The following is a 217,369-nucleotide window of genomic DNA, read 5'->3' on the forward strand; positions in this document are numbered from 1 at the left end:
CTCCCTGAGTTTCTCAAACTCATGTCCACTGAGTCAGTGATGCTATCCAATCATCTCATCCTCTGTGGCCCCCTTCTTCTCTTGCCCTAAATCCTTCCCAGGATCAGGGTCTTTTCCAATATGTCGGTTCTTCGCATCAGGTGGCCAAAGTATTGAAGCTTCAGCTGCAGCAACAGTCCTTTCAAATATTCAGTGAATATTCTGGGTTGATTATCTTTAGGATTGACTGGTTTGATCTCTATGCTGTCCAAGGGACTCTCGAGAGTCTTCTCCAGCACCAGTCTGAAAACATCAATTGTTTGGCGCTCAGCCTTCTTTATGGTTCAACTCTCACAACCATACATAACTACTAGAAAAACCATAGTTTTGACTTTACGGACCCTTTGTTGGCAAAGTGATTTCACCGCTTTTTAAAATACACTGTCTAGGTATGTCACAGCTATTCTTCCAAGGAGCAAGCATCTTTTAATTTTGTTAGCTGTAGTCACCATCCTTATTGATTCTGGAGACCAAGGAAATGAAATGACACTGTTTCCACTTTTTCCCCTATTTGCCATAAAGTGATAGGGCCAGATGCCATGATCTTCATTTTTTGAATGTTGAGTTTTAAGGCAGCTTTTTCACTCTCCTCTTTCACCTTCATTAAGAGGCTCTTTAGTTCCTCTTCACTTTCTGCCATTAAAGTGGTATCATCTGCGTATTTGAGATTGTTGATATTTCTCCCAGCAATCTTGATCCCAGCTTGTGAGTCATTCAGGCCAGCATTTCATATGATGAACTCTGCATATAAGTTAAATAAGCAGGGTGACAAAATACAGCCTTGAGATACTCCTTTCCCAATTCTGAGCCAGTCCATTGTTCCAAGTCCAGTTCTAACTGTTGCTTCTTGTCCTGCATACAGGTTTCTCAGGAGGCAGGTAATGTGGTCTGGTATTCCCATATAAGAATATTCCACAGTCTGTTGTGTTCCACACAGTCAAAGGATTAAATAAATTATAACATTGTTATAGAATGCCATGCAACATTAAAAATAATGAGTAGGTGAATTTATCTAGAGTAACACACATTTCATGATATATTGTTAAATGAAAAATTACAAACCAAATATATAAAATGATACCAGAATTCAAAGCAGTCTTAGATATACAGAAATCTGGCAGAAGCAAAGGCCAATCTTTTCTACAGGAAACTTTTTCCCCCAGTTCTCAAAGAATTCATTGAAAAAAAAATTTCAAGGAAAACGAGCAGCTCACAGCAAAATACCATTCAACAAACAGGGAAACAAGGTACCATGAGTAAGAAGCAGCAAGAATAAAGATATTAGAAATAAAACCACAAGACTTTAGATACTGTTATTATGAGGTTATAAAATAATTATGCTTAGCATATATAAAGAAAAAGTTTGAAAATCTGTATAGAGAACAATAGACTATATAAAATGACCATAATTTGAGCAAGAAGCAAGTAGAGTACCTGGAAATGAAAAATGTAATTATTGAAATGAACAAAATAAACCCTCAATGGATAGGTTTCACAGTAGACTAGACACAGCTGACGGCTTCCCTGGTGGCTCAGAGGGTAAAGCGTCTGCTTGCAGTGTGGGAGACCTGGATTCAATCCCTGGGTTAGGAAGATCCCCTGGAGAAGGAAATTGCAACCTACTCTGGTACTCTTGGTGGAAAATCCCATGGACAGAGAAGCCTGGTAGGCTACAGTCCATGGGGTTGCAAAGAGTCAGACACGACTGAGTGACTTCACTTTAGACACAGCTGAAGAGAGAATTAGTGATCTCAAGGACAAATAATCATGAGGAAGGTGGCACAGAAATCACATGCAATACATGGGAAAATAGATTAAAGAAAATGGGTGCACAGGAGATATGTGCCTAACTGGAGCTTCCCAGGGGGCACTACTTTGGCACTACTGCCAAAGTAGAAGACATAAGAGACACGGTTTTGCTTCCTGGCTCGGAAAGATCCCCTGGAGGAGGGCATGACAACCCATTCTAGTATTCTTGCTGGGATAATCCCGTGGACAGAGGAGCCTGGCAGGCTACAATCCATGGCAGGCTACAAAGAGTTGGACATGACTGAAGCAACTTAGGATGAACAGAGCTTCAGAAAGAAAAGAGAGAGGGAACAGAGTTAATGTGTGAGAATAAAATGGCTGAGAATTTTCCAGAGTTGTTGAAAAGGATCTTTGGTCGGACTCAAGGGCAGAGCAAAAATCAGGCAGGATAAATATGAAGAAAACTCACAACTAGAAAAGTCATGGTGAAGCTGTAGAGCATCAGAGAAAAAGAGATCCTCAATTCTATAAAAGAAGTAAGCCGTATTTGATCTTTATACATCTTATGCTTTTTTTTGCTCTTAGTTATTATTATGCTACTGTTATTCTCAGCTATTTTGAACATTTATTTGAGAGATAGTTGATGCACAGTATTATGTAAGTTACAGTTATACAGCATATTATGATTCACAATTTTTAAAGGCTATACACCATTCAGTTATTTTAAAATATTGGCTATATGTCTTATGTTGTACAATACATTTTGTATTAATAGTTTATTTATTGTACAAGTAATCATTTGTACTTCTTAATTCACTACTCCTACCTTGCCCCTTCACCATTTCTCTCCCTACTGGTAGTCACTAGCCTTTTCTCTGTGTCTATGCCCTATGCCTTTTATAAATGCTTATTATTCAAAAAGAAAGAATGAAAAGAGATCTTAAAAGGAGATGTACAACCTTTAGAGGAGTAACAAATCGACAGCTGATTTCTTGATGGCAAAAAAGGAAGTCAGGAGATTGTGAAGTGATATATATAATGTACAAAGAGAAAACTATTTTTAACCAAGACCTCTATTCTTAGGGGGGAAAGAAAATCTTTTCTGCATGAAGCCAAGCTGATGCAAAGAACCAACTCTTTGGAAAAGAACCTGGTGCTGAGAAAGATAGAAGGCAGGAGGAGAAGGGGATGACAGAGGATGAGATGGTTGGATGGCATCACTGACTCAATGGAAATGAGTTTGAGCAAGCTCCGGGAGTTGGTGATGGACAGGGAGGCATGGCATGCCGAAGTCCATGGGGTCACAAAGAGTTGGACACGACTGAGAGACTGAGGTGAACTGAACTGAAGCTGATGACATTATCAGGTCATCAAAAACTGAGGGGAATTTGCCATTAGCAGATCTTTGGGTGGTGGTTTACTTGCTAAATCATGTCTTACTGACCCCATGGACTGAAGCCCTCCAGACTCCTCTGTCCCTGGGATTTCTCAGGCAAGAATACTGGAATGGGTTGCCATTTTCTTATCCAGCAGACCTCTACTAAGGGAAAATCTAACGAGTGTAAAAGAGAGAGAGAAGGAAAGTGATATCATATTCAAAGTCTGAGATACAATTGGAGAGAAATGTCCACTAATGACCATGACAAAGTAACAGGATCTGGATTTAGGCTCCTGCCTGAAGCACCACCACCACCAACAGAATAAAGAGGCTGGATGAAGTAGTAAAACAAGGCGTGACAAGCCTCTTAGAGGTGACAGCATGTTCATTCTCCTGGATGTAGTGACTGTTTCATATATGTTGAGACTTACCAAACTGTACACTTTTAACATGTGTAGTTTATTGAACACCAGTCATACCTCAATAATTCTTTTTTTCCAAAGAAAAGGAAAGCAGAAAAATTGGTAAATATATACACAGAAACAAACAATATGAAATGATGACTGCATAAAGCAGCAGTAGCATATTGTACCAAAAGGGACACAACTCCAACATGGATGAGGGCTCAGTAGTTGGGCAAAGACACTAATCTGAGACTTTGACAAGTTAATTATGTCTGTTATTTTTGGGGTAACCACAAAAAGAACAGTATCAGAGTGCACAACATCCGAACAGTAGTAGATAAAACAAAATTAGGAAAAAATTAATCAATTCAAGCAAAAGGCAACAGAGGAGTGAAGAAGAATCATAGCAAAGATGGGACAAATGGAAACATAAAATAAGATTTCACAAAATGTAACTATCTTAAATGCCTTCATCAAACACAAAGGTTGTCAGACTATATCTATAGTTTTTTGACTTTATTTAAAACATTTTTATTTTATATTGAAGTATAATTGATTAACAATGTTGTGTTAGTTTCAGGTGTGCCACAAAGGGAGTCAGTCATATATAAACATGTATCTATTCTTTTCTAAATTCTTTTCCCATTTAGATTATTATGGAGTACTGAGCAGGATTCCCTTTGCTATACAATAAGTCCTTGTTAATTATCCATTTAAAATATAGCAACATGTACATGTCAATTCCAAACACTGTCAGACTGTATTTTTAAAGAAATCAGCTGTATTCTGTTACAATGAACATATCTAAAATGTAAGTTTCCAGAAAAATTGAAAGTAAAAGGAGAGAAAAAGATACACCAGGAAAACACCAAACAGAAAGCTGATGTACCTCTGTTAAAATCAGACAAAATATACTCCCAGGCAAAAATCATTACTGGAGAAAAACAGGGTAACTTTTTAATGATAAAAGGGTCAGATCTTTAGAAAAAACAGGAAACTTCCCCGGCAGTCCAGTGGTTAAGACTCTGTGCTTTGAAAAGCAGGGGGTGCAGGTTCATTCCCTGGTTAGGGGACTAAGATCCCGCATGCTGCTCTGTGCAGTGCAGCCAAAAAACAAACAAAAATTTAATTTGGTTCATTCAAATTTCTGTGTGTCTATTAAGATAGCTTCAGAATGTAAAAAGCCAAAATGTTTCATGTGATTAATTTTGGCCACTGAGATATAAGTAGAACTATGGTATGGCAATTTCCTTAAAAGAAAGCCAGTGCATGACCTTTGCCCCCCTTGATGCTTTCCTTCCTCCTGTTGGCTGGAAAGTGGTCCTGATGCTGGAGAGCAGGGAGACCTTGGACATGTGAGTCCTGCCCAGCAGAGGAGCAGCCGGAATCCCCCAGGACTTTGCAGAGTTGACTGCTGCTGCAGACTACTGTTGTAATAAACTTCTGTCCTCTGTAAGCCAGTTTTTGGAGTCTCTGTTTCTCACACCAGAACCTAATCTTAACTAATACAGAGTGAGCTTACAGAAGCTAAGGAAGTAGACACTTTTGCAAAGGAGGGGGAAAAATCACCATGGCTTTCCTAATCCCAAAAAGCTCCTGTAATGTTATTATAACACTTAGGTAATCAATAAGACAGGAGAAAAAAAAGTTTCCTCAAATGACAACTGGCAATGTGTTGCATATGGTTTATTAATCATGCTTCTGCCTCTTTCAGCTGATTTGTCAGTTAGGAAGGAAATAGAAGATTAATTTAGTTCATTTAGACTTCCTTTTCCCCCGCTTTTTCTACCTTAAGAACTTAATATCCATGGAAATTACAAAATGGCCCATTTGTGTTTAAAATCCTCTATAGGACATGCAATTGAGTAAATGCAATACCCCTCAGAGAGAATGTACGCATTCTAATTTCTGTTCTATGATATCGGATTACAACCTGTTTGTCATCCCTAGAGACGAGTTTCATTCCTGCCGCTGTTGCTGTTGATTTTTAATCCAGTGACAAAACCCAGAGAAGAACTGCTTCGAGCCCAAATACGTGCCAGGTAATATTACAGGGATAAGACTATGAATCACTGAGAAAGTCAAAGGAAGATTTCAATATGGAAAACCAATGCCAGTGACTTCAATAACTGCTCTTCAGGACCCCAACTCTGAAAGCTAATGGGTTCTGGCACAATGTGACTGGTGCAGATCCATACTGGAGCCTATTGGAGGGTGTGACTTAAGACCGCAAAAGGCAGAGGAACATGGGGCCTGAGATGCTCCATCAATGAACCAAGGGAGTGGCTTCCAAACTAGGAACACATGAACTCTTGCCAAAGGGTCTGTGGGTCTAGATACTTCATAGGAAATCAGTTTCCAGATCACAAATTGTTTCTGAAATGTACCTAAATATATTCTGAAGCACTAAGCTCCATCCTGGTTTTCCCATCCTCTCTTTTTACAATCATCCTTCCTCCACCTCACAAAACTCCGAGATGTATTCCAGTCACCAAAGAAGACAATTCATCTCACCATAAAACCTTAACTTACTTATTTTCTTACAAATAAATCACACTGTGCAGTTAAACTAATTTTCATTGCAAATAATGTATCCATCATTTCATTATTTGAAAAGGATAATACTCTTGGCTTTTAGATCTTTAATAGTATTACAGAGTTGACGGGCAAAAGACGACTAGTCACTCAAAGAATGCTTCTTTTCTCAAAATAAGTAATATCCCCCTTTAGCCATGTTCTCATTTGGTAGAGACACATGATTTACTAGGCATCTGGAAGCCATTCTTTTAAGACGTCTTCACTGTTTCCTTTGGTGTTTTTGGGAGACATCACCCGGATATTATTAATCCTCAGTTTGTTTTTCCAAAATATCAAGTCTCACATTAAATCCTTTATTCTCCATGAGGATTTCTGGAGTAATCACTTCTTGGCTAGACTACACATTTTCTATATCAAATAACTTTCCCTGCATTCCAGTGTATTTTGCTCTGAGTTTCTACTTTTTAAAAATCCGGAACAGGGACCAAGTGCAACCTGACATAAAATGGGGTACATTTTTTATGGTATTCTGTATTCTTATTTAGATAAAAGAGAGAGTTTAAAACAAAGAGACTTTGAACAAAGTAATTTAGAAAAAGATTTTTAAAGACTCAAAATGACTGCATAAAAATAAAAGGGCAAATCAGAACACTTCTCTAGGCTATTCATCCTAGATATTTTTTTTAAACACATGATTACAATGTGTTTAAATTATTTGTATACAATCCTAGATTTGCCTGCTAGAGGACAGAGAATATGATGTGACAGAACTACCCTGATGATGTAATGGGAATGAAGACCAATATCAAAACACACTTGTTGAATGATACATTGAAGAAGGCGTGCTGGTAGACTGGATTATCAGTTCTAGTGATTTCTTCACTCTGCTGAAGTGGTGTCAGATTATCTACACCCTGGCCATGAATTCATAGTGGGCAAATAACAGCTCCCCAACCTCTGGCTTTGGGCTTGACCATGTGATTTTTTGGATCCACGGGATGTCAGTTGACACAATGCATGGGATGTCAGTTGGAATGTTCATGAAAAGTGACTCACAATGACAAGTACATGCCATACGTAGCCACTGGTCCTCTGCCTGAGGTCTAGAACGAGATGTGGAACAGGTTTCACAGCCTGGAACCAAGCCTAGAAGCACAGCCTGAACCAGAGTACTTACTCCAGCCTCATCTAGATGAGCCAAACTGCAAGAAACTGCACAGACCTTGGTCTGTGCGTGCAAGTATGAATTCATGTGTACTACTGAGTGGGGTGCCGGGTTATGCGGCAGTATTACAGCACTAGTTACCTGTGACAGAAGCCTCGCCTCTTCTGATGTCTGAGTTCATCCGGTCTGGGTGTCTCTAAGTCTGTGTGATGGATGATGGAGCACAAGCTTTCCACAAGGTGGCTGGCCCTGGTTCTTCTTGAGAAATTGATTGAATCCTTTGTTTTCCATAAAAATCACAGAGATGGGCAAGACTCTTACTCATCTTTGGTATTGCTCAATATTTCTAAATTTCTAAATGACATCCTTAAACTACTATGGCTTGGTTTTCCTTTTTAGGAATTATTGTTGACTTCTCACTTTGGAAGTAGAGGGTATGATTCCGTTGGCACCATTCCTGCCCCCTGCTACCCACACATGTTCCCTCTTGCAACACTTGTCTATTTGATTGGAAGAACTCTCAAGAGACAGCTCCTGTTGATCTCTGCGTCCATGCTGGTCAGCGTCAGGCCTGCCTGAAAATAGACATTGGGTTGCCAGTGTGAGGAAGGGGGCCAAGAGACAGCAGGGAAGGGTGTGTGTGTGTGGTCGGGAGCCCATATTTCCTTAGTTCCATGATTCCCATAGTGTGTGTGTGTGTGTGTGTGAGTGAGTGTGTGTGTGTGTGATTGGGAGCCCATATTTCCTTAGTTCCATGATTTCCATACAGTGTTTTCAGCTGTTTCTGGTGCTCTGAGTGATAAACCTTTAGATTGGGGGAAAAATTTATATGTCCAGCTACTCCTTGAACAAGGTTTTCAAGCTGTCTTCCTGTTTTCAGTCCACTCTGCACCTTCAGAGATGCCTCCAAGTTCTGAGTTTTTCCAGGGTCCATTTTTCTGCAAATGTTTTATTTTGATTGGCTTTGATCCCTTCAAGCTTTTAGGTTTCAGCTTTCTCCTCTCGGTTAAGCCATTTCAACCCTTCTGTTTTCTATTACCCACGTTCTGTTGGTATGTTTCACCCATTTCATCTTCCCTCCCATTCTCTTTCCTCACTGTCATTTTTGTGGGTTTGGGTGATGTGCACAATGCACATGTTTGATTAGAAATTTAGGTTTAATTAATCCTACAGACAAGTTTTTATCATTATTATAGGTGTGGCTCAAACTAATAAGAGAATGCACCTCTCTGGGTTTATTTTTTATTTTTCACTTATATGGAAATGAAGCATACAACATACTAGCCCTAGTTCCCCCTCCTCCCACTCAATTAGAGACTTCTCTTATTTTATCTTCTCACTCATTACAGGCCAATCAATTGCACAATGTGTAAATGCGAGATAAAGATCAGGGGAAACACTTTTGTGTTTTCAAATGTTTAAGGCAATGCTACACTTTTATTACCTTAGAATAAAAATCATTTTGTTTGATGCATATGAAATGACCATTGATATATGGCCTAAATTTGAATAATCTGCATAAAGAATTTAAATTTACTTGTGCTTTCTATGACTGCTGTTTCTTACACAGTCCTCATCATTTACTGTAGGAACACAGGCTCATTGCAACACACCAAAAGATAAGAAGGTATAAAAACAAAAGCATTCATATTTCCTCCCCATCCATCCACTTTCTGACAAAATGTACAGTATTGATTTGTTCTGCACATCATCCACAATTTGTACATACACCTAAGAAATAATATGTTAAAATTGTTTCACTCATTCAAGACATTAGGATTCAAGATACAATAGATAATTTATTCCAGAGTACGGCACTAGGCTGAGACGTAAAACTGTAGAGGTTATAACTGGAAAGTCAATTTCCTGCCTCACCCATATTGAAGTTATAGAAGGGAAATGAGTGGATTTCCAGGGAAGAGCTTTTTGGAGAGAGCTGTGCTGGCCATCTCTTCTCTGTTCACGTGCCCCTCAACCTCAGTTTAGAAGGAAGAAAGAAGAGGGACTTTAAGAAGACTACTTAGAGAGCTTAATACATGTCCTTCATACTGTGCAGTTGTGAGTGGGGGAGGAGACAGTGGATGAGCCTGGGGGATAAGAGACATGCAGAGTACAACTGAGGAAAGCCTCAACTGTGACAGGACTGACCTGCAGAGTTAGTTGAGCAGATAATGTATGAGTGCTTCCCATGGGTCAAATTTTGGCTGTGGATGAAAAATATACTAGGGGTTGGAGGAGGTGGGATGGCAGCTATAAAACCTCAGCAGAAAGTAAATGTATGAACAGCTAGATTCCCAGGAATAAAGTCAGGGGAGGAAGCTTGTTCAGGGATGGCACAAAATACAGTGAGAAGGACACCAACACTGCAAGATTTTTGAAATCCCAAGAAAAACATTCATAAGAGAAAGAGCCAGATCAGGCTTAATGCAAAGAATGCAGAGTTAGTTTTTGACAGGACAGACAATTTATAGAGACTCCTTGTCCTTCTACTTCTCCCTTCACTGTTCTTTCTCACCTAAAGGGCCAGAGTGGGACTACAGGAAGGAAATAGTGAAGACCAGGGACAAATAAGAAGCTGGCCATGCTTATCCTATAAGACCAGTATCATCCTGATGCCCAAACCAGAGAATGATGTTACACACACACAAAAGAAATCACAGGCCAATACAGATGAAGAGGTGGAAAAATCCTCGACAAAGTATTAGCAAACCAGACTCAACAATACATTCAGAAGATTACACACCATGATCAATTGGAATTTATCTCAAGGATGCACGGATAGTTCAGTATCTGTAAATCAATCAATGTGACACACCATACTAACAATTTGAAGAATAAAACTGTATCATCTCAGTAGGTACAGAAAAAGCTTCTGACAAAATTCATTATCCATTTATGATTAAAACTCCCCCAGAAAGTGGGTATAGATGGAGCATACCTCAACATGACAAGGGCCATATATGGCAAGCCCATTGCTAACATCATTTGTTGCTCTTGTTGTTCAGTCGCCCAGCCATGTCTGACTTTTTGTGACCCCATGGACTGCAGCATGCCAGGCCTCCCTGTCCTGCTAACATCATACTCTATGGAAAAAGCTGAAACATTTCTTCTAAGATCAGGAACAAACCAAGGATGGCCCACTGTCACCACTTTTATTCAACACAGTATTAAAAGTCCTAGCCATGACAATTAGAGAAGAAAAAGAAACAAAAGGAATCCAAATTGGAAAGGAAGAAGTAAAACTGTCACTGCAGACGACATGATATTAATACCATACAGCGAAAATGTTAAAGACACCATCAAAAAACTACTAGAACTCATCAACAAATTTGGTAAAGTTGCAGGATATAAAATTAATATACAGAAATCTGTTACATTTGTATATACTAGCGACTAATTATCAGAAAGAAAAGTTAAGAAAAACAATTTCAGTTACCGTCCCATCATAAACAATAAGATACCTAAGAATAAACCTACCTAAGAAGGTAAAAGGTTTGCAAACAAAAAACTATAAAATACTGATGAAAGAAACTGAAGTTGACACAAACACATGGAAAAATATACTGTGCTCACGGGTTGGAAAAATTAATATTGTTAAACTGACTATACTCCCCAAGGAAACCTATAGATTCAATGCAATCCCTATAAATAGCAATGGCATTTTTCATAGAACTAGAACAAATAATTCTAAAATTTGTACAGACACATAAAAGATCCTGAATCATCAAAACAATTTTAAGAAAGAAGAGCAAAGCTGGAGGTATCACACTCTGATTTCAAATTATACTACAAAGAAAGCTACAGTAATCAGAACAATGTGGTATACACATAATAAACAGTGAGGTCAGCATGTTCTTCCTCACTCTTCTAAAACAGCTGTGTAATAGTCCTTCCCATGGATACACTGCATCTGTTTAAACCAGTGCCATATTGGTAGATGGAGCTTCACAAGTGCTGCAGTGGTAAAGAATCCACCTGCCAATACAGGAGATGCAAGAGACTCAAGTTTCAATCCCTGGGTCAGGAACATCCCCTGGAGTAGGAAACGGCAACCTGCTCTAGTATTCTTGCCTGGAGAATTCCATGGACAGAGGAGTCTGCTGGGCTATAGCCCACGGGGTGGCAAAGAGTCAGACACGACAGCATATGCACCCATAGTGTTGCAGGTCAATTACACCTGAAAAACAAACAAGCAAACTCATAGAAAAAGAGATCAGATTTGTGATTACTAGAGGCAGAGGGTGAGAGGAGGGGAATTAGATGAAGGTGGTCAAAAGATAAAAGCTTCCAGTTATGACATATAATTACTAGTAATGCAATGTACAACATGATAAATATCATTAACACAGCCATAGATTATATATGGAAGTTCTTAAGAGAGTAAACCCTAAGTGTTCTCATAGCAAGGGAAAAACCATTCTCTAGTTTTACAATTTATATCTATAGGAGATGATTGAATGTTCACTAAACTTGTGACAATAAGACATTGTGATAATGTATTATGACAATCATTTTGTGATGTAAGTCAGATTATTATGCTGTACACCTTAAACTTACACAGTGCTGTATGTAAATTATATGCCAGTAACACTGGAAGACAAAAAGGTGAACTTAGTGTGTAATGGAGATAACAAATGAATAAAGATTTGGATGTGCGGGTAGAAAACGTAAAGATAACGAGATACAAAGGCCCACCAGTCCCCTTGCCTCAATATGGGAAAACCCTGTAGGGCCATCCCAGACCCAGGGCAAACTAGCTTTTCTCCCCGTCCAGTCCTGTTGCCTTCACGCCCCTCGAAGGGTTCCTCAATGCATCCTTCACAGGCCTCTCTCCATCCTGGACTGTTTCTTAGGGGCCTGACCCACCGTGGTAGGCTATTAATAGTCATCCTGCTTCTACTCTTGCACCTTAACACCTGGACTTCTTAGCAACATGAATCAGATCATGCCACTCTTTCCTTAAAACCCTCCAATAACTTTCACTTGCTCTTGGAATACAATCTGCCTCTTCATCATGGCTTCAAGGTACTACCCTCTGTGACTGCCCACCTTGCAACCTCTTTTCCTCTTTGCTTACTATGCTCCCTGCCACAGGCCTTACTCCAAGGATTTTGAATAGAGTTTAACAGACTCCTTTTTTTTTTTCCAGAACTGGAACTGGACAACCCAGTTCTGTGAACAGAGTGCCTGGAGGCACATATCAGTATCCAAAAAAAATACTTATCAAATAAATGAAAGTCTAGGAAGTTAGAATGTACACAGAAAGAACCATTTCATTTCCAGACCATGGACTTGGTCCATAGTCCATCAGCTGAGGCTGCATTCTTTGATGGCTGGTCTCTGTCTCTAAGCAAAGGTTGGACTTGGGGAATTTGGCCTTTAAAGCTTCATCAGACTTCATGCAAATATTCCACCATCAGAATTCTGTTGAAGTCTGAAAAATTCCATTAACAGGGGATCTTGTCCCCTCATGAGACTTAACTCCATTATTGCACAATAGAGTGATTGTACTTTCAGGCTAGATTTGTGAGGTTCCACTGTTGGTCCCTTGGACTGCAAGGAGATCCAACCAGTTCATCCTAAAGGAGATCAGTCCTGGGTGTTCACTGGAAGGACTGAGGCTGAAGCTGAAACTCCAATACTTTGGCCACCTCATGCGAAGAGTTGACTCATTGGAAAAGACCCTGATGCTGGGAGGGATTGAGGGCAGCAGGAGAAGGGGACAAGAGAGGATGAGATGGCTGGATGGCATCACCGACTCGATGGACATGGGTATGAGTAAACTCCAGGAGTTGGTGATGGACAGGGAGGCCTAGCGTGCTGCGATTCATGGGGTTGCAAAGAGTAGGACACAACTGAGTGAACTGACTGACTGTCAGTCCTTTGCGGATTGAGGTAGACACTCAGGCCAACCTTCTCCTGATTCTGGCCTGTATATGCTCCTGTTGGCTACCCCACACCAGGGGGCCCCACTCTAACACAGAAGAATGGGCCTCTGAAACCCACCGACTCCCCTGTTTACACAATGCCGTGTCTGGAACTGTATTCTCCCCTCCCCAATCATATGTTGAAGTCCCGTTCCTCAGAATGCAAACCTGTAGGAGACAGGTTCTTACAGAGGTAATGCAAGTTAAAATGAGTTAATGAGGACAGACCCTAGCCCAACATGATGATTGTCTTTGGGAAAGGGGCCTTTTGCACAGACAGATGTACAGAGAGGACATCCCAAGACATGAAGATGGCCGTCACAAGCCAGGGAGAGAGGCCCTGAACAGATCTTTCCCTCACAGCCTTCAGGAGGAATCAACCCTGCCAACACCTTGATTGTGGACTTTGAGCTCTTAGAGCTGTGAAACAATGTATTTCTGTCGTTTAAGGTCCATGGTACCTTGTTAGGCAATCCTAGCAAATGCTTACATGAAATCTGTGCCTCAACATTTACTGTGCGCTGGGGGAGCTGAGCCACCCTGAGCTGGGGTGGATGGTTTCATGGAGAGCTTATTTAGCCAAAAACGTTCCAACCTTTCTCAGATGCCTACAGCAGACTTTCTCTAAAGTTCCACTGGACAAAACTGGGTCATGTTTCAGCTGCAGGCAATGCTGGGAGAGCCCTCTGCTACAGCAAAGACCTGCGCGCCCTCAGTGTTGAAAGCTCTTTTCCATAACACAGCCACTCAGAATCGTCAAACGGGTTCTATCGAGTGTGTCCAAGGAAACGTGGGCCTTACCTGTCTGCTTCCTGGTTCAACAAAGAATGTCAGGTAGCAAGCCATCTTCGGTCAGATGATTCATCAGTTTTGCTCCTTCCGCAGATCAGTCTGTCTTCCAGCTTTTAGGGATACACACTGGAAGGAAAGAGAAAAGGTCCCTGTTTCATGGTGCTGACTGCAGTGGCAGGAGACAGGCAAAAAGACAAAGAGGAGTTAAGTTCTACCGGGAGGCTTCTTTAGGTGGGATGGTGTGTACTCTGAGAAATGGTCAGTTAAACTGAGAGCTGAAGGTCAGCCAAGTTAGTGCTTCCACGAGGACAGAAAAAAACTGGAAGAAGCCAGCTGGTAATTCTACAAATTTAAATATTGTTAGAATTTTTTTTTTTTTAAATCTCAAAGCTAATAAATTCCAATTTGGAATAGGAGTAAGCAATGATAGATTCTGACTCGGCATGAATGTGGCCAATGCTCAGATCTTGGTTGGTGCTGATTTGTTCCCACTTTGCAAACCAATGTCAACTGCCCAGCATTCTGTAGATCTCTGGCCAGTTTCTACACTGGGCACAGTAAATGTGTTCTCATATTCTACAGCTGATTAAAATGCACAAGTGAAATGAAATACCAGAAGAAGCTTCATGCCTCTGAAAGGTGGCCCCTCCCCAGCTTGTTGAACTTCACCAGGTCATGACCCTGCTTCAGCCCTACAGGTGTAGAATGTGTACCTGAATGTAATCTTACCACCTTTAAAAAAATTTTTCATTGGGCCCCTTACACTTACTGGCACATAATCTTCCTTTCTGGTGCTTGCAACTCTAGGCTTCCCTGGAAGGCAGGCCCCTTCAGGCAAAAAGATTCCACTGCTGAGAAGTTTCACAATCTCAAAAAGAGAAGAAAAGAACCCAAAGCAAAGGCCACATCAACCTTATTTCTCTGTGTGTCTGCAGAAAGCTGTTTTTGAGTGGCAAAAACATACTACCCTCACACGTGACACTTGACATCCTCAGACCTGCTGGCTTTAACGAAAAACAATCCAGTTCTAGTTCCTGAACACTGTCTCCCTCCCTCCTTCCCTGCTGCCCCCCACCCCCCAACCATCCCGGCTGTCTCCAAACACTCCATCAGCCAAGACAGTACACTGTTCATTCCTCCCCCTTTTTTTTCACCCCAAAAATATTTTCCTTTTTTCCACTCCCTCCCTCTGGTTTTTCAAGGTTGGTCTCCTGTTAGTGGGCTTCCTAGGCGGCTCAGTGGTAAAGAAGACATCTCCCAATGTAGGAGACGTGGTTCAATCCCTGGGTCAGGATGATCCCCTGGAGAAGGAAATGGCGACCCACTCCAGTATTCTTACCTGGGAAATCCCATGGACAGAGGAGCCTGCAGGGTTAAAGCCCATGGGGTCGCAGAGTCAGACACGACTTACCCAACTAAGACTTAACAGACCAAGACTTAACATCTCCTGATGGTAGTGTCTGTTGGTGGAGTCAAACTCATCCTGGCACGCAGAGGTGAAAGGCATTTAGAAACACGGGGAAATGTCCTTATTTCATTCTAGTTCTACGAACTAGAGTATCCAAGAGCAGTTTTTGCTTTTCCAGTGAATATCCCAGAATTCTAGTTTATTTGCTTTCTGGAGAGAAATATGTGCACCTCAAACATCCTCTAAGAGGCCCTGTGCTATTTTTCAGAACCCAGGAAATATTTCGGGTACACAGAACTCCTCAAGGAACGCGATGGGACTTCTGTCTAGAAGCCTAGCGGGAAACAAAACGGCGTTTCCAGTGACTATTTTCCATCTGCTTTCGGTTCTACCGTGAAATTGCTGCTAAAACCTCTCACCGCGCGTTAGGGAAGGTGACAGGTTTCCCACCTGGTGGAGCCAGGAGGACGCGACTTCGGGGAGCTGGAGAAGAGAGAAGAACGGAGCGCGTTTGTCTCCAAGGCGGCGCGGGGCTCGGGGAGTGGACGCGGGGCTGGGGCGGGGGCGGGGCTCGGGAACTGGGCGCGGGGCTGGGGCTGGGGCGGGGGCGGGACTCCGGGCTGGACGCAGGGCTGGGGTGGGGGCGGGACTCGGGGACTGGGCGCCGGGCTGGGGCGAGGGCGGGACTCGGGGCTGGACGCGAGGCTGGGGCGGGGGCGGGCCTTCGGGCTGGACGTGGGCGCGCGCCGGGCGCCGTGTTTACCCGGCGTCCTAGCAACCGGCGGGCGCGCGGGCGGAGTGCGGAGCGCGGGGCGCGGAGCCGGGTGCTGCGGTGAGTGCGACCGGCGGGCGCTGGCGTCTTTGCAGCAGGCCGCGGGGATGGAGAAGTTGAGGAGCCGCGCTCAGCCCTCGCTTCTGTCCCCTCCCGCCTTCCCTTTCTCCCCTCGGACCCGGTATCCGCCCCCTCTGCGTCTCTCCCATCCCGCCCAGCCCCTGCTTCCCCGCGGACACCCCGCTCCTGCCGGGCCTGGGACCTCGGCTCTGCAGTCTCCAGCCTGGACCGCATCCACGTCCCCTTACCCGGCTGCCGCTCCCGCCGCTCCTGGCCTGCCTTCCCTTCTCCCTCCTCCGTCTCCGCAGCTTTGCCTCCATCTCCGTGCGCCTTCGCTGCCGCTTCTTCACGCCCGTCTCTGTCCTCCCAGCCCAGGACCGCGGCCTCCCGAGCAAATACTTGACTAGACTTTACTCAGTTCGAGGACCGGCTGGTGCCATCCTTGCGCATCTCCACATCTGGTCTGTTTGTTTTTATTCAGGGCTCGATTCCTGTCAGCCCTTAAACCAATCTTTCTGCAGGTTTCACCGCTTGGTATCCTCGTTCTCTGGACGCCAGCGCAGGCACTGCTCCTAACCCGCCAGATCTTAGAGTGGACGCTTATATTCCCTAGTCTCGTAAAGAATTGAGTTTTGCTTCTGCTCAGGTGTTCTAGAAGTTATTCACGAATGGGTTTTATTTTATGAATGATACTGGAGGCTTGCAACGGACCCTTAAAAAGAAAAAAAACAAACTGTTGTATCTATTGGATGAGTAGACAATATGAGTGTAAAGTGATTTCTCAGTTTATGGAAACAAACATGCACAAAAACCTTTTCCTTTGTCATTGTTAAGTTTCAAAATCTTGGTTTAACTCAAAATAAGTACTATGTATTCACATATGTTCATTGTAACCATGATTCTCAGGCCCTAAGATCTCATGGATTGGTGCTGGGTGTAAACGTCCCATCAACCTGTCTTGATAAAAAAATGTTACTGGAATTAGAGGAATAAATGCTGTAGCTTTTGTTCTCTTTGCAAATTAAGAAGTCATTGGAAGTTCCCATACTTAAGAAGAAAAAAAAAAATATAAGACTACCTGTTTTTTCTTTTAAAAACTCAGTTGAGTCTGCAAAGCCTTTTTTTTTAAAAATCTTTTATACATGGTCTTCTTTTGGCGATTCTGTTCCACTCCGCACCGCGCCCCCCCCCCCCCAATACTAGTCTAATAATATTGTGCTTGTCTTCTGGATAGTCATAGGCTCACTTGTTGTTGTTTATTGACTAAGTCATGTCCAACTCTTTGCAACCCCATGGACTGTAGCCTGCCAGGCTCCTCTGTCCATGGGATTATCCCAGCAAGGATACTGGAGTGCGTTGCCACTCCTGGAGTTCCTTCTCCCGGGGATCTTCCCGACCCAGGGATCGAGCCTGCATCTCCTGCTTGGCAGTCAGATTCTTTACCACTGAGCCACCAGGGAAACCCCAGTTTTTTCTTAGGCCTCCTTAAGTCAAACCTGTCCATTGCTGCACCTCCTGGGTTTATTAGACTCAGAAAAACAATTTGAATAGTGTCAAATATGTTACGCACATTCCTAGAAAAATTTATCATGATGAAAAAAATAACTTTTTGCGTTTCTTAGCTCCTTTTTAAGTGTCTTCCAGAAAATTAGTATCTGGTATGTGAACTGCTATAGCCTTATGTAATTTCACAAGTTTAAAAAAAAAAGGTGCAAGAAGGAAATGATTTAAACAATAACTTTATAAACTGAAACAAATTTACCTTTAGTTTAAAAACAAACAGAACCATCCACCTGAGCCTTTCCATATGAAATAGATCTATCTGCACTTTCTTTCATAGTATTGCGAAACTCAAGAGTGTCACACAGAAACATCAGTGCTTGCTTATGTGTTCAGAATGTAGCAATAGAAACTGGAATACTAAAATGAATGCACAGAACAAATTTATATATTTTTGGTATTCATTTTATTTCACTAGCATTTTTACAGATATACATATGTGTGTATATGTATATTATGTGTATGTATGTATATTATGTTGTTCTAAACTTTATCTGATCCAATACTTGCTGCTTATAATATTTTGTAATGCTCACTTTATTCTGAAATCAAAATCATAGTTTTAAATCTCAATGGTGCTCTAACTGTAAAATAGAAGAAGATAATTGTAATAAAATATCAGCATGCAAATGCTCAGCTAGCCGCTATACTAGAATATAATGAAGCCTGGTGTGCTGCAGTCCATAGGGTCACAAAGAGTTGGACACAACTTAGCGACTGAACAACAAAATCAATTAATTACTCCAGTCTTATGTTGAATTGTTGTGTATGCAGTAGCCCCAAATACAGTCGTGTCACAAACTTAAATTGTGTGACTAGAATTTCAATCAATGATATAATTTTTCAAAATGCTGACCTCCTGGTAAAGTTCCATATAAAATAAGTATTTACAACCATCCTTTGATTTATATGGTAGTTTCAATTCTGGAAAATTCAAAGCATATTTAAACTGTGAAAAATCCTTTGTAATTATTTGTAAAGTAGCAATGGGTTTTAGGCTTAGGTATGAATTGTCTGAAATTGATGACGTGCTAAATGTTGGAGTTTGCATCACGGTTCTTCCTTCTAGGGAACCGTCCTGCACACGGCAGGACATCTGACATTCTTGGTCTTCATCACTAAGTGCTCACAATGTCCCCTTTCTATCATTTTGAAAATAAAACATCTGTACAATACTTCTTCACTGCTGCTCAGCAGCCAATACTGCCCAGTCGAGGACCTCTGATCTAGATATCCCTCTTACTGGATTTGAAGATATAACAACAGGCTGAAAAGTAAAATCTCCAAACCATTTCTGTAGAATCTTGGTTCTGAGCTTTTGTAATAATTATGGGAAGTGGGAAGCTAATTATATTTTTTATTTAACTTTTAAACCATTCTTCTATTCCAGGTGAAAGGTTTTAACGATCAGTGTTAATTGCAAATGAGAAAATAAACAAGTATAGATTATCTGAAAAAAAAGACAAAGTTCCATAATATAGTAATATCAGGGCTTATTTATTAACTTGGCTCTTATTTAAGTATGCAGATAATGTTATCTTTTCAGATATCTCTTTTAAAGGCTAATTTCTATTTATCAAAAATGAAATTTATTTCAATTTCTGTTTTACACATTTTAATGCTAGAATCATCTGATAATTGACTTAGATAAACAGGCTAAAAAGATTCTCATTCATGCTTATATTTGCTCTTAAACAAGTTATGAATTATGATAAAATATTCTGGGCAGGATATATGCAGGGAGTATGGAATTTGAATTACTCAAATATTTTGATTAATACGGTCAATATGTGCCTTGCCAATTTTCAGAAAGAAATTAAAATTCTATTTTATTTAATGTTCTTATTCTATTTCTTATGAATTCTGAGGGCATTTGGGGAACATTCATCAGCCATCATTGCACAGATACAGATGTATGTTACAACAAAGAATAACAGAATTCAGTTTAATAGCATAATTCTAAACAACGTGTGATCCAACTCAAAAGAGCATCTCTCAATCGCTGGCCCCAGCAGAGTTGCAAACCAGAAGCCGTGCCTCCTCGGATTCTTTTTTTTCTGCTCTTGGACTTTTCTGTTTCCATTTTCTGACCGGAATTCTCTGTCTTAGGCTGAAAATGAGAAAGAAGTTATTCATTCCAGGGCAGGCAGATATTGGAAAATCCTTATGTCCTTGGGTCAGTTTTACTTAGAGCTGGTTCAGGGAGCATTAACTATTTTATTGACTTGAAGAGCGATTGGATAATTTTTTAAAAAATCCATCTCTAAGATGAACAAGCAGAATGCGGGTTGGGTAAGTACTAGCTTAAAATCTTGAAAATGAGAAATGTCCTTCTAGGAGGATGGATGCTATTGTCTGTCTCTCTGCTCTATTGCAGCGTGTGTGCTGAGCTCGGGTTTGAGCATCCTGGGATCCCATGGGCGTGGCACTGACCAGGTCTGCGCAGTGGACTGCTGCGGGGCATGGGGCTAAGACCCTGGAACTGACTCCTCTCAATGAGGCTATAGTGAAGGAAATCATGATGTTTGTGGAGAGTTTTATCTATAAATATCCCCAAGAGGCAAACTATGTTTTTGTAGAACCGCTGGAATGGAAAACAAATTTGGACCCCTCAGCATTTGGATCAGGCTATGCTGTCAGGTAAGCCAATGAATTGCTTCTAGAGTTTAATGTCTTCAGTTGCATGTTTTTTATTGATTGGTTGTAGGTTTAAGGCAAATCGCTTAACCTGTGTGAATCACAGCAATCTCAGAAACCTGGAGGGACTTGGATGAAATCTGAGGATGTGTAGTTTGGCCAATACACTATCTAATTTTTACATTTGAACTTTCTTTTGATTGGGAATGTGTTTCTAGGTCACTGTACTCTCCAACATTTGCTGTTGCTTTGTGACTGGTCTTTCCACTCACACCACCTGCCAGATGCCACCAGGCATTGGTTTCATGACCTGAGATAAAGACAAAACCCCTTCTGGTATTTAAATCTGTAAAATCTGTGGGGCAGCAAAGGGAGAAATGTACATCTTGCTTAAAATAAGGAAAAGACTTCCTAACAATTAGCGTTGTCCTTAAATGAGAACCTTCCAAATCTGAGATTCAAAAAAAAATCCTACCTCCACCTCAAACAGCAGGCTAGCAATTTATGTCTTTTGATCATAGCTAAATATATATTTTATATAAATTACATAGGTTTATAGAAATATAATTATACTTGTATAAAATGTATTCTGTAAATATACATTGTAGATGATAAATATATGTAAATTCATATATTCTTTTTTTTTTTTGGTCAACTTCAGTTTATGTGTCACTTTAGGCATTCTGATCCTCTTCTTTTGTTCCTCTTTAGTTTTGCATATGAACTTTTAAAGTCTGATCTTATGAAAAACAGTTCTCTAGCCAAAGTTTGCTATACATGCCTTATCCATTTGGGATTATTTTTGAGCATAAACTCAGAATTTAATTTTTAGAGAATGTAAAATCATTCTTTTTTTGAAAAGTCTTTATTGAATTTGTTACCATATTGCTTCTGTTTTATGTTTTGGGTTTTTGGCCCCGAGGCATGTGGGATTTTAACTCCCTGATTAGGAATCAAACCTGCACCCCTTAACTGGAAGTCTTAAATCACTGGACCACCAGGGAAGTCCCTGGAAAATCATTCTTGAACTGTATTTCAAGAGCACTTTGGTTCTGATATCATGGTCTATTTTCTCTCTGAATTTTCATAAATCTTTTTTTTAAATTATATTTTATGTTTAACTGTGCTAATGGTCAGTTTCTCCAAAGTATTTCATTTCTCTCACCTAAGTTCAATGTAGCATCATGCATTATTTTTTTTTTTAATTTTTGAAAGATGAACTCACCTGAAAAATCAATTAAAAACATAGGAACTGCTTAGTACAACCATGGATTTTAAAGCACATGTCAGAAGAGATCGTGATTATTGTTGCAACTTGCCTTGGTACTGATTGTGTATTCCAAATACAGATGATCACATCTGTGACCTAGTAAGGGAGGGCTGACATTCACATGTTAATGTTGTTCAGTTGCTCAGTCATGTCCGGCTCTTTGCAACCCCATGGACTGCATGCAGCACACCAGGCCTCCCTGTCCCTCACCACCTCCCTTGAGTTTGCCCAAGTTCATGTTCATTGCATCAGTGATGCTGTCCAGCCATCTCCTCCTCTGATGTCGTCTTCTCCTTTTGCCCTCGATCTTTCCCAGCATCAGAGACTTTGTCAATGAGTTGTCTGTTCGCATTAGATGACCAAAATTACTGGAGTTTCAGCTTCAGCATCGGTCCTTCCAGTGAATATTCAGGGTCCATCTCCATTAAGATTGACTGGTTTGATCTCCTTACTGTCCAAGGGACTTTCGGTACTCTTCTCCAGCACCACAGTTTGAAGGCATACATTCTTTGGCATTCTGCCTTTTTTACGGTCCAGCTCTCACAACCATACGTGGCCACTGGGAAGACCATAGCCTTGACTATACGGACCTTTGTGGGCAGAGTAATGTCTCTGCTTTCCAACACACTGTCTAGGTTTGTCATTGCTTTCCTGCCATTTTGACATTCACATAATGCATCCCTATATCTCTATCCCCATCCAGTTTCTTTTTGCTTTATTTCTATTTTTGTATCTCTACATGTAGTCTCTAGATGCAGTATTCCCTCAAGCAGGATGTTTGGACATTTTGACACCATGTATGTTTTGAACCGGCTACCCCTTTGTTGTGATCCTTCTGTCAAGTTTACCATGCAGCTTTTCCATGGGCTGGTTTTTCTATTTGTCATTCCTGTTTCTGACTTCGGTCGATGATCTCTTTGATGATAGCCGAAATGAGAGGGGTGTGATAGTAGCAGTTGCTGCATACGGTGGAAACTATTCCTGTGTGTCTTGATGGAAACCAGTCTTCTTTGACTGACCCAAAGAATACAAAAGATATAGCTGAAATTTTGGTGGCCATTGTCATTTAGTCACTAAGTCATGTCTGACTCTTGCGACCCCATGGACTATAGCCCACCAGGCTCCTCTATTCATGGGATTCTCCAGCCAAGAACACTGGACTGAGTTGCCATTTCCTTCTCCAGGGGATCTTTTTGACCCAGAAATTGAACCTGGGTCTCCTGCATTGCAGGCTTTACCGACTGAACTCCGAGGGAATGAAGGAGAATACCAAATGCTCTCACATCCAGGTCCTGACCCACCCTGTGCTCTATCCCCTAAACCAAAGAACCTTCAGCACCTAAAGTCATGTGGTATTTGGTCCATCCAGCAGCACATCACGTGATGTAAATCAGCGATGCCCTCAATGATGAGAAGAATGTGTAGTTAAACAGTCCCTCTGCTTCTTTCTTTGCTCTTTGGTTCATATGCACTCTTTTGCTTAGCTGCAGGGCCTTAGAACACATTTATTCATTTATTTAAAGTGGAGGAAGCCCCCTAGTCAAGATTCATATCTGTAAGACCATGTGGATACCCAAGTCATCATGAGGATTTAAGCCTGGAGTTTCCGGACATGTTTCTACCAAATAGTAATATCCTTGGATGTTTCAGAACAAAGGCAGATTCTTCTTGGGGCTATTCATTCTCTCAGTCCTCTTCTTCCAAAGCAAGGCCATTTCATCTATACCAAAACTCTGTTAAAGCAGTCAAGCGACGCCCCCCCCCCCCTTTTGCTGATCTCTGCAGATATATCGGAGACCACACTTTTACTTGTGGCCTTATTTCTTGGCTGCTGTGAATCTCCAAGGGCACACTCTGTAGCCATCAACACAGGTGTGATGAGCCTTCTTCTGAGCTAGACTTATTGGCATCTGACGTTGAAACTGATCCTTTAGTCACACAGGAAGTTTTATGTTTCATCCACCATCTTCTTTCCTTTTGTGCAGTTGGTTATTAGTTGACTAGATGAGCACAACACTGGCCCAATTCTTTGATCTCCTTTAGACTCTTTCCCGAGGTACACCTGTTCATCCTGTATTATCTCTCCACATTCAGTGTTGAGGAGGAAATATCTCTTTCATTTTGATGGAAATCGTAGGTCTCTTTTATCACTGTTTCCAGTTGTTTTTGTTCTTATCACACAGGATGAGATTAATAATCTTCCTAAAACACCTCAGAATGAACCCCAAATCACTGTAAATTAAGGACAGGTGACAGCACTCAGCGGTGACACTCTCTGTGGGTGATACCCAGAACTTAGTTACTTAGAGTCGCTACAGAGTAGCTTGGGCATTTTTTTCTTGTTTTTAAAAAATTCTATTTTATATTAGAGCATTGTTGATTATCAGTGTTGTGTTTCAGATGTACAGCAAAGTGCTCAATCCTTGGTAATAACCTAAATGGGAAAAGAATTTGAAAAATAATCGATTTATGAATATGTATAATTGCTAGTTATTTTTGAATAGTTTTTTATTTGCTTATTTGCCATCTGTAAATCCCTGTTAGTGTGATGTATGTTCAAGTCCTTTGCCCTTTTTCTTTTCTTTTCTATAGTTTTTATTGGCGTATAGTTGCTTTATCTTGTTGTGTACAGCATGTGAATCAGCTATGTGTGCACACACATGCCCTCTTTTTTGGACTCCTTCCCCTTTAGGTCACCACAGAGCATGGAGTAGAGCTCCCTGTGTTACACAGTAGGTTCTCATTAGTTGCCTATTTTATACATAGCATCAACAGTGTGTGTATGTCAGTCCCAATCTCCCAGTTCATTCCACCTTCTCTTTCCCCCTTAGGATCCATACTTTTTTTTAATCGGGTAAGCAGTTTTTGATTGGGTAAGCATTCAGAATCACTTGGTGAAAATGATGTTACCTGTTCTTTCCTCCCCTCTGGTAGAACTAGGATTTTTGAATCGTGTCTGCTTTAATATTGCTGTATGTTAGTTGTGACTGACTGTCTGCTATGTCTCAGTGATCATAAATAAATGATTTGGGAGAAATTATATGCTGGTATAAGTTCTGTGTGGATAAGACATCAGGACGTTGGAGCAAGATGCCTCCTCTACTGGAAATGCACATTTCACACCCAATTCACACCTTTATGGTCCTTAACCTTCTGATCAATATCACTAAGGGCTGAAACATGTGATCTCCAGCCTTAAAATGGTATTGTTTGATGAGACAATGATTATTGTATTTTGATTAAAATTTCAGAGTCACAGACCAGTGGCCTGAAATTCTGTTACTGAACTCTTTGCTTCTCATCCCTGAGAATTACTGAATAGTTTCTCAACTACAGCCTTATTTCCTATGTTACTATTCAGACATATATCTGTGGAGTGATTACTGTGTTCTGGACATGGAACTTGACGTTGGGGATTAAATAAATGAGACATTTTTCCTGCTCTCTATTGTATTAGCTGAGCATTTTTAGCTCCCTTCTCAATTCCAGTTTAAAAGTCTTCTTGATCAGGTCGACGGATTTCATTTATTCTTTCTTTCATTCTTCTTAACCTTATCAAGATGGCTACAGTAGTTTTCTTCCAAAGAGCTCTGTCTTCAGGGCTAGAGACTGCGAGCCTGAAGTGGGAGCCTGCTTTTCAAGAATCCTCTCTGTCCCTGGCATTTTAGCTCCTCCGGCTCTGTTCAGCTGCATACTGCAGCTGGCAGGACAATGAGACATGTCCCCATACCCTGCCGTTCTCCTGGTCTCCCCAGGAGTGTCACTTTCTCAAGTTTAGGAGCTTGCTCCTGTGGGTATTTATTCTGCCTGTGACTTCATCCTCTCCTCCTTCTTTTAGCACCAGTGGTCCTGCCCCAGTACAGACCTCTAAGACTACTCCTCAGTCCTAAGGGAGTTTTTTCAAAAGCTTTATTCCAGGGAAAATAAACATTCTATAAATTATGCCTAGCACTGGCTAATCTAAAACCATTTTGCTCCTTCATTTATTCCTTGTGCATCTGTCAAACACCTTCTGTGCACAGTTACTCTTCAAGGTCCTGGGAACGGAGCAGTGGGGGGAGACTAATAAAGCCCCTGTCTTCCTTTCTGGTTGCTGCTGCAGCAAATTACAATGCACTTAATGGCTTAAAACAACATGGATTTAAATCTTACAGTTCTGGAGGGGACAAAAATTCTACAAATGAGTGTGGGCAGGGTTATGTTCCTTTATTCTTACCTTCTGCAGCTTCTAGAGGCCACTAGTATCCTTAGGCTTGTGGCCCGCATCACTGACCCGTTTCCATTGTCATGTTGCCATCTCTGACTTGACCCTGCTACCTGCCTCTTCTGAAGGTCCTTTTGATTACATTGACCCACCTAGATACCCCAGAGCAGTCGTCTCATCTCACAGTCTTTAATGTCAGCCATCTGCATAGTCCCTTTTTCCACATAAGGTTACCGGGACACCCCCTGTCCCCCAGTTTCAACCCTCTTTCTATTTTAGTGAAATAGTAATAGATTGACTGAATCTGTTGGTTTACTTTTTATGATGAACTGTCAACATCTCACAGCTATTTATCTGTGTTACAATTTAAAATAGCAGGTCTTGAGACTTCCCTGGTGGTTCAGTGGTTGAGATTTTTGCCTTCCAATGCAGGGCTTCCCCAGTGGCTCAGATGGTAAAGAATCTGCCTGTGATGCAGGAGACTCAGGTTTAATCCTTGGATCGGGAAGATCCCCTGGAGGAGGGTATGGCAACCCACTTCAGTATTCTTGCCTGGAAAATCCCATGGATAGAGGAGCCTGGCAGGCGGTAGTCCGTGGGGTCACAAAGAGTCGGACACGACTGAGTGACTTCACTTTCTTTCTTTCTCAGTATTCTTGCCTGGAAAATCCCCATGGACGGAGGAGCCTGGCAGGCTATAGTCCTTAGAGTTGCAAAGAGTCGGATGTGACTGAATGACTAAGCACAGCAGGGAGTGAGGGTTCCATCCCTGGTCAGGGAACTAGATCCCCACATGCCTCAGCTAAGACCCAGTACAACCAAGTAAATAAATAGATGCTATTAAAAAATAAATATCAGATGTGGACACTTTTACTAGGGATTATCAGTATGTGATGAAAAACTGGGCAGTGTTAGTAATGTTGTTAAGTAGTATAGATATATCGTGGCCATAAAAAAAACTTAATATTTTAGAAATGACAACCTAAAAAAAGTTAAAATGGGAAAAAGACCAAGAGCTAACAATTTCTGATCAGGAAAAAGTCTAGTTAGAAAAACTTCTTGTTATCCTAAAGTAAACCAAATTAGGGGTTTGGAGGGGGGAAATAATCCACAGAGGGGATCTAGTTTGTCTTTTTTTCATAGCACTTTTTTTTTTTTTTGGCTCAGAAACAGAGTAGCCAAGAAAGTTCCTAACCACTAATTACTGTGGTGTAAAAATTTTATAAATAAAATAACATTGGAAATCCACAAAACATAAATGATTCCCACAGAACCAGTGATTTTAAAAGAGATGTCCAATGCATTATTGGAAAAACAAAACCCAAAACTGTGAATTTACATAGGTATTCAGGAGATTGCTTAAAAATTTTTTCCTGGATATATCATATTGCTAAAGAAGTTTGGGGATTTAAGGGCCTAAAAGTGGATGAAAGTGGGAAAATAGATGAGCTTCTGACAAGACCTATTTATATTCTCTGTATTTTATCATGAGACACGGAAATAATGTGTTGAGATGTCTTAAATTAACCTCTACTGGCCTTCAGGTAACCCTAAGCCTTCAAGAAAAATTTTTTTTTCATTTTTTAGTGGAACAACAGTCAAATCAGAAGAAGTTGATAAAAATGGAGAGCCTTTGCTATATCTCTCTGTACCACAAATTAAAATTAGGAGCTTTGGGCAGCTGTCACGTATGTTATACATTGCTAAAAGTATGAAGCTGAAGGAAGCACAAGCGTGTATTGAAGGTGATATTTATACTCCAGTCTGTGATTTGAACTTTCAGAAACATAATCTTGGGGGCTGGGGAGGGAGTCATTTGTTACAGTATCTTGAAAAAGTCCTCTAAGCTAAAAGGTAAAAAGTACTAAGTTCAGCTTCGTAAAAATGTCCTTAATTTTTCTTGGCTGAAATGTTATGCTCATATCAGCTTTCCACTTTAAATGAAAACCCTGATGCTTTACCATTAGTCAACTTCTAGATTTCTAATTTCTGTGTGTGGTTTAAAGCAAGCCTTCTTAGCTTCTGGAAAGACCTGAGGCCTTTAAGGTTCATGTCAGGGAAAGAGACAGATGTCCAGGGCCAGCGTTAGGAGCCATCCTCTTGCATCCTGCTGTACCAGATAGTGATCAGTTTCCTTTAAAATGAATGTAGCCTCTTCCTTTAGCAGACAACCCATAATAATCTCACTTCCCATTTGTCTCAGCCCAAATACACAGCTTTCTGTGAATTGTTACTTTCATTCAGCGGGAAATATTTTCCCTCTTCACTAAAGTTATAGAATGTTCTTCTTATTGCCTAATCATCTGACATGCAAAACAGAATGTGATTGCCTGCTATAACTGCGCTTTAAATATTTCTTATGAGTAGAAATACCTAATAGTAGGTAATTATGTCCTGTGTGTACTTTGCTTCTTTGTGATCATGTGACGTGTAGTTCCCAGGCATAATGTACATGGGTTCTGTCTCTCATCATTCTTTGCCACTATCTGTGTCTGTGAGATGGAAAGTTGGTCATTTTATATTCTTTTGATTTTTTGAAAGATGTGAACCTTAGGACAGCAGCCTCTTTTTATGTCTTCTCTACTCTTCCTATACATCAGAGCTACTTTTCTGAAGAGGGATGGTATCTTGAGAATAAAACTGAATTTCAGTAAGAGTTAATTGAGGGCACAGCCCATTCATTAAATTCAACTTAATGTGTAAACTTAAATCCACAAAGTGTTATATACCCAATCCGGCTAAATATGCAACCTTTGCTGCATTTTGCCCTTTCTGTAAGAGTTCTAGGTAAAGCTCTTAGTTTTAGGTCCAAATTGTATAGTTCCTGACAATTTGGAAGTCAGCTCATGTCTTTCCCCAGAATTCACCTGGTATTTCTCTTCATAATCTTTAGAGATGACAGTTGTAAGGTGATGAGTGGAGATGCTCACTAAGTGCTTGGCCCCTGGGTCTCCTTCTCGTGATGCCCGCGCCCTACCCCATGCAGGTTTTTCTAACAGCCCCCAGCCTCTCCTGCCAACAGTTCATTTGCTGTGGGAAAGTTAAAAACCATGCCATCTTCTCTTCATGTCCATCAGGTCATGCTTTCTAAATTAGTCCCATGAGCATTCCCCCTCAATCCAAATGCATATGTATTTTCATCTGGCTTGCGTTTCTCCTTCCTAAACATGGTTTTGCCCATTTCTCCCTCATTTTCAACCGTATAGTTTTTTGAAAGTGTTAGTGGCTTAATCATGTCCAACTTTTTGTGACTCCATGTACTGTAGCCCGCCAGGCTCCTCTGTCCATGGGATTCTCCAGGCAAGAATACTGGAGTGGGTTTCCTTTCCCTTCTCCAGGTGATCTTCCCAACCCAGGGATCGAACCTGGGTCTCCTGCATTGCAGGCAGACAGACTGTTTACTATCTGAGCCACCAGGGAAGCCCCATTTTGACCTTTATTAAATTCTGTTTTCAACATCTCTAGATTCAACTTTCAGCCTTGGTTATGAGTTGGGATTTAAAATTTTCACTGTAATTTTAGCATTTATGTAAATACTTGTTATATTTGTTTTCCCAGTTAACATCTAAGGACACTGGAAATATAAGCAGTTCAAACAGGTGGAAATGATTGGCAGTAGATTTGTAGACTGAGAAAAACATGCTAGTTTGGAGAGAAAACATTTGTGAATACTGTTCACTGATACCACACACAGACACACACGGTTCTAGTGATCATTTTTCTAAGGAGGCCAGTATTTCTCTATCTTCAAATCTGGATGCATTAATTGAATGCCTATTCTGAATAAGGCCCCAGAGTCAACTTAAAAAGAAACAGACCTCTTGGCTTCTGGCCTATTAGGGTGATGACATATATATATGATATTATAGCACAAGGTGAACATCTCAAGAGGAGTAAGAAAGTTTCTAAGTGCACTAGAATCTGAGAAATAGAGATTAATTCAAATTGGGTCAGTCAGAGAAAGCTTAATGAAATAAACGTGTTTGAGTGGGCTCCAAAGGATTTAATATTCTATATGACTCTAGTAATAGACAACAAGAAGATAATTTTCAAAATTTACTTTTTTGGTCAGCAAACAGAAATCCAGTAGCAAAGATCTTGGGCTTGGATTATAATTTAATAAATGAAAAAAATGGAAACTCATTTGTATCTAGTGTTCTTGACAAAATGAACAAAGATGATGATCCTGAAAGTGAGATTAAGATGAAGATTGCCTTGCAACTCAAGCAGCTGGATCTGCACTTACTCAATCATTCTCTGAAACACATTTCCTTGTGAGTCTTTTTTTTTTTTTAAGAAATCTCTGAAAATTGGTTCTAAAAAGTACTTTTAGAACTTTAGGGGAAAACACAAGAAAAATAATGCTTAGAAGTGTTTGCTATTGATTTAACATTACATTATTTGGAATAAAATTTTAGTTCTTGCATGAATATTTCTAGTTCCAAATGTAAAATTTTCAGCTAAAACATTCTAGTAGAATTTCATCTAGTTCTGAAGCCATTATGTGGCTTTTTATCCCCAAAGTCTCTTAAATCATTAGATAAAGCTTTAAATTATCATACACTTATCATGTAGAGTTTGTAAGATTTAAAACTTGTTCATCTTTCTAGTCTTTTCTAGTACTTTGATAGTTTCATTAAGAAATGAAGTGACTGTTTCAATGAGTGTATTTAAGTGTTACATTCAACATTCTCAGCATTAAATGCAAATCACTAATTCTTTAATGTCTGGCAAAGTTATGAGATTGTAACATGGTTAAAATTCACTACAATTTTGTTGATGTATAACTTAACTGATATTTTAATTACAAAAACTATATAATAGAATGTTTTCATGTTGTTTTCTGTGGATTCTCTTTTAAAATGAATTTCTTAAACATTTATTTCAGAGAAATACGATTAAATTCAGGGACTGTGAAGAATGACATAGAGCTGCTTAAACAGTTCTCAGGAAAGGGAGAACAGACAGTCTTGGAATCTATCGAGTACACCTCAGGTTCATGTTACATTCTATTTATCTTCATAATTACATTTTCAAAATGCTTCAATAGCTAAATATTTAAGAAACAAAAACTTGAAGTATCAATCCTATTTTTTGAAGCCAAGCTATGTTGCAAGTTGAGGTTAAGAAGCTCCTTTTACTTGTGTGATAATTGGTTTCAGATTATGAATTTTCAAATGGATGTCGAGCCCCACCTTGGAGACAGATTCAAGGCGAAATTTGTTACGTGCTGGTGAAACCTCATGATGCTGAAATTTTGTGCATTACTTGCAGCAAAGAAGGAGTGTTTTTAAATGGTGTAAGTAATTTTTTTTTTAAACCAGTATTGACTTTGGTCCTGAGGTTCATCTGTAAGTGCCGGCATGTCTCCAGGATTGAACCCCAAAACCAGGCAATTGAAGGATTGTCCTGTAGGATTCAAGCAGATCCCCTTGCTGTGTTTGCTGCTTCAGTGGCCCCTACAGGTCCTCAAGTCAGCATTCTAAGAAGTGACCTTCAGAGTGACCCATTCTGCTATCTAAAACCTCTTTAACATGATCAGTTTGCTGATTAATGATACAAGTATTAGAGGGGAAAAATCTAAGTCAAAAAAGGAGCTCCAAGGTAATACAAAAGCCATAACTGGCTTCTGTCCTCAGTGCTGACGGGACCAACAAAAGAGAGGAGGGGGTCCACAGGGGAAAGGCTCCCGCAGAGGGGACCCTGCTACCCAGGGAGGGGCTTCCAGGCTGTGCTGGGACCTCAGCATCTCAGGACAGCGCCTGCACGGAACTGGGACTTACACCTCTGAAGAGTGGGCCCTGCTTGCATTTGGTGGTGGTCCCTTAGATGCTCAGAGGGTCCCCACAGAGCTGGGGCTCACACGTCTGCAGAACAGGCACCTCCAGGCAGTGCTGGTCCCCTCGGAGCCCAGGTATCTCCCTGAAACCAGCTGGGGCCCCTGAAGAGAGGGTGCTGCCCAGTTAGCGACTGGCATCTCAGGGGCTGAGTAGGATTTGACAGAGCCGAGTCTCTGAGCAGGGGCCCCAGCAGCTGTTGGTGGTGTTTCTGAGGGATCCTGATGAGCCTGGTTCTGGGCCTCTGGGAGAAGCCCCCAGAAACTAGAACCAACTGTTGCTACTGGAAGCAACTGCCACTGTGGGGTGAGGGGCCGTTGCTGGGTGACTGAGAGGATGTAGGAGGGAGCAAGTCCCTCCTGCCTCGTCCAGCCTCCCCGGCGACCTCTCCCCTCTTGCTGACGGAAATTCAGCCAGCCTGGCAATGGAGAAACAGCTCTACAGACTTTGGCCCAAGTGTCAGCAGAGTGTGGGGTGGGTGGCCCTCCACCTGAGGGAGGTGGCACATGGCCTTCTGAATCTTCTGGATTAAACCCTGGATGTTGAGGCCCACACCTACTTACTGAACTTGGCTGGAAGGAACCGCTCAGCTTTCTTCTCTGCAAAGCCCTGCCCTCGCTGTCTTCATGTAAACTTGGGACTCACAGCAAAATTCTGCAGGGAGGATCCAACTCCCTAACGGGGACCCAGCCTTCCCAGAGGACTGTTTGGAGAGTGCTCATGCCTCGGCCTGGGTGGGCATCGAGATGCGGGGCCGTGTCCTTAGTGGCAGGAGGCACGTCTGCTAACCTGCCTTTCGGTGCTCATCTTGTCCGTGTGACCCTGGGCTTGTTCCTGCACAGACAACCTAAATGTGATTTTGCTTTCAGTTTGTTTTTATTAATAGAAAAGCAGAATATCCAATTGGAAAATAAGAGATTGAGAAAAAAAGAGGAATGCTTTTCTTTGGCCTTCCAGAGTGGGGTGAGGAGCCTTTGCTTCTATAAAAGGCTGTTGATGCACATACAACGTGGTTTGATATGGAAATATCCGGGTGTTCCTCAGCTTAATAAATGGAAGACAAGGAACTGAAGCTGTTCAGTAATCACAAGGAAATGTATTAAACACTACAGTTTATATGTATAACTATGTTATATATGTGTGTATATATATATACACACACACACACACACAGGGGGCTTCCCCTGATGGCTCAGTCAGTAAAAAAATCCCCCTGCAATGCAGCAGATGTGGATTCCATCTCTAGGTTGGGAAGATCCCCTGGAGGCGGGAATGGCACTCCTCCTCCAGGGGACATGACAAAGAGTCAGACATGACTGAGCAACTAACACTTTCACTTTTCATATATATCTGTGTGTACGTGTGTGTATGTATACATACATGGTGGTGTGCAACTCTTTGCGACCCCGTGGACTGAAGCCCACCAGGCTCCTCTGTCCACAGAATTCTCCAGGCAAGAATACTGGGGTGGTTGCCTTTCCCTCCTCCACGGGATCTTCCTGACCCAAGGAATTGAACTCAGGTCTCCTGCATTGCTGTCTGAGCCACCTGAGAAGTTACATATATATACACACACGCAGTTTTATACACACACAGACACAGTTATATATATAACACACTACAGTATATGTGTGTGTGTGTGTGTATACATATGCACACACACATATATGGTATAGGAACAGGAAAGGAAAGAGACAAGACAGACAGACAGAGGCCAAGGGAAGGGGGACAGATGGACATGGAGGTCAGACCCCTGGTAAAAGAACCTATAGCAATCATGCTCCACACAGAATAAGAGCAGGGTGTGACCAACAGAAACATAGGCTTTTGTGTGGTGACATTCTCACCTCAGAGGCCTTTATGACTTCGTCAGTCTTATGAAGTCGTAATGCATTTTCACAGGACAGAAGAGCAGAGAGGAGGGGCTTTCAGGTCTCTGCTGTAGCAGCGAGCCCTGTGTGTCTAGGAGGTCCTGTGTGTCTAGCAGGCCCTTGGTAAAGGCTTGCTGAAGGAGTAAATAGATAAATGAATTTACATTACATTAAGAGGGAAGGGTTTGCCTGCACATTTCATGTGTAAAGACAAGCACATGGATCCTCTAGAGAAGAAAACATTACTTGTGGTTGGGTTGTGATTTATTGATCAGGTTCTTATGTTGCTAGTCCATTAATTACAGCACCAAACTTTTTCTTCCAAAGGGCAAAACAGATGATGAAGGGCAAATTAATTATGAGAGAAAAGGAGAAATTTATAAAGACCTTGTCACACTTTTAAAAGAAAAATCAGCAATATTTTCAGAAAATATGTCTAAACAGGTAAGTTTTACAGTCTCTTTTGAACTTTTATAGCATCATAATTTTTGGCTGCAACTTTCTGTAGCATAAAAACTGGAGACTAATGCTGCCTTGTTTTGGACAGTACTTTCAATTATTGGAGTGTTTTCCACAATATAATATAAAGTAATACATGTTGTAAATGTAGCAATTTAAGAATGTTTCTGGTTTTCTTTAGATGACAGGAATGATATTTCAAAGTGCTTTCTAAATAGGACTTTTTCATTTTCTGTTTTGAATTAATTACACTGAGAACAGAGGACTCAGTCCTGGTAATGAAGCCTACATGTTTTGATTTCATCCTTTCCGGGACTCCTGTGATTACTGCCTAGTTGGAGTGCCTTGATAAGTGTGTCAACTACATGTGCATAAGAACAGGGTTTTTGTCTCCCATGGTTTGTAAAATAGTGCTGCTAAACAAAGAAATCAGTCAGTGTGATATTTTGTGAAATAAAATTTTGGTTGAAGCTGATGTAGGTAGAAAACAAAATTCTAAGAATACTAATATGATCCACTTATGCTCTGGGCTGATTCTCAGGCTGATGGCAACTCTATAGACCCCCCACAAGAGCACATTGATCAGGTTCATAGTCTTTCTGATGCAGCTGCTTCTGCTGTTTCCTTGCCAGACTGTTGTCATTCAGCCTAGCGTGGCTCCTTGTCATCATTTCATGAATTCTTTTTGTTTCCTGGTCTTTGATCACGTTTCCTGGACCCCAGTTTTCCATTGTTGTTGTTATTATCATAAAACACATATATACATAAAATAGAAAATGTGCAGTGTTAACCATTTTAAGTGTACCATCCAGTGGCATGAAGTACATTCACAAAGCTGTGCAACTGTTGCTACTATTTCCAAATCATCTTCGTCATCTGAAACTAAGCCATAACTCCATTAAGCAGTAACCCTTCCTTCCTTCTCCCCCCTAGCTCTTGGTAAACTCTAATCTACTTTCTGTGTCTATGCATTTACATATTCTACGTATTTCATATAAGTGGAATCACATGATGTTTGTCCTTTTGTGTTTGGCATATTTCACATACCGTAATGTTTTCAAGGTTCATCGGTGATGTGCCTTTATCTGAATGTCATTCCTTTTTATGGCTGGATGGCATTCCATTTATGTATGTACCAAATTTTGTTTCTCTGTTCATCTTTTGATGGACACTGGGTTTTCCACCTTTGGTTATTGTGAAAAATACTATGATTATTGGTGTACAAGTATCTCTTTGAGTCCCTGTTTTCAGTTCTTTTGGGTGTACACATCAGGGTTGATCTTCTGGCTTATATGGTAATTATATTTAACTTTTAGAGGAACCGCCAAGCTGTTTTCACATCAGCTGAATCATTTTACATTCCCAATAGCAGTGTATGAAGATTCTAGCTTCTTTACATCCTCACCAATGCCTGATATTTTCTGTGTGTTTGTGTTTACTATAGATATCCCAGTAAGTGTGAACATGGTGTATCCCATTGTTGTTTTGATTTGCATTTCCCTAATAGTGATGTTGAGCATATTTTCATGTGCTTATTAGTGATTTGTATATCTTCTTTGAAGAAATGTCTATTCAAATCCTTTGTCCATTTTATAAAATTAAATTGTCTCATTTTTGAGCTAGAGTTCTTTATATATTGTGGATATTAATTCTTTATTAGAAGGTTTGCAAATGTTTTCCCCTTTTCTGTGAGTTATCTTTTTACTCATCTTGATAGTGCCCTTTGGTATACAAACATTTAAAATTTTGATTAAGTCTAATTTATATTTTTTCTTTTGTTACTTGTGCTTTTGGTATCATATTTAAGGAACCATTGCTAAATCTGTCATAATTAAGATTTGCCCTTAACTTTTTGACCTTCCTACAATTTTTCATTTCAGTTTTCTCAAGTTTAGGTCTTTGATTTGTCTGGAGTTAGGTTTTGTGTATAGTGTTAGAGTCCACCTACACTCCTTTGCACATGGATGTTTGGTTTTCCCAGCACCATTTGTTTCAGAGGTTATTCTTCCCCCACCGAATGGTCTTGTCATCCTCATTAAAAATCAATTAACTAGTAAATTTCAAGGTTTATTTTTGGGCTCTCAATCCATTCCCATTGGTCTATATGTGTATCTGTATACCAGTATCATACTGTTGACTACCATAGCTTTCTGTTAGTTTTGAAATCAGGAAGTATGAATCCTCAAACTTTGTCCTTGTTTTTTCAAGACCGTTTTGGTTATTTGGGGTCCCTTGACTTTCTGTGTGAATTTTAGTCTTGGTTTTACTATTTCTGAGAAAAACATGGAGATTTTGATAGGGATTGTTTTGACTCTGTAGATTGCTTTGTATAGTATTGTCATCTTAATAATATTATCTTTTAACCCACGAATGTGGAATGTTTTCCCACTTGTTTATGTCTTCTTTAACTTCTTTCAGCAGTATTTTGTAGTTTTCATGTACAAGTCTTTTGTCTTTTTAGTTAAATTTATTCCTAAGTATTTTATTCTCTTTGATGCTATTGCAAATAGAGTTGTTTTCTTAATTTCCTTTTTGATTGTCCACTGCTAGCATATAGAAATACAACTGATATTTGAGTGTTAAAATCAGAAGTAATTTTTGAATGTGAAATTCAAAATCGAATCCAGCTAATGTGCCAAATTTATTTAATTCAGTTTCTTTTGAATCTTTAGGTTTTTCTACACATAAGATCATGTCATCTGTGAACAGAGATAGTTTACATTTTCTTTTCCAATTTGGATGTTTTAAATTTCTTTTTCTTACCAAATTCCATGGCTAGAACTCTCAGAACTATGCTAAATAGAATTGGCGAAAGTAAATTCCTTGTCTTACTCCTGATCTTAGGGGAAATGCTTTCAGGCTTTTGCTATTGAATGTGATGTTAGTTGTGGGCTTTCCATATATGGCCTTTATTGTCTCATCAGTTTTCTTTTTCTTGGTGTACCCCATCATTTTGGTAGTGCTTCCTGAGTAAAAGAGGCACATAGGAGGAGAAAAATTGAGGGTTAGCATGTTTGAAAATATCTTTATTCTTCTCTCTTAGCTGTTGTTTCTATAATGACAGTTTCAAAATAATTTTTTTCTTAGAATTTTAAAGGCACTTTCCTATGTGACCTGTTTGTTTTGGCTTTTCCCATATAATGAGCCTTTAGGATTTTCTCTTATCCCTGATGTTCTGTAATTTTCATGATGATATGGTTGGTGCTGGTTTCTGTTTGTTTTTCATTAATGATGACATATGTCTTTTAGAACTGGAAAATATTTTTGTATTACATCTTTAATCATTTTTTCCCTCTATGTTCTCTTTGTGAGATTCTAGTTGGATTTTGGGGCCTCTGAGATTGATCTTCTGATTTTCTTTTCTCTCATACACCCCACCCCACTTTCTAGAAATACCTTTACTTTGTCTTCCAAACATTGTGTAAATCTTTAAAATTTAAGCTTTCATATTTTTAATGTTTTGTTTTGGGTGTATATATATTTTTTCAGACCATATTCTTTCATTTCTCTTGGGTAAAACATAGGACTGAAATGGCAAGGTTATGTGGTGGTTATATGTTTAACTTTTTAAACAATTGGTAAAGTGCTTGCCAAAGTGATTGCAACATTTTCCATCCACTCTGTGCACCAGACTGACAGCTGAGCCGCATACTTGTCAATGAGTGATACTGTCAGTCCTCTATTTTAGACCTTCTAATAGGTGTGTACCGGTAGCTCACTGAATTTTAATTTGCACTTCTTGAATGCATCTTCTTATATGCTTATTGAATGTGATTCATATATCTTAAGTGGTAAAGTTTATATTCAGATCTTTTGCCCTTTTATTGTGTTTTTTTAAAATTTCTTATTACTTGGTTGTGAGATATATACCTACCTACCTACATACATACACACATAAATATAAGCTTATATTTTCTTTCAGAGATAGGATTCATAAAATACTTCCTCCCAGGTGGTGGCTTGTCATTTCATTCTCCAAAAAGTCTTTCAAAGAACAAATGTCCTCAATTTTGATGAAGTCCAACTTACTAATTTTTTAGAGTGTTGTATCTAATTCAAGCTTCACCAAATCCAGTGTCACAAAGATTCTCTCCAGTGTTTTTTTTCTAAAAGTTTTTAAATGTTAGGTTTTATATCTTGGCGTATGATCCAGTTTAATGTATTTTTTGTACATGCTGTGAGGTATCGATCAGAGTTCGTTTTTTTCTTCTGCATACAGACACCTAATTGTTCCAGCATCATTTGTTGAAAAAGAATTGTCCTTTCTTTGCCCAGTTGTCCATTTGCATGGGTGTATTTCTTTCTTTTTTTTTTTTTTATTTTTATTTATTTATTTATTTTTTTGGTCATACATTGATATGAATCAGCCATAGATTTACACGTATTCCCCATCCCGATCCCCCCTCCCACCTCCCTCTCCACCCGATTCCTCTGGGTCTTCCCAGTGCACCAGGCCCGAGCATTTGTCTCATGCATCCCACCTGGGCTGGTGATCTGTTTCACCATAAATAGTATACATGCTGTTCTTTTGAAATATCCCACCCTATGGGTGTATTTCTATTCCATTGATCTGTTTATTTTTATATCAGAGCCATGCTGTCTTGGTTACTGTAGTCAGTCAGTCTCGGGTCAGGTGTTGTCAATCCTCCAATGTTGCTGTTCTTGAGTTCCCAGCTGTTACATATCTTCTGCATGTCCATTCGAATTTTATAGTCAGCTTGTCAGTTTTTTCATAAAAACCCCGAAGGAATTATGAATGATACTGTATTGAATCTATAGATCAATTTAAGACCCGATGTCTTAACAATATTGGGGTTTCCAGGTCATGGAACTCATTGTTTCTCCCTGTTTATTTAATGTTACTCAGCATGTCTCCTCATCTTATTCAGTTTCTCTCAGCACTGTTTTGTAACTTACAACACACGTCTTACACATCTTTTGTGAAACATCTGTAAATATTTCCTATTTCAGGGCTATTGTTAAACAATAGTTTTAAGGTTTCAATTTCTGGTTATTTGTTGCTACTATATAAAATACACTTTTGTATATTGATTTCATATCCTGAAACCTTGCTAAAGTCACTTAATAGTTTTGTCTGGTTTGTAGATTCGGAGGGGTTTTCTACATAGATGATCGTGTTGTCTCTGAATAAAGATCATTTTACCGCTTCCTTTCCAATTTCGATCATTATATTTCTTTTTCTGTCCTTAATGCACTAGCTGGAACCTCCAGTACAGAACTAAGTAGACATGGTTTCTTTGTTCCTTGTGGTAAAGGGAAAACGTTCAGTTTCTAATTATTGTCACCAGTCAGCTTTTCATAGATGAAATTTATAAGGTTGAGGAAGTTCCCCTCTATCAAAGTTGTTGAGAACTTTATTAGGATTGGATGTTGGATTTTATCAAATGATATTTCTGTACCTGTTGCATTAGTCATTTTATTTTATTTTAGTTTAACATGGTTAATTATATTGGTTTTTGAAAGAGAAGCCAGCCTTACATTTTTGGGACTAACTTCATTTGTGCAGGGTGTATTATCATTTTTATTTATTTATTTTAAAATTTTAATTTGCTAACATTTTATCAAGAAATTTTGCATCTGTCTAGGATTATCAGTGTGTAGATTTCTTTTCTTCAATATCTTTGTCTGTTTGGGATATCAGATTAATACTGGCCTTATAGAATGAGTTGGAAGATTTTATCTCCCATTCAGTTTTCTGGAAGAATGCTTAGAATTGGTGTCTGTCTTAACTGTTGTGTAGAATTCACCAGTGAAGCCATTTGGGCCTGGAGTGTTCACTGTGGGGAGGTTTCTAACTACAAATTCAATGTACTTACTAATTATAGGGCCTTGCAGGTTATGTTTCTTCTTGAGGGTGCTTGCTAGGTTGTCTTTAAAGGACTGTGTATCCCTTTTGTCTAAAGTTGTTGAACTGATTGGTATAAACTTGTTTATAATATTCTTCTGTTAACCTTTTAACAACTGTAGAAGCTGTAACTATTGTTACCTGTCTCGTGCCTGATATTAATCATTGTGTTTTATTTTTTTCTTGGTCCATCTGGCTAGAAGTCCATCATTTGACTCAATTCTCTCAAAAAGTCACTTTTGGTTTCATTTACTCTTCTCTAGCTTTTTTTAAAACCATACATTTATCTAGTCATACTTGCATTGAAAGGAATTTTGGTGATTTCAGGTATGACTAATATTAAGATAAAGAATTCTCTTCATTCTGCATTCATCTATAGAGAAGCTATTTGTCTTTTGGACACACATTCAGACATTTTGTCTCTCAGACACAGTGAGCACCTCTCTCGGGCATGGCAGTGGTTAGACGTTGGGAACACTCCACTTTGCTGCTCTCAGGAAAGCATTGACACTTCAGAGATGTGTCTGTTTTTATATCCTTCTGCCTGTTTTGAGTTTATATTGCTCTTCTTTTTCTAGTTTCTTAGGGTAACAGCTTAGAGTCTTGATTTGAGAGCTTTCTTCCTTTCTAGGTAAGTATTTAGTGCTATAAATTTTCTTTGGAGAACTTTCACCTACCTACCTGTCACACATTTTGGTGTTTTATTATCATCGTTTCCATTTTCATTCAGTTTTTGTATTTAAAAAAATTCCCTTAAGTCAACTATACCTCATAAATTTTTTTTCCCTTGAGGCTTTCTCTTTGACCCATGATTATTTAGAAGTTTGTTACTTAGATTTTCCCATTACTTGATTCATTATTAGTTTGATTCCACTGTATTCAGAGAACAAACTCTGAACAACTTTATAAATTTGGTTTTTGGTGTGGTTGAATTCTTCATATCCTTGCTGATTTTCTATCAGTTTTGAGAGGGATTTGAAATCCTCCAACTATAATGGTAGATTTGTCTGTTTCTCCTCTTCGTTCGGTTTTTGTATTTGCAGTTCTGTGTACACATTTAGGATTACATTTTCTTGATTGACTATTTTATCATTATGTCATGTCCCTTTCTGTCTTTGGTGATTTTTTTTTTTTGAAGGCTAATCTACTATTCATATAGGTACTCCTGCTTTCTTTTAACGAATGTTGCATGGTATATCTTTTCCCCTTCTTTTACTTTCAAGCTACCTATATCATTATATTTGAAGTGAGTTTCTTGTAAATAGCATAGAGTTGAGTCATTTTTAAAATTCACTTTCTGAAACTCTGTATATTGATGTATCATATCCATGGTGTGTTTAGATCATTTACTTAAAAAAACTATTTATTTTCATTCATTCTTTCATTTTTGGCTGTGATGGGTTTTTGTTGTTGAGCTCAGGCTTTCTCTAATTTCTGTGAGTAGGGGCTACTCTCTAGTTGCTGTGTGAGGGCTTCGCATTGCGGTGGTTTCCATTGTTGAACCCTAGAATGCTGGCTCAGTAGTTGTGGCACATGGGCTTAGTTGCTCTGCAGTATGTGGGATCTTCCTGGACCAGGAATTGAACCCATGTCCCCTGCATTGACAGGTGGATTCTTAACAACTGGATCACTAGAGAAGTCTGTAGATTATCTGCTTTTACTTATTGATATTAGGGCTTAAGTCTGCCAGCTTAGTTTTATTTTCTGTTTTTTCCTTCTGTTTTCTGTTTTGTTTATCTTTTTCTTTTTCCTGGTCTACTTTGGCTTACTTGAACATTTTTTGTAATACCATTTTGATTTTTCCATAGTATTTAAGTATATCTCTTTGTGTAGAGTTTTTGGTGGTGGTTGTAGATATTGTTGTACATAATTTGTCATAATATACTGGTTTAATATTTTACCACCTGAGTAAAGTATAGAAATCATGTCTCCCTTTAAGTCCCTATTCCCTCTCTTATTTGTATTTGTCTTTATTTCCTTCATATTGATAAACTGTATTAGACAATGTTATAATTTATGCTTCAACCATCAAACATTTAGAAAATTCAAGAGAGGATGAAAGTCTTTTGTGTTTACCCATGCTTTTTATTCTTTCTCTGATTCTTTCTTTCCTTTCTGGTGTTGCCAATTTCCTTATTTTATCATATCCTTCCTGTTTAAGAACTTCTTATTCTTTGGAGGTAGGTCTGTTGGTGACAGATTCTCTTTGTTTTCCTTTATTTGAGAACATATTGAATTCCCCTTTATTCCTAATGAATATTTCCACTATATATAGTATTCTGTGTTGACTGCTCTTTATTTTCAGCACTTGGAAAATGTTTCCAGTCTTTCTGGCTTCCATGTTTTCTAGTGAGAAATCTGCTCTTATTTTAATTGTTTCTGTCTTATAGGTAAAATATTTTTTCTCTCTCATTGCTGTTAATTTTCCTTGACTTTGGTTTTATGGAGTTAGATTATTATATCTCTTGATAGGATTTTCTTTGGGTTTATTCTGTTTAGGGTTTGCTCAACTTTTTGAATCTTAGATTTATGTCTTTTTCCAAGTTTGGGAAAGCTTCTGACATTCTTAGAATGCATTTTCAGCCTGACCTCCTTTCTCCTCTCCTTCTGGTGCTCTAATAACATGAATGTTGGATTTTTTTTTTCTATTGTCCCACAGATCTTGAGGCTCTGTTTATTTTTTTTTCCAATGTATTTTCTCATTGTGGTTCAAACTGGGTAATTTCTATTGTTTGTCCTCATCTCTCTTCTCCATCCTGTTGCCAAACTATCCAGGGAGTTATTTCGGTTTGTAAATTTAAATTTCAAAATTTCTATTTGGTTCTTGTTTATATCATCTATTTATTTGCTGAGACTTTTAATTTTTCATTTGTTTCAAGTCTTATTATTGATTGTTGAAGCATTTTTATGATGGCTACTTTAAAATCTTACTCCAACATCTGTTTCAGATTATTCCATCTATTTTATCTTCGTATAAGCATCAATTATTCATTGTCCTTTCTCATTTAGGTTGTGACATTTCCTTGTTCTTGGTATGATGAGTGATTTTTTTGAAACTGTATCTTGGACATTTTTGGATTATATTAAGAAACTTCGGATTTTATGGAAGTCTTTTGTTTTAGCAGGATTTCTCTAAGTGTAGGTCTCATGGTGCTAGGTCTAGGGTACTGCAAAGTGCATGTAAAAATCCAAGTTCCTTGCTTGGACTCCATTGAGAACCTGGTAGTATAGGGTGCCTCAACACCACTGGGCAGTGAGTGGGAGTTTGGTCTTGCTACTGAGTCTCTGCTTACATTCACCTGGCCAGGAGGACATGCTTCCCATGGGGCCTCAACTTACACCATGGGAAGTGAGTCCATTACTGCTTGGAGGTGGTGATTTTACTGCATCTCTTCAGATGATCACATAATTTTTCTTCTTTAGTCTGTTGATATGGTCATTGATTTTTGAATTTTGAACTAATATTGAATCCCAGGATAATTCTGACTTGGTCATGATGTCTTACCCTGTTTAACATTGCTAAACATAGTATGATAATATTTTACTGAGGATTTTTGTAGCTATAGTCATGAAGGATATGGGTTAGTAGTTATCTTTTAATGTCTTTGTCTGGTTTTTGTATCTGGGTAATGTGGCCTCAAATGAATTTGGAAGTATTCACTACTTTCTTCTTTCTGGAATTCTTCATATAGATTGAGTCTTATTTCTTTGTTAATGTTTGGTAGAGTTTACCAAGGAAACCATCTTTACTTGAAGGTTTCTTTGTTGAAAGGGTTTATGTTGAGAATTTTATTTCCTTAATAGATACAGAAATATTCATATTTCTTTCTCTTGCTGAGCATTGGTGGTTCATGGCTTTCAATGAATTTGTACATTTTGTCTAACTGATCTAAAGTATTGATATCAAATGCTATGCCACTATTATCTTCTGGTGTCTAGAGGATCTGCTTTCTTGGAGGATCCCTTTTTCATGCCTAATATTGGTCATTTATATCTTCTCTTTTTTCTTAACTCATCTGGAAAGAAGTGATCAATTTTATTGGTCTTTTCGAAGAACAATTATTTGTTTCATTGATTTTCTTTATTGTTTTCTTTCTATTTTATTTTATTTCTGCTCTTATAATTTTATTCCTTCTGCTCTCTTTAAGCTTAATTTACTCTTATTTAATTTCTTAAGTTGGAAGCTTAGGAATTTGAGACCTTTATTTTTTAATATGAAATTTTATGCTATGAGTTTCTTTATCAGCACCATATGAACTGTCTCCCAGAGACTCTGATATGTTTTCATGCAAATCAATATAGCTGAAGATTTCCCACATATCTTTTTTACGAGTTTCTAGCTTATGTCCATTTTATTAAGAGAAAGTGTTTTATATCATTACGGTTCTTTTAAATTTGCGGATGTTTGTTTTATGGCTTAAAATTTGGTCAGTTTGGTAAATTTTTCCTTGTGCTTTTGAGAAGAATGTGTATTCTACTGCTGTGTGTGGTGTGTTCATAAATGTCAGTTACACGCAGGTGGTTGATAACTTTCCTCAGGTTTTTTATATTCTTATTAAGTTTTGCTTTGCTCATTTTGTTGATTTCTGAGAGGGGAGTTTTGAAGTTTCCTAATTGTGGATTTATCTGTTTTTCCTGTTCTATTTCTGCTTCGTGTCTTTTGAAATTCTATTGTGAACATAATTAGAATTGGGTGGTAATTGGCTCTGTCATTATGTGTCTTTCTCTTTACCTCTGATAATATTATTTGTTTTGAAGCCCCTTTTTGTCCGATGTTAATTTAGGCATTTCTGCTTTGATTATTGGTTTCATAGAATGTTTTTCTTCAGCCTTTTACTTATAATGTATTTATATATTTATATATAAAGTGGTTTCTTTTAGACTACAAATAGTTAGGTTTTCCTTTTACATCCAATCTGATGATTTCTTTTAATTGAAGTCTTTAAATCACTTTCATTTAAAGTGCCTACTGATAGAGTTAAATTAAATTTACTATTTTGCTATTTGCTTTTATTTGTGTCATTTATTCTTTGTCTCCTTTTTTTCTTCCCCTTTTGGATTAATTGAACTTTTAGAAATTATTCCATTTTGTTTATGCTATTAGTTCATCAGTTATGCTACTTTTAAAAAGTATCTCACTTGGGTATATATGTCTCTAATTTATAGAGTGTGCCTTTGAACAATATTATACAGTTTTGCCACTAGTCCAAGAACCTTGCAAGTGGCTTCAAGTGCCACTCCCAGTCCTTTGTACTGTTGTAGTCATGCATTTTACTTTGACATGCTAGTAACCCCTCACCACAAAGAGTCTTTTATATTTATTTTTATCATTTCAGCATTATTTTATCTAGATCCATGTTCTGTCTGGTATGAGATTCCTTTTGACTGAAGAGCTCCATGAACAATCTTTATCCTAGGTCTTTCTGACAGTGAATTCTCTCAGCTTTTCTTCATCTGTGAATGTCTATTTTATTCTTATTTTCAAAAGATTTTTTTTCCTCTGTATAGAATTTTGAGTTGAGAGGATGTGAATTTTTTTCCTTTTCATCACCTTAACTGTATCCCTCCCTTGTCTTCTGGATTGCATTGTCTCTGATGAGAAGTCTCTTTTAATTGTTATGTTTCTTCCTCTATCTATAAAGTGTCTTTAATTTCTGGCTACCTTCAAGATGGTCTCTTTATCCAGTAATTTGGTCTCAGCAATTTGACTAAGATGCATCTCAGCCTTTATAGGGTTTGAGTATAATTTTTTTCAGGTGGTGGTAAGGGGCGAGTCAGTCCAGCCCTGCTGCAGTATCTGTGTGGGCTGCATAAGAGCTGTGAGTTTAGGATCATCCCATTACTGTCAGCCTAACTCCAGTAGAGGGCTTAGTCTTGAAGTTGCCCAGATTCAATTTGTGTTGCTAAGCAACACAAGTTAGAGCATCTTGAAACATCTTCAATTTATCACCAGGGTGGTGAATTTTCAGTTAGCATGAGCTAATTCAGAAATGGTATCATTATAAAAATATGCTCTTTTCTTTCTTTTTTTTTTTTTATTTATTGAAGGAAGTTAAATTCAGTGAACAACTACAAAAGGATCAGCCTAACAAGGCACCTAAGGAGGAAGTGGCCGTTACACATAAAACTAGTATTACTTCCCGCAGGAGTGCACAGGAGAAGAACCGAATTAATCTGGGAAGGAGTCAACTGACCAAGAGATTAGAGCCAAGTTTAAACTGGAGGACCAGTGTCAGTTCCAAAGAGTAGGTAGATATTAACATAATGGGTTTTCTGATACATACTTCCCTACCACATGTTTATCTAACTTTTCACATCACTTTATTTCATTGGAGGAAAATACAGAGTATTTACATACACCTCCTTCCAAAGTAATTACAGGTTGGTTCCCTTTTCCCCTCTTCATGTTTCAAGCAGAAAGATTTGACATCAAACTGGGTTTGTGTACAGAGGACCACAGAAGGAAAGCACAATTCACTTTCATGTGCTTGGTGAGTCAGGGCAGATAACACATGAAAATGATGATAAAACACATGGAGGAATCTCATGGGGGAATGTAAACATTGTGGTAGGGACCTGATTAAGTAAGTGTTAAATTATGTGATTAAATATAAAATCAGGAGGCGGTCCTAAAATGCCGGCGGGATAGGAAAGTGGTCTCCCGACCCACAAATTCATTGAAAGATCATTTGAACACTGAGCAAATTCCACAAAACAACTTCTGAATGCTGGCAGAGGACATCAGGCACCCAGAAAGGCAGCCCATTGTCTTGAAAAGCAGGTAGGACAAGATGTAAAAGATAAAAAGAGAGACAAAAGAGTTAGGGACTGAGACCGGTCCCAGGGAGGGAGTCGTGAAGGAGAAGTGTCCAAACACCAGGAAACCCTCTTACCGGCGGGTCTGTGGGGAGTTTTAGAATCTCAGAGGGCAACATAACTGGGAGGAAAAAATAAATAAATAAAACCCACAGATTACGCACCTAACCACAACTCCCAGCAGAGAAGTAGCCCAGACGCTCGCATCTGCCACCAGCAAGTGGGGGGACGGGGCGGGGGGGGCTGAACAAGGAGGTGTGGGCTGCATTGCTTAGGTTAAGCAACGGGCCTGAATGCCCTGAGGGCAATCTGAGGGAGCTAACATGAGATAGCAACCCAAACTGTGGGATAGCCAGAGAGGAAAAAAAAAAAAGCAAGCGAGACAGAACTTTCCCGTGAAAAGCTCTAACCTAAGGAACTGCCGGGCCACTCACAGAACAAAGGACTGAGTGAATACCAGAGGAGAGTTAGCCGACTGTGGACCAGCCCATCTCCCACCGGAGGCAGAGAGGCAGGCAGGCGGCAGCCAGAGCCAGCAAGGGGCAATCTTGGCCCCAGAGATGGCATTCTCTACCAAACTGCGAGCAGGCTTCCAGTTGCTAACCAAGTCTTCCTGGGATCCTGGATGGTTGACATCCACCAGGAGGGTTGCAGCCAGAGATCAGCTTCCTAGAGGAGACACACGGCACACCTGAGACAGCACTCGCGTTGCGCACCCAGGAAACCAAGCGACTGGGACGAGGGAGGAGATAAGATGCACCGCCCAGCTGGGAAGAGTGCACTCTCCAACCACCTGGTCACTGCTCGGACCTGGGAAGGGCACAAAACGCAGGCCCAACTGAGTCTGTGCTTTTGTGAAGTACCCGAGAACCTGAACCTGAGTGGCTTAGACCTGGGAAGTGCATGCAACCCAGGGCCCGCTTTAGACAGTTCCCCTGCAGAGCAACCTGGAGCTTGAGCAGTGTAAACTGGGAAGGCACACATGTTGTGAATGAGGGTAAACCCAGTGTGGCCCAGACACTGCGAGCGCTCCCTACACACGCCAATGATATTTGTCTGCAGTGTTCCTGCCTCCCCACAGCACAACTGAACAAGTGATCCTAAATAAATGACCACCTTCGCCCCCTTGTGTCAGGGTGGAAGTTAGATACTGAAGAGACTTGCAAACAGAGGAAGCCAAAATAAACAGGGAAGAGACAGGTGTAACAGATTAAAACCCTGTAGTTAGCATCTACTACATTGGAAGGGGCCTGTAGACCTCGAGAAGAAGTATAAGCTGGAACAAGGAACTATCTGAAACTGAACTGACCCCATACTGCCCACAACAGCTCTAGAGAAATTCCTAGATATATTTTACTATTATCATTTTAAGTTAAAAAAATTTATTTTTAAGCCCCTTATTACTTTAATTTTCATTTTTATAAGCTATTACCTTGACAAAAAAAGACCCTATTTTTAAAGCAAATTTCATATATATTTTTTATAATTCTTGTGATTTTCTTTTTTTTTTTTTTAATATTGTATTTTTGAGAGTCTAACCACTACTCTAGATTTTTAATCTTTGTTTTTTTGGTGTTTGTAATCAATTTTGTACCTTTAAGAATCCAATCTTCAGTACCCATTTTTACTTAGGTGTGTAACTACTGGCTTGATTGCCCTCTCCCCCTGACTCGCCTTTTTCTCCCCCAGGTCACCTCTATCTCCTCCCTCCCCCTTCTCCACACCCAATGCTGTGAATCTCTGGGTATTCCGGGCTGTGGAGAACACTTAGGGAACTGATTTCTGGCTAGATCTGTCTCACTCCTTTTGATGCCCCCTCTTCTCCTACTGGTCACCTCTATCTCCTTTCTCCCTCTTCTCTTCTTTGTGTTACTCTGTGAACCTCTCTGGGTGTTCCAGCCTGTGGAGAGCACATAGGGAATTGATTATTGGCTACATTGCTCTCTCCCCTTTTGATTCCCCCTCTTCTCCTCCTGGTCACCTCTATCTCACTCCTCCCTCTTCTCTTCTGTATGTAACTCTCCGAACCTCTCTGGGTGTCCCTCACCGTGGAGAATCTTTTCTCCATTAACTTAGATGTTTTATCATCGGTGCAGCATGGGTGGAGAAGTCTTGAGGCTACTTAAGAATAAGACTGAAAACCAGAGGCAGGAAGCTTAAACCCCAAACTTGAGAACACCAGAAAACTGACTGAAAGGAACATTAATTGACAAGAGCTCATCCAAAAGCCAAGCTCCACCCAAGAGCCAACAAGTTCCAGAGCAAGACATACCATGCTAATTCTCCAGCAATGCAGGAACATAGCCCTGAGCATTAATATACAGGCTGCCCAAAGTGACACCAAACCCACAGACACTTCAAAACCTAATGCTGGACACTTCATTGCACTCCAGAGAGAAGAGATCCAGCTCCACCCACAAGAACACTGATGCAAGCTTCCCTAACCAGGAAACCTTGACAAGCCACTCGTCCAACCCCACCCACAGGGAGGAACCTCCACAATAAAGAGGAACCACAAACTTCTAGCATACAGAAAGGCCACCCCAAACACAGCAATCTAACAAGATGAAAAGGCAGAGAAATATTCAGCAGGTAAAGAAACATGATAAATGCCCCACAAACCAAACAAAAGAGGAGGAGATAGGGAGTCTACCTGAAAAAGAATTCCAAATAATGATAGTAAAAATGATCCAAAATCTTGAAAACAAAATGGAGTTACAGATAGTCTGGAGACAAGAATTGAGAAGATGCAAGAAATGTTTAACAAGGACCTAGAAGAAATTAAAGAGTCAGTCAATAATGAAAAATGCAATAACTGAGATCAAAAACACTCTAGAGGGAACCAACAGTAGAATAACTGAGGCAGAAGATACGATAAGTGAGGTGTAAGAAAGAATGGTGGAAATAAATGAAGCAGAGAGGCAAAAAGAAGAAAAGAATTAAAAGAAATGAGGACAAACTCAGAGACCTCTGGGACAATGTCAAATGCCCCAATATTCGAATCATAGGAATCCCAGAAGACGAAGACAAAAAGAAAGGCCATGAGAAAATACTTGAGGAGATAATAGTTGAAAACTTCCCTAAAATGGGGAAGGAAATAGCCACCCAAGTCCAAGAAACCCAGAGAGTCCTGAACAGGATAAACCCAAGGTGAAACACTAGAAGACACATTTTAATAAAATTAGCAAAGGTCAAACACAAAGAACAAATGTTAAAAGCAGCAAGGGGAAAACAACAAATAACCCACAAGGGGATCCCTGTAAGAATAACAGCTGATATTTCAATAGAAACTTTTCAGGCCAGAAGGGAATGTCAGGACATACTTAAAGTGATGAAAGAGAAAAACCTACAAACCAGATTATTGAACCCAGCAAGGATCTCATTCAAACATGAAGGAGAAATCAAAAGCTTTGCAGACAAGCAAAAGCTGAGAGAATTCAGTACCACCAAACCAGCTCTTCAACAAATGCTAAAGGGTCTTCTCTAGATAGGAAACACAGAAAAGGTTTATAAGCTCGACCCCAAAACAACAAAGTAAATGGTAATGGGGTCATACCAATAATTACCTTAAATGTAAATGGGTTGAATGCCCCAACCAAAAGACAAAGACTGGCTGAATGGATACAAAAACAAGACCCCTATATATGCTGCCTACAAGAGACCCACCTCAAAACAAGGGACACATACAGACTGAAAGTGAAGGGCTGGAAAAAGATATTTCACACAAATGGAGACCAAAAGAAAGCAGGAGTAGCAGTACTCATATCAGATAAAATAAACTTTGAAATAAAGGCTGTGAAGAGAGACAAAGAAGGACACTACATAATGATCAAAGGGTCAATCCAAGAAGAAGATAAAACAATTATAAATATACATGCACCCAACATAGGAGCACCACAATGTGTAAGGCAAATGCTAACAAGTATGAAAGGAAAAATTAATGGTAACACAATAATAGTGGGAGACTTTAATACCCCACTCACACCTATGGATAGATCAACTAAACAGAAAATTAGCAAGGAAACACAAACTTTAAATGATACAATGGACCAGTTAGATCTAATTGATATCTGTAGGACATTTCACCGCCAAACAGTGAATTTCACCTTTTTCTCAAGTGCACACAGAGCCTTCTCCAGGATAGATCACATCCTGGGCCTTAAATCTAGCCTTGGTAAATTAAAAAAAAATTGAAATCCTTCCAAGAATCTTTTCTGATCACAATGCAATAAGATTAGATGTCAACTGCAGGGAAAAAACTATTAAAAATACAAACATATGGAGGCTAAACAACACGCTTCTGAATAACCAATGAATTACAGAAGAAATAAAAAAAGAAATCAAAATAGGCATAGAAATGAATGAAAATGAAAACAGAACAACCCAAAACTTATGGGATTCAGTAAAAGCAGTGCTAAGGGGAAGGTTCATAGCAATATAAGCTTACCTCAAGAAACAAGAGGGAAGTCAAATAAATAACCTAACTCTACACCTAAAGCAAGTAGAAAAGGAAGAAATGAAGAACCCCAGGGTTAGTAGAAAGAAAGAAATCACAAAAATTAGGGCAGAAATAAATGAAAAAAAAACAAAGGAGACCATAGCCAAAATCAACAGAGCGAAAAGCTGGTTCTTCAAGAAGATAGATAAAATAGACAAACCATTAGCCAGACTCATCAAGGAAAAAAGGGAGAAGAATCAAATCAGAAATGAAAGTGGAGAAATCACAACAGACAGCACAGAAATACAAAGGATCATAAGAGACTACTATCAGCAAATATATGCCAATAAAATGGACAACTTGGAAGAAATGGACAAATTCTTAGAAAAGTATAACTTTTCAAAATTGAACCAGGAAGAAATAGAAAATCTTAACAGACCCATCACAAGCACAGAAATCGAAACTGTAATCAGAAATCTTCTAGTAAACAAAAGCCCAGGACCAGACAACTTCACAGCTGAATTCTACCAAAAATTTAGAGTAGAGCTAACACCTATCCTACTCAAACTCTTTCAGAAGATTGCAGAGAAAGGTAAACTTCCAAACTCATTCCATGAGTCCATCATCACCCTAATACCAAAACCAGACAAAGATGCCACAAAAAAAGAAAACTACAGGCCATATCACTAATGAACATAGATGCAAAAATCCTTAACAAAATTCTAGCAAACAGAATCCAACAACATATTAAAAGGATCATACATCCTGACCAAGTGGGCTTTATGCCAGGGATACAAGGGTTCTTTAATATCCACAAATCTATCGATGTGATACACCACATTAACAAATTGAAAGATAAAAACCATATGATTATCTCAATAGATGCAGAGAAGGCCATTGACAAAATTCAGCATCCATTTATGATAAAAACCCTCCAGAAAGAAGGGATAGAAGGAACATACCTCAACATAATAAAAGCCATATATGATAAACCCACAGCAAACATTTTCCTCAATGGTGAGAAATTGAAAGCATTTCCCCTAAAGTCAAGAACAAGGCAAGGGTGCCCATTCTCACCACTACTATTCAACATAGTTTTGGAAGTTTTAGCCACAGCAATCAGAAGAAAAAGAAATAAAAGGAATGCAGATTGGAAAAGAAGTAAAACTCTCATCTGTTTGCAGATGACATGATCCTCTACATAGAAAACTCTAAAGACTCCACCAGAAAATTACTAGAGCTAATCAATGAATATGAATGATTAATGAATAAGTTGCAGGATATAAAATTAACACACAGAAATCCCTTGCATTCCTATACACTAACAATGAGAAAACAGAAAGAGAATTTAAAGAAACAACTCCATTCACCATTGCAACAAAAAGAATAAAATACTTAGGAATAAATATACCTAAAGAAACAAAAGACATATATATAGAAAACTATAAAACACTGATGAAAGAAATCAAAGATGACACAAATAGATGGAGAAATATACCATGTTCATGGATTGGAAGAATCAATATAGTGAAAATGAGTATACTACCCAAAGCAATCTATAGATTCAATGCCATCTGTATCAACCTACCAACAGTATTTTCAGAGAAATAGAACAAATAATTTCACAGTTTGTGTGGAAATACAAAAAACCTTGAATAGCCAAAGCAATCTTGAGAAAGAAGAATGAAACTGGAGGAATCAACCTGCCTGACTTCAGACTATACTACAAAACTACAGTCATCAAGACAGTATGGTACTGGCACAAAGACAGAAATATAGATCAATGGAACAAAATAGAAAGCCCAGAGATATATCCATGCACCTATGGACACCTTATTTTTGACAAAGGAGGCAAGAATATACAGTGGAGGAAAGACAATCTCTTTAACAAGTGGTGCCAGGAAAACTGGTCAACCACTTGTAAAAGAATGAAACTAGAACACTTTCTAACACCATACACAAAAATAAACTCAAAATGGATTAAAGATCTAAATGTAAGACCAGAAACTATAAAACTCCTAGAGGAAAACATAGGCAAAACACTCTGACATAAATCACAGCAGGATCCTCTGACTCACCTCCCAGAGTAATGGAAATAAAAGCAAAGATGAACAAATGGGACCTAATTAAACTTAAAAGCTTTTGCACAACGAAGGAAACTATAAGCAAGGTGAAAAGACAGCCTTCAGAATGGGAGAAAATAATAGCAAATGAAGCAACTGACAGAATTAATTTCAAAAATATACAAGCAGCTCCTGCAGCTCAATTCCAGAAAAATAAATGAGCCAATCAAAAAATGGGCCAAAAAACTAAACAGACATTTCTCCAAAGAAGACATACAGATGGCTAACAAACACATGAAAAGATGCTCAACATCACTCATGGTCAGAGAAATGCAAATCAAAAACACAGTGAGGTACCATCTCACGGCCGTCAGAATGGCTGCCATCAAAAAGTCGACAAACAATAAAAGCTGGAGAGGGTGTGGAGAAAAAGGAACCCTCTTACACTGTTGGTGGGAATGCAAACTAGTACAGCCACTATGGAGAACAGTGTGGAAATTCCTTAAAAAACTGGAAATAGAACTGCCATATGACCCAGCAATTCCGCTGCTGGGCATACACACCGAGGAAACCAGAATTGAAAGAGACAAGTGTACCCCAATGTTCATCGCAGCACTGTTTATAATAGCCAGGACATGGAAGCAACCTAGATGCCCATAGGCAGATGAATGGATAAGGAAGCTGTGGTACATATACACCATGGAATATTACTCAGTCATTAAAAAGAATGCATTTGAATCCGTTCTAATGAGGTGGATGAAACTGGAGCCTATTATACAGAGTGAAGTAAGTCAGAAAGAAAAACACCAATACAGTATACTAACGCATATATATGGAATTTAGAAAGGTGGTAACATTGACCCTATATATGAGACAGCAAAAGAGACACAGATGTAAAGAACAGTCTTTTGGGCTCTGTGGGAGAAGGCAAGGGTGGGGATGATTTGAGAGGGTAGTGTTGAAACGTGTATATTATGATATGTGAAGTGGATTGTTGGTCCAGGTTCGATGCATGAGACAGGGTGCTCAGGGCTGGTGCACTGGGATGACCCTAGGGGATGGGATGGGGAGGGAGGTGGGAGGGGGGCTCTGGATGGGGAACACATGCGTGTCCATGGCTGATTCATGTCGATGTATGGCAAAAAACCACTACAATAAAGTAATTAGCCTTCAATTAAATTAATTAAATATAAAATCATGTGGAGTTAATTAGGGGAAACTTCATAGAGGTGGTACCATGTGTATTAAGAGAACTTTAAGTGAATACTATAAAAAGGATAGAATCTGAAACATGTGACAGGCCTGAGTAAAGTGGACACTGGTTTTATGAAAGTCTGAAATGTACAAGCCTAGCTCCATTCAGGACCCTTTGTAAATTGGTGCCAAAGCAAAGAATAAAGGCCAGTGTTACCAACACCACAGCAGTCAGAAGCACCTAGAGCACTTTGTGAGGTTTTAGCAAATGGGTTACAAGTTTCAGCCTATTTTTAATGTTCCATGTTGTCCCCTTATTGATTTAAGAACGGGCTCCCTACTGGTCATGTGGGGACACTCACCTATAGGGATTCCAAGAACCACAGGTGATTGTATTTTGGACACAGGCACAGAGAGCTGAGAGAGGGGAGACTTGTGGGAGGTGAGACACCTTGCTCCTCTGATTCTCCCTGATTTGGGGGTATTTGACCTTTTGGCTCTCTATGAAAGAGTGAGTCTGAAAATGATAAGTGGATGTTCTCATCTGTTAACTTGGGGATGAATTATAAAATACTGCTTTTTCCATGTGCTTATTTTTTTTTCAGTTAAGAATTTACTAAACAAGGATTTAATGCAAACCAGTATGTGCCAAGGAGTATACTAAGCTTGAGAATGTCCAGAAAATCAGACACAGGCCCTGCTGTGATGTCGGGTGGGCAAGGAGAACACAGGCAGTTGGGACTCAGGGCAGAAGACATAGACTGAAGGACCTTTCCAGTGATAGCAACCTGTGAAGACCTGTTTCTGGCATGAAGAAATACTGGACAAGTGTTTCTCTATTATATAAAATGCATGGCTCTGCTTGCAGGGCAGAAGGGACCTCTCAGGTGTCAGATGAGACTGAAACTCACAGTCATTCTCTGTCAGGAAAACACATCATTCGGGTGCATGATAATGATGGAATATTTGTACACATTTATATTTTTAATATTCTATTAGCATAAAGTAATTAATACAATTGATGTTTCTTTAGGAGCAGAAATACACTAAGAGACACCCAAGTAGAAAAACATGCAGGAAAACTTGAAAAGTCCAGATCATCTCTTTCACCTGGAAGAGCACAGTTAATGCGGTGAGTTTCTGTTAACGTGTGCGTGCTCAGTCATGTCCAACTGTTTGCAACCCTATGGACTGTAGCCCAGTAGGCTTCTCTGTCCATGGGATTCTCTAGGCAAGAATACTGAAGTGGGTTGCCATTACTTCCTCCAGAGGATCTTCCCCACCTGCAGATTGAACCCTTGTCTTCTGAGTCTCTTGAATTGCAAACAGATTCTTTACCACTTGAAGATCAGTTCTTTAAAGCCACTCCTACTTAACAGCTAGTTAATACTGGTTAATGGTGTTTTACTTTCACATTAGGGTCTTATGATATCTACATTGATATAGTAGAAATGCTGTAAGAATGGTAATAGTGGGTTTATTTAAATATACAGGATAATTTTCTTCTTTTTTTTTCATTTATTTTTATTAGTTGGAGGCTAATTACTTTACAATATTGTAGTGGGTTTTGTCATACATTGACATGAATCAGCCATGGAGTTACATGTATTCCCCATCCCAATCCCCTCTCCCACCTCCCTCTCTACCCGATCCCTCTGGGTCTTCCCAGTGCACCAGGCCCGAGCACTTGTCTCATGCATCCAACCTGGGCTGGTGAACTGTTTCACTATAGATAATATACATGTTTCGATGCTGTTTTTTCTTGAAATATCCCACCCTTGCCTTCTCCCACAGAGTCCAAAAGTCTGTTCTGTACATCTGTGTCTCTTTTTCTGTTTTGCATATAAGGTTATCATTACCATCTTTTTAAATTCCATATATATGTGTTAGTATGCTGTAATGTTCTTTATCTTTCTGGCTTACTTCACTCTGTATAATGGGCTCCAGTTTCATCCACCTCATTAGAACGGATTCAAATGAATTCTTTTTAATGGCTGAGTAATATTCCATGGTGTATATGTACCACAGCTTCCTTATCCATTCGTCTGCTGATGGGCATCTAGGTTGCTTCCATGTCCTGGCTATTATAAACAGTGCTGCGATGAACATTGGGGTGCACTTGTCTCTTTCAGATCTGGTTTCCTCGGTGTGTATGCCCAGGAGTGGGATTGCCGGGTCATATGGCAGTTCTATTTCCAGTTTTTTAAGGAATTTCCACACTGTTCTCCATAGTGGCTGTACTAGTTTGCATTCCCACCAACAGTGTAAGAGGGTTCCTTTTTCTCCACACCCTCTCCAGCATTTATTGCTTATAGACTTTTGGATAGCAGCCATCCTGACTGGCGTGTAATGGTACCTCACTGTGGTTTTGATTTGCATTTCTCTGATAATGAGTGTTGTTGAGCATCTTTTCATGTGTTTGTTAGCCATCTGTATGTCTTCTTTGGAGAAATGTCTGTTTAGTTTTTTGGCCCATTTTTTGATTGGGTCATTTATTTTTCTGGAATTGAGCTGCAGGAGTTGCTTGTATATTTTTGAGGTTAATATTTTCAAAGTGGACCTCTTTTGGGGGGGATAAAGTAGTAAAGAATACCTTTATTGCTTGGCCAGGCAAAGAGGGGTACAGTGGGCTCCTGCCCCAGAAAACTGTGTGTCCCTAATGTGGAGTTAAATGCACTGATCTACTGGTATTAGCTAACTGTTTGTGAACACATATATTTAATGCAAAGAGCAGTTAACTGCATGCATGTTCAGTTGCTCCATCATGTTCAACTCTTTACAACCCTTTGGACTGTAGACTGCCAGGCTCCCTTGTCCATGGGATTTTTCAGGCAAGAATACTGGAGTGGATTGCCATTTCCCACTCCAGGAGATCTTCCCAACCCAGGGAATGGTAGCAAAACGGGACCCTTAGCTAATCTCTTGCCTCTGTTATAGCAAAATTGTCATCTTTCTGAGCCTTACTTACTGATCACCAATGGCTCTGCTAATTCTAAAGTTACATATGTTATTTCTCATTAAAACAGCCCTTAGTCGAAGACCAACTGTTAAGCTTCTTACCCAATTTTCAGTTTGACAATAAAAGTGACATATCTGGGGAGAAAGTTCAGCCACTTTTATGTTTAGGAGGCGGGGAGAAATGGCAGGAATTTCTATTATAAAATTTGCACAGTTCAAAAGAAAACAAACTTTAAGACACTCTACAACATATATGCCATCTTGGGAAGTTAGGCATAATAAATTATTCAATTTTTTTGACAATTCCTAAAAAGTTCTTTGAAATATTTGTAGATTCACAGAAAGTTGCAGAGATAGTGTAGAGAGATCCCATATGCCCTCCACCTAGTTTCCCCCAACAGTTAAATCCTGCATCTTGCATAACTACTGTACAAGATCAAAACCCAGAAATTAACATTGGTACAATGTATATGTGTTTTGCTGTATCACTGTTCACTGAACCCAGGGTAGGCAAAGAGAGAAGCCAGAAGAAAACTTAAGGAATCGTAGAAACTGCAGACATGTTTATTCTCTCCTGACTGGCAGAGCAGCTGTAGCAGCAGACACACTGCATTCGCTTGTTGTTGACCCAGCAGACACAGCCATAACACGTCCCTAATGCGGCCATAACATGACCGTAACACAGACATAAGGCAGCCTCTAGGGCTTTTCAGGTATACAGAACAGAAGTGGCACACGGCCAAGTGGGTACATCATCATATGGATGCACAGTGCTGTAAGTGATGTCAGCTGTCACATAACCATGTATTTACAAAATGTGGGGCAAGATGAGAGGCTGTGGGGCAAGAAAGCGAGCTGTGGGGCAAGAGCTCCTGACCACCACCATCTTGGCTAATTTGCTCTTTCCCTCCATTGGTACAACATATAGTCCAGTGTCATTTTACCATGTGTGATTTTGTATGGTGACCGTGGCGACCAGGCTAGAGAAGTATTCACCCCATACATGTCCTCTGGCTACCCTGTTATGGTCACAACCACTTTTGTTCTCCCATCATCCCTGATACTAGAAAAGACTGAAGGCAAGAAGAGAAGGGGACAACAGAGGACAAGATGGTTGGATGGCATCACTGACTCAATGGAGATGAGTTTAAGCAAGCTCTGAGAGATGGTAAAGGACAGGCAAGCCTGGGGTACTGCAGTCCATGGAGTCGCAAAGAGTCAGACACAGCTGAGTGACTGAACAACTGAAGATTTTGATAGAAGTTGCACTGAAACCCTATATCAATTTTGAGAAAATTCATATCTTTACTGTGTAGACTGTATGACTATTTATTTAAGGCTTTGGTTTCCTTCACCAGCAGTTTGTAATTTTCAGCGTAAAAGTCCAGTACATGTTTTATTAGATTTACATCCAAAAGTAGAAACACCAATACTATGTTTATTATCAGTGATCAAGGTGAGAGTCCTTCCTTCCTTCTTCTTTGTCTTAAGAGGACAGCATTCTGTCTTTCACCAGTAAGTATGATGATAGTTTTTGTGCAGATATTCTTTATTAAGTTGAGGAAGTTCCCCGCTACTCTCATTTTTTCTGAGAGTTTTAATACCACTGGGTGTTGAATTTTGTCAGAAAGTAATGTCTTTTGCACAGAGTTGGACACGACTAACGCAGCTTAGCAGCAGCAGCAGCTTTTTAATGTTGTTTAAAAGGTTTGTCATAGCTTTTCTTCCAAGGAGCTAGTGTCTTTTAATTTCATGGCTGCAGTCATCATCTGCAGTGATTTTGGAGCCCAAGAAAATAACTCTCACTGTTTCCATTGTTTCCCCATCTATTTGCCATGAAGTGACGGGACCAGATGCCATGATCTTAGTTTTCTGAATGTTGAGTTTTAAGACAACTTTTTCACTCTCCTCTTTTCACTTTCATCAAGAGGTTCTTTAGTTCCTCTTCACTTTCTCCCATAAGGGTGGTATCATCTGCATATCTGAGGTTATTGATATTTCTCCCTGCAATCTTGATTCCAGCTTGTGCTTCATCTAACCTGGCATTTTGCATTGTGTACTCTGTATATAAATTAAACAAGCAGAGGGACAGTATACAGCATTGATGTACTCCTTTCTGAATTTGGAACCAGTTTTTTGTTCCATGGCCAGTTCTAACTGTTGCTTCTTGACCTGCATACAGATTTCTCAGGAGGCAGGTCAGGTGGTCTGGTATTCCAATCTCTTGAAGAATTTTCCACAGTTTGTGATCAACACAATCAAAGCTTGTGGTGTACCCCTTAATAACTTTTATACATATATATGTATATATATATATATATAGTGGAATTATTGCAATAGGTTCAGTTAACTTCCATCTCCTTATATAGTTACAAGTAATTTTTTCCTCATGATGAAAACTTAGATTTACTCTCTAAGCAACTTTCAAATACACCCCACAGCAGTGTTAACTGTAGTCAACATGTTGTACATTACATCCTTAGTACTTATTTATCTTATAACTGTGTACCTTTTGACCTTCTTCCTCCAATTTCTCCTCCCTCCAACTCTGGTAACCACAAGTCTGATTTCTGTGAATTTGATTGTTTTTTGCTTGTTTTTGTTTTGTTTTGTTTTGAGATTCCACATATAAGTGAAGTGATATGCTATTTGTTTTTCTCTGACTAATTTCACTTAGTATAACGTCTTCCAGGTCTACTAATCTGATCTGTCAGATTTTCCCTTGTAACCAATTCAGGTTTTCTGACATCTTTTGGACAAGAGAATACGTAAAACTGACACTCAGTTCATGTGGCTTGTTCAGTTGGACCAGGCACTTGGTTCAGGATTTCACCGCACTGTGTTTCAGAGAGCAAAGTTGTACCTTTCTGACTTTTGAAAGTACAAGAATTGGAGCTCTCTGTGCCAAAAAGTCTTTGAGAAATTAAGAAAATGGTAGAACCTTTTGAATTAATGAAACTGGAAAACTACCCGTCCTCCTACTATGCTTCCAAATGGGGGGAAAAAAAAGATGTTTATGGAGAGCACACTTGGGGGGATAGAGAGAGAAAGAAAGAAAATAAGAGTGAATTCAATATATTCCATGTGTCCATGACCTTGATATTGAGTTAAAAGCCTCAGAGCAGAGTGGAATAAAGTGAACTCTCTTTGGTAAGGGAATAAATGCCTTTCCCTTTGGGGCACTGGCAGTGTTGCCCAGCTGAACTTCCTGCAATAATAGAAATGGTTTATTTCTGAGCTGTCCTGTGTGGTAGCCACTAAACATACATGACTGTTGAGCAATTGCAATGTGGCCAGTGGAATTGGAAAACTGAATTTTCAATTGTATTCAATTTCAAGTAAGGAAATAGAAGAAACAAATATAAATGGCCACACATTATTTAAGTTATTTAATCACTATGACAAGTAGGAGTCTTAGGTCATTTACCTAATACCTTTTTCATTTTTTACTACTTTTTTTTTTATTATTATTGCACCATAGCAATAATATTGAAATGCACCTGCTATAAAGGCATGTGTTTATTCATCCCCTCATATAGACATTAACAAAGATCATCCTCATTTCAGATGGTGTTGGTATCTTATCCATAGCTTACATATCAATGTATGTTCCTGAAATAGTAACATAAACATACTGTAGCATAAACATACTTATTATATGTTGTTGTTCCTAGCAAGAGTGTTGAAAAGATTGAGGAAATTATTAGTGACAGCTCCTCAGAAAGTGAGGAAGATGAAGAACAACCTGATCATCGTCAGGAAGCAAATGCAGATTTGCCATCAGAATATTGGCAAATTCAGAAGCTGGTGAAATATTTGAAGGTGAGAGAGAAACCTTTTATACTGTATTTGCAATGTTTATTTTAAATTTTTTCCCCAAAATATATATTCTACTTTCAAGTTTACTATATATTTCTTTCAAGTAAGGATAGTAACTATCCCTATTATTATTTAAGTGTGCACATAGGAAGGTCTTATTCCTCTGAGGATAGTGAGATTTGTCCTCATGGAGCAGTTGGGCTGCCTGGTACCGGCCCTCTCCCCTAGGTGGGGAGAAGGCAGTGGACCATGGCAGCCATCAGATATTGTGACTTACACCATTGTGTGACCAGCAGTATGGCATGATGGAAAGAGCAAGGGATTTTGAAATTGGATTTAGACTGAATTCTAGATTGTGTCACTATCTGTGACTGTTGAAACGTTATGGTTTGTAGTCTTAATCTTCACGACCCATGGAGTAAAATTAGTAATATCCACTCTAGGATTATTTTAAGGACTGAGAAAACACACTTGAAAGATGTGGTGTGGTGTCTGATACATTGTATGTAGTTAAAATATGTGTTGGTCTGTTTCTGCTACTCTCTTAAGTGAGATGCCAGTGTGTGAAAACATTTTGTAATAATAAATGAATGACTCATATAATATTGTATTTAAGTCCTCGAATGTGGGGTGGGGCGAGGAAAATGATTTGCTCAAACCCAGATCAATGTTAATTTCTGATGTTGGACAGTGAATCTTGGTAATAGCTAGGCCCTGTCTAAAGTTACCACCCAGAAGTCCTTATGAAAACAACACTCTGACTTACCTCAGCTTGTCCTCCTGCATTTGCTAGGCTTTGCATATTTAAAGAAACTTACATGACTCCTAAATTACTGAAGGGTACTTTTCCTGTACCTTTGAGGTCATCCCAAGCTGACAGCTCAAACAGCCCATATGCACATTTTCATGAATTCAGAAAAGCTCCCCCTGCCGCCAGGTGAGCAGTCTGGTAGGTATAAGTAAGCTAAAAAAGTTTTTCCTAAAAGAAAAATATGTCCACTTCCTCTGTTGGCATCATCTCAGCTGCAGTTCTAAGCTCTTCTCAGAAAATTCTTTTATGTTTCCCTGAATCCTGAGAAAAATTAGTCAAGAAATTGGGAAAATGGGAAATTAGAATTAAAGTTGACAGTTAAAGTTTGATAATCTTCCTGCAGACATGACGGGTTCAAAGGAATCTACTGACATCGTGGAGAGCAGGACAAGTTGATTATCTTAGTAATCATTCTACAGTGTTTGTGGTTGTCAAAGCAACACACTGTGCACATTAGATACACCAAGGATTCCCAATGTATCAGGGTCCCCTGTGTCAGGCCGTGGACTGTTAGCAACTGGGCACACAGCGGGAGGTAAGTAGCAGATTAGTGAGTGAAGCTTCATCTGTATTTACAGCAGTTCCCTATCGCTTGCATTACCACTTGAGCTACACCACCTGTCAGGTCAGTGGCAGCACTAGATTCTCATAGGAGCATGACCCCTATTGTGAACATTGCATGTGAGGAATCCAGGTTACATGCTTCTTATGAGAATCATCTCAAAAGCATCGCCTTCCTGGTCCATGGAAAAATTGTTTTCCATGAAACTGGACCCTGGTGCTAAAAAGGTTGGGGATTGCTGAAATATACAATTCAATTTGCCAGTTAGCCCTCAATAAAGTTTAGAAAAAGAAAATTCTGGCAGCAGAATCAAAGGTGAAGGTAGACATTTCCAGGCATTAGGACAGGAGCCAGTGAGAGAAAAGTGGTCCCAGCCCAGGTGGCCAGCCTCACTCATTGCCGTGCTCTGAATGTGTATGTGCAGGATGGCGAGTCTTTCTTGCAGAAATGAATGGTACATTTATATGCATCGTATCCTTTACACAAATCCTGTGAGTGGTGTTCTAAGAAGTAACAAATTTGTGGCAAAATAAGTCATTAAATGTGAAATTTTGACCTGTGATTCTTGTAACCTTGCCGAACTTGCTGGAAATCTGAACGGTAAGCCATTTGGATGTACTTGGGCACTTTTTCAGTGTTTACATATTCACTGTATTGTATATATTATGTATTACAATTTGTTCTTTGCAAGTAATTTAACAGAGGAAATGCAAAGTGAGGAAGATGTGAATGTGGGTTGTGCAAGTCCATCATGATATCAGAAACTGATCTAAAATCTGAATTAGCAAATGATCTGATTAGCTACTGATAATTAGCAAACCATTTAACCTCAATGCTTAAATCAGAATCAGGGCAAGCAGATAACATATTTTCATCATTGAAAAAGAAAATGAGGGTATATGAAGCAAACCCTAATGCCCACCTTGGCTCTGCTTTTGGAAGTTTCTTAACAATTTGACTGATGTCAATGCAAAATGAAAGAAAAAATTTTTTAACATCTGGCATATTTGTACTGAAATAAAAATCAAGACTATTGGATAAGACAATTGGTGCTTTGCTCTGTGTATTTTAAAATTATATTTTAAGAATATCTTATAAATGATAAATATTTTACTTTTTTCTTTCAACTTTTAAAATGGCTTTTATTTAGCATTTATTTTGTGTGATATTCCCTCTTCTAGTGTTTACTGTTATCAAATATCAGGTGGAGATCACTTTTACATGTCAATGTAATATGTATAGTTTTCTTTTTTTTCCTTAAAAAAAAACCTCTGAAATTTTTAGCATTTCTATCACAAAAAAGACTTGTGGTTTATTACAGAAATAATTTACCATTATAGTCATCCTTACTATTTAGTTACATGTAAATAAAGTTTAGCAACACATATGAAATAACATGATTTCAGGAATTCCTGGGCACTGCTGGGAATTCCAATTTCTTATTCTGGAATCTGGAAGAGTCACATTTGCTGGGAATTTGGAAGCAGTCTTGTGGAGCACACACAGGCTGACGTTTCAGTCCCACAGTTCTGCCCCCACCTTGGCAGGAGTCTTTCTTCACAAACCATCCAGTCAGCACAGTGGCCAGTCCTGCAGGTGGGGCAGCCACGTCCAGACTCTGGAGACCTTCCTGACCTTTCCTGAGTCACAGGGCCACCCATAGCCTCTACGCACAAGGAGTGTGTTATCTGAGGACACACTGGCCGCAGTGATCTCTGCCACCAACACTTGAGTCAGACAGGCAATGGGGCTTGGACACAGCCTCTGGAAGAAGATTTGGAAGAACCCTGGTGTTTATGCATAGAATTTGGATCTGTTAACTTTTTTTCATTAATAAAAGTAGATAAAGAATTGAACAGCAGAAGCATCAGCCGGACCAGGAGGCAGAATAATGGAGCAGTTAGAGACATGACCTTCAATGTCAACAAGTCTTCAGCTGAGTTGGGCTTCCACCGCCTACTATCTCAGCAGCCCTGGGGGTGCTGGACGTCTTCTGTAAGCTTTGGTCTCCTAGTTGTTCAAGATGGCAAGATAAAAGATCTCACCTTTTAGGATTATTAGTACTATTAGGTGAGCTCTAACACATCTAAGTGCTTTAGCACGAAGGGCTCAGCCCCTGTTGGCAATGATAATTCTTTCTATTGCACATTATTATTATAAACAACATAAGGTGGGGAGTCTAATGACCTGCACAGATGGTCTTTGGCTTTTGCTTTAAGATTCTGGTAACCAATAAAAGGAAGAAATACAGTGAGTTCATACAGTGAGGGACTCTTTCCATCATAAGGTAAAAACAACCCCCTTGCCAATGAGTGTAACTGATCCTGGTGCTAAGAACAGAAAGAATTTCCTCCCCGAAGACATAAGGGGGCAAACCGTGGGTTGGTGGCACCCGGCATCCTCCACAGTATCCTCCCCATTAACACTGCTGAGAGTGTTTCATTATTGAGTCACTAGCCTGCATTTTTCAACTATTTGGGATAAATGCATATAGTGGTGGATTAAAAAGAGATGCACTGTTGTGCTCCCAGACAGCTCAGGAAAGTGTGTATTGATGAAGTGCTACTCAAACTCACACAAGTTACCCATCAGTAACTTGTGTGCAAATGTTATCCTTTTGGCCAGACAGTAAATGGCTTGGAATTATTATAGTTCCCCACAGGTAAATATTCTTAACATAGCCAATAAAAGAAAAACTATATCTACAAAAGCTTTCAGGATTTTCAACACAGATAAATGTTTTTCTGTGGAGACACAAAATATGAAAAATCTGTGAAATGCAAATTTGAATCTCTCTACGTAATCTCAAAATAAATAAACCTGATACTGTAATTTACAAAATTATGTAAATTTAAACTTCATCCAGCAGAGAAATGTTCATGTTGACCTGACTCTTCACTTACCATTTTCCAAGTACAGCAATGTCTCTGATTGTTGAAAAAGTTTTGATGAGTTCATTAATACCCAAACAAGTCAATGAGTGATACAGCTTAGTATTTATCCAGAGCTATGAGCTCAGATCTTGGCACATGATAAAGGGACTAAGTCTTTAATAATTTGGCTTTGATACACGTCCATTTCAACTTGCACATTTTACATCTGTGTGTATTCTTTTAAACTGAAGTTTTAGAACACGATTTAATTTTTAAACTAATGGATACATTGCATTTTTATTCACCAGCCTTCCAATGTCTTTTCCCCCACATCACTGATGACTCTGGGCTTCAGTTCTAAATGAAGTAATAAGTTCCTTATTCAGCTACCTTCTATACTTATCTTCTCACAGCTTGTCTGTCTCATCAGCTACAGCTGATTAATCTTGTTTCTGAATCTTGCAGGATGTCTCCAAGGCTTGCCTCTCCATCTTTTGCTCAGGAGGGACAGTGACAAAATGAGGTTCCCAAGGGGCCAGACCATCCTTCACTCTCAGCTCCTTGAGAATAGTGCTGTTCCCTCTGCTGTTGGTGTCCTTCTCCACCTTCTCTTGCTCCCCCTTCTCCCTTTCCTGCTCCCCTTCTCCTTGAAGACATATTGTTTCCTTGCTGCATTTGTATGAATATCATCTTTTCCCCGTTCATGGTTGGTTCAAAATCTTGCAACAAAGATATTTTGCTATATATGAGTATCAGTGACTGGGGGAGACAGTTGTTAAGGTCTATACCCCACACTAATGCTCTAAAAGTACAGCAAATTTTACTCTTTTCTAAATCAGAAATGTATTGAACACCTTTGTGAGATAGGAGGAGAGTTGGGGGATTTGTTGTTGTGGCTTGGAAATGTGGATTTCATCACAAGTATTCTAATATTATTATAAGTAGGTACTCTTTGGGCTTCCCAGGTGGTGCCAGTGGTGAAGAACCCGCCTGCCAATGCAAGAGACGTAAGAGATAGGGGTTTGATCCCTGGGTTGGGCAGTTCCCCTGGAGGAGGGCACAGCAACCCACTCCAGGATTCTTGACTGGAGAATCCCATGGATGGGGGAGCCTGGCGGACTACAGTCCATAGGGTCTCAAAGAATCGGACATGACTGAAGTGACTTAGCACCCATGCATGCAGGTACTCTTTAGTAACATGATATAAAATGCTGAAAGATCATAATTATAAGTAGATCTACATTTCATACGTCTTAGTGCAGTAGTCCCCAGCCTTTTTTGGCATCAGGGAAAGGTTTCGTGGAAGACAGTTTTTCTATGAACCAGGAATGGGAGGATGGTTTTGGGATGATTCAAGCGCATTGCATTTATTGTATACTTTATTTCTATTATTACTATATCAGCTCCACCTCAGATCATCAGGCATTAGATTTCAGAGGTTGGGGACCTCTGCCTTGGTGTAAGTATCCTTAAAACTAAAGAATGAATTTCTGGATCCAGAGTTGAAAGCCTGTTGGAATCCATTTCTTTGTGGGTTGAAGCTGGTTTGGATATGGAATTTAAAACTATAGGATAGGGAAATTCAAGAGAACATAGAGGAGACTAGAAAATGTTTGGTGAACTTTTAGATAGCTGGAAGGGATCTCAGAGGCTAGGTCTAGAATCCTGCTTTATGTACCCTGTGGGCATTTTGGAGGGATGTCATTTGAGGATAAGACCTCTGCCCCGTAGCGCCAGGCTCATCTGGGATGACATCAGCAAGCAGATTTGGAGCCCTACTGGGAAGGGCTTTGTTCCTCTGGGCTTATTCTTGAGGACTTGCTGCTCAAGAGGAATCCAGGGTGTGTTCCCCAGGGCCACTTCCCCAGGTGTAACTCCTCCCTGCAGAATGACTGTTTCTGCACCTGAGATTTTGATCCCTGGGGACGTGCGCAGATAAAAGCGTTGCTTTAAAAAGCTGAATTCAGCAGCAGGTGGTTTGCAAAATGAATCCCAATGGAAAGACCGGAAGCCAGTGACCTGTGGCCCTGATGGAGAGTGTTGGGGCCTTGGAATGGGGTAGTGTTCTTGGAAGCAGCCAGGAAAGGGCCAAGAGAGAAGGCAGGCCAGTTTGTCAGGAGGGTCTGGGTTGGTGCAGATTAAGTTTGGAGAGAGTGAAATATCCAAATAGAAAGATCCATACGGTAGTTGGAAATAAAGGGTTGACGCTCCAATTTTCGTTAGAAATGGGGTTACCTTTTTGATAGAGGAATGAAAGGCTTAGGAAAATGTGAGCAGATGGGCCTGTTTGTGTCTTTTTATTCATGACTCAATGTGACCTCTTAACAAGCTAATCAGAAACTATAGTGCTTGAATTAGTACATACAACCAACACAGTGTTTATGAATCAAAATATTTATATTAAATGGCAGCCTTTAAATATTAGTTTGCCACCTTATAAGAAGATTGCTTTTTTGGTCTGTTTTTTTTTTTTTTTAAATCTTAAAGAAAGTAACATCTGGGGACTTCCCTAGCTGTCCAATGGTTAAGACTTCGCCTTCCAATGCAGGAGGTGTGTGTTTGATCCCTTGTCAGGGAGTTAGGATCCTGCATTGCCTTGTGGCCGAAAAACGAAAACATAAACAATATTGTAACAAATTCAATAAGGACTTTAAAAATAGTCCACATTAAAAAAAAATCTTTAAAAAAGGGGTAACATTTTATTTGGTAATTTTTTGCAACCTGTTAGTGGATTAAAAAGATTAATTAAAGGAAGACAAAAAATTAAAGTTTGAAGCAATAAGAGAAAAAATAAAGTCATTTTCCCTTCAATTGATAACTCCTACATGTTAACACTGTGAAGAGCTAGGTATATGAAGGCCGGGGAAAGAAGGGCTTTTTAAATTCAGAAGTGTGTTATCAGCCTAGAGTGTGATGGTGGGGCAAACTTTGTTCCCAAGTTCTAGAAGGGTGACCATGGCATCTGATCACAGGTCACTCAGCGGAGAGTGGCTGGCATGGACCGCTGAGTGACAGCTTATGATCATGGTGAGGCATCACATATTAATCCTCTCCTGCCATCCATGATGTGTTGGTGAGAGCTAGTGACTAATTTATTTATTCTATGTGATTAAACTTGTGTTGGTTTCACCTTTCACGTGAGCCAAGGATCTTGCTGGTTCTTCTTCTGTTATGTATCCACAAGCTCTGAATCCTCAGGCCATGAGATGTGAAGATCCATGGTGGTTCCCCCAGCTCAGCAGTGACAAGGACTCTACTTCAGGGCAACATCTATTAATAGAGGACGTCCCATCAGAAATCCTAGGAGGCTTCTGAAGAGACTTTCCAGGCTGCTTCCCTGGAATGTTTCGATTTCCTCTCTGGAGGAGTATTCTTGGCAAAGACATTTTCAGACTTGAAAACCTTTGTTAAAGACTGCATTTGTGGGGCTCAGTTCCTGCATGATCTTCCAGGAATTGATTAAGACACACACATAGACATACACACACACACACACGACCTTCATTGGTTAGAGAGTTCTCCCAAGTGGAAGCTGGGAGTTATATGGTTTTTCATCAGAGGAATTTTGATGTAGTTTGTGTCAATTACAGTTAATTAAATTCCTTTCCCATTACTTGGTTTTGGGGATGGAGTGGCAGGTAGTGTGATCCCTGTTTCATTGGTGGAAAAGTTGAGAAATGCTTCACTCCAGGCCACACAGAAGGTGGCTGTGGGCCGGGAAGGCGTCCAGAGTCTATGGTTATTGCTCGTTGCCTGGTTGCTCTGTCCCTCGGTCCAGAAGCTCAGAGCCCAGGGGACCCAAAGGCCTCAGTGTTGAACACTCCTATTTTCTCTCCTGTTTGGCTGTTTTTCACTCTGAGTAAGTGACTAGTTATGCATGGACTACTACTGCACAAAGGAATTCTGTGTTCATTTTTGGGAGGCAGTATCAGAGTGCACTAGGTTTTTACTTAAAGAGATGGAGAAGAATGTGACAGTGCAGTGTTATTATTATTAAAAAGAATCTTCCAAAAATGGAAAACAGTGGTCACTGCCTATGCATCCAGATAAACTCCAGTAGTTGAGAAGGAAAATTAGTACCACTTTCCTGAGAAACATGCTTTAAGTTAACACACATGTTTTGACACTGTTATGAGTTGATTTTTAAAATAGTCTCCAAGATGAAAAGAGTGGGAGGACTTTTTTAAAAAAGTTACCTGATCATCATCTGAAGATGTTTCTATTCCATTGTCTAATGTAATTCCTACTCAGCAGAGCCTGCATTTACATTTTCTTAAATAGTGTGACCTGGAAGTGTTAGCTACTCAGTTGTATACAACTCTTTGCAACCATATGAATTGCAGCCTGTCAGACTGTCCATGGGGTTCTCCAGGCGAGAATACTGGAGTGGGTAGCCATTCCCTTCACCAGGAGACCTTCCCAACTTGGGATTGAACCTTGGTCTCTTGCATTGCAGGCAGATTCTTTACTGTCTGAGTCACCAGAGAAGCCCCTAAATAGTGTAGTGTAAGAATTTTACTTATTCAGTTTGAGATGTGTGTGACTTGTATAATGCCCACTAGGAAAGGATTAGTCATCTTTTATTTTTATAAGAGATGGTGGAAGTGGCGAAGGGGCCTCACCTTCTGAGCTTTATAGATGCAACAGTAACGTATTTTCAGTTTTTGAGCTTTAAACTTGCTTTGCCCCAGGGCAATCATAAATTAAAAAGAGTGGAGAAAAGGCAACGCTAACTATATGGGTATGGTAAATACACCACTGAATCATAACCATGTGTATGGCCCCTAGCTCGCATTATACAATCACATACACTTAACTACTGAAAAATGACAATATGAAAAATCTCTAGGGAGGTCTCTTAAGGTTTAACTCTATTCATTCTCTCAAGAACACGTACCACTAACTAGTCCAGCTAGAGCATAATTAGAGCATACACACTGCCATCTAGCAATTCATATGATTTTTGATTAGAAAGAATATTGATATCTAAGGCAGTTTTGTGTAATGATCTGAAAATGTAACAGATCTGTTCAGGAAATTTGCTGACTGATGTGTTTGCAACAGCAATATTTTTTTATTCCTCAAAGCATGCCTCCAACCCAAAGCTATTTCAGAGGCTAAATAGAGAAAAGAAGTTTTTGTCTAGTTCCCGATTTATGTAACACAGTGGATTGCTTCACTTTTTTGGGTTAAAAACACATGTTACAGAAGTTTGAATGCTGAAGAATTTCTAAGTGTAGGGGTTGAGGAGTAGGAGGTACCAGATTTGGTATAAATGATGTTTCATTTCACATATATCTAGAACTCCTCTGTCCCTTTTTCATCCACTAGCCTTTGAGTTTCCTGCTGGCAGGGGCTGTGGATCCTAATCCAACTCTTGGTCTGGCTGGCCATGCCCTGCTGATACTTCCGTGACACACAGAGCCTAGCAGAGGCTTGTGTTCCTCTTCTGGTCCATCCTTTATCTCCTCTGTGTTTAGAATATTATAAAATAACACATTGACATATACTCATTGTACCTATTCAAGCCATGCAAAAGAATAAAAGTGAATGCCCTCCAGATGTTTGTGTATATACATACACATATGTAACTTTTATACATAAAATGAAGTCGGACTGTGATTCTACAGTGTATCTTTTGTCTCAATATTTCATACTATGTCTTGGTGATCTTTCATATCTACCTTACTCCTTTTAACTGCTCCATAGTATTTCATTATACATATATCAGTAATTTAACAATTCCCTTGTTGGTAACCTTTTAGGTTTTCTCCCCAAATCAGGTTTTGTTCTAACAGTGCAGCCGCAAATGTTTTTACATATGCTTTGGATGTTGTATGTATTTCCATAGGATGAATTGTTTGAAATAGAATTGCTTGTGTGTGAAATAGAATTGCTTGCGTGCTACGTGTATTAGTGTACAATAAGTGGGGAGGCATAAAGAAACTTTGGGAGTTGATGAGTATATTAATTGCCTTGATTGTGGTACTGGTTTCACAGGTATATGAATGTGTCCATCTTCATTAAATGTGTGCATCAAATATATGTAGTATTTTTGCATATCAATTATACCTCAGTAAAGGTGTGTTTTTTGAAAAAGAATATATGCACAGTGAAGTTGGAGAAGTTCTGCATTTTTTATTTTATTTTAGAGGGAAATATATTGAAAAGTAATCAACCACATAAAAAATTTTTGATAACTCCCTTCAGAAAGTAAACATCCATTTACACTCAATCAGTAATAACATCAAAGGTTTACAACCTCAGACACAATGAAATCAAAAACCCAGCTCTTAACAAAACAAAGACCTGATGCACAGGTACCATTCATGGAAGTTTGGATTGAATTGGTTTGGAATGGGGTCTGGGCATTGATAGTCTTTAAAATCTTCCCAGGGTGTTAAAATTACTCACTGAGGATTTACTGTTATAAATTTTAATCCGCAGTCTTTTTTTGTTTTATAGGGGAAAAAATGTATCTTATGTGAATTTGCATGTTCCTGATTGTTAGTGAGATTGATACAGTTTTCATATGTCAAATAGTCATATTGTGTACCTTGCCTGTTCTCCTGTGTGGTTGTCTTTTGATTCTTGATGCAAATCAATCCTTTGTTATATGCAGATTTCTCTCAATTTGTCATATGTCAAAGTCTGAAGACAGGTTCATCCTCTCTTTCCTTCAGTGATCTGAGTTGCTTCTTTTATCAAATATTGTCATTTCACTTTAAGGGTTTATGTCTAGGTTTTCCTACATTGATTTATTTGGATGTTCCCATGCTGTTTTAATTATTATAGCTTTGGTATATTTAAATATTTGGCCAGAGAGTTTTCTTAAAATATTTAAAACTACTTTTTGCATATTTTCCATTCCAGATCATCTTGACAATGAGTCCAGAACCAAGATTTTTTTAAAAAAGCTAAAAAATGATGCTAGGATTTTGGTTGGCTTACATTTATTTGTAAATTATTTTTGGATAAATTACAGTTTTAATAATGTTGAATTATCCTATTAGGAAATAATATGGTATGGTATGGTATAATATGGTATGACCATTCACTTATTTAATCTTTAATATACTTCAGTAAAACTTCATAGCTTTTCCTGCATATATTTGCAACACATTTCTTGTGAGATTCACTGATAGATATTTTTACTACTATTATTTTGCCAATACTGGCATGGGAACTTTTTTCAAATTACATATTTTGATTTGTTACTCTCAGTGTGTGGGGAGCTACTCATTTTTGAATATTGCCTTTGTATCCAGTCACTTTACTGAGCTACTTTTATTATCATAATGATTCAGTTCACTCTTGTGAATCTTTCTAGAATGACTGTTAAATTTCCTACAGATTTTTCCTCATTGAAGTAACATTCCAGTAAATTATCAATTTCTGTAAATGTTCCATGGTGATTTAAAAAGAATGTGTAGGGAATCCTTGCATTGTTCCTTAACCATTCCTGACCAAAAAAAATAAAATAAAATTCTTAGCAAGCCTGCAATCCAACAATCTGAGCCTAATTTCTTTTTTCTTCTGGAACAGTATTTTCTCTTTTTCCTTGCAGTTTCCTTTTGAGTCTCATCTCTTGCAGCCCAGGTTTATGAGTGCCGAATCTCAGCATAAAATCAGTCTGCAAATAAACAGAAGGCAAAGCGATATGTTTTACTACCTCAACTTATGTGGTTCTGTGCTGCTCACTCGGGGCTCTGACTCTCGACCGTTTCTGCTCCTGAGAGATGAAGAGTGTCTCTGAGCCAAGCTCCGCGCTGGGTGCCTGCCCCCCTGTCATCATTAATAAACAGTAGTTGGCAGGGGTCATGGCTCTTGCTTGGTGAGTGGCATGTTTGGAGGAAAAAATGCTGAGGACCTTGGACGCCAGTTGGATGGCTGTGATGGCTGCGTCACCACACCAGGTCTCACCCCCGCCTTCTGATTGTGGACGGTGGGGACAGGAACAGAGGGATCTCTGCTCCCCTTGCCACCCCTGCCCACCGCGCTGTCTCCCTGGGTCTCACAGGACGCCAGGAGGGATGACCCTGGGAGTGTGTCTGCCATCACAGTGCCATCTGCCAACTCTGGCATCCTTTCCTGAACTGGGTCACTTGAAGCCGTTACAGCGCCTGATGAATCACCTGAGCGTGCTTTCTGTCCAGACCTCAGCCCAGGCATTCTTTCCTCAGGGGAACCTTCCCTGATGCCCCCTGGCCTGGTTAAAGCCTCCCTGGTGTGGGTTTCCCTGGCCCTATGCCCCATTCCCTTACGGCACTGCTCAGACTTAAAGTTTCCGTTCACTGGGATGGACTTTAGAAAATTAAAATCGGTCTTCTCTACTAAACTGTGAGCTCCATAAAAGCAGAGCCCAAGTCTGTTTTTGTTTCCCAGGATGTCTCCAGGGCCTGGCATCAGACTTGGCAAGTAGCTAAGTAAATAGTAAGCAAATTTGTTGAATGAAAGAATACAAAAGTGATTTCAGGCAGCTTTCTCTCTGTTTTACTCCTGAATACATTCTTCATCTCAGCTTAGACAATGTGTATTGCTTCTTTATCAGCAGTAAGGGAGGATATTACTCTATACTGGATGGGGTAATACTTATTTCAAAAATTTTATTTAAGTCCAGGAAAACATTTTTATTATTATTATTTTTAAAAAATCCTCTATTCATCTTTTAAGAAGAAATTTTGAGAAAAGCGAGAAGCAACATTCATCCTGTCTCGTCGTGTTTGAAGCGTGATTGCAACCACGAATGAGGGCCTGCTGGTCATGGAAAGGAGCATGAACTGTAAAATATCTGAAGGTGGGCAGAGGTTGGAGATGTTTAAGAAGCAGGAGGGGAAGGAGGACAACTAGCAAAGGAATTGCATTAATTCAAGACACGGAAAAGCTTATTGGAAGCATTCTTCAAAACCCTTCAGAAGCTAGTAAAATAATACTTTACTGTGTTTTTCTCCAGCTCTTAAAAAGCCTTACAAACGTAAATCCATGATAAAATGTGAAAATAAGTATTGGCAACTAATTACATTCTCGGGAAGATTTAATTTAAAAGGAGCATATTTGTATATTTGTACTACTCTTCAGTAAGATGTTTATGGCGTCTGGTCAAAGTAGAATGGACATTTGAAAATCCTTCGACATAGCTGGTATTTAAAGAATAGCAATTGGCTAACGTTTGTGGCTCTGTACATTGAATATTTTGGCTCCCATCTGCTGGTATTCATTCTGAAAGATTTATAATCCTTTGGGGAATGTGGTCAGTGACAAGAGTAGAAGTAAATCCTGAAATGTGGAAAAACTAACTTTCCCTCATAAAAAACTGTTCTAAAAAAAATCCCTCAAGCCTATGAATATGTTTCCAGATTTTCAGAAAAAGCTGATGATTTACAGAAAAAAAAATTTTTTTCTATAAAGATCTAACTACTTAATGATAAATGTATATTTTCCATCATTTGGTTTCAAAATTGGCCTGAAGATAGTTCAGCAAAATACAAGATCTTATGTTTTGGGCATCAGCTGCAATTACATGACTTTTAAAAGTTTATGTCATCCGTTATAGTGTAAATAATGAAGTAAAACTCAAAAGGTGGAAATACTCTACAAGAGAAAAATGAAAAGAACTTGAAAGAGGAAGCCAAGCTGGTGCTGAATGTCTAAGCAGAAAACTGCTACCAAAGAAACTCGATGCAGGAGTAGGGAGTCAGGAAGGTTCCTCATCATGTATGACTGGGAATAGCAGGACAGAAATTCTTCAGGGAGTTGGACCTGGTGGGAAGGACTTTCCTGGCCTGACCGGGGCAGGACATGTTGTTGGACAACTACTTGCTTCCTGCTCAGACTCCTGCTTGCGCTGAGTCTGAAGCTGCTGCCTGAAGAATCCTCTTGATCTGAGGCTCTCAGCTTCCATTGTCCAACCTTTAATCTAAGAATCCAGCTCTGTTCCTGCAGGTGCCTGGGAAGAACTTTCTGCCTCCTTTTCACCATTTAAATTCAGAAAAAGAGCCTTGTTTCTCTTATCTTCTTTGCTTTTCTTTTTTCTATGTTATTTTCCTTAGTTAATTACAGTTAGTATTTTGATTCTCTCTTATGGTTTACAAAATATCTACCTTTTTCTAAGAGAGGCACCAGAGGAACTGGTGTGTGGGGTCCTGTGTCCCAAACAGGGGGTTCATGATACTGACAGTAATGATAGAGGACGCAGTGCTTTATGTTTTAAAACCAACTGTGGGAGAATTGGTGGCTTTAAAATTTCTCTTGTTATTGAGAAAAAGATGCTAAAACCTCTAAGAACAAAACTTATTATTTTAAATGTAAGTAATACAATTAAGGCTCTTGTCATTCTAAACTTAGTCTTGAATATAGAAGACAGCCTAGATTACCCAGAGGGAAAATTAGAAGGAAAAGCAGAAATGTCATTCAGAGCACTTTTAGAGACATGGAGGGTATATTCCGGAAGCAAGTAGAGTCTCTGAAACCTAAACATTTCCTTCTTCACTTTTTGATGCTCACCCTCTACAGATCCCACTTTAGTTATGAGCATATTGTGTTGAATTTATAGGAGGATTGGCATGTGTGTATTTGCATGATATGAAGGTGGGAAGCTTGAGTATAGTTTCCGTTTTTTTGTGCTAAGTCTATCTACCTACACATATAATGTATAAAATATATATATAATATATAGCAATGTAAAGCCATGATTAGCAAATGATAGTAAATATAATTTGAAGATGTCTTCCCTCAAAAAAAGAAAAAGATGTATTTAAGCCATTGCTATTGTGTTTTGACATAGAAACCCAAGGCTGTCTTTTATGAACACCTTTTGCATAAAATAGCTTTTTCTTGGCTCCATTAGAAGTATTACTTTTCTGTCTTATTAACTATTTCGGGAACTGTTATTTAGCAGCACTCTCAATAGCAGTAGCAGTAATATATGTATGTAGAAGTAATATATGCTATGTTCTTAAAAAGTTTTCAAAGCATTAATGATCAGTGGATGTTACTTAATTGCAGCAATGAATTCTTATTTAATTTCCTAGCAGGCCTGATTCATTGATCATCATTTAAAAAATTATGTCTCTGGGATTTTTTGAAGAAGCTGTTCCCCACTGCTCTTTACATGTGGTGATTAGCTAAACAGACGTTGATTTGCACGTTGTTGGGCCAGCATCTCATTCATGACAGTGAAACGACCTTTTTCTCTCCTTCAGTCCACCCATTGGTTCCCAGGTTTTAGTGGAATCACTTCCTGTTTCCCAGCCTCACAGCCTCACCCTGCTTATTCTCCATCCCACGTGGATCACTGTGCTGCCTACCAGGCAGTTTGCTTTATTCACGTTTTCTGTGTTCTAGACTATTCTGTGAACATCTGTAAGAATAATCCTCAGACACAGTTTGCGCTGCAGCACACACAGCTCAGGGACTGCCTGTAACCCCACGTAAACCTCACCTTCCTCAGAATCTCTCTCAAGGCTTGCCCCTGGCTCTTTTTCATATTGTAATTCCACCTGATTTTGTAGCTGTTTAAAGCAGACAGACCACCTTAACACGGCGACTCTTAATTGGAATAATGTTTTATGACACCCTGGACAGCTTTCTTGTGCTTTAGCTCAGCATGATCCATTTAACAAATTATAACCTACTCAGAGAATTCTAAAAAACTAAACATGCTGTGTATGGAGACACGCACTTGCCAGTTCGTGGATTCATCAGTGTTTAGTAAATTTCTGTGGGAGCGTGATCTTATTTAACCTTTCTGTGGCCTTGGGTCTTTGCAGGGAGGAAATCAGACGGCTACCGTGATTGCATTGTGTTCAATGAAGGATTTTAACTTAGCACAAGAGACCTGCCAGTTGGCGATCAGGGATGTTGGAGGCCTTGAAGTTTTAATAAATTTACTTGAGACAGATGAAGTCAAATGTAAGGTGAGTGTCTTGATCACAGTGGATGAGGAGCCTTGATACACACGTGCTTCTGCGTCTCTTCATGTGCTTCTCTTCTCAGTGCTGGGCATCTGCCCTTCCTGTTGCATGTTGCTGGTCTTTTTTTTTTTTTTACTGATAACTCATTTCTATTGCAATTAGCTACCCTTGTTGACTCTCTGTTTTTCTTCCTTGTCTTTTTGGCTCCTCTCCATTAGCTTATGCTTCTTAAATGATGAATGTTTGTTTATTTAACTGCAGGAAAATGCGGGGAATTGGGGGATGTGTATAACACCTGGGAATAGGAACAGTTCCCTTAAAAAACTTAATTGGGGAAGGATTTTAGGTAGACTTTGAATTTTTAAAAAATATAGCACTGGTTCTGCATTAAGCACCCATTCATGTGTAACTTTTTCTTCTCATTTAGATTGGTTCATTAAAAATCCTGAAGGAAATCAGTCATAATCCTCAAATCAGACGTAATATTGTTGACCTTGGGGGCTTACCAGTTATGGTTAATATACTTGATTCTCCACATAAGAGTCTGAAATGCTTGGCAGCTGAGACAATTGCGAATGTTGCCAAGTTTAAGAGAGCCCGGCGGGTGGTGAGACGCCATGGAGGCATCACCAAGCTGGTGAGTAGGTGCCACTCACGGGGGTGGGCATCCCCTGTCCTTCCCTGCTCCTCCTGGACACTCAGTAACCCCTGGCTGTGTTCTGGGAATCTTTTTCATGTGTAACATGCCCTTGAAAATTATTTTTGTGTATGTACATTGGCAAGCAGCCAAAAAAACATGTTCAACCTAATTTCTCAAAGAAATAATGAATTTTTTAAAATAGATGTCATTTTCACCTATCACACAGTTGGGGGTACATTCATGTGGGGGCGGGCAGTGTCGGTGAGAAGGTGGTGACTGACTTCACTCAGTCTGAGACTGCCACAACATTGTTCATCAACTAGAGTCCAATATTAAATAAGCAGTTTGAAAAAAAAGAGGGTGACAATGGATGAAGCCCTCTGCAGTGGGACGCCGTCTGGAGACCCACATCCTATGAGGAGATAGAGATAATTGTACCCACAGAGACAGAGTGGCAGACACTCATCCTACTTACAGAAGTGACAACTGTAAGTGTTACTTCAGAAGTGACAACTGAAAACAACATGTTTCACAGGATGAGATTAGTACAACAGTAAGTGACGCATCCATAAGAAGTATCCATTGTCAGCGGTCAGTATTGTATTTTAGAAGTTAATTTAGTAACAAGGAATAAATGTATGTGTGAAAGTGAAAGTGTTGGTCACTCAGTCCTGTACAACTCTTTGCGACCCTATGGACTGTAGCCCGCCAGACTCCTCAAAGAGAGGAACTTCCCAGGCAAGAATATGGGAGTGGGTTGCCATTTCCTTCTCCAGGGAATCTTCCCAACCCAGGAATCGAACCTGGGTCTCCTGCATTGCAGGCAGATTCTTTACCATCTGAGCCACCAGGGAAGCCCCAAATGTATGTTTAATATTATGTAAAATCATCACAGGATTAAAAACTAATGATACCCATGATCCCAATTTTTAAAGACCTTAGCTAACAAGTATAGAAAAATCACTTGAAATACATAAAATTGTTCCTAAGGGGTTTTCTCTGAAATGGCTACCAAATTTCCCCCCTACTGTTCTACATTGGCCAGTTTGTTATATTACGTATATAATCAGAAAACATTATTTCAGTAACTGTCACTGGAAGAAAGAAGCTGGCTCAGGGTCCCTGCCCCAGCAGGAGGGATATTTATAACGTGCAGTATGGAAGTGCGTTTTCATCCTCACTGAGTCTTGAGTTGCTCCCACAGCATTTATCACACTGGATGACATCACCGCTTTCCTACTTTAAATTTCTTAAAGATGAGAGACATGTCTTACTAATCTCAGTGTCATCCTCAGCACCTTACCCAGGACCCCACACACATTAATAGTTAAGAAATATCTATTGAATTAATGCAGATTCCATGTGAATATGTACATGGTGAAACATGTTCAGAAATTTCCTGAAAGAGATGCTGTGTATTCACTGGTAATCTGTAGAGCACTGAAGCTTAGAGTTATTTGCCTCAAAAATAAGATGGACTTGTGGCTGGATAGATGGATGAATAGATAGCTATGTAATGAAACAGATGTGGAAGAATGTTAATTATAGAACCTAGGGGATGGATGTGTGGGTGTCATCACATGAATATTTCAGCCTTCATGAATATTTGAAAATTTTCATAATAAAATGTTGGGGAGAAAGGGAATTATTACTGTGATTATCATTATTCTGCTTAAATAATGAATTTATGTGATAGGCTGGTGTGACTGTCCACTGAAACTACTTCATAAGAATGATACAACACTAAAATGTTTTTATGGGCATCTTATGCAACATGTGTTGTAGACTGGAGTTTGGACAGTTGCAGTCACCTAATCAAAATAATGACATCCATTTTATTTTAATTTTAAATATATAGCTTTAAATGGAGTATATAGAAATATTGAATGGTGTACAACTGAAAATAATATAACATTGTAAATCAACTATACTTCAATAAAAATTATTAACATTTAAATTACTTACTTAATAAAGATAGAAAATTTTTAAAATAAATTTAAAAAAGAGAGACTGAAGAGAGATGTCACATGCATCTTGAAAGGTAGACAGGTATGTGTTAGACAGATACATCAGGGAAAAGCATTTAAAGATGGAGCTGTGCTGGTAAAGCCTGGAGGTAGAAAACAATACTGCATGTTTGGAAAGTAGGTGGGGTAATGTGGCCAGACCCAGGATGAGATGGGCTGAGCAGTGAGAGATGAAGGTGGAGGACCATGGGGATCATTGCATAGTCTTATCCAGTGGGCTGTGGGAGAGTGGACGTGGTACAGTTAAGGAGGGAGTAACCAATGGGCAGGTCCTTTTAGAAGGTTCTCCCTGTGATCAAACCCATCACCGTGCTGTCCTGTGCCCAGAAGTTACCTGAAAGCCACTACATAGTCTCCACTCTTGTCCTTGGGCCACACTGTTTAGACCATGTGTGTGTGTATGTGTATGTGCTCAGTTGACTTTTTGCCACCCCATGGACTGTGTAGCCTGTCAGGCTCCTCTGTTCATGGGATTTTCCCTCCAAGAATTCTGGAATCAGTTGCCATTTCCTTCTCTAGGGGATCTTCCTGAGCCAGGAATCACATCCGAGACTCATGCATCTCCTGCATTGGTAGGCAGCTTCTTTACCACTGAGCCACCTGAGAAGTCCAATTAGACCATGAATGAGCACTAATTAAAGGCACTGTCCTCTCTCTATGATCTTGGAATTAGGAATCAGTGGAATTAGGAATTGTCTGCTGCTCCCTTCCAAATGGCAGTCAAGATTAAGTGGGCAGTATCCATGGAATTTGGTCTCTGGTGACAGAGGAATGGAGGAGACATGCGGGGGATAAAGACAGTTTGGGGTGGCTGGCTTCACACCCTGTCCTTTATGGGCAGCCTGACACCCCGCTGTGTGCATGTACCTTGCCTCTCCCTTGAGGGCTTCAGTGATTGGTTACTGCAGAGAGGAGAGAGGGTCCTGACAGCTGTGTATTTGGTCTAGTTGGTTTCGAAAGTGCAGGGTGGTGGCTGTGTCCTCCAGAAAGGCCTCATGGTTTTAAGCATGTACAGGCCAGAGAACTTTTCAGTTCTCTCTGTAAAGTTCTCACGGCTCTAGGGAGCCTACTTTCTGAGATACCAAGAATCAGGATGTGGTTTGCAAATCTTCCTCATTAGATGTTACAGCCATATTAAGAAAATGCTATCTTGGGGGGATTAAATTCCATGTGGGAAGGAAATGTAAAAGCTCCCAAATCTGGAGGACGTTGTTTTGAAGGTTCTATTTGTTCCTTTAACTGTTGGAAATTAATTTCTTAAAGGATTCTTATTTTTGAGGGAGGTGAGCTTAGTAGCAACCCTGAGGTGATTGCAAGATGGGTTGTCTTTTTCTTTGTTTCAAATAGTATTTTATTTTTTTAACTTAATTTTTATTGGAGTATAGATGCTTTTCAATGTTGTGTTAGTTTCTACTGTACAGCAAAGAAAATCAGCTATCTATATCCATATATCCCTTTTTTTTGGATTTCCTTCACATCTAGGTCACCATAGAGCACTGAGTAGAGAGTTTCCTGTGCTACACAGTAGGTTCTCATTAATTATCTATTTTATGTACACAGTATCAATAGTGTGTGTGTGTGTGTGTGTGTGTGTGTATTTCCTTTGGAGAAGGAAATGGCAACCCACTCCAGTATTCTTCCCTGGAGCCTGGTGGGCTGCTATCTATGGGGTCGCACAGAGTCAGACATGACTGAAGTGACTTAGCAAATATATATATATACACACACACACATATATATATCTATATCAGTCCCAGTCTCCCAATTCATTCCACCAACCCTTTCCCCTTGGTATCCATACATTTGTTCTCTACATCTGTGTCTCTGTTTCTGCTTTGCAATTAAGATCATCTATGCCATTTTTCTAACACAAAGACCCATATATATGTGTAAATATAGGTATGATATTTGTCTTTCTCTTTCTGACTTAATTCACTCTGTATGATAGTCTCTCAGTCCATCCAGGTCTCTACGAATGACCCAATTTCATTCTTTGTTATGGCTGAGTAGTATTCCATTGTATGGATGTACCACATCTTCTTTATCCATTCCTCTGTTGGTAGACAGTTAGGTTGCTGCCAGGTCCTGGCTATTGTGAATGGTTTAAAGATCCCCATCTGTGTTGTATTGATCTGCCCTCGTAGGTCGCTCTGCTTGACTGTGGGAAGCATTCTGCAGAACCTGCTCAGTCCAGCCTGTATGAGACCCGAGACGTGGAGGTGGCCCGCTGCGGGGCGCTGGCACTGTGGAGCTGCAGCAAGAGCTATGCGAACAAAGAAGCCATTCGTAAAGCAGGAGGCATCCCTTTGCTGGCTCGGCTCCTGAAGACTTCTCATGAAGACATGCTCATCCCCGTGGTGGGGACGTTGCAGGAATGTGCCTCAGAGGTACACAGGCCAGCTCTGCTCACTGCTCTAATTTACCTTGACTTCCTTTAGTGGAAAAATAATTTAGGAAGTTATCATAACTGCTAAGGAATTTTTTTTAGGAAGTCACCATTCTTTTAGAAAAGCAAGAGATTTTCTAATCAGATAGAAAATTAATTACATTGGTGTTAGTCGCTCAATCATGTCCAACTCTTTGTGACCCCATAGACTGTGGTCCACGAGGCTCCTATGTCGATGGAATTCTCCAGGCAGAAATACTGGAGTGAGTTGCCATTTCCTGCTCTAAGGGATCTTCCCGACCCAGTGATTGAACCTAGGTCTCCTGCATTGCAGGCAGATTCTTTACTGACTGAGCCACCAGGGAAGCCCAATTATATTGATACGTGGATGATACATTTTTTAAAATGTTGACTGAATTCTCTTACTGTTATATCAATATGTTAAGCTCAGACTATGGTGTTTATTAAGAAAGTGTGTGTGGTGGTGTTATTAACAAATGTGAATAGACACTTACATTTATGTATATTTATGCGTTGTATAACTATTAAAGTTTCTTTTCCTAGGAAAACTACCGAGCTGCAATCAAAGCTGAAAGGATAATTGAAAATCTGGTAAAGAACCTGAACAGTGAGAATGAGCAGCTGCAGGAGCATTGTGCCATGGCCATCTACCAGGTACAGTGGGCGCTCCTGCGTGGAGTTTAAGGTGCTGTTTCATGAGCTCCCGTTGTCTGGGGGTGGGACTCAGGAATCTGCATTCTTTGTAAGAACCCCTAGGGATTTTGATGCACACGTAGGTCTGAGAACTACTATTCTGTTACAATGTGCTTTGTGTAAAAAAGCCAGATATGTACATGGTGGCTCTGTGTTGCCTTTCATATGTCCTATTCAAACACAGTAGTTTTGGGAAATACTTCTCCCACCAAGATGTGATAGATGAATGACTGTGTGTATTCCTGTTTTATCTTTTTATTAATTTTATCTTTTTATTTATTTGCTTTTTAAAAAATCTTCATTAACTCTTTGTGGGTTACAAGTTCCGTAGTAAACACCAGATTAGAATGGTAAAGGAGACGGAGAGCTGGCCTTAACAGATTCGTCTCTGGCTGGCTACAAGCAGCACCGGTTTCTGCCTAATCAGAGCAGATTTCCTAGAAGAACACATTTTAAATGTGCAAAGTGAGAGAATGAGCCAGAAAGGTGGAGTCAGAGGAGGGTTCATATCAGCGAAGGGTTGTGTTAGTTTCCTGGAGCTGCCATAACTGTACACAAGTGAAAGTGTTAGTCACTCAGTCATGTCCGACTCTTTGTGACCACATGGACTGTAGCCCACCAGGCTCCTCTGTCCATGGGAATTCTCCAGGCAAAGATGCTGGAGTGGGTTTCCACGTGCAGTGGGTGGCTCAATGACAAGAAAGGAAGTTTCTTCACAGTCCTGGAAGCTGGAAGTCTCAGGGGAGGTATCAGCAGGGTTGTTTCCTTCTGGGCAATCTCTCCTTGGCTTGCGGATGGACATCTTCACTTTCCCCTGCCTTCCTCCCTCTGTCTCCACATGTCTTTCTCTGTGGCCTGAAGTCCTCTTCTTATAAGGACCCTTGGCATTCTGGACTCAAGCCCACCTCCGTGATCTCATATAACGGTAACTACCTTCATCACATTCTGATATAGGGGGGTGAGGCCTTCAACGTCTGAGTCATGAGAGGAAACAGCTCACACATAGCAGGGATATATCATAAACTTTTGTATTTTTAGTTTTTATATAATTTTAAGGGTTACTTTCCATATACAGTTATCACAGGGCTTCCCAGGTGGCGCTAGTGATGAAGAACCCACCTGCAAGTGCAGGAGACGTAAGAGACGCAAGTTTGATCCCTTGTTCGGGAAGAGCCCCTCAAGGAGGGCATGGCGGCCCACTCCAGTATTCTTGCCTTGGAAATCCCACGGACAGAGGAGCCTGGCGGGCTGCAGTCTATAGGGTCGCAAAGAGTCAGACGTGACTTAAGTGACTAGCATGCACAGTTTTTACAGAATATTGGCTGTATTCCCCATGTGGTACAGTGCATCCTTAATCCTATCTCATACACAGTACCTTGTCCCCCCGCCAGTCACCCCCATGATGCCTCTCTTCCCCACTGTAACCACTAGTCTGTTCTCTAGATCTGTGAGTCTGTTTCTTTTATGTTATATTCACGTTTGTTGTATTTTTTAGATTCCACATATGAGCAACAGCATACAGTATTTATCTTTCTCTGACTTACTTTATTTAGCATAATGCCCTTCAAGTCCTTCCGTGGGCTGTACATGGCACATATGTTACATGACATGCAGCCCACAACCTTAGAGACCAACTGTACGCTTAGAACAATATCAAACCTCTGCTACATTTGTCATCTTTTGGCTTTATAAACTGGGAAGGGTCATGAGTTGGAAACATCTATGCAGTCTTAGTGTTATTTCAAAGGATAACACAAACATATGGATAAACATGTGAATAAAATGCGGTTGCTGTCCATACAACCCGCTGTTCTGGGCTCTGTTGGGGAAATTCGTCACTTTGGGGGTTTATTAAAGATCTGACTGAACTCCCTTCTCTTGTCTGTCTTCTCTACTGTTTTCCCAAGGCTGTGGGTTACATCACTGCAGAAATTCTCCAGCCATGCATGTGGTTTCCTAGGTTCCTCACTGACCTTGCCTCTGTCTTGGTAGAAGCCCAGATTACCCCAGAACTGGCTTAGGAGGTTAGCCCAGCATATAGCCACTGTTAATATTGCCAAAACCACGTCAAGGAAGAGAGACGCTGTCGGATAGTGGCCAGTATAGACTAGAATTGCGTCTTACTTGAAGGCTCCTTCAGAAAATGACTCTTTTAAAAGTAGTTTCGTGGCAGCTAGATTGGCAGCCTCTTTAGCAGTCCCTGAAAGCTTGAAAAACCTTGACCATGACAGCGTCTGACTTGGCTTTTTGTGTAGTGTGCGGAAGACGAGGACACCCGCGACCTGGTGAGGCTGCATGGAGGACTTAAACCCCTGGCCTGCCTCCTCAACAACACTGACAACAAAGAGCGGTTGGCCGCTGTCACAGGGGCCATATGGAAATGTTCCATCAGCAAAGAGAATGTGACCAAGTAAGAAGGCATTCAGTGTTCTGTATCAAGCTGTGGCCATCAAAACACATCCTTCCATTTTAATGCTATTTTAGTAAAGAGTTGATTCTAATGCTACCCCTATAATTTTGAAAGCTGCACATTCTGGACTAAATTGGTAGAAATAAGGGATTCTTAGAATTGAAAGTGTCTGCTTCTCACCCCACCACCCGGAAATGATTTTCATGCGTTAATTGGAGGAAGGGGCTGATGTAATCTCCCTGTTCCATGGGCTGTTTTGCATGTGGGCAGCCATTTAAATGAGAAGCACCCCTGATATTTCCTGTAGAGACCATTCAAGGTGAAAGAAGGAATTTCCCACAGAATCTTTAGACAAGGAACTGGTTTTATTCTTTCTCTAAAGATAAACAAGATGAGTCAGCTAAAGACCAACTAACCAATTAATCTTCAAGTGTAGTCATTTTCAAGTATGCTTTGACTGAATTTTAAAGTATTTGTAAACTTATGATCATTTGATTGATTTTAATCTTTGAATTTATCTTTTTATATATTTTTAGAGTTTACACACTCTATGATGGATGTTCTAGGCAAGCTTTTTCCTATCTCAGGGTGATGATTTTCTTTGACAAGAAATGTACATGTTCTGTTTAACACAGTGATGATTTATTTTGCTTTGTTCATGTAAGATAATTCCTGAAATGTGAGAGAAAACCCCTAGGGCCCTGGGATTGTCGATGCTCAGATTTGAAAGAAGTTATAGCTGTCTCAGAAGCTGTACAATGTGGTACTTAGGAGCACAGACAATGGGTGTGGATGCAGGCTTCACTGTTTACCAAGCTTCAGATTAGCCTTTTGAAAATGGGCGTAATAATAGTGTCCATATCACAGCATTGTTATAATGATTGAATGAGCATATAGTTGGCATTTAGTACATTTTAGCTATTAATATTATCACTGAGATTGCTATCAGTTAACTTTATATCAGAAATAACATTGTTCACCTCTTTCCTTCCCTTCCTACCCTCTTTCGCTTGTGATGAACTCAGATTTCGGGAGTACAAAGCCATTGAAACCCTGGTGGGACTTTTAACTGACCAGCCTGAGGAAGTGCTTGTGAATGTGGTTGGTGCGTTGGGAGAATGCTGCCAAGAACACGAGAACAGAATCATCATCCGGAAATGCGGTGGCATCCAGCCACTTGTGAACCTCCTCGTTGGGATAAACCAGGCTTTACTTGTCAATGTCACAAAAGCAGTTGGTGCTTGTGCGGTGGAGCCCGAAAGTATGATGTAAGTGATCCTCAAGGCGGAAAGGTTTTGTCTGAGAGTGTTAGAAGGAATGCTGAGAAGTCTTAGAAGAGTGTCATCTCTTAGAATTGGTGTGCACGAGTGATGAGAGAGTAAAATGTGCTTATAAATAACTGCAAGGTGACCAAATCGGACTTGCAGAGCCAGATTATTCCCTTGAATAAGATGGAGGGTACTGACTAAAACACCCAGTGATCAATCAAAACAGTGGTGGAATTATCTTTAGGGGAATCATCTATATTTTATAGATATTGATAACAGTAGTATAATAATACAACTGAAAAAAAGAGAAGAGTGGATGAGTAGGTGTGCAAATTCTGTCTTGCACATAAATAAATCAATAGATAGTTTTTAAAACAGAAATTTTATCTATCTATCCATGTGCCTATTCACCTATCCATCCATCCATCCATCCATCCTTCCATCCATCCATCCATTTCTCTCTCTCTCTTACCTATCCATACGTGCTTTTATCTAGCTGTAGGCATAAAGAGATAGCTGAAATAATTTTTTAAAAATAATTTTATTTATGGCTGTGCTGGGTATTTGTTGCTGCTCGGGTTTTTTTTTAGTCGCAGCGAGCAGGGGCTGCTCTCTTGTTGCGGTGTGCAGGCCTCTCTTTGCGGTGCTTCCCTTGTTGCAGCACACAGTCTCAAGGGGGCGTGGGCTTCAGTATTTGTAGCATGTGGGCTCAGAAATTGTGGCTCTAGGGCTCTAGAGTTCAGGTGCAGTAGTTGTGATGCACAGACTTAGTTGCCCTGTGGCATGTGGGATCTTCCTGGACTAGGGATCAAACCTGTGTCTCCTGCATTGGCGGGCAGATTCTTTACCACTGAGCCACAAGGGAAGCCCTGGAATAATTTTATTGATTATTATTTCTGCATGGTGGTATTTGGGATCTTTTGTACTTTCTAAGGCTTCCCTGGTGGCTCAGACAGTAAAGCGTCTGCCTGCAATGTGGGAGACTCTGGTTCGATCCCTGGGTTGGGAAGATCCTCTGGAGAAGGAAATGGCAACCCACTCCAGTACCCTTGCCTGGAAAATCCCATGGACAGAGGAGCCTGGTATGCTACAGTCCATGGGGTCGCAAAGAGTCGGACACGACTGAGCGACTTCACTTCACTTTTATATTTTCTACACAATTTGTATGATAAATATGTATCATCTTTAAAACAAAATAAAGATCTTGTTTAGTACCTTGGACAATCTCATTTTCTTCTGAATAGTGTACAGTGGTTCAGAGTATAGATTCTGGAGGCATTGCCTGGAATGCCAGTCTCATCACTTACTATGTTTCCTTCAGCAAATTATTAAAGTACTTGGTGCCTTGGCTCCTAAATATATAACTTGGAGACAGTCATGGTACCTGTCTCATTGGATTGTTGTAATGACTGAGTGAATTAATGTATGTAAAGTACTTAATAATAGTGCTGGGTAAGTGTTGGCTAGTATCATTCACATAGTCATAGCTTTAATTAATAGCAATTTAAACCAATAATAACACAAATACAAAATTAAAGTCAGAGGGTCTAGTATCTGTACTTATCTACAGATGAGTCCATTTCTCTTATATCAAATTAATCATGTTATTTAACTTGCTATAAATAAAGAATAAGAGGATCTTGAATGGGTCCTCTCAGCTACAGTCAGGAAATTTGAGGGTGTGGCATAGACATGTCAGTAGGTGATTATAATTCAGGCCTTTGTGTATTGTGCTAAGCTTGGGTTTTGTTTTAAAGTTGGTAGAAATTTACTAAAGGATTTTAGGCATAACCTGAAACAGAGATGCTTATTTAGGAAACCATTGTGGGCCAGAGGTGAAGGTGGTTTACACTAAGCATATGGAATATAATATATAATACTAAAGAATAAAAAAGTGACAGATTAAAGAAGAACAAAGTAAGAGACTAGATAAAACCAGGTGAATGGCTGAGCATGAGTTGTAAAGAAGAGGGAGGAGTCGTGGGTGATAATTAGGTTTCTGACTTGGATAACTATGAATAGATGAGATGGATGTCTGTACCACTTACTGATATAGGGAAGGTAGCTGGAGGAATGGTGAAGGCAGAATGAACTTCACTAGGGCAGAAACAAGGCCAGTTTGTTCATCATGGTACGTTCATTGTCTAACCCGGTCCCAGGCTCAGCATAGGCACTCAGTGAACATTTATAAGTACACGAAATGAATGATGAATTCAGTACACATTGAGGTTTTGTGGTGATGATGACTAGTCAATTGGATAGTCATTCATGTCTAAAACTTAGGATAGAATGTGGGTTGGGCATGTAGTATTATGAACATTTGGCAACTTAAGTGATGAATACAGGTGAGGTTGTGAGGAAGAGGAAAGAAAAGGGCAAAGAAGACAAAAACAGAATCCTGTTCAACCTGATCTTCTAAGGAGAATGAGTGAACCAGAGGAGGTGCCTATATAGAAATAGCAAAGGAACAGCCCCAGCTGTGAGGGAAGCCAGGGGAACAAGTTACTGAAAAAAACAAAGGGAAGAGAGAGTTTAAGGGGAGAATGTGGTCAAAAGTGTCCAGTTCTGTGACAGAGTCTCATAAGATAAAGACTAAACTGTTCTTTCTTGTGCACCAAGGAGGTTGATGAACTCTCTTGTACTTGTGGATATGGTTTTCTTACAGATATTTTTAGAAACACACACAGTCTGTTTTAGAAAACAGTGTTTTGAGTTTGGTAAGGATCCAACAGCATTACATGTGGTGTCATATTTCAGACGTGGCTATTATTGCTAGATTTGTAGGATTTATTGAGTCTTCAAGCTTCAAGTTAAATGGTAAGGAAATGACAAATACCTCTCCCTTGTGTAAGTCTTAAATAATTCATAGGTTAGGAACTTTTTTTAATGATTAGCAGTTTTATGTTGTTTTTTTGAGATGTCTGTGGCTGTGGCCAAAACTTAGGTGTGGTATATGAGGATGGACATCTATACACATAGCAGAGTTTTATTAGCTCTGTGATAGAATGCACAATTCTCTTCCCATATCTATTTTTCAGTAAGAATACAAAACACGTTAAAAATAACAGTTTAGCTACTGAATCAAAAATTGTTTTTAAGACACCAGTGATTTCAGAAAACTCTACTGACTTTTTTCAGTACATCAGACTACTTAAAGACTCAGTGTAAATAGTTTCATATTAATTATGCCCTTCCTGAGGACCTGACATGTAACAGCCGGTATCCTGATGTATTAGGTTCATGAAAAAGTAGATTTATTCATGCTAGATTTTCTTTTTTTGTTGACTTGTTAATGCCTATTTGATATGTACAGAATTCATCTGGAGGTAATTTGTCCTTCAAGTATATAAAAATCACACCAACATTGCAAAAAACTGTTAACGCTTATGTTTTGGGGAATGTAACTTTCTCATAAAGTGCTATAAAATTTTAAATGACTAAAAAGTATTGAAGCTAAAAACTTAAACATCTAAAATTTCTTTTCCATACCTCAGGCTCTTTACTTACCTTTAGAAAATTAAAAAAAAATTTTATTGAAGTATAGTTAATTTACAATGTTGTGTTAGTTTCAGGTGTATAGCAAAGTGATTCATATAAAAATATACATTCTTTTTCATATTCTTTTCCCATATAGGTTATTACAAAATACTGAGTATAGATCTCTGTACTATACAGTGGGTCCTTGTTGTTTATCTATTTTATATGTAGTAGTGTGTATATGTTACTCCCAATTCCTAATTTATTCCTCCCCCTCCTTTCCTTTTGGAAACCAAGACATTGTTTTCATGTCTGTGAGTTTGTTTCTGTTTTGTAAATATAAGTTCATTTATATCATTCTTTTTTAGATTCCACATATAAGTAATATCGTAGAATATTTGTCTTTCTCTGCCTGACTTACTTTAATTAGTATGATAATCTCTAGGTCCATCCATGTTGCTGCAAATGACATTATTTTGTTCTTTTTATTGCTGAGTAATATTCCATTGTGTATATGTACCACATCTTCTTTATCCTCTTCTCTGTCAGTGGATGTTTAGGTTGCTTCCATGTCTTGGCTGTTGTGAATAGTACTGCAATGAACATTGGAGTGCATTTATTTTGTTGAATTATAGTTTTGTCTCAATGTATGCCCAGGGCTTCCCTGGTGGCTCAGAGGTTAAAGCGTCTGCCTGCAATGCTGGAGACCTGGGTTTGACCCCTGGGTCAGGAAGATTCCCTGGAGAAGGAAATGGCAACCCACTCCAGTATTTGTGCCTGGAGAATCCCAAGGACAGAGGAGCCTGGTAGGCTACAGTCCACGGGATCGCAAAGAGTCGGACACAACTGAGCGACTTCACTTCACTTCATGCCCAGGAGTGGGATTGTAGGATCATATGGTAGCTCAGTTGTTAGTTTTTAAGGGAACTTTCATTCGTTCTCCATAGTGGCTGCACAAATTTACATTCCCATCAACTAAACTTTTATTTTGAAATAACACTAGACTTACAGAAAAGTTGCAAGAATGTAGAATGCATGGAATAGAGAGTTCCCATATGCCCTTAACATCCTATATACCACGGTGAAATTATAAAAACATTTTATTTGTTCAAGTCTAATGTTTTAGAATTTGAAGAGTGTTGTATGTGGATTTTGTCTTTTTTTGTTCAGTTCATTCCCTAGTATTTAATCTTCCTTATTGGTGGTATAATTTTTTTTTCACTGCCATTATGTTCTTCAATTGGTTGTCTCTATGAGAACTATTGAATTTTGTGTATTAATTCTATATGCTGCTACCTAACAGAATTCTCTTATCAGGTTCACTTTATTATTGATTCTATAGCACAGTTGTTGGAGAAGGCAATGGCAACCCACTCCAGTACTCTTGCCTGGAAAATCCCATGGACGGAGGAGCCTGGTGGGCTGCAGTCCATGGGGTCACTAAGAGTCAGACACGATTGAGCGACTTCACTTTCACTTTTCACTTTCATGCATTGGAGAAGGAAATGGCAACCCACTCCAGTGTTCTTGCCTGGAGAATCCCAGGGATGGGGGAGCCTGGTGGGCTGCCATCTATGGGGTCGCACAGAGTCAGACACGACTGAGGCGACTTAGCAGGAGCAGCAATAGCAGCACAGTTGTTGACTTACTATATGTAGCACATGGACCAAATCCTGTTTTTGTAAATAAAGTTTTATTGGAACATACTCAGACTCATTCATTTATGTATTGTCTTTGGTGACTTTTATGTTACAAATGAAAGGGTTGAGTAGTTGCAACAAAGACCAAATAACCCACAAAGACTAATATACTTGCTACCAGGGCTTAATTTTTAAAAAATTGCTGAATTCTTCTCTAGGATATTCCTGAAGAAGTTTTATGTCTTCTTTATAAATTCTTACTCTTTAGATTGAGTTCTTGTTTGATTTTATTAGCTGATTTCCTACCACGATGCTGACTAGTAATGGAGATTACTGGTTTTACTGGACATGCCTTTAGTGCTATTTTATTAGGTGAAATAATGTCTTGAGGACTAAGGTATATACATTTTATCATATTTTTCAAAACCTCTTAATTTTTATTTTTGAAGAGTGGTTTTTAAGTCACATATAGGTATTGAAAAGACTTTTCACAGAAAAAAAAAAAGGTATTAGATTTTGTCAGATATCTTTTTAAGCATTTATGGAGATTATGCTCCATTTGATCCAGTATGATTTTTCCCTTTATGTCTATCAACATCATGAATAATACTCATGGGTTTCTAAACACTGCACCAACCTTGCATTCTGGGAATAAGTTTCACTTGGTCATGATGTGCTGATTTCTTAATGTGGTGTAGGATTCTGTTTGCTAATCTTAGTATTTCCATAATGATATTGAGTTAATTTTGGTCTGTAGTTTGTTTCTTTTCCTTTCTTTCTTTTTTAAAAAAAAAACTATCTTTATTAAATTTAGGTATCAGTATTATACCTCCTTCAAAAAGAAATTACAAAGTTTTCTTTTATTTCAATGCTCTGGAATAATTTATTGAACAATGGGATAAAGGTTTGGTAGAAGTATACTGTACAGTCATGTGGGCCCAATCTGTATGTGTTTTATTAGTTCTTTATTGGTTTCCTCTAGTTCTTCTATGAAATCTGATCCATTTATGCTTTTTACTAGAATGGGGTCAGTTTTGGCAATCTGCATTTCCTCATAAAATGATCAATTTCATTTACATTATCAAATTTATTTAAACAGTGATCTGAAAAGCAATGTCTTGTGATTTTTAAACTTTGTTTTTTTTCAATGGTTATTTCCCACTTGTCAATTTATGTTTGTGTGTGTGAGCGTTCTCCTGTTTTTTCCCTGATCAAATTATCTGGTATAGTTTCCCTATTTTGATTTTTTTCTGAAAAAAATTTTATTAATCAGGTATACTGTGCTTTTATTCTCTACCTCATAAATTTCTTTTATCTTTATGTTGTCTTTTTAGAGTTTATTTTGTAACGATTTTTCTAATTGTTTGAGCTTAGAAGGTATTTTATTTTATTTTTTTGACTGTGCTGTGCAGTTTTTGGAATCCTAATTCCCTGACCAGGGATTGAACCCAGGCCACCTGTGGTGGAAGTGTGGACCCCTAACCACTGGACTGCCAGGGGATTCCCTTGTTTTATAATAATAAAAGTAGTTTGTGCTATGAACTTTTCTTTGACACGTCTTTAAATGTCCCTTGTAGATTCTGATCTATAGTGATTTCATTATCATTATTTTTAAGAAATTCTTTAAATTCAATTTGTATTTTCCCTTTAGACCATGTGTTGTTTAATGGAATTTTTTTTTAATTCCACAGAAATGAAGCTTTTTGTTTTTTGTTTATTTTAGCTATTTCTTATTATGTTGCAGTTTACTCAGAGTGTTTTATTTCTACTTTTTATGGAAAATACTAAGGTTTCCTTAATGACTTACTCTAAGATGAATTTTTACAAAACATCTATAGGTGCTTTGGGTGAAGATATATTCCCTTTCAACAGAGGCTAGAAGTGAAGTGAAGTTTTAGTCGCTCAGTCATGTCCGACTCTCTGGGACACCATGGACGGTAGCCTGCCAGGCTCCTCTGTCCATGGAATTCTCCAGGCAAGAATACTGGAGTGGGTTGCCATTTCCTTCTCCAGGGGATCTTCCTGATCCAAGGATCAAACCTGGGCCTCCCACATTGCAGGCAGATTCTTTACCACCTGAGCCACCAGAGGTCAACAGAAGGTACGTAATGAAACAGATCTTAAGAGTATACAATAGAGGGTAGAATCTGATGTATATTCTTAAGATCTGTTTCATTATGTTACATAAGCCCTCTGTCCCTACTATTTACTTATCATGCACATGATCTGTCTCATACTGAATGTGATGGCATTATTAGCGTGCTTCTACCTGTGTTGTCTTACAGCTGATACAGCTTTTGCTTCTTAAAGGCAGGCTGTATATTATTTGGTGCATAAATGTTCTAATCATTGTGAGCTATAGCTTTTAATACTTCAAGAGATCTTCTTTGTCATGTTTAATGAGTTTTGGCTTGATATTTCTACTTTGATATAAGAATCTTTACCCCTGCTCTCATATTTTTTTCATTTCCAGAAATATCTTGGCCTACCTTTTGTTTTTCATCTTTCTTGAACCACTTTCTTTTAGGTGTGCTATCTTATGTAGTCTATAGATGGGTCTTGCTTTGTACACCAAATTAAACATATTTTTAATAATTGAGCTAAACCCACATACACTTATTGATGTTTGGTCTCATAATATTTTATAATTATTCATATTCTGTTATATTTGCTCTTCTATTTATTTCAGCTTTGCTAGATATAAAATTCTTGGTTCCCATTTTCTTTCTTGAATTAAAAAAAAGTCTGCTTCATTGTTACCTTACTTTATACCTTTCTTGTGAAAATTGTGATATTAGTCAAATTCGTTTTTCTTTGTGAGTTTATCTTTTTGCTTAGAGGCCTTGATAAATTTTTCTTTACCTTTATAATCTAATACTTTTACCCGCATCTCCAGGTTTATCTTAGAGTTCATTGCTAATCATTTGGTTAACCTGAAATAGAATTAATACAGAAAAATTAGGATAAATGCTTTTTTCTCCCTTTGAAAAAGTCAAATTTCAGATACATGAGTTGTCAGGAGCCCTGGCAAATGCCAATAGTGATGATAAAGGCTGTTTTTCAGACTTACTAGGAACTTATAGATCCTCATGGTTTACTTTAGTTTCTGCTGTTAATTGTAAGACAGAATTCCTGCCATACATGATTCAAAACATGCTAAAGTTCTAATGTCTCAAGTTTTTCATTACTTAAGAACTAACCTTAAACCTACAGATCAGCTTTCAACTCTTAAGTGCTGGCCTACATGCATGCTAAGTCACTTCATTCGTATCTGACTCTTGTGACCCCATGGATTGTAGCCCACCAGGCTCCTCTGTCTGTGGGATTCTCCAGGCAAGAATACTAGAGTGAGTTGCCATGCCCTTCTCCAAGGGATCTTCCAGACCCAGGGATCAAACCTCTGTCTCCTGCGGCTCCTGCATTGCAGGCAGCTTCTTTACTACTGAGCCTACAATGTAAAGGGTTAAATTTCATGTTTTTTTAAAGATAATCAAGAAAAATATTTATATTAATATTCCATAAATGTCCAAGATTCTAAGAAGTTTTACATAAAAATTTTGCTAAATAATATACTAATTTCCTATAATTTATCCTATAAAATATTTTCCTTCCACACATTATAAAACAAACATTTGCTGAACTGATTGTTACATAGTCCAGTGTTATGTGATCATGTAATGAAAGACTCTTTTATAAAACATATACACAAGGATAGAATTAAAACTTACCATGGAATCTGTAACTCTAAATTTCCTGTCTTCTGTGGTTTAAACATAATTATGTTGCATTTACATAGTTTTTTTTTTTTTACATTTGGGTTTATTTGTTCTTTTTAAAAAGGGGAGAAAAAATAAAGCTATGCTTGTTTGCATACAAACAGGCTGCCCAGAAATTTCATTTACCACAAAACCAGTCCTTATGACATTTTAGGGCTTATGCAAGATATAGAATAGAATATATGTTTCAAATGTTTGTGTCATTAAGAACATTTTTCCTTCCTTTTTACATTTTTGGTTATTTGTTTCTCATCTGCATACTTTTAAAAGTATGTGAATTTAACTGAGATACCGAAATGCCACATGAAAAGTAATTAAGTGAATCATTTTATCTTCTGAGTCTTAGTTTCCTCATTTTAAACACGCTCTGAGGATGTTTAATTTGAGGGTTATGTGGGTTTTATTTATCTGCATTATATATCTTATTCATCCAGTTGTAACATGTGCATAAGTTCAATAGCTGAATAAATTAATTGTTCAGTACTATTTCCTGTGTATGAGAGAGTATGTGTATGTGTTTACAATGAAGTTAAAACATTTTTTAAACTTTTAATTTGTGAAATGTTGTATACATAAAGTACATGATGCAAGTGTATCCATTAGTAAATTTTAAAAAGGGAAGACTCATGTATCTGCCCCCCAAGCCAAGAAGCAGAATATTGTTGTCACCCTACAAGACCCCCTAGCTGCCTGTCCTTCTCCCAGCCTACCCTGTGCCCACCTCCCTGCAGGCTGGGGAGAGCACACCCTTACCTTTTATGGTAATTTTTATCTTGCCTTGTTTTACACATTTTACAGTTGAGAATGCCTCCCTATAAAGTATAGTTCTGTTTTGTTTCTATTTGGGAACAAATAGAAGCATGTAGTATGTGTTTATTTTTGTCTGATATTTTATTGAAAATTATAGGTTATTTTAATACTTAACTGTTCTGTTTGATGCATTTTAACAATTGTATACAATCATATAACCAGCAGCCAAAAGAAAATGTAAAACATATCCTTCACCCAAGAAAGTTCACTCATGCTATTTACCAGTCAGTCCCCACCCTAACCCCACGCAGCCACTTTCTCATTTCCATCACTCTAGGTTAGTTTTGCCTGTTCTGGGAGTAGAATTTCTGATTCATAGGGTAGAAGTTTAACTTTATTAGAAAATCCCAGATAGCACACAACTGTGGTTGTACAATTTTACATTCCCATTGGTGCCAACATTCAGTGTTCCTTTTTTTTTTTAATTCAGTCCTTCTAACAGGGTAAAAGGGCTTCCCAGGTGGCTCAGTGGTAAAAGAATCCACTTGCAATGCAGGAGATATGGGTTTGATCCCTGGGTCAGGAAGATCCCCTGGAGGAGGAAATGGCAACCCATTCCAGTATTCTTTCCTGGAAAATTCCATAGACAGAGCCGTCTGCTGGACTACAGTCCATGGGGTCGTCAAGAGTTGAACAAGTCTGAAGCAACTGAGCATGCATGCCCACAGGCTCAGCTTAATGTTCAGTAGGTTAGATGTGTTAAATGTGTTTTCAACATATGATGCTTTTGACTTCCGATGGGTTTATTTTTATTAGGATATAGCTGCATCATCATTCAATTGAGAGAGATCTGTGTGGAGATAAGAAAGTGAAAGTGAAGCTGCTCAGTTGTGTCCTACTCTTTGTGACCCCATGGACTGTGGTCTACCAGGCTCCTCTGTCCATGGGATTTTCCAGGCAGAAATACTGGAGTGGGTTGCCATTTCCTTCTCCAGGGGATTTTCCCAACCCAGGGATTGAACCCAGGTCTCCCGCATTGTAGGTAGACACTTTACCATCTGAGCCACCAGGAAAGTCACAGAGATGAGAGGGGAAAGTCAAATGAGATCTTGAGGAAGCAACCAGACAAACTCAGATGGTGGGACTTTCTACAGCAGTCTTCATCTTTTAAAACAGTCAGTGCCATAAAAAAAATTCTAGATTAAAAGAGACTAAATAGATACATCAAAAACATAGTGTATGATCCTTGTTTGAATCCAGGTTTCGTTTGCTCTTTTAAAAGCTCTAAGGAAGTTTTGAGAATTGGGAATATTTGAATCTGAGCTGGATATTTGATTATATCAGGGAATTACTTTTACCTTTCTTAAATGTAAGAATAGTATAATGATAATGCAAGAGATTGTGCTTATTTTTAAAAGGTGAAAGTTTTAGTTGTACGCTGTTGTATCTGTAACTTGCTTGCAAACAGTTTAAAAAAAATGATACTTGTATTGATAGATGACACAAGTAGATCAGATTTTGAAGGCTGTGTCTATTGGTGTTTACTTTACTGTTTTTAAGAAAACTCTTAAGTGTGTTTGAAATTTTTCATAGAAGGGAGAAAAAAATAAGATCAAAAGTTTTTTGCACTTAATAGAATGGTAAAATATAAGAAAACTGATGGTGACTAGTATTCTCATGATCTGTTTATGGGAAACAAATTAACATAACTTTTATGGAAGATAGTCTGTTGATACGTATTTAAATTTAAAATATATAAAATCCTTACCTAGTGATTCCATTTCTCAGTGTTTGTCCCTCTGGTTCCGCCCACATTGCCTGCTTTCCTGTCCGCTCACCTTCCTAGTCTGCAAACGCCTCTTTCGTCTCTCTTAGTCTATATGCATATAGTTCTGACATTCCTGATGAAGTTGAGATAGGGATTTAAATTCATCACTAAAATGTGGAATTTTTGCAATATTCTAATCAATAGTGTATGATAAATCTTTGTTGTCTAAAGTAGAACCGTTTATTTCACTGATCACATAGAATGTCAATGCAAATTTATTTAATTGAATTCAAATCCAAATCAACTATATTATCTTTGCTATCTCTACTGATAGCGTGGTGCTCATATACTCAAGTGAGGCTGTATGCCTGAATAAAATCAGAATTTTTTGGTTCAATACTTTATATTTCTAGTGTATATTAATAAGTTTATAGTATACTCTGAACAAATATCCACTTTAAATCTTGACTTAGCCTAATTACTGGATATAAATAGAGCCACAGATCAATCTAAGTTTATCTGCATGTTTATCAACCTCGGAAATGAAACTAACATTAATTGCATATCTATTTGTAATTATATTGGATATCTGATTAGTAAGGTAATATGACCTGATTTTAATAGATGAGGAAATTCAAGCTTCAGGAGATTAAATATTTGCCCAATATCGTGATTCTAGGTAGTAGTCCTGGTATTTGAACACATGATTTATAATTATCTAGTTTCAGTTCAGTTCAGTCACTCAGTCGTGTCCAACTCTTTGAGACCCCATGAATCGCAGCACACTGGGCCTCCCTGTCCATCACCAACTCCCGGAGTTTTACCCAAACTCATGCCCATCAAGTCAGTGATGCCATCCAGCCATCTCATCCTCTGTCGTCCCCTTCTCCTCCTGCCCCCAATCCCTCACAGCATTAGGGTCTTTTCCAATGAGTCAACTCTTCACATGAGGTGGCCAAAGTACTGGAGTTTCAGCTTCAGCATCAGTCCTTCCAATGAACACCCAGGACTGATCTCCTTTAGGATGGACTGGTTGGATCTCCTTGCAGTCCAAGGGACTCTCAAGAGACTTCTCCAACACCACAGTTCAAAAGCATCAATTTTTAGCACTCCACTTTCTTCACAGTCCAACTGTCACATCCATACATGACCACTGGAAAAAACATAGCCTTGACTAGACGAACCTTTGTTGGCAAAGTAATGTCTCTGCTTTTTAATATGCTATCTAGGTTGGTCATAACTTTCCTTCCAAGGAGTAAGCGTCTTTTAATTTCATGGCTGCAATCACCATCTGCAGTGATTTTGGAGCCCCCAAAAATAAAGTCTGACACTGTTTCCACTGTTTCTCCATCTATTTCCCATGAAGTGATAGGACCAGATGCCATGATCTTAGTTTTCTGAATGTTTAGCTTTAAGCCAACTTTTTCACTCCTTTGCCTTTCACTTCTCTTCTATTCACAGCTATTTGTAAGGCCTCCTCAGACAACCATTTTGCCTTTTTGCATTTCTTTTTCTTGGGGATGGTCTTGATCACTGCCTCCTGTACAATGTCACGAACCTCCATCCATAGTTCTTCAGGCACTCTTGTCTATCAGATCTAATACCTTGAATCTATTTGTCACTTTCACTGTATAGTCACAAGGGATTTGATTTAGGTCATATCTGAATGGTCTAGTGGTTTTCCATACTTTCTTTAATTTACCTCTGAATTTGGCAATAAAGAGTTCATGATCTGAGCCACAGTCAGCTCCTGGTCTTTTTTTGCTGACTGTATAGAGCTTCTCCATCTTTGGCTGCAAAGAATATAATCAATCTGATTTTAGTATTGACTATCTGGTGATGTCCATGTGTAGAGTCTTCTCTTGTGTTGTTGGAAGAGGGTGTTTGCTATGACCAGTGTATTTTCTTGACAAAACTTTGTTAGCCTTTGCCCTGCTTAATTCTGTATTCCAAAGCCAAATTTTCCTGTTACTCCAGATACTTCCTGACTTCCTACTTTTGCATTCCAGTCCCCTTTAATGAAAAGGACATCTTCTTTGGGTGTTAGTTCTAGAAGGTCTTTTAGGTCTTCATAGAACCATTCAACTTCAGCTTCTTCAGCATTATTGATTGGGGCATAGACTTGGATTACTGTGATACTGAATGGTTTGCCTTGGAAGCGAACAGAGATCTTTCTGTCATTTTTAAGATTGCATCCAAGTACTGCATTTCAGACTCTTTTGTTGACTATGATGGCTACTTCATTTCTTCTAAGGAATTCTTGCCCACAGTAGTAGATATAATGGTCATCCGAGTGAAATTCACCCATTCCAGTCCATTTTAGTTCACTGATTCCTAAAATGTCGATATTCACTCTTGCCATCTCCTGTTTGACCACTTCCAATTTGCCTTGATTCATGGACCTAACATTCCAGGTTCCTATGCAATATTGCTCTTTACAGCATTGGACTTTACTTCCATCACCAGTCACGTCCACAACTGGGTGTTGTTTTTGATTTGGCTCTGTCTCTTCATTCTTTCTGGAGTTATTTCTCCACTGATCTCCAGTAGCATTTTGGGTACCTGCCGACCTGTGGAGTTCATCTTTCAGTGTCCTGTCTTTTTGCCTTTTCATACTGTTCATGGGATTGTCAAGGCAATAATACTGAACTGCTCTGCCATTCCCTTCTCCAGTGGACCACGTTTTGTCAGAACTTTCCACTATGACCTGTGTGTCTTGGGTGACCCTACACAGCATGGTCATAGTTTCACTGAGTTAGACAAGGCTATTCTGCTTTATTGACTACACCAAAGCCTTCGACTGTGTGGATCACAATAAACTGTAGAAAATTCTGAAGGAGATGGGAATACCAGACCACCTGACCTGCCTCTTGAGAAACCTGTATGCAGGTCAGGAAGCAACAGTTAGAACTGGACATGAAACAACAGACTGGTTCCAAATAGGAAAAGGAGTATGTCAAGGCTGTATATTGTCACCCTGCTTATTTAACTTATATGCAGAGTACATCATGAGAAACGCTGGGCTGCAAGAAGCACAAGCTGGAATCAAGATTGCCGGGAGAAATATCAATAACCTCAGATATGCAGATGACACCACCCTTATGGCAGAAAGTGAAGAGGAACTAAAAAGCCTCTTGATGAGAGTTAAAGAGGAGAGTGAAAAAGTTGCCTTAAAGCTTAACATTCAGAAAATTAAGATCATGGCATCTGGTCCCATCACCTCAGGGGAAATAGATGGGGAGACAGTGGAAACAGTGTCAGACTTTACTTTTTGGGGGCTCCAAAATCATTGCAGATGGTGATTGCAGCCATGAAATTAAAAGACGCTTACCCCTTGGAAGGAAAGTTATGACCAACCTAGATAGCATATTAAAAAGCAGAGACATTACATTGCCAACAAAGGTCCGTCTGGTCAAGGCTATGATTTTTCCAGTGGTCATGTATGGATGTGACAGTTGGACTGTGAAGAAAGCTGAATGCCAAAAAATTGATGCTTTTGAACTGTGGTGTTGGAGAAGACTCTTGAGAGTCCCTTGGACTGCAAGGAGATCCAACCAGTCCATTGAAGGAGTTAAGTCCTGGGTGTTCATTGGAAGGACTGATGGTGAACCCTGAAACTCCAGTACTTTGGCCACCTCATGTGAAGAGTTGACTCATTGGAAAAGACCCTAATGCTGTGAGGGATTGGGGGCAGGAGGAGAAGGGGATGACAGAGGATGAGATGGCTGGATGGCATCACCGACTTGATGGGCATGAATTTGGGTAAACTCCGGGAGTTGGTGATGAACAGGGAGGCCTGGCATGCTGCAATTCATGGGGTCTCAAAGAGTCGAACTTTGAGTCCGACTGAGCGACTGAACTGAACTGAACTGAATGGTCCATGTGATCAATTTGGTTAGTTTTCTGTGATTGTGGTTTTCAGTCTGTCTGCCCTCTGATGGAGAAGGATAAGAGGCTTATGGAAGCTTCCTGATGGGAGAGACTGACTGGTGGGGAAACTGGGTCTTATTCAAATGGGCAGCCCCATGCTGAGTAAATCTTTAATCCAATTTTCTGTTGATGGGTGGGGCTGTGTTCCCTCCCTGTTGTTGACCTGAGGACAAACTCTGGTGGAGGTAATGAAGATAATGGTGACCTCCTTCAGAAGGTCGCATGCACGCACTTCTGCACTGAGTGCCCTCAACCCTGCAGCAGGCCACCGCTGACCCAGGCCTCCGCCAGAGACTCCTGGGCACACATGGGCCAGTCTGGGTCAGTCTGATATGGGGTCACTGCTCCTTTTTTCTGGGTCTTGGTGCACACAAGGTTCTGTTTGTGTCCTCCCAGAGTCTATTTCCCCAGCCCTGTGTAAGTTTTGGCAGCTCTATGGTGGGTTAATGGCAACCTCCTCCAAGAGGGCTTATGCCATACCCAGGTCTACTGCACCCAGAGCTCCTGCCCCCAGCAGTCCACTGCTGACCCGTACCTCCACAGAAGATAAGCAAACACAGTTCTGTCTCAGTCTCTGTGGGGTCTTGGGTCCTGGTATGGACAAGGTATTTTTGAGCCCTCTGAGCATCTCTGGCGTGTGTCAGGTTTGATTCTAAAGGCGATTTCACCTCTCCTACCATATCTTGCTGGGGCTTCTCCTTTGCTCTTGGATGTGGGGTATCTCCTCACAGCCACTCCAGCGCCACGCAGCTGCCTATATGGTCTCGTATAGTCTCTTTAAAAGAATACATAGAGATAGAAACATTAAAACTTTGAGAATTTTTATAAAAATGTTAAATTTTTTCTAATCATAGTTTTTTTCCAGTCATTAATTCTGACCAGCATTTATGTTTTCATTTTTGCAGAATTGCCAACCAGGTTTTATTTATTTATTTTTTTTCCAACCTGGTTTTAAAGCGTATAGATTTCAGTTGCAATTTATAATGTGGCTTAAGAACATCATGTTCTTTCAGGCTAACCACATTTAGGTTGAGCCATTGTCTGACAATGGTATTTATCAGCACAATTTGCAAATATTATGACATTTTTAGACATGATGCTAAATTATGGTTTCAAAATAGATGTACTGGCTTTGCCAGACAGAAATTCTGCAACTTCAGCCATACTGGCCATGTGGGTGCAAACTGTCCACATTTGTTCATATATGTGGCCTTGGTGGGCAGGCAAGCCAGCCAGACTTCTTAACAATCCTGACAAGAGTTAACATGACAAAAGAAACTGAAACTCATAACAAGCCGCTGTGTCTTTTCTTGTTTTTCTTTTTTTTTTTTAAAGAGCCAGAGTATGAACATGTATTCGTCTTTCAAAAACGGTTATTTTGTCAGCCCACAGTTTGATTTCTATGATAAAGCTGAGGATTTTGGAAACATGTAATTCAGTTTTGTTTTTATAATATCAGAGTATTAATGTAAAACTCTACTGATAATAAAAATAGGAAGAGTTAACATAGTGCTGGAGATGAAATCAAAGCAAGATAGTAGTAAAATTAAAGAACTATACGAAAGGAGAAAGATCCATTGAAAATGGACAATGGTGTAATTAATACCACCTATAAGCCCATCACTGTATATTCAAAAAGCAATAAAGTTGTAAAGAAGATTTATGAAAATGCACTTTCAACCTAGAAGGAACTCCAAATAAAAATTTACTGGTTAGATTTTGAATTTGAATGTATGCTTTTCAAGTATGAGGTTAAAAATGAGTGTATTTGTGTAGGGAGAGATTTTTGATTCAGTGAAAAAAGGAGTAGGCAAAGACTTCTGTTTCAGGTCCCTTTAACCAATATTCACTGGCTCAGGAACGTGCGCTAAGCATGGTGGGCAGTAGCAGATTCCTGCTGTCAAGGAGATTACACGGCACTTGGGGAAATAAGATGCATACAGACATGACCACACTGCAAAGCAGTATATGATGAGAGCCAGAAACGAGGGCAGCAAAACTCAAAAGGCTCTCAGAGGAGGGAGGAACCAGAGGATTTGAGGAGAGGTTTTATTGTAGACCTTAAAAGATGCATTGTCACAGCGAAAGATGGAGGTGGTGTGGGTAAAGGTTTAGAGCTGGGAGAATCTCTGTGACTTGTGAGTTAACCAGTGTCTCCCCTCTGTGTTCACGTGGAACCTGACACCCACATCTCTTAGCAGGGGTCCCCAGTCTCTGGGATCTAATGCCTGGTGATCTGAGTTGGAGCTATGTAATAATAATAGAAATAAAGTAAGCACAATAAATGTAATGTGCTTGAATTACCCTGAAACCATCCCCTCAACCCCTGGTCCGTGGAAAATTTGTCTTCCATGAAACCAGTCCCTGGTGCCAAAAGGTTGGGCACCACTGTCCTATAGCATTTACCAGAACAGATTGTAATGGTCTCTTTATCACCTTCACTAGTTTGCAGTTTCCTGAAGGACAGTGAAAATCCCTATTATTTGCAGAGCCTCTATTCATGTATTCACAGCTTGCTGAAATGTATTTGTGATCCCCCTAACATATCACTTTTGCAGTTATTCCATGCACGTGTTTCCAGCTGGAGTTGAACACGGCCATACTCTGCCTTCTTGTTTCCGCTCTCCTTTTGTAAACGTGTCATCTTCATAGTATTTAGTGCCACATGGTTTGCATTTTTGTGCTTTGAGCTGGTGATCTTCCTGTTTGAAATGGCCCCTAAACCTAATGCCAGAGTACAAGAAGACTGCCATGTGCCTTACAGAGAAAAATGTGTGTGCTGGATTGCTCGTGGATTCAATGTTAATGAATCAAAAATGTATTATTAAGGAAAGTGTCTTTAAATAGAAGCACACATAAAACAAGATTATATGTTGATCAGTTAATGAAAATATTCTCACCAGAGGCTCTTAGGAACAAAACTTCATATTGCCCAAAGAGCAATGATTTGGTATTTACAAATTCACTGCTTGCTGTGACTTTATACAATGTAAGTACCCTGAGCAACTAGAATTGAGTGTATCTATTACTTCTGTATGCTCAGCACTTAGTGTTTAGTAGGTGGCCACAGAGTTTTATGAGCAAACACCTGAATACAGGGAATTGGGAGGAATAAACCAGCTCATTGGAAATGTTAAATGCTGAGTTCAAGACTGGGGTGTGAATACCATGCAGGCAGTGGGAAGCTGTCCGAGACTGTCCCCTGGGAGTGATCTCTCAGTTGTGAACTGTTCACCAAGTGTTAATTGAATGTGTTGGCTGGTGTGATGGACAGAATGAATATCCCTGGGGCCTTGCTTGCAAGGAGATACTGCAGAAGCTCTAAAAATACTCTTTCAGCAGGATTAATTTCCCTGGGATCTATAGGAGGGATTGGAATTGAGAGAAACTGAAGACACAAGGAAATGGCAACCCACTCCAGTGTTCTTGCCTGGAGAGTCCCAGGGACGGGGGAGCCCGGTGGGCTGCCGTCTATGGGGTCTCACAGGGTCGGACAAGACTGAGGCAACTTAGCAGCAGCAGAAGACAGAAAACCAAGTTACTGCTGTAGCTGTCCCCACATGAGGTAACAGAGACTACAGCCAGGGTGCCGGCAGGGAGAAAGAGAAGTAGGGGAGACACTTGACTTACTGTGAAGTAAATCCACAGCATGACTCGACTCGGAGGACGAGGGAGATGGAGGAACAAGATTAAACTCTGAAGTCTGCTGCCCTTTGTTAGTCCCTCTGTTCGCAGTTTTTTTTTTTTTTTTTAAATGTTTTCCTCATCTCAGGTAATTACTCTGTACCATGCTATCTTTTAAGTCATCTGTAATGAGGTCACAGTCCTCAGCCATTGTAACTAAGCAGCTGAGGAATTGTCTAGGGTTTGGGGTGACAGTCAAAGACAGCGTATCTGGTTTTAGAATGAACAGTGAATTTTTATTGTTAATTGTGATATTTTGCCTGGGGTAGGGATCCAGAGTTGAATTATCGCTCTTTATAACTGAAAATGTGTGCCATCCCAATGACTTCAACTCTAATGATAAGCTATGTCCTGCATTGTATGGCTAAATATTCCTAATGCGAATATTAGTACTGACTACATTGGTGAGAGAGTAGGACAGATTATCATTCACTGTTGTTCTTTGAGAAATCATACTTGGAAAAAAATACATAGAGACCCAGGGATCTCCATTAATTATGTTTTCAGTGGCATGTGTAAAATAGTAAGCTTTTTTAAGTTGGTAAAGTAAATCCTTCATTGTGAAGTACAGTGTATTCACTATCTTTCTTTATACTTTCTATAAATTGAGAAATAAAACCTTTAATTTCCCTTAGCAAGATAGTGACAGAGAGCTTTAGTTTTAGAAAACTATTTAGTTAAACATGGGGTTAAAACACTTTCTCAATGCACTTTTTCTCATTAAAGATCATCTTTTAAAGAGATAGTTTATGTCTTACTATAAGCTATTTGCCCTACCAATTTTTTTTTAAGGTTATGGAAAACTTATACCCAACTTGGAACCTTTTGAATAATACATTTTTTTTTTCTGGCAAACTCATCTCAGATAATCAAGAAATGTAGTATTTTTAGTCAATTTTCAAGAAAAAATTTGAATGGCACTAAGCTAGGAGTATTTATTCTATCTGTGGCTAAGTACTACATGTATTTAACTCGAGGTTTAAAATCAAAGGAATTTTGATATTCTTTATCTTTTTCCATCTGCTTGTAGTTTAGTATATCTTTCTGAACAAAGCCATGTTTGTAAAGGATATTAAGTTTTGTTTGGCCTTCTTCTCAACTGTGAGTACTCAACGGACGTTAATGCGAGGTTATGCTCCCTGGACTGATTGATGTATAAACAGAAGACAGATGGTGTGGAGATGACTCTGATGATAATTCATTTTTCAGCTAGTCAAGAAGATATTTTGATTACAGTGTGTTTAAGTAATTATAACACAGTCTGCAATGTTAGTCTCTCTGGGAAGCAAGCACATGGAAAACAAGTTACGTGTTATTGCTGCCCAACAAAGGAGGCAGTGTGGCATAATGATTTTAATTCCTAGTGCTAGATTAGGACTGGAGGAGTTTAAAATATGTCATGCCGTACGGTAAGTCAATTAAACATAGACCAAATAAAAAAGGTAACTGCACAGTTTTGAGGCGTAAATATTTGTCTTGGAAAGTATTTAGATGTTACTATATGAAAGAAACCAGTATTTTTGCATTCAGGCAACAGTCTGTATACAGCTAATTAAAAAATTACATGGCTTGATTTTTAGTTTATGTGAATCATAATTATTATAGAGCTTGCTTTTTGCATCATGAGTGTAAAACTGAAATCAGAGAACTGACATCAACAGCATGTAAAGTCCCTGCTGTTCTTAAAGTTTTGAAAAAAAAATAGCAAGCAAAATGTCAAAAGGAGAAAAAAATAATTAGAACTGTGTGGATAGGCCATTTAAATTTTATTTTCATGTGCTAATTACAGTATATACCTCTGGGTTTTGTTATTGTTTGTTTCACAATAGGATAATTGATCGCTTAGATGGGGTTCGTTTGTTGTGGTCCCTGCTAAAAAATCCTCACCCGGACGTGAAGGCCAGTGCAGCTTGGGCCCTCTGTCCCTGCATCCAGAATGCAAAGGTAAGAAGAGACCGCAAGTCAGTCCATCCTAGAATCTCTTAATACCATGGTGAATGATGTTACCACAGGTCACCAACTGCTTTTCACTTCTTTATGGTCAGATTTTTACCTGGGAAAAAGAATACTGAACTTTTGTGCCAAAATAATTTTTGAGCAATACCTTTTCCTGGTCAGTTTTTAGATGTCAAATGAAACTGGGCTAAGATGGCAGAGCTTACCATGTTCTACCTGGCTGGTGGGATTGAAACAAATATCACAGGTACATCAAGGGGAAGGAAGGTATACTGTTCGTACCTTTTGGGTGGAAAAAAAATTGCATTACTGCTACTTTCAGAAGCCCAAGATAACTTGTGTCTTACTTACTGCCTGACTGACTACCATGAAAAATCACTAAGTTCTTTGTTACCTTGAAAAAGTCACATAATGTCATGAATTGCACTTTTCTTATGTGTTAATAAAGACTATATGTAAAGTCTAGAGATTTCTCTCTGTCGAGTATTGTTACAGAAAGCATTTAATTCCTGGAATAAATTTAACATGCCTCTAACTATCTTCCTAATATTTGTGACTAGAAGTAATTGTAAAAAGTGAACTGTGATATATACTAATATTTAGAAAAGACTTATTACAAACTGGTTAGTGGACTATTTTTTTATAACAACAAAAAAGGGAAAAATAAAAACACCTCAAATGTTAGCCTATAGGGAAGTGAATAACAAGATGACAGCACAGTCATAATATGTCATCTAGCGCAGCAATAAAAAATGAATGTACTTCAGCAATGTCTGCATCGATATCAGTATATCTCATGAACATACTGACCAAAATAAAAGCAAGTTTCAGAAGCAGAGATACAATATAATCCTACTAAATAGGATCCAAAAATTTTTTTAAAATACAAAATATAAATGATATTATTTAGGGAGCAAGAAAGAAGCCTATTGAAGAAAGGTTGCTACACGTCTTTGAAGGATTTCTTTAAGGATATTCTTTAAGAAAGATCTTAATCCTCCTTAAACAATCTTTCATATCTTTAATGATCCTAATTATCTTTAAGAAAAGCTAACTGGTTTTAGAGACAAGCCAAGACTGATAAGCAGAACTAACTTTAGAGGAACAGAAGACAAAATTAAATTTTTAAAATTAACATCCTTAGAATGACCCAAAGGATACTGCTAAACCCAAAATGGCTAAATAAAAAGTATTCATAGATTAAGAAAGGGCTTTTGGAAATTAAAAATATATTTGGGAAACAATAAATTTAATAAAAGAGACATACTACATTATGTATGGTACTGGGATGTGACTGAGTAATTAATCTGGATGATAAAGTCTAGTAAACAACTAAAAATGTAAAGTAAATATAAAAAGAAAATAGGAATTGCAAGCACACAAAAGGAAAGCAAAAGGAATAAACAATCATTTATAAAAGGGGGAGGTGGTTTCTATAAGCTGAAGAGTTGAAGAAAGACTCCAGTCTCCAGATTGAAAGATCCATTTAGTGCCAAGTAGGGAAAAGGAATTTATCTATACCTAGACACAAATTCAAATTTGGCATTTCCAGAAATTAAAGGAAAGGAAAAAGTTACATAAGAACAAGAATCACACCAGTATTAGACTTAACATCATTCACAGTGAATTCTAAAGCAAATGGAACAAAACTTTTTCTGTCTTTAAAGGAAAACATTTTTTTATCCTGGAATTCTATATCCTGCAAAACTAGCACCTGAGTTAGTGTAGGGTAAGGATGGAATAAAGACATTGTTCTTTTAGAAATGTTGGGATTCAGGAAAGTTATCCTCCATGAATCTTTTCTGAAAAAAAATTAGAATGTTTTCCAGCAAAACAGAAGATTATAAGAAAGGAAGTAACATGAGTTATAGAAATAATAATGAACAAATAAATCATTAGAATTTTTGCTAAATAAGAATTTGTATTATAATATGGCTTTCAGTTTTTATCAAATTGTTAAGAAAGAATTTCTTTAAAAGTAATGGTATAAAATAAAAGCCATTAAAATAAAAGATGGTATTGTCACAGTAACAATCTGAATCTAAAGTATCAGATGATTAGGAAAGTATGTTAGGTAGTGGAAGGTAATAGGTAAAAACATACCAAAGGTCTTTCCTTTTCCTGGAGAAGCTTGTTAGAAATACTGGGTAACTCTCAATCACCATTGACAATAGGAATTTAGTATTATCATTGGTGAGGTACCATTTTGTATGGTTAACATTTCTATTAATGTCGTTATTACATGTTAATTATACCCTTTATTCCTATGGATTTCAACTCTAAATCTGCCTACTTATCTGTAATTGGCTTTAAAAGATTTTTCAATGTTTTCATGTTCATTCTTCTTGCCCAGGATTTCTGTCCTGAATACCCAACTGGTCTTCTTTGCTAACAACCTAAACTGAACCACATTGAAACTTTAAAAACAACCCATCTTGTCTGTGTTTAAGCCCTTGGCCCGAAGGACCAGTCTAGACCCAAGCCTCCACAGAGAGCTCCATTCCTCCTGAACCTCTCCTGCCTTCCACTGCCTTCCACTCCCACCAAAGACCACATGGACTATAGCCAGCCAGGCTTCTCTGTCCATGGAATTCTCCAGGCAAGAATACTGCAGTAGGTAGCCATTCCCTTCTCTAGGTTAATCCACTTTGCAATGTTCAATTTAGAATCTTCAAGTAGTATTTTGTATATTCTATTGTTTGGAGGTGAATTTAAATTGTTTTCAAATAAGAGTAAGTTCTGTGGGAGAACAGAGGCAGGAAACACTTTGAACATGCCGGGCATCCTGCTCACAGTGAAATAACAGAATCAGACGAGGTCCTGCCAAATATTTTGGCCCATTCTTCCTTCCCCCTCCTCCTCACGCCTTCTTGTTTCAGGTAAGTTTATGACTCAGCTTTCTAGGAAAAAATTCCTTTTATTTGGTAAGAAAGCATTTCCACATTTTTCACGTAAGATACTTTTGCAAGTCACTTTAGAATTATTAACTTATGAATCATAGGAGTTGGCATCATTTTGAAATAAATAACTTCTTTGTCTAGATTAATGGCACTGACAGCAACGCGGCAGAAACCAGCTATTGTCAGTTACAGCCAAGGGCAGCCCCAGTGGGAAGAGAGTAGAAGGCATGTCTTCAGACAGGTCATTTCTACTTCAGGGTCCCTGAACATCTGTCAGGCATCATAAAAGCTGAGCACACTACATACGTGTCCATGTGGAGTCAATGTGGTGAGACGTCAGCTGTTGAAGACAGATGTTACCCATTTTTTATACTGTTAACAGCATATCCATGAGAACACATTTTCAGATCTGTTAAGAAAATGAGATGTGAAAATTACATGTAGTGAATGGACTGCCTCTTTTCTTGCTGGGAAATATTTAAAGCTCCCTATCAGTGAATGAGTAAGGCAACAGAGTAGTTCAGTAACGAATCGTGGGATAATTGTGACAAATTAAGAGTCACCACGTAAGCTGCCACTGGACTTGCATTGTATTATGTTGTAATTAGATGTATTAAACAAATGGAATGTGGGATTTTTGTAGGATGAAATGTTGACGTTTTTCCCAGGAGGTCAGTGTCTCAGCTAGAAGCTTCAAATAATCCTTCATTCTGGAGGAAGTCTGTATATTATAGTTTTTGATCAGTTACTGGTGATTAAAAAATGTACGAAGTGAAAGATAAATGTTTTACCAACCTAATAATTATCTGTCCATACCATATATGATTGAAAAATCAGGGTGTGAAATGTAAGTCTGTTTTATGTCCTTAAACTTTAAAGAGTATTTAAGATAGGAAATAAGCATCTTCAGTTTAAAAGCTGCTCAATGTTCTTTAGTCTCTCAAGCTCTAAAGAACAGAGGCTGAACTAAAAGTGAACTAAGTATAAAAATTCACTGCATATTTTTCCAAGTAGTTTTATTTAAAAGGATTTATTTAAGACTTAAGGAAAGTTTGTTGTTGTTTTCCTGTTACGATTACTAAAAAGGACAGAGATTGTAAGATGTGACCTCTGTAGTGATGTTATTTAGCAAAATTCATGAGCTGCAAGTCTGGCTGCAGATGAAGAGCTGTTTTGTAAAAATTGCAAGATATTTGTAAATGGAAGTGAAAAGCTGTCCCTTTCCAGCTGAATGATCAAACACACTTTGGAGAAAAACAGTGGTTGAACAGGTGTTCAGCATTATGAACTTGTGCAGTAAAGAATGCAAAAACTGAATCTGGCAAAGATCCATGTATTAAATTCTTTGTTCTTAAGAACCAAAATTTCCTGCTGCAGAAAATCAACTCAAATTTGTGCTCTGTGAACAATAAGATAATGAAAAATTACAGAATTCACATAAAGAATGTATAATTATGTTACATCACTTACCTCAAGCATTTTTCCAGCATTGATAAGAACATGTTTCTTTTTTAAACTATAACTGCCTTTTTTAATATTTTATTTTTGTGAATGATGTAAGATAATACTTAATTTTCTTAATTCTATTCCTTTTCATTAATGACTTTTAAAAGTTTTTATTAATAAAAAGTAGAAAGTGTTAGTTGCTCAGTCATGTCCGACTCTGTGCGATCCCATGGACTATAGCCCACCAGGCTCTATTGGCCTTTTTATAAGAAATGATTCACATAATTCATATTAATTTGCAGTCACCACTTCATTGTGAATTAGATGGGAAACAGGTACCTTATTTTGAAATAAATACTCTCTATAATTAAAACAGCTGTCGCACTGGGAAGAAAACTCAACCTGTCTACCAAATCAGTAATGTACCTATGCGATCACTTGGCCTCGTAACCTTCTTAAACCCAATTTTGCTACTTGTTTAGAAAATAATATTTGGTTGTGAATTTTGATCTCAGAGGGAAAAAAATCTCTAGTAACTTCAAAACCAGTGGCCTCAGGATCTGCCCCAAACAGACGCCAATTAGAAGATGTTTGAGAGCTATTCCCCAAAAGAAACGAGAAAAAGTTAATGTCTGAGAGATTAGAATACAAGCTTGGGCAGTTTTAGCTTCCTGACTACAGGTGTGACAGAACATAGCTGATGAAACCAGGCAGGAATCTGACATCACCCTCTGTTTAACTTCAGCTGCCCAATGAGCCATGCCCAATGAGGAAGCCAGAGAGAAGCTGGACAAGAAGTACAGAGAGCTGTAATTTCACACTGAGACGACTGACACAGACACGGCTTAAGGAGCTCGCATTTGGTCTCGTTTGGGCCAAAGAATGTATAGCTGTCCACCATGTGCCAAAGAAGCTGCACAGGTTCTTAAAACACTGAAAAGCTGTTTAAAATGTAATCTGTGTTTGGTGGCCCACCTATCTAGGGTCGGCTGTTATTTTCAAGTCACCAAACAGTTTCAAGCATGCTCCTTATCTAGCCCACAGTTTCTAAAATCCTGTAAACTAAAGTGAACTGTATTACAGATATTTTTTTCTGTGCGCCTGATTTTCAGCTTGGGACTTAAAGGGCCACAACAAGTGAGGGTGTGATTAAGCTTGTCTTCAGGTCCCAGCTGAAAGGACCACTATCTGTGGGGCAGATGTATTGCTTTCACCTGGATTCCCCTCCTGCCCTGCTTCCCATTCCAGGCTTCTCAGTCTCTGTTCTGAAGAGGGCTGCAATGAAGTTGCTAGTTTAGGATGTCCCCTGCTTTGGGAGCATGGAGACTTAGCCTCTGGACCACCAGGGACATCCCCATTTAACCATTTTATTTGAAAATACAGTTTATCTGTCCCATCACTTCATGGCAAATAGATGAGGGAAAAGTGGAAACAGTGACATATTTTATTTTCTTGGGCTCCAAAATCACTGCGCAGAGTGACTGCAGCCACAAAATTAAAACGTGCTTGCTTCTTGGAAGAAAAGCTATGACAAACCTAGAAGGCATATTAAAAAGTGGAGACATCACTTTGCTGGCAAAAGTATGTATAGTCAAAACTATGGTTTTTCCAATAGTCAAGTACAGATGACATAAAAAGGCTGAGCATCAAAGAATTGATACTTTCAAACTACAGTGCTGAAGAAGACTCTTGAAAGTCCCTTGGACAGCAAAGAGATCAAACCAGTAAATCCTAAGGAGATCAACCCTGAATATTCACTGGAAGGACTGATGCTAAAGCTCCAATACTTTGGCCACCTGATGCAAAGAGCTGATTCATTGGAAAATATCCTCATGTTGGGAAAGATTGAGGGCAGGAGGAGAAGGGGGCGATAGAGGATGAGATGGTTGGATGGCATCACTGATTCAATGGACATGAGTTTGAGCAAACTCTGGGAGATGGTAAAGGACAGGGAAGCCTGACATCTGCAGTCCCATGGGGTCACAAAGAGTCAGACACGACTTTAGCGACTGAACAACAGTTTATCCGCTACCAGTTACTTTGTTAAATGAAAAATGTCATGCATTGTTACATCATTATCTCTTGCTCAGCCAGGAACTCCCAGGAACACACCCTGTACTTGACCACCATCAGAAACTGTGCCATCACAGTTCACAGACTTGGACATTGACTAGGACCCCAGTTTCTGATGCAGTGTTGTGTCCCTCCATCTCTCTGGGCACACAGTATTTTTAATTTTTCTAAATTGAAATATGATTGTTTACAATATGATATAAGCTTCAGGTGTACAACACAGTGATTCACAGTTTTTAAAAGTTAGATTCCATTTATAGTTACTATAAAATATTGGCTGTATACCCTGAAAACAGGCACACTTGTTCCTGATCTTGGAGAGAAACTTTCAGTCTTTCACCATTGAGTATGATCTCAGCTGTGGGTTTTTCCTACTTGGCCTGTATTATGTTGAGATCATTTTCTTCTATTCCTAGTTTGTTGAACTTTAAAAAAAAATCATATGAGGATATTAAGTTTTGTCAAATACTTTTTCTCCATCAACTGACATGCTCTTACAGGTTTGATCTTTATTCTTAGTGTAGGGCAGTATATTGATTTTCTTATGTTGAATCACCCATGCATGCATGCTAAGTCCCTTCAACTGTGTCAACTCTTTGTGACCCTGTGGATTGTACCCTGCCAGTCTTCTCTGTCCATGGGATTCTCCAGGCAAGAATACTAGAGTGCGTTGCCATGCCCTCCTCCAGGGGATCTTCCAGATACAGGGATCAGACCAGCATCTGTTACATCTCCTGCACTGGCAGAAGGGTTTTTTGTTGTTTTTTTTTTTTTCACCACTAGTGCCACCTGGGACGCCCTGAATTAGTCATACTTTCTAGGAATAAATTCTACTTTGTCATGGGGTATAATCCTACTGAATTTGGTTTGCTAGTGTTTTGTCGAGGAGTGTAGTTCTTTTTTATATTGTCTTTATCTGGCTTTGATGTCAAAGTAATGCTAGCCTCATACACTGCATTTGGGAGTGGTACCTCCTCAATTCTTGGAGGAGTTTGATGATTGCTGTTAATTCTTATTTAAATGTTCTGTAGAATTTGCAAGTGAAACTATCCGGTCTTTTGTTTGTTTGAGGTTTTTGATTACTGATTCAATTTCCTTACTAGTTATAGATCTATTCATATTTTCTATTTCTTTATGGTTCAGTCGGTGTAGGTTATGTGTGTCTCATTGTTTGCTAAACCCAGGGTAGACAATCAGGGAAGCTGGAAGAAAATGGAAAGCTGGAAAAAGTCCCTACGAGGAGCCGTAGGGACTGCAGACAGTATTTATTTGCAGCAGCAAGGGCAAAATGCTTTATTCACTAATGGTTGATACTTCCGCAGTGGGCTGCAAAGGCTTTTCACGTGGGGCTTATGTAGGTATGATGCGCGTGCGCTCTGCTATAAATGATATCAGCTGTTGCATTATAACCATGCAAAGTCATTGTTTACAGACTTTGTAAACAATGTGGGACGAGAGAGAGAGAGAACATGGGGTGAGAGAACCTGACCACTGCCATTTTGGCTGATTGTTATTTCCCTACAAGGTGTTTCTGGAAATTTATCCATTTCTTCTAGGTTATCCAATTTGCTGGCATACAGTTGTTGATGGCAGTCTGTTACAATCCGTTTTATTTCTCTAAATTGTCTTGTACCTTCTTTCATTTTGGATTTGGAGGGGGTTTTTTTTTTTTTCCCCTTCCTTAATCTAGCTAAGGATTTGTCAGTTTTGTTGCTCTTTTTGAGTAGCCAGCTCTTGGTTACATTGATTTTTCTTTACTGTTTTTCTATTTTCTTCTTTAGGAAATAGTTATTTCTTCTTTAACTAATTGGTTATTTACAAGTGTATTGTTTAATTACTGATGAGGAAACAGAGACTTAGAGAAGTTGGGTAGCGGCTCAAAGCAATACAGCCAATAGTAATGAAACCAAGCTATGCTCCCAGCTGTTCTCACTATGTGACTTAAAGTCTTAAACCAGGGCTTCCCAAACTTTGATGCACATTGGAATTGTCACCTAAAGACCTTATAGGCACTGGCTCCCACCGCCACATGCTTTGATTCACTTGGCCCAACTTGAGCTGATGAAACATTAAAAGGTCTCCCAGGTGATGCTAATGTGCCACAAAGTTTAAGAACTACTGCCTTAACAACTGTATTTTTACCTTCTTAAGGATTTTTTTTTTTAAGGTGAGAATGCTTGGATAAATTATTTACCTCTAAATATCCTAGTTAGCTTACTTGGTTTCTCAAAGGACAGTATTAAACAGAAATAGATGAATTTTACCATGTGAAATTTAATCAAAAGCTTCTCTCTTTTACATGAAAATCGTCCAACCCAATTTATACAATAAAAAGCAGCTAGAATCCTCAAAAATGCAGGACAGGAGAGTGCTAGCTACACAGTAACTCACTTGTAGAAGATGTAGGGGTTTTGGCTGAATTGCAGAGCTTAACATGAGTTCATTGGCCCTGTACCTGCTGAAGTAGCCGCCACAGCAGAAGCACCGAGTGGAGCTCTTGGAGGTGAGAAGTCTGCCAACTTCTGCTCCGGTCAGACCACATCTGCTAAATTCTAAGTGTGTTCTAGGTGTGTTCTCAGAGAAGCTGATAAGTAAGAGGGAAGACCGTTGAAAACCACTTACTATGAAAATCAGTTACAGGTACACAGAAGAGGAGGAAGACCAGAGAGCCAGTTTCAGATGTTAGAACGTTCCTGAGCATGAGGATTCTTTGCAGGTGTTAGGTTGGTGCAAGCATAATGGTGGTTTGGGACCATGAATTTTAAATCATTATAACTAGGTTCAAACTCATCTTTATTAATCAAAACAGGAAGCATTCCAGTCAACACCTTTTTGCCAACGAGAAATAAGTTTGCTTACTCCTGTAGCGTGAAAATCCACTCCAGGATTTGACGAACTCTGCCTCCTGCTGGTCATGGAAGAGTTTACCCTGCAAAAAGTTGTCAAGATGCTTGAAGTGTAATTGGTTGTCAAGAGGTCAGGTGAATATGGCAGATGAGGCAGACTTCATAACCCAATTTGTTCAACAGGAAAATATAATGTGACAGACCCAACAAGTAAACTGTTGAAGAACCTCTTCATAAATTAAAGACTCTTTTTTTTTTTTTTTAAGAGTGTAGTATTTCATACAGTTAATTTTTTTAAGTTTGTGGTTTCAAGTATTATTCTTGGCCTGACCTACACAATTCACTGATTAGATCTTAACCAGAAACTGTCTTACACATCTTAATCTGTGGGTTCCTGATTACAAGTGGGAAAAATTCTAAATATATGTATTTTTAATTAAAATATATATAAGCTTATATATGCACAGTTGATTTACATATAATAGCTACTAGATGATAATACATCTTATATTATTTAGCATCTTGTACTTATAAACTTCTTTAAAATATGTCATCGGTTAAAAATGTCCTTTAATTAGCTCTATAAGCCTCTGAATACACAATAGTGAAAGTGAAAGTGTTAATTGCTCAGTTGTGTACAACTCTTTGCCAGGTTCCTCTGTCCATGGAATTCTCCAGGCAGAATGCTGCAGTGGGTTGCCATTCCCTTCTCCAGGGGATCTTCCCAACCCAGGGATGGAACCTGGGTCTCCTGCACTGCAGGCTGATTCACAAGGGTGCTTCACAATTTAGACTTTCTCATTAATAGAATTGCATCTAAAGTAGAATCAACACAAGGCATAGTAAAATGGAAAAAAAAATCCACAGTTGACTGTGATATTTTTAAAAATTATCTTAAATTCAGCTAAGGTAATAGAGAAAAATCAAAACTATTAACTTAAAAAAATTTTATCATGTGCAAATTAATTGGATAAAGTTTAATACAAAGTTTAATACATTTTCTGCTACATAGATCTAGACTGAGCCACTGCATTATTTATTTTACCGAAAATTAATTTATTTTTCCTTCAGTTCAGAAGGAAAGGAATAATAATTGAGGTTCTACTTTCCAGTTTTGAAGGATTATATTTGAAAGTGTCAGGTAATTCCAACTTATGTGTATATATGTGTATGTGTGTGTATGTATGTATATGTATGTGTGTGTATATTTAAGCTGTAGGACTTGTTTACTAGCAACAGAAAAAGGACCTTATTATGATAGAGCCCACAAACTAACTGTTCTTGAGTATACAGAGGTATATTTAGAATTTGAAAAGAAATTTACTGAATTTACCTTTAGGACAAGATTTGCCTGTTCAGTTTTAGCTTCGTGGACGTGCTATTCTAATGTGAATGTAGTATTTTTGAAATTTTTTTTTATGTGCAGTGTGCTATTTTAAAATCTGTTTCAAATGTTATGCATTGTATGGTCTCTATATGGCCCGGAGTAGTGTAGTGTTTTTATAGCCCTTCTGGTCAAAAATTTTTGTCTTAAGTCACGTTACACTTGCCTTGCATGTGCTTTAAAAGTTGCATTGTATGTATCTCACCTCATCAGAAGGCTGCCGGTTCTTTTTGCTGGAGGCAAAAGAGGGAATTTCAAGCCTATTAGTTTACTTGCTCTGAGCCAAACATCCAGTTTTCTGTTTTATTCATTAGTCTGTAAATAATAATCTGCACTAATGTTTTCCTATTAGTTGAATTTTAACCAAAAATATTTAATATTAAATACTTAATTTTGTTTAATTTGAACTTGACCCCTTCCCCTACTTATTCAACCATTCAAGCTAATAGCAGCATGAAGGTGTTTCATATTCTCTTTTTAATTATGGTTTTTGTCTTAGGAAATGTCACTGGCAAACAGCTGCATCCCTTTTGGAATTATTAACTCTCTAGATTGGGAGGCTTCTTCTGACTGTTTATAAACTAACTTTAATGTGACAACTTCAACTATTGGTACTTCCAAGTCCACGCACACAGTGTGTAGTGAAAAGCTACTAAATGAGAAATCGAGAGATCTGCTTTTCCAGCTTGGTCACTCACTGTGCGTGAACCTTCAGACTGCCTGTCTGTAAGATGAGGGTGCCGTGGTTCCTTATGCAGAGCTGTGGACTCCAGAAGAGATAGTGTATGCGGAAGTCTTCAGTAAATTGCAAAAAAAAAAAAAAAATAGGCTCTTGTTATTGTACTACTATTATTACTATCATCATCATTATCATCATTATTATTAAAGATTTTTCCATTATAGATGAAAAGTTGAATTGTCTATAACCAATGTTGTACCAGTGGCAAAACTGGCCAAGACTAGTTTTTAAGATATGTGAGAAGGTGGAAAATGTAGTGAATTTGCCCAGCCGCTCAGCATTAGTGAAAGACAGTTTTGGCAGAGGAATTACTTTTTCCATCCTCAAGTTTACTGTCTCCCTTTCCATAGAAACTATGTGAGGCAAGAAGTCATGTGTCTAAAACCTTTGAACCTAAAAACGAAAAAAAAAAAAAAAAAAAAATAGAAAGCTCACCTTCAAAACAAACTCTGGAGGGGCCCGTAGCCTTGAGTGTAGCACAGATCATCAGTGTAAACTGTTCTAGACCCTGGCGAGCCGCACCCGTGACCTTGCTGACACCGGAGCGCTGGATCTCCTACCACACACGTCAGGGAGCCCCCGGATCAGAGGCAGGTGTGGTCACTGTTGCTATTCGTCCTGGTGCTGCCCCGGTGCTGCGGCCCACAGGCTCCATGATGACCCCCCTCAGAGAGCCAGGAAGTCACCAGACTGGCAGGCCAGTTCATTTACACTCTGTCTTACCAAGCCAGCACCCTCTTCTTTTTAGTGTTTGCGACTGTGGTTAAGTATCTTAACGTTATAATCCCCTTATTCCTTTTATTTTTTCATAATTCAGCAAACATTTATTAAAAGTCCTCTGAGTGACAGAGTGAGATATCCCAAGTGAGAGTCAAAGACCAGGTGTCTCTCTCTCTTTTTTTTTTTTTTTTAATTTTTATTGAATATTTACTCAAATAAAATTTTATTTAATTTTTATTACATTTTATTATTTGATTTTTATTTCTATTGTACAGCAAAGAGCATCAGCTATGCAGATACATATATCCCCTCCCTTTTGGATTTTCTCCCCATTTAGCTCACCACAGAGCACTGAGTCGAGTTTCCTGTTCTGTAGGTTCTCATTAGTTCCCTATTTTACACATAATATCAATAGTGTCTGTTTCTCAGTCCCAGTCTCCCAGTCCATCCCACCTCCCCTTCCCCATTGGTATCCATATGCTCTCTACCTCTGTGTGTCTGTTTCTGCTTTGCAAATACGATCCTCTATAGCATCTTTCTAGATTCCACTTATATGTGTTAATATAAAATATTTGGTTTTCTCTTTCTGACTCACTTGGTGATTGGTCTTGAAGAACGGGGAAAGGACCCATAAGAAAATCATTACAATACGATGGAAAAAATGGTTATAGATTCCTTTGGTTCTAAATAGCCAGATCAGACTTTAGCATTACTTGACTCAGCATCTCAGCAGTGTCTCCAAGGACCAGGCTCTTGTCCTCCTGTTCTACCATTCTCAGTGTTGTTATAAATAGGAAAACCCTTCCAGAAGACTTCTGATTTGTCATCCAGAACTCATGTGCCATAATTGGGCCATATGTAGGCTGCCCCTAACCAAATCGTTGGCAAGGGGCAGGAGACTTCCAGGACAGGCTGAAGCTCCAGGTCAGAGGCGGTCTCTCCTGATACTTGTCTGAGAATTAGATAACCAAGCAAAACCAGGACTTAGCAAACACAAGAGGATGAGGAAATGGATTTTTGGAGAAAACTACCTACAACAATGTGGAGGGGAGGGAGTGACCACACGGAGAAGGGAAGGCCAGTGGGTGGGTGGGGAACTTCATGGAGGAGCTGTTATTTAAGCTGCTATCAAAAGATGTCGGATTTTCAGAATGGAGCAGGAGTTTGTAGTTGGGTAGGGCTTAACTCCAGGTAAAGAAAATAAGTTGGTAATTTAGGGAACAGCAATAATCCTAGAGTCTGGAGTGTTGTTTATGCAGAAGAGTATAATGGGAAGTAGAGCTTCCCATTTGGCTCAGTGGTAAAGAATCTGCCTGCAATGCAAGAGACACAGGTTCAATTCCTGGCTTGGGAAGATCCCTTGGAGAAGGAAGTGGCAACCCACTCCAGTATTCTTGCCTGGGAAATCCCATGGGCAGAGGAGCCTGGCAGGCTACAGTCTGTGGGGTTGTCAAAGAGTCAGACACGACTTCGTGACTAACAGCAACAACAGCATGCTGGGAAGCAAGACAGGAGATTGGGAGAATACGTGAATGTTGTTTCCACCTGGCCCTGAAGGAAATGAACTCTCCCCCTCTTTTCATCTGTACATTCCTGTCTCTTCTTCCCATTGTCTTTGCCTTGCTCAATTGTGTTTTGTTAATTTTTGTGTTTTGTTAATTAATCAGTAGTGTTTTGTTAACTTCTGTATCCCCAGTAGTTATCACACTGACTCATGTAATAGTTGTTCAGTACACATTTGTTGAAGCTGAACTGTGTCTGTGTATGTGCTGTATATTGTTTAGTCACTCAGTCGTGTATGATCCTTTGTGACCCCATAGACTGTAACCCACCAGACTCCTCTGTCTGTGGGATTTCATAGGCAAGAATATTGAAATGGGTTGCCATTTCCTTCTCCAGGGGATCTTCCCAACCCAGGTATCAAACCTGCATCTCCTGCATTGGCAGGTGGATTCTTTACCATTGAGTCACCAGGGAAGCATGTATTATATGTACATACATACATAAAAATTATATAACATATAAATAAACTGAATTTTTTCATACCACTCACAGTCTTATCATTACTTTGCGCTTTTTAAAAAAATGCTAAATATGGGTTTCTGTTTGATATCTTTATTTTTATTGTTATCTAGGATGCTGGAGAAATGGTTCGTTCCTTCGTTGGTGGTTTGGAACTTGTTGTCAATTTACTGAAATCAGAAAATAAAGAAGTGTTGGCGAGTGTATGTGCTGTTATTACCAATATAGCAAAAGATCAAGAAAATTTAGCTGTTATCACAGATCATGGAGTTGTTCCTTTACTGTCCAAGCTAGCAAATACAGTAAGTAATGCATCTTTTTATTTCAAAATGCATATTGTCATAAGTAGCAGAAACAATGACCTCAGAATCCAGAGACTTTGATTCAAGTTTAATATCCATCACTTGGATATTATGAGATTTAGTGAATTCATTTAATTTCATTTCATTTCTCTGAGACAAACAACTGTGAAAGTATATTTCAAACTGTAAAATGTTTAATATGCAGAATCTTTGTAAAAATAGAGGCTATTTTTCACTTATCACTGGCAAGTGGTGGCAAGTATAAATGTTACTATCAAAGTGTTAACTATCATATCACCACCATCATTATTATGAGCCTTAAGATGATTATTCATGCCAACTTTAGAAGTTAAATACTCCTTTCTAAGCTTAGCAAGCCTGTGTCGATGGCACCTTTGAGCTAGAAGATTTTGGCAATCACTGTATTCTTTATCCAGAGCTGTGCCAGATAGAACAAGCAGCCTTCAGAGATAATGACTTCACCATGACCATAGGTATTTGAGCATGGCTTGGTCTGCCACTTGGCAGAAAAGTCATAAAGCAGAAATTCAGTGATTGGAAGCTTGTTTGATCTAGAAGACTTTTGGTCCAGTCTGATACTGAATTTCTAAGAATATCTGCCAGTTCCAGTTAAGGACTCCCAAGTCCTTAATCAAGAGAACAGTGTAATTAATAAACAAAAAATTAGAGCGTTATTCAGTTGTATTACACCTGTATGAGGTAATTACATCCAAAAAGAAGGATATAGTCTACATAAGCAGTACAGAAGGACTTCCCTATAGCTCAAAGGGTAAAGAAACTGCCTGCAATGCAGGAGACCAGGGTTCGATCCTTGGGTCAAGAAGATCCTCTGGAGAAGGGAATGGCAATCGACTCCAGTATTCTTGCCTGGAGAATCCCATGGACAGAGAGGCCTGGCAGGCTACAATCCATGGCGTCGCAAAGAGTCAGACACGACTGAGCGACTAACACACAAAAGCAATCAGAAAGGAAAATGGTGGACTCAACACCTGACCTTGTTTACTGCATTGTCTTCTTCCTCTGAGGAACCAAGGTATATTACTGATGTGTAAGTATTCCTAGGGTGAAGAGGTAGAATGAATCCACTTATCCAAGTTATCTGACAGGGTCCCTTAAGAATGTCCAATATTCCTTAATTATTTTTTATTATTTGACCACTTGCTGATCTGTAGCTCTGTGTTGTGAGTAGACTTGCTCAGAAGGAAATTGAGCCTTGAGCAAATAACTAATGCCTGACACCTGATCACCTTTGCCTGCATGTATTCCATTCAATTCATAAAAAGAACCTTGATCCATTGGTGACCCACCAAAATACTAGTTTCCATCAAGACACCAGCTATGTAGCCAGTGGGTAGTTAACACCTGAGAGTGGTTCCCAACCTTTTTGGCACCAGGGACTGGTTTTGTGGAAGACAGTTTTTCCATGGACCGGGAGTGGGGGTGGGGGATGCTTTCAGGATGATTCAAGGGCTTCCCTGGTAGCTCAGATGGTAATGAACCTGCCTGCAATGCAAGAGACCCAGGTTTAATCCCTGGATTGGGAAGATCTCCTGGAGAAGGGAATGGCTACCCACTCCAGTATTCTTGTCTGGAAAATTCCATGGACACAGGAGCCTGGTGGGCTACAGTCCACTGGGTTGCAAAGAGTGAGGCAGGACTGAGCAACTAACAGTTTGACTTTTAAGCACGTTGGCATTTTATTGTACACTTTATTTCTATTATCGGCTTCACGTCAGATCATCAGGCATTAGAGCCTCGAGGTTTGTTGTTGTTCAGTTTTGGGGACCCCTCATCTAGAGCATAAGCATCACAGGGTCATTACGATGCACATACCACAGTTCGTTTTCCTTGTGCAGAATAACGACAAACTGAGGCGTCACCTAGCAGAAACGATTTCACGTTGCTGTATGTGGGGCAGAAACAGAGTGGCCTTCGGCGAGCACAAGGCAGTGGCTCCCTTAGTGCGGTACCTGAAATCAAATGACACCAACGTGCACAGAGCAACAGCCCAAGCCTTGTACCAGCTCTCGGAAGATGCCGACAACTGCGTTACCATGCACGAGAACGGCGCCGTGAAGGTACTGTTGATCAGCTTTGTGCGATAGTCCAAGTTAAGTCAGTGTACGCTGGAAAGAAACTTAAGTAATGTGAAGGTTTTACTAAAAGGGGTATTTGAACACACAAAACTACCCACATGTTACATCACGACTGTGGATGGGTCATGTGTTACCATTATCATGGTTTGTCGTGCCGAAAAGTTGTGTGAAAATAGATTCCTTCTAAATCAAAGAACATAATATGTACTCAGTTAACTAAGTAATTGTTCCATAATTTGAATTGGATTAAACAAAACATATGTTTTCAGGGAGGGACTCTGCTGGCTCAGATGGTAAAGAATCCACCTGCAGTGTAGGAGACCCCAGTTCAATCCCTGGGTCAGAAGATCCCCTGGAGAAGGGAATGGCTACTCACTCCAGTATTCTTGCCTGGAGAATTCCATGGACAGAGGAGCCTGGTGGGCTACAGTCCATGGAGTCTGAAAGAGTTGGACACAACTGAGCAAACAACACTTTTCAAACAAAATATATAGTGCATGAACAATCAGTGATATTCATAACTCTGTTTAATGTTTTATTTACTTAGCACTTATATAGTAAATAGAGGCACCAGCTACACAGGAAAAGAGCTGACAAGCAGCAGCTTGTCTTGCCAGTCTTACCCATAACAAAGAGCCAAGTCAAAGGCTTTTTTTTTAAAGAAAACTGTGTGTCAGATTTTCTTTGCCTTTAACTAATATCCAGTAGGAAAGTTTCTGTGCATAGACTTTGATGTATCTGTGTTGGGAGCCACCTTGAGCTTCTGAGTGGAGTAGTTGTATGACAATGTATATAAAAATACTTAAGAGTACATGAATAGCTTACAAGTATTAGGAAAAATTGATTTCAAGTTACAGGTCTTTTCTACAGCTTGTTTCCTTGTACAATGTAATTTTACTGTCCAGTGTCTCAGTTTGGAGCTTATGACAGCCAGAGGCATTTACATTTTGAAGTGTATGTCCAAAGTTAGCTTGATCTGTTAAACAAAAGCTAATAAAATCTTCAGTTAATGTATCTTTCAAGCTTATATGTGCTGAATATGAAGATAAGCCTGGTGAGCTATAGTCCATGGCGTTGCAAAGAATCAGACACAAGTGAGCAACTAACTCTTAACTTACAAAACATCTTCAGAGGAATAAGATTCTTAAAATGCCAGTTGGTAATTTTTTGAGGTGATTATTTTAATTTATCCTTTAAACCTATTAGAGCTGAAGAATATGATGTTAATTTTTCTGAATTTAAACCCAATTAAACCCAAGTGTGTCAGTTTTTCCATCATAAATCCATTTTTACAGCACACAAGTTAGGCCGTATTGATTTCTTCAAGCAAAAAAACTGGCATAAAAAGCACCTTTTAAACCAAGCACCAATTTTTTAAAGTTAATTATACAAGATATACTGGAATGTTAACTTCAAGTTGCTGAAGAATGGTAAAAATGCCATCACTTCTATATGATCATGTTCACACTTCAAAAAAGATTTTCTAACTTAAAATTATACATTCTATTATTGAATAAGTACAGTCTAATATGCATAGCCTAAAGACTTTTTAAAAAATGAAGCTATAAAAGTTAAGTACCTGGTAGAGTGTCAGACATATACCATGCTTAGACAATTGCCAGTTCCTTTAAGAAGAGAATTTCTAGACTACTCAGAATTCAAATTTAATAATGTTTACCTGTTACACTTCAATTTCCATATATACCAGCTATATATGCAAGTCTCAATGATTTCTTCTAACACAAGTCCATAGGTAATCTAAAATCATTTACGAATTGTGCTGTGCTACGAAAAGTGTTGAAACCATGTTCACCCACCCACATAGCTTATGTAAATCAGAAAATAAAGTAATAAAAATGATTAGGGTGAGGGGACAGGATGGAGAACAACACAGAAAGTTGGGTTTGTTGCCCTTGAGACCCCTTCCCAGGTCAACTAAGGGTATCTTGAGGGTCTCTCTGCCTTGCTCACCTGCATTGCCAACTACCTGCCATTTCTAATAGAGGATGAGTGTAAAAATATGATTCTTATAAGCTTATTGTAGGCTGCTCTGTCCTGACACAGAGACTGTCTTTATGGTGGGCTCTCCCTCATGTGGCCGTTGGGGAAGCCTAAGGACCTGTGTCTTCCTTCTTTGGTTTTAAAGAGTTAAAATTGTGGATGATAGTGTACTGGGTGTTGGTAGAACCCAGTGGGGTTTGATAGTTTCATGGATGTGAAGAATAAAGGAAAGTGTTGAGTCAAAATTAACTCCAGGTTTTGGGCTAAGTGAAGAGGAAGGACATTTCCATCAACCAAGACAATGCAAGAAAATATAGGCACTTGTTGTTATTCAATTGCCAAGTCCTTTCTGACTCTTCGCAACCACATGGACTGCAGCATACAGTCTCTTACCATCTCCTGGAGTTTGCCCAAGCTCATGTCCATTGCATTGGTGATGCCATCCAACCATCTCATCGTCTGTGACCCTCTTCTCCTTCTGCCTTCAATCTTTCTCAGCATTAGGGTATTTTCCAATGAGTCGGCTGTTCACATCAGGTGGCCAAAGTATTGGAGCTTCCTTCCAAAGAATATTCAGGGTTGATTTCCTGTAAGACTGACTGTTTTAACCTCCTCACTGTCCAAGGGACTCTCAAGAGTCTTATCCAACACCACAGTTCAAAAACATCAGTTCTTTGGTGCTTAGCCTTCTTTATGGTCCAGCTCTCATAAGCATATAAGGGTGTTACAGTACCTGTAGTCAATGTGTCGCATTGTATAACTGCTAACATGCTAACATTTCTGACTTCAAATGCACATGAACTTTATCCACTAATTTGGCAAATCCCTGACTGTTTTTGTTCCTAAATGCTACAGCACCTTACTAGTCAAATGCTGACAGTCAGCCCTTCTTATTGGTGGGTTCTACTCCACAACCATAGATTTAACCAACCATAGATCAAAAATATTTAGAAAAAAAGTTCCAAAATGCGAAACTGGAATTTTCCACATGTACTGGCAAATATTTACATGTCATTTACATTGTATTTACAACTATTTGCATTGCATTTGCATTGTATTTGTTGTTATTCAGTCGCTCAGTCATGTCTGAGTCTTTGCAACCCCATGGACAGCAGCACGCCAGGCTTCCCTGTCCTTCACTATCTTCCTGAGTTTGCTCAAACTCATGTCCATTGAGTTGATGATGCCATCCAAGCATCTCATCCTCTGTTGCCCTCTTCTCCTCCTGCCCTAAATCTTTCCCAGCATCAGGGTCATTGTATTTCATATTGTAAGTAATCTAGAGGTGATTTAAAGACATACAGATGGCCAACAGGCACATTAAAAGATGCTCAGCATCATTTATCATCAGAGAAATGCAAACCAAAACTGCAGAGAGATAACACCTCATACCATCAGAATGGCTGTCATCAGAAGACCACAAATATCAAATTTGGCAAGAAAGTGGAGAAAAGGGAACCTTTGTGCACTGTTGGTGGAAATGTGGATTGGTGCCACCATTGTGGAGAACAGTGTGGAGATTTTTCAAAATGTAAACATAGAAATACCATATGGTCCAGCAATTGCACTTCTGTGTGTGTATCTTAAGAAAATCAAAACACTAATTTGAAAAGATACAAGAATCCCAATGTTCATATCAGCATTATTTACAATTGCCAAGATAAGGAAGCAACCTAAGTATCCATCAACAGATGAATAAATAGAATGTGGTGTGTATATATACACAATATGTATATACCTATACACAATAGAATGTATGTATATATACACAATAGAATATTACTCAGCCATAAAAAAGAATGAAAATTTGTCATTTGCAACAGCATGGTTGGATTTGGAGGGCATTAAGTGAAATAAGTCAGACAGAGAAAAGTGAATACTGTAATGTTTTCACCTATGTATGGAATCTGAAAAAGACAACAAACTATTGAATATAAGAAAAAGAAACAGACTCACAGAAAACAAACTAGTGATTAGCAGAGGGGATGAGCAAGTGGGATGGGGAGAAGTAGGGGTGAGATTTTAAAAAGTATTAATGCAAACAGTGCTTAGTCGCCCAGTCGTCTCTGACTCTTTGCAACCCCATGGACTGTAGCCATCCAGGCTCCTCTGTCCATGGGGATTCTCCAGGCAAGACTACTGGAGTGGGATGCCATGCCCTCCTCCAGGGGATCTTCCCAACCCTGGGATTCAACCCAGGTCTCCCGCACTACAGGCAGATTCTTTTAAGACCTGAGCCACCAGGGAAGCCTATTAATACAAACTACTATGTATAAAATAAACTACAAGGATACATTTTGGTCTTCCCTGGTGGCTCAGTGGTAAAGAATGCATCTGAAATGCAGTAGTAGCAGGAGACACAGGTTCAATTCCTGGGTAAGGAAGATCCCCTGGAGGAGGGCATGGCAACCCACTCCAGTATTTTTGTCTGGAGAATCCCATGGATAGAGGAGCCTGGTGGGCTGCAGTCCATAGGGTCACAAAGAGTTGTACACGACTGAAGTGACTTAGCATGCACACATATATTGTACAGCACAGGGAATATAGCCAATATTTTGTAATAACTATAAAGGAGTATATAATCTTTTCAAATTGTGAATCATTGTATTGTACATCTGAAACTAACATAATATGAACCATCGACTATACCTTAGAAGCACAAGCTGGAATCAAGATTGCTGGGAGAAATATCAGTAACCCCAGATATGCAGATGATACCACCCTTATGGCAGAAAGTGAAGAGCAACTAAAAAGCCTCTTGATGAAAGTGAAAGAGGAGAATGAAAAAGTTGGCTTAAAGCTCAACATTCAGAAAACTAAGATCATGGTATCTGGTCCCATCACCTCATGGGAAATAGATGGGGAGACAGTGGAAACAGTGTCAGACTTTATTTTTGGGGGCTCCAGAATCACTGCAGATGGTGATTGTAGCCATGAAATTAAAAGACACTTACTCCTTGGAAGGAAAGTTATGACCAACCTAGATAGCATATTAAAAAGCAGAGACATTACATTGCCAACAAAGGTCTGTCTGGTCAAGGCTATGATTTTTCCAGTGGTCATGTATAGATGTGAGAGTTGGACTGTGAAGAAAGCTGCACACCGAAAAATTGATGGTTTTGAACTGTGGTGTTGGAGAAGACTCTTGAGAGGCCCTTGGACTGCAAGGAGATCCAGTCCATCCTAAAGGAGATCAGTCCTGGGTGTTCACTGGAAGGACTGATGCTGAAGCTGAAACTCCAATACTTTGGCCACCTCATGCAAAGAGCTGACTTATTGGAAAAGACCCTGATGCTGGGAGGGATTGGGGGCAGGAGGAGAAGGGGATGACGAGGATGAGATGGCTGGATGGCATCACTGAGTCAATGGACATGAGTTTGAGTAAACTCCTGGAGTTGGTGATGGACAGGGAGGCCTGGCGTGCTGCAATTCGTGGCGTCACAAAGAGTCAGACACGACTGAGCAACTGAACTGAACGGATACCTTAATAAAAAGCTTTTAGAAAGTACATAGGACAATGTGTGTAGGTTATATGTAAATACTACATCATTTTATATAAGGAACTTGACCATCCATGGATTTAGGTCTCCACGGGAGTCTTAGAATCAATCCCTGAGGGATAGCTGTGTAGTTTTATTTCCTAGACCTGCGAACACTCCTGTAGCAGCTGCTTGTGAGCAGTGTGGACAGGTTCCTTGACAATTACCAGAGTCATCCTGTCACCCTGTTCATAAGTAGTTTATTCTAGAGTTAGCTGTTTCCCTGTACAATTTCCTCAACAGTAGCAGCTGCCATTATGCAGTGTATCTGTCTCATGCCAACTGGTGTTTATTCTGTAGTAACAGCGAAGGAGCAGGCTTGAGGGTCTGGAATAGATTGAGTTCAGTTTCTAATGTGTTCCATTCAAACGTCCAGCTTGAGTTTTAGGTCTAGAGCAATGCTATCCAGTAGAAATGTAATGTGAGCTACATATGCCATTTTACATTTTCTAGTAACCCTGGTTTAAGTGAAGGTAAAGAAACAAGCAAAATTAATTTTAGTTATATATTTTATTTAACCCAGTATACTCAAGATATTATTTCAACATATAATCATTGAGATAAAATGCTAATGTTTTACATTATCTTTTTTTTGGTACTAAATTTCCAAATCTGGTGAATGTTTTTACACTTATGATACATCTCAATTTGGACTGGCCATGTTTCAAGTTCTCCATAGGTGGTTAGTGGTTTTCTTATTCCACAGCATCGGTCTAAGAACAGAAGAGCGGGAAGATTCAGGAAGTGTCATTGGAGAGGTATTAAGGCATGATGAAGGGTGGATAAGATGTTTTTGGCAGAGAGTTTAGTGAAGCCTGGGAAATGTCTACATTTTCGGTCATGGAGACTGTAAACCATGAGGAAGAGCCATCACAGTGAACTTAGAAGTCAGCAGGTTAACCAGGAGTTCTGGGAGCCAAAGAAAGAGCAGGTTACCGAAGGGTTTGTGTTTAAACACTGCTAAGCAGTCAACAAGGATTTCCTAATTCAGTTATGATGAAAAATAATCCTTGCATGCTGTCCACCTGAAACTATCATAACATTTTTAACTGGCTATACTCCAATATAAAATAAAGAGTTGTTAAAAAATAATCCTTGCAGTAGAGCCTCTCCAGGTTAAACTCTCTTCTATAGGAACTAGTAAATACTCTGCTCTGATGGATACAATGGGACAGGAATAATCCAGTTGTAATCCTTTTATGGTTTCATGCAGATTCCCTTCTCCAAGTATCAGCCCACGGTCTGTGTCATCACAAAACCCTGTGAACATGGAAACAGAGCTGTTGGCAACTATTTTGAAAATATAAGACATCCAGGAGATATATCAAAGTCATTTGCTGATCATAACAAAACTGTAATATAAGAAAATGATTGAAAGAGGGCAAGAAGTTGTAGAAAATCTGAGCAAGACAAGCCCTCTCCTAAGACAGAAAAGTGATCAAATAGAAAGATGATGAGTACCTTTAAGAGGCATGAAACTGCCTTCTCCATAGTGACACTGGGTTTGTTTATGCAGGTGTCTATACCAGGCAGATAAAAACTACCATATCTTTCTGAAAGGCAGGAAATTGAAGAGGCTGCAGAAATGCAACCTGGAGTAGTCCCAGCAGTGGCAGAGTGAGGGGAGAGTGCTTCTATTTGAGTAGCGTTCCAGTAAGTTAGGTTTTAGTTTATCATATTTAACTTTAATATTATTTATGTGTCAAGTGTTTTCCTCATTTTATTTTTATTTTTAACTTACAAATGCAATAGCTTTATTAAATCTATGTGTAATTAACATATACATGTATATAATTAGAGTATATTATTTGGTCAGTTTTGCCATTTATATGTATGTACTATGCATACACACCCGCACACACATGCAGACAAAGACACACCCCCCACACACATGAAACCATTAAAATATCAAGATAATGATGTCCCAAAGTTTTCTGCTAGCCCTTGGCAAACCTTCTTTCCTCCTCTCTGTCTTGGGGCAACCACTGATCTGCTTTCTATCAATATAGATTCATTTTAGCATTTTCTAGACTTTAACATAAATAGGGTCATACAGTATGTGCTCGACTTTTTGTTTGACTTCTTTCACTCAGCTGAATTGTTTTTATCTTCATCTCTGTTCTTACATGTATCACTGGTTCAGTCTTATTGCTGAGTAGTATTCCACTGTATGGACATACCACAGTTTGTCTTTTCACTTGTTGATGGACTTTCGAATTATTTCCCATTTTAGGTTATTACAAATGAAGCTTCTGTAGATATTCATGTCCAAGTCTCATATGGACATATGCTTTCACTCTTCTTGGGTAAATACCTATGAGTGAGTGGCTGGATCATATGGTACCTGTATGTTTAACTTTTGAAGAAATTGCCAAATCTACTTTCCAAAGTGGTCATGCTGTTTCACATTCACACCAGCAGTGTTTGGGAGCATCCCTACCAACACTTGGTATGTCCCGTCTTTTTTATTTGAGACATTTTGATAGATGTGTAATGGTATCTTGTGGCTTCAATTTCAATTTTCCTAATGACTAGTAATATAGACTATCTTTTAATGTGTTTATATGCTAGCTCCATAACTCCTTTGGGAAAATGTTCACATTTTTTGACCATTTAAAAATTTCACTGTTTCCTTAATATTGAGTTTTGAGAGTTCTGTATATATTCTGGATACAAGTTCTTTACCATAGGTATAATTGGCAAATATTTTCTCCCAGTTTGTAGCTAGTCTTTTTATTCTCTTAACAGTGTCTTTTAAAGAGTAGACATTCTTAAATTTGGTGAAATCCAATTGATCTTAAAAAGTGAATCATGCCTTTGGTGTTACATCTAAGAAATGTTTGCCTAACACATGGCCACAAGGATTTTCCATGTTTTCTTCTGGAAGTTTTACAACTTTTGGTTTTACATCTAAGTCTATGACCCATTATAAGTAAATTTTAGTTTATGATGCTAGGTATGAATTGAAGTTAATTTAGGGAAAGGCATAAGGACATCATTTGTTGAAAAAATTTCCCTTTCTCCACTGATTTCTTTTGCAATTATGGCGAAAGAAATCAGTGAATACGTATCTGTTTTGTTCCCTTGTTGTATTCATCTATATCTCTGCCAGTACCACACTATCTTAATTACCACAGCTTTGTAAAAAGCTTTAAAGTTACATAGTATAAGTCTTCCTACCTTATTGTCTTTTGAAAGTTGTTTTGCATATGCTAGTTCTTTTACATTTCCATACAAACTTTAAAATCAGTTCATCACTTTCTACAGTAAATGCTTCTGGACATTTTTGATTGAAGTGACATTAAATCTGTAGATCTTTGGGGGAAAATTGATATCTTAACAATATTGAATCTTATGACCCATTAAAAAGAACTGTTTCCATTAAATTAGATCTTACTTAAAATCTCTCAGCTACATTCTGTAGTGTTCATCATATGGGTTTTTCACATCATCCCTATGTAATCAAGATTTTTTGATGCCACAGTAAACAGTATTTTTGAATTTCAATTTCTGTTGTTAATTGCTATTATGTAGAAATGTGATTGATTCTGTATATTAATCTTATATCCTGCAATCTTGTGAAACCAACTTATTTATTTACTCTAGTAGGTTTTTGGAGATCTGTCATTTTCTACCTACACCAGGAACTGGCAAACTTTTTCTTTAAAAAGTCAGATACTAAAAAAAAGTCAGATATTGAATATTTTAGGCTTTTGGGTGGCATATAGTCTATATTGCAGATTCTTCTTTCTTTTATTGTTGCCATTTTTTGTTATTATTTGCCATACAAAAATCAAAAAGCCATTCTATATTCTGTAAGCCATAAAAAAACAGACTGTGGCTTGCCAACTTTTCACATAAACAATCTTGTCATCTCAAATAAAGACTTTCTTCTTTTCCAATCTGGATGTTTTTATTTCTTTTTTTCCTGATTGCATTGGCCAGAAAACTCTGCATAATGTAAGAAGCAGTAAGAGCAGATGTCTTAGTCTTAAGGTAATGCATTCAATCTTTTACCATTAAGTTTAATGTTAGCAGTAGGTCTTTCAGAGGTAGTCTTTATCAGGTTAGGGAAGTTCTCTTCTATTACTACTTTAATGAGAATTTTTTATCAGGAGTAGATGCTCATTTTGTCAAGTGCTTTTTGTATATCTATTGATATCATCTTAGGATTATTTTTAGTTTGTTATTATGGAGAATTACATTCATTTTCAAATGTTAAGCCAACCCAGAATTCTTGAGGTAAACCTACTCTGTCATGATGTATTATCCTTTTCATACATTGTTGAACTTAACTTGCTAACATGCTGCTTATAGTTTTGCATCTATATTTGTCTTTATAGTGTTTTTTTTTTTTTTGCTTATAATGTCTTTCTCTGTGTTGCTATCAGGATGATGCTGACTTCAGTGAATGAGTTGGGAAGTATTTCTTCCTACTCAATTTTCCTGAAGAGTTTTATAGCCCTGGCATTATTTCTTCCTTAAATGTTTGGTAGGATCCAATTTCTTTAATCAATATAGGGCTGTTTATGTTACTACTTCTTGAGTGAGCTCTGATACCTTGTATCTTTCAATGAATTATTTCATTTCATCTAAATTGTCAAATGCTTTGGCCTAAAGTTATTTTAAGTATTCCCTTATTCTTTTAATATATATAGAATCTGTAGTTGTAGCACAACTTTCATTCCTGATATTGGTCATTTTTGTCTTATTTTTTTTATCCTGATCAATATGGGTAAAAGTCTATCAATTTTATTGATCTTTTCAAACAACCAGTTTTGTTTCATTGATTTTTCTCTATTGCTTTTTATTTAATTGATTTCCTTTATGATCTTTTTTATTACCTATCTTCTGATTAATTTGGGGGTCTCATTTTCTCTTGTTTGTCTAGTTTCTTAAAGTGGAAACTGAGGTAATTGGTTTGATACGTTTATTGTTTTCCAATAAAGGTGCTTAGTTGTCCAGATTTTCCTCTAATACTGCATCTCAGAAGTTTTGATAAGTTATATTTTCATTTTTATTATTTCATTTCATAAGTTAAATTAGAAATACTTTGTAATTTCCCTTTCGATTTCCTCTTTGGCCTATGGATTATTTAAAGATGTGATGTTTAGTTTCTAAATACTTGGGGATTTTTTCAGTGGCCTTCCTGTTATTGATCCAGAGAGCCTTCTGTTATTAAATTATAAATGATCCTTTATATATGATTCTTTCTGTTATTAAATTATAAAATTTAATGCCATTGTAGTCAGAGGACACACATTGTATGACTTGAATATTTTTAAAACATTTTCAGACTTGTTCTATGTCCCAGAACATGGTTTGTCTTGTTAATATTCTATGTCCACTTGAAAAAAATGAGTATTCTGGTGTAGTTGGGGTAAAGTGTCCTATAAAGTTTAATAAAGTCAAGTCGGTTAATATTGTTGTTCACGTATTCTACATCTTCACTGAGTTTGTAATTACTTGTCCTACCAGTTATTGTGGATTTGACAATTTCTACTTGCAGGTCTATCAGGGTTTTTTTTTCCTTCATATTTTGATGCTTTATTATTAGTTGCATAAATATTTAGGAATAGTATATCCTATCAATGACCCTTTATCACTCTGACATGATTTTTATCTCTGGTCATATTCTTTGTTTTGGAATCTACCTTTTCTACTATTAATAGAAACCCTAATATTTTTTCCTTGGTTACTAGTAGCATGCTAAATTCTATAGCTTTTTCTATCCATTTATCTGTTTGTATGTCTTTGTGTAAAGTGTTTATTTATAGGCAGCATATAGTTGGGACTTGCTTTTTTGTTCAAATTGCAACCTCTGCCCTTGTGTGGGAAGTAAGAGGGAGTTGCTGCTGCTGCTGCTGAGGGAGGGCCTATACTATTTACGTTTAATGTACTTTTGACATGACTGGCTTTAAATATATCATCTTGCTTGTTTTCTCTTCTTCCCTTCTTCTGTCTCCCCTTGGGTTTATTAAGTTCTTTATTATTCCATTTAATCTCTTTTGTCACCTTACTGGTTATGATTCTTTGCTGTATTTTAGTGATTGCTTTCGACTTTGAAGTATGCGTATTTAATTCAGCATAGTAGTGGACTTCAAGTTACAGCATACATAGAAACATATAGTCTGAGAATCAGACAACATAAGTTCATTTCTATCCTCTCAACTTTTGTGCTATTGTTGCCATGCACTTGACCCCTGGTGGTGGTGGTTTAGAATCTGTCGGGTCCGACTCTTGCGACCCCATAAAATCCACAGTACATTGTTCTCATTTTGGGCTATAAATAGTTACCGTTTACAGATATTTAAACCAACAGGAAAAAAGTACTACTTATTCTGTTCTGTAGTGCAGCTTTTCATCCGGTGTCTTATTCTTTCTGCCCAAAGCACTTTTAACATTTCTTAGAGTACACTTCTCTTGATGATAAATTCTTTCAGCTTCTGTTATGTCTATAAAAGATTTTATTTTGTCTTTGTTTTTGAAAAATATTTTTGCTGGGTGTAGAATTTTACACTGACTTTTTTTTTCCTTTCAGAACTATAAACACATCGCCCCATTTTATTCTCACTCACCTTATTTCTGAAAACAATCTGCTGTCATCTTTATGTTGCTTCACCTATATGCTATGTGTCTTTTTTCTTTGGCTACTTTAAAATTGTATTATTTTCACTGATTTTGGGCAACTTGATTATGATGTGCCTTTGTGCCTTTTTTTTTTTTTTTTTTCATGTTTCTTGTGCTTGAGGTTTGTTGAGCTTCTTGGATCTGTGGGCTTAATTTCTTCAAATTTGGAAATTTTTGAACCACCATTCTTCAAATATTTTCCTTTTCTCCATCTCTTTCTACTGTCCTTGGAAACTCCATTTCCATTGATATGTGGCTGCTTCAAGTTTTCCTACAGCTCCCTCCCATGGTGTTAAATTTTTTAGTCCTTTTTCTTTGTGTTTTAATTTCTGATATTTCTATTTCTTTGTCCTCAAGGAGAATTTTTTTGCAGTGTTAGTTAGCCTTTATTTACACTCAGTGAGTTTTACATTTCAGATACTATAATTCTCACCTCTAAAAATTCAATTTGAGCCTTGTATCTCTACTTAATATGGTGAGTCTTCTCTCTGGCTTCTTGCATGTACAAAGTTGAGTTCTAATTACAGTTCTAATATCATTGCTGGGTTGCTTTCAATCATCTGACTTTTCTATTTATCATGAATCACTGGACATCAGACCATGAGTTTTTAATGTGTTGAGTATTGGATATCTTTTTCTTGTATTTATTTAAGTATCCTTGAGTTTTGTTCTGGGGTGCAGTTATGCGACTCTGACACAAGTTGGTCCTTTCAGTTCTTGCTTTTATGCTGTTTTGGCAGGAATAGAGTAGGTCTCATTCTTCCCCACTTCCCAGGCAAAAGATCCTTCTGGTTATTCTACCTGACACCCTGTAAATTATGAAGTCTGCTACCCTGAGGCACTGTTCCTGACTGTGTGTGAACTTCAGAGATTGTTCCATCTTCCAGGTGGTCCTTTTCCTGTCCTCGAGTAGTCTCCCAACAGACAGGTGATGATCAGTACTGCCCCAGAGGTCCAGGGACACTGATGCGGGTCTCCAGAGGTCTTGCCGCTCCCCTCTAGTAACCTGCCCTGAAGACTCGAGTCACCACAGTCCCCCAGACTCCCCTCTCTGACTCTCAGCTTAGGGAGATGGCTGAGCTTTGTGTGCATTCTCTCTTCCTGTGCTGCAACCTGGAAACTCTCTCCAGGCAGCACAGTTTCTCCAGGCAGTAAATTTTCTCTAGGCAGTAGGCTGGGAGACCCTTTAGGGCTCACCATTTTTGTTTCCCTTTTCTCAGCGATCACTGTGCTTTGTTTGCGTCTGATGTCCAATGACTGGAAGGCCATTGTTTTTTATATTTTTCCATTACTTGAGACAGGAAAGCAAATCCAGTCTCTATTACCCTATCTTGGCATGAAGCAGAATTCTTATTTTCCTTTTAGATTTTCTCTTATGTAATAAATTCATGGAAAGTGATAGCTGGCCGAGGCAAGTTATCCATTTTAAACACATGTTTTGCAGATGAGAAAACAAAGAGCCAGGTAAGTGAAGTTCCTGAAACTATGCAGTCAATAGAGGTCATAACATCATTAATGATTGTGATGTCTAGTTGGGTGCTGTTTCCACTAGATGAGTGAATTTCAAACCATGTCTCATGACCCTTAGAGTTCCCCCAGGGAAAAGTCAGCAGCCGGTAGTCAGGCCCCGGTGTAGCAGGGCAGGCAGGGTGTAGTCATCCATGTTAGTCAGAGCAGTTATTTTTTCCATTTTGTGTATTAAACTTGTGTAGGAGATTGCTTCATAAAAGCTTTGGCTGCTTTAAAAAGAATAGAAAATTACTGCCCGAAGCCATGTTGTCTTTTAATAGTTTTTTATGCAACCTAATAGGAGACATCCTCTTCATATTTATTTTGCACTTTGCTTTCATTTGATAGAAGGTTTCTAAAATAAGAATCTCTCCAGTAGAAAATAAGAATTCTAATCTTAGTTCTTTGTATTCTGACAAGTATGCTGCATATAAAAATCTGATATGAGCATGACTCTTTTTTTTAGTCTAAGTTTTCCTTGGAGAGTTTTCGGCAATGCCTTTGCCCTTGAGGTGATCAGTGGTCTTTCAAGCATTCAGGCAGCATTTGGGGAGAACTGACTGTATCTCAGAGGGTCTGAGCCAACAGAACACGTGTCTTCTTCCACACCAGCTCTGCTTCACTGGAAGGAATCCACCCTCTGTCTGCTCACTCACTCTCCCCACCTACAAAACAACCTCCCTCCCCCCTACAAAACAACCCACCGCCTTTTGAAAGCTAAAGGTGAGACAAGATGAGAGGATAGCTGCATGTAAAGCAAAAGCACTAGATAATAATTAAAGTCATATCATTTTCATTTATTCAGCTTGTTATGTACAGATTCTATTCTAAAAGCACATTCACATATATTCTTTCATTCATTCTTCTCCACTAACCAGTGAGATGGGAATTGTCATTTTTCTCCCTTTATAGATAAAGAAACAAAATCTCATAGAGGTTAAGTAACTTGCCCCAAATCATCCAGGTCATGAGAAAGAGGGACCCAAGGAATCTGGTTGCAGAGTCTGTTCTTTTCACCCCCCTTGCAATGTGAAGTTGAAGTCCCCCCAGTGCACACCTGGGTGTAGATTCTGGTCCTGAAGGCTCTGTCTGAAGGACTGAGTCTGCTTGAGGAACTGCTTTATGGGGCAGAGTAGCTGCCAGGAAGCAAGAACAGGAATGGGACTTGGCAGAGAACATGCTTGCTTTGTGGTGGTCGAGTACCTGCTCCTAAGCCTAACCCTCACATCCTTTCTTGAATTATATCCAAAATGCTATAATTTTCTCCTTCATTTTCATGATTTTCCAGCCTCTCATGCTGCCCTTGAAGCTCTTGCATATTCTTAATGTATTCCAATTAAACATTATTACCAGAGAGAATTATAGGATGTAAACTTAAAACCAGATGATTTTGTGATTTAAAAAATTACATTTCTAATCTTTGAATGTGAAAGTCACTCAGTCGTGTCTGACTCTTTGCTACCCCATGGGCTGTACAGTCCATGAAATTCTCCAGGCCAGAATATTGAATCTTTTCCTTCCCCAGGAGATCTTCCCAACCCAGGGATTGAATCCAAGTCTCCCACATTGCAGGTGGATTCTTTAACAGCTGAGGCACAAGGAAAGCCCAAGAATACTGTAGTGAGTAACTTATCCCTTCTCCAGTGGATCTTTCTGAATTGAACTGGGATCTCCTGTGTTGCAGGCAGATTCTTTACCAGCTGAGCTAGATGTTAATAAGGGTAGCTGCCTTTTCCAAAGGTAATAATATATTAGTTAATATTGGTTAGTTTAGTTAATATGAATGGCATTTTATGCTCTGTGTGTATGTATATACTTGACATTTTTAGAATTAAGAAAATTGGAACTAAAATACAGTTCCATCAAGCTTTGTGCTGAATTTAAACTTTTTTGCTAATCTACAGCAGGTTTTTAGGTCTACATGAGGTATATTCCAAACTTCCAAGATCTTTGTATTGTTTTTACTTTTAAAAGCATCTTTTACCACCAAGGGGCATACTTCTAGGCATTATAAATACTACTAATTATGACGTTATGAAAGGAGAAATCCCTAATCAAAGAAACTAAATTCAAGATCTAAGTTTAACCTGGAAACTTGGGGTAAAAGTCTTAGACCTCTTAGCATATCATGAATGACAGTGTCCATTCTTAAAGTCATACGACATCTTGTGAGTCAAAACTCTCCTATCTCCTCACCCGATATTCTGAGTATCAGGAGCAGCCCCACTCCTGGGCCACCTGAGTGTACTGTGGTCCATTACAGCATCCTGTCCCAGAGCATGGTCCACAGTCTGCTCATCTCAAAGCAATATGGAACTTGTTGAAAAATGCATATTCGCCGGTCCTTACCCTAAATTGACTGACACAGAGACTCTGTAAACAATACCAGGAAACTGTATTCTAATCACACTCCTAAGGTGACGGGGAAGCATGTGGAAGTTTGAAAACCACTGATCCACTGAGGGCGCCAGACCATCACTGACATTTGTCATCCCCTGACACTCAGAACTCAGCCTCTTCAAAGGTAAAGGTTAGAGAGCCCTGAACCTGGTGAGTCCTTCGCACCCACGAAATGCTGGTTGTGCACTCAGAATTCTCTGGGGTGTGATATCATAGTGAACAGGAATCATGTGGCTCCTGTCTATATGAAATTAGGGAGGGCAGGCAGTTGTGGAACTCTGTTTTCCAGGACCTCTGCCAGTGTGAAGACAGTCTGTCTAAGATGCTTTATTTGCTCCTCATCAAAGACAAGACAAGGGGGCCTTTTTTATTATTAACTTGTAACTTATTTTTGGCTGCACTGGGTTTTCATTGTGGTGCACAGGCACTTCGCTGCTGTGTGTGGGCTTTCTCTAATTGAGGCAAGTGGGGGCTACTCTCTAGCTACATTGGGCAGGCTCCTTGTTGCAGTGGCTTCTCTTCTTGCAGAACACAGGCTCTAGGGTGCTTGGGCTTCAGCAGCTGTGGCGCAGGGGTAAAGTTGCCCTCTGGCCTGTGGGATCCTAGTTCCCAGACCAAGGGTTGAACCCATGTCCCCTGCATTGGCAGGTGGATTCTTAACTACTGGACCACCAGGGAAGTTCCGACAAGGAGGACTTTCTGCTAATATTATAAAAATAAAATTTCCTCTAACTGAGACAAGGCTGAATTTATGGGTTACTTGCTTTAAAATACCATCTTCAAAGTTTGCAGCTTTGAAAATAGGAATGTCGGATCTGACAGTGTGCCAGTCCTGGCCAATCCAGTTTAACTGAATTGGCTTTGAAAGGATATCAAAGTGTATGTTGTATGATTATCCTACAGAATAACCTTTTTCTCCTGTCATCAGAAAAACACTCAATATTTGTTAATGGACAAAACTGTGGGGCCTGGAGGCAGCTGGCCGGGGGCCCTTCCTGGCCCTCGGCCTCTCCTGGCGCCCTAGGACTAAGGGCTTGTTATTTGAAGTGTGGTCCCGGGCACAGAGCGGCACAGGGTGCTTGTTAGAAAGGCACAATCTCAGACCCTATTCCAGACCTACTGGATCAGAGTCTGCATTTTAGTAAGATTCCCAGATGATTCGTATCACAGTCAAGTTTGAGAAACCTTGGATAAGGCACATCCTCTAAGCAAACTTAGAAAAAGAAACCAAACAATACTGCAGTATTCCTGCCTTTACCGGCTATTCCAATTTGTTGTAGCTTGAACATTTTCTCCAAATGTTGACTTAGATGTGACTTTTATGCGATTATAAAACTTTTTTCTATAAATTGCTAAAATTTCTGGTTAGGGATCAGAACATGTGGTCACTATAACTTTCCTAAGCCCTTCTTAGGTATTTCATATATTTATCCCAAACCACCATTTAAACAAGAAAATCCTTAAATCTCCTACGCTCCATATAAAACCACCTTTTATTTTCCCCAGCATTGCTGACTTCATAGTTGAAAAGGACACCCTTTTGTTCGAATGCCCTGAAATTTGATGAACTAGTCCACGTTTAGTCCACTAGTAATCTTAATTTGTTAAGTTTAAATGCTAACATTTATAGCTATCTCTCAAGTAATCGTATACATGAAGAGCTGCTTTTCATCAACCAGTTACTTTTCTACTCAGTTACACTGTGGAGCATACCACAGCATCCACTACAGTGGTGTTCATCTACTGCAGTATTTTCCAAGGAAACAAATTATTATTATTATTTATCCAGCTGAATCTTTTCCTAATCCTCAGGATTTTCACACACAGATTTGTGTGCAGATGGGCTCTTTCTATTTTATTTTTAAGGCTTTATACTCCACCAGTGGCTTCGGTCTATTTTCTTTTTTAACTATGACACCAGTTTCTAATTTATTCCAGATACGGTTTTCTAGTTTATTTTAGATACCAGTTTCTAATTTATTCTAGGGAATATATATTATTTTATATGTAATTTCAAACATTTAGTCACAAATTATACAGTATTTATCCAACTTCTGAAAAATTTGTGAATGGATAATTTGAACATGAAGCATTGTTTTTTAGAATCCTCTACCTATTAGAGTCAGAGTGGTGAAAGCCGCTCAGTCGTGTCTGACTTTTTGTGACCCCGTGGACTATACAGTCCATGGAATTCTCCAGACCAGAATCCTGGAGTGGGTAGCCTTTCCCTTCTCCAGGGGATCTTCCCAACCCAGGGATCGAACCCAGGTCTCCCACATTGCAGGGTGATTTCTGTACCAGCTGAGCCACAAGGGAAGCCCAGAGTGCTGCTGCTGCTAAGTTGCTTCAGTTGTGTCCGACCCTGTGCGACCCCATAGACGGCAGCCCACCAGGCTCCTCCGTCCATGGGATTTTCCAGGCAAGAACACTGGAGTGGGTTGCCATTGCCTTCTCCAGAGAATGAGCTGGGTCTATTACAAATGGTACTTCTATGAGCATCCTTGACATAACTTTTTGGTGGACATAAGCATAGACCGAGTGCTATAAAGAGGGAAACACTAATAGTGATAACAGTTGCTTGCAAGTCCATTTTCATTTTAAATTTCACCAGGTAATTTGGAGTCACCCATTAAATGAAAAGTTAGCAAATATTAGACTATTAGACTTAATAATAAGAGATTGCAGTGTTTTTCTTAGACTAATGATTAGTATGAATAATTGTATATATTTTTATAACATATATTACAGGATATTCTCTTCTTAAAATTGCAGCCAATGACTTAGTGTTTTCTGCTGATCTAGGTGCTTTATTCTTTCTCTCACTATATTCATAGTCACCCCATGATCCTGACATTACCATGCCTGTTTTTAAAGATTGGGAAGCATTAGTTCAACAGTCTCAGTGATGTGCTCAATGTCCCATAGATAGAATGTCCCATAGAGAGAATGCAGGATCCATTTAAGATTCCAGAAATCAAAAGCAACACAACTCAGATAAACTTGGGCTCCTAAGGGGAACCAGAGGCATTGTGACAGATCTTATGGGCCAGAAAGCAGCAGAGCCTAAGAGGATGCTGGGTGGGAAAAGAGCTTCAGCATTTGTAGCATCTTTTCTTTCATTTGTGTTCTCACTTCCTTTCTGTATCTGTTTCATTTTATTCTTTCTCTGAGAGTTGTCTCTGTTTTTCCACATTTGTCTCCACTGTTTTGGCTACGCTTACGCTGCAGTCACCCAGGGAGGCCACATATTATTTTCATTTTTAATTCAAAAATCTCAGAGAAAGGAATCTGATTGGCACAGTTTGAGAAAAGTACCTACCCTTAGTCCAATCAGCTGTGGATGAGAAAACAGTGTAGTCTCTTACCAAATGGCTGTCCTCCTGGGGATGAGGAATGAGGACAGCTAGGGGTGCTCCTGGTGAGCTGGGAGGGCAGCAGAAAGGGGCGCACCAATGCGACAAGCCACGACTTAGATTTCTGGACCCACCAACATGAGAAATTTCTGTGTCAGTGAACTGTCTTATCCATCGTGCTATTATTGCCTGTATTTAGAGTTTTATATATATATATATATATACACATATATATTTGTGTGTGTGTGTATACTTTTATTATGACATTATCATTGTAAGTCTTTCAAAAATGTTCCTAACACTTCTAAAATGATGTGCTTTTTTTGTTAAAATGATAAATTCTGCTAACAGCTTTGGCTAGCTTTATTTATTATTAGTATTTTATTTTTATTGAAGAACTCTTTCATAAAGCAAGCTTTGTGAGTTAAATGGATATAAACCATAAAATGTGAGAGGTAATTATTTATAATTTTTACTGAAAATATTCCAGATCTAGCTATTGCCAACTGCTGGTATGGATTTAGCATTCTGAAATTTAAAGCAGTAACTTTTGGCTCTTTTTTCGTCAAATACTTTGTGATTAAACTATTATACTGTCAACTGAAGTTTAAGGAAAGACACTCCTTCACCATTTAAAATGCTATGCAAAACAGTCTTCATTTTATGCACATATAAACCTGTGAAGCTTTCACATGTTGGTTTTGGGATTTTAAACTTGGCAAATTACAGATTCTTATTTTTATATCTGTCACTGTTGGCTCCAAACTTTGAAACCACAGGATTTACCTGGCACTCACACCAAGGTAATGCTTTTCCCTTTCTTTAAATTAGCTGCTACTTTGTGATTAAGAATGATGCACAAGATGACAAATAACATCAGAACAATAATATATTCAAATTACTGTCAAATCAATATCCAGATACAAAGGCTGCTTGAATTTGGGGCTGTTTAAAAACCAAACATCTGTTTGTAGCACTGTTTTCAAAAACTTCACAGCAAAATGTGAACACACTATTTATAAAATTTTTTTTCATTTAGTTTAGAGGAAACCAATGAAAGGTAAAAACAAAAAGTCATTGCCATCTGAGTGCATGGAGGACTCTCAGATGTGCACCTCCCCTCCTGAGTTGAGTGAAGCCAGAAACCGTGACCTTGATATCTGCTCCTGAATATCACATTTCTAGAGCTTGTTATTCATACATCCTAATAAGTTGACTATGGAATCACTGCCACATAAAAAAATTTAGGGCTAAGGGGTGTTGGAGTCCACAGAATTCACATTTGGGACTGGAGAGTTAGTCTTTCTCTTAACCTAATCATGTCCCAAAATTAGGAACATCAGGCTCCACTACAGTTTTCTGATTACAGATAAAAGAAAATGACAGGACTAGGTAGCTTATCTTCACTGAACTGTACAGTCTGGGACTCCTGAAATTTGAATGGATCAGCTGTCAAGGTGCTAGGTTGGCATAAGATACTCTCAGCACAGGTAAAGCCAAGATCTCCTGGTCTCAGAAAAAGATGCTTTTCCTGCCGAACTGCAGGTCTGTTGAGCCCTTCAAGTAGTCGCTCTTGCCCCACAACTTTTTTGTTAATAAATGATTCATTTCAAATAAATGCAATTGCAGCCAACTCTGCAGAAAAAATCACTTTCTTAAAAAAGAGAGTCAGTCTGAGAGGGTCAAAAATGCACAAACAGTATGGTAAAATAAAGTATACGCTGCTCCTTTTAATGGAAAAGAGTGCTACTGGCTGCATTTGCCAAATTCAATCAGCCTGCCAAAAAGTCGAGGAATCTGGCAGGGGTTCTAGAGAGTAGTTCCATGTTTCATCTGTATTTCTTCTCTGTATTTATCTAGCTTCAGAAAATGCCGGGAATGTTTTTTCCTTCCGACTTGGCCCTTTTTTGAAACCACAGAAATATACCGGGAAGCTTCTCGTAATTGTTTGGTTACTTACAGTGCTGTCAGTCTTTAAACTTGTGAGAAATACATCGTTTCCATTGGAAATTTAGAAAAAGCACCAACAACTGTTTGTTTTCACTTTCTGAAATTTATCTTGGGAACAAAAAAGAAAAAAAAATCAGTTTTATTAATTGGCAGCTACTGGCCTCAGTGCACAAAGGCAGGAGGCCAGCTCATTATTTTTGGCCTCCAGCTGACCCAAAATGGTTTTCTCGTATAAGAAGCTATTCACAGATGCTAGACATAAGAATTAATAATAATAATGGTATTTCAGACTTCATGAATAAGTAGGTTTTGGCACTCAGAAAATATCTTCTGTTTTTCCCTTGCAAACAGCAATCCTGTTACATACAGAAAGTAAACAGAGCTTGAATTAGCAAGTTGAAGTCTTTAAGGTACCGAAATTATGCATGCATTAACAGTCCCTTCTAAGGCTTCTTTTTTTTCATTTCCTTCAAGATCAATCAGTTTTTTTTTAATTAAAAAAATACAAAGCCCTTCAGTTCATAGAGGCTGTGATCTCTCTATTTTGCAACCCATTGCCACGATGTAAGATGTCTGCCTTTGAACACAAATTTAAAAATACATGTGCTCAACAAGAGTTATGTTTTTAAAAATCAGCTTAATTATAATGTATGCATATTTAAATTAAAACAACGATGTCTGTGCTTCAGGAGTGATCAAACAGAATGGCTTATGCTTCTGGTTAACAAGTCAAGACTTGTTCATAATATCCTAGTTTGCAGTATGCTTTTGGTTTTTCAATCACTTCATTCTCTAGGTCTTTGTTTACCTGTGAGTAAAAGTAAGAAAAATATTTCTAAAGTTTAAGCTAACATTCTTTATAACCCAAGTTTAAAGTCTGAATCCCTGGGGAGGAAAAAAATCAGAAAAACCCTGCTAATGCTCTATTTACAGCAAGGAAAATCGGCATGCAGTTTGAGGGGGTCTCTTTACAACTCGGGGCTTAGTATTTATACCTCTGATTATTGTAAGAAGTAACTTAAAATGTGCACACTGACTACTGCAAATGTTGATATTTTTCACTAGACCATGATTTTCTGATTGGGGGAAATCTGATCAAATTTCTGTGAAAATAAATTTCTAAGGTCCTTTTTCTTAGATGGTCGGTCACTTGCCAGTGAAACTTCATGTCAGAATGTTGACCCACTATTTTTCATTCCAATTTGCATGCAGAGAAGTAAAAAACAAAAGCCTCTTTGAACATTGTCATCTTGGCCAAAGAAGGGTAGAAACTCTCATCCAAGCTGTGGTGCCTGGTCACCTAGAGACACATCTTGGAGAGCCAGCCTCCTGTGCATGGCTTGAGGAGAGCACAGATGGACCTGTGATGTCCTCCCTGTGACTGGAGAGATGGCAAAGGTGCTGGTTTGTTGAAACTGACGTTGTGTGTTGATGACAAATTATCATATTTTGGGACATATACCTTTCTTGTGCCACAATGTCCTTCAGTTTTGCTTGAACAAGTCCTAGAAACCTTCACAGTGGGACTGTCTGGGATCTAGAAAGGGAACCTCAAGAGCCTAACTGAAGCAACATTGGGTCCAGCTCTTTTCTGCAAAAGGGCAAGTCCCCGTGTGTGTGTGTGTGTGTGTGTGTGTGTGCGCGCGCGCATGTGTGTGTATTTACATATCTGACAAAGGACTTGAATTATTCAAATTATGTAAAGAATTTTTACAACTCAAGAAGAAGATAAACAACTCAATTAAAAATTCACAAAACATGATCCAAAGAGATACATGCACCCCACTGTTCACTGCAGCACTGTTTACAATAGCCAAGGCATGGAAGCAACCTAAATTGCCATTGGCAGTGGAATGGATAAAGAAGATGAGGTATATATATACAATGGAATATTATTCAGCCATTAAAAAGAAGGCAATAATGCCATTTGCAGCAACGTGGATGGGCCTAGAGAGTGTCATACTGAGTGAAGTAAGTCAGACAGAGAAGGAGAAATATCATATGACATCCCTTGTATATGGAATCTGAAAAGAAATGATATAAACTTACTCACAAAACGGAAAGAGACTCATAGACTTATAAAATGAACTTAAGGTTGCCAGGGGAATGGATAGGGAGTTTGGGATGGTCATGTACACACTGCTGTATTTAAAATGGATAACCAACAAGGACCTATTTTACAGTGCAGGGAACTCCGTTCAACATTATGTGGCAACCTGGATGAGAATGGAGGTTTGAGGGAGAGTGGATACGTGTATATGTATGACCGAGTCCCTCTGCTATTCACCTGAAACTATCACAGCATTGTTAATTGGCTATACCCCAGGACAAATTTAAAAGTTCAAAAGAAAAAAATTCACAAAGTATCTGGAAGGTTCAGCAAAGATAAATGGATGGCAAGCACAAGCACATGAAGAGATGCTCCACACCACTAGCCATCAGAGAAATGCAAACCAAAACTTTACAAGACACAAGCATACACCTATCAGAATGGCTAAAATTCAGAAGACTGACAATACTAAGAGCTGATAAGGATGTGGAGGAACTGGAACCCTCACACACTGCTGACAAAAATGCAAAATGGTACAGCTACCCCCACCCTGGAAAACAGTTTGCCAATTTCTGAGGAAGTTAAGCATGCCATGTGGCCCCACACTTTCACTCCCAGATACCTACCTAAGAGAAACACGAAAATGTGTATACACACAAAGACCTCTCTGTGAATAGTTTCAGCAGAATTATTCACAGTCACCCAAACAGAAACAGAATATCCCTCAACAGGTGAGTGGAAAATAGCTGTGGGTGCCTTTGCCCATTGGAATATCACTCAGCAACACGAAGGAATAAACCAGTGAAACATTCCATAACATGGATAAGTCTCAAAAACACTAGGCCAAGTAAAAGAAGCCCCAGGCTGAGTCATGATTCACTAACTATCCTCATTAGGTGTGACTTTTATTAAATCAGTCCTCCATGGTTTAGCAGAGAAAGCAATGGCAACCCACTCCAGTACCCTTGCCTGGAAAATCACATGGATGGAGGAGCCTGGTAGGCTGCAGCGCATGGGGCCACAAAGAGTCGGACACGATTGAGCAACTTCATTTGCACTTTTCACTTTAGTGCATTGGAGAAGCAAATGGCAACCCACTCCAGTGTTCTTGCCTGGAGAATCCGAGGGACAGCGGAGCCTGGTGGCCTGCCGTATATGGGGTTGCACAGAGTCGGACCCTAGCAGCAGCAGCAGCCGTGGTTTAGCACCATTTCAAGTTTTAACTCTGTTAACTGTTCAATTAATTTAATAATAGGTGAATCAGAATTTAAATAATTGATAACCCTTGTAATAATTAAATCAAAGCCACTAGTATGTGTATGCACATACATATACACACATATACATATCTGACAAAAGACTTGTGTTATACAAATTACATAAAGAATTTTTATAATTCAAGAAGAAGATAAACAGCTCAATTAAAAATTCACAAAATTTCTGGACACTTCAGCAAAGATATATGGATGGCAAACACAAGCATGTGAAAAATGCTCCATGCCAGTAGTCATCAGGGAAATGCAAACCAAGAATGGCTTACCCATATTTCTCATATTCATTGAAATCCTAAAAGAAGTGATGGCCTGTCATAAAAAAGAATGATATGATAGTGAACCATGAAAGCAAGGATCCTGAGAGTGTGCAGACACTAAAGCTACCACGAACCCTTCTGCAAGAATGAGAACTTGTTATAGGATATAGTCGGTGATTTTATGCAAATACAGGTAGGTTTTGGGAAAAAAATCATTTTAGGTGGCTCAGAGCCATAATATACTATATACAAGTGTAATTTAGACAGATATCCCAATTGTTCATTAATCCAATTTAGAAAATGGATAAATCTGAGGGAGAAAACTACCCGTTAAATAAATAACACAGCGTGCAGAGAAATGAGCGTGTGTCTGGTGCCAGACTAGACATGGGCTTGAGTCCTGGTTTGGGTACAGCTGCCAAGGCACCCTGATGCCCTGAGTTGTCCTGACTGCTTCCAGAAGGATGATGATATTTTCCTCAGAGAGTTACAGAGAGGATGAAAGGAGAAGCATGAATATATATAGAGAGATTTGTATCTATTAACAGCCTGCCTGATGGAGGTACATTCAAATGCTGCTGCTGTTTTTATCAGGAGCAGAATTTTGACTGGTGAAGGCGGTGGGTGTAGGGTAGGTGTCTGAAGCTCTCCTCCTGGAAACCAAATCCTCTTCTTGTGCAGTGAACCAGATCAGATGGCAGCTCTCATGTCCTCGGCCTTGGAGTTTCCAGTGTAGACACAATTTAAGGGGCTGGCTTCCTGCAGCATTTCTCCTGAGGGGCTGAGTGACATGTGGGTGGATCCTGTGCCCTTGGCGGGATCAGACGCTCCTCAGGGAGGCTGCTGGCAGGTCTGTGCCACCCCCGAGAGTGGGTTGGTCCTCCTGTGGCTTGGCGAGGGTGCAGGCCACGTTTGTTATCTACAGATGCTATCACCTCTGCACCTCAAAAGGGGTGTGTTTTGTTGGGACCTGGGACTGTACATAAACTCGGAGCATGTCCGAGGGTCACGACGAGGGAAAGCTGAATAATACAGGATATTTCAGGTTTCTGTCTGTATCCACCAAAACCTTTCTGTTGAAACGTAAGCTCTCAAGTAGGTCCTTCAAGGCTGTGTGACTCAGATATACATCCTCTGAATGCAGAATTTGGATTGTTGCTGAACAAAGACACATGATAATTAAAAGGGAGACTCATTGGGAACCTTAGCTTGTGTCTACCATGATCCAGCCTTTTCTGCAAGCGAATTCTCATAAGTCTGTCCCTGCACTACTTATAACACTAACCTTTCCTTTGAGCAAGACCTTGCATAACCTGAATCTTGCCTGCCTCTGCCACCATCTTGCCTCTTCCTTCCCCCACCATGTTCAGCACAGCACAGAACACGTTTTTCAGCCCCCCCGACCCTCACTGTGACCAAGTGACTAAGTTCTCCAGCACAGGACATATGAGGAAGTGATGTGGGCAACTTGTGTTTCTTGCAACACATCAAGGATGCATGCATATCCCTGGGTCCCATTCCTAACTCGATGGCTGAGGGGTGGAGGCCACTGCGGCAACTTTAGACTCAGAGTTTAGCCAGCATGTTGAAGATAGCAGAGCCGCGCTACCAGCCTTGGACCATTTGCAGAGTTACACAAGGGAAGACCAGCTTCTAGGTTGTTTAAAACACTAAACTGGGTTAGGGTTAGGGTTTGGAGGTTGTTATGTGAAAACTGTTTATCCTAGACTCAAAGTAATGCATTCATGGGACATGGCTTGGCAAGCTCTGGCTACTTTTGTGTGAAGAAAAACATGCCCTTGGAGGCAGCCACCAGCCAGGATGTACTAGTGGAGAACAGGGCGGGGTGGAGGGCTGGATGTCATATGTCTGTGTTCTGCAAGTCCCTTCTAGGTGCCCCCACTGCCCTTCTTCAGCTGAAATGCCCTTCAGCCCCCCGCACCACACTTTGTGTTTCCACATCCATCTCTCAGGCTTCAGACTCTCTCTTGTACCTCAGGGACATCTCCTTCTACCCTCTGCCCCCATCTGTATCTCCTGAGACTTGTGCATCTCTTCTTTTCTGTCATGATGGGACTGTGGGTCTCAGGGGACCATGGTTGCTGAAGACAGAAGCCAGGCCTGTCTCGTCCACTTCTGCATTCCCAGGCATAGTTCATGCCACGCAGCAGAACATGGTAAAAAGTTGTCGAATGAAGCAATGAACCTCTCCCCATTTTCAGTCCTGCCACCTAACCGTAATGTCCAAATATCCAAATATTCTGCAACTGTGGAGACCAAGTGAAAAGGATTTGACAGAGGGTAACATATTATAATATTTTTCTTCGCCATAGCCGCCTAAGCCCTAGAGCTCAAACTGCTTAATTTATGGACAGTGTAGAAAAGGGCTGAGTTCCTCTAATGCATTTGGTTTTCAACTCTGTATTTTTCCCTGCTGCTTGAGTAGAAAATTTTTCTCTTTGATTTTTTTTTTTTTTTCAATTTGTCCCCTGGAAAAGTGAGGTGATAAATACGGGCAATGATGGCAAAGTATGACTATTGCCGGGTGCTAATGTTTTCAAATTGCTGATGATTTTTAGGGACACCACAAACTGGCCGCACTGTCAGAAGCATTTGGCAGTCATAACTGGCAGCAGGAAATCAGACTGTAAATTTAGAAGGCATTGCACCATATTTGGGAATGCACCTCACAGTCACCTCCAAATATGCCATGGTCATGTAGCTGGGGGTGCGGAGTGAATTTAACTGCCCTGTATTATGTATTTTGTGGTACATGAAAAGCATCAAAATCATGGCTGGGCAAAGGAGAAAGCTATTCTGTTGCATTAAGGTAAAAAATTCATCATAGACTCCACCTGCCACTGCCAAGTTGGCAGAGCCATTTTGCCCTGATACTTTCTTCTTATACCCTCCAACTTTATTGAAATAATTTTAAAAAATCATTTATGTTAGTTATTCCTCTAATGTTCATTAGTTTAATTTTCTCAGCAATGGCTTATGTCAGAATAAACTGACAGGCTGAAAAAGAGAGGTTCAGCTTTACTGCATGAGAGCTTTAACATACCATTGGCTAAAGGAGAATAAGATTCGCACTGTATCCACTTGAAATGCATCATTAAGTCATTTTGCCCTACATGTGAAGCAATAAGGCTGGAGGGGGGAAAATGAGCGTTTCTGGTTGTGTGTATTTGGGTAATCCTTGAAATGTGCTCACAGGTAGTTTATGGACTCTTTGATTGCCCCCAGAAGCAGCAAACTGGTCATTATGTAGATTTCTAGGACATTTGTGACAAAGTTCTACACCAAAGCGATTGAAAAGAAATGTGTGTGTGTTTTTGAGGCAGAACAACACAGGGGGCAGGGGAAGGGTAAGCTTTGTTATGGGTGGGAAACCTGACAAGGGGACAGGGACAAGAGGCAGAGTAGACAGAGGAAGCAGCCGTCCTTGACAACATTCTTCCAGGGTCAGTATTGGGAAGAATCTTATGGAACATGTTGAAAAACAACATACACAGTGGAGTGCAATCTGTGAACGCAAGTAAGCTGTTAGGAATATTAAATCAGAGAGATTTAGACTTTGTGTCCAAAAGAGTGGAAAGAGTGACTGACAAGTTTTCTCTTGTAGCAGAGAAAAATAGCTCAAGTAAATTTCAAAAGGGGTACGACTGGGAGGATCAGGGGAGTAATTTCAAAACCATCTCAGCCTCGTTTGTGGCTGGGACTGAAACACGCAGAGCATCGTAACTTCAAAACAGTGCGGGACTGTCATAGCCCCTGAGGATACGCAGATGAAAGGAAGGGGTTCAATCTTCAGGAGAAGCTCTGAGCACACTGCAGGTCAATGTGGTGCCAGGGTGATGGTGCACCACTGGTGGAGACAAACGTCTAAAAGGCCAGCCCCAGGTAGGGCCTGGACCACACAGGTTGCACTTGGTCTGCAGGGGGCCCGCAGGGAGCATTTGCAGAAACAAAGAGGCCCCTCTGAGTGGGATCATTGCCAGTAGAGGTGGCTGACTGTGACTACAGAGTTCAGTACTGGGTGTGGGCATGATGGCCTCGGGGAATGCCAGCACCAGGAGTCCAGGGACCAGGCCAGACCAGCTCCTTCTCCATGGACACTCAGGTCAAGGGAGGCAGTGTTCATAATGGGTAGAAGCATGGAATCTAATTGTTCAAATCCTGGCTTTCCCAAGCTCTGTAACTTTGGGCTGCAGTTTCCTCATCTGTAACACTAGAATATTAATGATATTTAACTCTGGGTTTGTTGAGAGCATTAAATGGATTAGTACATACAGGGTGCTTGGATGGTGCCTCATACATGGTGAGCATTAACTGCTGGTTGAAATGTTGGTCATTGTTATTATTACCCGCTTTTCTTCTTGAGGGATAGCCAGCCTCCCTGCCTTTCCTGGATCTCTACGGAGGGATGGGTGGGGAACGTCATTTCTGATAGAGACCGGGTGATGAACTGAGAAAAGCCTGCCTGAGTTTTAGCTTGTGTCCTGCCTAGGCTTTGCTTTGTAAAAGGGGAGAGGTACAGCCCACACCTGTTCTCTGAGTCTCTGAGAGGACATGGGGCAGAGGAAGGGCTGCTCGCCTGGACTGCCGATCACCACTTGGCTCACTCTGCACCCCCTACCCTCCTCGAGGGCTAGCCCATGACTTCCTCATCGTGCCTTTCACATCACACTGCAGGTGACCAGTCAAGTCTTTTTCTGGTCGCCAAGGAAACAAAGACCTGCCCACCTGTGCTCATCACAGCCAAAAAGATGGGAGAGGGGAGAAATTAAAAGGAAAATCTTGTCAGACATGTAAGATACACATTGAAGAAAGCTAGATTAACACAAAATAAGTATTGACACAAATGAACTACTTTAGTACCTGGGCTCCACATTGACCTTAAAGTGAGATTGAAAGGATGACTGTATTGACATGTTGGATTAGGAGCTCTGGGTCGATCCTGGAGCAGGCTCAGGGATGCGGGTCCATCTGGGTTCCGTCAGGAAGATTTTGACTTAAGTCACACAGAAACAACGTTCTACATGTATCACTTCAGGGGCCCCCAAAGCCCTTCCTTAATGCAACTCTTGCGTTTGTACCACCTAAGATATATCACTTTGGTACATAATTTGAAATTTTGTAAGCTAAAGATTGAGCCTAAAAACGCAAATTTTGAAATCCAAGAAGCATAAGGCAAGTCTGTCACTCATTTAAAACTGAGCCGGGGTTGTTCTTAAACTGTTCCTTTGCGAACTGTCTAGCTGAGACCATCAGAACTGAGGGAATGACTGTTTTTAGGATGGTGGGGCAGCTGGTGGTGGATTGCGTGTGGACTGAGATGTGTGTGGAGTGAGCAGCAAAGGGAGCTGTTCTGTTGTGAGGCTGGAAATGAACAGGTGACAGGGTCAAAGGTTATGGAGATGAGTGGTCCAGATCCTGAGGTTCCATGTGGGGAGCAAGAGGGAACAGGAAGAGTTCTAGGAACCCACACCCTGCATCCCCTCCTGATCTTCCGGTTTGCCTTACATAGTATGTTTATGTACCTGTGAATTTCGTAGAAGAGTTGAATTTTTGTCTTGGGGGAAAAAGAATAAGAGTTCTCTTACTCTTTATAAGTTCCTAGGACTTTCTATTCCTAAGTCTTTCCAGAACTTTAGGGAAGAGTATATGAATTTATGTATTAAGAAAGAAATTACTTAGTCATTTAAAGTTTATGATAACCAATTGCAGATGTGCCAGTAAATACATCAAAACTTTTCAGAGTTTAATGTCTTTATCCTTTTTTGAGAACTACATTTAAAACAAAGATGCTAAGAATCATTGCACAGCTAAGGAATGCTTCCACTTAAACTGAGAAAGTTTTCAAAAAGTTATATAGGTATTAGTTTTACATGGTACATCTAGGAGTTAAAATTTCTCCCAACTCAAGGCACTGCTAATAAAAATTGGAGGAGATATATGTGATACAAAAAAAAAAAAAAATGCATCTATATCTGGTAAAGATGTATTTCATCATTCCAGTTTGTACCAATAGCTTTCAGGCCTAAATATTCTTATTAATATTGCAAGATAGTTCCAGGATTAACAAAATATATTTTTCTTGCTACTTACCATTAATATTTTGTGATAAATGTTTGTAACTTTTGCTTCTGAATATGCCTGTAAATGAGATTATATATTGTTAATACAGCAATTCACAGTGATAGTTCAGTTCAGTTCAGTTCAGTCGCTCAGTCGTGTCCGACTCTTTGCGACCCCATGAACTGCAGCATGCCAGGCCTCCCTGTCCATCACCAACTCCTGAAGTCCACCCAAACCCATGTCCATTGAGTCAGTGATGCCATCCAACCATCTCATCCTCTGTCATCCCCTTCTCCTGCCTTCAATCTTTCCCAGCATCAGGGTCTTTTCAAATGAGTCAGCTCTTCGCATCAGGTGGCCAAAGTATTGGAGTTTCAGCTTCAACATCAGTCCTTCCAATGAATGTGATAAATGCTCAGTAAATTTTTTTTTTTTAAGGAAAGGAAAAGAGTTCTGCTGCTGAAAAAAAATTTTTAATCACTGGCCTAGATACCATGCTTAGAGCCAGCCCTGTGGTTCTGAACAGCTAAAGTTGGTAAAAAGTCATGCAAGATGGGCTCTGAAATGAACAGGGCTGTTGCCAGAAGAGGAAGAGATCATTCTGTTATAAAATTCATTGTTTCTTTCACTGAAACTTGAAGTTCTTATATAGATGAGACCAATAAGTATCATTTTGTATAAATTTAGCAAAAGGAGAAGAGGAAAATTAACATTTAGTGATGTATTAAAACATTTTAGGGGGTAATCATGGTTTTTTCTGAGTTGGTAAAAATGTCTGTGAAATCTTGTAATATTGTTTCAGTTCCATTGTTTAAAGATCTTAGATATCAGAGATAAGTTTTTAAAAGAGAAATGAAGAAAGCACAATCGCTTTTGACTTATTTCTGCCCACAAATTGTATCAGAGAAGAAAAACATTCCCAAGATGGGTAGCAATCGACGAGACCGACTTTTAAGGTCACTTGATACGGACAGTGAGATGGGAGGAAAGGAGAGGAGGCCTTGAGAACGAGGTTAAGTCAACTGCAGTTTAAGAAAAGCAGTCATCGGGCCAAAAGACTCTTTCACTTAAGGTTATTTCCCAAGAAATTAGTCATTTATTTTCAACCTTATGAGCTTAGTTCCAATTTAGTAGGAGCAGGGAAAGCTATTTCTTTGACACTGAAGAAGAAAAATTGTGGCTCTTTCCTCCAGGCTTGTGCTTTATTTTTCCATATTAATCTGCTTCTGAAAGTTAAAAAGAAATCAAAATAAAGTTGGGAAAGTGGTTTAACTAAAGGTTTTTTTTCCCCTCTTCAAATCTTTGGCTTCGTTTCTTTTGGATATCTTTCCGTGTTTACTCCTATGAGGAATGAATTCCAAACCCAATAAGGTATTTTTAAATACTAACATGTTTTTAGTTTTGAATTCCTTCTAATAATGTGCCAATGTTTTAGAGATACATATAAATGCAAACAAGATAACATTAAGAATTTAGACTGACTGTAAAACGCAGGAGACGAGGGTTCAAACCCTGGGTTGGGAAGATCCCCTGGAGGAGGAAATGGCAGCCCACTCCAGTATTCTTGCCTGGAGAATCCCGTGGACAGAGGAGCCTGGTGGGCTACAGCCCATAGGGTCGCAAGAGTCGAACATGACTTAGCAACTGAAAAACAACATGTTGGTTTTTTTTTTGTAACTTTAAACTTTTTATTTTGTTTTGGGGTATGGCTGATTAAAAATGTTGTGGTGGTTTCAGGTGAACATCAAAGGGACTCAGCCATATGTATACATGTGTCCATTCTTATCAAACCCATCTCCCATCCAGGCTGCCTCATAATATTGACTAGAGTTCCATGTGCTATACAATAAGTCCTTGAACAGCAACAATGTTATGGAATATTGTGGACTATATTGTTACGTTGTTGTGGAATATATTGTTATGGAATATTTTTATCCATTTTAGTATATATTTAGATGATTCTTGGCCTGGCCTTATTCTTAAACAATTTAGAATTCTTACTTAGCTTGATAAGATGCAATTTTATAGATTTATCTCAGATTTTATAAATTCTTACCGTTTCCTAGAGCAAAGTTGTAAACCAAAACAAAATTATTCCATTGAAAATGCCTTTATATAATTAAGGTAATTGTTTTCTATTGAGGAGTGCATGTCTCTTAATGTTTTAAAATACTTCTACATGAAATTATAAATTATAAGGCTATGTGTTAAGTAACTAGGCCTTTGGTGGTGATTAATTTATATTGTATACAGACATTGAATTATAATGTACACCTGAAACTACCTCAGCTTCCCACACCTACAGATTCACCGGTAGCTACATTCAGTGTGAACATCTCTCTGGCATTTCAGCATTTCTTCTCCAGGCTGTTCCCACCCACTGCACTCATGATCCCATTTTGTCTTTTTCAGAAGCTTGGAAATTCTGACTTTAGCTGTTTCCTCTAACTTCTGCATATTCAATCTTTGTCATGTTTTATTGAAAGACTGGTATATAGCATTAAGTTTCAGGTGTTCATAATTCAACATCTGTATACAATACAAAGAGATCACTACCAAATGCCTAGCTGCGGTCCATCATCAAACAACTGACCCACTTCACCCATTTCACACACCTCCTAACCCCCTTCCCCTCTGGTAACCACCAATCTCTTCTCTATATTTATGAGTTTTTGTTTGTTTGTTCATTCTTTTTTTAGATTCCATGTTCATGAAATCATATGGTCTTTGTTTTCCTCTGACTTATTTCACTTGACATAATACCTTCAGGGCCCATCTATGTTATCACAAATGGCAAAACTTCATTCTTTATTATGCTTGAGTAGTACTCCTCTGTGTGTGTGTGTGTGTGTGTGTGTGTGTGTGTGTGTGTGTGTGTGTGGTGTGGTGTGTTTCTGGGCACAGAAACTCTGTAGTGGAAGGCTCATGAAAAGACAACTTGAAAAACCAGAGGACAAGCCTACTCCAGTGTGAAGGAATGTTTGTCTATGAAGAAAGGGCACTAGATGGAACCAACAGACCCCTCCCAAACTGTGTGGATGTAGATCTCAGATCACAGGGCATGCACTCCTGTTTCCTGGAGGCAAACAGACACCACAAAAGGGCAAGCTCCTTGCTTCACTTCACCGACTAAAGACAATCAAAGGTTTGCCCCCACCATCAAATGTAAAATGTGTTTTGAGGCCCATGGCTCTGGGGAGCTGCCATATGAAATGAATTACCAAGGCTCTGTGTGGGGGTGGGGGTCCACTGGGAGCCTCTGCAGCAGAGCCCAGCCGCCTGGACATCCTGGGGGCCCCAGGGCCTGCAGGACATGATCCAAAGGCCTTGCTCATTCCCAGGTCATGCAAACCTCACTTTGTTGCGTGGTAAACAGACAACAGAAGATGGGTTCAGATCAGCTCTAGGAATGCCAGGACTGCCTGGAAAACCTGCTGAGCTCGGTGTGCATGCAGGTATTTCAGGGCTCCTCTGGCTCTAATGAGCACTCCTATTTCCAGTCTGGGTTTGCCCAAACAATGTCAAGTCAAACCACAAGAAAATCTGTTATCACTCAAATTGGTACATACTTTTCATACAACTGAAATATTATATAAAAGTCATGAACTGTTAGATGTAAAAGCAGAAATTGGACGCAGACACGGGTTCCCTTGCTACCTCTGTCTCGCCTTCCAAGGGCGATGTGAAGTTCGGGTCACAGCTGTGTTCCAAGGGTTTGTGCCTGTGATCAAAGCCTCTGCCACTGGAGGAAGCGCTCGCGTGAGCCCAGTCCGCAGACCACTCTCATTGCCCCTCCCCTTGTTCTTGTTCACGCCAACGCTGTAAAAAGTTATGTGTTTGAATGATGTTTTAAAGCTCTCTGTGCAATTAAGTTCTGAAGCAAGGGAGGTGGTTTTCCTTCAGCGCATATATGAAACTGCCAATAAATGTAAGACCTGGGTGTGTCTGGGGGAGGGGGAGGTGAAAACGAGGAAAGTTTCTGAAAGGAACAAACACTTCAAAAAAGTAAACCTGAGGTGTTTTTCCTCCTCATAATATTTTAAATGTTTTTATAGTTGGAGAAAGTCTACAAATCAAAAATATATACCAGAAAAAAATGCATACCACTTCCATAATCACTTGTACCCAATTTGCATCTTTCCTTCCTAAAGAAGCTTCCCGGATAACTCAGTTGGTAAAGAATTCACCTGCAATGCAGGAGACCCCGGTTCGATTCCTGGGTTGGGAAGATTCACCAGAGAAGGGGTCAGCTACCCACTCCAGTATTCTTGGACTTCCCTGTGGCTCAGCTGGTAAAGAATCTGCCTGCAATGTGGGAGACCTGGAATCAATCCCTGGGTTGGGAAGATCCCCTGGAAAAGGGAAAGGGTACCCACTCCAGTATTCTGGCCTGGAGAATCCCACGGCCTATATAGTCCATGGGGTCACAAAGAGTCAGATACGACCGAGCAACTTTCACTTTCTAAGGAAAGCACTCCTGTTAAGTAATGATCGCAGAGAATTTCATATCACCTTCTTGCCGTGTGTGTTAGTGATTTGAAAACATGGTGCTCCTTACTTTCTGTTAGCTGCCCTTCAAATGCAAGATTTTTTACTGGAGTGGGTGGTCTAGCCCTTCTCCAGGGAATCTTCCCGACCCAGGAATTGAACTGGAGTCTCCTGCACTTCAGGTGTATTCTTTACTACCTGAGCTACTAGGGAAGCCCTCTTCCTAAGGAAAACACTCCTGTTAATTAATGATTGCAAAGAATTGCATACCATCTTCCCCTTGCCATGTGTGTTAGTCATGCTGTTCCTCACTTCCTGTTAGCTGCCCTTCAAATGCAAGATTTTGCCCTAAGTTTCCATTATGTGGCTCTTCAGAACCATTTGAAAGCATTCCTCTGGGTGGCCTAGTTTGCTTGTGAAGCTCCTAAGAAAAATAAAAGCCTCTATTCCTGAACCTGATTGGAAACCAAGACACATACCCAGCACATGTTGTTCAGAGAGTGGTTTGGGAAAGGTGACACATCCTTAAACAATTTGTGAAGCAGCGTTAGTTGCACAGCCTCTGGGTGTATTAACAATGCAATGAGTAGCATTTATTGAGAGCAAAATAAAGTTCAGGGAAAGTAAATTCACAGAGCAGCATCACCAAAAGAGGGCCCTAGCAATGCCTCTCAGGTGTCAAGCCCTTCATACCTCTGTGTTTAGTCACTTAGTCATGTCCAACTCTTTGCGACCCCATGGACTCTAGCCTGCCAGGCTCCTCTGTCCGTGGGATTCTCCAGGCAAGAATGCTGGAGTGGGTTGTCATGCCCTTCTCCAGGCCTCTAGCACGCAGAAAATTTTACACTTCCATCTCTGTACCCTTGATTGAGAATGTTCCTGGCTAAGGAAAATGGCCAGAGCAGGATAAAATTAACCAATAAAGAAAGAATTCCAGTGCCTGGCACAGAGTAAGCTTGGTAGCTAATAAAATCATTTCACGTTGTACAAATGTTAGGTAAGCTGTGGCCTAAGGCCAATGAGTCACTGACGTTCTGTTTAAGGAAGCCGCTCTCACTGCCCACCACACGTACCTTTCTAAGCCATACTTTTCTCCTTTCATCTATTTTTAAAACTTTCAACTCTTGTCTACCTTTTAGTCATTTAAAGTCTGGACTGCTGGACTCCACTGATCCAGCTTTTAGGCTAAACATTCATTAACCACCATTATTGGATGTAGGAGGAAATCTCATGGTTAGTGCAAGAAACTTAGGGAAAGTTAACTCCACAAAGAGTAGGAGTCATTTTGATGAACTCAGGACTATAAGTTAGGTAACAATGTCGTTTATGGAGTTGAGTCATAAGAGGCACTGGCATTGCGGAAACACTGGATTCTGACACAATGCGTGTGACGGTCCGGTGCACGCGCCTCCAGAAATCCTGTCCGGGAGACTCCAGGGACAGCCAGCAAGCACATCGCGGGCTCCATCAATGACCCAGGTGCTCACAGCATGCCAGACGTTTCACACGTACCCTTCATTGGTTTATGTAATATAAAATTATGTAACTGGCATCAAGGGCTTGGGAATAAATGCCTCTGACTCTTGGAAATCTGGAGAGGGAACCACAGAACCACTACCAGGTCTGGGGGGGAGGAGAGGCAAAACAGTGGTTTATTTCTGAGAGGCATCAGCCAGAGGGGCTGCTTTCTAAGGGAGTCTGCAAGGCAGCGGGGGCAATGGTGATGCCATGTGAAGCCTGGACCACTGGTACCCCGGGACCAAAGTGCTGATGGGGACCAACTGATCCCAGGGCCAAAACTCCTGCTCCCTCGTCCCTCTCACACTAACCCTCAAACTACCCAGGGCTGGGCTCCAAGGAGTAAATGCCAGAACCAGACTTTAGACCTGGTGAAGTCATCACTCTGATAATGGATAGCATTTATGGAGCACTTAACCTTGTCCTGGGCCCTGGGTTTATGGGATTTGAATGTGTAACCTGTATAGAGCCAAGCTCCTCACGGTCCATTCGTGACTGGGACGTGAAGTCCTAGACACAGAAGCCTGGCAGGCAAGGAGCAAGTGAAAGTAATTGTTACCCTAGTCTTTGAAGCTAAGAGCACAAGTATGTACTGGGAAGCTCTTTAAAAATCTCCTACCTTTGCTCCACTCAGCATTCCCTCTCTCTGAAGTTGCTCCCAAAATAACCCCCGTACTCCCAAGCTCTCTTCAAAACAGGGTGGGAGGGAGCTCTTTCCTCCCTTCGCCTCCCTCCTCTGCTCCCACCTGTGGTTCTCTCCTCTCCCACAAGGAATCCTCTGCCCTTGCTGGGATAAACTTCCCCTGCCTGTGCTTCTTTACATGTTTGAGTTTTCCTTTCATACGTGGCACACTTGGATCCACAGAAGGCTCAGGAAACAATCACACCAAACGGGATGGGGGGAAAGGGGGCAGATAGAAAGATCAAAAGATATAAAGAGAGAGAGCCCGTGAACACAGGTGGAAAAGCATTTCTATTAAAGGTAGTACTGTCTCATTTCATCTTCCCAATGACCCTCAGATGACCCATCTTCCCATTAAACACTTGAGAAGGCAGAACCAAAAGGTTCCGTAACTTGTCCAGTAAGTGGATGAATCAGGATACAAATCCATGCAGCTATGATCTCAGCGCCCATGACTTTGACCTCTATTTGATGCACCCTTTTCCATAGAGGAGCTGAATAGCATAAGGCAGCTGTCTCGTTCCTTACTCAGGTAGTTGGGTTCACCACCTAAGCAGTGAACTCCATATCACCTCTCCCCAGGTTTAAAAACAACAACAACAAAAAACTACTGAAGGAGAGACAGAGGCTAGAGCAGAGCAAGGTAGGCTGGCCCTGGGAGGGAGGCATTATGTGAATTCTCTGTTGACAGTCTTTGCAAATCTCTTTCCCACCAACTTCTTACACAACGTATGCCAGGCAGTTGGACACTAGACTATTTCTACATCCCATTTGCTTGTGGAAATCAAGCTTTTAATGTAGCATCATGCATGTGTGTTCCATCATGTCCCAAGCTTTGTGACCCCATGGACTGGGGCCTGCCAGGCTTCTCCATCAGTGGAATTTTCCAAGCAAGAATACTGGAGTGGAAAAAAAAAAAAAAAAAGAATACTGGAGTGGGTTGCTATTTCCTACTCCAGGGGATCATCTCGACCCAGGGATCAAACCTGTGGCTCTTGTGTCTCCTGCATCTCCTGCATTGGCAGGTGGATTCTTTACCACTAGCACCACCTGGGAAGCCCCAAGATGTAGGGAGGTTTGCAGACTTGGTTGGAACAACTCCTGTCTAATGACTTCTGGCAAGCTTGTAAAGGAGCCCTCACAAGTTGTCTGCTGAGGAAGAGTTGGCAATTAGAAAAGAAGGAGGATTTTTAAATAGGCATTGAGAAGAACAAGGAAGTAACCTAATTAGAGAGAGACATACTTAGATTGCTGGGGAATGAGAAAACCCAACTGAGGTTGGATTTATGATGAATTCATTTGCCTTGTTGTGCACATATCATCCCCAGTAGGGCTTGATAAGCTGAGGGCATGGGGAAGACAGAGTTGATTATGGTTTTGTTGGATGGATATCATGAGGAGGTTTAAGAAACTGGTAAGAGAATGAGAAGATGGACTGTGGAATCTAAACTGGTCATGGGAGGAAGTGAAGACAGGATATGGTTTAAGGAAAAGCTTACAGGCCAATGGACTGGAGGTCATGATGAGAACAAACAAGTTCAGTGGCCAAATCAGAGGGGAAGACGTTGTTGTAAGAAAATTTGGAGGCTAGTTTGTTCAGAGTGCTGAAAAATAAGAATCAGGGTGTGACTCTGGCAGTGGTAGCTCAAATGTGGTGAAGACCATTGATAGGAGGGGGGTCAAGAAACAGAGAGGCCAGCCAGCCTTCAGTACCCTAGCCTGATCAAGGTCGTCTCATATACAGCCTCCTAAACATTTCATATTTTACTTTCTTATTTAAATCATCAGTCTACCTGGGATGGATATTTATGTGTGATATGAAAATACCATTTTTATTTTCTTCCATTTGGATAACCAACTGTCCTTGGGCCATGTGTTGAATAACTTAGTTCCTAAATATCCCTAGAAATCCTTCCATCTATGCTATTACTGATTTTGCTTTACTCAGTCCATATCACTCTGGGCTGATGTACTATAGGACCCATCAATCTTCCCCCTCCACAGTCCATAAAATTTATCTTTCTAAAATACAAATATGATCACATCACTCTCCTGATTAAACTGCTTCAATAACTTCCTTTCATTCCCTGCAGAATAAAAGCCAAGCTCCTAAGCATGTCATATTTAAGATGTTTCACAATATTTTTATTTACAACATTTCTTTGCTTATCAAGACATCCTCATTCTATGACATTATCCACATTTGTGAAAGTGACTCATTCATGTCTGACTCTTTGCAACCCCATGGACTGTGCGTCCATGGAATTCTCCAGGCCAAAATACTGGAGTGGGTAGTCTTTCCCTTCTCCAGGGGATCTTCCCAATCCCTGGGAGACCAGGGATTGAACCCAGGTCTCCCACATTGCAGGAGGATTCTTTACCAGCTGAGCCACAAGCTGGTAAAGAGTCCAAAATGGTTAATTCAAATTACATTTTAAGTCATTTATCAGAACTATTAGATAGACTTATAACTGATAGATCTTAAAAGTTCTAATTAAATTATTTGATATTTATTTGGCATCTACCTGTATCAAGCAGTATATAGTAGATTCTGTATTTATTCTCTCTCTATATATATAGTATATAGTATATAAGATTCTTCCAGAGTTTACAATCTAAAGGAGCACAAAAAGCATGAATACAAATATCTGTGGAAAAGGGGAGAATGTAAATGTAGCAACAGACATTTGAGTAAATGACTATGAGAGCTCTGATGAGGGAGAATTGGCACTTTGTTTGGCAGAAATCAGTGGAGGCTTTGTAGAAAAGTTAACCGGGTCATGAAAGGTGGATAAAAGAAAGAGGAGACAGGAGGGCATTTTAGGTAGAGTAGTGGCACTGATCAAGGCAAAAGAAATGGGAAAGTGTGACCTTGGAGTACAGAAGGACATGGAGAAAGATGAACAGCCAGAAAGGTAAGCTGAGGCCAGAGCACAGAAATCCTTTAAGGACAGGTTAGGAGACTGGACTCTAGTTCGTTGCCCTGGAGTCAGTGAAAGTCTCTACTAAGGGACTGACCTACCTAGGTCATGACATAGTGGGGCAGACTGGAATGAAGAGAGATTCAATCTAAGAGGATACACTAACAGTCTAGGCATGACATGCTGCCGGCTTGTCCCAGGAGGTAGAAAAGCTACAGTGGATGCAAGAGAAATTCCAAAGTGGAAAAAGTCAGATGACCAAAGAAAGAAGGGAGAAACAGGTCTCAGTTCAGTTTACTAGCTCAGTCGTGTCTGACTCTGCAACCCCATGGACTGCAGCATGCCAGGTTTCCCTGTCCATCACTCACTCCTGGACTTGCTTGTCCAAACTCATGCCGGTTGAGTCAGTGATGCTGTCCAACCATCTCATCCTCTGTCCCCTTCTCTTCCTGCCTTCAGTCTTTCCCAGCATTGGGGTCTTTTCCAATGAGCCAGTTCTTTGCATCAGGTGGCCAAAGTATTGGAGCTTCAGTCTTGCTCAGCTCTAAAAGATAAAAAGATGAGAATTTCATGAGAGATTCCTGCATCTGATTAAATACCATTTATATTTACCTTTGCCGCCATGAAATTTCTAGGATTTTTTTTTTTGGTGACTTAAAAAATATTTCACATTTAATGTTATTTCTATAGCCTGACTTTACAGGTTTAGATTAATGTTTTTATTCTTGTTTCCCTCCTCCCCCTCTCCCTCCATGTGCGGCAGCTTCTACTGGACATGGTTGGGTCACCTGATGAGGAACTCCAGGAGGCCGCTGCAGGTTGTATATCCAACATTCGCAGGTTGGCTCTTGCTATCGAAAAGGCGAGATACAGTTGAACCTGAATGGACATGACAGCTACCAAATTTTACATGACACTGTACATGTCCCTCCCAGAGCCATGAAGCCTAAATTGGGAAACACTTCATAGCAGATCCTTTAGAAACAAATGTCTGACTGAAAACACAGGAAGTTAGAAATGCAGAGAATGTGGTTCATCCCAAAATTGTATGGGTATTTTTGTTCTAATTTAGGGATATGCCCTGTGGTGACACATAAACCCAATATATTTGTGATAATTTTTCAGGAATTTGAGAATATATATACATGTATACAGCTGTATATATGTATACAAATATATATATATATACTTACATGTACATATATATATTTCAGCGATTCTTTTATATTTGTGGTGATTTTAATAAAAGATATGGTCTTCCCGTTGTGTGTATTTATAGTCATCCATGAATGTCTTTAGAACTCCCTTTCTGTTAAACCAGTCTAACTGTCCTGTCACTATAGTTTTGTTTGTTTGATCACTTGCAACCCACAGGAGAGCTCTGAGATGTGCTGACTTCACAAACAGTTATGGAACAGAATCCAGAGTTCAGCAGCTGGGTTGAGAGAGAATGTCCTGAGGTCATTCCAAGTTTCTCCTAAAGCTATCAAACATCTGAGAAGACAACGTATAACTGTCACTGTACCAGATAACACAAATCACAACAACATAAGCACTGAGTGAGATTTTCACTTTTGAGTTTCCCAGGCATAAACAGTGAAATGTTTTATTTCCCTCACAGGATACACCAACACTTTTATTGAAAGAATTAATCTATGCTGATGTAAGCACACCTCACAACACAAGGATAATATTACTTCACATAAACTTGCTTGGAGTTTCTGAACTTGTTTTCAGAATACAAAGTACTTTTTAAAAAGTGGCTACAAAGGATTAATAGCATTTTATCAAGTTATAGAAACATGAGAAGCCACTTAAAAGAATCACATATGTAACCTTGGTGTGCTACAATGTTTGGGAACTAACGGTCCCCCCATCTAGAACTAGCTAGAAAAGCAGCTTCATGTATATCTGCTCAGTAAACCGACAATCTCATGCTTTAAAGAGCAGGCGAGGTTTTATTGAAAAATATTAAGTACTGTGTATGTTTGTCATAATTTGGAGAAGATCGTAAACTTAATTGAGTTAAATGTAAATAATTTGTATGAAATGAAAACCCCATACAGGATGAAAATTATCCTGGTGATAGACTCTCTGATAAAAAGGTAAGGCAGTTCTGAGAATTTTAAGGTTTTATAAAACACCAAATCATCTTTATTGCTTTTCAAAGGAGGTTGTAAAAGAGGATAATAGAAACAAGGAAATGGTATCAATGCTAACAAAGAATTGATTTTAAATAATAGTGTGAATCCTCAAATGCATATCCGACTCTTTGTGACCCCATGGACTATAGCCGGCCAGGCGGCTCTGTCCATGGGGATTCTCCAGGAGTACTGGAGTGGGTTGCCATGCCCTCCTCTGGGGGACCTTCCTGACCCAGGGATCGAACCTAGATCTCCTGCATAGCAGGCAGATTCTTTATCATCTGAGCCACCAGGGAAGCCCTTTAAATAATAGTGTAAATCCTCAAACTCTCAACGGTAGGTATTATTAAAGACACTGGTTAACTGTGTTTCACTAATATTAAAAACACATGTAGAAATCATGGATTATGACAGTTATAGAAAATGAATAAATATATTATTGTTACATGATTATTAAAGGAAGCTTTCTGCATCATTTTAAGATTGTTTGTTACATATTCTTGGAATTAGAGGGTCCTGAGAGCTTCCTGAAGAATCCCACGGACAGAGGAGCCTGGAGGGCTACATTACATAGGGTCGCAAAGAGTCAGGCTCCACTGAAGCAACTTAGCATGCATGCATGAGAGGGGAAGGAAGCAATAGAAAACAGACAATCAAACATCTGCCGCAGCACAAAGAGAACTGGATGAGTAGTTGAGAAGGATAAGTTCCTCTATCATGTGCAAGTATGGGACTTTCATTTCTATGATTACTAAAGACAAAAAATGAGAGCAACAGTACCATTTTAAAGGAAACTGAACTTGTGGGAACAGATACAGTAAGCTAACATGAAAATAATTTGGGGTATTTCTAAGAGTTGTTTCCTTTTATTGGTAAGCACCCTGGATGTAGTGGTCTTCCCACAGGTGGCTCAGTGGTAAAGAATCCGCCTGCCTATACAGGAGACACAGGAGATGTGGGTTTGATTCCTGGGTCAGGAAGATCCCCCTGGAGGAGGAAATGGCAACCCACTCCAATATTCTTGCCTGGAAAATTCCATGGACAGAGGAGCCTGGTGGGCTACAATCCATGGGGTCGTAAAGACTCAGACAGGACTGAGCATGCATGTACCAGGGATGTAGTATCTTTAAACAAAAGAGAAACTGAATTTAAAGGTCAGTTTTGGCTGTGTGTGTGTGTATGTGTGTATATAATGGTATAACACAAAACTCTGACCTTATTAAGAAAATGTCAGAGGCAGTGAGTGAAAGTATCCAGAGATAACAGAACAAACAAGCTGAGGATCACACCATTTCTTTGCTACTCCAGGCCAAAGGACCATTTCTTGGTACTCTCCATGGAAGAACAGTTTTTCTTTCTTTTTTTTTTTTTTGGCCTAGGTTTCTGTATAGGATTTTTGTGTGTGATTTTCTGCTTTAAAGCTGGTGACATTAATTCTGAGTTTTTAGCAGCAAGTTCTTTTTTAGGTTTTATTCTTCGCCGGGACATCCTAGGAATCCAATATGCTCTATGTGATAGCTGGCTATTTCTGCCTGGAGAACCTTAAGGTGGAAGGAATTTTAAATAGATATTCTTTGCTCTTCCACTGTCTTTAGTTTGCAAGGTTTCCTTTTAGAAATCCTGGCCACAATCATTCTGCTATTTGTAGTCACTATTATTTTGCCTCTTTCAGAATGACTTGCACTAAAATAATTTCTTTTTAAAACTCTTCTAGGCTCTGAAAGTGGGTGGAAGGTTAGATGTCTTGTGAGATGACATTGTAAATCCTATCATTTTGATAGATTTTGGAATTACCATTATGCCTCTCTAAGGCATGGACTTTGCATGGACTTGAAGGCCAATGATTCAAAATACTTGGAAATTTTATTTCCACTTAGGAAAACTATTTCATAGTTCTAATAATTGACAGTGTGTAATCTCATTTCATAAAAGACAAGGATGGAGTAGTATACGTCCATTCTTATGATTCAGTGAAAACAGTAGGGACACCCACTTATTTAAGAACCTTGCTGCCTCAAATGCATTAAGTGCCTGAAGATATCTACATTCCTCACATACATAAGTTCAGAAAGTGAGAAATCTCTTCTCAATGAGAGGAGTAGGAAGAGAACAACGTGGTATATGATGCCACCAAATGCTGGCACTGTGTTAGGTACTTCTTACTGGCTATCTGGTTTAAAATAGAGAAGTGGTAAAATAGCCAATCTCACATCATACTAGGGTCTATCTAAATGGGCACAGTTATTCCAAAAGGACAATTTGGCAATGCATACCAGAAGCTCTATACATTTTTGTGCCTTTTGGATTATATGCAAGGGTTTATGTACGAGGGTATTCACAACATCATTATTTATAGTGATGAAAATATTTGGGAAAAATTGGTTAATTCCATTCAGGTTCAACCTTACCATAAAAACATGTGGTAGGATAATAGTTCATGACAAAGTTTTTCATAAGATACTGTTAAATTGGAAAGCAGATTCTGAAGCAGTGTATACAGTGTGAGTGCATTTTAAAAATTATATACACATAGCTAGTCACAATGAAAGAAAATGACTTTTACACACCAAACTGTGATAAGTCAGAGAAGTGATTATTTCTGAATGGTGGAATAAGAATGATTTCTGTTGTCTCTCTTGTTCATCTGTGTTTTCTAAACTTATTTACAATAAACATGGATTACTTTTTTATGATAAAAACACTCCCAGTGAATTTTTTTTATTCTTTGGAAACTTCTAAGGCAGACATTCTTCCTCATTGTTTTTGTTCAGGTGCTAAGTCATGTCTAACTCTTTGTGGCTCCATGGAGTGCAGCATGCCAGGCTCCTCTATCCTCCTGGAGTTTGCTCAAATTCATGTCCATTGAGTCAGTGATGCATCAGAGGATAAGCATCTCATCCTCTGCTGCCTTCTTCTCCTTTTGCCTTCCATCTTTCCCAGGATCAGGATCTATTCCAATGAGTCAGCTCTTAGCATCAGGTGACCAAAGTATTGGAGCTTCAGCTTCAGCATCAGTCCTTCCAGTGACTATTCAGGGTTGATTTCCTTTATAATTGACTGGTTTGACCTCCTTGCTGTCCAAGGGACTCTTGAGAGTCTTCTCCAGCACCACAATTCGAAAGCATCAATTCTTCGGCACTTGGTCTCCTTTATGGTCCAACTTTCAGATCCATCAGGACTACTGAAAAAAACCATAGCTTTGACTAGATGGACTTTTGTCTGCAAAGTAGTGACGTCTCTGCTTTTTAATATGCTGTTTAGGTTTGTCATAGCCTTTCCTCCAAGGAACAAGTTTGCTTTAATTTCAAGGCTGCAGTCACCATACACAGTGACTTTGGAAACCAAGAAAATAAAATCTGTCACTGCTTCCACTTTTTCCCCTTCTATTTGCCTTAAAGCGATGGGACCAGATGCCATGCACATACCTAAAATAAATAAGCTTTTATATATAAAATAAGAATGGTTGTTTCAGCATCTAAAATCCTATAGTACATTTTAATCTACAAAACAGACATTTGTAATAGCTTTCAACTATAGCTAAGTATAGTACAGTATACTTGAAGCATACTTGAAGTATATACAGTGAACTTGCTGGGAAAGATTGAGGGCAGGAGGAGAAGGGGGCAACAGAGGATGAGATGGTTGGATGGCATCACTGATTAAATGGACATGAGTTTGAGGAAACTCTGGGAGATAGTGAAGGACAGGGAAGGCTGGCATGTTGCAGTCCATGGGGTCACAAAGTGTCAGACATGACTTAGCAATGAACAACAACAATACTTGATGCATGCTGAAATGGCTCATAGTAAATTCTGAACTTTTATTTTTGTCTTAACAGCTGAATTCTATTCCAAGGGCACTGAAAACAAATAAAATAACTGAAAAATCACTGCCAGATTGCTTTATACAACATTATTGTTTTGAAAAGAAAAGAATGATTTTGATCCATTCATTTGTTTATTGCTGTAGATCCCTAAGACAAACATTATTGTGATTTACTGTCTCTTTATATATTTTCCTTGAATTAGTCTAATGGAAATACACTCCCAATCAATAAATAAATAGAGTACAGTTTCACAAACTTCTATTCTCCTTTAAAGCATCATGTTTTTCTTCTTTGTGATTTTTTTTTGCTCTGTTACATTAATTTCCCCTCATTCAAGCAATTATTTTCCTTGCTTTTCCTCCATTCTACTTTCTGTGTCTCCAGATTCTGCTCCCATTTTCTCTGACAAATGGTTATTGCATTTTCTGCTTCTTAAAATGTCTCGTGCTTTAATTTCTATAAATGCAAGATATAAAGTTAGTATTTCAATATGCTTTTGATGCAACTGTCATGGGTGACTTGAAATCATGTAACAGATGGAATCTTTGTACTCCAAATCCATTATTTTCAAATTTTCAGGTAAAAGTAATTTACTCTTTATTTGCATCTGTCAAGACAAAAGGGAGCTTTTCTTCTGCCAGTTCATGCCACCCTGATTTATTAGTTGATAAAAGACATTCTTTGCAAATTATGTAATTGGTTCATGGTGTTCAGAGTTGAGATTTGTCATTACAGTTTAGATTTATGTCCTAATTTATTTTCATGATCGACAGGTATAATAGTGTATTTCAGTATGGTTCATATATATACAGAATCTACAGCTGGTTAGTGTCCTCATAAAGAAAGACCGTCTATCAAAAGGGAGTTCAGATAAGATAGTGTGGATAGTTGAATGCAAGTCCGACTTCATTATTGGAAGAAAACTGACCTTTTGTCAGTAGATTAGTGACATTATCAGTTGCAAACCTAAATTCACAATGGTAGGGTGGACATGACTTTGAGCAGGCTCCGGGAGTTGGTGATAGATAGGGAAGCTTGGCGTGCTGCAGTTCTGGGGTCGAAAAGAGTCAGACACAACTGAGCAACTAGACTGATCTGAAGGTAAGTAATGTAAATGAATGAAAAGAGCTAGACTAAAGGTAATAATACTGATAAAATTGCCAGTTGACCATTAGCCTTCATGTCTGGGAGACAAGAGGGGGTTGTAGAGACTGTGGAGAAATGGGGAGTGCAGATAAATGACTGACTACTCATCTCTAGCTGTTACCAGATCTTATAATTTTTCAAGAGAAATTCAGACTTTTATAGGCAGTCTCCCAAATTTTAAGTATTGGCGTAGCTTGCCAGCTGTGAGAAGAAAAAAAATGTCCGTTGTTTAAGCCACCCAGTTTGTTGACAGACAACAGACATTTCTTTTTCTCACAGCTCAAGATGCTGGGAGACCAAGAACAAGGGGCTGACAGGTTGGTTTCTGATGAGACCTCTTTCCCAGCTTGCTGTGTGCTCACAAAGAGATTAATCTCTGGTATGTTTTCCTTCTATAAGAACACTAGTCCTGTGGGATTTAGGCAGGAGACATAAGAGACATGGGTTCAATTGCTGGCTCAAGAAGATCCCCTGGAGGAGGGCATGGCAACTCACTCCAGTATTCTTGCCTGGGAAATCCCTGGACAGAAGAGCCTGACAAGCTACAGTCCATGGGGTCACAAAGAGTCGGACATGACTGAGCGACTGAGCACACACACACACACGCATGCAGTGAGTAACAGCAACCATACAGAAAAATCAAAATGTTTCCATGAGCCAAATACAACCTTCAGCTTGTCAGTCTGCAATGTCATCATCTTTATCTACTAGAATGAGAACATAAAGCCCTGACAGGAACATTCCTAATGATGCCTGGAGCTAATCAGTAGAAAAGCAAGGAAAATAATTTGTGGAAAAGGGCACATGTCAAAACTGTCTTGGTTCATATTGATTTATACTATGATATCAGCACTACAGAATGCAGCATTGAAGAGGCTGACTTCCTCAAATTCAGGCTGACACTTGGAAAAAATACTCTGAAGATGTAAATAATCATGATTAGGTTTAGGGTCAAAGAATCACAGAACTGGAAATAACTTTAGGGCTCAGCTACCTGCCCTCAATCAAAGCTGCTCAGGACAGAGGCTGATTCTCTTGCAAAGGATATCTAGATATTTGCTTCCCATTCTCTCTCAGACAGATTAGACTAACCAGCTTATGAAAATAAAAAGAGCCATGAGAAATATTTTGAGGAATTGGCTTAATTCTACAGACCAGTGTTCCCCAGGCCTTCTGCATAAGGCCAGTCTGGGATATCTGTTAATACGCAAAGTCTCAGTCCTGCCCCTGACCTGCCCATACAGAATTTCTGGGAAACCTGGATTTCTGCAAACCTGGAAACCTACAAACTTCCCAGGCGGTAATTTTTTTGATCATGAAAAAGAAAATGTATACAAAGGATTTCCTAAAAGTTATTCTGGTGGGGGTACAATGAATAGAATATAGAGAGGAATGAGAAGAACAAACAGTGGGCCTGCTATAGAGGCCAAGACTAAAGCATAGGAATAGAAAGTTAGCAGAACTGACAGTCTTAAAAGTTGGTCTCTTATGCCTTAAAGAAGAAGCCCATAGTCATGAAATGAAATCTACTTCTGTGCTGTCATACCATGAACCACCCCATATACCTCCAGAGCAGTGCCATCCAACAGAAACACAAGACAAGGCACTGTGTAATTTAAAATTTTCTGCTCAACATCACTAATCATCAGGGAAATGCAAATCAAAACCACAATGAGATAACATCTCAGACCCATCGGAATGGCCATGATCAAAAGGCCAAGAGTACGTGTTGGCAAGGAGGTCGAGAAAAGGGAACACTTGTGCACTGTTGTTGGGAATGTAAATTGGTGCAGTCATCATGGAAAACAGTATGGAGATTCCTCAAAAGATTAAAAGTAGAATTACTATGTGCTTAGTCGCTCAGCTGTGTGCGACTCTTTGCGATCCCACTGACGGTAGCCCACCAGGTTCCTCTGTCCATGTGGATTCTCCAGGCCAGAATACTGGAGTGGGTTGCCATGCCCTCCTCCAGGGGATCTTCCCAACCCCGGGATAGATTGCTTTGTAGGTGGATTCTTTACATCTAAGCTATGGTGCAGCAATTCCAGTTCTGGGTATTTATCTGAAGAAAGTGAAAATGCTAAATTGCAAAGATACATGCACCCTGTTGCTCACTGCAGCATTATTTACAGTAGCCAAGATAATGTAAACAATCTAGGTGTCCATCAGTTGACAGATAGATAAAGAAAATGTATAAATATATACAATGGAATATTATTTGGCCACAATAAAGAATGAAATATTGCCACTTGCAACAATATGGATGGGACTTCAGGGCATTACACTAAGTGAAATCTGGCAGAAGGACAAATACCATATGATCCATTATTGCAGAATCTCAACCCTCCCCCCCCAAAAAATCCCCATAAAACTGAACACATAGATAGGATAAGATATACAAAGGGTAGTTCGGTGGTTACCAGAGGTGGTGGTGGTGGGCAGTTGGAGGGTGAGCAGAATGGGTGAGACTTCAAAGTGTACAAAGCTTCCCGTTATAAATAAGTCATGGGGATATAATGTACAACATGGTGACTATAGTTATCATACTGAACTGCATACTTGAAAATTGCCAAGAGAGTAAATCTGAGAAGTTCTCATCACAAGAAAAAAAATTTTGTCACTATGTATGGTGACAGGTGTTAAGTAGACTTATTGTGACCATTTCACAGTTGATACAAATACCGTATCACTATGCTATACACCTGAAACTAATAAAATATTATAAACCAGTTATATTTCAATAAAGTACACACATTACATGCATATACAAAATAAGATTTTCTAGTAGCTAAAGTAAAAAAAAAGTAAAAAATAAAAGATGAAATTAATTTTAGTATTCTTAGTTTAACCAAATGTCTCCCAGATATTGTAAACATTTCCCTGGTAACTCAAACAGTAGAGTCTACCTGCAATTCTGGAGACCTGGGTTCGATTCATGGGTCAGGAAGATGCCTTGGAGAAGGAAATGTCAACCCACCTGGATATTCTTACCTGGAGAATTCAGTGGAGGGAGGAGCCTGGTGGGCTATAGTCCATGGGGTAGCAAAGAGTCAGACATGACTGAGCAACTGACTTTAACTTTTTAAACATTTAATGAACATAAAAGTTACTAATGAAATATATTACATTGTTTTTCACTAAATCTTTGAGGTTGGTGTGTATTTTACACTTATAGCACAGTTCAATTTGGGCTAGCTACATTTATGTGGCCACAGGGTACCATGTCGATAAATTTTAGTCTATCCATTTAGCTAGTTTAAGGGGTTGGTTTCTTTTATCAAAACTGTTTCAATGTATGTGAGTTTTTACTATTTCTTTGGATTAAGCCATCTTAGTGCTTTTTCTCCTGACCTCTCAGTCATGCTATTTCTATTGACATGGTGACTTTTTAAATTCAAATTGATATGAATTTTCAAATGTAATTCATCTAGAAGACCACAGTCAACATTATATTTTGTGTACAATTATTTTTCATTTTTTATTGTGGTAAAATATACATAACATAAAATGTGCCATTTCAACCATTTTTAAAAATTGTACAGTTCAAGGGCATTAAGTATTTTCATGTTGTGTGTAACCATCACCACTGTCCATCTCCTGAATGTTTTCATCTTCCCAGACTTAAACTCTGCTCCCTTTAAAAACACTAATTCCCAATCTCCCCTTCCTCCAGTCCCTGGTCACCACTTGTCTCTATAAATTTGATCTTCCTAGTTACCTCACGTAAGTGGACTCACAATATTTGTCTGTTTTGGGGTTTTTTTTTTTTAATTAAAAAAAATTACAATTTATTTTTAATTGGAGGATAATTGTTTTACAATGTTGTGTTACTTTCTGCTGTGTAACAACATGAATCAGACATAAGTATACAAATGTCCCATCTCTCTTGAACCTCCCTTCCACCCCCCACCTCATCCCACCCCTCTAGGTTGTCACAGAGCAGTGGGCTGGGTTTCCTGTGTTATATAGCAACTTCCCATTAGCTATCTGTTTCATACATGGCAATGCATATGTTTCAGTCCTACTCTCTCAGTTCATCCCACCCTCTCCTTCTCTGCTATGTCAACAGGTCTGTTCTCTATAAAAGGGAATTCTCTTGCACTGTTGGTGGGAATGTAAATTGATACAGCCACTGTGGAGAACAGTATGGAGATTCCTTAAAAAACTAGGAATAAAACTACCATATGACCTAGTGATCCCACTACTGGCCATATACCCTGAGAAAACCATAATTCAAAAAGACATGTGTTACCCGTGCTCCTTGCAGCACCATTTACAATATTTGTCCTTTTGTGTCTGGTTTATTTTATTCAGCACATTGTCTTCAAGGTTCTTCCATGCTGTAGTGTGTGTCAGAATGCCCTTCTATTTTATGGGTCAATAATATTTCACTGTATGCACATGCGATGTTTGGCTTGCCCATCCATCCATGGGTGGTCATGTGTGCTGCTTCCGTCATGAGGCTGTTGTGAATAACATTGACATACGCATGAGTGTACAAACGTCTGGTCAAGTCCTTGTTTCCAATTATCTTGTGCGTACACCCAAGAGTGGAATAGCTGGATTGAATAAAATTATTTTTTTCAAGCCTAACTAGTCAAATCTATAATAATAAAAAAAAGTTGGTTCGGGGTATCCTTACCAGCAGAATCAGTGGGCATGAGATGCACTCCACAGTGTCTCTAGCAGGCACTCTATTTATTAAGCATCCCAATAGTTGCACAGTCACTGACTCAGAGACAAAGAATCCCCTCATGTTACCTCAGTCAGTTCAGTATATTTTTAATTCTGAATAAGCCAAGTTCTCCCAGTGTGTGATTCAGTGGGTACAAATTAGGCATTTAAGAAGACATAGTCATACTTTTGGAAAAATAGTAAGGTCTTACAACTGTGCCACTAATAGTATCAAAATGGCCTAAAAATGATCATAACTCTCATAAATTCCATTGGGTGATGTTTAGGTTGTGTTAAAAGGCAAATGTGAGTTTTCTGCAACTCCTGTGAACAATTCAGCACTTTTAGAGAGAAAAAGAGGCTGAGGCCTTTGAAAAGTTTGTCCTGCAATTGTGAGAACTATTCCCAGGGTAGGAGCTGCCATGAGAATTTGCTCAGTTTGCATCATGGGTGAGATCCAGGCCCCATGAAGATGGTGAGCCTGGTTCCCTGCCGGCTTGCAGATGCCTCTGTCTGTGTTTGTACTGCTGTCCCTTCTGCGACAGAGAGATGTTGGCCCCAACCAAATCTCACTGTTGTGCACACATGGGGAGGATGTCACAGTTAGACCCCTGTTTTGCTTTGAAGGGAATGTGTTGCTTTTTTCAGTTTCAGTAGTCGTTCCTAATCTTCATTTGCAAGGTATAAAACATGAAGGGATCACCTTAATTATCATCTCCTGTTTGAAGCAATAAACAGCTGCTGACACTGATTTAAAACAGAAGACAAGCTACCACACTGTCATCCCTGAGGTGAATTTATTCAGATTATTCTCTTAAACTGAATTACTTATGAGCTAAGACCGGAGTTGAAGGTGAGAAGGAAAGGAGCATCAATGAATGCAGGAGACAGATGTGTTCCAGCCAAGACTGTGGCCCATCTCCTCCGAGTTCTGCAGGTTCTGAACAGGGGCCCAGAGGTGCTCAAACGGACCTTCCCTCCACTCTGGCTGTGTGAGACTTTCATTTAGGGGGGATAATATTGTCGATCATTTCCTCAAAAAGGGTATTTATTATGCCCTTTAGTCAGGGGACTGATGTTTCAGAGAAAGAATGAAAGAATGCTTCATGAGCATTAGACAACCCTCAGGTCTTGAAAAACAAAACAAAAGAGCTTTATTGAGGTTTAACTGATATGCAGTAGGCTTCTCTGGTGGCTCAGCCAGTAAAGAATCTGCCTGCAATGCAGGAGACATGGGTTCAATCCCTGGGTCGGGAAGATCCCCTGGAGAAGGAAATGGCAACCCACTCCAGTATGCTTGCCTGGAGAATACGATGGACAGAGGAACCTGGGGTCGCAAAGAGTTGGACATGGCTGAGAGACTAACACTTTCACTTTCAATTGATATACAAAGAATGCACAATTTGAATGTGCACAATTTGAGGAGTTTGGTCCCACCAAACACCAGTCACGCCAGCACCGCAATCAAGGTACTAGACATATAACACCTTCCAGAGCTGTGTGCAGCTTTTGTGTGTGTGCCGTGGGTGGAGAGAACTTAACATGAGGTCTGCCCTCTGAATAAATCTGAAGTGCACAGTGTCTGGGACTGTAGGAATGATGAGTACAAAGGTCTCTAGCACTGTTTAGGGCAGTGCAACTCTAAATAAAACTTTACATCTTTGAACGTCTAGCTCCCCATTTCCCCGTCCCCAACCATTGCTGTATTCTCTGCCTCTGTGAGTTTGACAGTTTTAGACAATCTCACAGATGTGGAATTGTGTGCTATCTCTCCTTCAGGGACTAGCTTATTTCACTGAGCATAATGTCCTCCAGGAGAAAACTTTCTATTTATTCCCCTATTATCAAGAATAACCCCAACCTTTCTCTTCAGAGATTCTCCTGTGTTCTCATTTCAACCTACCACCCCATCGCCTCCCCTCAAGGTTCTGCTCTAAGTATACTCCACATGTACTCTGATCAAAAACAAAAGTCACAACATATGGATACCAAAGGGGAAAGAAGGGGTGGGATGAATTGGGAGATTGGGACAAACACATATACACTGTTGATACCATGTATAAAATAGCTAATGAGAGCCTACTCTAGAGCATAAGGAACTCTATTTGGTGCTCTGTGGTGACCTAAATGGGCTTCCCTGGTGGCTCAGATGATAAATAATCTGCCTGCAGTGTGGGAGAATGGAGTTTGATCCTTGGGTCAGGAAGATCACCTGGTGAAGGGCATGGTGACCCACTCCAGTATTCTTGCTTGGAGAATTCCACAGACAGAGGTGACCTAACTGGGAAGGAAATCCAAAAAAGAGGGGATATATGTGTTTATATGGCTGACTCACTTTGAAAGTGAAAGTCGCTCAGTCATGTCTGACTCTTTGCGACCCCTTGGACTATACAGTCCATGGAATTCTCCAGGTCAGAATCCTGGAGTGGGTAGCCTTTCCCTTCTCCAGGGGGATCTTCCCAATCCAGGGATGGAACCCAGGTCTCCCGCACTGCAGGCAGATTCTTTACCAGCTGAACCACCAGGGAAGCCCCAATAAAGCTGAAGAAGGATATAAAAACAAAACCAAAAAACAAAACCAAATCTGCTCCTTGGGGTTAACTCCTACAGACTTCAGAGTTTTCCTGCTTCTCAAGTGTCTCCCCTCTCCTCTGCCCTGCCCTCTGCACAGAGGGGGCCCGCGCAGAGACCTGCAGCTACGGCCACTTGGCCTCCAGGAGCTGAGTCGCTGGTGTCCTTGGGGCTCTGACCCTGAAAGTGCCCTGGGTCCCCTTGCGCCCCGTCTCTGCAGCCTCCTTTGGGAACCTGGCCTCCTCCGGCATCCAGGAGGGTCTGGGAGGCAGAGCCAGGCCATCTGAGGGGCCGGGACAGTAAAGCCAGACATGGGGACTTGGGGAAACTGCCCCGAGCTCCATCAGTCCAGCCACACCTGCTCCTTTGCCGACTTGGAACTTCTCTGGAGGTCGCACCCGCTCTAGGCGCTCTCCAGTCTCGTTTCCCACAAACTTCCAAGCAGACCAAGCTTTTGGGGCAACAGTGTTCCCTTCTCTTCCTGACGCTGCCAGGCACTCAGTCCTCCGTTGTGTGACTTGCTCTTCTAGAAGCATATTCTCCATTTTTCTCTGAAAGCAACCCTCCAAGCTTTTTATATAAAAACTCTGCTGGAAGAGATCTGAAAAAAATACCCTACTCCTGCTTGAAAGTCTAATTTTGTGAGACTGCTATTTATCTACCAACTTTACATTGAAAAATATAGTTTGAAACGCAAAACTGAGCAAGGCTTTCTTTTGTTCTGTGTAGTATTTGTCTTCTTTTCCCTGTAAAAAATTATCTTCAGCTTCTTGGCTCAATGGAGGGGAAGGCTGCAGGGTTTTAAAAACAACCAACTAACCAAACAAACAAACATGAAAACCAACTCTGGAACTACTAAGGAGGAAAAAGACATCGTATGGCATTTCAAAACACTGCCCACTGTAATCAGCCAAGCTAAACTGTTTCTATTCCCCCAAATATGCTGGACCATGCTGCTTCCACATCTTGCCCGTGTTGCTCCCGTCCCTTCAAACACATCCAGGGGAATTCAGTTTTGACTTCACACTCAGACAACTTTGCTGTTGTCTGGCTTTTCACATTGGTTGGTGAGAAATTTTTCCTTTGATTCCAGATGAATTAAAAACATGTTAGCAATGAAACGATGAAAATGACTTCGTACTGATTCTGAACTGATATGCCACACAATTTCAAAATGAATGAAATAAAAAACATTATGTATGGTCAATAGAAGCTCTGTATAACTTGATGCCAGCTCCTGGTGGCTGAAAGTTCTCTGGTTTGCGGGTGTGATTTTGCCCACTAAGATTTAGACAAAAATTGGCTTGAACCTCGATAGAGTGAAAAACTCAACACTCTGAGCATTTCCAGAGCGGGACTCAACATTTCCAGAGTGAAAAACTCAACACTCTGAGCGGGACATATTCTTCCAAGTGACCTCATGATTCTGGTCATTGCCTGCTTCCTTTAAATATTCAATTCTTTCCAGGCTCACCTCTGGCAACTTCCCTTTCCTTCCTCCCTTCCTCCCTGTGTGATGGCAGGTATGTGATATGTAATACAACTCCTTTTCTCTGATTTCTGAAAAATGTCATTCATCCAAGACAAATATGAGTGGGAGACATTTGCAGAAGATTCTGGGGTTAGGGCAGCATGAAGAAAACTTCACTGTGTGATACCAACCTCAGCTTTGTCTCCCAGTGTTTCTCCCCATCAGGAACCTCCCACTTCTGGTAATCTCACTCCTGGGCATATATCTGGAGAAAATTCTAACTTGGGAAAAAAAATTACACTCACCCCAGTGTTCATAGCAGCACTATTTACAATAGGCAAGACATGAAAACAACTCCAGTGCCCATCAACAGATGACTGGTTTAAGAAAATTATATATATATTCCATGTATATTCCATTATAATGGAATATTACTCAACCATATAAAAGAATGAAAACTTGCATTTGCAGCAACATGAATGGGCCTAGAGATTGTCATACTAACTGCAATAAGTCAGCAGAGAAAGGCAAATATTGTATGATATCACTTATATGTGGAATCTAAAAAAAATGATACAAATGAATCTATACCCAAACAGAAACAAACTCACAGACATAGAAAACAAACCAAGGGGGAAGGGGTAAACTAGGAGTATGGGGTTAACAGGTACAAACTATTGCTACTATGCACAAATAAGAAACGAGGATTTACTGTATGGTCCAAGGAACTATAATCAACATCATGTAATAAACTGTGTGGAAAATAATCTGAAAAATATAACTGAATTATGTTGCTATGCACCTGAAACTAACATAGCATATTGGCCTTTTCTCCCTTACCACCTATTTTTCCTTCTCAGACTCTTGCCCATCCCCCACACCACCTCCTGGCCCCCATGAGGTTATCCTTAGAGATTTAAACATTTCTGTATCAATTAGTTTTTATTGCTTCACCACCCATTCCAAAAGTGAAAAGAAAGGGTTAGTCACTCAGTCATGTCCGATTCTTTGTGACCCCAGGGACTATAGCCTGCCAGGCTCCTCTGTACATGGGATTCTCCAGGCAAGAATATTGGAATGGGTAGCCATTCCCTTCTCCAGGGGATCTTCCTGATCCAGGGATCAAACCCTGGTCTCCCGCACTGCAGGCAGATTCTTTACCGTCTGAGCCACCAGGAAAGTCACCTATTTCAAACAACCATTTATTGACCTCATGAATCATGAATTTGCTGGGAAGCAATTTGGACTGGACTTGGCTGGGCACCTCAGGCATCTGCTGACGAGGCAGACTGACGTTGTTTTTAGAGGCTGGGTTCTTGTGTTCCCTGGGGTTTCTACTGGGTCAAATGGGCTGATTTGAATCTGCCACGGGTCAGTCTCTTATCCTCCAGTGAACTAGCCAGGGCTTGTTCACAAAGAGGTTGGGCTGGTTTCTGTAAAAACAAGCAGTAGCACCCAAGGCTCTTGAACCTTAGGAACAACTGGTCCGCCAACTCTTCGCTGCACTCTATCGGTCAGAGCACGTGCAATGTCTCCATTGATGGCGTGAGCTACAAGTCACGCTGCAGGAAGTGTGCCCATGGCAGGCTGGGGGTGGGTGGGGAATACCAGAGCATTTAGCCAATAATTTACTACAGTTCCTTACTTTCCTGACAGACAGCCATTTAGCTCTCTTTGCCTCACTCTGGACCCATCCAGGACAAATCCTTAGGGCTATCTTTCCACAGTCAATAATCCTTAAATTGCTTTTACAAAAAGCTACGTTTTACCCCCCTCAGAGGAATTTTTTGACCACCTCTTGAAGTTCTGGGTTGTCGCTTTAAAAAAAGAAATTATTTAGTTAGTTAGTTAGTTTTGACTGTGCTGGGGTCTTCACTGCTGCGTGGCCTTTTTCTCTAGCTGCAGTGGGCAGGGGTTACTCTCAAGTTGCGGCGCGAGGGCTTCTCATTGTCATGGCTTTTCTTGTTGTGGAGCACAAGCTCTAGGATGCACAGGCTTCAGTAGTTGTAGTTCTCCAGCTCCAGAGCACAGGCTCAATAGCTGTGGTGCACAGGCTTCGTTGCTCCAAGGCATGTGAGGTCTTCCTGGGTCAGGGATCGAACCCATGTCTCCTGCATTGGCAGGCAGATGCTTTACCTCTGAGCCATCAAGGAAGCCCCTGGGTTGTCTCATCTTAAGAACTCATAGAAATAGGGCCAGTGTGTGTGTGGAGGGCACAGGTATTAAAAATGAAAGTCCCCTGGGTTTATGATGTTAATTTCATTTAAAATTTTGTAGTGTCTTTAAGATAAGCCAACAATATAAATACATATTTACAGCTTCTTTATTTTGTTTTATCCAATACAGAATTACATAAGGACATGCATCTTAACATTCCATTGTGGTAGTCAGACAGGTTTCTAACTATCCTGCTATTTGCTATAGAAAATAGGTCACCCACAAACTGTGAAATAGATTTTAAGTCCATTGGAGATAATTACTTGTTACCAAATTCATCAGAAGGCAAAGATCCTTTCTAATTCAATTTTCAATAATGGCTGGGTTCATAAAGAACCAAAAGAGAATTGAAACTTCTGTGAAAGTAATAATTTTTAAAAGGCTGAACATTCCTAAGGAAAAGGAAAGAAGCTGATGAGAAAAAAATAATCAGTTCTGGGAAAGCAAATTTCAGCAAGTTTAGGGCATTGGCAAAAAAAAAAAAAAAAGACCTGTTAGGAAGAAAGGAGCCCAAAGAGCTGGATGGTCTTTAAACAAACAATTCTGGCAGGTGAACAGACTGCATAGGGCGTGCGGGACAGGGAACAGCTGGCCAAATTGGCAAACCAGAGCTGTGCAGAGTTCTGAAAGGCAAATTAGGGAACTAAGAAACGTCGTCCAGCCAGATCACCAAGGATGAACAAATGTGTAGGGACCACATCAAAAGTGGGAAAGATAATACAGGGTAGGGTAGAAATAAAAGACATCAGAAAGTACTTAATCAGCTGCAGTAATAAAAACCAAGTTATTAGTGACTATGCTACCATTTGCTTAAATAACCATTCTGAACCCCACGAGAAGTGTGCCCTGTGATTCTTGTGGGTGTGAAGTGGTGTGGAGGCACCACTCGGATATTTTTCTCTGTTACCACCAGGGGCCAGGATATCCGTAGGCAGATCTGGTCAAGTAAGTGACTGGATAACGCACCCCCTCAAAGACAGGTGAAGCTGAGGTGTCCTGTCACCTACATTGACCAGTCAGGTGACAACAATGACAACATCATCATAGAGAGGTTGAGTCATGAACTTTATGAGTAATTAGTGCCATCCCTCCAACATTGACTGTCAAGATACCCTTCAGACCAGAGCTTCTATCAAAGAGAAATCAGTTAATTCAGCATTAAAATTAAAAGTTAAAGTTGGTGGTTGTGCCCATAAGAAACAAACAAAAATATCATTATATTGTCCCAAATGGCTCAGATGGTAAAGAATCTGCCTGCAATGCAGGAGACCCAGGTTTGATCTCTAGTCGGGAAGATCCCCTGGAGAAGGGAATGGCAACCCACTCCAGTATTCTGGCCTGGAGAATTCCATGGACAGAGGAGCCTGGCAGGCTACAGTCCATGGATTCACAAAGAGTCTGACATAACTGAGCGACTTCCACTTTACCTTTTTTTAAATAATTGTAATATCATTGTTATCCCATTTTACCTCTGTTCACCCTGTCTGCAGACTAGATCTAGAGGGGGTTGGTATTATTTATTATCCCATTTTACAGAGGAGGAAACTGAGGCACAGATACTAAGGCTATTGGTTTTCAAAGGCATTTGAAATGGCAGAACTTTTTCCTTGGTAAGTTACTAAGACTCACATGTCATAACTTCAGACTTACTAGTCTTTCTTACTTTCCTTGAACATTCTTCTGCTGTGTTTCACCTGAGTTCTAAGAACCCTGTGTGTGTGTGTTCACATGCACGTGCGTGCACGCGTGCGTGTGCACTCAGTTACGTCCAACTCTTTGCAACCGTGAACTGTAGCCTGCCAGGATCCACTGTCCATGAAATTTTCCAGGCAAGAATACTGGAGTGGTTGCCACTTCCTACTCCATGGGATCTTTCTGACCTACAGATTGAACCTGCTTCTCTTGCATCTCCTGCATTGGCAGGCTGATTCTGTACCACTAGTGCCACCTAGGAAGCCCACTGAACATCCCACACAAATATAGTTTACATATTATTTTCAAGTACACATTGAACATCTTCAAAAACTGATCATATTCTCCACCCTAAAGCACTACTCAACTAATGCATTAAAATTAGAAATACAATTTATAAATACCATCAATAGCTAAAGATAGCCAAGAATCAATATATTCAGAAATTTGAAACCCACTTCTAAATAATTCATGGGTAAAAAAGAAATCATATTGAAAACAGCCAACTAGAAATGATTGACAATGTAAGCCCTACATATTAAAAGCTCACCCAGGATTATTTGCAGGGAAAATTCTTTCTAAGCAAACCGAAGCTAATCTTCCCCTAATAGCATATTTCCATGCAAAATGTTGACATTGATAGAAAAACTTAGGGAAACATTTTACTTCTTCCATGCTCGTTGGGAAGACTGCCCTCTGTTCTTTCTTTCCCTGGGTGTTTCCGTGAAGTCTCAACTAGAGTCCATATGCTGTTCATTTTCTCTTTAGTAAGCATTTTTGTGGCAATTTTACAGAAATAGCCAGTTCAGTAATGGTTAGCCTTTTTGTGCTGCCTCCCAACACACACACACACACACACACACACACACACACACACACACACAGAGGAATGCTTTCTTTATTCTATCAGGTGATTATCAAACGAGTCTCTTACTCCCTTCTTGGACCATTCGACCAAGAAACTGCCCCAGGTATTGCCAAACTAACCATCCTCTTGTCTACTCATCATTAGCTTCACAACGCTGCACACTGGTGATTTCTTGCTGGAACATTCCTCATATGTGAATTTAAAAATCTATGGATTTCAATTATTTTTTTGGTGCAAAACCATACAACATGTCCCTTCTAGCAGTAGCTCAAATGAACTGTGTGATCAACCTGATGCAAAGAAAGAGGAAGGAAGAAATGATCATTTCAGTGTCTGCCCTACAGAGAGTGGGTTTGCAGAAGAGTCTCTCACTTGACTTGTCTAATAGGGCTGATAATAAACTTAACTAAGGAGGATGAATATAATGATTTCAGCTTCCACCTACATTATAAAAATAATACATTCTTGTTATATTTTAAATTGATTTCTTCTCATGGGTATTTAAAAATCCACAAATATTTTTACAGATCATCTGCTATAATAAAGAGCGATTCTGCACATGGTTGCATTAAGGAAAACCCATTTTAGTTTCCTTTGACTTCATCCTAGGATCACAAATGTTGGCACTCATAACCGAACAAAGGATAGACTTCCTTAAGCATGTTTCATGATAATAGCTTTCATTTTATTTTGGTTGGCTAGATGTATATTGCCTCTCCAAGACCTCAATTATATAACCTGGGATTTCCACATTGTTTTTGACAGAAAAGTAGAACAAAAATAAGTTATGCAGACTAAATTTGAAACACATGATATGGAATTGAAAGGACTTAGTGATGAAAAAGTTGTCTGAGTTAGTGGTAATCAAATCTTGAAATAGACTTCTTCTTAAATAAGCAAACAGTTCCAAGTATTTGGCTATGCATCACTGTTTGTTCAAGCTTGAAAAGATTATATTGCTCCATCTCTCAACTATAGTATATTTACAGCTGGACTTTGAAACTGATGCAGTAAACATCAAACTCTTATCCCAATCTTGGGTTATAGCCTCCATTAAGCCTCTGCGAGGTTCTGGCTTCAGTGTCATAGACAGCAAGCAGGATTTTGCACACTTGAGGAAAAACAGCAAGGTTTTGAAAACCACGGACTCTTGCAACAGATGTTCTGCTTTTGTCATTCCAACAGGATTAAACTGCTTTAATCTTCTAAATGCTACAGAGCCAGGCTTATATTAGATGCTTATTTACTACCTATTATTTGATACTTTACAGGTTCTTAATCTATTTGGAGGTCACAGACACTTATATGCATCTGATGAAACCCATGGATCTGTATTCTCGAAATTTTGCCTGTCATTTCTATCCATATTATAGTCCCAGAAATCCACTCAGGAATCCAAGTTAAGAATCTCAATCCTAAGGAATCTGAGAATGAAAACTCCAGGGGAACAAAAAAGGATTTTGAGTAGTTTTTCTTTAAATTTTAGAATACAAGATTCTCTAATTGAACATTGGATGTGTATATGGACTATCCATTTTTAGGTAAATTTCTCTAGAAAGATTCATAAGGATTTAAAAATATATGTAATTGTAAAGGGATTTCAACATTTACATTTTTTTTTACCAAAAATCTACATCAATCTTAAAAAGGAATAGCTAAGTATTAGGTCAGGGTTCAGGTCCAAAATTTTTTTTTTTTCTTTTTTCTTTTTTATTCTACCAGATAAGAAAGTTCTAACTCACAATTACAGTTCATCAGAACAGGCAGAAAATGTTTTCTGGCTCTGACAAATGGATGTGGATATCTGGATTGAAATTATAGAGAAATTTCCAACTACTTTCAACATTCTGTCAAAGACTAAATCAAGGAATATAACACACTCAAAAGCTGGACTGCTGTAGCCTTCGACTTGGGAGTTTGGAGCAAATGGTTTCCATTCTTTGCTTGCACTGGACTCTGGAAAGCATTCCCACTGTTACAGCATATGTATGTGGTTTTATAATGTGCCCAATATGATGTCATTATTTTTTTTTCCTCTAAAGATGGAAGAAAATTGAATATTCAGTGTTTGAGAAGTCAAACAATGATAGAGCTGTTTGCACCAAAGTTTGGTTTTCTTAAGAAATTCTCTTCTCTCATCCTCAACATTAAAAATCAAGTAATTTTTGGCTCTAGAGTGATAGAATCAGGCATTAACAAAACCAATTAGACTGAAACATATGTTCCTTTAGCAAACCACCAGTAGTCATTGAAATGGTCTTTATTGTCCCAATATTTAATCAAGGATAGAAAGCATATTAATGGCCACTATTGGGGAGTTGGTAATGGACAAGGAGGCCTAACATGCTGCAGTCCATGGGGTCGCAAAGAGCTGGACACGACTGAGAAACCGAACTGAACTGATTGGGCTTCCCAGGTGGTGCTAGTGGTAAAGAACCTGCCTGCCAATGCAGAAGACGTAAGAGACAGGGGTGGGTTCATAAGAGACTGAAGCGACTTAGCATGCATGCATGCATATCACTTAGAACATAAAAACTGTTGCAAGTCAAACAAAAATACAGACTCTGAAGGAAGACAGATGCTTATTTTTCTGATCACACAAACATCCAAGCTGGTACCAAAGCTCTATCCCGTACGATCGTTGGATGTCTGTGCTCTTTCTCTCTTAGCTTAGTAATCCTCTGCAGTGTCGCCTTGTATTCATAACCCAGAAGAACTCACTAAATTGACAATTAGAAAAAAGAAGGACCATGTATAAATCTCAGAGGCTGCATATATGATGAAAGTGAAAGTGTTAGTCTCTTAGTCGTGCCTGAGTCTGCAACCCATGGGCTGACTGTAGCCCACCAGGCTCTCCTGTCCATAGAATTCTCCAGGCAAGAGTCCTGGGTGGGAGCTATTCCCTTCTCCAGGGGATCTTTCCAACCCAGAGATTGAATCCGGGTCTCCCGCATTGCAGGCGGATTCTGTACCATCTATGCCATCAAGAAAATATGTGCATGTATCTCATCCAGGTGAGCACAGTCATATATGGTCACACCTACCAGCAATAGACACTGGAAAATGCCACCTTTACTTTAGGTGGCCATGTGCCCAGCTAGAATAGTCTATTACCATAACGGTGGCTCAGTGGTTAAGAGGCCTGGTGCACTGGGAAGACCCAGAGGGATCGGGTAGAGAGGGAGGTGGGAGGGGGGGATCGGGATGGGGAATACATGTAACTCCATGGCTGATTCATGTCAATGTATGACAAAACCCACTACAATATTGTAAAGTAATTAGCCTCCAACTAATAAAAATAAATGAAAAAAAAAAAAAAGAATTCTCCCGCCAATGCAGAAGACGCAGGTTCGAACCCTGGGTCAGGAAGATCCTCTGGAATAACAAATGGCAACACACTCCAGTATTCTTGCCTGAAAAATCCCGTGGACAGAGGAACCTGGTAGACTACAGTCCATGGGGTCACAAAAGAGTCAGACATTACTTAGTGACTAAACAATAACAACAACATTAAAAAGGGAAAACATGGATCTTGACTATGTTTAGCAGTATCTGCCAGAGTTGCCAACTATTTCCTGTGAATCAAGCATTATGGCTTTGACCTTCCATTGTAACCTTTGATTCCCAAGCAACACCTGTCTTTGCACACAAACCTGTGCTCCAACGAAACTGCTTTTAACTCAGCTTTTTTCCTGGTTTTCATCACAGATCACAATTGTAAACTAAACAAACAAAGAAGATTATTTGTCTATAATAATGGTTTTCAATGATAATTTTTTTAAAAATCATTGAGCACTTTATCCTAATACTTTACAGCACATATTAATATTAAACATATACACAATTTAATCCAATTGTAAAGTGAAATATCTGCAGATATACATATACAATCAGAGTTTTATTTAGTTCCAACTCAAATTGGGAATGTGTTGGTTCTGATAACAGGAACTTTAAAGGGGGTGAGACTTGTTTCCAGCACCCATGGTCTAGAAAACACATTTGGGGAATGGATTTAGGGGTAGGTCTCAGAGTCTTTTTATTGAAAACAGTAGAAATAGACTCTGGCTAGCTTAAAGAGGAAAAGAAAAAGAATTTAACGTAATGATACCAGGGTTACTCATAGAAAAGAAGAGAAATATCTTTCAGGAAGGACAGAAATTAAGGCAGAACAACCATGGGGATCTGATAGAGAGACCTTCCCAGACACTCCTGCCCTGGTGAAACTGTCATGTTTTCCCTTGGTCGTTGTGCTTGAGATTCAGAGTCCTGGAGAAGAGTCTGGAGTGTGGTGTAGTGGGCTGATCTGTGCCCACCTCCCATTTGTATGTTGAAATCCCAGTACTTCAGAACGTGCTGCCTGTATATGAAGAGGGGGGTCTTAAAGGAGGTAATCCAGTTGTAATGGGACTTCCCTGTATCTCAAATGGTAAAGAATCTGCCTGCAGTGCAGGAGACCAGGGTTCGATCCCTGGGTCGGGAAGATCCTTTGGAGAAGGGAATGGCAATCCACTCCAATATTCTTGCCTGGAGAATCCCATGGACAGAGAAGCCTGGAGGGCTACAGTTTGTGGGGTCGCAAAGAGTCGGACATAACTGAGTGACTAACGCACACACACACAAGTTGTAATGAGGTCATCAGTGTGGCCCTAATCTAAGATGACTACATGTCATCTTAGGATGGACATCTAAAATGTCCTTACAAGAAGAGGACATTTAGACACAGATACCTATAGAGGGAGAATTCTCCATGAATATAGAATATGACTGTCTATAAGCCAAGGAGAGAGGCCTCGGAAGAAATCAGCCATGCTGACATCTTGATTTTGCACTTGTAGCCTCCAGAACTGTTAAAAAATAAATTTCTATTGTTTAAGCCAGTCAGTCTGTGGTGCTTTGTTAGGGCAGCCTGAGCAAACTAATTCATTTGGCTTATCTTTTTCTTAATACTGCATGCAATGAAGCAGAGGCAATCTGCCAAAAGAAGGGGGAAAGATGGGGAGGAATGTCCAAAGTACAAAACATTGTACATTTCTTCCAAATAGTTGAAGTCTCCTTAGTTGGAAGAGATATTACATTTATTCCACGTTACTCCATAGAAGAAAATTTGTGACCTTGGAAGTTCTGAGAAAATACATAATTACCTAAATATAATAACAAGCTCCTCAGTAGAATAGAACGGAACCAATTGGTTTGTAATATAGTAGAAATTGAAGCAATTATTATTATTATAGGCACCATTTATTGAGTACTACCATGTGCCAAGAGCTGGGTGGGAGACTATTCCAGATTATGTTATTTGATAGCAAGAACCTCATGAGCAAATGAACAAGAAAAGGATGCCCTCTCTCACATCTCCTATCCAATAAATCTGCTGATAGTCCTAACTAGTCAATTAGGCAAGACAAAGTAATAAAAGCAATCAAGATCAGAAAGAAAGAAGTAAAATTGTTGCTATTTGCTGCTGAAATAATCTTATACAGAGAAAATCCCAAAGAGTCAATCAAAAAACTGTTGACACTAATCAACAACTTCTCTATTAAGCTGCAGGATACAAAATCAACATATAGAAACCTGTTGCTTAGTTGCATTCATGAATGCATACATGAAGGGTGAAACATCTGAAAAAGAAATAAAGAGAACCATCCCATTAACAGCAGCATCAAAAACAATAAAATACAAATAAATTTAATCCAAGAAGTGAAAGATTGTACAATGAAAAGTGCAAGAATTTGCTGAAAGAAACTGAATAAGATGGATCAGAAGAAATAATATAGTTTAAACATCCATACTAGTCAAAGCCATCTACAATTCAAAATACCAGAGGCATTTTTTACAGAAATAGAAAAAACAATCCTAAAATTTGCATGGAACTGAATAACCAAAGCAATCGTGAGGGGAAAAAATGTTTCCTGATTTCAAATTATACTACAAAGCTGTAGTGGTAAAAACAGTATGATACTGCCACAAAAATAGACACATGAGCCAATGGAACAAAATAGAGAGCCCAGAATTAAATCTCAGCATACACAAGTAACTAATATTAAACAAAGGAGTCAAGAACACCCAATGGGAAAGGATAGTCTCTTCAACAAATGGGCTGGAAACACTGGAAAGTCACATGCAGAACAATGGAAGTGGACCCCTACCTCAACACCACTCACAAAGATTAACTCAACAGACCTGATACCATAAAACTCCTAGAAGACAATGGATAGAAAAGTCCTCAGTATTGATCTTGGCAATGATGTTTTGGACATGACACCATGAGCTCAAACAATACAAGCAATAATCAATAAATTGAGCTATAGTCAAACTCAAAAGCTCTCACACAGCAAAAGAAACAAAAAGAATAGGAGAAAAATTTTGTAAGTCATATATTGAATAAGGGGTTAATGTTTAAAATATATAAAGAACTCATATAACAGAATAGCAAAAAAAAAAAAAAGTCCAATTAAAGAATAGGCAGAAGAACTAAACAGACAATTTTCCAAAGACAACATCAAAATTGTCAACGGGCACATGAAAAGATCCTCGACATCACAAGTCAACAGAGAAACTCAAGTTGAACCCACAATGAGGTAGCACCTCACACCTGCTATAATGGCCATTATTAAAACAGAAGACAATGGATGCTGATGAGGATGGTGAAAAGGGAGCAATTGTACACTTTTGTGGGAATGTAACTTGGTTCAATCACCATGGAAAACAATATGGAGATGCCTCAAAAAATTAAAAAATGTATCTACCATATGATCCAGTAATTCCACTACTGGGTATATACCTAAAGGAAATAAAAACAGTATTTTAAAGATATGTATGCACTCCCATTTTTACTGCAGCACTATACACAATAGCCGAGATATGGAAAGAATCTAACTGCCCATCAGCAGATGAACAAATTTTTAAAAGAGCTGACACATATAAACAGTGGGGTTTTATTCAGCCATGAGTGAAGAGTATATCCTGCCATTTGTGACAACCCAGGTGGACTTTAAGCACATTATGCTGAGGTAAGTCAGATGGACAAAAACAAGTACTGTGTGATTAATCTTATATATGGCATCTAAAAATGTCAAACTCATAAAAATCAGAGAGTAAAGTGGCAATTACCAGGGTCTGGGGGTGGGGGATAAAATTAATGTTGTTTAAGGGTATAAACCTGCAATAAGCAGTAAATAAGCTGCAGAGATCTATGTACAGAATAATAAACATATTATATGACAGTATGATATTCTATGTACAGTATAATAAACTTATTGTATTATATGACAATAATATAGTATTATAATCATGTATTTTGATAAATACCACTACAATGATGATCATGTTACATTATATAAAGTAACAAGTTGTACACTTTCAATGTCCACAATGTTATGTGTCAAATACATTCAATATAAATGCTGGAAAGATAGAATTTTTTTTAATTAATTATTTATTTTACTTTACAACATTGTATTGGTTTGCCATACATTGACTTGAATCTGCCATGAGTGTACATGTGTTCCCCATCCTGAATGCCCCTCCCACCTCCCTCCCCATCCCATCCCTCTGGGTCATCCCATTGCACCAGCCCCAAGCACCCTGCATCAAACCTGGACTGGCAATTCGTTTCACATATGATATTTTACATGTTTCAATGCCATTCTCCCATATCATCCTGCCCTCACCCTCTCCCACAGAGTCCAAGATTATTCAATACATCTGTATCTCTTTTGCTGTCTCACATACAGAGTTATCATTACCTTCTTTCTAAATTCCATATATATGTGTTAGTATACTGTATTGGTGTTTTTCTTTCTGGCTTACTTCACTCTGTATAATAGGCTCCAGTTTCATCCACTTCATTAGAACTGATTCAAATGTATTCTTTTTAATGGCTGAGTAACATTCCATTGTGTATATGTACCACAGCTTTCTTATCCATTCATCTGCTGATGGACATCTAGGTCGCTTCCATGTCCTGGCTATTATAAACAGTGCTGCGATGAACATTGGGGTACACGTGTCTCTTTCGATTCTGGTTTCCTCAGTGTGTATGCCCAGCAGTGGGATTGCTGGGTCATATGGTGGTTCTATTTCCAATTTTTTAAGGAATCTCCATGCTGTTCTCCATAGTGGCTGTACTAGTTTGCATTCCCACCAACAGTGTAAGAGGGTTCCCTTTTCTCCACAACATCTCCAGCATTTATTACTTGTAGACTTTTGGATAGCAGCCATTCTGACTGGCGTGAAGTGGTACCTCATTGTGGTTTTGATTTGCATTTCTCTGATCATGAGTGATGTTGAGCATCTTTTCATGTGTTTGTTAGCCATCTGTATGTCTTCTTTGGAGGAATGTCTGTTTAGTTCTTTGGCCCACTTTTTTTTTTTTCCATTTATTTTTATTAGTTGGAGGCTAATTACTTTACAATATTGTAGTGGTTTTTGTCATACATTGACATGAATCAGCCATGGATTTACATGTATTCCCCATCCCGATCCCCCCTCTCACCTCCCTCTCCACCCGATTTCTCTGGGTCTTCCCAGTGCACCAGGCCCGAACACTTGTCTCATGCATCCAGCCTGGGCTGGTGATCTGTTTCACCCTAGATAATATACATGCTGTTCTTTGAAACATCCCACCCTCGCCTTCTCCCACAGAGTCCAAAATTCTGTTCTGTATCTGTGTCTCTTTTTCTGTTTTGCATATAGGGTTATCGTTACCATCTTTCTAAATTCCATATATATGTGTTAGTATGCTGTAATGTTCTTTATCTTTCTGGCTTACTTCACTCTGTATAAGGGGCTCCAGTTTCATCCATCTCATTAGAACTGATTCAAATGAATTCCTTTTAATGGCTGAGTAATATTCCATGGTGTATATGTACCACAGCTTCCTTATCCATTCGTCTGCTGATGGGCATCTAGGTTGCTTCCATGTCCTGGCTATTATAAACAGTGCTGCGATGAACATTGGGGTGCACGTGTCTCTTTCAGATCTGGTTTCCTCGGTGTGTATGCCCAGAAGTGGGATTGCTGGGTCATATGGCAGTTCTATTTCCAGTTTTTTAAGAAATCTCCACACTGTTCTCCATAGCGGCTGTACTAGTTTGCATTCCCACCAACAGTGTAAGAGGGTTCCCTTTTCTCCACACCCTCTCCAGCATTTATTGCTTGTAGACTTTTGGATAGCAGCCATCCTGACTGGCGTGTAATGGTACCTCATTGAGGTTTTGATTTGCATTTCTCTGATAATGAGTGATGTTGAGCATCTTTTCATGTGTTTGTTAGCCATCTGTATGTCTTCTTTGGAGAAATGTCTGTTTAGTTCTTTGGCCCATTTTTTGATTGGGTCATTTATTTTTCTGGAATTGAGCTGCAGGAGTTGCTTGTATATTTTTGAAATTTTAAACAGAAATGGAAATCATTGGTGTAATTTTGTTAAATACTAGAGAACAGGAAGGAGGGCCTTGGCACCTGCTTGCTATTATCCATCATCTATCTAAATATGACTGTTAATCCCTGTGAAATATGGATATATTATAAACCAGTCAAGGAAATTTGAAGAAAAAATGTTACAATGAGAATATTTCAAAGCACACAGTTAAACCATATCATAGTATATCAGTGAAGTCACTGGAACTATCAGCAATAAACTTCATGGCAAATAGATGGGGGAAAAGTGGAAACAGTGACAGATTTTATTTTCTTGGGCTCCAAAGTCACCATGGACGGTGACTGCAGCCATGAAATTTAAAAGACTCTTGCTCCTTGGAAGAAAAGCCATGACAAACCTAGAGAGCATATTTAAAAAAGCAGAGACATTACTTTGTTGACAAAAGGTCTGCATAGTCAAAGCTATAATTTTTCCAGTAGTCATGTATGAATTTGACAGTTGGACCATAAGGAAGGATGAGCACTGAAGAACTGATGCTTTCAAATTATAATGCTGGAGAAGACTCTCGAGAGTCCCTTGGACTTCAAGGAGATCCAACCAGTCAATCCTAAAGGAAATCAACCCTGAATATTCATTGGAAGGACTGCTGCTGAAGTTAAAGCTCTAATACTTTGGCCACCTGATGCAAAGAGCCAACTCACTGGAAAAGACCTGTTGGTGGGAAAGATTGAAGCAAAAGGAGAAGCAGGAGCAGCAGAGGATGAGATGGTTAGATGGCATCACTAACTCAACGGACATGAATTTGAGCAAATTCTGGGAGATAGTAAAGGACAGGGAAGCCTGGCGTGCTGCAGTCCATGGGGTTACAAAGAGTCAGACATGACTTAGCAACTGAACAAAAACAACAAAACAACTACTCAGTAGTCAACTACTAAGAAATACAAGAATTAGGTTTAAGACACTATATTAAATCTCTCAATAATTTAGCGATCAAGTTTGAGTTGCTATTCTATAAAATTTCATATTACTTGTTTACCTGACTTTAAGTAATAAAGCAGATGCTTGGCAGATATTATTTCAAAACAGAGCTTGACATCTTCCTAATAGCTTAGACCACAGTTCATTTGGTCTTCTCAACTTCAGTTAGGTATTTCTTTAAATGATTCCATTTATATACAAATACAAATAAATGTGGTTCTTAGACCTTTTATCATCCCCAGATCTGGCATAACTCTTGATCTGAATAAACAAAGTTTTTTAAACTTTGGAAAAATACTTTGAACACTCTGTATGATATTCAGTGCAATTATCACATGATTTTGAAGATTTGGAATATAGAAGATGTTTCTCTGAATATACTAAAATTGATTTATCTTTGGATCAGATTAATTACAGAAGTAAAGGAACAATTTATTACTAACTACCTCCACGTAGGAAGCAGAAGAATAGAAACCTGTGGTTGACTTTTAAAATCTGGCATAACTATGATAATAAGAAATTACAACATATGCATGGTTTTTTAATATTTAGCTATCATTTTTTCCACATTAAAGAGTACTTTTCCATAAATGTGTTATATACATGTGGTATTGGAACATCAGTATACTTTTTAGACAAGAACATTTCTATACTTGAAGGAAACTTAGAGGTCACCTTATGTAGCCCCTCAATTTATAGGGCTGGAAAGTAATCCTCAAACAAGTTGAAGTGATTAGCCTAAAATTATGCAGCAATTTAACCCATCATCATGATAATATCTATTACTTATGTAGCCTACAAAGCATTTTACATTCACTGCATCCACTAATTTTAATAACAACTCTGTTAAAGTATGCAGTACAGTTTTCATCATCTTTATTTTTCAGATGAGTAAACCAAGGCACAGAGATATTAAGTAATTTATCCAATGTCACCAAACTGTAAAGGGAGTGAACAGTTCCATTTTATACCTCTGTTTCCTTACAGCATCAAAGTAGCCCAGTTGGCAAGTTGAAATCACAGTGACAGACCACCACTCACCCATCACAATTAGCATTTCTAAACCCAGAAGATTGTGCCACGTGTTGATGAGGCTGGGGGGAATTGGAGTCATACTTTGCTGGTGGGATGTGATACAGGACAGACACGTTGGATAGCAGTTTGGCAGTTTCTTTAAAAGTTAAGCAGACACTCACCTCTGACCGACCCTTTCCATCCCTAGGTGCTCACCCAAAGGAAGAGAAAGTACATGTCTTACAAGGGCTTTGTAGCACGGATGCTCATAGCAATGGTTTTGGAAAAGCCCTGAACTTGGAAACACAATATAGAAGACTCTCAAAATAACTATGCTGATTCAAAGAAAAGCCAGGCAAAAATGAATAGATGATTCATGGTTTTATGTATTTGAAACATAAAATTCAAACTAGTCTTTAGTGACAGAGAGCTAATGGGGTAAAGGGGCAGAGGGGGCAGGTAGGATCTGGGAAGCGTACGAAGGGCCAAGAGAAAACTCAAGGGTGATGGAAAGCTTCATCATTGTCAGTGGTGATGCTTCCACCAGTGCACACATGTCAAAGTAAGTCAAACTGTACACTTTAAAATATGCAATTTAATGTCATTGTTGTTCAGTCCCTAAGTCACGTCTGACTCTGCAACCCCATGCCCTGCAGCACTCCAGGCTCTCCTGTCCTTCAGTGTCTCCCAGAGTTTGCTCATATTAGTGTCTGCTGAGTTGGTGACGCTAACCATCTCATCCTCTGTCATCCCCTTCTCCTTTTGCCTTCAATCTTTCCCAGCATCAGAGTCTTTTCCAGTAAGTCGGCTCTTCACATCGGGTGGCCAAAGTATTGGAGCTTCAGCTTCATCATCAGTCCTTCCAGTCAGTATTCAGGGTTGATTTCCTTTAGGATTGACTGGTTTGATCTTTCAGTATATATGTCTACCTTGATAAAGTTGTTAAAAAGAGGCCTGAATGAAGTCAAGATTCTGAAAAATCTACTTAATTATACTCAAACATGCTAGCTCACACTGATACCAACAAATGTCTTTCAACTTTTTTGGTTGAAATATAGTTTCAAAGTACACATATAAAAAGCAATAATAAGAGCAACAACAGTAATAATAGCATTGTTACACCTTTATGCCTTTTAAGGCAATAGCAATTATTTCTATGGTCTTTCTAACCCCCCAAAGCATTATAAATTCTAATGATGAGAAGTTAATTGTTGGTGTTTTGTTGATTTGTTTTATTTCAGTAAAAGCAAGGATTCAATCAGAGAGGCACACTTAACCCATGCTGGTGGGAATATAAATTAAAATAATCTTTGTGGGACACAAGTTGGCATAGACGTTCCAAGGATCTAAAAAACTATCCTAGTTTTTGGTCAGATAATTACACATTTGGCAGTTCAGCCCAAAAAAATGATCTCAAAACAAAAAGATTTTTGCAAAGATTGCTCCTCCAAGTATTATTTGTAATAGCCAAAAATGGAAACAAATGTAAGGTCCAAAAATAGGGGGAGTTCTTAAATAAATCATGCTACAATTCGCTCAGTGGACTATTATCTAGCAATTAAATAAATAATTTGTAATCTTTTTGGAGAAGACTTTCCCAGAAAAAGCAAAGCCAACTTGCAAAGTGCCCGTCCCCTTAAAAACGAATGAAATGAGCACAAATAGGTAAAAGCAGAAGGAAAAAGCCAGCACTCAGAAGGCCAACTTCTTATAATAATACTTGAAAAGTGGCAGTCGGGGCAAGAGGGAGACAATAAATTATATCATTTGGATGAACTCCTGGCTCTCCATTCCCAGACAGTGGGGAAGTGAAGAAGAAGGAATCCCAAACATGCTTGTGATCCCTACTCAGCCTGGGGAGAGGCTCACTGGGACAGAGGGGAAGCAGTGTCGACAAGAACGGAAGCAGCTCTTGCAGAAGGACGAGTCCTTTCTCAGCATCTCACCACTGACGGGGGAAAGTGTTTGACTCTCTGTTCTTGACTTTCTTGACAAGGAAAAGACACAACAGACCCTAGGGAGCTGTCAACATGAGGTGCAGACAGCAGTAAACGAGGATTTACACAGACAGAAAGCAAAGGAGAAGGGGTAAAAAAGAAAGTCCACTTGCTGGAATAGGAAGATGGAGTGGAGAGACCCAGGGGAACATCTCACGGCAACATCTAAGAATGCCTGGACCAAAATCCTTAGGGTTTTTCCCCTCTTAAAACCCCTGAGATATCCCAGCATTATTTGAGAAAGGTAAAAGGTGGAAACAGTCCAAATGCCCATTAACTGATGATGAATAAACAAAATGTGCTAAAGTCATGGGCTTCCTAGGTGGCGCAGTGGTAAAGAATTCTCCTGCCGATGCAGGAGATGTGGGCTTGATCCCTGAGTTGGGAAGAACCCCTAGAGTAGGAAATGGCAACCCACTCTAGCATTCTTGTCTGGGAAATGCCATGGACAGAGGAGCATGGTGGGCTACAGTCCATGAGGTCAAAAAGAGTTGGACAAAAAGCCGTAGGACAGAATATTATTTGGAAACAAAAAGAGATGAAGTACATCTACATGATACAAACATGGATAAATATAAAATATAGTCTATAATATACAATGGAATATTACTCAGCCTTAAACTGAAGGAAATCCTGCCACATGTGACAGTATGCATGAACGTTGAGGACATTATGCCAAGTTAAATAAACCAGTCACAAAAGGACAAATGCTACATGATTCCACTTACATGAAGCATCGACAATAGTGAAATACATAAAAGCAAATAATAGAACAGTGGGTGCCAGGGATTGGGCTGGAAGTGGGGGAGATGCTAAAGAGTGTGTATAAATGTTAAAAATAAGGTTTTGTTTTTTTTTAAATAAGGTTTTTAGAACCATGGAAATTGTGATTTAAAAAATAATACACTTATTACAAAACAAGCCATTATAGTACAAGAGACTTCTGGTATAAGGCTCAATTTAAAAGAAACAAAAATACCTATATTATGATTACAAATAGTTGTTTCATAGGATTACAAGAAAATTCCTGAGGCTGAAAAAAGTCATTGGTTTGAGGTGATTGGGTAATGGATCTTTTTTCCTTCCTTTTATGTTTTGTCATTTTCCAGGTTTTCTATAGTAATATGTTCAGTCTGGCTTGGAGAATTTTGAACATTACTTTACTAGCGTGTGAGATGAGTACAATTGTGCGGTAGTTTGAGCATTCTTTGGGATTGCCTTTATTTGGGATTGGAATGAAATCTGACCTTTTCCAGTCCTGTGGCCACTGCTGAGTTTTCCAAATTTGCTGGCATATTGAGTGCAGCACTTTCACAGAATCATCTATCAGGATTTGAAAGAGCTCAACTGGAATTCCATCACCTCCACTAGCTTTGTTCATAGTGATACTTTCTAATGCCCACTTGACTTCACATTCCAGGATGTCTCCAGGTGAGTGATCACACCATCGTGATTATCTGGATCATGATCTTTTTTGTACAGTTCTTCTGTGTATTCTTGCCACCTCTTCTTAATATCTTCTGCTTCTGTTAGGTCTATATCATTTCTGTCCTTTATCGAACCCATCTTTGCATGAGATGTTCCCTTGGTATCTCTAATTTTCTTGAAGAGATCTCTAGTCTTTCCCATTCTGTTGTTTTCCTCTATTTCTTTGCATTGATTGCTGAGGAAGGCTTTCTTATCTCTCCTCGCTATTCTTTGGAACTCTGCATTCAAATGGGAATATCTTTCCTTTTCTCCTTTGCTTTTCACTTCTCTTCTTTTCACAGCTATTTGTAAGGCCTCCTCAGACAACCATTTTGCCTTTTTGCATTTCTTTTCCATGGGTGTGGTCTTGATCCCTGTCTCCTGTACAATGTCATGAACCTCCGTCCATAGTTCATCAGGCACTCTGTCTATCATATCTAGTCCCTTAAATCTATTTCTCACTTCCACTGTTCAGTCATAAGGGATTTGATTTAGATCATACCTGAATGGTCTAGTGGTTTTCCCTACTTTCTTCAGTTTAAGTCTGAATTTGGCAATAAGGAGTTCATGATCTGAGCCACAGTCAAGCTGATTTTAGAAAAGGCAGAGGAACCAGAGATCAAATTGCCAACATCCGCTGGATCATCGAAAAAGCAAGAGAGTTCCAGAAAAACATCTATTTCTGCTTTATTGACTATGCCAAAGCCTTTGACTGTGTGGATCACAATAAACTGTGGAAAATTCTGAAAGAGATGGGAATACCAGACCACCTGACCAGCCTCTTGAGAAACCTATATGCAGGTCAGGAAGCAACAGTTAGAACTGGACATAGAGCAATAGACAGGTTCCAAATAGGAAAAGGAGTATGTCAAGGCTGTATATTGTCACCCTGCCTATTTAAGTTACATGCAGAGTACATCATGAGAAATGCTGGGCTGGAAGAAGCACAAGCTGGAATCAAGATTGCCAGGAGAAATATCAATAACCTCAGATATGCAGATGACACCACCCTTATGGCAGAAAGTCGAGAGGAACTAAAGAGCCTCTTGATGAAAGTGAAAGAGGAGAATGAAAAAGTTGACTTAAAGCTCAACATTCAGAAAACTAAGAATATGGCATCTGGTCTCATCACTTCATGGGAAATAGATGGGGAGACAGTGGAAACAGTGTCAGACTTTATTTTGGGGGGCTCCAAAATCACTGCAGATGGTGATTGCAGCCATGAAATTAAAAGACGCTTACTCCTTGGAAGGAAAGTTATGACCAATCTAGATAGCATATTAAAAAGCAGAGACATTATTTTGCCAACAAAGGTCCGTCTAGTCAAGTCTATGGTTTTTCCAGTGGTCATGTATAGATGTAAGAGTTGGACTGTGAAGAAGGCTGAGCACCAAAGAATTGATGGTTTTGAACTGTGGTGTTGGAGAAGACTCTTGAGAGTCCCTTGGACTGCAAGGAGATCCAACCAGTCCATCCTAAAGGAGATCAGTCCTGGGTGTTCATTGGAAGGACTGATGCTGAAGCTGAAACTCCAATCCTTTGGCCACCTCATGCAAAGAGTTGACTCACTGGAAAAGACCCTGATGCTGGGAGACATTGGGGGCAGGAGGAGAAGGGGATGACGAGGATGAGATGGCTGGATGGCATCACTGACTCGATGGACATGAGTTTGAGTAAACTCCGGGAGTTGGTGATAGACAGGGAGGCCTGGCGTGCTACCATTCATGGGGTCGCAAAGAGTCGGACACGACTGAGCGACTGAACTGAACTGAGGCTCAGTCTACATATGCTGAAGAATTTCTTAGGACAAAAAGCAACTGGAGTTAAAAGGAAACCAGAGGTGAGTGTCCATAGCCCCAAGCACATGTAGGAGAGGACTGATAGCAAAATACCATCGTTCCATCAAGAACAGCCTCAACCAAAGGTTAAAGTGAGCTACAGGCTTGTAGAGTCATGCACTGAAAATTTTACAACAGTACTAAGCTAGGACCCCAAAGAAACTGTGGCATTTTCACCCCCCAAAAAACTGAAAAACTGTTCTATAAATAAAGCAAAGGCACTATAACTGTGAGATCCTTATGGAACTAGAGGCTAAATTCGGTTATTAAAAAAGAAAAGCTGTGAAAGAAGCTCCATACACGCATAAGACATAGCTATGTCATTAGTGTTAATTTCAGATTTACGCCTAGTAGGCCACATTTTATCAAGCATCTAACAGTTATTGTAATGAATTCGCATCTAACTTTAGATCAGAGAAAAGAGTCGGACAGGACTGAGTGACTTTCATTTCACTTCCCCAGCCTGAACCAATGTGTTTTTTCTCCTGAAAGAGACTCCCCCAATCCATGCAGTGACTGTCCTACTGATTCAAAACTGTCTCCAGGGCAACTGTGTCCCTGAGTGTCCTATGAAAGAGGGAAGTCCTTTGCCCAAGAGATGATTGGTAAATTGAGAAACGGGCGGGTCTTCCCCGGGTGGTCCAGTGGTTAAGACTTCGCCTTCCAAAGCAGAGGGTGGGTTCCATCCCTGGTTGGGGATCTAAGGTCCCACATGCCCTAGAGCCAAAACAAAACAAACAAACAAACAAACAAACCCAAACCTAAAACAGAAACAATATTATAATGAACTCAATAAAGACTTCACAACTGGTCCGCATCAAAAAAATCTTTTTTTTTTTTTCATTTATAAAATCTTTTAAAAAGAAAGAAGTGGGGCATCTTTTGAGATGTTTCGGAAAGAAAGAAGGAGTTTCAAAAGTGAAGGAAACTGGGCGTCCGTGGCTGGAGGAGAGGATTTAACCTCCTCCTTTTCCTATGAGTCTTCCCGTTCCTTCCTTTCACCACTGAGCACTCCCCCAGCGTTCCCTGAGGAAGCGATGCTTATAAACAACACATTCTTGTTATCAACTTGCCTCCCCGTGTAGTCACCGCAGGTCCCTCAAGACAGACAGGGCGGAGCTGGGCTGCTGACACATCCGAGGCGTTTAGGGTCTCTCCTCACCCAGGGAGGCAATGATTTAAGGAAGCAAAGACTCTCATCACCGCCTGACTGTCGACAGGGTTCCAAACGGACAATTTGTGAAAAACGATCCCAAGGAGCTTATGAGTTTCTTCCACGTTTAAAAGAACCTGTTAACACCAAGCCACAGGAAAAAATAATCCTCTGAAGGGGTTTCTCCCCCGCCTTCATGATGCGATTCACATCTGAAACTACTCAAATTATGCTCCAACGAGGAAAAACTTAAACAAGAAAAGCTCTCTTGGACGTTAAAAAGAACCTGCTTCTTTGGGAATCTGCCCTTTGATCTCCAGAACGCCCCTCTGTCCCGGCCTCACTCCCCGCCCCCAAGTCCAGCTCTTCTCAGGCTGCACGCTTTGATGTTGGCGTCAGATGGGTGGACAGTCACAGGTTTTGAAGTATTTTGAAAGCATTGCTTAACTGCTAACAGTGGAGACACATGAGACACAATCCTCTGATGGTGAAAATATCCCCCAGGGTTTGGATAACTCCAGGTTTGCTCCAGGCTTCATCATCTGAATTTGGCATTTTATCTTTGTCCTTTCTGTCTTTCCTTCTGGAAAACATTTTTTTTTTCTTTCCTTTGATCTCTGTATGATCTTATGTCAAATTTTAATTTAATAGTCACCCAAACCAAAGAGAAGCTACTTGAAACTAATAAAAAGAGGCAGTGAGGTGTGTAGTAGAAAAATATTCATAATGAAGATCAGGCAGGCCCTAATCAGACCCTGTGGCTTCTTTCAGCACCCCCAGTTTCCTCATCCATGAGATGGGGTTAATCAGGACTCTTCAAGGTTTTTAAGACTTGATTAACACATGGAGACCTTTTAAAAAATAGAACTCTATTCTCTGCGATGACCTAGAGGGGTGGGATGGGGTAGGAGGTGGGAGGGAGCTTCGAAGGAGGGGACATATGTATTTGTTGTTTAGTCACTATGTCATGTCTGACTCTTTGTGACCCCACAGACTGTAGCTGACCAGGCTTCTCTGTCCATGGATTTCCCAGGCAAGAATTCTGGAGTGGGTTGCTGATTTTTCTCCAGGGGATCTTCCTGACCCAGGGATCAAACCTGTGGGCTCATCTCCTGCATTGCAGGCGGATTCTTTACCGCTGAGACACCAGGGAAGCCCAGACATATGTATACGTATGGCTGATTCACGCTGTTGTATAGCAGAAAGTAGCACAACATTGTAAAGCAATTATCCTTCACTTAAAAATTTTTTTAAAATCAAAAAAAATAAGAGAAAAAAAATAAGAACTCTAGTGTTGACTTAAAATGTTTTCTAATGTAATGTTCCTGATGTATAAATAGAAAACGAGGTATGATTTTTTTATGCTTATGCCAATTGTGTTAGTCAACAATCACTAAAATAGTGCAGCAGAGCTGACAACCCCTAAATCTCAGCAATTTACACATTAATTTTTTTTTTTTTCCAGTTCACAGCAGGGTTTGGCTCAGTTTAGCTGGACTGGAAAAGGATTAGCGCTAGGTTACAAGTAGGTTCATTCTGCTCCCCACACCCACATGTGTCTTCACTCTGATACCAGAGGCGACACAAAGCATGGATTTTAGGGTTTGTTTGGTTGGTTTGGTTTTCAGTGTTTCCTTACAAACTGAGCTGTCAGGGACGCCTTCTGATGTATCACAGGACGGCAAAGATCAAACCAAGTCATGCGTACATTTTTAAAGCCTTATCCTGTGTCACGTTCATTAACATCTCACCCAAGTTCAGCTTCCAGTGAAGTACACTCTGCGTGTTCTGTATTGGAGGGGCTGTGGAGTCCCACAGTGAAAAACAGGAAAGTGTGAGTCTACAGAGCAGAAGTCAAGAACAAGTCACCAATCTCCCTCACAGTAACTATTCACTTTGTATTCTTTTTTTTTTTTTTTTAAAATATGGAACGCTTCACGAATTTGCGTGTCATCCTTGCGCAGGGGCCATGCCAATCTTCTCCGTATCGCTCCAACTCCAGTATATGTGCTGCCGAAGCGAGCACTCACTTTGTATTCTTATTCAAAGTACTCTCCCCACCCCTCAAAACACCCCGTAGCCTCATCCCATGATCTTGGAATCAGGCTCAGAGCCTGTGCTCTCCCCAGGGCCAGATGTGGCTCTTCTTAATCCAGGTATCCACCAAGAGCACTTAGTCGCTTTTCTCACAGTCCTTTTGTCCAGGTAAAAGTATGTTCTGTCAGACAGGGCAGAAAGGTTTCTCTTACTGGGGTTATACCTGGATTTTGTTGTTTCCCTGAAGCTGTTTTAGTAGTTCTTTCGAATACAAGGCATTTTTCAATTTTATCTTTTACTGATTGGAAACAAAACAACAATCTTATTTATCACCTCTACAGCTGCTGGAATTTCTAGCCTCCACATTCCCTCTTAGCTTTGCCTACACACTGGCCAATTCTTTTCTGAGTTCATCACTTTCTTCTACCTTTCCAAATGCAGTGAATTGCAGCGTGTCCAGATACTCCACATTCTGATTCAGAACTTCCCTGTCCAATGCTTTAAGTTCATTAGGTACTTTTTTTTTTTTGGCCTTTAGGTTATTGAAAGTGACAGTTTTGCTAATTTTCACTGCCAAGTAATATAGGTTGCCTTTTCCCCAGATGCCTATAACATTCTGCCTTCTCTGGTAGCAGATACCTCAAAGTCACAGGACACAAGCTTGGCTGTATCCTAATCTAATAGAGGAAGGCTGAAAAATTGGGAAGAAAAATCTAACTTACACACCAATGTAAATCAACACAAATTTGTAAATTTGTTACAATACTCATAAAAATAACAAAACTCAAAGAAACAACATTAACAGATGCTATTGTCCTGTTTGTACAAAATTATTAACCTGATGACGTCCTTTAGAAGATGACTCTGCTGCCACATGCCAGGGGAATCTCCTAGCCCTCTTTTGAATCTAAACTCCTGCAAAGCCACCATTCATTTCACAAAATATGAAGTCTTTTGGCCTCTGCTTGGCACACATGTGTCATTTGTTAGGTCTGCCTTTGTGCCTTTCTCATTGGTCTACCTCAATTAAAGTAGCACACTGAAGTACTGTGTGACTCTTCAGTTATGAGTGTTTGATTATGAAATCAGTTCTCCTGACGATCCAGAATATGCTCATGGGTTTTGTATTAGTCTCATCTGTTGACAGTGATGTTATCTCTAGGAATGCAGAAGGTTCTCACCAGGGCCCACATTACCTGGGGTGCAGCCCCGCAGACCTTGACCAATGAGAGCCAATGCCATGGCTGGACCAGCCCTTGTCATACTTATGAATGCAAGATGCACCTCAGCCACAAGCATCAGGGGACTGGAATAACAAGGATTACTGCTCTCAAGTTCTGGTGGGTACACAACACGCCCAGGTACCACACAGCAAGGTCACAAGTGGAGAGAGAGGGAGCGTGGACCTGGGGCTCTGCCTTTACTGGAGTCTGAGGGTGGATGCCTAGGGTTTTATGGGTTTACTCTTTATTGGTAAATTTTAAAATAAGGTGGGAACTAGGGTGCAGGAAGGAAAAAGTGGAATCACTCCAGCAGTCAGCTGTCAAGCTTACCCCAGACTTTCTAAAAGGGGAACTTCAAGGGTAAGGAGGTCGGTCTGGTCCTTATCAAGTTGTTTAGTTACTAACTGTCACACAGCTGGTGATCTATTTATAGGAGACGACATCTTTGAAACGGATGATTCTGCAATCAAAAGCTCAATGTCAGGCACTTCCATTCAAAAAAACCTTATCATCAGGCATTTACACTAAAGCATTTTAATACTATTTTTGTTGCTAACACACAAGCCTTTTAGAAGCTCACCACTCATGGACTAACAAGAATATGATCTGTAGATCCCCAAGCTGAGAACACTGATCCAAAGGGTTAATGGGGGTTTTAGATGGCTCAACATTGTTTAAAGAGCTTAACACAACACTTGAGTAAGTGCTTGATAACTTTTAGTTCCCGTCCCTTCCCTTTGCACTTTATAGATTAGAGTTTCATAGTCCACTGTGAGCATTAATTTGTTCAGTTCTGCCTTCAGGTGGAACATCTGTATAAATCCAGCTTTGTGAATATTTTTAAACTGAGAGATTTTTCCATCTGTTTTGGAGTTATAGCAGTCCACATTATCCTCACTAGAGCTCTTAATGATATATGTGTGATGGAAACAAGACGTTTGAATGTGTTAGTGTTCACAGCCTGCCTGTTCTGTTGGGGTGGATTCTATCCTTCTTTCACCGTCTTGGCATCCTTTCTTTGCCTGTCCAGTTCTTGGCATTTTTGTAATGCGAAATTAGGAGACAGGGGAGATGCATGAAGAAAAGGGAAAGGATTTTTGCTTTCTGGGTCAGCCCTGGGTTCCTTCTTGAGGAGAGTCCAGGTAATGAGCAAAGCAGAAATGAAACTAAAAAAAGAAACTCAATTCTAAATTGATCTAAATAAGAAGGAGCTTTGATGTGGGGGCAGGAGATAGAAGACAGAAATCATAAACAGTGGATGTTAGGAAAACTGGGGGAGTTTGAGAGACTCTGGAACAAATATGAAGAAGCATGGAAGAGAGATAATATTTTAAAATAATTGTTGTGGGTTATAACATAGATCTCCTTAACATCTCTGCAGAAATACATATAAAATATTGAAATTCCTTTTAAGTTACTTTGGGCCACTGGAATATATATTTGTTCAGATAGAACACCATGTTAAAACTGATTCATCTGAAGCCACTCCTTCAACACACACACATACATACACGTGCACACATGTTATACTTTGATCATATGCAATATTTCCTAAGTAAATAACCAGCATCAATATTATATATTGATTACTCTTTAAAACTTTGCAAAATCACTAAAGTGCATTTTCCAGAGTGTCTTCTGTGTACTTAGTGTAAGATTTTTTATTTGAACATACTTTGAAGAAGAGAAACTTACTACTATTGATATCACCTATAAATACAGGTAGTTTTGTCAGACTTCAAAATGCATTTTAAAACTTCTAAGCAAGGCTATGTCATTCACGGGCACAGAGTCACAAAGTGTTGGAGAAGATCCCTAATTTACCCTCAGTCTGTCCTCCAGACATCTAGCCACAGAGCTCGAGACTACATTTCCCAGCCTCCCTCTGAGCTAGTTGGCCACTGGACTAAGTTTGTGTCAGTGGAGGGAGTACAGGTGATTGTGCAAGCTCTGCATCACCAAGAAAACCACCTGCTCTCTAGAGTTTCTCTTTTTGCAAGCTGAATTGTGGACAAGAAGCTGAGCCAGTTTCAAACACGCAGCTAGAACAACACAGCAGCAGGCACAACACATAAGGAGCCCAGGTCTCTACACTAACTTTCGCCCGTCCACCTTGGTCAGCTACCTTCTCCCAAAAGTTCCCTCGAGAGAGAAGTACACCTCTATTACATAAGAAGTATTTGTTATTATAGTTTGTGTGTGCTTAGTCGCTCATTCAAGTCCCAGTCTTGGCGACCCCATGAACTGTAGCCCACCAGGCTCCCCTGTCCACCCGGATTCTCCAGGCAAGAATACTGGAGTGGATTGCCATGCTCTCCTCCTATTGTAGCTTAGGCTATACTGTAATCAATACATTTAGAATACATTGCTTTTCGTTTAGGGAATTACTAACTAAAATGGGTAATATAATATAACTTATATAGACTTTCTGTACCATGCAGCAGTCTGGTACACTAAAATATTCAACCATAGGGGATCATCATCGTGTCTGAGAAGCACCCTATTATGGAATGACAATGCATCTCTTCCTGTACAATTATGTTGTGATTGATTAAAATGCAGTTCAGATTTGTGAAAATAGAGCAAACAAGGGTAGTGAAGCAACCAATAGTTGTCCATTCTTATAGGATTTATTCAGCTTATTTGTAAAAGGTTTTGAAGGCTTTCAGTTTCCAGCCCAGCATGCAAGGAGCTTGGATGTCATCTCTCCTGTCCACTCAAAAGAAAAAAGGCTGAACAAACAGAATCAACAACTCCTCTTAGATCCATCAGAGAACTGAGGTCACAGGGCAAACCTTCAAAATCCCTCCTGGGTTAAGGACAAGAATGAAACCTGTTTGGTGGTCCTGCTTGTGGTGCAAAGAGTCATTTCTGAAAATCGACCCAGACTTTATTATTTCGCACCTCCCTTCTCCCTGTTCTAAGCTCTTAATGATTTTGTATGTCATTTAATGTCCTGGAGCGGTGATGGACAGAGAAGCCTGGCATGCTGCAGTCCATGGGGTTGCAGAGTCAGACACAACTGAACCACTAAACTGAACTGAATTAATATCCTGTAATAACCTTTCCTGGTTAAACTAGCTAAAGTGGATTCTGTTTGCATCAGTTTAAGACTAGACCCAGATGTGGAACAACTATAAACCTTACTTTGATAAAATAGAGAAAAAGACAGTGATATGGGGGGACATCTTGGTAAGTTATTCCTGATATCCTACACCACGGGAGGGCTTCCTAAGTGGCACTAGTGGTAAGGGACCTGCCTGCCAATGCAGGAGATGCAAGAGATGCAGTTTCAATCCCCGAGTTGGGAAGATCCCCTAGAGGAGGAAACGGTAACCCACTCCGGTATTCTTGCCTGGGAAATTCTACAGACAGAGAAGCCTAGCAGACTACGGTTCATGGGGCCTCAAAGAGTTAGACACGACTGAGTGACTTAGCACAGCACACACCGTGGGAAGTGCAACTCCTGTTCAGACCCTACTTCTTAGCCCTTCAGAGAAGCTGCTGGATTTTATAAATGACTTAAACTTGGCTAAAGATGAGAGAAGAGGGAGAAATCATCTAAGAAATGTAACAGAGGCTTCAAGTTGTCCCTCCTTTTCTTTCATAGCAGGGATCAGCAAGAATTTTCTTTAGAAGGCCAAAGAGAAAATACTTAGACCTTGTGGCCCATGTGAGTGCTTTCTCAACTGCTGAGCTCCACCACTGCACTGTGAAATCAACAGTAGGCATTGTGTAAATGAATGGGCATGGTGAGGTCCTACTCAAACATTATTTACAAAAATACACAGTGGCCAGATTCAGCCAGCAAATCATAGTTTGCCAATCCCTCCTCCCATAGTAACAGTACCTTGCACTTTGCAGATGTGCACATGGCCACCTGGAATAAAGAGTACATTTCCCAGCCTCCCTTGCAGCTAAATGTGGTGCATCATCTATGGGGGACAGAGAGGTATTGTGGGAGTGCAAGAAGCATGCACTTTTATCTTCTGTCTCCTTTTCCTCTGGTTGGGATGTGGTTGTAATGGTTGAAACTCCAGCAGCCACTTTGGCCCAGATAATAATCTCTAGACTGAAAGCCAAGCATTGGGAAGCAACAAGATGGAAGGTTACTAGATCCTTGACATCTTGGAGTGCCAGGTGGACTTGTGGATATAAGAAGTAAGCTAGGATCTTGTTGAAACCATTTTGATAGGTTTTCTTCTGTCCTTCACAACCAAACAATCCTAACAGATCAGGCAAAAATTCAAAAAGTATCATCAATGAATAAAGAGCTGCTCAGTAAATGTTCCACTGAATTATTAAATGACCATGAATTGAAGTAAGCAGTACATGAAATAAGGCTATTCAGACTTGGCTCAAAAGATCTTTGGGTATAAAATATAAAATTTTAATTGGTTTATGGTATTTGTAATACCAAATTTCTGTATATGAAGCTTTTCTGTAGAAAGTTATTTGGTATTTTCCTGATACAAAATAAAGAAAAATAAATTTCATTAAAGGGGAGTAAAATAAGTGTAACTCTAGCTGCAAAGTGTGCATTAAAAATTCAAACTATTAATAAAACATCAAGCAATTACAGCTGCCATTATATATAGCATTCAGATATATAGCCACATTCTAGTCACTGTGCTACAGAAATAGCTTTCTTTATTAATTTTACAAATTTTGTTCATGAGTTTATCAGTGGCCTTATTAAACTAATTATGAATAGTTTTAATTAGAAATTCAAGTATTTTGCTATACCAATAATACCATAAAGGTCCTTTTTTCTCATCCCTACCCATGTCCCCACCTTTCTTGATAATGATATCATCTCATTGGGTGCTATTTGTTTTTCTAGGTTGAGAAGGGAAAGGCTGAATCAGGCTATAGATACATTATTTACAATCTTATTATTCAAAATGTAGTTCTTGGAGGATCAGCACCATCTAGGAGTCTGTTAGTAGCACAGAGCTTGGACTACCTTGTATCAGAATTGGATTTTAATAAGATCCCGCAGGTGAATTTGTCTGCATGTTAAAGTCTGGGATATCTGTTTTTCAATTTTTCTGTACTAGCATCAAGTGGAAAATACCCCTTAACTTCTGTTAGCTCTTTGAATCTCCAAAATACTAACCACCTAAATAAAATATTTCTAATCCCTAAACAACCCACCAAATGCAATAACTCAGGTCAAATATCTGGAAACCAGAAAGAGGACTAAAATTAAAACCTATGTCTCATAGCATCATAGTCTTTCCCTTTTATGGGCTCAAAGCACTTTTTTTTTCTTTTTGCTAGAAAGCATCAGGAGTAGGCTCATCTCTGGTCCTGAGATGAAGAATGAGATTTTAGTGATAAATCCTAAGAATCAGATGTCATACCTATAGAAACGTGTGTAGGTCCTACAAAATCTATTAAACTCTGAAGTTAAACTAATAGTTTTATTCCTTGATATGTGAATTTACTGATGGTTTTCAACAATAGGTTTTTATGTAATACTTTCTTCATTACAAATATGTCAGTTTCTTGAGCACTATAATTTAACTATAAAAACTTACATTACAAAGTAGAAATTGTTTTCTCCCAAAGAAAAACCTTTGCTTGCAGCCCTGCTTGGTTAATATACCCAAATCTATGCTCCAGGAATTTAGAGAGCTACAAATGTAACTAAAGATTTGAAAATACAAACTTTGAAAAAAATTAAGATCTTCCAGAATTAAAATACTTGAATGAAATTAAAAAATAATCTCTAAATTTTGTCAAAGAATGCTCCCCTGCAGTTCACAATTACTAGCATCATCCAGAAAAAAAAGATTGGTCTCCTGTAAAGTGTGAGAACTTTTAGGTAAGATATGAAATTAATGATAGAATATTCCCCTCTTTGAGGGTATTTAAAAACACATTGGACAGAATTCCATTATGGTCTAACTGTGGCCTTGACTAGACACAGGAAGATAAACATTATCACTTCTCAAGGTCCCTTTCAACCTAACATTCAATGACTAGTCTCTCTAGAAATAGTACTTATTATAAATAAAATTCCATAGTGAAAATCAACTCAAGCACATTGTGCCTGACAGCATTCCATTTTCTAAGCTTTGGCTGAAATATTCAAAATATTGGCAACTATATTAACTCTTTGAAAGTAGTGAGATACTTGGACTCTTTTATACTGGCAGTTTTAGACCCTTTTAGTGCATTCTTGATATCTCTGACAATTCAAATGTACTGAAAAGGTTATTTTCCTGCCAGTTTGACATATCAGTTTGTTTCTGAATTAAAGGCTTTGTTTAACATCTGAGTCAAGACTAGGACGATACATCAGAGATCTGTTGCTTGAATGCCAGGCTGTTACTTTTCTGACAAATTTTGGGTTACTAACCATCCCATTTTGCCCAGGACTGGAGTGCTTACTGGGATACATAACTTTAGTGATAAAACTGAGACAACTGGTCACTCTACAATTTAGCAAAACACCTCTCAAGGTGTGTGTGTGTGTGTGTGTACATGTTCACACATGTTTACTATTATCATTTTCATATGGGTTTAAAGTCATTTTAGAGGGGAGAATAATAACCAAATATAAAGCTCTTTTCAATGGACGTGTTATGCAATGAACTGTGCAGTTAAGTCATTTAGCAACTCATTTTTTAAAAAAGTATAAACTTCAATAGCCATGGTGGTGTGGTTTTTAGTCACTCAGTTGTGTCCGACTCTTGGCAACCCCATGGACTGTAGCCCACCAGACTCCTCTGCCCCTGGAATTTTCCAGGCAAGAATACTGGAGTGGGGTGTCATATCCTACTCCAGGGGATCTTCCTGACCCAAGGATCGAACCCATATCTCTTGCTTCTCCTGCATTGGCAGGTAGATTCTTTACCACTAGTGCCACCTCAAATAGAAACATCTTGTCTGCATTGCATACAGGTGAACAGTGTAACAACTTTATTCAATACATGGGCCTGAGTTAGACTCAAATTTGGGCAATCTAGATCTAAAGGGTATTTTGGGGAAAATAGAGGAAATTTAAATGTGGATAGACTATTAGACAAACAAAAGTTTTGAATTGTAAAGTTCATTAACCTAGAGAATCAGGACATGAAACAACTTGCAAAGTATTATTTCATCTTAATAAATACACACACACGGTACCTGAAAATGTAACGAAAATGATATTAAAGATAATCTCCAGTAGTAGGAATTCAGTGCTTTTATTTTCTTATTTTTATCTTATTTTTTGTCTTTCTCAAGGAACATATACAGCTTTTGTAAAAATAACACATATTTGTTTATTAAAAAAGGAAAAGCACACGCTGAAGCTGGGCATGCCTTGATTCAATGAGCTTAAAGTTTCAGACCTTTCTGGTACCTGGTACTATTACTGCAATAAATTTAAATTCCTTTAAACAGAGAACTTTTAATCCCAGGAAAAGAGTACTGGTGAAGCTAATAATATATCTTCTGATAGTAAAGGAATTCTATTTTAATGAAAAGAAGACAAAAATAGAAGTGTAGATGGGAGGAAATTTGTGCAGAGGAAATGGGAAGGAAAATGGGGAGTGAAAGGAAGAACAGGTAACATCCATTTTCAGGTTCTGTGATGAACAAATGGAAAAAGGCCACCACTCCATCCAGCAGCCACAGACCATTCCTTCTGCAAGCCTTGTCTATCTTCCCATCTGTGCACAGTCATTTAAAAAAATTATTAGTATTATATTTTTTTGGCTGTGCTGGGTCTTTGTTGCTCTGCACAGGCTTTCTCTAGGTATACTGCTCAAGGTTCTCATTGCCCTGGCTTCTCTTGTTGTGGGGCACTGTCTCTAGGGCACATGGGCTTCAGTAGTTGTGGCTTGTGGGCTAATTTATCCCAAGGAATGTGGAATCTTCCCAGACCAGAGATCGAACCTGTGTCCCCTGCATTGGCAGGCAGATTCCCAACCACTGAACCACCTGGGAAGTCCTGTGAACAGCTACTTGTCCCTATAAACAATCTCAACATAGTATATGAACTACATACCCAGTTACCTGGTTCTCTCTAGACTGTCATTTTCCTGAGAGTGACAGATCTCTGAAACTTCTGAATCTCAAGAATCTAACACAACATCTGGAACAGAATGGTTGCTTATACATTGACACTTTTGGAGGAAGCGTTCCAAGAAAACACAAACTAATACTTACAACGGTCCAAGAAAATGCCCTAGCCACTAATGTTACGTCTGTATATGTCACCAAAATTAAAGAAACACATTTTGAAGTTAATGATGTCCAAAACAGCCAGACAGAAAATTCTTGCCAAGAAGTCTGCATGTGTGCATGCTAAGTCACTTCAGTCGTCTGACTCTTTGCGACCCCATGAACCGTAGCCTGCCAGACTCCTCTGTCCATGAGATTCTCCAGGCAGGAATACTGGAGTGGGTTGCTGTGCCTGCAGACCTCAGGAAATCCATGCCCCACAAGATCAGCTGATAATCTCAAATACGTCAGTCTCTGCTCTGTAGATTTGACCGCAGAGGGCAGCTTCTGCAAGAGGGAACTTCGGTTTCTGAGTGTGGCGCATTCAGACCCCAGGTGCCCTCAAGCGCCATCTGACTGGGAAGGCAGAGTTGAGTCCTGCTGAGTAGGTCCAGGCCCTGACAACACTGTGACTTCCTGTGTGCACAGCTTTCATCCCCAGACGTGCTGACTCCTGACTCCTTTACTGACCAGCTGTAATAACCCCGCGCCAAGGCTCCTCACCCATAAAAAGGCTGGCACGTGGACTGTGCTTAGGTTGGTGTGAGTATTAAATGAAGTGCTACGCGTGGACGCCCCAGAACAATGGCTGCACCCAAGGGCTCTGTTAGAGTCAGTTCTCGTACCTGTTACTATTCTGTCTCACAGCGAGGAGTCCATCGTCCACCCGCTGGGGCCACGAGCCCTTCCACAGTGAACTGGGATGTCCACGACTGCCATTTATGACTGCTCTGCTCCCAGAAGATAGAAACAACAGCCATGGCATAAAATAGAGGCCTCTCCTTATTTAGCCGTTGCCCATTTCTTGGCAGTGTTGTGATTTTCACTGTTTTCTTAGTATCTCCTCAGTCAGTCCTCAGTGGTGTCCGATTCTTTGTAACCCCCTGGACCGTTGCCCACCAGGCTCCTCTGTCCATGGGATTCTCCAGGCAAGAATCCTAGAGTGGGTTGCCATGCCCTCCTCCAGGGGATCTTCCCAACCCAGGGATCGAACCCAGGTTTACTGCATTGCAGGTGGATTCTTTACCATCCGAGCCACCAGGTAAGCCCAGTACCTCTTCAACTTCAGCCTTAAACCACAGTAATTTGTTCCCCTTCTCCAGGATGTGATTTCCATGAGAATCTACAGTTATTTAAAAATGAAAACCATAAAACACTCTTCATCTGCCCCCTTCAGGTAAAGATGACATTTCACAACAATTGCAAAAGTAACTGCTTTCTAAAACACATGTGATTAAAAATGTCCCCTTCATGGTGTGATTTTATTCCTGGAAATGACTGTATTGCCAATGGAAACTCATCACATTTTAAAAACTTGGAAACAGAATTTTCAAATCTATTTTTAAACTTCTCAAAGAGTTTCAGCAAATAATTAAAGTCAATTTTTTGAAAATAAAAATGTAACACTTTATGACAAATTGACAAGAACTGACAGATCTCAAAGAACACTGATAAGCATGACTTCAGCCAAACCGTTTATGTAATTTGTAGATAGGACTGAAAACAGGTAGCAAATACAGTCAGAAATTCACCTCTTCTGTGTGAACCTAGCTTGTCCAGAAGTATCACTGTTAAAGATGGCATTAAAAACAAGTCTCTAATTAACCTGAACTTGAGTCCCAATCTTTAAATCATTATTAAATCTAGATTTAAAAAAACATATAAATCAATTCGAACTATATAGCTTTCACTAAAAATAGCCTGTTTATCATATCAATAATTATTTATCCATTAACAGTGACATTTTGATGGGAACAAAAAATATTTTTGTATCATCAAGAGATAAAACAAAATCATTTCAAAATATTGTTTATATCATTTTTGCCTTTTAGAAAACTTTGTTTTCTGTGTTTTACTATTTATATGATATATTAGCATAATAGTCCATATGTATAGTTTGTAAATAATTGACTATATATCAGATCCACCTGTTCAAAATATTTTAATGATAAGGGTGTATAAGTAAAAAGTTTAAGGGTCATTAATCTGGATGAATTCTTCTCAAAACCTGGTTTGAAAAGCATCTGTGTCAGCATCACTCTAGAGCCTAAGCTCAGAAAACCTCACTTGGTGCATGTATAGTTGAGATCTAGAAACTGCCTTTTTAACAAGCACCCCTACTAAAGGTGGTTCATGGGATATATATATATATATATATATGGTACTGAAGGAAATAAAAAGCCTCCTATGGAGACCACAGGTGCCTGTGTGTGGCAGCCACGTGCCATAGGCAAAGACCATCATCATCTGTCTCCTTGCTAGACTTGTTGAAAGTTGAAGGAAAGACTTTGCAAAACTGACTTCTCCCCAGTGTATAAACCTCTGATGCCCAGTGAAGACATTACTTCTTAATGGATGATTCTGGAATAATCGCCCCTGTTGAAAATCTATGTTGCCCCCCAGAAGGGCTTAAAAATGACTCTAACTTCCCTAGATGAGACTCTGCC

General features: G+C 39.5%; 1 protein-coding gene, 1 long non-coding RNA gene and 1 other non-coding gene across 6 annotated transcripts; 1 reads left to right on the forward strand and 2 right to left on the reverse strand.

Annotated features, from left to right (window-relative positions):
* Positions 1 to 8,544: 8,544 nt before the first annotated feature.
* Positions 8,545 to 15,964, reverse strand: LOC122448674. Its single transcript, XR_006271719.1, has 4 exons — positions 15,851 to 15,964; positions 14,762 to 14,860; positions 14,002 to 14,118; positions 8,545 to 11,450 (listed from the first exon to the last, which is right to left on the reverse strand). It is a non-coding gene; the product is annotated as an uncharacterized LOC122448674 (long non-coding RNA).
* Positions 15,965 to 16,140: 176 nt separating this feature from the next.
* Positions 16,141 to 166,266, forward strand: ODAD2 (outer dynein arm docking complex subunit 2). Of its 4 annotated transcripts, none has more exons than XM_043480163.1 (20): positions 16,141 to 16,232; positions 20,170 to 20,432; positions 27,491 to 27,648; positions 29,976 to 30,177; positions 30,792 to 30,898; positions 31,066 to 31,202; positions 33,939 to 34,055; positions 45,985 to 46,181; positions 55,481 to 55,579; positions 61,080 to 61,227; positions 77,239 to 77,385; positions 77,810 to 78,019; positions 82,194 to 82,436; positions 83,000 to 83,110; positions 85,405 to 85,559; positions 86,585 to 86,827; positions 107,682 to 107,796; positions 122,052 to 122,240; positions 124,118 to 124,339; positions 165,774 to 166,266. In XM_043480163.1, exons 2-20 carry the CDS (start codon positions 20,209 to 20,211, stop codon positions 165,885 to 165,887), a joined length of 3,138 nt encoding a protein of 1,045 aa, XP_043336098.1. In that variant the 5' UTR covers positions 16,141 to 16,232; positions 20,170 to 20,208; the 3' UTR covers positions 165,888 to 166,266. The 4 variants fall into 4 exon arrangements, with proteins under 4 accessions (XP_043336098.1, XP_043336100.1, XP_043336099.1 ...); XM_043480164.1 differs by having other exon boundaries at positions 16,190 to 16,693; XM_043480165.1 differs by lacking the exons at positions 107,682 to 107,796; positions 124,118 to 124,339; positions 165,774 to 166,266 and having other exon boundaries at positions 122,052 to 122,234.
* A 39,098-nt stretch (positions 166,267 to 205,364) lies between these two features.
* On the reverse strand, positions 205,365 to 205,471 carry LOC122449011. The gene has a single exon (XR_006271832.1). It is a non-coding gene; the product is annotated as a U6 spliceosomal RNA (small nuclear RNA).
* Between the last annotated feature and the right edge of the window lie 11,898 nt (positions 205,472 to 217,369).

This window comes from Cervus canadensis, chromosome 10 (genome assembly GCF_019320065.1).
Source record: "Cervus canadensis isolate Bull #8, Minnesota chromosome 10, ASM1932006v1, whole genome shotgun sequence".
Lineage (NCBI taxonomy): Eukaryota > Metazoa > Chordata > Mammalia > Artiodactyla > Cervidae > Cervus > Cervus canadensis.

Excerpts from the sequence above, each read along its gene's own strand:
- ODAD2 (XM_043480163.1), top strand. The coding sequence starts at position 20,209 with ATGGGCGTGGCACTGACCAGGTCTGCGCAGTGGACTGCTGCGGGGCAT. Across the intron at positions 83,111-85,404 it reads GTGCCATGGCCATCTACCAG|TGTGCGGAAGACGAGGACAC; the intron begins GTACAGTGGGCG and ends CTTTTTGTGTAG. Across the intron at positions 107,797-122,051 it reads CCTGCATCCAGAATGCAAAG|GATGCTGGAGAAATGGTTCG; the intron begins GTAAGAAGAGAC and ends ATTGTTATCTAG.